The sequence below is a fragment of the Rhyacophila brunnea genome, unplaced genomic scaffold (genome assembly GCF_057557595.1).
Source record: "Rhyacophila brunnea isolate RB1 unplaced genomic scaffold, BYU_Rbru_1.0 scaffold_18, whole genome shotgun sequence".
NCBI classification, from domain to species: domain Eukaryota; kingdom Metazoa; phylum Arthropoda; class Insecta; order Trichoptera; family Rhyacophilidae; genus Rhyacophila; species Rhyacophila brunnea.
Genome location: NW_028232837.1, coordinates 2,792,239 through 3,080,596, shown reverse-complemented (window position 1 = coordinate 3,080,596; position 288,358 = coordinate 2,792,239). Strand labels below are relative to the sequence as shown.

General features: G+C 32.9%; 1 protein-coding gene and 2 non-coding genes across 3 annotated transcripts; 2 read left to right on the top strand and 1 right to left on the bottom strand.

Moving 5' to 3' along the window:
- Window positions 1–46,896: 46,896 nt before the first annotated feature.
- LOC147073115 (lachesin-like) lies at window positions 46,897–199,354 on the bottom strand. The gene is made up of 10 exons (XM_085945277.1): window positions 199,279–199,354; window positions 198,198–198,407; window positions 165,711–165,813; window positions 147,448–147,569; window positions 139,003–139,188; window positions 137,439–137,631; window positions 58,947–59,078; window positions 57,587–57,706; window positions 56,560–56,730; window positions 46,897–47,744 (listed from the first exon to the last, which is right to left on the bottom strand). The coding sequence occupies exons 3-10, from the start codon at window positions 165,766–165,768 to the stop codon at window positions 47,422–47,424; spliced, it is 1,305 nt and encodes a 434-aa protein (XP_085801403.1). The 5' UTR covers window positions 165,769–165,813; window positions 198,198–198,407; window positions 199,279–199,354; the 3' UTR covers window positions 46,897–47,421.
- On the top strand, window positions 64,095–64,165 carry TRNAG-GCC (transfer RNA glycine (anticodon GCC)). Its single transcript has one exon. It is a non-coding gene; the product is annotated as a tRNA-Gly (tRNA).
- Window positions 128,863–128,934, top strand: TRNAM-CAU (transfer RNA methionine (anticodon CAU)). Its single transcript has one exon. It is a non-coding gene; the product is annotated as a tRNA-Met (tRNA).
- Window positions 199,355–288,358: the final 89,004 nt, after the last annotated feature.

Here is a 288,358-nt window from a genome sequence, read left to right as displayed (position 1 = left end):
GATAAGCATTTCATGCAAGAACTACTTGTTGAAATCGTCGTAATTAAGTAGGATGCCCGTAGCTTAATTGGAAAAGCACACGTGCGCGAATTCAGTGGTTACAGGTTCAAGTTATATCGGGTGTCGTATTTTTTTTAATGGATTTTTTTCTCGTGAGTATATGCATGCGATGGTTTCAAATTAAGCATCTATGTTCAATAATTAATTGTCCAAAAGAAGTATGTTGGTGTAAAAATCCTCAATTTGACAACAAATAGTGACCACGACGTGATTGTTGATTTCACTAACTGTTAAAATAGTATTGTATAGAATTGTGTATTCTATACCTATATACAATCAATGGTAGTGTGGGAGCCTTGGATGGTGGATGATGGAGTCGAGATCTGGTGGTTGCTCCGATGGATGGAGGAGCGAGTTTTATTTGCAGCGTAAACAGTCGGTTTGTACAAGAGTATGTTACAGTAATTATGTTACAATAATTATGATGCTGTTCCGAGGTCCGAATCTCGGTAGAATGAGATGTTGTGCGGAGCGATACAGAGACTGAGATACTAACAGACCGGGAACTTATATTCGAGTGGCATGTCGAATGAATTATAATCCGCTATTTATTGACGTACTCACAATTAAAATGATATCTTGAAAAGAATATTTAGGAAATAATTATTATAATTGAGTCAGCTACTATATTATGGAGCTTGCGTCATCGGATATAGCTGACTATGTGGGAAAATGGATATCGCAGAAATAATAACTGCAGTAAGCTATTTACTGAGTTTGCCATAATTGGACACTACGGGAAATTGATGTTAAAGAATTTGTAATTGCGGTAATGTATTTAATATCGCCGATCAATATTCTGACACGGATTGAGTTGTTTATACTCATATTATTCGTTTTATAAACTCGTTGCTAGATGTCGTTACTTCCCCCTTTTGCAGAAACTCGAGAATCATATGCGAAAGATAAATCGATATGAATAAGTAATTATTTTTATTAAAAAAAACATTTTGTAGCCTCCTGTATTTTTTTATAGAGGTCAAAAATTTAATTATATTTTTGCTGGTCCCTTAAATATAAAATGTTTAAAGCCACTGCTTTGTACTCTCAGCAGAGATTTTCTTATATCCCTCCCAGCCCCTCTGAGTCAGCCACCCTCTCTCTGTCGTCTCCCCTTCTTCCCCTGTCGATAATCCCCCGCGAAGGAATTTCCATTTTGAAGAAACAATAAAAGAGAAATTACACATTGCACATGTCACGTGACACGCGGCGCTGTGACAAATCGGAGCTCGCGACTCGGCATTAAAAACAAACAAACAAACAAACATGAGTGGAAAATAATGCAAGCCTTTAAACAAGGTGAACCTGATAGCTCTGTAAATTTTCTGTGAGTTTACTTTTCACTACTAATTAATATGCTTTCGATAATAATACGTCATTGATTAATTTAATAAAACGCATTTTCTAACTACTTATTCCACTTTTATTATTTAATAAATCTGGACCAGTTTCGTCCGCCTCAAAGGAACATTTTCAACTGAATATTATTTTTATAAAACAAGTTTTTACCAAAACAAATTCAAAATGCGATACAAATAATCTTCCAATACATTGCATTAACCGTCCAATAATAACTTGTCACTAACAATTAAAATAAAATTAATGAGATAAACTAAATTAATACACTTAGATAAACTTAGGCAAAGTGGTATTTTTCTATTGAATAACTGTGACTCTTGTGATGGCAAATATGTTGGACAAACAGGTCGATCTTTTAACATTAGAATAAAATAGCATTTAGCCTGTGCCAAAAATGATAATGAGTCTTCTTCTTTTAGAAATCATTATATTTAAATAATCATTAGTTTAATAATTCATCATATGGATATTGGTAGATTATTTCCTTATACCTGTTTTATATATATTATTCAGTTGAAAATGTCTCTCTGAGGTGGACGAAACTGGTCACATTGACTGTTGACTAGATAATTACGAATATCGAATGACCACCTTAATCGTTACACGCTGGGCGCGTCCTAGCGTCCAATGTATTAAATAATAAAAGTGAAATAAGTACTTAAAAAATGCGTTTTATTAAACTAATCAATAATACAATGCAGTTCTACCATGAATTGACAGTTGACGCAATAAAATAAAAATATGTATTTTTTATGCTAGATTTATGCTGGAGGATAAACAAGTCCAGGATGTTGAGACTAAGGTGACTAAACCAATAAAAACAAGTTATATTAATTGCCATACCGGCATGTTAAAAGAACAGGCACCAAGTGCCCTCTTTACCTGTCTTCTCAGATAAGCGGCAAGTGATGACAATATATAATCATCTCACTCGTCGATGGATTCTCTTTATTGGATGCTAATGCTGGGTGATATACATGTGATTTTTCTCAGAAATGGTCCACTGGCAAAATATTCGGGTAAATGTTTATTAACTAACTCTCAGTTATAAGACTTCCAAAAGTCGGTTCTAGCCTAATTTATGAAAGGGAGTCAATAGGTGGGACCATCAGACCGATTTAAAAATGATAGAAAACATTAAAGCCGAATGGTATTTCAATCTATCATAATTATTCTAAAGCGGTTAGTTGTACAAATTTAAAAAAAATATTGAATTTCCGCGTTCGTGATAGCCGATCAGTAACGAGTCCGCTTGCGTGGGTTTGGGGTTTGCATCCCGGATAAGGCTAATTTATTTTCAATGTGTGCTTATACCCAAAGCATAGAATTTACAGGTTAAGCAAATGGCTAATATAAATATCTCGTAAAAAAACAATTAGGAAACAGTTATTGTAAGAGAATAGATTTATACTACATTATAATATTCTTTTTTATAACACTACATCAGGCCATGAGGCACAATTACTAACCTCACCAAGAATCAAGCCTAAAACCCTCGAATTTAGTTTGTCAATTTATGGCTACGGCCGTATGTTGTAGCTTAACCACTGGGGGATGACAAAAGAAATGGCGTATTTCAAAAAAACACTACCTTATTCTTAGGTCAATAATTATTATAAAGCAATCATTATTCATAGGATGTTATCTAAATTAGACATAGAATCTTTAAAATTATCTTCAAATGTGTTGATCTTGCCGATTTTTTAAATAATAAAATGCCTAATTCTTGTTAAATTTGGGATCACAGAGATTATCAATATAATTTTTTATCGTAAATATTTTACTAAAATTATCTCGTTATAAATTATACTAATGGTTTTATAAATGCGTTTAAAAATTAATAAACGTAAAAAACCTTAACACCACTGCACATTTATGTACCGAAATATGACTATATTCTAAAACATTAGAGCGAGAGGTTTGAAAGAATACTATTTTATGTAATAAAAATACTTTATGCAGTCATCAAATGTTTAAAATAAATATAAAATATAGTAAGGCTTCAAAATTATATAAATAGATTATCTACAACGTTTAAGGTATGTCCAGGATCATGCTTTTAAAATAGAACAAAAGCTCCATTTTGACCTACGCTGAGCATGTCCCCCCTTAAACGATCAAAAAGATTTGTACTTTGACATGTCCTATTGATTTCCATAGTAACGCACGTATATATTAATAATTTAATTGCTAGAACCTTAGACCCCTAGCAACCAATAATGGTGTCGAAATAACTTTTAATACAAAACAGAATTAACTAAAAATGAATTCAATTCTATTTAAAGATGGCTATTAAAAAAATGCATTGGCATCGTGTTCTGATATATTCTAAAAGATTCAAATATCTAGCTAATCGGAAAGTTAGTTAAAATCGATTGCAAGATTTGTACCGGACAAAGAACCACCGGACAAATAAGAATTCGAGCTAAGAAAAACGTTGTAAAATTGAATAGAATGGAAGTTTATAACAGGAAAATCATTCAGACTTATAATTTAATTGTTAATAAAACTCACCATAATAATATCATCATCATCAGCCTGAATCCGTCCACTGCTGGATGAAGGCCTCTTCAAGCTGTTTCCACTTTTCTCCGTCCTGTGCATTGCGTTGCCACGCATATATACTACGCGCACATATAATAATATAAAGTAGTGATAAATACATTTGTTAAATAATTATAGTAAATTACTACGAGTTTCTACTATTAAATTTAATGTTTTATAAATATGTCATACAAGATAAGATAATAATATATGTTTTAGCGTAAATCACCAGACCTCGTATAATACAATACGAAATCACTGCAATGGTATATTCTAAATTAATGGTTTTGCAAAGTTAATTCCCAGGTTTTCGAGTCATATTACATGTATATCTTATTCTTGGTAGTGCACTCATGGCTGAGGATCGTGACCACATTTAAATTTCGCCATCCTTTGAGCGACCAAGACTTTCCATCCTTCTCGATCTTCCGCTTCTCTCAGGGCAGAATGGATGGTGCCCCCGATCAGCTCTTTCACTTGGTCGCTCCATCGCGCAGACGCTTTTCCTCTTCTTTGCCTTCCCTTGAGACTACCCAAAACTACCAGTCTCTCCAGGTTGTCCGATCCGCATCTGACAATATGTCCAAAAAACTGCAGAATTCTTCTCATACATATCGTTATATAATAAGCATTAAAATGACTTATTATGGTTGAATAGACATACTTTAATAATCTGTAAAATATTTTAATCACTTACATGATTCTGAAACTAGGTATTACATAATACAACAATAATATTTAACTATCTAGGCCAGGATTTATACCAAATTATTTGTTTTGCAAAGTTAATGCCCAGGTTTTCGAGGCATATTTTACCAAGCATTTAAATGATTTACCGTGGTTAAAAAGATTTAAAATATTTTTATAATCTGTAAAAATTTTTAACCACTCACATAATTCTGAAACAATGTATTAAATGATGCAAAATGATATTTAACTATCAAGCCCAGGATATACCTTAGGCCAATTATTGAACGCGTGTTGACTAATGATTTAAAACTCAAAGAGTCACATTAAAAAAGTTCTTATTTTCTGTCTTATACCATATAAATTTATTCCATGTTTTAATATCCAGATAATAAAACGGTGTACCTATTATTTTCCTCACACAATATTTCTCAAATAGAACCGACTTGCTCCATATTTCCTCCACCACAGCTGCCTCATACTCCTGACATATTTCTCCGACTCTTCACGCAATAAACCCCAGAATTAGAGCGAGAAAATTTCATTCATTTTATTTTTCACCCCTGCGAGAGAAACGTATTGGTTTGGGATTACAGAGTGACTTAAAATCGGCTAGATAATAATACGTCCAATTAAAAAAAATGTTAATTAACATATTAATTCCATCCTTAGCAGAGCATTAAAAATAAAGATAATCTTAAAAGATTTTTAAATGGGAGTCATTATTCTCAATTTAATACATAATATTTTTTTTAAATATAATACACAATTAGAAGGAATTCTACTTATCGATGTTCTAATGTCAATACCCCGTATCTGACCTATATAACGAACATGACTTTTTGATGTACTAAAAACAATAAAAATACTTCCCATCGACTGCGAAGTTTCTATATCTGTAGTTATTTTCACAAAAATGCCATTTTAATAATTTCCCGTATTTGAACATTGCAGGAATAAAGCTCGTATCATGCCTGTAAGCGTCTAAGCTGTCAAGCGTATTGCATGACGTGTGTTAAATTCAGCTTCAAAATGTCACTTTCGAATTATTTAAAAAGTAACACAGTAAGTAATATAATAAATTTGGATGTTTATCTTTATATAATAATATTCCACAATATATTAGCCGTTATGTGCTTTGCTTTACCACTTTTTACGTTACGGTTTATTGGCATGATATGTAGACATGTGTGAACTAGCAACAGTGAGATACGGGATATTAAATATTTAGTTTTTTTAGCTTCCTGCACAATTTGTAAAATGTCACTAACGGGATATTAACATAAAGCCATCGATAGTATTGATCAAAAATTACGAATAGGACTTGAAACTACAGCCATCTTAATTAGGGTGCTACGCTTTGCCAGATGTATGCAAAAACCGATTAAAAACAATTTAGTTGTCATTTTAAGAACTATGAAGTAAGTGAAAAAAATATTCGAATTAAATTAACATTGAAAACAAAATGGTCATTATATACGTCATTAACTTTTCTTTAGGTAGCTACCTAGGTATTTTTTTTCTACACGCCTTACCTGTTCTGATTTCACACAGGTAATCATATACTGTTTAATCGCGGCCTATCGTCTAAATATATCAAAACTAAAACATTTAATAATAATTGAAAGTAGGTATCTGTTTTATTCAATATTAACTAGAAGAAATTACCAGATGGCAGTATTAGCTGTCAAAATTTTTGGTTCCGGTGATATGCTAGTACTCCACTGTAAGCATCTGTAAAACTGTTTTGATAGTATATCTTGTTATTTGTTTTAAATTATGTAAAAGTGTATGTTTTCTCTCATCTTACCCATTTTAATACGTTTTTTTCATGTCTCGCTCCCTATTACATATTTATAGATGTTTTCTCTTATGTATTTCAGATAATTAGATAGATAAATCAAGACAAATAAATAATAATAAATAAAAAAATAATAAATAAAAGTCTAGTATCGGTTTGCAATTTTTCAATGTGTTATTATCTTTTGCATATAAATTGGTTGGAACATTTTTGTCTCTGTCTATTTGTTGAGTTATAATTATTATTTATTCAAAAACTTTTTAACTAAAATTTATAAAACTTTAACAATTATTTATAAACTGCATTATTAGTATGAATCGATTTAACCATTAAGGGTTTCTTAAAAATAGTTCACTGCGTAAATTGGTCTGATAATATTATAGTGGTAGAGTGGAAAGTTTTTCTTCTTGCAGATGTGCGCGCGCCTATATACAAACGTTGTCGCTTTTGCTGGGATATGATATAAATGGATATTTATATAAATATAACGGTTAGATAGAAGGATGTGCACCTAGATCTAACTGTTGTCTATCTAATTGACTTGAAAAATAATAATAAACGTGTGAATTATTATGTTAAAATCGAAAATTTTGCTTCTGGTAAACGAGCGAGCTCCTATATACAAACGTTGTAGATTTTGCGGGGATATGATATACATGGATATTCATTTAAATAGAACGGTTGGGTAGAAGGAGGTTTGCCTTGATCCAACTGTGTTGTCAATCTCATTGACTTGAAAGATAATAATAAGCGGGTAAATTGTATTAATATCGAATCAGTCTAATTTGGAATCACAGAGATCATAAATATATTTTTTTATTGTAAATATTTCACTATATATAATGTTAACAACAATTTTACTAATGGTTTTATAAATGCGTTTAAAAATTAATAAACCTAAAAAATCTTAACACCACTGCACATGGATGTACTGAAATATGACTATATTCTAAAACATTAGATCGAGCGGTTTAAAAGAATACTATTTTATATAATAAAATACTTTATGCAGTCATTAACAACAATTTAACTAGTGGTTTTATAAATGCGTTTAAAAAATAATAAACCTAAAAGATCTTAACACCACTGCACATGGATGTACTGAAATATGACTATATTCTAAAACATTAGATCGAGAGGTTTAAAAGAACACAATTTTATCTAATAAAAATACTTTATGCAGTCATCAAATGATTAAAATAAATACAAAGGATAATAAGGCTTCAAAATTATATAAATATATTATATAGAACGTTTAAGGAATGTCCAGGGGTATGCTCAGAAAATACAATAAAAAACCTCCATTTTGACCTACGTGGCGCATGTGGGCCTTTGGGCAGTGTCAGGTTTCTACCTTTACTCAGGTATTGAATAAGAATTTATTTTATATATAATTTATATTTTTTATATTTTTATGGGCCACGGTGTTTCATAACTTGGTGGAATGTATCACATACCTAACGATGTGAAAATCATATAAAACAATAAAAGTCCCTTTGCACCCCTGGAGCCCCACCCTTTGTCAAAAATCTCCATAGATATTATTTCCAACAAACGTTTGTATTCTCAAAAGGCAAATGTGTACGAGCGTGTTGGTAAATATTTCCATAATAACATATATCTCGAATATAATTACATTTACATTCTCACATACGTGGAATATATCCTGTTATATTCCGTATATTTAATATGAGTTTTAAATATTTATCTGGCTTTCAGGCTATTTTGTATTTAATCGTAGACACAGTTTTATTGTAATGTAGATAACTTGTATTTTAATTAGCAAAATGTAATTATTTGGGCTATTGTTTGATTTTATTTAAATGTATAGATGGACATCAAATAATTTTATAAAAGACTGATATAACACTAATGAGTAAATAAGCTATATATTTTACACTGGACAAAATCTTGATATAATAATTTTAATAAAAACATTTATATTAATTAAACGGTGAGAAATAAACTTTTTTGGTAAGAAAGTAATTAGATCGTAGTATCAAAACCAGGAAACTACATTACCTCGGCCACATTATGAGAGGACAAAAATACAGCGATCCCCAACTTTTCATTCAAGGAAAGATCAATGGGAAGCGTAGCAGAAGACGGCGCCGCATTTCGTGGCTTAAGAACCTCCGTGATTGGTACGAGTGCAGCTCCACCGAACTCTTCCGGGTAGCAGACGACAAAGATAAGATCGCCTTGATGGTGGCCGACCTCCGCTAGGGGATGGCACAATAAGAAGAAGAATTAGAACTTATTAATTTAGTATGTTTAAATATATTTAAGATTATTTGGCCGTTATTAAAACATCTCTAAAAAAACTTTAGGTGGCAAATGCAGTCTTCCTCTTATTGTACCATATTTTAGACGAGGTCGGCCACCATCAGGCTGATCTTTGCATGATGAGCGGAGTTGTACTCATATCAATAATAGAGGTCGAAATGTGGCGTCGTCTTCTGCTATACTTCCCGTTGATTTTTGCTTGGACAAAAAGTTGAGGAATTCTGTACTTTTATCATATCATAATGTGGCCGAGATGCTTTAGTTTTCTGTTTTTATACTACACATAATTTATAGGCCATCTCCCAGTCGACTGATAACTTTAATATTTGTCACCCGGTCAATTCAAGGAAGTCTGAACTCTTCGTGAACTCTGTTAGTCGATTTACGAATATATACGTTTAACTCAAAATTTGGTGAGAGTGACGGGTTGGGCGAATGGCAAATAATCATTTCTTGAATAAAATCCTGTCTTCAAAATTGTCTAATACTACTGAGACTAATCTGATCTACTTTGAAGCGAACATGGTAATTCACTGTTTCATTTATTATCAATATCTATCTTCATCGAGTATGGATTTTAATTCAAATTTTTCTACTAGCGGATTCTCGAGAAATCATAAGAAATGTTGTTTTTCTTTTTTTGCTATTATATTCTAAGCAATTTCGAGAATCTCATTTTTTGGGAAATCGTAGATGATACTCGTAAGCACCATTGCCAACTATTGATTAGGCTGCATAGTCGCATCTCTCGCTCAAGCTCACCGTTCTCTCCACAGCAGGCGACACTAAAATTTACTTCAATGACCAAAGAAACCTTTTTCTAGATTTTAGTCATAATTGCGACGGTGTTGTTACAGCGTATTATTCCTCCTTATGTCCTCGACGTATCCATTTTAAGAGATACTTTAAGTTATATAAAGTCAAACGCCGCTCTAAGTATGTCGAAAAAGGATCCTTTTAGCTGAGAGCAATCGTTGCTCGAAGTAAAAAGGGTGATGCTGTATTCTGTCAGTTGTGAGTTGTGATGACCAGAGATACTAATATTGGGGGGTGGACGTTGTATTATTCTTACCCCCGATGTTATATTTATGTTATGAAGGTTGCTTGAGTGTGTATGACATGGTATGTTCGGGCAGTGATGAATAATACACGGGGTTGGTTTTTTCTTGGTTTTATTTTATGGTAATAAAGTTCACTATTTATACAATAAAAATAATATTCTTTTCATTGAAATAATCGAGTCAGCTTTTATCTAGCGTTTGCGTCAATGAATGACTGACTAAGTGAAAAACGGATATGCGGAATTTATTATTAATTGCGGTCAGCTCCTTACCGAATTTGCTATAATTTGACACTACTCAAAATAGATATTTAATTTGTAATTCTATATTTCTATACATTTAAATTGTACGTAAAACATTTCAACGTGGCATAGTTCGCTGTAAGCTTTCTATCCGAAAAAGATGACCGTATACTATACAGTCTCCAATTTTATTAGATTCAATATGAAAAATAACTCCATTTTCGTAGTTAATTTTGGCAAAATTCATAAATTCAAGAATGAAAACCTAACCTAAGAAATAATCCAGTATATCGGCTATTTTTTAAATTTGTTTACTGCTGCAAGTAAACTGTAAACCGGTTAGAACCGTGTTTTATTTAGACATGAATTTTATGTCAGGACTATACGACCCAAAGAGGTCGGACGGTCTTTAATATACGGCCATATATTTTCGATACAGTTCACGGTGAACTGTGATACGGCGAACTGCATGCGTATAAGTTTCCGTATACGGATCACCATAATCTTACAGCATCCTTAGTGCGCTTAGGTGGTTTCCAATCCCGATATTCTGTTAGCAATGCATTATGTATTCCGTTTTTTAAATTGTATTTATTGTTGAATTATCGTTGTTTTTTTATTTTACCAAGTTTTTCTTAGCTAGTATTCTTGTTTGTCCGGTGGTTGTTTATCCGGTACAAATCTTGCAATCGATTTTTAACTAACTTCCCGACTAGCCAGACATTTGAAACTTTTAGAATATATCAGAACACGATGCCAATGCATTCTTTTAATACTTTTAGCCATCATTAAGTAAAATTGAATTCATTTTCAGATCATTCTGTTTTGTATGAAAAGTTATTTCGGAAGAAATCCGTAATCTAATCCACTATTATTTGTTGCTAAGGGGGTGGCCCTAGCAACTAAATTATCTCCTATATATTATTATCCTAAGAGATTTTGGAAAATACGTCAACTTTTTTATTTAAATACCACTTTGTTGATTATTAAAGGAATTCACTTCAATTTTTGGAGTCCCGAATCTACTTCCATTTGAATCGGGCACAATCTGATAAAACTCGACACAATCACAGATACTATCGTTTTTAAATCGCGTTTTACATCCGTCACCATACATTTTCGCATCTTGCCTTTCGTCTACCGCAAATCGATTATAATGTCGCTTAATTCTTTCTATATAATCAATATTGCAAAATATCTAAATTAATATTCCACAAAATTATTCAAATCTGTAAGTAGCACATTGGCGTACGAACAAGAAATATATACATATTTCCTCACTAATTACTACAAAAATATAATCTAAAACCACGTCACTGCTATTTATCTGTCAAACTGAAATAATAGATGATTGATTTTCAATTGTTTTCTTTTGTGATATAAACAAGTTCATTTGACGTGTCAAAATTCAAATTTAGAATTTGCAGAAATAATCGAAAAATGTGACATTTCTATTAGCATATTAAATAATCAATTTCAATCAAGACATTTATTGTTAATGTTTACGTTAATTGCATAATAAATATAATATTTTAATGTCTCTATAAACGAGCATAAAAAAACAATAGTCAATCACTTTCAGAAATACGTTTCCTATAGATATACTTTTGCCCATATTTAATCCGAAAATTCCTGGCTGTCACAAATCACACAACAATGTATTAATAGGTACGTCATTGCCTTGCCTCTTCACAATATTCGATGAGTTTATTTAAATTTAATAATAAGGCCACATTTCAACGATTATCATCATGATCAAAGATTAAAACTAAATATAAAACTACGTTGATTAATCAAAATATCCTAAAAAAATATTGACGGAGCATCATTTACGCATGCATTTTTATTTATTTTGAACCATAGACAAAATACTTTTATTGTAGCTGTCATATTCATAGACAACGTAGGTAGGTAAATTAAAAATGACGTTTACTATACGTAATAAATACACAAGGTTTTTACAATTTTATTAATATATAGTATTTATATAATGTTGAATTAAACGTTTTATTACACAATATAAGAAAAAATCATGCTTTATAGACAACTAAAAAAGTCAATTATGATCATTTCATCCCATAATCGCACTATGAAGTACCTACGTCATATTATTATCCACTATTTGCATCCATGTGGTTACTATATAGAAGAATCAATGTGTGTCACTATGCTTATTAAGATTCCATGCTGGGTGAAGGTTATTCCAATAATCCTCTTGATCATATGAATTGCTATATCTATCAAAATTAATGTACCTACCCATTTATATCCTCATTATCACCATGAACCAGGATCGATCCACTACTCGATATAGCCGTCTCAGAACTAATTCCATTCCTCTTATATACATTGCTACATTTATCAAACATTTTTAAATAATAATAATATATTCATTTCGTCGTTATCATAATTACACCGGATCAATACACTGCTCGATGAAGGCCTCTCTAAGCTGAGTCCACTATTTTTTGTTCTATGAATTGAACTGAACCGAATTTGTGAAATTGCGTATTACATGAAATCGGCAAAATTTTGTCAAATTCATGAAAAATGCCAGCCCGTTGCCTTATTCATGAATTAGGCAAATTATCTGCCAAGTACGTGAATTCGGCAGGGTATAGAATTCTTAAACTGTCAACATGACAGTAGAAAAAGTAAATTTAATACGGATGGTTTTATTAGTTATAATTGGACATAATATTATAATATTATTATTAGGTTCGGTTAGGTTTTATAATTCTGAATTCAACTGAATATCCATTTTAAGGTTACCTAACACCTGTCAACAAACTATCAAATTTAGTCATACTATCACAAACAAACAATCGACTATTGCCTGATACCAAAGCTCAAATCAAATCGCGAAAATACCTTTTAATAAAATTCTCCCGTTATCATATTATAGTTCTAGATTTTTTTGGGCATAGTAATTGGAAATGAACGTCATTGTAGTTATTAATAGGCATATTTTTATATAATCAATAACATTTGACATCTGGTTAGTTTGATAATTTGCAAAAAACTCCACCGGAGCGCCACTATCTATATTGACCAATGCATGAGCATTTGACAAATTTGATTTACTTGGAAAAAACACCACCGGAGCGGAGCGCCAATATCTAATTTGCCCTATGCATGAACTAGGCAGAAAAATTACTGCCAAATTCACGCACTCGACAGATGTTTTGCCTATTTCATGAATAAGGCAATGGGTTTGCATTTTTATGAAATAGGCAAAATTTAGCCGATTTCATGTAGGTAATACGCAATTTCACACGTAGGCGTAACATATACATACATATATCTACCTAAATATTTATAATGCCATTATCATAATCAGTTTGGATCAATACATATATAGACGAAGTCCTTTCTTACCCAATTACTTCCTCTCAGATCTACGAGTTCCTTCTTTTATCAACATTTGTTTCGATATGAACGTCCCGCACCGGGAAACATTATATAAAATGTTAATTCAAAATTTGTGTTTTTAAATATTATTCTATAGCTGCAAGCATTTTTTTAGACAATTAAACAAAATAATTTAATAGTTATATGGCTAATCTTCATCTATTACCTCAAGGGGATATGCGTGAGATTAATATAAACGTTATAATATTGAATCGCAATCAAATTACCTGCTATTCTGCTAGGTCTAGCAGCCTGGGATGGTGAATCCAGAATAGACTCTGCATATGATGCCAAATTTATATCGAAAGTAACGACTTGCAAATTGTAAAAGTGAAAAATCAGCGAAATGTCAAACGGCGCCGTCTCTGCATACCTCACAATTTTATTAAAATTCAATACCATACATTAGGACGCTAAGCTGTCTGCAAGACCTAGCGAGACAGACTGGCGAGAGCCAGCTGGCTCAGCTAGTTAATATTAATATATACGTGCGTTACTATGGAAATCAAAATGACATTTCAGTATTCTATATTTGTTTGTTTGTTGCAAAATAGCAAAAAAATGATTTGTTGACAATTGCGTTATTTGACCTTAATTGTTAATACATGGAAATCGATCGAATATGATTCAACAGAAAATTTTAAAATGTGCTATATAAAAATTCGTTTTATCTTGTAATTATTATTCTAAATGTCATGTTGTGAACGTCTTGAATTAATATTTTGTTATATGCTCAACGTGTCTTTTTTAAATAAATACATAAGTAAATAATACATGATAAAAATGAAGATATTAATCACGTTATTTGGCAAAAAGACGAAGGCTCTTAGAAAATTTAATAATACAAAATTATCAATTACCAATTAATCTGGAGATGTTTATAGCTCAGCCAAACATCAAATCGTTCTTTTAAATGACAATATTATGCGCCAAAAACAAAAACAAAAACAAAATAGTGTTGTCCAATACAAAAGGTATTTAGTACTTCAGTCTCTTTAGAAAGACACTCGTTTCATTTCCCGCAGTATCGAGTACTAAAAGTGGATAAATTAAATCATAATGATGCTTTACTCTACATTAAAAAGTGTTGTAATTAAGTGCACTCTTTTGATCGTCGTACTGTATCGCTTCTGTGATATTGCCGTTGATCAAACTTAATTAAAAAGGAAGCTCTACGAACCGTAGCTTGCTTTTGTAATTAAAAACAGTGGCCCTGCTACGCCAATATACTTGCTTCTACGCCGGACTACAACCCGTCCGTTCAATGCAAATTGAGTGCATCGATTTGTGCATATAGCTGAGTAATTTACTATGGAATTGTTTTGTGTCCATAGAATTTAAAGACAAAAAGCGAGCAAATTATTGACGTTTGTATTAAGCGTTATTACCAATGGACTTTCTCATTTATATTATTACCTGAATCGTAAATGTAAAGTGTTGTAAACTATAGTAGATAAAGGTTTTGTACTATTCCATTTGAGTCGTTTTTTGCGACCCGTGTTTCGCCTTTTAGCATCTTCAAGCACCACCAAAGGGTGGATGTAAGCTGTTAAAATCCGCCATAAATGGTGTACACTAAACTTTGTCAGTCATAAGTGTTTGTTTTCATTGAAATAAGACTACAATTTAGATATAGTGTTGGCTAGTTTTTTAAATTCAATTAAACCCTGTGAAAACCAAGTATTTTAGATAATAGTCAAAAAATAATGGTCTATCTATATAATATCTAAAATTATGCAATTAAATCATACATCCATTTCTCGTAAAAATAAAATCTGTTAATACAAACCTTCACTCTGTGGAGACCCATATGATCCCATTAGTATCGGACATGGTCGAAAGAAATAAGAAATTATACATAACTTTGAATATTTTATAAATAGAATACTATTTTTATGTATTATAGTTTGGTTATGCAGGGCTTAAATTTTTTTTAAATAGTTAACCAAAAAAATGTGTAATATTTATTCTTAATTCAATGAAAACACGTAAGTATGAATGAAAAAGTTTATTCACAATTTTGTCATATCGCCCAAAATATACCAAAATTGTTATGGTTTGGTTTAGACAGGGCTTAATTGGTTTTTTAAAAATAACCAATGCCATCTGTAAATAAAATTGTAGTCTTAGATCAATATAAACAAATACGTATGACTAACAAAGTTTAAAGTGCACTATTTATGGTGGATATTAACAACCTAACTTCACCCTTCGCTACCTTTATGCACTTACCAAATGGTAAACACACACTGATAACGAATACAGCTAGTTCTAACTTATATACAGCATTGGATGGTATGATAGGCTCTATACCTGTATAATGTAGGAAGGTATATTATAATAATTTAGATATTATATATTTTGTTTTTTTATTAAAAGTTTATCTATAACAGACTCCTAATATCCATTGCTGGTAGCAAAATTTGTTTAATCGTTAAATGTTCGATTTGAAAATTTGTTTCACTTAGGGCACAGCATGTATTAATATAATGTAATGTAGGTAATTAATAAATCAGTTAGATATCTCCATATACCCATGTAAAAACAATCGCAAAAACCCGTCAAGTACAACATTTGTCACTAGGATTAATAGAATAATTTATTTTTAAAACATATTAGTACCTAGCTATATAATAACCAATAAATTACAAGATAAAACGAACTTTTTATATACAACGTTTTTAAATTTTCTGTTGAACCATATAAACTTGACTTGACTAGCTTAAACGATCAAAAAAAAATTTGTACTTGATATGTCATATTGATTTCCATAGTAACACACGTATATATTAATAATTTAGTTGCTAGCAACCAATAATGGTGTCGGAATAACTTTTCATACAAAAACAGAATTAACTGAAAATGAATTTGTAGCTGTAGTATAATAGCGATCAAATATCTATTGTTTAATGTATCAAATTATTCTGCAATAATATATTCCCAGTGAATCAATTTCCGGCAAACAACTCTTAGCTAGATCAGCAAGTTGATTGGCGATATTAGATACGTTTTATTAATACATCATATCACAGCACATTATATCATTACGGTGTATTAGCCGAATAATCATTTTTCATGGTATCATATTTTCTTACGACTGTAATAGTAAATAATATTTCACAAGCTACTCGATTTAAATCGCTGACTTTATAATTAGTCCAATATGATTATGAACCAGAATTTTATGTTAATATATTACCTTTTATTGTATAAATAACGAATAATAATTTATCTAAATGTCACTCGAATCCAAGTACCTAGCTCGTAACTATCTCAGTAGATTATATGTACTATCATTGTATAATATATAATACTATTGTACCGATAGGCTGCTAATAAATCTCACCCTGCTACATCGTAGACTTCATTATCATCATCTTCAACCCACACATCGAATACCACAGTAGTGACCCAACAAATTCAATTATACTTAAAGATGGCTAAAAGTATTAAAAAATGCATTGGCATCGTGTTCTGATATATTCTAAAAGTTTCAAATGTCTAACTAGTCAGGAAGTTAGTTAAAAATTGATTGCAAGATTTGTACGGGACAAAGAACCACCGGAAAAATAAGAATACGAGCTAAGAAAAACGTTGTAATAAATAAAAATTATTTTTAAAAATCAAAAAATGCGCTATTTACTCTTACCTTCGTATGGCTAAATTGTTATATACATTTTTGATGAGGCAGGTAAGGTGTGCTGGAACAACTATTTACAGAAGTAATTTCAACGTACATATTATTATAGACAAAGCGATATGAAATAAAAGCCATAATTGTTGGTTTTAGAATAAGTGAACATTATCTTAATAATAAATCAATCCAGTTCTTAATCCTCGATAATATACAAATTAGTAAATCCCACATGTATAATGCGCTGTAAATAAAAATATTATTATGCAATATAATATGTCGGACATTTAAATTATTATTTATCTATATTATAGCATAATGCAATATACATATATTATGAATTTCATTTCTTACTCGTCAAACAATAAAATACTCCTTTTGAGAAAAAGTTTTCCAAAGAGGCGTACTTGTTTACTCTGCCTGTAACATTAAGGTGACGCATCAGTGAAACGCCAAATAATTTTCAACTGTACGGGCGACGAAATTTTGGACTCGCTGCCATTCACTGAGATAAAGTTGACCCGGGAACACGTCACTTTGCTGCGTGATGGCGACGGGTCAATTAATTCTAAAATCGTGTAAAGATGACTAAAAACGTTACTCATTTACTTTAAAAAGAAAACATGTCAATGAATATATTATTATTGTTACTAATAGAACAATAAACAGAACATAAAATGGACGTATGTTGGATTTATATGACAATTAATATTTCGTTTGACAGGCGTCATTTTCACCCGCCACCCGCAATCCACGCATCGCCTAGCGACGATCTTTTTAGACCGTGCCTCAACTAATGCATGGCCTTAAAAACGTGATATTGGCTTTTGTGATGAAACATAATAATTATTATTGTTTTCAATTATTATAAACCGCTAATAAATAAATTGACTTGACGATAAATATTTTCCTAAACTATAAAAATATGTATTTTTGTGTAGGAAGTGTCTAAATATTTTAAATTTACAACATACCATTGTTTGAATTATTTACCGACTCAACATTCACAAAATTTATTTATTTATTGATATATAATTTGACTCATAATAATAAAGTTGCAACATTCAGTCTTTACCCAACCGGCCCAAGCCACAGCCCTCAATATCACAGATGGAAATTATAAACCTCTAGCATTTAGAACACCCGAACGTCGCCGCGCAAAATAAATTATGTTGCATCGGCGGGCAAAACTTCCGTCCCACGCCAAATTAATGCGTTACGTTTGCGCGCGCAACTTCGTCCCACGCCAAAAATACAATCTGATCTGTTTTCCCAAACGCGCCTAAATACGTATAATTTCAATAACCTAACATCGACAACGATTTTCTGTTAAGTTTTTCTGTTATGCTCTATTATCGCATATTATTTACTGTATACCCAGAAATTTTAAATTCATTATTGAGTTGGTAATGCGGTGACAATAAATTCTGTTAAAATTTGAAAAAAAATCATGTAGGTACCCCAAACATAATATTATAATCTCATTAAAAAAACTAGTTTTAAGAATACTTTATTATAAAAATATTAGCATTAAACATACATAATTCTGAAAATACTCATGTGAAAATATAGCCGATAGAGAAAATCTTTTTCGAAAAAAGTAAGACACCCGGCAGAAATCGCACCTGCGTCGCTTGGGTATCACGCCCTTTGTATTACCACTATTACTGCCATGCGTCCTTCCTTTATCGTACACATAAATGATTGCAATTTAAATTTAAAAAATGAAATTAAACAAAGAAAAACAATATGTTGGTTTGTCTTAATACATGTGAAAGCCGATGTAGGTATCGAACTCAAATTTAATAATTTATATAATGTAATTCGATGCATATATTATATAACTATATTTAAAGATATAAAAAATAAAAACTGTTATTGTTATAAATATATTAACAAACAAAATTATTATTAAATTATAAAAATTATAATGTATTTTGCTAGAGCATTAATAATGCAGTGATCTAGTTATATGAGCAAACATGTCGAATGTCACTATCGAATCATTGCGTTATTCATATAGCAAATGTTCAAAAATAATAAATTAATCGACAGAATATTATAATATTTGATGTACGCCACTGCTCTTTGCCTTTTACATTTATTTGTTTTCCGACAAATAACTCTAAAGTTTCCCGAGGGGCATTTAATAATATTATTGTAACAAATCTATAAGGGATGTCATGCTATTTTTAATATTGATAATATTAATTAAAAGTAAAATGGTAACAAATCCAGTAATATGAGAAAGTGTAATGTTTTGACAGTAAAAAATACAGATTAGAAAGTGAAAAATATTATGATTGTCAATACAAAATATTATGTATGCATACATGATAGGTTTTTATACGTCCTATTATAATTTATTTACTTAAGAAAACAAAACATTGTGAACATAACAAATCTTAATTCAAGACGTTCACAACATGAGTTTTATATTATAAAAAATATTACTAAGTATCAAAAGAGAGAAGAAGAAAATATAAAAAAAACAAATTTATACAGAAAAATTAAATTTCGAAAATAAAATACACAACGTCACTGAAAATATCTATGTGTTTGAAGGGTATATTGAGTAGTCTTGCACCCCTCGCTAATGGTGCCTGATAGGCTTGACATGAGGAAACGGTTCCAACCCAGAATAGATCATGGCTGTGACCACGTAGGTTATTAAAAGGAGCATGTAAATTCAATTTCTTTAGGACACCAGAATTAGAAACCATCCGTCGCGAAAACAGACAAAAATGTCTCAACAGCACAAGTGACCTACGAAATTCAAGGAAGTGAAAAATAAGCATGCCTTGTAGAAAGACAGCCGGAAAATAATCATTAAATTTGACGAATTGTTGAAAGAAAAATAGTTATATGCCTTGAAATAAAGACATTGAAGAAATCTCTTTTAGACGCACTCTAAAATAATACATAATATCATTCTATTAAATTTCAGCTCGAATGAATTGAAAAAGGTCGAGGACCCCTGCTATAAAAATGTCTTTGTTATTCAAAATTAACATTAACACGCGCGTTAACATGATCTTACTCCTTACTTGAATTATCGTTAGTCAATTTATGTGCTACGGCCGTATGTTGTAGCTTAGCCACTGGGGAATGCCAATAAAAATGGCGTATTTCAAAAAAATACTACCTTATTCTTAGCTCAATAATTATTATAAAGCAAATATTATTCGTAGAATGTTTGTCACATTTGAATTGTCAAAGACATGGCTTATAATCAGTATCTTTAGAATTATCTTAAAATGTGTAAATCTTGCCCATTTTTTTGAATAATAAAATGCCTAATTCTTGTCAAATTTGGGATCACAGAGATTATCAATATAATTTTTTATCGTAAATATTTCACTATAATAATGTCGAGATAAATTTTACTAATGGTTTTATAAACGCTTTTAAAAATCAATAAATATAAAAAATGCACCACTGCACATGGATGTACTGAAATATGACTATATTCTAAAACATTAGGGCGCGAGGTTTAAAAGAATACTATTTTATGTACTTAATAAAAATACTTTATGCAGTCATCAACTGTTTAAAATAAATATAAAGGATAATAAGGCTTCAAATTTATATAAATAGATTATCTACAACGTTTAAGGAATGTCTAGGTTTATGCTCTGAAAACAACATAAAACCTCCATTTTGACCTACGCTGAGCATGTGGGCCGTTAATTGCGACCGACAATTACTTAATTTTTAGACGCTGCAATCTATATAGGTAGATCAAATATAATACATTAATAACTATATTTTTTGTGATTCGTCTTCATGAAATGATAGTACACGTAAAAAGTCATGGTGCCGATGTCGAAAGTAGTCGTGGATCCCGCTACCCAACCCCATAACTTGATATTTCAGATAAGTAAAATGTACCTACTGGTATTATTTATCTTATATATCAGTTAAATGATTTAAAGAACTACAAAACAAAATATAGCAATAAAACCAATAGTATACTTACTCCCTTATCTTATTGAAAGTCTCAATATAATATGGTAGGCTAGGCCAGGGGCGGTGGGTAATAGGAGGTTGTAGGTGGCCCATCAAACAGCGGCGGCCGCGAAAACCTTCGTACTCAAAACTACTTCACTGCTTCTATTTGTAAGCACACACACACATGAATGATAATGGGTGATCAATAATTAAATGAACCCTTAATTTATTGTCAATATAAAATAAATATAATATTTTATCACCGTTGTATTACTATAAAATTATAAACTATGCAATAATTTGATACATAAGTGAATTACTGTAAAATTTTATTCGAATATTTTTTAATTTTTATTGATCCCTACTCAAAACAATATTCTCACCTAACATTCTAACCTAACCTAACCTAAACATGCCTTTTTCATATTACGTAGTATTAATAAAGTTTTCGTGATTTCCAAAACTTTTTTTTTTAATTGACAGGTGTTTTGTGTCGCATCCACAAATACTACAATGATGCAATTATTTATTTACGTAAGTAAGGGTATACGCAACATTTGACGCCTACAATATATTAATTGAACTTCTTGGATTGAGGGGCCTGGGATGATAATAACGTCAAATCTCATTTTGTTTCAAATTGAGATGCCATTTATGTGTTTAGCGTTGGATGTAGGATAAATGTCGGTCACTTTAAGTCGGTCCTAAAGTGGGAATTTTTGTGTCGGGTGTCTCCACTTTACGGTCGTGACACCTAATATATATATATAATTTTTTTAAAGTCATTAAATATTATTCTAACTATAAAATATCCAAAGTTATGTATGATTTAATGGCACCATTTTAGATATTTTATAGATAGACGAGTATTTTTTTAGTATTATCTATTATGGTTTGGTTTACGCAGGGTTCAATTGAATTGTAAAAACTGAGCATCACCATCTGTAAATTGTAGTCATAGCTTAATGAAAACGTATATTATGTATGTGTGACAGTTTAGTGTGCACTATTTAAGGCGGATCTTAAAATCCTAGAGTCCGTATTTTTTAAGCTGGCATTCACATCACGTCCTTCGTAGACGGTAAGCTTTGTCTCATCGCGTTCGACTGTTGCAAATTTTCAATTGGAGGTAACCAGAGGGAATGCAGTGATAAGATGCTTAAACTGGGGTAAAACCGCACGAAAGCATAAAGAATACGGACTCTACCTCCACCCTTCGCCACTGATATTATATAATATGTATATTGTGATGGTGTGAAACAATTTGTCATTTGTAACATTTGTAAACAACTCATTTGTAATCCTTAGCGCCGCAATTATTATTATATTTAATATTATTTTACGCAGTGACGTTTTATGAACACCCATTACTATTAACCACCGCTACTGAAGTCAGTTCATTAGGCATTCGCCGCGGCTCCTGGCGACCGCAATTCGAATTATATTCCAGAGAGTCAAAGTCTCGCGGCGGCCAACCTTCACCCTACACACCCTACGCAGATATTACCAGATGAGCCGATGAGGAAACCGTTGTTAGATCAACTCCTTATTTGTTTTGACTACATAATACCATAGATTTCCAACATTTATTACAGCCGAAAAATTGTATTATATTATTTTTTATTCAATCTATTAATGCACGTATAGCTAACATTAACACTTAATATATTATAAGCAAAGCAATATTTTTTTTTCCTTTGGACCATGTCCAATCCTAATAAGATCATAATATGGACCTCCACCGAGTGGATGTTTATATTTTTGTTTTTAATAATGAAATATATATTAGCCACTTGCTTAACCTATTAGGTCCAATATGTGAATTTACCAGATCCGGGGTTCGAATCGGGACCCACGACACTATAAACCGACACGTAAGCCGCTCTGCCATCGTGGGCAATATACGGTAATAAATTTTATGAATACCAATGCGTTTGAGCGAAATGCACATAATAATAAATTATGTAAGCAGAACACTTGTGTGCGCCAGATAGAGATCGCTTATGCATTACAGATATACAGATATACAGATAAATCAATACAAATATATGTTGTATAATATAATGAATATTGGATACTTTTTGTTAAAAAATCTATAATATTAGTAAGTTGTAGATTAAATTAAACATTGGAATTTTGCATCAATTATCTTGTTATTAAAGTATGATTTCCAGTAAGCTAACGAAGAAAAATATCCTGGCTCAATAATCTCTGATACTGGTTTATGCTCAGTTAGTACTCCATACTTTTCTAGAGCAGTAACAGCCAGAATAATGATGACAAAATTTATCATCAATGTCCGATAATGGATATGAACAAATAAAGAAGAAGAAATTGCATACAAGTGATGATTTTTATTTTATAAAGTGAAAAATATTTATTTATCTTATCTCTAATATGAAATAACAGAACCACCTTGTATCTACGAATAAGCAAGGGAATGGTTCCTTATAATCAAAAAAAAAATGGGTCCAATTAGACTGATTGAAGTAACTCTTTTCTTTATGTACATGTTTTAGGACATTTTCATAGGATGTATGGATCGGTGAGTTTTATTTTGGCATAACAAATACATAATTATGCGTCGTTCATGTACGACTGACGTAATACATGTGAGTCAGAGCCTGCCCGTGAAACAATCGTTCACTAGTTTTTATGCGCATGCGTGATGACTGATTCAGATTTCCATCTCTGTAAGCGCTGTGAAGATATGAGAGAGTTACAGAGTACCTAATTCGTAAACGTTGTAAAGATAGAAAGAAGTCAGAACGTTCAACATGAAAGAGTTTAATAAGATTTTTTATTATTTGAATGACTTAATCAGTCAGAACGAGATACGAAAATTAACTCGAAGACTTATGTTCAAATTTAAGTGACTCATTTCCCATGACTAAAAAGAAATCGAGCGGAATTTAATTGAAGCCGTTGAAGATCACTCCGGACTAGGGACTCCAATCCCGGGATCCCGAGCAATTTTCGATACCTATGAATCCCGGGATTGGTATTTGTTTATCAATTTTTATGGAAAATAAAATAAAAACGAAAATAAAACAGAAAAAATACTTTTAATAACAAATCACTACATTAGAAATAACCTGAGTGTGAATAAAGTTTGATTTATACCCATGTGTAAGTTGCCGATTCATTTTATTTTTTCACATAAATTAATAAAAATGAGAAAGATTGGAAAAAAACAATGCTTCGCACTTTTAACAAAGTAATTCCACCATGATCTCATACGTTTTACGGCTGTTTCATATTTGGTTGTTGACTAATTAGATTTATGAAGCGGAAAGGCCATAAGTACACCATGATTTGTTTTACTAATCTCGCTAACTCATTCATTAAGTCTTTACTATCAGAAACAGCAATCTCATATTAAATTTACATCATTATTTATATCACATTATTATTTATTCCATTAAACTTATATATTTCCGAGATAGAGCGTATACAATATTAACAATAAATGTCTTAAATAGTATAAATTATACTAGATTTATTTTTGACCGATTTTGTCAATGTTATTTGTAAATATAAAATTTTTATATTAACAATGGAAAAAATGCCAATCCCGGGACCAGTCCCGAGATCCCGGGATTGTCAAATTGTAATCCCGAAATCCCGGGATCAGAATTTTGGCTCGGGATTGGATTCCCTACTTCGGACAGTTAAGCAGTGCAACAAAAGAAAAATATTATGAACATGACAGAAATAATTAATTAAATGATTATCATTGAGAATCGCAGGGGAGAAACGATTTTATCACAAAGCTAGGAAAACCACAGGAAGTAAATCGAGACATGCGGCGAACTCCTACAGAACCCGACTATCGCATTATTACTTTGGAATTTATTGAACTTTTGACCAGGGAAACACAAGGATTATTACTAGCAGTGAAAACGTAAATTTTGCCATCATCAGCAGCAGTACTACAGAAAACGGTAAAACCTTTCTACTTTCGTAAATATGCATCAGGCTTTCTCATTTGCCCATACTATTAGGGATGCTATGTCGCTTATCATCATGACCCACATATCCTGTAGCAAGCCCTAGACCAGAATCTTTGCGTGTCCGGAAACTTGTACGTAGGCAGTTTGCCGTATCACACTTCACCGTTAAATGTTGTACCGAAAATATATGGCCGTCCAAGCTCTTTGGGTCGTATAGTACTGAAATAAAATTGATGTATAAATAAAACACGGTTCTTGTCGGTTTACACTTTACAGGAAGCCAGCAGCAAACAAATTTTGAAAATAGCCGATATACTAGATTATTACAACGTTTTTCTTAGTTCGTATTCTTATTTGTCCGGTACAAATCTTGCAATCAATTTTTAACTAACTTCCCGACTAGCTAGACATTTAAAACTTTTAGGATATATCAGAACACGATGCCAATGCATTTTTTTAAATACTTATTGCCATCTTTAAGTAGAATTGAATCCATTTTCAGTTAATTCTATTTTGTATAAAAAGTTATTTGGACACCATTATTGGTTGCTACGGGTCTGGGGTCCTAGCAACTAAATTAATAATATATACGTGCGTTAGTATGGAAATCAATATGACATTTCAGTATTATTTCTATCAAGTACAAATTTTTTTGATCGTTTAAGCTAGTCAAGTCAAGTTTATGTGATTCAACAGAAAAATTAAAAACGTTGTATTTAAAAAGTTTTTTTTATCTTGTAATTATTATTTGTAAGATAAGGTTAGGTTAGGTTTTCATTCTCGAATTCATGAATTTTGCCAAAATCAGCTATGAAATTTGAATTATTGTTCATATTGAATCTAATAAAGTTGGAGACCGTATAGTATACGGACATCTCTTTCCGATAAGAAAGCTCACGGTGACGTGTGCCACGGTGAAATGTTTTACGTACAATTTACATGTAACCGAATCTTTGGTGAATTTACGCCCACGGTGGCCGCGCGGCATAAGCGTCGGACTATCATGCCGTGGGTCCCAGGTTCGAATCCTGGGTCTGGCAAGTACACATATTGTTTTTCAATATGTGTGTCCACAGAGTGGAGGTTTGTATTGACAGATTTTGTTTTTTACGAGAAATGGATGTCAGCCACTTGCTCAACCTATTAGGTCCATACCCTGACACACACAAATTGAAAAACAATATGTGTACTTGCCAGACCCAGGATTCGAAACTGGGACCCACGGCTTTATAGTCCAATGCTTATGCCGCGCGGCCACCATGGGCGTTGTGGGGGCCATGTTTATTATATCCTAAGTGCCAATGTACGTTCAACTTTAGTCATTTTAGTTTTTATTCGCGACTTGAAGTGACAATAAATAAATCAAATAAGCGGAAAATGTTGTGAAGTTATAATATATATAATTTTATTTCATATTCAAGGGCCCCATATGTTTCGTGAAAATTCAGTGTATTGAAATAGCATACACGCTGTCAAAATGTTGCAGTTCAATCCATCATTCGGGTGTATTGAAAAGTGTCTAGAGTTTCGAGTTAGCGTCGTGGTGCAAAGCAATGTGGAAATGCCGTCTACGATATATAAACTCTGAACAGAGCAACGCAAAGTTTTGTCTAATGTCGAAACACATTTGGACCTGGCTGGCTTTGTTTCAAATCTCTCTCGGTATTTATTGTCAAAATACTTTCTGCTTTGGACACAGTGAGCTACAATTTTATTTAAAAAAAAAAAAAGCAATTGTCAGCAATTTGCCAACTAATCGACACTGCGCTTGAAGAATGGTGTTATTATAAACAACCATGCATATAAATAAATATCTGGGTCTGCTCACACTAACTGATTTCTTAGAATCACTCTGAGTATTCTGACAATATTATAAACGGAATTTAAAAAAAATATATTATGCATGGCAGGGGCGAAGGGTGAGTGTGATCCGACATACATAGTGCACACTAAACTTTGTCATTGAACTTTCATTGCAGATAATGAGTCGAGTAGCTCTTTTAAAATGCTATAGAGATATCATCATCAGCCGGGATCAATCCACAGCTGGATGAAGGCCTCCCCAAGCTTCATCAAACTCTCTCGTTCCTGTGTCTTTTAACTTGTGCCTGTGAACTTTATCAGTTCGTCAATCCAGCGGCTTTTAGGGCGACCCTGTGGCCGTTTCGTGCCCCTTGGGTAACATTGTATGACGGCATTTGTCCAGCGGCCGTCTTTTCGGCGAGCAATATGCACCGCCCATCTCCATTTCAGCTGTTTGGCAACGTCTTTTACATCGCGTACTCCTGTCTGCTTCCTAACCCATTCGTTTCTCTTACGCTCCTTTCGCGTGATGCCCAACATACACCTCGCCATGCCTCGCTGTGCAACTCTAAGCCTTTGGACATCCCTCGTGTTGAAGGTCCACGTCTCGCAGCCATACGTGAGTACGGGCAACACACATTGGATGAACACCCCACGCTTAAGACATAGATGGTAGGTCATTCTTGAAGATACTATTCAGACGTCCGAAAGCTCTCCATCCCAGCTTTGTTCTGCGAGCAATTTCATCGTGCATGCTTCCGTCTATGGGCACCTGCTGAGATGGAGATATAGAATTACAAATTAAATATCTATTTTGAGTAGTGTCAAATTATAGCAAACTCGGTAAGGAGCTGACCGCAATAATAAAATTCCGCATATCCGTTTTTCACTTCGTCAGTCATCCATTGACGCAAACGCCAGATTATAGCTGACACGATTATTTCAATAAAAAGAATATTTTTTTATTGTTTAAATAGCGAATAATAATTCATCGGAATTCTCACTAAAATATACGTTTCCGGTCTGTTACTATCTCAACCTCCGTATCGTCCCACTCCGCACATCTTATTCTACCGAGACTCGGACCTCGGAACCGTAACATAAGTATTGTAACATAACAACTGTAACATACTATTGTACCGACCGTTACGCCGCAAATAAAACTCGCTCCTGCATCCATCTTCAACTTCTTCATCATCATCCCCAACACCATGACCTACGTTGACGACTCCCACAGTGGTAACTCACATAGAACCCCACAATGCTAAAATGTAATGGCTTTTATACATACTTTTATATATTATACAATAATATGTACGTTATTAAATATAATATTGTATACATACCCCTGTGGCACAGTTTCAAGGGTTCCATCGCCGTGGCCGGCCATCCCTCATCCTGCAGCGGTGCTACAAAAGCGACATACGCGTTGCAAATCTGACAAAGCGGGAGGCGAGAGAGTTGGCGATGGACCGAGTGAAGTGGTGCGAACTTGTGCTTCCCCTATGCCAAAACGCTGGGGCGTGACATGGTGAAGTAGTAGAAGTAGTAGTAATATGAAGGGTAATGTGTATGATTTAATTAAAGTCCTGCCTACCTTTCCCATCCCATTTTCATAACTAATTGAGTTAGATCAGTAAATTCATTAATTGTGATACAATTTTTTGTCATGCCATACCATGTGGCCATCAGTGGCGAAGGGTGGAAGTAGGTTGTTAAGATCCATTATTGTCGTTGCGCCTGCAAAATTCGACAAACATGTTTTTTACGTTTTTACATTTTTACGCTATGTGATAGAAAGAGACGCGACTAGGGATTCCAATCCCGGGATCCCGAGCTATTTTCTGTACCTATGAATCCCGGGATTGATAAACATAATCCCGGGATTTCAGGATTGATTTTTATATCAATTTGTATGGAAAATAAAATAAAAGCTAAAATAAAACAGAAAAAATACTTTTAATAAAAAATAACTACATTTAAATTAACTGAGTTTGAATGAAATTTGATTTATACCCATGTGTAGGTTGTCGATTCATTTTATTTTTTCACATGAATTATTAAAAATGAGAAAGATTGGAAAAAAACAATGCTTCGCACTTTTAACAAAGTAATTCTACCATGATACTCGTATCATACGTTTTACGGCAGTTTCATATTTGGCTGACTAATTAGATTTATGAAGCGGAAAGGCCATAAATACGCCATGATTATTTGCTTTACTATTTTAAATCTCGCTAATCCATTCATTATGCATTTACTATCAGAAACAGCAATCTCATATTAAATTTACATTATTATTTATATTACAATATTATTTACTCCATTAAACTTGTGTGTTTCCAAGATTGAACGTATACAATATTAACAATAAATGTCTTAAATAGTATAAATTATACTAGATTTATTTTTGACCGATTTTATTAATGTTATTTGTAAATATAAAAATTTTATATTAACAATGGAAAAAATGCCAATCCCGGGACCAGTCCCGGGATCCCGGGATTGTCAAATTGTAATCCCGAAATCCCGGGATCAGAATTTTGGCTCGGGATTGGATTCCCTAGACGCGACGGACGGGCCTGTAAAACCCGTTTTCTAATATCAACGCTAGTTTAGAAAAATGCAAAATAAGCTATGTATTTTCACTTAAAAATGGCTTGCAAAATACGCTATGAATATTCCGGTCACATATCGCATTATAAAGTAAAAAAAGTTACTATTAATTGGGCCTGTTAATGACACATGACGGAGTTTGTACTGACCTTTACTTCAGAATGCGCCTCTTACTACCAGCGCTAGTGCACATAGCGGATTATTTACGTTTATCGACAAATAATATTTAAACAATAAAAAAGTGTAAAATTATATTACATTGCACAATCATTTGTGTTTAATTAAAGAAGAGTGTTAATTTTAAAAGCCCGGTAAGTAGGTAGGTTATACAACTATTTATTATAATCTTATGTAACTTTCTTGATGTGCTATAATAAAATTGTTTAATCATTTATCCATCTTACTCTGGATATTTTTGATTTCCCTCCACTTGATAATTATTACTTATTTATATGTCTAATTTTGGCTGAGAAGATAAATGTTTGTTCGATACAGACTATTGGCTTGGTTAAAGATGTTTTACGCATATAATTAATATCATTAAATTATGCAATTATCATTTTTTACCCGGGGCAAAATCCGCTATGTCTAAAATACGCGTTAATTTAAATCCGCTATGTGCTGCCTCAACCACAAAACGGATTTAAAGACCCAAATAAAACAAGCTATGTGCCTTTTACCCACCAAAAAAAATATTACGACTAAAGTGTTAAATATTGTATTATAAAATATCAATTATACTGAATCCAAAGTATTTATCTAATTTTCAGTTTATTTGCTTTTTTTAAAAACGTGAGGCATTGTTGAGTAAATCAGTTTTTTCCTTCTCCTGAAAAGTTGTGTTTTATTACATAGCGGATTTTGCAAGCGCGACGACGCAATGTAAACAGTGCACATTAAAATTTGTCAGTCACACGTATTATTTTGTTTTCATTGAAATAAGACCACAATTATTTACAGATGGTGTTGGTAAGTTTTTAAAATTCAATTAAACTCTCCGAAAACCAAGTCATAATAAATAATAATAAAAACATATTAATGTATCTAGTATCCATAGGTTAAGATTAAATCATACATAATTTTTGATATTTTATGAATAGAAGAATATTTTCTTAACTATTACGGTTTTGAACAAACATAATTCTGAAAACACGCATGAGAAAATATAGCCAATTGGGCGCGAAACCCAAGAGACGCAGGTTCGATTCCTGCCGGGTGTCTTACTTTTTTTAAAAACGATTTTTTATATTGGCTACATTTTCTCATGAGTGTTTTTAGAATTATGTATGTTCAATAATTAGAATAGAACATTCTTAAATCTTGTGAATTATTCATTGAATAAGAGAAATGGTCAATTAAATGTTATGGTGTTGTTTAGGCAGAGCTTAGTTATAAATTTTAAAAAACTAACCAACACCATCTGAAATATTTATTCTTAATCGAACGAAAACAAATAAGTATGCATGAAAAAGTGTGCACAATTTTGTCATGTCGCCCAAAGTATACCAAAACTATTATGGTTTGCCTTAGGCAGGGCTTAATTGATTTTTAAAAACTAATCAACACCATTTGTAAATTGTAGTCTTAGTTCAATAAAAACAAATACGTATGACTAACAAAGTTAATGTGTACTATTTATAGCAGATCTTGGCAGCCTACCTCCACCCTTCTTTTCTGATGTCGACGAAGATGCTTCATGAAAAACCGCCACTACTTTCAAAAGTCTAATATTTGTAGTAGTACGTTTATTCGCCGCCCTTTATAATGCGCCGAGTTCATGCAACGCATGCCCAGTCTACCCTCACAGGATGTATCTACCTGACGTCATAAGAAAGTTTTCATGAATTATGACTTCATAACATGATTATTTCTTCGAGAACAGTAAGGCGCCATTCAAAAATTCAAATTTATTTATTTTACATATAATGAACATGATAAATAATTATCAATTCTAAGCGTTCATAACATGACATTAAGTATGTGTTAACATTTTTCAAATGACAATACTGGGTAATATGAGTAAATAATATAATAATAAAATAAAAAAAATAAAACTACATATATAAAAGCACACTGAGTGAACTAAGTTGATAGACTCTATCTTAAAAACTCATAAAACAACGTCCATCTAAATCCACGAAAATGGAATATATCAATATCCGAACCGATTTGATTAAACATAGTTATTGCCCTTCCAATTGACATTACTAATGGCAGGTTAGTTCTGCATCTTGGAAGAACAAAGAACGGGTGCCTTCGATTCATAAGATAATTATCAGAGACACACAAGCCTATACCACGAGTAGGAAAAAATAAGTTGCTAAATAATGGTCCCTTCTAAACTTTAGCATACAGTAATATGTAAGCATACCTATGATAAACGAATGATGAAACTTAAAAAACAGACTAGTTCTACTAGAAACGTTCATTTTTACAACTGACTCAAATGAAGTACCAGTCAGAACAGTTCTGAGTCACTACTGGGTGACTCGATTCCAGTAGCTATAACTGAGTCAATATTTTCGTTGCGAACAAATAAAACATCCAATGAAAATTCTATGTAACTTATGTTACTACTTTATCTAACGTTACATAATAATATGCCAAGAGTTAAGTCAGCAAGAGCTTTCTTATCTCACACATATTATCCTTATTACGAACATTAAAATATCAATAACACTTAGGATATAATGGCATTAATAATAATTTTACTATACGTGTAATAACTCCAACTTTAATATCGCCCGGAATTTCATTTTAAAGTTAGGACATTATGATATGACGCACGAGCAGATTTTCATACATACGTAAAACATTATTTTATCTATTGAATTATAATCGGGAGATAATAAAATTATAATAGGTAAGTACTTTAAGTTGAGGCTGTACTTTTGCTAATACCTCAACTAAAATAATGGCGGTGTAAGAATAATAATTGTTTACGACAAGGTTGCGCAGTAATCACTTCGGTACAGGGTTACTACAACATCTGCTGTTTGTTATTTTTTAACTAACTTTATAATATGCAAATCAAATTCAATTGGATAACATAATAATATGCACTATCGGCTTATTAGGACAAAAGCCCTAATCTAGATGTTAAGCTTTCAAGGAGATAACACAGGAATAAAGAAAGTTGGTTACCTTATGGGTGTAGCTGTAATAATTACAAGATAAAAAGAACTTTTAATATACCACGATTTAAAAAAAATTGTTGAATCATATAAACTTGACAATTCTATTTATTAATAAAAACTTTTTGTTGTACTTCTTAGAAATACTGAATAAATATTATAGAATACAGAAATGTCATTTTGACATTTCATATTGATTTCCATAGTAACGCACGTGTATATTAATAATTTAGTTACTAGGACCCACTTACCAACCAATAATAGTGTGTAGTAAATATTACTTTTAACGATTTTTTGCCGAAACATACAAAACAGAATTAACTGAAAATGAATTCAATTCTGCTTAAAGATGGCCAAAAGTATTAAAAGAATGCATTGTCGTCGTTTTCTGATATATTATAATGTTTAAAATGTCTAGATAGTCGGGAAGTTAGTTAAAAATCTTGGACAAACAAGAAAAAATCTGTACTGGACAAACAAGAATACGCGCTATTAAAAACGTGGTAAAAAGGTACGTTTTTATTGTATCACTGACATTTTGAAACCAAAGTGTCTAGTTTTCACATTCACAGCGTCCACCGCAACTAGTGCGTTGACCATGAGATGGCCATTAGATATAATTATCATGTTATTTAAATGTGGTAATTAAAAGGTCCGCAACGAATGGGATTTATTACTCTGTGTACTTAATAAATTAATAAACAATTTTTTTAATTAACGAATGATTTTCAAAAAAAGTGTATGTGTATGAATGCAAACGTCGCTCTAAGAATGCCAAAAGGAATCCGATTAGCTAAGAGCAAAGAAACACAAGAATCTATTACGATAAAAAACAACCGTGAAAGTCTCAAACATTATAATGTATATCTGAGGTGTTTTTTTAATTATATGCGCTCAATATAAGAGAATTACATTAAAGATTTTATAATAATTATTTGTTGAATGAAAAAAATAGTTTATTAAATTATTAGTAAGTACAAGTGCGTTATAACTTTAAATTTGGAGTGATCTTGACACCGTTTAGTAATTATGGTCATTGATATTTTCATTTAAAACACAAAAGCCGACTGCCAAAAACTAATGCAAGTTGTGAAACGTTTTAAAATTTAAAAATTACTCGTAAATTTTGTTATAATTAAATAGGATGCACACGGCTTAATGGGTAAACTAGTGGATGCATGTGAGTGCCACTGGAAGTTATGATAATTATGTGTGATAAATATTTTACGATATAATATAATGAAATCTTGTGAATTTTTCGTTGAATAAAAAATAGAACACTGTAGAATTTTGAATTTTGAATCATAAATCGTACAGAATGTTCCGATGTATAGATTTAAGTTGGACCAATAATTATTGTAACCATGGTGGTGACTAGTTGACAACAAAATTGATGTATCAATGCGACCTATTCATATCTATCATTCTATCACCTTGTTTACTTTAGGCAACTTGCTAGATAACCAGTTAACTCGACTGACGATTCACTGATGAACGACTTAGGAAAAACACTAACTCCGTTCGATTCAATTTAAATTGATATTGATAGTCATTCAACCCATCAGACTATGGATTGCAATACCGGTATTTCAAAACTGGTAATACAGTATTTATCAACACCGAAATACCGGTTTTCAAAATCCAAAATACTGGAATTTTCGGTATTAAGAAAGCACACTCGTTCACGTTTTTGAAAATGAACTACAAGTTATGTGCTGCTAAAATGTAAATATATTGAGTGAATCAAACAGAGGTGAAAAAATAATAAAACAAAATTTATCAAATATATTTATATAAGTAATTGTCGCGATGAATTATCATAATATTATTTCGAAATAGAAAACATCCTTGACAAAAATGTTCAATTATTCTAAAATTATTGATGACTGTACAAACGTTGAATTTTCCTGCAGCCGGACTTATTTGCACTTGATAAACTTTGAGGGCTTTAGTTAAAATTATCAATATATTCAAATTATTTGTAAAAAACACTTGTTCTACAATTATGATCAATACATACTTTTAAATGTCAACATAATAAATGTAAGTATGTAGGTTTTTGCTATAAAATAATATTATAAAAAGATTTTCATCGCTGTATTTATTGATAAGCACCTACTTCTTTAATGTTTAAGAAATACTGGTGTTAATACTGGTATTCAATTAGAAATACCGAAAAACCGGTATTGACATTTTCATATTCGGCATTGCAATCCCTACACCAGACCACACCCCGTCTTAATCGGGCATGTTGAGCATCAGTATTTTTTATATTTATTTATTTAGAAAAGAGTATTACGGCATTACAGCGATTAATAAATACAAAATTATAAAAATATCTGAATTATAAATATCAACTAATATAACATGAAAGTAGAAAAGACAGCATGCGTTTATGTAAATATTAAAGAAACATGATAATATTTATACAATTATATATTTAACCTATTAAACACGTCCGCAAATATTATATAGTTAATAAAAATAAATCTACCTTTATGGTGCCATCAAATAAGTTAATCGCACGATACACAGCATCATGAAACATAACATCTGTCCTGCGACGAGGTATCTTGAAGACAGTAGAGTTACGAGTGATATTGGTGGAAACATGAAAATTAATATTTGCCAGTATATACGGATTGTAAATGAACCCACGAAGAAGTAAAAAGAAATGCTTTAAAAGAGCAATCACTCTTCGGGTGGACAGAGATTGCATTGATAGCATACCCAGAAGAAAACGAGTCGGGAAATTCATTTTATTATCATTGTCATAAGGAAAGAACCCGTATGTTCGGTTTATGTATGGACTCGATCCAACTTAATTGTGTGGATGGACCTATTAGGACTCCAATACTCAACACAAATGATACGTATAATGTACGTAGCACTCGGACGTTTTCGAATGATTTTGAAACCCTCATAACAAAACCAAGCAAACTTGACTTTTTGTTAAAATAGGCCAAGGGAGAGGGTAGCACATAGATGCAAAATATGTGTTAAATAACTAAATCTATTACAAAACTGCCGAAAAATCTAAGTAAAGAGATATTCACGTTGACACTATATGACGCTGCAATTTTTTTTAGATGCAACAAAATTCAACTAACAAATTGATCAACATTGTTGAAATATTTTTCTCACGTATTGACTGACTTTCAACTTTACTATCATTCAACATACACTAATAATTTATTGTTGAATGACAAAAATCGCCACGTAAAAACGCATAGGGGGTGGTGGACAGAGTTTGTGGTAGACAGAGAGGATACTAATTGGGGAATGCGAATGTTGATGGGGAATGATTTATATTAAAATTTATAGTTAGGTACTGTACTTTAAAATACAAATATACAAATTACAATTTCGTCCCTATATTAATTTAATTTCATGAGATGTTTTTCATTAGATAATACACGCAAGATTCTTATCACCCTGTGCATATGTGTGAAAAGGCTTTGTGTCAACCTGTATGGCAACGGGTATATGTTATCATTAAATCAGAAGTCCACGAACAGTGGTCTTGAAATACTTTTTCTTTAGAAATACTATTTTTTATTTCAAAATAAATTTTGAATAAATACTAACACAATTTAAAAACATTTCTGGGAAATATATAACGACCCAGAAGGATTCGAACCTGCGTCCTCCGGGATTCGCACCCATATGCTCTGACTACTAAGCTATACGTGTCCTATTTAATTGCGCAAAAGTTAACTAAAGGTATTTACAATACTCATTGAAGCGATTTTTACATTGTGTTACATATTGGCAATCGGATTTTGTATTTTAAATCAAAGTATTGAATGAAGTACCTTAATTATTAACTAAATCGCTGTAATGGTCATAATACTATTTTTTTAAACAAATAATTAAATAAACAAGTCATAAATACATCATCATCATCGATGAAGACTTTTATTTGTCATTTCATCAGTAGGTATCGACCAAATATTATACAAAGTTGTATCTTTCGTCCTTATGCCCAACGTGTACCTTTCCATTTCGCGTTTCGGTACTCGTAGTTTTTGGATTCCTTTGGAATTTTGACTCAGTCGGCTCTCACATCTAAACTCGCATAAATCAAAACTTCTAAGAACGTCGCTCCGATGATGTATATGAATACTGAGCACATAGACATCTTGCGTCAGTCGCCCGTAACCTCTCAAAGGTGGACATAATATTAGGATGCGGCAACCGGCGAGCCGGTATAGGAATTACTAATTCGTAGATGTGAGTATGCGTTCTGGCGGCTTCGACGCGCAGTCCGAGACGCATGCAATTTTTTTCTAGCAGCACTGGAAGGTTTTTTTAAAATAAAAAGTCGCATTCCACCAATCTGTAGAGCTCCATTTGGCAACGTGTGTTTTATGAATAAAGATGACGTCATATCGACGTATTCGACACGTCGTTGCAGACGAGACGAGTTTTGATGTGCGAGTCGGCTTAATGTAAGAACTTAATATTTTCTATTTTTTTTATTCACAATGTCATGGGTTTTGGAGATATTAGAAGATACCTATTAATTAAATTAATATTGTCCTTTATTTTCCACTTAATAACCAAATTATCACATAAAACTAACATATACACTAATATAAAGTTTGAATATTATAATATGTGTAACTGGTTAGAACCCCAACGGAAGAGTGTTTTTTATATCACTGGATAGGCAGGATTAGGATCGATCGAAACCAAAATTAAACAAGATTGAAGATGAGAAATTAGTAAAACAATGAATGAGTTTCCAGGCAGAGTCGAAGCTAGCTAGGATATGTCACCTAGCATGTAGCCACCAAACAAGGCACTTGCCTATGTGCCCAAGGCCTTAGAGTTACGTAATTTGAGTATTTATGCATAACAACAATTATTATATTTTGATACACCACAGTTTACTTACCTCTGCATTTAAGGCTTTCGCGCAGTGGAGTAGGTAAGCCACGCTCGCATAAGGGTCGCTCTTTAATGGCCGCACAGAGACACAGCAGGGGTAGCGAACCATTGATAATAAAACGTTACAACTGTTATGTAGCCTGAAGACCTAAGCGTTCGCAGAGATATTCGCGGAGAATGCCGTACCCTTGTTAGCAGTCTACCTGTTTTCGTGCCGTTTCGGACAACCCTTTTTACACAACTTTAAATAAAATTGTGGACCATCTAAAATGTTTTGTTTGGCCAGTATTATCGTCAATTATGGAGCATCTACATACACGAGAAAAGGAGAGATTAAATCCAACCTAACTTTTGCTCACCAGCACCGACACTCGTAGCCCAATGCGTAAGGTACTGTCATCTCGTATCGATTGTTCCGCCGTCATTTTCAATATACCTACTATTATTTTTTAATTAACTATTTTTTTATTCAACGAATATTTCACAAGATTTAAGAATGTAACATTCTAATTATTGAACATATATAATATTGAAAACACTTCTGACAAAATATATTATAACCAATAGAAAAAATCTTTTTGAAAAAAGTAAGACACCCAGCAGGAGTCGAACCTGTATCTCTTGGGTTTCGCGCGAATGCATATATGCCACTTTGCTATAGGGGGGGCAGATAAGGTTCTAGCCTGGGGGCCCGGCGTGGCGAGTCAACAGATAAGTAAGATAAACACACATCACAGATTTGCTCTAATAGTAAAAAAGTCACCTGCGGCGCTATTTTCCTTCAATTATGTTATTACGTGCTTGTACGGTACAATTTTTAATGAACAAATATTTCTGAGAAAAAATATTATAACCAATAGAAAAAATCGTTTTTTGAAAAAAGTAAGACACCCGGCAGGAATCGAACCCGCATCTCGTGGGTTTCATGCACATAGACCACTATGCTATAGGGGCGACTGAAAGGGCTCTAGCTTGGTGGCCCGGCGTGGCGAGTCACCCAGATAAGTGAGATAAACACACATCACAATTTTTCTCCAATAATAACAAAATGTCTGCGGTGCTCTTTTCTTTTAATAATATTATTATTTAAAAGTATGTGCTTTTACGATACAATTTTAAATTGTGTATCGATACTTGACATCTCCACAATTCTAATGGATTGTTTAAATATACAAAAAAAAAACACTAAATATAAACATTAATTTTACCGATTAACCATTTGAAAAACGCTACTGTAGAGCATGACCGTGCCTTCATCCTCAGCGATGGGTAGGGGGGCCGCCAAATATCCTAGCCATGTCTATTAATAGGTGTCATACTTAATTGCGACAAATTTTAACTAATGACTCTTAATACTCTCTGAAGCGCTTTCCAAATTGAGTTACTATTAGCGATCGGCTTTTGTATTTTAAATCAAAGTAAGTATAACTTTAATTACTTTATTTTAATTAATTGGAATTGATATATTCCACTTACGCGAGAGTAAACTTGGTGGATGTCGTTTTATGAGTTTTTAAGATAGGTTCTATGAATCTATTTCACTCTGTGTGCTTCCGTGTACTTTTATTTTTCTTATTTTATTATTGTATTAAGTATTTACTCATATTACCTTGTATGTTTATTTTAAATGTGTTAAGGCTATACCTCAGATGAAGCACGGTCTTAAAAGATCGTGGCTAGGCGATGCGCGGATTGCAGGTCGCGGGTGCAAATGACGCATGCCAAACGAAATATAATTTGTCATATAAATCCAAAATGCGTCCATTTAATGTTCTGTTTATTGTTCTATTAGTAACAATAATAATTTATATTTTATAATTTTATATCTTTTTAAAGTACCTATATGGGTAACGTTTTTAGTCATCTTTACACAATTTAAGAATTAATACCCCCGTCACCATCACGAAACAAATTTACGTGTTTCCAGCTCGACGTTCTCTCTCGGAATGGCAGCGAGTCCAAAATTTCGTCGCGCCTATAGTTGAAAATTATTTGCTGTTTCACTGATGCATCGCCTTAACACTTATTTATGTGGTATCGTGAACGCTTTGAATTTATAATCTGTCATGTTCATTATATTATGTAAAATAAATAAAATTTGAATATTTTTTTTATGTGTTAAAAAATAATATTAATTTTCAGAACCCTCAGAATGTGTCGCTAAGAGTTAGAGCTATTTCAGACGGGACACCGGTGTCGCGCTCGTATGTAATATAGGAGGCCTTTGTATTCGAATAAAAGGGCCATCGTGAATCGTTTATGAACGCCCCAGAGCTAATAAGTCAACGCATAATTTTGTGTTATAAATTAGAACATAAAACTGGCTGCGGTAATAAAAACAAGTATATCGGCGGCTTGAGAATGTAGCGGGCGACGGAAAAGTGTACCGGACACGCGTTGACTCATTAGCTCTGGGGCGTTCATAAACATAATACAAAGGTCCCTTTATTCGAATACAAAGGTCTCCTTATTATATACGAGCGCGGTATCGGTGTCCCGTCTGAAACCTTATATGAAGAATATTTTTTTGCATAATATTTATTAAATAACTGCAAAATATAATAGTATGAGGAATCTAATATTTTTTTTTATTCAATTCGTCTCTTATAAAGTTGCTAATTATTATAATTATCATTGTTTTAGTTCAGCGTAGTCGATATTATTATTCTAATGTATATTAGGCTCTAGGGAATGGAGCAAACTCATCGAGTAAATAGCTAATAACATTACTGCGTAACATCGTCTATTAGAACAGACTCCTTATACTCTATGGAGGATAATTTAGTTTTTTTGATACACTAAACACTCCATACTTTATATTATCATCTACAATTTCTATTAAATTTGATTCTTGCGATTAAATTGAAGATTTGTAACTAGATATCAGTTGTAACAGTAGCGAAGGGTGGAGGTAGGCTGTTAAGATCATTAAATAATGGACACTAAACTTTGTCAGTCATAAATGTATAATTTAAAAAAACCGTTAGTTTACGAAATTCAATTAAACCCTGCCTAAACCAAACCATTACAATTTAGGTATGCCATGGGCGATCCGATAAAATAGTGCACACCTTTTCAGCCATACTTTTTTGTTTTCGTTCAATTAAGAATGCATAATACGACAGATGGTGTTGATTAGTTTTTTTTTTAAATTTATTAACGGCCCACATATATGTTCAAACACGCGCGTTACCATGATCATACTCCCTTCTTCATTTATCGTTTGTCAATTTATGGCTACGGCCGTATGTTGTAGCTTAGCCACTGGAAAATGCCAATAGAAATGGCGTATTTCAAAAAAATACTACCTTATTCTTAGTTTGTAGAATGTTTATCACATTTGAATGGTCAAAGATATAGCTTATAATCAGTGTCTTTAAAATCATCTTTAAATGTGTAAATCTTGCCCATTTTTTGAATAATAAAATGCCTAATTCTTGTCAAATTTGGGATCACAGAGATTATCAATATAATTTTTTATTGTAAATATTTCACTATAATAATGTCGACATAAATTTTACTAATAGTTTTATAAATGCTTTTAAAAATTAATAAATATAAAAAATCTTAACACCACTTCACATGGACGTACTGAAATATGACTATATTCTGAAACATTAGAGCAAGAGGTTTAAAAGATTAGTATTTTATGTAATAAAAATACTTAATGCAGTCATCAAATGTTTAAAATAAATATAAAAGATAATTAGTCTTCAAAATTATGTAAATAGATTATCTACAACGTTTAAGGAATGTCCAGGATCATGCTTTAAAAATAGCATAAAAGCTCCATTTTGACGTACGCTGAGCATGTCCAAACAATAATAAATAAATAATACTCGTGTATCTATAAAATAGCCAAAATTATGTATGATGCCATGGCATAATTTCAGATATTTTATCGATTGAAGATTATTTTTTGAATATTATGTACAATGACTTGGCTTACGCAGATGTAATTGAATTTAAAAAAAAAAAAACTAACTTACATCATCTTCAATTTGTACTCTTAGTTCAATAAAAAAAATGTATGACTGTCAAAGTTTAGTGTGCACTATTTATGTCGGATCTAAACAGCCTACCTTCACCCTTTTAGGTACCTACTATTTTGTTATCCACGGGACTGGAGAAGGTATTTTATATACTTAAATTTAGAAACCTAGTATAACAATAGTTCAATAATTATTATTTTATTGGTTTATGTATAATATTATGTAGGTAGTTACTATATCGTTTATTTTTCTACTTTTTGTCTCTTACTTTGTTTTACTCTTTTATCATCATTATTGTTTATCTATATAATATAATAATATGAATAATATGAACAACGCATATTTTTTCTCTATCCAAGTGCTATATTCTTTCCGGTAAAATAGCTCACGGTGAACTGTATTACGACAAAATGTAATACATACAATTCACAATATGACGTCGTGATCATAAGATATAGCGATGATACGAGTACTATTATGTTCCGAGGCTGGATCATGATTGGGTGAAGTATGTAAGTAATTGTAAGTATAGCTTAATACAGTTATAAACAAAGCATTTTGTGTTTATCTTCATTACAAAAGCTAAAAATAATAACAACTTCATACAGAATATCAACTTTAATAAAAAGCTCTTTACGTCGCTATGCTGGGGGCTTTAAAAGCTATCTTTCTTTGTTGTAAAGTCTAAAGGCTACCGCTAGTAACTGCTTTTAATGCAGGGTAAACATACCTAATATTGCACCTCGGAGGCTTTCGCGCGAGCCGATTGTTTTTCCGAGCGATTAGGAAAATGAAAAGCAAAGTGTTTTGTGGATTAGAACCTGAAAGCTCGCACTAGAATCTGCTTGTGCCGCTTTAACCTTTCCACTGAATTAATTAGACGCGGATTGAGAAACAAAGCTTAAAGTCGTTAAGTGACCCGGAATTTTAGTCAAAAATACAATGTATTAAAGGCCATTTAAATAACCCTAGTTAAGTACTTGTGTAATCGTTGCTCTAAGAGTCCGGTATGAAATTTAAACTTTCACTCTCTCTAGGTAGCAAGGTCATTCTGGTCAAGTTGAATAAAATTAGACCAATTTATAATTAACCAATATATAAATAACCAATATAATTGCTAATAAACCAATTTCTCGTTTTCAACAAATAATACAGATTTAATATGAAATTTAGGTTAGTTACAAAAACTAGAAGAAATTACAGGGAGGGAGTGCCACCTTTTAACCGTATTACTGTCGATGCCCTATTTAGCTACCTACCAACAATACAAATTTTATAGAATAAGTAAAGCAATATTAAGGTAACAATTTTTATAGCTAAACAAAAGACGGCGTAGATTTGAATACAAATATGATTTTTAGGTACCTATCTATTTCGATAAAGCCTGTGAATTTTGGACTTTGGAATTCGGATGGTAATTAATGCATAATATGTTACGACGAATTTCTGAAGAAAGTATCCGGGGATCAAAGCTTAGATAAACTGAATTCAGATGAGTACACAAAATATTCAAGAACTAGAAAAAAATAACAAGACAGTGTCACCTGTCAATATTCCTGACGATACGCTCATATGCAATGTAATAATTTATGCTAACATTATTCATAGCTAAATAACGCGTCGATTTGAATACTAATATAATTTTTTAGGTATATATTTCGATAAATCCGGTATTTTAACGAGAGCTTCATTGGTATTGTCATAAGCTGTGTTAAGATGCGTGTGAGCGAAGTGCATATAGGTACGTGACTAAGTAATTACATGCAGCGCTCTTGAGAGGGATGCAAAGTCTACTGTGTTTTATTTCTGCGATCACGCAAAAAAGACGCAAACTTTTTCGCGTGCAAATTTACGTGTGTTAGAAAGAGAGATAGCTTACGCGTTACACACAGACAGACAAGTCAAGAGAAATATATAGGTAATATAATATTAGCTATATAAGCAGATGATGCGCTACTGCTGCTCGAAGACAAGAGCAGGGCAAATATTGAAAGGCGGGCAATTGATCAAGCCTAAGCATGTATTTTGGCTTAAGTAAAATTACCTTAACTGTCATTCGCACCAAATAAAACTGAAGCATGGACGCTAAAGCAAGAGATGTCACGGAGAGTTGAAGTTTTCGAGATGTGGCTGTATAGACGCATTCTCAAAATTCCTTAGACTGACCGGGTGACAAATGTTGAAGTTTTCAATTGAATGGGAAAGGACTGAGAAGTTATACGTAGTATAAAAACCAGGAAACTATAGTACATCGGTCACATTATGTGAGGACAAAAGTACAGCATTCCCCAACTTGTCATTCAAGGAAAGATAAATGGTAAGCGTAGCAGAGGACGGTGCTGCATTTCGTGGCTTAAGAACCTCCGTGATTGGTACGAGTGCAGCTACACTGAACTGTTCCGGGCAGCAGATGATAAATCCAAAATTGCCTAATCGTGGCTGACCTCCGCTAGACGATGGCATAATAAGAAGAAGAATTGTCCTGAAAAGACCACGAAAACTAATGCCGCGGACACAATATATTATATTCCGTATTGGAGATACCAGCATTAAGGTATCTAATAAAACCACCTACCTTGGCATTGAACTATGTTAAAAGTCGATTGGTATGTCAAAGCCACGGTCCACAAGGCCGGGACGGTCTTCCAGAGATTCGGTAGTATGACTGTCAATGGATAGGGTTTAAAAATATAGGAGCTTAAAATTGCCTATAACGCCAATTTAATGGGGATCGCTGCCTACGCTCCAATTGTATGATATAAACGTATCCTAAAAAGTGTAGTAGTCAGTGGATCTCTTTTAAGTGGGCAACGCAGTATGCTGTTGTCAATCACAAAGGCCTACCGTACAACTTCAAAGGACGCGCTCCCTGTCTTGGCTGGAGTCCTCTCTCTCGATCTGCATGTACAGGTACGGGGCACATCCACGATGCTCCTCAAAGGCGAGGAGGCGGATGTCATTGACTTTTATCTTACGCCGCCTTGCTGGTGAAAAACTATTCATGAGAAAGCGAACTATCCGTCTAATGACGCTGGATGCGGTGTTAAAGACCTGGCAGAAAAAATGGAAGCCTCCACCAAAGGCAGGCACACATGTATGTTTATCATAACAAATGGCGAATGGAGATAACCGCTTTGACTCCAGATCATTACACCAGTCAATTCTTGACTGGACATGGTGGCTTCGCTGGCAGACTCTTTGAGCTTGGTCTTGTTACCCGTTCAACATGTCCATGTGGAGGAGAAATACAGGATGCAAATCACATCCTCTGGGAATGTCCTAAAATGTGTACGAAAATGGAAGAACTGCTCGAGTCGGTTAAACCAGCTGTTGAGCCCATCGGACCATCTGACCTGATCGCCACAACGACCAATTTTGTTGAATTTAGAAAATTTGCGGCGCCATACTGCCAACGTGAAGATCTCTTATCTTAGGTTTGGCAGTTTTGTATTAACTTTGTTACTTACCACAATTTTTAATATTGTCTCCACGTGCTCATCTTTCCCGTGGATGCTCTTAACTTGCTGTCATGTAAATTCAGTCAAAGCATATTTGAGTGTATGGCAACCTTAGTCTTAGATAACTGTTCCTGAGTCATTCCCAGTCATAAAAAAATATGTTTCATATCCATGATACGCCGGATTGAGACCGAGTGTGGATTGGTGAGACCATTAACTTCAATGTCCGCCCATAACGACTGCGCGTCGCATCAACTTTTCCCTCTATGTTACTCTCAGAAATTATGCGGACAGCCTAGAAGTGAGCATTGGCAAGGCGAGAACGTCTATTGCATTCGGGCTCTCTCGGGGGGTCTCGGTAAAAGTATGTATAAGGCATTTTATAATTTAATATTTTTTCAAAATAGATAAGTCAGTAATAGACAACATTTTAATTATTTTTTCAACATTTATTTCTTAACGGGACTATTTATTGTCATTGTATTTTTCATGCGATTATACATAACATACTTTTTTATTAACCTTAACTCTTAGATAAAATGATTAATATAATATATATTATTATAATATAAAGTCATCGCTTTTAAAGATAATTATAATAATAATAATATACATAATCAATATAATATTTTATATAATAATAACATTTATTTAATCATATCACGTCAACGTTATCGTTAGATTTTACATAATATTTTTTATATTATTTACAAAAATTCTCAATACAATATGACAATTTAACTTTTCACTTATGAAAATTTAATATTCATAAATATATTTTTTTACAAAAAAGTTGATTGGTTTTATTATTTCTAAGATAATAATAATATAGTATTTGAAAGAATTTTAGCACATTATGATAATATTATATTGATATTTTCAAAAGCAGTAAATAATAATTTTGCATAAATTCTATAAAGTAAAAGAATGAGATAATAATTTGATATACACCTACATATTTCTGAAATATAAAAAAATATATAATTAATAAAAGGAATCAATTTATTTGAGTTCATATGGATTTTGATTAAATATTTACTTCATAAAAACTTGGAGAGAATTTAACTTATTGTAGTAGGTACCTATATTGTTTTATTATTTAAATATATATTGTAGAGAAGATTTTTCAAAAAATGAATGTACTATAAAAACGTTTGAATAAATAAAATTGTATTATATCATTAGGTTTGTCCCACACGTTTATAATTTTGCTGTCATATCGATCGAAAATGCAGTCGTAATATTGTATTTTTTTTAGAGATTATTAAATTTATTGTTATTATGCATATATATAAATTAAAATATATCATGAGGGCGATATGTTCATAGTACATGAAGTACTGTTAAGGTTACTAGAAAGGCAGGCTAGTTAGGCGCCCCATGGGTGCAAGACAAAACCTGGACGGTCAAAATTAAGATGGCTGGACTATTCCACGGGGAATTTAAACATAATTGAACAAAGTGGTTGAGATGTGGCAGGACTTCAACATCCGAGATGGAGAAAGTTTTCAGAGCCAACAATTGTTTTTTAATTATTATTGTTATTAATAACTAGGTCCTTGTTTATTTATACAAGGTGGTTGTTAGTAATTTTGAACAATCACAAACACCCAGGCTTTGGGAAAATCACATGCATATAATACGTCATCACTGGATCGAACCCGAAGCTCCCAGATGGAAGGCCAGGACCTTATGCACTTGGACTACGAGAGACGCCAGCCAAGCATTATTATATCATAAAATGATTTATTAGTTATGCAAAATACTGCTTACTTAGTTAAGCCAATATTGTCGATAAATGGGTAAGAATGAATTAACAAAACAGTGGATTACAGGTAAATTGAATTTATAACATATTTTTTACGAAATAGTTTAGTCAAAACGATGTTTCAGGAAAATTTGTGAAAATCGGTTAAGTATGTAGTTACTGGGCTAAAAATTTAACCAAATTTTTCACGTCCCAAAGGTATCGTCAACAAAATTTATACTTACTGTTTTTTTTTGGTAGAACGTTAATAAGAAAATAATATAATATACGTACGAAGTAATTTATTATTATTATTATTTCATTTTGCTTTCCGGTCATGTTGACAATTGACACTTTGTTGTGAATGTACCTATACAAAAGTAAATTTATTTACCCATCATAGGCGACCGTTATTTGCAGCTTAATATACATCTCTCAATAGGGAACGTGTAGAAATAACTTTATAATCGGCTTTAATTTTAAATATAAAAGAATCCATCAGATACTTATAAAAATATTTATAAACAATAATAATATGCTACACTACAAATATCTTATCAAATATGATTTTATTTTTAACGGAATAATCACAAAATTAAAAAATGTTCTATTTAGAATTTACATAATAGTACTATAACGCAGTAAAAAATAATATTCAGAAACACTGATATGAAAAAATTTACATTATCCTTACATGTTTAACACCAAAGAGCATTATTTACGTTCGATTGATATATTATTATGATCATATAGTTAGGTATTGGTTTACATACATTCACCACCGATTTTCTACAAAATTAACCTATCACAATATCTAAGCCACTTTAAAATAGCTGAAATAAAAATCAACCATACACAAAGTCCACGACTTAATCTTCCAGCATGGTTGATCTCGACCCATGGAGGTCTCGATCCCCATATATCGTCATCTGTCTGGTCTGAGGTTTTTGGCTCCAGCCAGGATCTGGTGGTGTAGTCCATCTGGCCTTTTGGTTTCCTGTCTCTATGCTTGCTGTGTTTATTTTCAGAGTTTTTGTTGTGATGCTTTCTGGAAGGACTCAGTGTTCTTGATGGTGATAATGTCGTTGTGGGTTTTGAGGGTAACTGCAACTCTGTATGGAGATAAAATTAATTAGTTGATTGATTTATTTATTAAATATTCTAATATGCAACTGTGTTTATATCGTTGTATGCCGTAGTATGAATATGTGAATACTAGACGTTACCCGAAAGGACATTAAACGGAATGATTTGAGAACAAAAATAAAAATATTTAAATTAAAAGATTTTGATCAAAACATAAATGAAAATGAGCTGACACATATTAATATATATATATATATATGTTTGGTTCGTGGTTGAGGGAAAAAACTGCTGGTTTGGAGATGACCAGGAGGTGAAGATGGAGAGTCGTCAGGAGGAGAGATAAGAAGTCGAGATTTGGTGGTTGCTCCGTTGGATGGAGGAGCGAGTTTTATTTGCAGCATAAACAGTCGGTACAAGAGTATGTTACAGAGCGTTATGTTACAATACTTATGATACTGTTCCGAGGTCCGAGCTCGGTGGAACAGAATGCTGTGCGGAGCGACTGACACGAAGCTTACTGATCGGACTGAGGTTAAGATTGATACTAATAGGTATTAAGACTGACTAACTCATGAATTATGAACCGATAATTATATACATGAATATTCGATAAGTTGCTAGTCATTGTTCATGAAGTTTGCAATTAAAAATCTGAGGGCTTTTGAATTATTGCACTTCGAACGTTTTGATCCCATTAAATAATGTCACGCGTGTAGAATATGCTGACTGTAGATGCGACGATTGTGCGATAGTTTAAATGACTTGCTAATTCTTACTATATCAAAATAATGCTAACAAAGCCCAAAGTCATTGACCACTACGTGACATATACTTATATAAATCCAAAGAATAATAAAAATATATCCAAAAGGTAGATTAGAGACCACTAGAACGAGGGCTTAGTCAAAATTCTTCGGGAGAACGTGGCAATGCAAAGCATGGAACCATGAGGGGTGTAATCAGGTTGTAGATTATAAATCCAGCAGTTGATAGATTCAGGCTAATGACGACGATTTATAAAATGGGATTTTATCACGTGCTATTCACCACAAGTATAATTTATTATTATGTATATATTGTTTTAAATTGTTGTTAGTATTCCACTCAGTAATAAAAAATATTAAGGGCGGACGTGCTCAGCGTGGGTCAAAATTGAGCTTTTTTTCTATTTTTAAAGCATGATCCTGGACATACCTTAAATGTTGTAGATAATCTTTTTATATTTTTGAAGCCTTATTACCCTTTATATTTATTTTAAACATTTAAATTAAATTAAAAAAAAATATATTAAAGGTAAGAAATCTTAACACCACTGCACATTTATGTACTGAAATATTACTATATTCTAAAACATTAGAGCGAGAGGTTTAAAAGAATACTATTTTATGTAATAAAAATAATTTATCCAGTCATCAGATGTTTAAAATAAATATAAAGGATAATAAGGCTTCCAAATTATATAAATAGATTATCTACAACGTTTAAGGTATGTCCAGGATCATGCTTTGAAAATAGAAAAAAAGCTCCATTTTGACCTACGCAGAGCATGTCGACCCTTAACTATAATTACTTCTTCGGCATCTTAAACGTGGTTTACATAATATTTTGATACCGAATCTTGCTCTAGTACCAGGCCCTGTTACCTGGCAACAGTATGCAAGATGCACTAATAAAAAATTAAACCTGTCCTAATACTATAATCTATATACTAGAATATAAGCTTCATCGGGTTTTCCCGATGTAGACTCGATCGCAGTCAATATATTTTAACACTTATTCATATTATATAGTATAATTATAAAAATGTTTATTTTTGTCTTTGCCAATTATTGAAAGTATTTTTCCTAAGTATCAATATTTGGCCACGTATTACGACTTTTAGTTTTTCAACTATATATAAATTATAACGGCTAAAAAATAAAGGAAATTAAAATAATACATATTTTGAAACATAATATCTGCAACAGTTACCGAGATAAGAATAAATTAATATAAAAAAAAACAGTTAAAACTTTTATAATTTATTATGTTTCTTTATTTTCGCCACGTAATTTTTCAACTTATACGTGGTGTGAATGAGAACTCTGCCATTCTTGGTAGTATTCACTTGTGTGCCCCTAATAACTGTCTTAGAAATCGGGAACATCAGTTGTTTATTTTCCCAAAGAGCAGACTAACAGCAGAACTAACCTACCATTGGTGATGCCAATTGGGAGGGCAATAACTCTGTTCAACCAAATCGCTTCGGATGTTGATTTATTACACCTACGTGAAGATGAGTATATAGGTGGACGTTGTTCTAGAAATTCTTAAAATAGGGTCTGCTTAACTCATCCGGTGTACTTCCTTGTACCTATCAAATGTGTCGATGACATTGAGCTACTTTGATTGTTGGTGAGTTTAAAAGTGGGGAATCAGGTAGTGTGATTGTGATGATGACACACAAAACTTTCCACTCGCTTAGAAGCCAATAAGCTAGCGAGTTGAAAGCATCATTTTTGGTACTATTTTGACAGTACGTATTGAGTAGTTTGTTTTTTTCACCGGGAGGTCACCACTATCACTCTACTGCGCAGAAGCATATCGGCCCACACGCCAGCGTGGAGCGTGTAAAGTAGCCCGGCTTTCAACTTTTTTCGGTAGATTGTTTACAATCTACTTGTTAGCTAGTTCGATGATGACACTGGGCGAGTTTACAAGCAGATTGAGAATTCGCTGGCTTGCAGCTTGTATAGTAGCTCAATGTCATCGAGCCATAATTTATATTTGTTTGTATTTAAATTTTCCTACTGTTTAATAACTTAATACTGATCTATTTCTTTTTTTTATAATATAGTACTGTTTTAATAATATTTCTTTGTTTCTAAATGTCATGTTGTGAACGTCTTAAATTAATAATTAGTAATGGTCACCATATGTAAAAATAAATAATATTTGAAAATTTGAATACTTAACAAAAAATCAAAATTACCACTGATAAAGCTATGTATGTGAGTAAAAAAGGTGTCGTAAAAAATAATAGTGACATATGGGTGGTCAAATGGATACCTCTATTTTATAAGTTAGAAAAAATTACCTATCGAAAAGTAAACACTGAGAAAAATTGTCTACTAAGAGTTAAAAGTTAAATAATTCCACAGTTAAAACATTGGTATTATTAAATAAAAGCATATAGTCGGGCAAGCGAGATCATTGTTAAAAAGTGATGTTACAGAAAAATATTTTTCTTTCTACGACAAAACTTTGAAAGTCTTCATTTACGAGAACGATCGTGTCTGCGCCGAACAAAGAAGGGATAATCATTGCTCCAAAAAACAACCACTTTCATCTCTAATGACTGGTGTAAAATTGAGGGGACCAATTACTTTCATCAAAGATAATGGTTAGATACGTCGAAAGCTTCTCGTCTAAAGCTTTTTTGAATAGATGTAGACTCTTTTTCAGGGGTCGAATTTAAACATTCACAAGTCGGATTCCGTCAGGAATATTTACAATTATCAATATTCATTAAATTATTTTATTTACTCAATTGATTTTTACTGTTTTTGAGTTAGCTATTGAATATTATTCTACATTTCCTTCTTGTTAGGCTCGGTTAGGATTTCATTCTGGAATTCATGAATTTTGCCAAAATCAGCTACGAAAATTGAATTAATGTTTATATTGAATCTAAAAAAACCGTATAGTATACAGTTATCTGATTTTATTTTCGATAAGAAAACTCACGGCGAACTGTGCCACGGTGAATGTTTTACGCACAATTTACATGTAACCGCATAACATACATAATTTCAGTAGAAATAAGACTGTTTTTTGTGAGTAACTTCATAATAAACCTGAATTTAGATATGACAGCTTTACCATTCAATAAAAAAATAAATAGTTAATAAAGTTATATAGTTACCTATTAACTGCAATTTTTCTATATATTATAGTCCCAAAACGGCAATATAAAGTGTTGTATTTTTCATAAAATTGTTGAAGAATCAATATTTCTGAATAACCAAAATCAAAAGTTTTAGAACAATTTTTATCACACAGTAAGAAATCACTGTCGATTTTTCTATAAATAATAAGAGATAGGGTTTGCATTTGCTATTTGTCATTATATATTGTTCTTATCCCCTTTACTCAATAAAATTATGATTAGTATTTTCTTTAAATTTATTTATTATGTACCATACCTTTTTGGTTATGTTATTACATATTATAGAATATAAATTATACCGACTACCCTTTTCTTATAATAAATTACCATCTTTACCCTTACCTATATTACTTATCAGAGAGTATTGATAATAATTCTTATAACCCAACACAAACTCAAACGGGCTCAAAATGTTGATGCTCTAATTGAAAAAGAATCACTTTTGTATTAAATATATTATAATATGTGCCAAGTAATAACCGATAAACAATTTTACAAATCGTATTGTATATTACAAACCAAAACTCTGCGCTATTCCGTTAGGTTATCATACATCCCGAACCCTGAATTCTTGTCTAGACTTTACTAGACGGTTCGTTGACAAAGAGGCGCAGATAGTTGAGAACACTTCGATTGGAAGTAGCTTTTCTACATTGAATGAAAATGTCATTTAGTTTTGTTCGAATGGTTTTTGTCAATATTTTGAAATAAATCCATTACATTATATAAGAAAAAAAATATAAAGGCTGTCTACAAATAGTTCTAATAAAAGATTTTATATAATATGTTATAATATTATTATTGTAGCCAAAGTTTTTGACCATAATTATAAGTCATTTTTATTTTTTGGTTTTACACTACGATTATTTGAATTATAACAGTTTAATATGACTATTAATCAACGATGCATTAGTAGACAAATTAAAAAGAATGTTCTGTGCAAAAAAGTGACAGAATTTCGAGGACTCATTAATATGTTTGTGTTCCAATCAGTGTTGCCAACCGTACTATAATTATAGTACAATACTATAATTTTAATTCTGCAAAAAATGTAAAATACTATAATTTTACGCAGAATATGCCAAAATACTATAATTTTAAAGGATTTGAGCCGAAAAATGTTCCTGTACTATCTTTTTTACAGAAATACTATAATTTTTACGCCCTTGTACTATAATCAGCATAGAAAAATATGGCAACACTGGTTCCAATCATACTATATCAGCATTACATGTGTGACACAATTAGGTGTTCATGTTGCGTTATCAAAACAAATCGCAATGCGCAATTATCAGCAGATTTTTCAATCATAACCTAGATAAACAATGACTCTTATAATGTATTGAATATTCAGTTGTATATTTAGCAAAGGTCGATTATGGAAACAGTCACTTCTCACTCGGCACTCGATCAGAACATCTCGGTACATCGCAGCCCTTTCAAATAAGTCAGTTATACTAGTACGCTTCGTCATAACTTCATCCCTGGCATTTAAACATAGTATTTTTTTTATCTATATAATATATTAACATAGCAATCCAATAGAGGGCGTAGAATAAGAGGCAGGTCAAAGATTCGCTGGTTGGATGGAGCTGCCGGTGACTGCCGTATTCTGGGGGTACCGAATTGGAAAGCGGCCATACTGGATAGGGACAGGTAGAAGGAGCTGTTGGAGGAGGCCAGGACCCACACCGGGTTGTCGCATGATGATTTTTTTTATTATTGGGTCAGTAAATAAAATCTCTCCTTGATTCATCCAAGAAATTCCGAACATACATTCTCTCCGCACTCTTCATCCCCTCATTTGTGTATATAACATAGCTACGTGCGTGTCCGGAAACTTGTACGTATGCAGTTCGCCGTATCACACTTTACTGTGAAATGTTGTATCGGAAATATATGGCCGTATATTAAAGATCGTCCAAACTCTGTGGGACGTAATATAGTACTGACTACTGACATAAATTTCATGTCTCAATAAAACACGGTTCTTGTCGGTTTACACTTTACACAGGAAGCCAGCAGCAAACAATTTTTGAAAATAGCCGATATACTGGATTATTTCTTAGGTTAGGTATTCATTCTTGAATTCATTAATTTTGACAAAATCAGCTGTGAAAATTGAATTAATGTTCATATTGCAACTAATAAAATTGGAGACCGTATAGTATACGGTCATCTTTCCACTGGCAAACTGTGTCACGGTGAAATGTGTTATGTACAACTTTCATGTCACCATAATCATTTATTTTATAACTAATATTCACCAATAATGTATACTTCTGTGATCGGTCATGTAGGTAGACCCGTGTCAATAATAAAGAAATACAAATATTTTATGGACAGCTGTATGTAAAAAACAGACAAATATCTTCACCGAATGACAGAATATTTGGATGAACAATCAAAACAAAATCACATAGCTGGTTACATGAAAGTTGTACCTACATGACCGATCACAGAAGTATACATTATTGGTGAATATTAGTTATAAAATAAATGATTGTTTTAAGATGGTCATAATAACAGGAAAATACAAAAAGTATACTTCAACCAAAGAGTAAATACATTGATAAAAAATCTTATACAGTGGAAGGGGGATATTGAGTCCACAATTGGTACAAGGTTAAAATATAAGAGACAGGTAATATAAGGAAAAATACTATTAAAAATTTTGAATAGAAAGTAAGTTTTGGAGAAGCTTATATTGAAAGAGGCAAGAGCTTTTATAAAGCGATTGTTTTGGTTGACTTAATAAAACTTAGTATTTAATAAAACGAATCATCCATCCGTAACATATATTATAAGTTTTAGTGTTTAACGTTGGTATTGTTCATAATAATTAATTCAGTTAATCAAATGTTGTGTTAATAATAAAGTCAAATTGATATATTCCGCTTGCGTGAGAATGAGTTTATGAGGACACTGTTTTATATATATATATATTATAAATTTGGTCCCTTTGTGGTACCAATGGGATGGAGCCACACGCTTTGCATCAGCAAGTTTGATAGTCATTTAATTTTAAGACTTAATGACTATAATAAAATAGACCGGGGATTCATTTTAATGATATTGTCTTCCATTTATAATTATCGATTGAAATTAATATATTCGCAAAAATCTAACGAAAATTTGCCTGACCCTACCCTACCCTTTACATCAATGACGTAATTATAATATGTTTACTCCTATGATTAGGTACTCTGTGTTTTTACGTAAAAATTGGTACTTACCTAATATTATAACTTTGTTTTTTACCCCAATGTTTTATGAGAACGTCTTGAATTCTTAATTTGTATTTTTTTCTATATTAGGTAGATGCGGAATTAAATAAATGTGAATAATAGTGTAAAGTTTACTACAATATGTAAATCTGTAATGTGAAATGACTTGTAGCTTATTTAATGGTTAGTTTTAGTATTTTTTACTTTGAAAGAAGTTTATTTATTTATTTAAAATATAAAAAAACATTGTGGACATAACTAATGTTTCTAATCAAATAAGTTAAATAAAAATCCATGCTTGTTTTAATATAATATAGAAAATATTACTCTCACAAGAGAGAGAAGAAGAAAAAAATAACAATGAAATAAAATTTCAGCAATGCACAGCACAACACTGAAAATATCTATGTCTTTGGGAACACATTGACTAGTCATGCATCTCTCACTATTTTGCCTGATAAGCTAGATACGATTAAGGCTATACTTCAGCTCTGACATGGTCTAAAACGATCGTGACTACGCGACACGCAGATTGTGCAAGCGACGTGTGACGAACAAAACATAATTTGTCATAAAAATTCAACATGCGTCCATTTAATGGAATGTATATTGTTATTTAAGTAATAATAATAATCTTTATACGATTTAAGAATTAATTCCTCTAACGCCATCATAAAACAAATTGACGTGCTCACGGGTCGACTATCGCTCTCCGATTGGCAACGTTTGTGAAATTACGTCCCACCTATTGCGGAAAATTATTTGTGTTGCTGAGTTTCAAAACCCGCTATAACACTTTTTCATTATGTTGAGAAAATCAATAAAAACTTTTTGAACTAAAAATGTTTTTGAATGTTTCAGTAGTGTTACAGCGGGATTTGATAGACACATTGATTTTCTTTCATAAATGACAATTAATCGTAGCGGGTTTTGAAAGAGGTGATAAAATTTTCATATAGAGATTTTAATAACGAATCCAACGATATATAATATATCTTAATTATTTCAAAAAAGTGTTATAGCGGGTTTTTAAATTTAGCGACACATTTGCCGTTTCACTGATGTATGCTCTTAAATAGTTCTGACTTAGAATAGGTCATGGCTGCGACAACGTAGATAATTGACAGTTGCATATAAAATAAAATCGAATTCTTTTGTCTTTAATATCTTTGATTACCCGTCACAAATGCTTGCAGAAACCATATTTAGACAGTTTCTTGATTTGTTCTTCTTATAGGGTAAAGATGCGACATTAGAATTAGTTCTACTACATGCTATGGATTCCTGAAAAGAATCTTTATCCGGTTTCTTTAAGAAAATCGGATTCATATAATATGTACTATAATACATAATATAATAATATGTAGTGTAAATGGCCGATCTAATGGCAAGGTATAGAGATTTGTGTAGGCGCTGTGCGGTATTTTCTACCTAACGCTAACGAATGTATAATAATATAAATGTATCGCAATTAAGTATGACTCATTTAGCATAGTGATCTGTGTGCATGGGCACGATATCCGAGAGATGCAGATTCGATTCCTTTCATTCTAACTTTTTTCAAAAAAAATTTATCTATTGGTTATAATATAATATAATATAAGTGTTTTCAAAATTATTTATGTAATATAATATAAGTACAAATAAAAAGGAAATACCAGTTATTATAAATTATAAAATATATACCTTGAAGTCTTACGCTCCCTTCCACTTTTCCCAAAGCATTTACTGAAGTGCAGACATAGCCTCCAAAGTCCTTCTTTTCGAGTCTTTTTATCGTCAGGTTCATATACAAGGAGTATTCGTTCAATGGGGTCTCCTTCATCAGATATTTGGAGCCGTCCATCAGTTTTTCACCTGTTAAATCAATCAGATTATGTCACTAATAAAAGAAAATGATCAAATAATTTATGTAGAAATCTGTCAATTATGTGTGTCGCAGAGTATCGGGGGTAATAGGAAGATGCTCGGTAGTCCCCGTTATTATGAATATCTGTACTGAAGGTTGCGGATATTTACGTGACATGTAGTGTTTCGGGGCGTGATGAATAACACACATAGATGGTATTTTCATGGTTTTATATTGTGGTACTAAATTTAGTATAGACACGGCACAAAGTAAATGACTGTCACATTTATATTGGTTGAGTGAATATTTACATTATAATTTGGAATTTAGATTAAGTGAGCCGCGAAACAAGGACGTGTTGTCGACTACATTGTTGAAAGACTAAAATGCGACTGTTCTAGGACGGTCGAGATGCAATCGATTCCTTTTCCGTTTTTGCGTAGTTGTCTACGGTCTGTCAATGACCATAGACAACAACATGACAGTTTGTAGGTTTATATGAAACCTCTACAAGAGTTTGTAGGGCTGGTGGATTGCTAAATATATTGGCGTAGTATAATATAATGTCCATTTTTATCACAGAGATGTTTGTTTTTAAAATATAATACCCTACATTTATCATTGTAATTATGAACACGAAATTAGTGTAACTCAATACACAATCAAACAAAAAATAGAAACATTAGAGATGAGGAAGAACCATCAGCTAAGCCTCGCCGCTTGACAGATCAACGAATTCAATCACATATAATAATGTTGACAGGTGGAACTGCCATCTGATATTTTTCTAGTTGATCATGAATACCACAATCCTCATTAATGACGCAACGACTAACCTATATATTATAATCGTGCCATTCTTACCATTGTCCCTATACCAGGAGTTCATAGCTCTTGGAGACGCTTCCACGTAACACTGGACCAGCACATCGCTGTCTGCAGGAGCTGCTACCAGCTGATTTGATACTTTTATTAATGGGTGAACTGTTGAGAAAGAAACATCGGTATAATTAAAGCTAAGGAATTCGTGGTTATCAAACTTTTTTGTTTAATCATACATAAATGGATTTATATCATAATCTCAAGATTTTAAATTTAAATGATATACAAACGTCCCGAAACCATGTTCTCAAATCCAATAAAAACTAAAAAAATAATGAACCACACCAATAATTGCACAGAAATACTTATTTTACCACGTTTTTATTAGCTTGTATTCTTGTTTGTCCAGTACAAATTTTTCCTTGTGGGTTCAGTACATTTTTTTCTTGTTCGTCCAAGATTTGTATTGGACGATTGAACCATTTTTAAGCAGAATTGAATTCATTTTCAGTTAATTCTGTTTTTTATGGAAAGTTTTTATTGTTGGTTGCTAAGGGATCCTAGCAACTAAATTATTAATATATACGTGAGTTACTATGGAAATCAATATGAAATGTCAAAATGACATTTCAGTATTCTGTATTTATTCAGTATTTCTATCAAGTACAATAAAAAGTTTTTATTAAAACATAGGATTGTCAAATTTATATGATTTAACAGAAAATTTAAAAACGTGGTATATAAAAAGTTCTTTTTATCTTGTAATTATTTTTAAATAAACTCCAATGAAATAAAATTATTTAAAATTTTCATAAATCTTCACATAAGAATTGATTCGTCAAAGCTTTATTCTCGTATATAGTTGTTCGTTATTCTAAGAGAAAAACTGAACTGTTTTTATGATTGTTTATTGTTTCATGTCCATTTTAATATTACATGATAGTATAGCTTTATTATTTTTGTAGTTTTATGTATATTGCGGACAGTATGCGAGGAACGATTATTCAATTGATAACTTATTTATAAACTGCTTGATTGAAAGGTTTGATATCAACTACTACTTCCTTCATAATCTAATATAAGTAAATCTATTGTGACGGGTACTTTATTATCGACTGAGATCGTTAGTTCTATTATTTATGTTGATAGATGTTCCTATAGATATTTTTCGATATAAATATATAAAGAGATTTTGCGATTTAACATTCGATATTAGCAAAAATTGGCATTTGAGATATTGTCCGGCATCTGATGAAAATATATAAAGAAACTAAATAAAATTAAGAAGTTACCATATTAATGTGATAATTAAATTTTAAAATACATATGGTTAATTATTTAAAGAATACAGGAAATGATAATCAATAGATAATAGTTGGATATTAAAAGTTAATATACTTACATTGAACTTGCACGGTGTATCTCTTGCTAACTGATGGGGGAATCCCATTGCTGGCGATACAAAAGTAAGATCCCATATCAGTTCTTTGGACATTACTCAGATGCAGTACTGACCCCTCGAAGTATGCCAGAGCTGTTAACAAAAAGAAAAACGATAAATTAATATATTTTCATCTTCGTAAAATTAATTATTACATGAATTCAAAGTCGTTAAAGTTCTGATCAGATTGAGGTGCATGTTGCCTACTGTCACGCTGCGGCGGCGACAAGTTTAATCATGGTTTCGTCATTTTGCAGAATATTTTGAACGATCACCATCTCTGTAAATTCACTGAAGAATGACAGCGATGAAGAGTGCCAACTATAATGTATTAGTAATTTGAATTATTATTAAATATTCATGCTGATTTAAATTAATTTTAACAGTTTCTACGTGTGCGTACGTTAAAATTACTTGCGACATGTCATCCATAGATAATATTTTGAACAGAACCCAACCTGCAAAAAATATTATAGACAATAGACAACATTATTATAGAAAATAGATAGTGCCAACCGCAAAAACAAAAAAACATGATTTTGACATGATATTCGAAAAGTGTAGACATGTAGAATATGATAAAAACGTTCATTGAATCATGCAGTTGTCGATGCAGTGCAGTTCAACGTGAGGTGACCTCATTGTTGTTCTGGTGATTTCGGCAGAATTTGCCAACTGACAATGTTGGTTTAAAGGTTCAAAATATGCAACGGGATGGGAGCATCATACTGATAACATTTTAAACAACAAGAAAAATGACATTACAAACTTATTTCCCGCAGCAGCAGGTTACTGTAACGTCACGTGATAGCGACATGCATCATAATATAGCTTGGAATGCTACGCAACGATATATCATTGTTTTTTATATTGGCCAGAAATGCTAACAACGATCGTCGTTTTGCTTTTCATGCCTGAAATGTTAAGTTGATTTTTGTAACATACTACTGCACCAGTGGTACGAAACATTGTTTTACCATCTATTTAATTGTGTAACATAACCCGATTTAAATATTATGTTTTGTGACTGGGTAAGATTTAAACTTATAACTATTGTATTTTTTTTCATGGCATCACTCTTTTCAGAATAAAACATTAATTCCAAATAGAAATTACAGTTTACAATGTAAAAATTTCATTACAGTCAAATTCTTTGTGGATTTATTTTATGTTATCCATCTGAAACAATGGGAAAGTCTTTTACTCAAATCATTGTTTAAAGTAAAGTGGATTTTTGTGCTATATAAAAACAGTTTTATTTAAGTATAAAAAAATAATGAAATAAAATCATTTGCAATACATATTTTAAATGTTCCAATAAACAAACACCATAAAGACCTTTTTCTCAAATCGCGCATATTGTAAGCTAGCCTGTTGTGTCTCTTAGATATGACTGAACTACTAAAAATCTTGTCTTTGAGTAATACTCCCGACTAGGGAATCCAATCCCGAGCCAAAAGTCTGATCCCGGGATTTCGGGATTACAATTTGAAAATCCCGGGATCCCGGGACTGGTCCCGGGATTGGCATTTTCTTCCATTGTTAATATATTTTTTTTTATATTTACAAAATTAATAACATTGATAAAATCGGTCAAAAATAAATCTAGTATAATTTATTATATTTAAGACATTTATATTGTATACGTTCAATCTTGGAAATATACAAGTTTAATGGAGTAAATAATATTGTCATATAAATAATAATGTGAATTTAATATGAGATTGCTGTTTCTGATAGTAAAGACATAAAGAATGGATTTTTTTTTTTGAATTATTAATAACCATGTCCTTGCTTTTTCGTACAAGGTGGTTGTTAGTAATTTTGAACAATCACAATCTACCCAGGCTTTGAGAAAAACACATAAATGTTTTTGTCACGACCGGGAATCGAACCCAGGAACTCTCGGGTGGAAGGCGAGCGCCTTGCCCACTGCACCACGAGAGCCGCCATATATAATGGATTAGCGAGATTTAAAATAGTAAAGCAAATAATCATGGCGTACCTACTTATGGCCATTCCGCTTCATAAATCTAATTAGTCAGCCAAATATGAAACTGCCGTAAAACGTGTGATATCATGGTAGAATTACTTTGTTAAAAGTGCGAAGCATTGTTTTTTTCCAATCTTTCTCATTTTTAATTCTTCTTCTTATTGTGCCATCCCCTAGCGGAGGTCGGCCACTATCAAGCCGATCTTATATTTGTCGTCTGCTACCCGGAACAGTTCGGTGGAGCTGCACTCGTACCAATCACGGAGGTTCTTAAGCCACGAAATGGGGTCTAGGACGATTTGGCACCGCGAACTGGCCTCCGCCGATTGGCCTCCGGTAATTGGCCGCCGGTACAATCGGACACCGGCCCAATTGGACGCCGACCCAATTCGACGCCGACCCAATTGGCCTCCGGGAGCATGGACGATTTAGATTTCGATTTCGGCCTTCGGGATTTCGTCCGGCACCCAGTACCAAAGTAGTTTATCAATCAAACTACTGAAACATTTATACTTAGCAGATAACTTACTTAATATTTTGTTTGTAATTTCATACTATCTTAAAATACGCATTTATGCATAATAATATACATGTTTAAGCTTTATTATAATATTAAGTCGATAAAACGCTGAAATATAATGTAATTTTCATTCTAACATCTAACATTATTTTTAATATTTGTTGTAAATATAAATAAGTACCCATGTATAGACAATAAATTAATTGATTATGCACATATTTAAGTTTTACGAGGGAAGAATTATTTTCTTTTAATAAACATCATAAGGCACAATAATTATTCTCAATCTATATTAAAAATGTGTCAAGCGCAAAATGTATAAGGTACGACTACTGAGAAGATAGAAGCATATTAAACTGACTTGCTTATTTACTCCAACAAATCGTAACGTACATCTATTCTTTGCGCATTTAATTCGACTGTGCGGCGTCCAATCCTCCCGGAGGCCAATTAGGTCGGCGTCGAATTGGGTCGGCGTCCAATTGGGCCGGCGTCCGATTGTACCGGCGGCCAATTACCGGAGGCCAATCGGCGGAGGCCAGTTCGCGGTGCCAAATCGTCCCATTCCCACGAAATGCGGCGCCGTCCTCTGCTACGCTTCCCATTGATCTTTCCTTGAATGACAAGTTGGGGAATCCTGTATTTTTGTCCTCTCATAATGTGGCCGAGGTATTGTAGTTTCCTGGTTTTGATACTACTTAGAACTTCTCGGTCCTTCCCCATTCGATTGAGAACTTCAACATTTATCACCCGGTCAGTCCAAGGAATTTTGAGGATGCGTCTATACAGCCATATCTCGAAAGCTTCAAGTCTCCGTGACATCTCTTGGTTTAGCGTCCATACTTCCACACCATAGAAAAAAATTGAGAGCACATAACAACGTACCATACGCAGTCTCAGACCTAGGTTAAGATCTCGATTTCTAAGGAGGCGTCTCATTTTGAGAAAGGCGCTCCTTGCGATCTCAATTCTAGTATTTATTTCCTGAGACTAGTCCCATTTCTCATTGACCCATGTACCTAAATATTTATAATGGGTCACACGTTCGATTGGTTTGTTGTTAATGACAAAATTTGTGTTGTTGTCTGGTGTCGCTGTTTTTGATACTAGTAATAGTTTTGTTTTCTTGAGGTTAATTTTTTTTTAAATTTATGTGAAAAAATAAAATGAATCGGCTACCTACACATGGGTATAAATCAAACTTCATTCAAACTCAGTTTATTTCTAATGTAGTTATTTTTTGACGATGGCCGCGTGGATTAGGCGCCGGTATATAGTGTGTAGAGGGTCCCAGGTTCGAATCCTGGGTCTGACAAGTTCACATATTGTTTGTCTGTTTTTCAGTTTGTGCATGAGTCAGAGTATGGTCCTAATAGGTTAAGCAAGTGGCTGACATCTATATCTCGTAAAAATAAAATCTGTTAATACAAAACTCCACTCCGTGGAGGCCCATATGATCCTATTAGGATCGAACATGGTCAAAAGAAAGAAGAAAAAGAAGTTTTTTTTATTAAAAGTATTTTTTGTTATATTTTCGCTTTCATTTTATTTTCCATAAAAAAATGATAAAAAAATTAATCCCGAAATCCCGGGATTATGTTTATCAATCCCGGGATTCATAGGTATCGAAAATAGCTCGGAATCCCTACTCCCGACTCATTGCCATTTAATTTGTTTAGTGAACTTGCGTTGCATTTTTGTTGCATTCTAGATAATAACTTTGACTAGTAGTAACACTGACCTAATAATAGTCCTAATAATAGAAAATAAAAGTCAAAAAGGCTAGAGCTACTTATACATGAATGAGAAAAACACTATGTAGAACTAAAAATCTTTTGCTATAACAAATATAATAAATGCCATTTAACAAATTGACGCCGATCTATGGCAATCTCACACTAAACAATGGAAACGAGTTTGTCTTCTTTGAATTACATTACAGGGCAATATGTAAGGCATTCTGTCAGAGTAAAATGTATGCGGCTTCTTGTCATTTTATTTGTCATTTCATACTTCGCCTATTTAATACATCAATGCGTCTCTGTTCTGGCAGAACACACTAACTGGAGAATACTAGTTTTGAGTAATTTGACTTTGAAGTTGTTAAAATGTTTGAAATGGTCTATCATGTGAGTTTATTAAGCAATCGTAAAAAGGATGACTTTAAAATAAAGACTGTTTATTTATTAAGAAGATTTCCAGACGGTAAAGTTTGAAATAAGGAACATTTTGGTACTAACTCAATATGTCATTTTTTCGAATTAGTGTCTTCTGCCAGAACAGTGACGAATGCTTCTAATGTAGATTGTACTTTCCGATTTGAGTATTTTTTGCGTTCCAAGTTTTACCTTTCACCATCTCAGGCAATATACACTCACCAATGCCAAACGTACAATTGGCACGTCATTTTATTTGATATATTTTGTGTTATAGTTTTTATAGATTTATTTATTATTAATATTGACAATGCAACGTAATGTAAAACACAAGATTGGCACCTGAGTAAACAATATTAATATTATTATTAACATCAATATTTAATTAATTAACACGTAAGTAGATTATTTATTTATAAATATTTTATGGAAGTGCATCGGCATCGGTGGTTCAGTGGTAGAATGCTCGCCTGCCACGCGGGCGGCCCGGGTTCGATTCCCGGCCGATGCAACTGTTTTTTTCTCTTTTGCTACACCATGAGCGACAGGGAGGAATGTGTGTTAATAGGTAAGTGACATAATGGTCTCTATAAGCACCTAATGATATTCCAGTATATCAAGAAACAGAAAAAACTGCTTATATAAAATACTGTTGTACCTAACCATTATTATGCTACGGTTCAGATCTGGGGAATCTGTTACGCAGGTGACCAATGAAACACGTGTAGATTTGTATGATTGTGCAATATGTGTGTTAATTCTGCCGAGGCCCGCAATGAACTGCTTGAGTCGGTGATGCTACAGAACAATAGATAATATGAACGATCAGTTATTCCCAGAATCTACAGGTGTTTAAATGCAAGCACATGTTTTTCCCAAATATTAAATTGCTAATGGAGACAACCACATAGATTCTGGACCATTACACCAGTCAATTCTCGACTGGACATGGTGACTTTGCTAACAGGCCCTATAAGTTTGGTCTTTTCACTCACCCAATGTGGCGGAGAAAAATACAGGATGCAAACGACATCAAATGAGAATGTCCTGAAATGACGCGTAGGTACAAAAAGGGAAGAATTGCTCAAGTCCGTCGAACCATAGAATCATCTGACTTGCGATTCTATATACAAGACTGATATCGCCCGCTATCGGCTAATTGTAATTTTTGCACTTATTGTAACAATTAAAATAAACTAGTTGTAATTGTTACAATAAGTGCAATGTTTTAACAGCACCTAGAGCAAGATAGACCGTTTTGACTGTTTATACTTCTGACATATTATGAAACATATAAAAAAACTATCCTCGGTTGCTGCCGATAGCAGTCTTGTGTAAAGAATAGATGCGCTGGTCACCATAAAGGCTAGTTGTAATGTGTTTAGAAAAAATGTGGCTTCTAACAGCAGACGTTCTTTACGTAATAAGATTCTTTTGAATGTAAGTGTAAGTAAATATTTGTCAGTTTTAAATTACCTTTGTTTATGTAATATTTAATAATATTATATATTAATTAGAATAGTTTATTTATGATAGTTCACCGAGTTACTGGGCACATTTTATTTTACAAAGCATTTAGAAAACTCGGTCAAAGCACACTTGAGTTCAGGCGACCCATCTTATGTATAATTATGCTCATTACACATTCCCAGGCGTAAACAACTCCTGATGTTTCATAACCAACCTTAAAGCTTCGTGATATGCTCGATTAAGACCGAATGTGTTACAAGCAGGTTGTGTTATTAAAACCAGTATTTTTAAAAAATATGTAGATATTAGCTATCAATGATTCCACGAAGTTACATGTGTTTAAGCGCAGAATCTTACGAAAGATTTTAGCACGATTTCATGAATGGCATGTGATTATGGTACTATAATCGACGACCAGATATACCGGATCGAAAATTGGATTTCACTGACAGTGCCGGAAGCCATGACGTTTTTAACCGTAGCCCATAATCCCTTCGCATCCATACACCTGCATTACACTTCATCATAACAACACAACGAGCCCGAAACGTCGAGAAAAGAAAGTAGAAGTACACACGGTGAAAACCCAGAAATCTTAATCAATTTCCCTTTAAAATTTGTTATTATCACTATAATATTGTGTACAGTATAAATTGACAATGTTCCATTAAAACGGAAGAAGTAAGTTTTAACTACTACAAAACGATGTTAAATAAGTGCAACATGTTGTGTTTAATTAATATACCTACTCCAAGGAACGACGTCGTGTGATGCATGTTTCAAACGGATATGTCTCGATAAAAAACATGTATTGGAAAAATCTCGGGTTGGAATAAGAAAAAACATAATCCATCCCTTATTTAAATCATCCCTTGGCATATTATCGTCCACTCCATCAAGCCAATATCTCAAACAGGCCGTATACATCAAGCACCCTGCATGAATCAATATTCTCCTTCTACATATTGACAGAGCTGATCCTTCCGCATGGCCGGCGCCCTTTCGCAGACTAAACCCTGCATGAACTGTGACAGACCCTTGGGTTTATTCGGACATGTCTTTTTGCTACCCAAAAACAGGGTTGCCTCTAAGTTTATTAACATCATTAAAAATAGTGTGGCACTCTTTTTTATCGTACGCGTCTTGTTTTCAGAAATTGAATAACTTTAATATATAGTTAGTTAGTTAGTTAGTATATTAATAAATATAGTATAGAATAATAAATAGTTTTTTGAACGTTTCAAATGTTAAGATTGTATTTAAAAGCGATTCAAATTTTAAATATTTCCATCAAAATATATAAAATATTGTAGGTATATTAATAATTATAAACATATCATGTCAGCGATAAGTTAAATAATTTTGATAGGAAACAAGATTTTTGTCGGACCGGCGCCGAGTGAGAGAAACTGATCACATAAGTCCAGTCTTAAAATATTAACAGTAACAATAATCACATTCGCCCTGCCTAACTAGAACAAATCACATTTGCTTAATCCAAGGTTAAATTATTCCACTATATTAGTAAACATAATTATTATATACGTAAGTAGGTACCTAATAAGTATTGCAATTTTCCCGGACTATTTACATGTCATGAATTACTCCACACAATTTTTGTTAGATACGCCAGTCATGCTACTACTATCTGAATAGTCGACTCTATGTCATATTTTTATGCGTTTACGTGTAATTATAATACAATAATATATAGTACATTTTTATAAAAAAAAATGATTGAAATACTCTATGCTTTCATTCGAATCAGGCATAGATAAAAATCTGTTAACCGCTATTGCTATCCTGACGAAGAGCAAAATATCTTATAGAATATGTATGTCGTTGCATTTATTCAATTTTCAAATTATTTATATAATCTAATTTTAAAATAAATACACTAAAATTCTTAATAAGAGTTTGTTTTGGAAACAAACACGCCAGTTTCCATTGTCATCAATTAATATTGGCCAGTCAATAAAAATGTAATTATTGTAATGTATGTAAAAAAGCATTCTTAATAAAATTTGTGTAGGTACTACCAACCGATCTATGCGAAGAAAGACTGTGCGACTTGGAGTATGCAGATGACGCAGTCGTGTTTGACTTTACGATCGAACGGTTGGAGGTAACCGTAAACAGGCTCGCCGCGAACTCGAAACGTGTGGGTCTTCATCTGAATGCGGCTAAGACCAAATCCATGTGCAGTGCTGCAAGTATCAACGCCGACACTCATCTGCGGGTTTCCGATCTGCCCGTCGAGCTGGTGTCCAGGTTCAAATACTTGGGTGCCATGGTTGCCGAAGATGGTGGTATTATGGTGGACGCATAGGTATGGCGGGGTCCGCATTCAACCAACTTGGAGTCGCATGGAGGTCAAGGCTGTAGTCTGTGAGGACCAACTGTCGTTTTGTTAACGCGTGCGTGCTACCCGTGCTCCTGTATGGCTGTGAGACATGGCATCTTACTAAGCTTCAAGAGTCTCGGCTTCTGAGCTTTGAGAATCGATGTCTTCGCCGAACCTTAGAGGTATATTGGTACGACCGTGTTACAAACACCTGAGTTCGTGAGCAGACACAACAGTCTTCGGTGATTGAGGTTATCTCGAAGAGACGCTTTACGTGGCTGGGACAAGTAGTCCGGATGCCGCCAAAGAGTGCGACGCTTCATACCCTTGTGGCACAGTATCAAGGGTTCCGTCGCCGTGGCCGACCCTCCCTCACCCTGCAGCGGTGCTTCAAGAGCGACCTACGTGCTGCAGGTCTGACATGGCGAGAGGCGCAAGATTTGGCGCTGGACCGAGGGAAGTGGCGCAAACTTGTGCTGGGACGTGACAGGTGGAAGAAGACTATCAACTAATGGCATTCTAGTTTTTTTCCGATGCTAAAACAGTAATAAGACATTCTTATTGTCTTACTTGTCAGCATTTTACGAGAAAAGAATCTGTCGTGTTTGATTCCAAAACCATTAAATTCAATAACTGACTTTGTTACTAGTTTAGTACCCCTCAGTTTACGTATTTTTAATAAAGATAATAAATAATAAAATATACTTACTCGAAAAAATGTCCATGTTGTGCATTATATCTCTTCATTCTCCCCGAATATTCAAAGTCAACACATTTTTTTATGAAACTACCTTGAATGGATGTCTACTAAACGTCACCGTTTGGCGCATCCCTGGGCTAAGGGTACTCCCCGTGATGCTCTCACGTAAAACAATGACCCCTAAACGCTTCGACTCTATGGACCTTTGCCCTTTTGGCGGGGGAATTCCCTACAAGTGTATTTGCATGAAGGTTTACATTTTGATTCCCGCCCGGAATAGGATGGTGTCTTCTGAACAGAATATTTTTTTATGTTCGTAGATTTTTGTGTCGTATTTTATATTTTTCAATTGTAATACTTTGCTTAATTATTATAAGTATATTATACTATTTAAATTTATAAACGCAATATGATTGGTATAATACCTAAATCTAAATGCCAGAAATAAATTTGTTGAAATTGAGTTATGACCACCTATATCGAAAAATCATTTTTCGTCTTTATGATGGTATTTTAAATAACCCAACATGTCAAGTAGTCAAATTATCAAAAGTTGGTCCATTAAATTGTTTTCTTCATAGCATATTATTCCTAAATGATTTTTAATCAACGGTCATTGAAGCTCTATGAAGTCTTTACTAGTATACCTACCTGTTATTACTTTTATTTTTCAGTTTCTGTAATGGAAATTTTACGTTTATTACGCATTCTTTATTACGGCGGATATTCTTAGAATGTATTTGTTTTGTACTTATTAGTAACTAATTATACTTATACCGTAAAAAGAATAATCCTGATTGAAAATAAATTGTTTATTGTTGGTATATTGTTAATTGTAATTGAATGTTTATTATAGTAAAACAATTAGATACATAAACTGATGTGTAATTATATTAATTTATAATTATTTTAAGGGATCTAAAAACAAAAACGGCAGTTTCCATTTTTTTAAATATTGGCAAATTAAAAGGTATTTATTATTTCTCTGTTATAGGTCAAATTTCTAAAAAAAGTATTATAAAATGTTATTATACGTAGCATTAGTTTACAAAAAACTTTTAGAAACATCTTTTTCAGAAATTATATCTATAAAGAAGATACTTAAGTCATTTTTAATGACTTGTAGTTGTTTATTCATTTGAATGGTTACCATTTTTTAGTTGTTCAAGTACTAAGTAAATTTTTGATATGTGGATACATAGGTGTTTTTAATGGTTGTTTTATTGTATGGACTTGTACACTTTGTTACATTTTGAAGATGTATAAATATATTTAAATAATATTACTTTAGTTATCTATGTGCATTTAGTATTTAATAGTTTTACATCATTCTTGGATAACCACAGTATGCGAGGATCGATTATTTAATTGAGAGATTAATTAATTATGAACTGTTGATTGAAAATGTAGTCCCTCACTCTACGACATTTTTATAAGTAGCTGTATGTTATGGTAAAACATTAGTGATATTAATAAAAATTAATATCTTAAGAGCATATTATTATGTTTATATCATAAATAAAAAAAATCCTTTAGACCTAGTGTTTCAAAGAATATAATGGTACCTACATACCTAGGTACATTTTATTTTAGTATTGTACCTTTTAATTTTTTTTTTGGAAAATGCCACATTTACCCGTTAAAAATACAAAAAAAAAATCAAGCAATAGAAAACATAATACCATTTAAGTACCTACTCATTAAAAATACCAAATATTTTAAGAATGAAAAACTATTTTTTTTTCGACTATGTCCGATCCTAATAGGATCATATGGGCCTCCACAGAGTAGAGGTTTGTATTAACAGATTTTGTTTTTTACGAGAAATGGATGTCAGCCACTTGCTCAACCTATTAGGTCCATACCCTCCCTGACTCACACAAATTGAAAAACAATAATATGTGTACTTGCCAGACCCAGGATTCGAACCTGGGACCCACGGCGTGATAGTCCAACGCTTACGCCGCGCGGCTACCGTGGGCTAATTTGGCAATGAATGAACTGGAAAAGTTTTTCTTACACGTATACGTAAACACTGTATATGTCCATATATGAGTTACTATGTAAAAAAATATCCAACCTGAGTGCAAGTTAGATTTATAAAAATATAACGATAGTGAATTTACGTTCAATTTATTAAACATTTATTTAGACATTAGACATGTTATATTGTTTGTATAATTCTAATGAAAAATAACCACAAATAATAATATTATTCTATCGCACACTCCAGTATTTACATCTACACGTTCATTCACAGAGTCACCATAGTACAGTCCCATACAAACAATAGCGACACAATGTGTCATATCAACTGTTCCAACGTCACTTTCAGGCCACCCTTGAGTTGCAGCCGATGGCAGGGGGCAGGTGGTTGAGGGATGAAAATTCTATGTGATATAGTGGGTTGTTTGAATACATAGAGCGGCATGGAAAAGTATGTAATATTGTGGCTTTTTATAATACAATCAATGTTGAATACATATTATAACTTGGAACAAATATATACATTTTACAAAAGGTCCGGAAATATTCCTGTCACTCGCCAGGCGTCTTACATCTTCCCAGTTCATGGCAGCATGGACGCTGGAGTCTATTTTGCATGAAGAGTATGCAAGCTTGGTTGGAATTAACTTGAGGCATCTTGTTACATCAATTGTTACACGCGACAATCAGATGTCGTAGTATATTGTAGTCGAGACAAGTTTCTATGTGCGATAAGGCTTAGGCCATCCGCTCACGCTGAAACTAAAATCCGACAAACTGGTTGCTGATGGAACTCATAAACTGGCCAGTGACTGATGCTTCTCACACGAGGCTATTGATACCTAATAATCTCATAACCTCAAACTGTCAAACCAATTATTGTCTTTCCTACTTCGTTCTAAACTTTTTACGTAATATCTTTACGGGAATATTTTGGCAGCCTGTAATTATACAAGCAGGAGTATTTCTCAACATCTGCCACATTTTTTTAAATTAAAAATCGGTTAGCACATCTTTAATGTTTGACGTCTTGACTTGTTTGTTTAGTTCAGTTCAGTGCTACCAATTTTGGTAAGAAAATATTATTTTTCATCAAATCTACAGATATTAGTACCACTGTTGTACGGGTGACTGGAAACTGAGAGACCGGGAGACTAGCATGTCGCGTCTCTTCGGTTTCGGTCGCGGACGTTTTGAAACTGAGAGATTCCAGTCTTGTCGTCAGGGAGCTGTCATTCAAATACATTAGCTAGATACTAGAGTTTCAGTTTCGTCTCTTTTTAGTATTCCCATGAGCGGATGGCATTAGGCATATCACGGAAATACTAAAAAATGTATACATGTTACCAAGCTATTGAAATATCGATGGGTCAGACATGTTGTTCGGCGAGTGGTGAACTGCAGTATTAATGCAGACCAATAAACTCGTTGAGTTTAACGGATGTAGGTATGTATATAGCAGCGAAGAAGTAAGGACAGAAAAGAGTGTAAGGAGTTAGGGAAGGCTTGATCCTGACTGATTATGTTGATGATACACAGAAGTAGATTGAGTTTAATTCAATGTTCTTTCTTTCTATCTCGTTCAAACACTACAACAATTAGCCATGAGGCCCAATAAGTGTAGTGTAGTGAAACAGTAATGTAGAAGTGAAACAATCAAACACCCAAGTTTTGAGACCACTTAGAATTTAACCTAAAAACGCCGGACGAAAGGGCAAATCCTCACGCACTCGACTACGAAGGCTTCTGTTGCCGTTAATAAAACACTACTTATAAATTTCCTTATAAAGTTGGTTGGGCCAATTATGGTTGCTCTCATTTCTTTCTATCCTCCAACCTTAAATCCTCAGTATTTTCGCAAGACCAGGCGACTCGTCACTGGACACTGGTCATCAGTCGACCATGATTAAATAACATGCAGTTAGATCAAGACAAAAGACGCGTGTAGGTTTGTTTTTGCTTTACCGTCGTTAATTCTAGAAACCATAACACCGTGTAAATTCCGTTAATCAAATCACCTGTGTCCATGTTACCGGCACAGATGTCCCCTTATTTATTATATCATTCATCAAGAGTCTACCGTGCGAGTGACAACTAGGACATGATGGCTTGCCCCAGAGACCAACAACAGCCAGACCGCAGGTACATCATAAAATATCATTTCCTGGCATCCTACGTGTAAACATCATAATCATTTTGTCACAAAATTACAGTCCACTATGAAAAGCGCAGCCAAAAGTAATTAAACGTTTGAATTATCTTTTACGTATAAATAGTTGTCGTAATGTAAAAGCTGATGATTGTAAATTTTTAACCATAATATTATATCACTTATATTTACATAATCTCAATTATGATAATGTCAAATGGATTATATTAATATGATATTCGATTGTATATTATGTTAAATATAGCTTTGCGTTGTTTGATTTATTTGACAAATATATCATTGCTATAAATTGTGAAGTGACAATCCGATTTACAAAATAAACTTTTTCAAATAAATATTTACGTTTATTGAAATTTACAATAAATAATTTATTTTTCAATACCAGTGGTGAAAAATAAACACGACGTAATCTTTAGTTTATAGTCCAATGCATTAGACAACGGCTTCTCATCTAGGGGTTCCGTATTCTATCCTCGATAAGGTTTACAATTCATTTATGCGTTTTTTTTAAACATTTAGCGTCATTTATTTTCTCATAGCCTAGATGTTTTTTACGATCATTTTATTATTGCTAGCTCTACAGTATGTAGGTACCGTAAAACCACCTAACTTCGCCAAGTGTCCCTAACTTCACCTAAATCAATTAAACACTAGAAACTCATGTTTTTACTATTGCGCCACTTTAAGCCACTAAGGCGATTTTAAAGATAATATTCGTCCTGTCAACACACAATTTTCAAACCGCCATTATTTTAGCCGTGTTTGTGTTAGTAACGTTTTTTCGAGTCCGGTTTGAAGAGATTTTTTCGGAATACCTCTGAACTTTTGCTGATTTCTACGAATCTTGTAGAGGTAGATTCTTCATATTTTTACTATAATATAGTGATATAGTCTGTTTGCCAAATGTAACGTGCGATTTTCGATATTTATATTAAAACATCAATTATTTGAGTATGCAATGTTTTGTGAACTACTTATTCCTAAAATATACTATTTCCAACTATTTCACAATGTTCATTCATTAGGCCGCATGATATGTTGTAGTGATAGAGACAATGAAGATTTGCTGTAACTTTGGAAGTTAACTTTAACTTTCAAAAGTCTATTATAGACGTTGTATGAATGACATAATAATTATGTATTTTTTTTATTTTGATTTCCTGTCCTTTCTCTTCTTAGAATTTGACATTTAATAATTACATACAATATTATATCAATACAACACAAGTTTTTGTAAACGTCATCATATTAAAATTCCGTGTCCGGAAATTTGTACGTATGCAGTTCGCTGTATCACACTTGACAGTGAAATTTTGTATCGGAAATATTATTAAAGACCGTCCAACCTCTTTGGGTCGTACTTATTCTTCTTTCGACCATGTCCGATCCTAAAAGGATCATATGGACCTCCACAGAGTAGAGGTTTGTATTAACAGATTTTGTTTTTACGAGAAATGGATGTCAGCCACTTGCTCAACCTATTAGGTCCATACCCTGACTCACACACAAAATGAAAAACAATATGTGTACTTGCCAGACCCAGGACTCGAACCTGTGACCCACGGCGTTATATTCCAACGCTTAAGCCGCGCGGCCACCGTGGGTGTTAATAAAATTGAGAACTGAGATAAAATTCATGTTTAAATAAAACACGGTTATTGTCGATGTACAGAAAGCCAGCGGCAAACAAATTTTAAAAATGGCCGATATACTGGATTATTTGTTAGGTTAGGTTAGGTTAGTTTAGGTTTTCATTCTTGAATTCACGAATGTTGCCAAAAACGGCTAAGGAAATTGAGGCAGTTCCCACCTGTCTTCCTCTAAACCGAGTTTTACCTATAAGAAACCGAAATACAGTAGAAAATAAGTTTGTAATTAACTGAGAAGTACAGAACCGCGCGTATTTTTCATATCGGTACTATAGAGATGAAAGCATAGTATACGGTCATCTCTTTCCGATATGAAAGCTCACGGCGAACTGTGCTACGGTGAAATAATATAGTACATACAATTTGCATGTAACCTTAAAATTCGATATACAGCCATATTTGTTACATTAGATGTCCGTGTTTATAGAATTTATTCAAACTATTATTTCGTCAACACTCAACACGTATTATAATATCTTAAATTTGAATGTAATTTAACATTTCAAATAATATTATTTTCAAAATTATTACTATTGACCGATAATGCATGATGATGGAGTTTGAATTTAAATTGTATCACAGAAGTTTCCAGAATATATTAATTTACAGTAAATTAATATATTCTAGAAACTTCTGGGATACAATTTAAATTCAAATTCCATCAAGCACTGTCGGTCAATAGTAATAATTTTGAAAATAATATTATTTAATAAATTAAATATGTATGACAATTTTATTATTATAATAAATCAAGGAGTAACAAAATATCAAAACAATTTGTGATTCCATTAAGGCTATATATACCTCAGCCGCGGCATGGTCTAAAAATATCGTGGCTAGGCGATGCGCGGATTGTGCAAAAGACGCGAGCCGAACGAAATATAATTTGTCATAAAAATTGAACATGCGTCCTTTTAATGTTATATTCGTAATAATAATAGTATATTCATTTACATGTTTTCTTTTTCAAGTACATGTGGAACGTTTTTTAGTCATCTTTACACGATTTAAGAATATATTCCTCCTACGCCATCACAAAACAAATTGACGTACGAACAAGTCGACTATCGCTCTCCGACTGGCAACGCGGCCGAAATTATGTCCCACATTCTGTTGAAAATTATTTGCCGTTTCACTTATGTACGCTCTCAAATAAATACATCAACAATTTTGACGTATCGCCCAAAATATACCAAAACTATTATGGTTTGGTTTAGGCATGGTTTAATTGATTTTTGAAAACTTACCAACACCATCTGTAAATAATTGTAAAAACAAATACGCATGACTGAAAAGTGTAGTGTGCACTATTTATGTCGGATTTTAACAGTCTACCTTCAACTGATATCTCTGTTAAAATTACGTTGGCAAAAATAACAATAACATTTAAGAGGGTACTTCAGTGAAACAGCAAATAATTGACGAAATTTCGCATTCGTCGCCAATCGAAAACCGATGGTCGAGGTGTGCGCACGTCGATTTGTTTTGTCATGGCGTCGGATGAAAATATTCTTAAATCGTGTAAACATGACTAAAAAACTCTACGTATGCAATTAAAAAAGAAAACATGTCAATGAATATACTATTATTATTAGTAATATAACAATAAACATAACATTAAATGGACGCATGTTGGATTTTTATGACAAATTATATTTCGTTCGGCACGCGTCATTTGCACAATCCACGCATCGCCTAGCCAAGATCTTTTTAAACCATGCCGCAACTGAAGTATAGCCTTAATCCAAAACGGTGTCAAAACTTCTAGACGTGTATTAAGCAACGACAAAAAATATCTCAATGCTAAAATAATTAGATTTTCACCATCTTACGTCAAAGAAAGGCACTATTATTATATTTAAACACCGGACTATATAATATAAGGCAGCGGCAACACGAAATCCAACATAATATAGTAATTTATAGGTCGTTATACGTATTTCTATGCAGCTTTTACAACTATTTGTATAGAGCGCGAGGCCTTTTTCACCGCTTTTCTCCTCTTTCTACACCATTTTCTATGCTTTGTATTGAGTATACTCGCTTTTTTCTTCATTACTTCCACACTATTCTTTACAAGCGCTTTTCACAAATAAAATCCTTCTCAAACTGTACAAAAAAATAGAGAGCAATTTGTAGCGGACTGAAAATAGTTACTCGTTAGTGATACACTAACAAAGGAGGAAAAAAAGTTTTGAAACGTTTTCTAAATATAACATTCAGGTATCAGTATTGGAACATGTGCAATATTTTATGATGTAATGAAGAAACCAGGACTGAGTCCACTGTATGCGAGAGGTAAACTACGGTAAGTCCAAATTTTGTGAAATATTAGGTAGGTACTTATTAAAAAAATATATAACAGTAACCCATAATGCCTTTAACCTCTCCTTTACGATGCTAATAAATTTCATTCGTTTCGATAACGTCACCTTGGGTTACCGTACCGTGAAATCTCATTTAGGTATGGTCCCAATCAGCGGCGGCTTCTCTAACACCATGCATGTGCGCTGCATTCCTTTTTCCTAAACATATCTCAATGTGTAACAATGCTATTCATAAGTCATCACTCGTTTATCGCAATTTAATCCATGTAAATTACCAAAAGCTTGCACCCATTGAACAGTCATCGAAAACGAGCGCTGTGGTGAGCGCCCTAATATCGATCTTAGTTTGCCATTCATATAACATTGTGTAATAACAGTTCAACCCGACACGTGAAACCCATAAACAAATCATAAATACACAAAATTTTATATCCTTTTGGGACGCTGCACAAAATTCGACACAGAAAAAAAACAATATACGCGGAAAAATGTAGTAACTGAGATTTAGCAGGATTGATGAAAAGTGGATTTTTTTTATTGAAATCTCATATAAATTCATTGAAAATAGGCTTATATTGAATACAATTAATTGATTATCAACATAAATTAATATATTAGTTACCATGTTCTTTCTCAAAGTGAGTGAATTATTATAACATGTCATATTTTTAACAATGCAAGCATTTTGCCAGAGTGACTGGCGCGGAGTTTTATTGCTTTTTTTGTAGACGAAGTAACTGAGTCGAGAGTCGAAAAATACATACCTACCTATTCAAAACAATCGATATTTATATATATATATATATTTTTTTAATATTTTCTTCAAATATTATTTACTTTAAATACAATTCAGTATGGTTTCTGTCGTTGCGATCTATAGTCGGCTTTTTTAGGTGTTTTATCACGTTATTTCGATAATTTTGTTCATAAAAATAAATTTTGAATAAAAGATTCACAATACCTAATACATATAATTATAGTTTAATCAGTGAAGTGTATGTGTTTTAAAATGATGTCGATAAACGTAGACTTTATCATTAATAATAAGAATTCCTTCGTAGAAAGAGTCAGAATAAAAAAGGATGGTCCGATGACATCTGTGGAAAGTGTTTTTCAACCATTAAAAGAATTAAACTGTCTGAAATACTTACCATGAATCAGGACAGACTTAACTGTCTACCTGTGTAGGTATTGAGAAAAAACTTTTACAAACAGTTCCAGACTTTAATGAGAAGTGATTGAGGTGTTCGCTAAACAGAAACAACGCTCAATTGATATGCTTTTTAATAAGGTAAGAAAATTTTTAGTGCACCCCCAATGAAAGCAATTTTGGAAACCACCGGCCGCCACTGGTCCCAATATTGAAGCTTGATTTGATATAAATAAAAAGCATTTCAAACGCATTTATATTTTTATAAAAATATAGGTTTTTTAAAATAAATATAAATATATTAAAACTATGAATTAGTCAAAAATCTTCACGAAAAAACATAGAAAACTATATAAACTAAATTTGAATAATACATATTAATATGACAATAAATAATATAATAATATGTAATAAAAAGATGGGGTCCTTTGACAAATTCATATTTTATAAAAAAAAATTACAATAATAATTGTAAGTTTATCTTTGACTTAAAATAAAAAATATTTTTCTTTTTAATGTTTTCAGATACATATTGCACACTGAGTCTATAGGGTCATAACTGCAAATAACATGATCTTGAGTAATTTGAGTTTGAATGTTAAATAATTAACTACAATTTAATTAATTGCAGTAGACTGCTGAATAATACGGCAGTCTAGCACAATAAATATTGTACCAAAGATGAAATATTTTTTAGGCAAAAGGGCCTCATGTAAGATAATGCCATTATAGCTCTAAATTAATTTTTAAATAATATATAAAATACTCATATGGACACAATTGTGTAGGCCACTGTTTCCAAGTAGCAGTTAATGCCATATAGCATTAAAAAATAGATTTTTTTTAATCGAACTACATTCATATGTCATTTTTGGGGTTTTTTGCAGTTATGACCCTATAGATCTCAGTGTGTGTAAAATGTGGTTTCATTATAATATTATATTTTGCAATGCATAATGGATGCCGCCAAAGAGTGCGACACTTCGTACCCTTGTGGCACAGCCCCGGAAGTTCCGTCGCCGTGGCCGGTCTGACATGGCGGGAGGCACAAGAGTAGGCGATGGACTGAAGGAAGTGCCGCGAACTTGTGTTTGCCCTGTGCTCCAAAGCTGGGTCGCGACAGGTGGAAGGAGAGAAGAATTAGAAAAAATATTTTGAAAAAAATACGACGTATAACTACTTGAAAAAGATTTTTACTTTTAGGTAGGTATATGCACATATTATATCTGAGGTGTTTTCAAAATATGAAAATTCGTTATCGACATAATATACTATTAAAAAATATAGACTTTTTAGAAAGCCTGCTGAAACAAGGGGTGCAACCCGTCCTGCGGTAATTCCCTCCACAGAAGTGAGCCTCTGACTCTCCTCCCTGTGAGGCCTATATACGCTTAACTCACTAATCCCCGACATAAATTCCCTCCGAGAGGAGACACAAATGTATTGCCTGGCACTACCGCGTCGTATACTTGGTGTCTTCATCAGTTCCACCAGCAAGGAGATGATTTTTTACAATAATTTTCGTCGCCAACAGAGAAAATGTTGCATCGTTACGAAGGGGCGAGTGTATAAGGGTCATTTTAATGTCATGTGATATTGTTCCGATACTAGGTATATTTTTTGTACCTACCTTAGAATAAAATCTTAGAGTTTTAAGTTATACCCACATGATAATATACATATAACATTACTTAGAATTACTAGCTGGAGCAACTGGCTACTGCCAGCTATTTTGCTAGGTCTTGCAATCAGCATTACGTTAAATGCGAACTTAAATTATCATTATTAGCCGAGTTCGATCCACTGCGGAATGAAGGTCTCCCCAAGTTCCCTATTTTGTTCTCGGTCCTACGTACATATATTTACATTTATGAATTTGTCTGTGTCCCTACACTGTATAACGGCATTTGTCCAGCGTTTGTTCATTCGCCGAGCGACTTCTCCAGCCCTTTATTTTTTTATCTGCTTAGCCACCTCAATAACAACGCGTATTTTAATATCTACTGGTTTCTTTTGTGATCTTTCTATGTTATGCCCAACATGCATATGTCCATGCCACGTTGCACTACTTATAATTTTGAGATATCTCCTATATTAAGAGTTAATGTTTCATACGCAGACATGAGCGTTGGTATCGCACATTCGTTGAATATTTCACGCTTAAGACACAATTAATAGGAGGTCACTTTTGAAGATACTATTCAGTCGGAATTATTTCATCTTTCAGACGATGATGCACACTTTTCAAATTCCTCAAAGTTGGGTTTGGCTAAGAACCTAGTCAGTTTTAAGCGGCGTTCATCAGCACTACAAAATCATGAATCGTATATACATTTTTTAATAAAAAATTCTCCTCGTCAGGAGTGGACAAGAAAAAAAATATTAAATTATTTAAAAATTAGCATTAACATATTAATATTATGATCATAACATTCCACTTTATTGCAGTAATAAAACCAAAATTTAAAGCACACACTTTATCAGTATTTTTCTTCTTTTTGATGTTTGTATTGATATCTTTTGATGTTAGCCACTTGCTCAACCTATTACATCCATATTCTGACATTAAAATGAAATTTAAAAACAATATATTGTGTATTTTCTAGACCCAGAATTCAAAGCTGGGACTCACGGTATTATAAGCCAACGCATAAACTGCTCAGCCACCGTGGGCGTTATTTTTCACTGGTAAATAATTATTATTATACGGTAACACACAGCGAGGCATGGAGAGGTGCATGTTTGGCATCACGCGAAAAGACCGTAAGAGGAACGAATGGGTTAGGAAGCAGACAAGGGTACGCGATGTAATAGACGTTGCCAAACAGCTGAAATGGAGATGGGCGGGGCCACATTGCTCGCCGAAAGGACGGCCGCTGGACAAATGCCGTCATCCAGTGGTACCCAAGGGGTACGAAACGGCCACAGGGTCGCCCTAAAAGCCGCTGGATTGACGAACTGGTAAAGTTCGGCGGAAATACGTGGCAGCGAACGACACAGGACCGAGAGAGTTGGAGAAAGCTTGGGGAGGCCTTCATCCAGCAGTGGATTGACCCCGGCTGATGATGATTTGGTAAAAAAAACTATTCTCGGTCGACTTATGATAAATTTACACTAAGGTTTTTTTCCGTCCCCAGGATAGATATTATAAGAATTAATGCTCAATATAAAATTGCGCATGGAATGGACAAGCTTTACATTATTAACTTATTTAAAATTATTCTTTTAATAGATGGTTATATTTTATTCCAATTTTATGTAATGTTAAACCCAAAAATTTAAACTTCCACTATAACAATTTTATTTTTTACAACGTTTTTCTTAGGTCGTATTCTTATTTGTCCGGTGGTTGTTTGTCCGGCACAAATCTTGCAATCGATTTTTAACTAACCTTCCGACTAGCTAGACTTTTAGAATATATCAGAACACGATGCCAATGCATTTTTTAAATACTTTTAACCATCTTCAAGTAGAATTGAATTCATTTTTAGTTAATTCTGTTCTGTATGAAAAGTTATTTCGATACCATTATTGGTTGCTAGGGGGTCCTAGCAACTAAATTATTAAATAATATATACTTACGTGCGTTACTATGGAAATCAATATGATGTGAAATTTCATTATTCAGTATTTCTATCAATTACATTTTTTTTGATCGTTTAAGCTAGTCAAGTCAAGTTTATATGATTCAACAGAAAATTTAAAAACGTTGTTTATAAAAAGTTCTTTTTATCTTGTAATTATTCATTTTCAAATTGAAAATCTCATACCACACCAAATTTACTTCCATATGAAGTTAAGTAGTTCCATGAATTTTACATGATATTGTTTGTAAAAGTTATTTAGTCCCATTTTTACGAAATTAAGATTTTAATGCCAATGTGTGTAAGGAATTATTGTGCTCTTTTTGTGTATCATAAATTTTGTGACATGTAAGCAAAATAAATAAAATTTATTAAGAAAATCTTATTTATTTAACTCTACATAAAGTTACTTATTCAAAATATTGAATATAACGGTTAAATGTATACTTTACGGTCATTTCTATAGCACTGAGATGAAAAAAATACGCGTTGTTCGTGAAGCATTGCAGACAATAATGTTCCTTCAAGAATGAAAACCTAACCTAACCTAACTTAACCTAACAAATTTAATAATCCAGTATGTCGGCTATTTTCAAAATTTGTTAGCCGCTAGCTTCCTGTAAACCGACTAAAACCGTGTTTTATTTTGACACGAATTTTTTCTCAGTACTATACGACCCAAAGAGGTTGGACGGTCTTTAATATACGACCATATATTTCCGATACAACATTTCACAGTGAAGTGTGATACGGCGAACTGCATACGTAAAAATTTATGAACATGGAATATAACACAATATCAAAAACTTAATTATACATAAATAATGTGAAAGAAATTAAAAAAGATACACCAATTTACTTCTAAGCAAGAGTATATTGAAAACTGTAATTTATTTCAAAACCGATTATCTCAGTTGTAACCAAACTGACTTAATCACTTTTACCCCAAAACCACAGGTTTTACATAATATGCTGAAAACTGTTTCTAGTACAGATGTTTTTTTTATAAATGCTTTATAACATAATAGGTATTATAATTAGTTTAGACTAATACAACTACATAAGTGTTTATTATTTCTGGTAATAAAAAAGTAGGTACAAAAAACCACCCCAAAAAAACAGATAATCAACCCCTAATTACATCCCACCTATTTTATTTACACACGTATTTCTCTTTGCAAATTGGGTAATTCTGTGCTACAAATCTAACAGCGAATATACCTACGCAGGTGCCTTCCGCAATACCTTTCTTTAATCCACAAGGGGAAATACATAATGATAATATACTGAAGAGTTTGCTGCTTGTTTTAACTTTTACCTGTGAAGATTTTATTTTACGAAAATTTATACTTAATGAACTTTTTCTATACTTATATATTAAAATTATATTAAATATAAATTATTATACACTAAAATTATATTTGAGCATTGCAAATCATACATATTTTTTTAAATACTATACTATCTCGGATAGCAGGTGCCCATAGCATGCACGATAAAATTGCTCGAAGAGCAAAGCTGGGATGGAGTACTTTCGGACGTCTGAATAGTATCTTCAAGAATGACCTACCATTATGTCTTAAGCGTAGAGTGTTCAACCAATGTGTGCTGCCCGTGCTCACGTATAGCTGCAAGACGTGGACCCTCAACACGAGAGATGTCCAAAGGCTAAAAGTCGCATAGCGAGGCATGGAGAGGTGTATGTTGGGCATCACGCGAAAGGACCGTAATAGAAACGAATGGGTTAGGAAGCAGACAGGAGTACGCGATGTAATCGACATTGCCAAACAACTGAAATGGAGATGGGCGGGGCACATTGCTCGCCGAAAGGACGACCGCTGGACAAATGCCGTTATCCAATGGTACCCAAGGGGCACGAAACGGCCACAGGGTCGCCCTAAAAGCCGCTGGATTGACGAACTGATAAAGTTCGGCGGAAATACGTGGCAGCGAACGACACAGGACCGAGAGAGTTGGAAGAAGCTTGGGGCGGTCTTCATCCAGCAGTGGATTGACGTTGGCTGATGATGATACATATTAAAAAAGGTTGCATGTAAATTGTACGTAAAACATTTCACCTATACGGTCTCTAATTTTATTAGATTCAATATAAACATTAACTAAATTTTCATGGCTGATTTTGGCAAAATTCATAAATACATAAATGAAAACCTAACCTAACCTAACCTAACAAATAATCCAGTTTATAGACTTTTTTCAAAATTTGTTTGCTGCTGGCTTCCTGTAAAGTGTAAACGTAAACCGACAAGAACCGTGTTTTATTTTGACATTAATTTTATGTCAGTACTATACGACCCAAAGAAGTTGGACGGCACTTAATATACAGCCATATATTTCCGATACAACATTTCACGGTGAAGTATGATACGGCGAACTGCATACGTAGAAGTTTCCGATCTCATCTTTTTATTAAGTTCAACCAACATGACACATCATAGAAATACACAATATTGGTGAATATAAAATATTATATACTACTTAATAAAATAATAGGTGATGAATGATGATTCTAATAACAGGTGAATACAGGCAATTAAGAATAATCGCGTACGGAAATAAATTGTATATACAGCATTAAAAATGGAATAAAATATATATAACAAGAATTTGAGATACTTCATCTTCAACCGTCGTGTATTATTATGCAGCCGCGATTTGTGCACGGTCGCCTTCCTTAACGCTATAAACGTGTCAAAATGAAAATAATTATATTAGTGCCACATTTCCTTGTCCCGAAACGAAGCTGCACGGGACTGATGTAGCAACCATTCACCTTGGTACTTAAAGAAAGAGTTTATAAAATAAAAGAAGAGGCTTGGTTTTCTTTGCCGTGGCGTGCGTGCCTTTGTGATGTGGGGTTCGAATTGAATTACCACTGGAGGAGTCGTTGGCGTGTTGTAGGTCATGGTGTTGAGGATGATGATGAAGAAGTCCAAGATATATGCAGGTATGCGAGTTTTATTAGGCGTAACGGTTGGTTCAATAGTATGTTACAGTAGTTATGTTATACCAATGACATATTAAATGGACAACTCACTTCATACCCGGCGCGTTCGAGAAATTGTGCATGAAAGTCATTCACAGATGTATAGGTAGATGTCACGTGACCATATGACGTATCCGTTTCTATTATGCGATACAAGCTTCGAGAATTTATAGTAATATAACCTTTATTGTAATGTCGTATTAGTGTCATGACTCATTGCGTAAGAAACAGATTCTCGGTTACTTACGACTTCTCGGAGCTTAGACGCAAGTGAGCCCAGCGAATCACAGGCGACTGACTGTCCAATGGTTCCTGTCATTCAATTGCATTGAATAAACATTCATCAATATCTTAAAATGGCATTTTATAAATAATAAATAATACTAACACATGAAAAGTGATATCCCATCTTTCTTGGAGTGTTTAGTAGATTTTTTTACAATTTTTAACTAGGCACATTGGCATTTTGTAACACAATAATAACGGTGGAGTCGAAACCTAACAGTCAGAAATTTTGTATGGGCAGACCCAGCGGTGTCGCCAGACCGCTTGCAAGCAGAATGTTCATTTGAGCGTAGGATACCGATATTAAAATATGAATTTCGCCATCCGGCAGACCCGACACAAAGTGAGTGTCATTTTATTTTCTAGATGCTTCGTCCATATTAATGTCATTGTGTTATACAGTCAAAATAATATTATTTTCATTATAACTTAGTAAATAATTATATTGATCGAGTAAGCGACTAAAATAGCATTTGCGTAAATGGACATCCGAGTAGCTGACTATTGTATAAAATATAGATATCGCGGAAATAATAACAATAAAATAATATTTACTGATTTTATTATAATTCGACCCTACGGTAATGGATAAAGAATTTATAATAATTGAGGTGCAGTATTTAATTTTGCCGATCAATAATCTTCTAACAGCTATAGTGACGAAGTATCCTCTGTACCCGTGTACTGAAACAGAAGAGTTAAGGGTTGAAAGTAATGAATCTAATAAGGGGTCGGAATTATTCCGTCCTCCATACGACGCGGCAAACTTTTAAAATGCCCCATCATAGTTGCCGTTGGTTGATATTAAATCGGCGTAGTCAATTGGCCCAGTGTGTTGTCGGGCTTGGAGGTGTGGTTTATATGAGTAGATTTGGGTTTCGAGAATTTCCCGATGGAAATTCTCGAGAAATTTTTGAAATTTTCTATCCCGAATCTCGAGAATTGAAATTTTTGACATTTCGGGAACTCCCGGATCTCGAGAAACTTTTCTCGGGATTCGGGATTTCTTTATTATCAAATATTAATTGAAAAAAACGATTTTCTATATGAAAAAAGTGGACAGGAAACACAAAACGTTCAAAGACTGATCGGGGCATTTAACACAATTAAGCCAACGTCGACTCAAAATGAGCGCAATTTTCGCAACATCAGGGAATTTTGTGTCTCAAAAGCGTACGCGACTGTTAGACGCAGCGATTGACAGTCTGTGTTTTTTGAAATTCTATTTTATTAAGTAATGTTTTGAATTATGTTTGTTTTCCTACTTTTATTTTGTTTGTCTTCTTACATAAATATTTTTTTTTTCGGAATTTGTCTGTTTTGACACTGATTTTAGGATTTTTACGGTTTTTTTTAATTTCCCGATATCTAGAGAATTCTCGAGAATTATTTTATGGAAATCCCGGATCTCGAGATTGAGATTTTCTCAGGAAATACCCAACTCTATATAAGAGCGATGTTGAAATGCGGTCTCCAAAAGCTACATTGGTTTTGCTTTCCTTTCTGATTTATTTCTTATAACTACGTTAGACGAGAGTTTAAAATTTCAGTAAAGAAAAGCAACCAGATTTTTAAAAATCAAGATAACAATATTAGTAACAAAAACCTAATAGGTGCAAGATGTAAACAATTTTATTTATAAATCCCTTTTACACTTAATAATTTAATAAATAATTGATTATTCTTCAATACAGAATATACACAAATTTTTAAAATGTTAGATTATTATTATTGAAAATATAACTATATACGTATTTAAATAATTTTGGATTATTCTAGGTCAACGATGACGAATCTGGCACGCGTGCCACTTGTAGTATCTACCCACTGAAGCTCTACTGGCACGCAAAAGAATCATTTATAAAATCAATGTCATAATAATTGATAAATATTTTGTTTATAAAAATAATGTTTGTTTGTCTTCATCACACTTTTAATACTAGATTCAATCATAATGACGTATATAATATATCTTTTCACTGTCAGCCAATTTTTACTAAATAGACACTTGTGGGCTAGCTATTTTTAGAATAAAATAAACCCATAAAAATATTAAATAGTAACGGAATATTTTTACACTAAAATGATAAATGTTGTTTATAAAATTTCACAGTTTATTCAAAAGTTATGATAATTTAAATAACGCACGAGTTAACTCGTTCATGGCCTGACATGACATACATGCTTTGACTTGTTACTAAATAGATAAAATGAATCGCCTAGAGTCATAACTCACATTTTGCATTTTTGTCATTTTTTGAGATAAATATACCAAGTGATCCCAAAGGCATTAATGTATAATATAAAGAAAAATAATTGGCTATCAAAATTTACTTAAACCATGTGAAAATCGATGACAAATTTGGCTGTTGGTGTCATAACTCACATTTTTCAATTAATAATGTGAGTTCTGTCATCAAGGCCTTTCTAACCAATTATGTAGTTATATTTCACATAGTGTGTTGTGTCTGCAGCCTTAGGAGTGATATATTTAAAAAAATGTAAATCGAATCACTCACTCATTAATATTCAAGGGAGTTCAATACTTTTTTTTCTAATTATAAAAAAACAGTGCTCTGGTAGTTTTTTGCGATTATCACAAAACTCGATTTTAGGAATATATGAGTCTAGGCAACTCAAATATTGCATTTAGAATTGTTTTCTTTATAAAAATGTCATGTCACTTATGGGGGAGGAGGTGCGGGGAATACGCGTTAGTAAGATATCTTCTTATTTTTCTTTTGACCATGACCAATCCTAATAGCATCATATGGACCTCCACAGAGTGGAGGTTTGTTAGCCACTTGCTCCACCTATTACATCTTTACTCCGATTCTAAACACAAATTGAAAAAAAAACAATAAAAACGTGTTTTTTCCATACCCGGGATTCGAATCCGCGACACACGACATTATAAGCCGACGCTTAAGCCGCTCGGCCATCGTGAGGTAAAATATATCTAAATGAAAATTTAACCGTATATTTACAAAAATATATCAATATTATTCATAATAATATGTATATAAAGCTGTTCTTAGTTTATGATTTTTTTACAATTAGGCATCTTGATATGTCACCCATTTTATTTTTATTTTACAACGTTTTTATAAGCTCGTATTCTTTTTTGTCTGGTGGTTGTTTGTCCAGTACAAATCTTGAAATCGATTTTTAACTAACTTAACTTGACTAGCTAGACATTTGACACTTTTAGAATATATCAGTACACGATGCCAAAGCATTCTTTTAATACTTTTAGCCATCTTTAAGCAGAATTGAATTCATTTTCAGTTAATTCTGTTTTATGTGGAAAGTTATTTCAGAAAAATCCGTAAAAAGTAAAAGACTATTATTGGTTGCCAAGGGGGTGGTCCTAGTACCTAAATTATTAATATATACATGGAAATCGAAATCAAAATGAAATGTCAAACTGACATTTCAGTATTCTATATTAAAATTATTTATTTTTTGTTTGTTTCTTTTTTATTCACTTCATATCAAGTACAAGTTTCAGCATATTAATCATAATAATTCAACAGAAAATTTAAAAACGTTGTATATAAAAGTTATTTTTATCTTGTAATTATTCAAGTTTTTTGGCACGGCGCAAAAAATGGGTTCACGACCGCTGTGCTACGCCATGATGATATCGTAATATTAATATATTTTACAAAATAGAATATTGTATGATTGAAAATGGATTTTGAGTCAATTAATCATTGATATTGGAATAACTGTCAATATTTGGCACCATAAGGGAACAATAAATAGATGCTCTACTTCCGTAAATTGGCTCCGTGACAGATATCCTAATAATTCGACATGTATTTCAGATACACGACAATTCAATCCTACTATTATTGAATGTTTAACAACTTATTTAGTACATCCAATCAAAAGAAAATATATGCTCTACTTTTGAATAAGAAAAATGAACATTATTTTATTACAGTCAAGTAATTAGCACAGCACTCATTTACGAAACCGTAGGTGCAGGTTGAAATCTTAGTTCTTTCGAATTCCTTTAAAAAAATTAGATGCTATTGCATTTCTCAAAATGTGGTACAGCAATTTTGCAGGTAGAGTGAATCCTCCTGATGAGTAAAGGAAAACCGTCAAAGCCGCGTCAAAATATGAAAAACAAATAACGTCTATGGTAAACTGCTGCAGACAGTTTTGGTTGGTTCACCAATCTTTCGATTAACAGCCAAGCGCATTGCTAGGGTCATGGAAAATGTAAACACTTGCTACACACAACTTGTCGACAAAATGGGTAAAGGTAGGTAAGGTAAAGCGGCTCTCGTGGTACAATGCGTAAGGCGCTGGCCTTTCATACGGGAGCTCCGGGCTCGATTTACCAGTATATATTTATATGATTTTCTAAAAGCTTGGATGTTTGTGATTGTTTCACTTCTATTACTAAATAAACTACTTTAAACTACATTACTGTCATTAAGAATGTAAAAATAATATATAGTAATGGTAGAAGACGCAACTTGCAGGTTAATAAAGCGTGCGAGAAAGCTTCTAGGATTCGTCATGAGACAAGCCAAGCCATTCAAGAATCCAACTGTTTTACGTACACTCTATGTGTCGTTAGTACGGAGTATTCTTGAGTATGGGTCCTTTATCTGGAGTCCTGATGAGGTTTCCTTTAAGCTTGGTTTAGAGCGTGTTCAGAAAAAAATTCTTCGTCATCTTTATTTTAAAGTTTATAATTATTTTCCTTTTGACACCTTCTCAAACGAGTCTCGCCTTTCATTCTCTTGAAGCTCGTAGGTCACTTCTGCTCTTAAAGCATTTTCCCTGCTCTCACGTGGCATAGTTTTCAATCCCAATATTCTAGAAAATTTGATTTTTTTTCGAACAAGTCCGATCCTAATAGGATCATATGGGCGTCCACAGAGTAGAGGTTTGTATTAACAAATTTAGATTTTTACGAGAAATAGATGTCATTAATTGAGTTAGCATTTACTTGGTAGAATTCCTTTTTACAAGAAATGAAAATATAATTAATATTAAATTCTACAGGTTTTTTTAAAAAGGTTTGTCGATAGCTATTTCGGTTGTAACACCATTATCAAGACTATTCAGATAGGCCGTTTGCCTTTGCTTATATACTATACGTGTATAGATAGAGACAGAATACATTTTCTTATTCGTTCCAGCAATATTATGAATTTTTACATTATTATTAATTGTAATATTATTAATACTTTGAAAACCCTAAGTGGGTTTTTTAAAATGGATATCGAAATTTTCAAAATTTATCAAAATTACAGTGTTCGATGGTTATTTATTGACATTAATAATCAATTAAAATATTATTAGTATAATTGTCTTAATCGTGTGTTTAGATTATATTTAATAGTGGCGACGAATACATCACCAAATTTTCATTAATTATGTCATTACTTTTGGATAATTCGCGATTAATTTCCAACTGTTCAAGTAAATTTAATTTTAGACCTTTATTACATATATGCAAACATTGTGGCGTTTCATTGTTACTGATGCTATGCGAGTTTGATATCAAATGTTTAGCAAACTGAGAATCTGTTTTACCATTCCTAAAAGACCGGAAGTGCTCTTCAAAACGAGTTTTTATTGACCTGCCAGATTGACCAATGTAGCATAGACTACATGTGCCACATGTTATTTTATAAACTCCGCTTTTAGATAAAATCAACAAACTGGAGAAATAGGCGTTATAGTCCAACGCTTAAGCCGCGCGGCCACAGTGGGTGTGAATTTTTATGCACCCGTAAATTACATGCGTGGTCGCAGCGCGCCATGACCTATTTTCGGTGAAAGCTCACCGGGCACCAATAGCGAGGGCTGTGCGGCTGGTCAATGCACTCCCTAGAGATGTAGATATGTTTGACGATCCATTATACATTCTGTTATTTAAATTCTATGTTATTGTTTTATTTGCATTTTTTTTAATTATTGTTATTTTTTTAATTTTATTTCTTTTGTATAAAACTATTTTACAACGTTTTTATTAGCTCGTATTCTTATATGTCCGGTGGTTGTTTATCCAGTACAAATCTTCCAATCGATTTTTAACTAGCTTCCTGACTGGCTAGACATTTGAAACTTTTAGAATATATAAGATCACGATGCCAATGTATTCTTTTAATACTTTTAGCCATCTTTCGTTAATTCTGTTTTGTATGAAAAGTTAATTCGGAGGAAATCCGTAATCCAATCCACTATTATTAGTTGCTAGGCGGTGGTCCTAGCAACTAAATTATTAATATATACCTATGGAAATCAAAATGAAATGTCAAAATGACATTTCAGTATTCTATATATTTTGTTTGTTTGTTTTTTATTTACTTCATGTCAAGTACAAGTTTGAACATATTGAGCATAATAATTCAACAGAAAACTTAAAAACGTATATAAAAAGTTCTTTTTATCTTGTAATTATTTTGCTTTGTTTTTTTCTCTACCTTGTTTTTTCTCTAACTGATTACATGTAATTTTTATTCTAAATGTCATGTTGTGAACGTACTAAATTAAAAATTTGTTATGTACTCAACGTGTCTTTTTTAAATAAATAAATAAAATTGTATAACAATTCTTATATAAAATATACCAATAAATTATTTATAAAATAATATTATAACAAGAAAATACAGCAGGTTAAAATATTAATATCAAATATTTAATGGTGGATTTAAGTCATAAATTATCGCCGCAAGAAGCCTACAGTTTGTTTCTTAAAAGCGTCCATTGATCGTAATAAAGAGATATATTGTAAATTGATTCCTCGCCTCCTAATCAGGCTGTTCGGGGCTATATCTGTAATCCTCTCGCAAGGAAGACAGAGAAGGGTTTACAGCGGAAAGATTTTCGGTAATGCGAAAAACCCGCGGAAAATATCAGAGCTGTAATTGGTTGTTAATGTTACTCGATAAAAGATGACGCAATTAATGTATTTTCACATAATCAAACATCTATTCGCAAAATAATATAGTTGTCAGTAAGTTTTAATAGAAATGATCATATAGTAATTATAAAGAAGACAGAATGTTTAAATGCACAGGTGAAAATAATCAATGGGTGATACTAGGATTCCACTTATTTACTTACAGCCGTATTCATACACTCTGGAACTGCACTCAACGCTGTTAGTGGTTTATCGGCCGAATAAGAAAACTATAAAAAATGCATACGTCACGAAAATGCGTACAGGAATGCGCACCAAACTTAAAATGGCGGCGATCTGCGCAATTTGTCAGTCTCACTTTAATATACGTCTAAAAAGAGTTCATCACAACAAGCGTTTAGTAGGTTTAGTTCGTCTTAATTGAAGTCAACTACCCGTCGTCGTTGGGCTATAGATGGATTCATGATGGTAAAAATGCTAAAATTGTAAAAATGTATACAGATATCGAGGATCGATGGAAATGTCAATAATATTGTCAATGAGCCCGCGAAGCTGTATTGCCATATTATGGAAATGTTTACTGGGTATACTTTATCCTTTTATGCATTAAGAAGTATAAAATAAATATGATATTATAATAAAAAAAATTAATTAAAGTTCATGATCATTATTCATTTATAATTATTAAATTTATATGGTACCGTTTGCATATTTTTACACCTATTCACAATTTCAAAATTTTAAATTCATTATCGAGGAATCAAAATTTAAAAGTTGATAATAAGGCATAAAGTCTACTAAAGCGGACTTGCAGGGCGCTCGCGCATATTCTATGTGAATCATCGAAAATACAACGTAATCCAATACGCCAGCGCACACTGGATTTGACGACGCATTGTGCCAGCGTGCCCCATGATTCATCGTTTTTTGGCTTCTCAACGATACGAATTAACGAAAATACAACGTAGTCCATTCATTGAACACGGCAAGCAAAATCACGCTCCTCGAAGCGTCGTCGATAGACGGGCGAGAAGCCATTATTTAATAACAATGAACCCATTGTTTAGTTTGCTGCGTGTCCAATATTTCGCTGGTAGAATGATGTCATCGTGAATATTAATTACAAGCCCCGAGAAATAATATAATATTTTTATTGCTTTGTTATGAGAGACGCTGATAATAATAATTATTTTGTGCTTCTTGTGCCCCTTATTACATAGGTGAAGGATAATGCGCGGGTGGGAGGGGGCCTACTCAGTAGTGAGCGCACCGAGCTTTATGCCTTATAGTCATGGCATGACGCGTATTACGTCAATGACGTGATGTCACTATTCAACGGACTCTATTTAGGTTTCTGCATGCAAATTTGCATTAAATAGCTTGAATGCAGTTTGCTGTTATATGCATACGCCAGTTAGATGATATTACATTGATTTAACAATATACCATTGTGTGAAATACATTTTGCAAAGTGAAGTAAAGAATAAACAACAGGAAACCAATTTGCTTAATAAGTAATGAAAACAAATAACAAAAAAATCACACAGAAAAGCTCAATGTGAAAGTTTAATACCTAATATGAAAAAACTTAGGAAAATAATATATTCACTGATATTTCCTCAAAATCCTTTATATGGCAAGATGGTATAGACCAGACGTGGGCAAATGCGGCTCTTCGTTGGGTTGAGTGGGACTCCCAATATCTCTTGATAAATATATAAGTTTTTTCTTTCCTCAGTATACCTATTTATATTTTCGCATGTCTTCCTTTCTAAATGTTGTAAGTGACAAGATACGAATTTGTGTGTTTAATACTACGTGAGACCGTGACTATGGTGTGGCTCTTTATATAATATATGAACATCCAGAATGAAGCACTCGCTGATTTCATGTATGCCTATCTCTGGTATAGACACTAAATCAGGAAACATCGCGAAAATTGAAGTCTTATAAATGTGATCCTCAAAATTTCCTGGACTGAAAATTTGATAAATATTGACGTCCTCAAACGAAAGTGTAGTCGTTCGTTATTTTAACTGGGTATATTTTAATTTGGTAGTACGGTCAAATACTAAGTTTAGTTTTTTATATTTGGATACATATTTGATTAATAAAGACATAATTATATTTATAGTTATTTATTGTTCGGTGTGTATTTTAATATTAGATGATAGCATGGCTTTATTATTTTGATTGTTTTATGTATATTTCGGAATAAGCATAGTGTGCGTGATTAGTCAATTAAATCAAATTCAGAAATTATTTGTGAAACTGCTTGATTGAAAGGTTTGATATCGACTACGCCTTATATAATTTTTATATACGTTCGGATAACTTCAGTTTATGTCAACTGTTTTTGTGACGACTACTTTATTATCGACTGAGATATTTAGTTATATTTGATGTCGATAGATGTTACTATAAAAGAATTAAGTGCCAATAGTATCAAAATTAAAACACCACATACTGTGAGGTAAAGATCGGTTTGATTGTGGCAAGTTATCAACAGAGGAGATGGCTTGAATTGAATAAAAATGGTCTACAACGTGCTCACAATACAATGTGCTGTACGAAATAATAGCCTATATTGCGACTTGTACAAAACAACAAATCCTTCGTTATTTTAAATAATATAAAATAAATCCGATTAATCAACACAATAAATTTATTAATGGGGATACCCCTAATCCAGCACTGTTGTAAAACGAAACGGGTATAGGAAGAGGAAAAGAAAGGGTGCTTTATACTGCAGCGCTTTATTTGAAAGTCAGACATAAATGGTTCACCTAACAAAGCGGAAAAATAAAGACAAATGTTTTTCCAGAACGGGGTAGAAGAGTGGAGTAGTCTCAGTAGATCGGGGGATGGGGAGAGGGGTTGATTTGGGGGTTCTCCGACAATTCTGGTTCGCGGGTTATTTATGAAAATGATCCTCTTCGGGCACTTTATTATAAACTTGGTTAAAGTTTATAAAATATCAGAGTATGTTGAAAATAATGTCTACTGATCAAATCTAAAACCCAACAAGGAACTATTTTTAAAAATATGTATTTTATTTCACTTTCACTCCCATATCTAGTAAAAAGTTAGTTAACACCATACATTTTCAATGTAAAACAATCACATAAAATCAACACTTATACGACAAAACAGATTTTTTTTCTTTTAGCTTAGCATAAATAAAACATGTAAAAATAAATGAAATAATTACAAGATAAAAAGAACTTTTTATATACAACGTTTTTAAATTCTATTGAACCATATGAACCTGATTTGAATAGCTCAAAAAAAATTGTTCTTGACATGTCATATTGATTTCCATAGTATCGCACGTATATATTAATAATTTTGTTGCTAGAACCCCAGACCCCTAGCAACCAATAATGGTGTCGAAATAACTCTTCATACAAAACAGAAATAACTGAAAATGAATTCAATTCTACTTAAAGATGGCTAAAAGTATTAAAAAAATGCATTGGCATCGTGTTCTGATATATTCTAAAAGTTTAAAATGTCTAGCTAGGCAGGAAGTTAGTTAAAAATCGATTGCAAGATTTGTACCGGACAAAGAACCACCGGACAAATAAGAATACGAGCTAAGAAAAATGTTGTAAAATGACTGATGTTCAGTACACCGTAATAGCTGCGGGTTTAGGAGCGTAGATGTTTGACGAATTGACTGATTTTGAAGCTGTTTACGATAAAAAATAAAATAAAAACGATAAATATAATCACATGTTAATATTTTTTTTACCATGTCTGATCGTAAGAATATCGGTTAATTGTGAATTGTACGTATAACAATTCACCATAGCACAGTTCCCCGTGAGCTTTCTTATCAGAAGAGATGACCGTATACTGTACGGTCTCCAATTTTATTAGATTCAATATTTACATTAATTCAATTTTTATAACTGATTTTGGCAAAATTCATGAATTCAAGAATAAAAACCTAACCTAACAAATAATCCAGTATATCGGCTATTTTTAAAATTTGTTAGCTGCTGCCTTCCTGTAAAGTGCAAACCAACAAAAGCCGTGTTTAATTTAGACATGAATTTTATATCAGTATTATACGACCCAAAGATGTTGGAAGGTCTTTAATATACGGCCATATACTTCCAATACAACAATTCACGGTGAAGTGACATATGGCGAACTGCATACGTACAAGTTTCCGAACACGAAGAACATCATATGGGCCTCCACAGAGTTAAGGTTGTATTAATAGATTTTTGTTTTTACGATATATGGATGTCAGCCACTTGCTCAATTGATTAAGTCCATAGTCTGGTCCAAAATTGAAAAACCACATGTGAATTTTCCAGATCCGAGATTTAACCGAGGAACCTTGGGTAGGCATTGTTTTATAAATTCCTAAAATAGGGTCCACTTAGCTCATTCGGTGTACTTTCATTTATCTATTTTATAATTTGTGTGCAAATATTTATTTGTTCAAATGAATTCAAGCTCTGTACTATTCGATTCAAGTCATTTTTTGCGATTTATTATAATATGCTATCGAGTGTATTGCTATTAATAAGATAGGGTTTTTACTAATTGGGTTTTTTACTGACACTTCAACTATTCATAATTTCTTTATTGTATTTTTTGTGACCTTTGACTTGATAGGTAGATAATGGAGTTTTTACCTACTTTATTGTATTGATTTATTATATAAGCTAGAGTTAAGAATGTTCGTTGTCAGTGTGTGTTTAACTTTGGTGAGTGTACACGACGCCTAAAGATGCCGAAAGGCGAAACCCGGGTCGCAAAAACTGACTTAAATGGAATAGTACAGAGCGTGAATCCATTAGAATTTAAATTCAAATTCCATCAAGTATCGTCAGTCGATAGTATTAATATTTATTTGTTCTTTATGCTATTTAAATACTATTTCTTTGTTTTTTTAAATATCATGCTGAGAACATCTTAAATTTATAATTTGTAAAGTTCACTTTATGCAAAAAAATTAATAAATTTGAATTTTAAAAATTTCATGTTCTTAATATCACCACGGTCGCATAGTAAAGACTCTTTCAAGCACTACTTATGCATGCACAAATGAATCTACAATATATTCCCTGCCTGGTGATTTGGTATCTTTTAGTTTATCTTTTTACGTGAATGTGTGTGTTACCTAGTAATAAAACTTCTGCCTGTCTGGCCTAAATAAACTCGTGAACAATTCGCACATCGATATATATTATTATTATCTATAATTTTCCGGAGAAGAACTGTCTCCACCACCTCTGGGTTCCCTTAAGAGGGGGTTGTATTGTGAATTATCTTGAGACTTTTAGAATGGGAAAGCTGCGACGGATTAGTATTCAAAGTTATTGGTTTTTTGTAAGGCCGTTAATTGACCTTTGCTTGTTTCGAAAGGAAACCTTTATGCTTTACTCGGGATATAAAACGTGTTTTGGATTTTATTGCGCCATTGGATTAACTCAGATTTATTATTGTCACAATATTTTTGTATCTTTCACTACTGCACTAGGTCGTGTAGCCGTGTCATTTTATTTAAAATAAAATTATTGTTCTTTCAAACTGGCCAAACTCATAATTAGGAAATCCAATCCCGAGCCAAAATTCTGATCCCGGGATTTCGGGATTACAATTTGACAACTGATAACTGGTCCCGGGATTGGCATTTTTCTATTGTTAATATAATTTTTTTGTATTTACAAATAACATTGATAAAATCGGTCAAAAATAAATCTAGTACAATTTATACTATTTAAGACATTTATTGTTAATGTTCAATCTTGGAAATACATAAGTTTAATGGAGTAAATAATATTGTAATATAAATATTAATGTGAATGTAATATGAGATTGCTGTTTCTGATAGTAAAGACTCAATGAATGGGTTAGCGAGATTTAAAATAGTAAAGCAAATCATGGTGTACTTATGGCCTTTCCGCGTCATAAATCTAATTAGTCAGCCAAATATGAAACTGGCGTAAAACGTATGAGATCATGGTGGTATTACTTTGTTAATAGTGCTAAGCATTGTTTTTTTCCAATCTTTTTTATTTTTATTAATTTATGTGAAAAAATAAAATGAATCGGCAACTTACACATGGGTATAAATCAAACTTCATTCAAACTCATTTTATTTCTAATGTAGTGATTTGTTATTAAAAGTATTTCCATAAAAATTCATAAAAAAATCAATCCCGAAAGTTCCGGGATTATGTTTATCAATCCCGAGATTCATAGGTATCGAAAATAGCTCGGGATCCCGGGATTGGAATCCCTACTCATAATTAAACGTAAACCTTCACATAAAACATAAGTTCACCTAATTATATGTAATTCTAAAAAATATTGTCGTGACTACGGCAGACGCTTTTATCAGAAAACCATTTTAAATTAAACTGTTGATTTAATTCAATTTGTATTATGTATCAGAGGCTTAAATATTTAATAAGTTTCTTAACTTTTCTTTTGCGATGCTAATAAATTACGTTCGTTTCGTCGATGTCAACTTCGGTTACCGTACGAGATTGACTGTTTCTAAAACGTATTTGGTATGTACACAGTAGGAGTAGTACACGTGGGAGTCGACGACGTGTCGTAGATCATGGTGTTGAGGATGATGATGAAGAAGTCGATAATGGATGCAGGAGCGAGTTTTATTTGCGGCGTAAACAGTCAGTAAAATAGTATGATACGATAGTTATGTTACAATACTTATGATAATGTTTCGAGGTCCGAATCTCGGTATAATGAGATGTTGTGCGAAGCGATATATATAGATATAGGAAACGTATGTTCGAGTGACATGTCCGATGAATTATTATTCGCTATTTATACATTAAAATAATATCTACCCATTATAATTTAAGTCATAACTAGGTATATTAATCGAGTCAGCTACTTACTGTCGTTTGCGTTAATAGGCATCCGAGTAGCTGACTATTGTATAAAATAATATATCGCGGAAATAACTATTTTACTATAATTTGATTCTATGGAAATACATATTAAAGAATTTGTACAAAATTGCGGTTCATTATTTAATATCGCGCGATTAATCTGCAGAAACATAATAATGAGTTGTTTATCGCCATACATTTTTAACTAGAATCAACTACCTATAATATATTCTCAATATATTCAGGCGGTTCCATGACAAAACAGAACAGTGACAAAATAGAACAACGATAAATATAACTATGACAAATATAAATTTTATATTGAAATTGTCCTATCTCTATTATGTTGATAGATTTTTAATAGCACAGATTTTCAATACGCCATAATAAATCAAATTGTATACCTAATTTCTGCATTCCTAATCGCTAGAAAGCCTCAAATAAACGGGACTTTGCCGGCAAGCTTAGGATATCTTATCTTAATCAATATAATATTATGTTCAAAATGATTAGGTGACTAGGTACAACGAAATAATGACCTAACCTAACCTAACCTAACCTAACATAAATAGATTCCAAAAAATGAATGTTTCATTTTTCCCCTGGCTGTTCTTTTTTGTCCGGTTACCGGATTTTGAAAGTATTTAACATCAAAACTCTTCTACAATATAAAAAGCAAGATTTAAGCGTATTGTGTTTATGAACATATTTTCTCACTTGGGCGCACACCCCTGTGTAGCCCTAGTTCACCCCATATTCTAAGCCAAATCAACCGATCAAATAATAATAACATAGTCAAACACAATACGTAAGAACAAGCTAAAGAATCGGTTTCATTGAGATCAGGAGTATACTTGGAAATAATTTCCCAGTGTTGACACATGGCTGCACCATGTACGAGACAATCTCGCGTCTCAAGTTCCAGATTGTTTGCACTCTTCATGCGGCGGATGTGTGTTTAAATTCGGAATGCGGATTTGGAAAATCAAAAACGCGGGAGTCTGCGGGATTTCCGCTTCAGTTTTTGAATAATGGAACAAATCTGTTTTTATTATTTCAACGCTTGTATTGAAAACTGTCTATAGCGAGAACGATGAAGAAAACCTTAATTTATATAGACAGAGCTTAGTTTTATGGAAGGTTTTTTACTGACACTTCAACTATTCATAATTTGTTTGTTAAATTTTTTTGACCTTTGACTTAATAGGTAGGAGTTTTTACCTACTTTATTGTATTGATTTATTATATAAGCTAGAGTTAAGGGCCCACATGCTCAAATATGTCAAAATGGAGCTTTTGTGGTATTTTCAGAGCATAACCCTGGACATTCCTTAAAAGTTGTAGATAATCTATTTATATAATTTTGAAGCCTTATGTTAACGCGCGTGTTTGAACATGTACCTAACCGATTTTTTTTTAAACGGTACATGTTCAAACACGCCGTTACCATGATCTTACTCCCTACTACTTCATTTATCGTTTGTCAATTTATCTCTACGGCCGTATGTTGTAGCTTAACCACTGGGAAATGCCAATAGAAATGGCGCATTCCAAAAAAATACTACCTTATTCTTAGGTCAATAATTATTATAAAGCAATCATTATTCGTAGGATGATTATCACATTTGAATGGTCGAAGACATACTTACGCTGAGCATGTGGGCCGTTAAGAGTTTTTGTTGTCAGTGTGTGTTTGCCTCTGGTGACTTTACACGGCGCCTGAAGATCCCAAAAGGCGAAATCCGGGTCGCAAAAAAACAACTCAAATGGAATAGTACAAAACTTAAATCGATTAGAATTTAAATTCAAGTTCAATCGAGTACCTTCGGTCGATGGTATTAACATTAGTAATATCGATATATCACAATATTATATCATATTATTATTTTCTTCGTCAAGTCATATTGAAATTAAACTATTTTAATAATCGCGAAAACAGTCTCAATATATCTGGCCGTCCGAAAACAGCGTCTAATGGATTCGACATTGGAAGTTAATAGAGGAAACTGTGACCGAGCGAGACGAGGGTGGCCATCTTTTGCGGTGGACGCGTGCGGCCAGACGTCCCCCCTACTCTCCCCGGGCTCCCCCGCAAATGGGGGGTCACTTTTACAAGTAATTTATATAATTTGCCCAACGCCCCCGTATCCACAAAATGTGGTCACACTATTTTAGAATCATCTGACCAACTTTTTCATACGGATAACTTTAAATTGATGAAGTTCGGTTCGAATTAAAAATTTTATGGGACATACATTAACTCTTTTATTTTATATATTACAAAGTTATTTTTTAATTAATACTTTAAGTGAATACAGTTACTTTTTGGACGATATCTATGACCCACCTTTTTTTTGAAAAAGAATATATACCTATATATACATACCAGTATATTGTTCAACAACAGACCACAAGGCCAATGATAGTAGTATCGTGAAACAGTGTAGTTAGTAATGGAATATTAACAATCATAAACATCCAATTTTTAAGAATCACATAAATATTGTGACTTGGATAAAGGGCCAGAGCTTTAGGCCCGTTACAGACGGGACACCGGTGTCGTTATCATATTATATAATAAGGAGGCCTTTGTGTTCGAATAAATAAGCCTTTGTATTATGTTTATGAACGCCCCAGAGCTAATGAGTCAACGCTTGTCCAGTACACTTTTCCGTCGGCCGCCACATTCTCAAGCCGCAGATACACTTGTTTTTATTATCGCAGCCAGTTTTATGTTCTAATTTATAACGTGAAATTATGCGTTAACTCATGAGCTCTGAGGCGTTCATGATTCGATTCACATTCGAATACAAGGGCCTCCTATATTATACCCAGCGCGACACCGGTGTCCCGTCTGAAATGGGCCTTACGCATTGTACTACGAGGGCCCTTTATTGTATTGCAATATTTTATCTAAACTTAACTTCCGCAGTAAAATCTAGATTTCTGTAAATTAATAATTATTATAACATAGTCAGTAGCAGAGCAAATATATTTTTAATAACAATTTCCTCAGAATATATATAATATAAATAATATGAAGAACTTTGCATTCTTCAATCTTGTGGATTATTCATTGAATAAAAAAATTGTTAATTAAAAATTAATAACAAGTTCAAGTTTGTCACAAACAAAAAATCTTGGAGTGATCCGTGATGTCGGTTAGTAATTAAAGTTATACCTACTTTGATTTAAAATACAAAAGCTGATAGGCAATCGTTAAAAAAAACGCTTCAGAGAGTATTATAAGAGCCATTAATTAATATTTGTCGTAATTTTAGCAGAGTGGTCTATATGCGAGGGCGCGATACCCGAGAGATTCCTGCGGGGTTGTCTTACTTTTTTTTTTAAAGATTTTTTCTATTGGTATATTATATTTTTTCTCAGAAGTGTTTTCAAAATTATATGTGTTCAATAATATGAAAAGGTTACATTTTAATAGTTACATCTTATAAATAATATTACTAATATCTCTCAGGATTGTGAAAAGTATAACCGAGGTATTCAGTTAGCGAAACGGCATTCTTTCGGAGGTCAAACAACATTGTTGAAAATTGATTTTGTAAATGTTTTTATATTCCTCCAATTATTGCCACATTGTTTGTTCATGGGCACGATAGGTACTTTTAATGAAATTGGCGTTTTATGGTTTCCCAAATTATTCAGTAAAAACAAAAACAAGTTACATAAGAAGAAAAAAAACGTAATCGCCAATTTTAGATTACTCTTTCTTTTAAATCATGTGATATTACGTGACATGTTTTTCAATGAAAATGTAAATTTCTATGCAAGAATCAAAAAGCTTCATGACCCTTGTTGACAAATTTATCAGATACAAATACTACTAATATACAGGACTACGAAACTGATCAATGTGCTCTATAGACATGAAATTTTTCAATTCTAATTTAAATTTTAATAATTCACCTGTTTCATTTAAACGCGCTAATCTAAAATCTCTAAAATTTTGTATAAATAGATATATATACTTTTATATATATATTTATACAAATATATTTTTTTATATTACTTTATTTTGTATATAATTTAATTATTCATTACTCTTCCTCATTTTTCTCATGTAATTTCTTTATATTTATGTTATTCTTACTCTCTATCTTGTTAGGCTTAACTATATTATAATGTATACATGGAAACTTTGCTGGTTGCAATAACTTTTCATTATCATATTTTAAATATGTACTCGTAACTGTTTGTTTTCTTAATAAATAAAATTTAAAAAAAATTTAAAAAAAATTCTTACTGTGTTTTAATTTTCAAATTTAATTTTGTTTGCATTGTAGTAATTGGTTATGCCAAATATTCTAGCCCTCATTACTTTCTTTCCACCTACTTCCAAAACCCTTATTTATTATGGTCACAAGATCAGACGACGAGCAATTACGGGTCATCAGGCGACCGTGATTGAATAACTTAGAGTAAGCTCAAGTGATATCCAGAAAGCGAACGTGTGCACGCTATCATCTCTAACTACGGTATGACTCATATAAAACGTATCTGTTCGACTTTCATTGCACTAAATCTGTTACGGTTTGAGTGAACGTCGCATCTTTATCATTCATCAAAAGTGTACCATCCGTTTACCAGTGCGTGAGTGCGTGAACACCGAACCGGCCCGAGTGCGCCAGCCCTCTCGTGTGAACCCCCACCACTAAATCCGTAATCTACCAACCAGCATAATCTTCAAATTACAGTCCACAGCAAAAGCGCCACCAGTAATCATTATATTAATTTAATAAAGTTATACTTTTTAAAGCGGGGAACACAAAAAATCTCAATACAGTAAATCCGGAACTACAAAAGAAAACAGAATAGCAATCAAAGATAGAGGGTGGAATCTCGATCAATAGATATTTCGTTTAGCAAGCGCGTACACTGCTGATTACTCTATTCCGGCCATCAGTTTAAAGACATTTTTAATCTAGGTATATATTATTCTTCTATTCTTTTTAATCCACGAGCGTTCCTTAATTAGAGCATATTATGTCCACGTCCACATACATCCACATAGCCCCTCCAAGATGACCTGACTTCTTGCGTTGTCTTAGGGTATGCCAGGATCATCCAGTTCCGTGCGGGTGGAATTGAGCGATCTTTCAAAAGGAGAAAACTATAGAATTAAAATTAAACTATTATTATAGACGCAAACTAATAAATTACTATTTTTTTTATTATATTAGATGACAATTTATTGTATTTTTTAAAAGTACCTAAATAATAATATGTTTCATGAAGAAGATTTTTTATTTCGGTAGTTCTTTCAAAATTTGGACCATAAGTAGTTTTTTTAAATAAATATTTTATTTTTCACAAAAATACCAATTAAATTTTAAAAATTCAAGAAAAAATTTTCACTTTATGATAAACTGTTACTTAATTGTTGTTATAATCGACATAGGTACCCAAAAAGTTACACTTCTATTTCGTGTGCTCGCTACACACGTATTTCTATGGAATGTTTGGTTCCTGATATATTTCTGTGTTTAATTTTAAAGTAGAGTTTTACAAGGTAGAATATTGAGTTACTTGAGTTAGTTGTATTTTATTGATATTTTTAACATATTATATCTCACAGTTTGTAAGGTCATTGTATGTAAAATCGTATCATTTATTTGTATGTTTAGTATTAAAAACAAAATTTTAATTCTATTTAATTCCACTGCGACTTTTTCTTGTTCCCCTCATCCTCCTCGATCGCAGTATAAGTAAGTAAATACGCGCCCGATTCTGCACACTCCATACCGGTCTAGAATCTAGATTCCAGATGTAATATCAGCGATTATATGGCGAAACCACATTTTAAAAAGGGGACGTCGGGCGAATTCGGAGCAGTGGCGCACGCCCCGCCAAACACGTCCCGTCCAGACCACGCTCACATATTATTACCCCGGGGGCCGGATTACCCGCCTCTCCCCGACGTGACGTGTGTATGCGCTATGCTTTTCTTATTGTTTGCTTGTTCAGAAAAATAGTTTTATTTGATATTTTTAAACCGGTGGATTATTTACTACTTGTGACAATACTTACCCAGAGCTCTCTTTCAACGAATGTCTACAAGTTTGCTAACCAATTTTATTTCTGTTGAAATCCAGCACCAAGTTATGATAAATCCAAATCGTTGTTTGTCAATGTTGTGTAGACATGAGATCACTTAGTATTCACTAATTGTTATGAAACAAAGTTATTTTTAATATTAATACTTTCGATCGAAGGTAGGTACTTGATGAATTTTTTATTTAAATTCTAATGGATTTAAGTTTTGTGCTATTCCATTTGAGTCGTTTTTTGCGACCCGGGTTTCGCCTTTTGGCGTCTTCAGGCGCTGCGTATAAATACTCACCAAAGGCAAACACACACAAAAATGCAATAGTACATTAGAATTTAAAGATATTTTTGTTAATTCTACTTTAATAAACTATTTCTTTTATTCAACAAATAATTGATAAGATTGTAGAATATAACATTATATTAAATTTTTGGAAGTAGATGATGAAGTAGAGGCAGGTGAGTAGATGTAGATGTTTATTGTCTTTATACAGAGTACCTACAGAGACTTACTATGGTAGAAGATGTGATCGAGATCTGTTTGTGTTGATGAACTGAGAGACTTTATTCGAGTGGAATGACGGTTGACTATGTCGAGTGAAGGACTCGTGACAATAGTAGTGCGTCTCGTGATGGACTCGATGAGTAAAGTCAGGATTCATGCATTTTCTTTCCAATTTATATAAATACAGTACATATATTACAAGAGATATTGTCGCAATAATTACCAATCATAACAGACCCTACTGATCTTAACATACATATTATTATTAAAGTGTGTCACTCATTCAATGCTGAGTAATTTGATTACAACATATTGAACATACATACTTTAAAAACATCTCATGTATCTGCCATACCCTACCCCGGGTGTGGTACAATACGGTACGGAACTTGAGCATGGAAAAATGTGGGATAAACTTAAACACGATATGTTAAATAATAATATGTTATTTTCAATACTGGGTGTGGGGGGCAATGTATGGGTGGATAAGAAAGTCAAGATTATTTGGTAATTGCTCCGATGGATGGAGGAATACGTTTTATTTGCAGCGTAACAGTCGGTACAAGAGTATGTTACAGTTAAGTAGTTATGTTACAATACCTTTGATACTATTCCGAGGTCTAAATCTCAATAGAATGATGGTGTGCGGGACGATGGAGACTGAGATACTAACAGACCGGGCTTTATATTCTAGTGGTATGTCTAATGAATTATGATCCGCTATTTATTGGCGTAGTCACAATCAAAATAATATCTTGAAAATAATATTTAGGAAATAATTATTATAATTGAGTCAGCTACTATATGGAGTTTGCGTCATCGGATATAGCTGATCATGTGAAAAATTGAATGTCGCGGAAATAATAATTACAGTAAGCTATTTACTGAGTTTACCATAATTGGACACTACAGAAAATTGATGTTAAAGAATTTGTAATTGTGGTAATGTATTTAATATCGCCGATCAATATGCTGACAGGGATTGAGTTGTTTATCCCCATATGAGTTTGTTTCATAATAATATTCATTATTACGTGCATTATCATGCTGCAAAATTCCATGGCAACTGGCTTTCATATTTCTAACATCACAGTAAATATTACTAAAACTATCGTACTTTATACGCAGAACTGCCATTTTTTAAATATCTCAGTACCGATAGAAGTATATATTTTTAAATAACATTTTTGTAATTGACTTGTCATCTAGTATCTACCTACCCCTAATTACCAACGTATCAAAGTTCATCAGTTATGTGTATCCTTTTGACTGTGGTAACATGAGGTGTTGGCTTTAATTCAAATTTGCATGGCTCTCGTGGTCGACGTCTTTATCTACCGCACTTAATGCGTTTACACCAAGAAAATAGCTTGAAAGACAACTATTGTATGTGTTTCCCAATCTCCTACCAAACATTTATAATATATACCTTCCCAATAATGTATGTTTCCCAGGTACATCACCAATAATTATTCAGTAACAATTCGACCACCGCCGCGCCAACAATTTGACTCATAAATCATAAACTCTTTGTTAAAAGCACAGGGTGACCCGTCGCGAGAGTAACAAACATAACAATAATTCAATTTTTCTTTTTTAACATATTGTGGATATTACAAATTATCAGTTTAAGACGTTCACAACATGACATGAAGATATAAAGAAGAAGAAAAGGGTAGGTAATAACAGCGATAAAAATGAGAATATAAAAAAATAAACATACAAAAGCAGTGAAAATACAATTATACATTTATAGAAATTCAAAAAAGGACACCAAGTTTGCTAATTGCTAAGGAGACCATATTTTAAGAATTTATAAAATAGCGTCCAACTAAACTTACTCTCACGCAAGTGGAATATATCAACAACCGAAGCAATTTGGTTGATCATAGTTATCGCCCTCCCAATTGGCATTATCAGTGGCAGGTTGGCTCTGCATCTCGGGAGAATTAACAACTGATGCTCTCTATTTCTAAGATATTATCAGAGACACACAGGTCAACACGATTGCGTAACTCGGGATCTAATTGTAGCATTATTAAAATGAAATTATGATATAATATCTAACAATAATAACACATGCATGTGATTTTACAAATGAACAAAAGAGTACTAATTGAATAAAACTTTTTTCAATGTATATAATATTAAAATCAACTTGTATATAACGTTTGAGGCTTTCACGGTTGTTTTTTTGTCGTAGTAGATTTTTGGGTTTCCACCATGTGTCCTTCTTTTCTCGACGTTTCGGGCTCGTTACAGAGGCCATTATCAAGAGATGATATATTTTATGATGAAATGTAGTGTAGGTATATGAATGTAAACGTTGCTCTAAGAATGTCAAAAGGAATCCGATTAGCTAAGAGCAAATGTTGCTCAGAGTAATGTGTCAATAGTTACGACCAGAGATACCGGCTCGAATGTTGGATTTTGCTGATAGTGCCGGAAGCCATGACGTTTCTGTAATCCATCATCGCTATTAATATTTTCAGAGTTTCTATGGATTTCATTACTAAGATAAGATGAGAATTAGTTAGTTAGAAGAAAAATAAGTTTAATATTTAATTATATACGATACACATTAATAACAATAAAAAAATTAATTGAACTCAGTAAATAATTATTTTTAATTAAAGAAAGAACTGAAAAAAAACTATTGATACAGAGTTAAAACGTAGTTATTATCTAACAGACAGTTTTTACATATAAGTATTCTTACTTATACAATTTATTTATAAGTAAAATCAATGCTTTTAAATTATTGCATTCGATTTTCAATGTCGATTAGATGAAATTGAAGTGAGTAAGTTTTAGTCGAATCTCATAATTATTATAAAACTTTATTTGGTATCTATGTAATATTTAGTGTTAATCTTGTACACCTAGTGGAATATCAGTAAGTATCTCAGTGTACGAAGACCTCATATGACAGTTGCTCGACAAACCTAGACAAGAGGTAAATAAAGTCACCATTCAACAAACAAGCTGAAGTCAACACCTTGGGGGAAACCGCACGGGTTACTATTCATGTTTAGAATGAGAAATCAACAGGTAGCTCTGAAAGAATTAAGTTGCTTGGTGTTGCTGAGAATTAGTAGAAAATTAAATGTCTTTCATGGAGTTGTCAATTTGGTATCCGTTTCAAATGTATTTATACAAATAATACATTTTATCGAATATTTATTTTTTTACGGGCAGATATTACGATAGGTTAATATTTTACAAGTTGGCAGTATTGAATTGTCAATTACAGTGCGCGCTCACTACAACTTCTGACCGATGCGACTTGATCCCGCTATACCCAGTACAGACCAAACCCTCGGGAAGTTAGCAAAATGATTGGCTTATTTAGTATTCATCTAGTATTATTTGTAATTTTATTTTTACTTTTGAAGTGTTTTTATCTCATTGTATCTCTGGTAAATAAATTTAAGAGCACTACTTAATATCAAGCTTGCGGGAGACCAACATGCAATGATTCATGACTTGCTACTATGTTCACTATGTACACCACATAATTTAATTACATGCGTGGTCGCCATGATCTGTTTTGGGTGAAAGCTGTTTTCTTATGTCAGGGTCACCAGGCACCAATAGCGAGGGCTGTGCGGCTGGTCAATGCACTCCCTAGAGATGTATACATTTCTAGCGATGCATTATGTATTATGTATTCTGTTTTTAAAATTAAATTTTTTTATTGTTTAATTTGTATTTTTTTGAATTATTCATATTTTTATTTTATTTCTTTTCCATAAACTTATTTTTTACTTTGTTTTTTTTCTCTATCTTGTTTTTCTCTAGTCAATTCACTTGTACTTTTTATTCTTAATTTCATGTTGTAAACGTATTGTATTAATAATTTGTTATGTGCTCAATGTGTCTTTTCTAAATAAATAAATAAATAATACAAAAAGTGTTTTCATATAAGCAATTTTAAAATACCAACTACCTAGTGTGTATGTCTTAAAATGTCGAAAAGCGAAACCCGAATCAAAAAATGACTCAAATGGAATACTACAAAACTCAAATTAATTCAAATTTAAATTCAAATTCCATCAAGTACCCTCGTTTTATAGTATTAATAATAAATAAATTTTAATACTACCTTCATTTTCATAATAATATGCATAAGAAACACTTTTCTATATTGTGTAGATAGAACCTTCATAATATTTCAAGAAAGGTATTTCTTCATCGTCTTTGATATTATGAGTACATATATAAATTAGATGTCAGCTCAGGTATGCTATTAGTTATATCATTTGATAAATCAAATATATCCGATCGGTATCGGGCCACTGTTATCGGTCGCTTGCGATAGAGCAGCCTGCCGTCGCGTCGCTCCCTGTTTTATCGATGGGAAATTGCATCACGTTTAGTGCGACATATATTTCAGCAGAAACGAGCTAATGCGTCCATATATCAACTGCCTGAAAGATTAAAGTGTTCCATAATGTATATAACACAATATATATCTAGAAATAGTTAGGTATGGAAGTATAGTAACATAATATATCGACATAAAATATAACTAACGATCTCAGTCGATAATGAAATACTCGTCACAAAAATAGTTGACGTAAACTACTGACGTTAACCAAACTTATACAATGTTATGTTCATTCTTAAACATAACCAACTTTAACCCGCTGGCAATTCTAATTATTATCGATAGTCAAGTTGGAAGAGCGTTCGGCGAATAAACAGATGTCGCTGTTGAAATTTCCGGAGACAACGTTGGTTCGCGTGGTGTGACAGAAGAAACACCGCTTTTTGATTTTGTCTGCCGTCCATAACAGTCGTGCTCCGGTTGGTTCTACCCAATAGTAATCATGGACGTCACCTAACGGAGCACGATGAAGCCGTCATGTCAAGAGTCTCTGATCGTTCCAATTGGGTATTTTAAAACTATTTAGTTGATCCACCATTCTTGCTTTATTTCTTTTCAAACTTAGCCGCTTGTATTTAAAGTTAGATTTTTCAAATTTCAGTATCGAGCTGCCTAATAAACATTTAATGTATTTTAAATTCTTGTCTTTGCGATAATATAGTTTTTGTCAAGTATAAATCGCTCTTTTATTTTATTTGTTCACATATTCCACACTGTTTAATATTATCTTTCACGGTCGTAAGATCGTGTGGCGCCCAGAAATTTATTATGTTATTCCTAACCATGGATTCCACGAGCCTTCAGCCATGCGATTCCCTTTTTTTAGTCCAAATTCTAGTTATCAGATGCAAAATTTCTGAAGGAGTGGCGGAGTTTGGCTTGGAAAAGATCAGATAACTTCATGGCCCGGTTTCATGTCTCTTGCTTATGTTTGCTTTTATTATTTTATTTAAGATCCTTTATTTTGTAATTATGACATCGTAAATCATAGTGACAGAATTTTTTATACAGAGCAATAAGTACAGTAGAACCTCGATTATCTGGATTATTTTCATTAAAAGATAAATTGGATATAATCAATGCTTTGAAACGCGGTGACTCGGGACGTTATCTATCTAATAATTAATTTGGTGTCGGAACATCAACTATTTCGGATATAAAAAAATTTAAGTGAAACTATTATGAACTTTACTAATTGTTTAATGTCAGAAGATGGAAGCTCAGTGCGGAAAAGTATGAAAAAATCAGGAAATAAAGAAGTTGAAGAGTGTATTTTTAAGTGGTTCATACTAAGACAAAAGAGTCACGTCGGTAATACAACCGATGAATCAGGGTGTAATAGAAACATTCAAACGTTTATATAGAAAACATATGCTTCGTCGATTATTGCTAGCAGACGAAAATAATGAAGAAACAGTTATCAGCTTCTACATGAAAATAAATTTAAAATATTGTTGCTACATGGCAGCAGATAGTTGGAATTCTTTAGATGTGTCAACTTTGAAAAAATCATGGAACAAAATTTTGAAAAGACCATTAGTAAGAAATTCCAGTAACGTGGTATAATCTGATTTAAGGGACCTCGAAACAGTCGACGAGTTTGTATATCTGGGATAGACCATCAGTGGAAAGGGTGGATGCGAAGCGGAAATAAGAAGGTGCACACAGATTACAAAAAATGAGACATCACGCCTTACCACTATATGGAAGGAACGGAGAATTTCGATTGCCACAAAAATGATGCTTGTGCAAACATTAGTGTTCTAGATATTTCTATACGGAGTCGAGCCGTGGACCCTGAAGGCAAGAGAATGGAAGGCAATTGATGCCTTTGAGATGTGGTGTTGGCGCCGAATGCTTTGCATTTCTTGGACGGAGCACCGGACGAACCAGTTAATCATCCAGAGACTGAAGATAAAGTAACGGCTCTCGACGATATGTTTGAGAAGAATTCTGCAGTTTTTTGAACATATTGTCAGACGCGGACCGGATAACCTGGAGAGACAGGTAGTTTTGGGCAGCCTCCAGGGAAAGCAAAACAGAGGAAAAGCGTCTGCGCGCTGGAGCGACCAAGTGAAAGAGCTGACTGGGGGCACCATCCATTCTGCCCTGAGAGAAGCGGAAGATCGATAGGAATGGAAAGTCTTGGTCGCTCAAAGGATGGCGAAATTTAAATGTGGTCACGATCCTCAGCCATGAATGCACGACCAAGAAGAAGAGAAAACAGTACTTAATGTGATAAATATTAATCAAACATGTATCTAAACTTAGTAGTTGGACGTTATTATCAAATTATATTATAGACAATTAAAATAACGAACAACTACATATAAGTATTTATGCAATATGACATTATTAATTTTATAAGAACTGTTTTATTATGAATAACACTATCTAAACGCTAAGACGCTTTTGAAATATGGTGCTGGAAGCAAATGCTGAGAATCTCGTGAATGGCTCAACGTTTTAATGATTTGATAATCAGCGAACTCCAGATTTGCGACAGGCTCTTCTTGATTTGCCTCGCTGAACACGTCTTTTTGGACTCCCCGCTGATGGGATCTGACCGAACGGAGCTGTTTGCAAGAGTCTGTCCACACACGAGTCCAATTGACCACGCCGACTTGATATCAACTAAGGGTAACTTTGAGGCAATAATAAAGTTGGTGCATCGTACGGAGAATAGAATAATTCTGTACCCTCCTTAGATTCATCATTTTCAACTACTGACTTTTCTGTTTCAGCAGAGCTTTAGTACACAGGTACACAGTACACTTCATGTTACTAAAAATAAATGATTTAATAGCAAGTCGATTTTCATTTTCTAAGCTCTTTCTTTAAGCACCAAGTGCATGGTTGCTACATCATCCCGTTCAACTTCGTTTCAGGACAAGGAATTGTTGCATTCAAATCTTTTAATTATGACACGTTTTTATTGTCAATACCCGCGTACTGACTGAGCGAGTAGCCTCGCAAGGCTACCTCATTCATTTGCTTTGCAAAAATTGCTGCGCGGGACAGCTCGCAACAAAATTTTAGTATTAACATTACGCGAAACTGCCGCACGCAGCATCTTTGAGCATCGATATACCGACAACAATTGGATCGGCCGCGGCAACGCTCGGGCAAGGTGGCGCGTCTGACTGCTTTTACGTATAATATATTATTATCTATAGCGAGGCTGTTCACTCAGTCAGTACGCATCTATTGAAGGCAGCTGCACATATATGGTGGGTAAAGATAGTATAACTCAAATCATTGCCTACGACAGACTTTTCAGGTTTTTTGGTTATTTAGCCCGCAGATAAGACGACAACCTAGAAAAACTCGTAATGATGGGTCGGCATTAACCCTTTACTGCATAGTGTCGCAAATTTGCGACATTTCAAACTATTTCGATATAGCCAATGCCATATATGTAAATTATCAAATAATATCCTTTTTCAAGGCCTAGAAAACTGTTTTACCATAAACATCCTACTTTATTTTGGATTTTGTTTGGACATTTCAGGAAATAAAGCATTTCTCCATTATAGTCTTAAGCATTTCTGCTTTGACAGTTGATGAATTCGTATGTACGCAAAAATCCGCATTTGTAAATAAATAAAAAAAAATGTACAGAAGATTGAAATTCGTTGAATAAAAATATCTACACATCAAAATATAAGGTGTGTACATTAGTTTTTTATAATTGTTATCATTTGGTTTTGTATTTTGTCATACTGAAATGTAAGATTTCCCAATGTCGTAAATTTGCTACACCACGCAGTAACATACAAAATTTAATGGAATGTTCGAGAAAAAAAAATATTATTTTTCCTTGATTCACAAGGCATTTTAACACCAAGAAAAAATAAAAATTTTCAAAAAAAAAATCATGCAGTTAAGGATTGGTCAAAGAGGAGAGGAATAGCTCCCTCCAGTTTAGACAGACTAAATTAAAGGTACTGTAGGTTTAATATTGATGAAGGCCCTGCGTGTTATTCAAAAGACTGTCCTCAGTCATGAGATCCAAACAAAGAGAAAAATTGAGTCAATGTTACCAAAGTAATTTATAATTTCACGAGTACGTAAAATTTATTTATTTATCACAGTTTTAGAAGCGCAATAATATTGCGATTCCGTTACAATTTCCGGATCATTTTGTTAGAGTTAAAATTTAAACTGTGATCCATGGGACATTTTTATGGCCCCGGGAGAGCGAGCGTGGTCACAATGGAAACTCAATGGCAATTTATTATGTCATCGCTTGCGTTTACCTGTGATACATTATACTTTAAACAGCGATTTACTACGATTCATATACGATTATGATAAATGACACAATATAGATAATGCATAATATCACCTGCCTTCTAGACTCTAACTAGAACGAGAATAGATTTTCGTAGATAAAGTGGGAAAAATTACTTAATTTATCTCCAGCGCTCGAGCTGTAAATTAGATATAACGGAAAATGAAAAAAACATACATCAAGATGTTGTAAGAGTATCATATATTTTTTTCCTTTCATGACTCTATTAAAATAAACGATTCCTTTAATTACGTGTAAGTTTATTTTTAAAATTTAGAATTTGCTTTTACTTTAGACTCACCTTTTTTTTTTTTTTTACCGAGGCTTTGACTGCGATTCACTCTCATATCGCCTCTTCTCTTCTAGAAGGGGATCCGCCGATCAGGTCCTCACTCCTATTCTGTTAAATAACTTTACAATTTTGTCTAGCTCTTCCGTTTTACCCATCGCCAGGACACCTTTTAATTCGTCGACATTCTCATAGATATCCGCAATTCGCAACTGTACCTACTCTGTGAAGTTCATATTTAGGGCATTGTAGTGCTATATGTACAATGTCCTCTAAAATATGACATTCATCGCAGAGTTGCGATTCGCTTCTTATCCCATTGTTTTCCCATTGTGTGCCCTGTTCTTAGCCTCAGTTATAACTTAAGCTCATTCCTCGTCAAAGGAGACTCTACAAACCAAGGCACCTCTCGTGGTGATGGTAGAATAGACTTACTCCGTTTCCCCTTTTTTAATGATGCCCTATGGTGAAAATCTATCCACATACTTTGGCCCATTTTCTTTATAGCCTCATTCCAGTCCAGGTTTTCTGGTATCTACTGTTATGGTACCCCTGAATTGCCAGCTGCCAGATCATCCGCCCTTTTCTATCACCTTATGTACCCTTCTTATAATACGTTTTTTCACTATCTTACTTTCTCCAATACATTAACATATGCTATCTCCCATGCGCTACTACAGAGAAATCAAAACAAATATGTAGGTTTTGTTATTATTACATAATTTACTTAGAATTATTATTCTTACTTATTCACAGTCGTGAAGAAAACGTGGATTTGCCAATTTATTTATTAAATATTAACCTAAAAATGGATAATTTAGAAAATATACCTACATAATATTAAAAAAATCTAGATACAAAGTTAAGTCGAGTAGGAATCAAACCTCACACTTTTTACTGCCAAAGTTTAATACTCTATCCCGTAAGCGTTGATAACATGCCTTTATTTAACACTTTACGCTTAAGACACAATGATTAGAAGTTACTATTGAAGATACTATTAAAACGCATAAATACAATTTAATTTTGACTCTACTCTTCTATATATTATATCTCTTATATTATACTCGTATTATATATTATTCAATGCATCTATCTATCTATTTTTTTTTAATTTTATTTAACAAAATGAAACTTGATGGAGTTTATCAGGGGTAATAGGAAGATGCTTGGTAGTCCCCGATGTTATGAATATCACTGTTCTGAAGATTTCGGATGTGTGCGTGAAATGAAGTGTTTTGGGACGTGACGAATAACACACAGTGATGGTATTATCATGGTTTTATATTGTGGTAATAAATTTAGTGTAAACACGGCACAGAGTAAATACTGTCACATTTATATTGGTTAAGTTAGAACAGTTAATTAGTTAGTTACACCCACGGTGGCTGCGCGGCTTAAGCGTTGGACTATTACGCCGTGGGTCCCAAGTTCAAATTCTGGGTCTAGCAAGTACACATATTGTTTTTTAATTTGTGTGTGAGTAAGTGAGAGAGCAAGTGGCTGACATCCATTTCTCGTAAAAAACAAAATTTGTTAATACAAACCTCTACTCTGTAGAGGCCCATATTATGATCCTATTAGGATCAGACATGGTCGGGGAAAAAAGTTAGAATATTTACATTATAATTTGGAATTTAGATTAAGTGATTAACAAGGACTCGTTGTCGACTACATTTTTGAAAGGCCAAAAAACCGTTCAAAGACGGTCGGTCGAGATGCAACCGTTTCCTTTTCCGTTTTTGCATAGTTGTCTATGGTCTACCAATGACCATAGAGAACAACATGACACTTTGTAGGCGTATATAAATCTTTACGAGTTCATAATCTTTAAAATACCTTCAATCACTGTTGTTCCATTATACTGTTTTTTAATAATAAAAAAAAGTATAATAAGCTATTGTCGAGTATTTCACACGACAAAAAACACGTTTTATTATAAATGCATCATAATAAAAATATATATATGAGTATAAATTGCTAGATACTTCGTTTCCGCAATTTTCAAAAAAAATATATTATTCAGCACCTATGAAGAGTGATTCAAAGCCGTCATAAGTGAAAAACTGAAAAAAAGACTTATTCAAAATTTCACCCAAAGCTTCGGCGTGAAAATTGAATATCGCTACGTGCCAGTCTCGGTTCGCGCGTCCACCGTAAGAATGAAAGGCTTTTTCCGGTTGACTGATTTTTCAAAGGCTCCACTTCGAGCTCGGTAATGCGCGTCGGGTGTTTACGGCGCGCCCTCACGTCCGCGCGACCTCATTATATCAGGCTGTATACAGCCAGCTCCTCGGCGCGAAAGCCTTCATCCCTCATATCCGGTTCGCGATTTGAAACAAAGTGAATTCTGCAACAATTGAATCCGCCCCCGACATTTTTATGCGCCCTAAAATGAGTAATTTGTATTCTTTGTGTAGGCCAATGAGAGTTTAAAATGACGGTCATAAAGATTTTTACGTAAATTAAAGAAGAGCTTTCTCAGATTGATTCAAAATTCATTACAAATTATATGCTTAAAATGTTCAAAATATGAGATCAAAAGAAATATTATTATTAATATTCTTCTTCAGCCATATCCGCCCCTTAGTTGGAGCATGTGGACATCACGAAACGCCTCCAAGAATCCTTGCCGCTTGCCAGTCTTTTTAAATCGTTCCAGGTTAAACTACCATCCTGTAGCTCACGTATACACTATATAGATAGCATTTAGCGGCCTTTCAGAACGCCGAAATCCGGTTGGCTTCAAGACTAGGCAAGCCAGGTTGACCATAATTTATATATATATTAATATTTTCTACTGGGTATATGCATGAGATGTTTTCAAATTATGTATGTTCAATATATTATATAATGTTACATTCTCAAATATTGTGAATTATTCTGAATAAAAGAAATAGTTAATTATATTATATTTTTACAACGTTTTTATTAGCTCGTATTCTTTTTTGTCCGGTGGTTTTTTGTCCAGTACAAATCTTGCAATCAATTTTTAACTAACTTCCCGACTAGCTAGACATTTGAAACTTTAGAATATATTATCAGAACATGATGCCAACGCATTCTTTTAATACTTTTAGGCATATTTAAACAGAATTGAATTCATTTTCAGTTAATTCTGTTTTGTATGGAAAGTTATTTCAGAAAAATCCGTAAAAAGTTATATACTATTATTGGTTGCTAAGGGGGTGGTACTAGCAACTAAATTATTAATATATAAGTGTAATACTATGGAAATCAAAATGAAATGTCAAAATGACATTTCAGTATTCTATATTTGTTTGTTTGTTTTTTTATTTACTTCATAATATCAAGTGAAAGTTTGAGCATATTGAGCATAATAATTCAAGAGAAAATTTAAAAACGTCGTATATAAAAAGAACTTTTTATATTATAATATACGTACACAGAATGGGCCAAATAAATTAGACTTTTAAGTATTTATGAAATATCATTAATCTAAGCTCACACCTTATTTAAATATAATGAAAAATACATTAAAACTATATATTAATAAAAACTTATAAAATATTTCAGTGAACATTATTAAACATGTTAATTATAAAATAATTTAGTAATTGATAATAATATAAAATAAAACTGTATGAAATTGATTTGTTAAATTGATTATTTAAAACACTTTCAAAATGTGAATTATATTAAACTGAATTTTCTTGTTTTCCACTAAATGTCTCCTTAAAAATAAATTCATGAAAATTAGTAAGAATTGTATTCCAAATACGGAATAGTGAAGGCAGGAATTTTCAACTATTTCTTCGGTCATATAAATTAGCTTTTAATTATTTATTTTTTGCGATTTTGATTCTCATTTAATTAAATTTAATATTGAGACACTTTTTATATAATTTGCAAATATAGCACCCCAATATAAAATGATTTGACGGATTAATTCAAACACCCTAATAACACCATATACCTACCATACATAGCTTCCAAAGTTCAAACCATATCCTCCCAACATCTAATTTCTTCGCTTGAATATCCAAAATCTTTCCAAAGTATACCACCCCACCCCATTTCTCCCCATTCGCCAGTCGACAAAAGCTGTTGATTGAATAAAGAAGAGACTTTTTAGATCCTCACATCCCCCGAAATACAAATGTTCATATCTATTCAATGTGGCCACTCGTGAATAGTGAGTCTTAGGCCATGGACGTCTGAACTAAGGGGTCAAATAATACGTATATTATTTTACTTAGTATATTTGAGTGGTTCACAAGCATAGTGAACCAAGACATTCTGATTATTTTGGAGTAAGCTAGGTTCAAACATGATTTTTGAGTATTTTATATTCTATTATATACCATTTCAGAATTTCAATCATACCCTTGCAGAATTATAAATACTCAAATATTATGTTTGAACCTAGCTTACTCAAAAATAAACAGAATGGACTTGGTTCACTATGCTTGTGAACCACTCATTTACTGGCACCCATGGTAGATTAAAAGATCGCATTTAAAGCAATGTAACTATGTCATCTGGAAAATTGGCATGTAGTTATTTTAGTATGTTTTTTATTCATCCATTCCTCGTAAAAAAAAAAATCTACCAAAAAACCTCTTTCAGAAAGCGTCCAGATTCACATAGGATTGTCAATGGAAAATATATAACATTATTGTATTAATTGATAGTTACTGGGAAAAGGAAATAAATATACGAAAATCCAAAATGCTAGGAATCATCTCACTAAAATATAAAGAAATCGCATGATAATAAAACTATCAATAAAAGCTTGTCTAATATTCTCAATATATACTGTGTTGAATCCTGGGCTTTGCGTTTAAAATATGGTATTGGCGAAGAAATAATCTCCATAGTCTATGAAAGTTCAATCACAAGAATAATTGATATTGGTAGAGCTTGGCATCAAATAATGTCTCTCATATAAATGGTAGAAAATATTCGAGTCGCGTTGTGAAAAAGTCATTATTGGCACAGGGAAGAGATTGAGAAGCTGTGGACAATATTTAGAAAACAACAATATCAAATAAGCGACTAAAACTAAAATAGTTAAATTAATTGGATCACCACATAATCAGGCGTGATAGAAGAAGATTGTTGTCAAAACAGTAGTCACTATCCTCAGTAATCAGTAAAAGAAAAACTAGTGTGCAATACGAATTGAAACCGACAGTGAAACAACATAAGGAAAACACTAATCTACTACTAGGCATACTCACGGAAGCGAGAGATCTGGAAGAAGAAGACAAACGTCCTAGTTGAGGAACATTCGAGACGGAGATTGGAAAATAATCGAGGAAATGTTCTACATATGGTAAATTGAATCCACAATAAAGATACTTCATTTTTGGCCAACGATGGTAACTTTGACCCACTTCGTGGCGTGTATGTTTTTAGAAGCCTATTGAAAAGTTTCCTTTCAGAATCTGTTTTGAAAACGTTGTTTATTTTTCTTTCCGACCATGTCCGATCCTAATAGGATCATATTATGGGCCTCCACAGAGTAGAGGTTTGTATTAACAGATTTTGTTTTTTACGAGAAATGGATGTCAGCCACTTGCTCAACCTATTAGGTCCATACCCTGACTCACACACAAATTGAAAAACAATATGTGTACTTTCCAGACCCCGGATTCGAACCTGGGACCCACGGCGTGATAGACCAACGCTTAAGCCGCGCGGCCACCGTTGTTGGGGCCACCGTGGGGTTGTTTATTAATTTACTCGTATTTGATGAGCATTGTCGGTACAAATGTCATTATATTGAGAATGGTCACTATGATGAGACTGAAATTAAATAAAATAAAGAGTAAGAATACGTAGTGACAGCCCAAAAATATTTTACAATATATATTTATAATATCAGATTCAGATAATAGAGGGTTTTTTGGATGCCAATTTTTACGCTGTAGATATCGTAGTAGATTTTTGGGTTTCCACCGTGTGTCTTTCTTCCTTCTTTACTCGACGTTTCGTTCAAATCGATTTATATGATGATATATTATGAACATATCATCTCTTGATAATGGAATCTGCAACGAACCCGAAACGTCGAGTAAAGAATGAAGAAGGACACACGGTGGAAACCCAAAAATCTACTACGATAAAAAAAACAACCGTGAAAGCCTCAAACATTATACACTGTAGATATTTATATAATCCGTTTTACAAATGTCAATATTAATATTAAATAAAAGTGATGTCGTGATGTCGACATATAAAACAAAATATAGTTTAAAGAACAATCTGCTTAAACAAAGGTCTGCCCTTGTAGAAGAACGATTGGACAACAAAACTATTTGGTTGCCAGTTTTAATTGGTTTTTAATTAATAATTGTTTGAATTTTGGATAAAATTTTGAGGAAAATTTAGTTATATACAATGTTATTTTTTATGATATAAAAATATTGGATATTGGTTTCTCGCACTTCACTGCGCCGTTAGATTCACTCAATCCTAGTTTCTCCAAAGTGCCTAGGAATACTCTGCGAAAAGAATTCAAGGCACACTTTACGTTTTCATATCAATTCCCGAATCAAGGGGAATAAAGAAATCTCGCAAAGGGAAGAAAGAAAGAAAAGAAGTCTTTTTGTGTTGACAGCCGTCCGGCGGAGTAACCAGACAGCGCCGTCTGGAAGAGCGATCGGGAAACTTTAAAACGGTGGGGAAAGGAAATTTTTATTAGAGCAACACGGAAGGTCAGCGAACTTTAAACTGAGATTAATGGCCATTATACTAACGTTTATTTGATAAAATCATACACAGGCTGTCAAGAGAGTTGGATTTTTAGATATTCAAATCCCAGTGGCCCCAATTGTATATACCTAATCATTCTTAATATTTCCATTTTATTTCCCATTCGTCTACTTTTAAACTACCACAGCTGAGTTATAAAATTTTATAATTATAATAAATATTTTCTTCACGAGTGAATGCAAACATATCTAGTGAGAGAATAAAGCAGCATTTCATAAGCAAAGTGCATTTTTACAACGTTTTTCGGTACAGTTCGGTTATGATGAATACAGCGGAAAACACATTTTGAAAATACCCGATAAACTAGATTATTTGTTAATTTGGGTTAGTTTAGGTTAGGTTAGGTTGGGTTAGGTTAGGTTAGGTTAAACTAACAAATAATACAGTATATCGGCTATTTTCAAAATGTGTTTGCCGCTGTATTCCTCATAACCGAACTGTATCCGTTTTTCTAAGCTCGTATTCTATATGTCCGGTGGTTCTTTGAATCTTTGATTTGAAATCGATTTTTAACTAACTTTCCGACTAGCTAGACATTCGAAACTTTTGGAATATATCAGAACACGATGCCAATGCATTTTTCAACACTTTTAGCCATCTTTAAGTAGAATTGAATTCATTTTCAGTTGAATCTGTTTTGTATGAAAAGTTATTTTGACACCATTATTGGTTGCTAGGGGTCTGGGGTTCTAGCAACTAAATTATTAATATATACGTGCGTTACTATGGAAATCAATATGACAGGTCAAAATGACATTTCAGTATTATTTCTATCAAGTACATATTTTTCTGATCATTTAAGCTAGTCAAGTCAAGTTTATATGATTCGACAGAAAGTTTAAAAACGTTGTATATAAAAAGTTCTTTTTATCTTGTAATTATATTAAATAAATTTTAACGTATACATAATTTTGAAAACACTTCTGAGAAAAATGTATTATAACCAATAGAAAAAATCTTTTTGAAAAAAGTAAGACACCCCGCAGGAATCGAACCTGCATATCTCGGGTATCGTGCCCACCTCGCATAGACCACTATGCTAAAGCTGCCATACTAATTACGACAAATATGAACTATTGGCTCTTACTTTAATACTGACGTACTTTCCAAATTGAGCTACGATTGGCTATCGATTTTTGTATTTTAAATCAAAGTAGATATTACTTTGACCGACGTCACAGATTACTCCAAGATATTTTAGTGTTGTAACTTACTTGAACTTGCTAATATCGATACCCGAGAGATGCAGGTTCGATTCCTGCAGGGGTGTCTTACTTTTTTCAAAAAGATTTTTTTCTATTGGTTATAATACATTTTTCTCAGAAGTATTTTCAAAATTATGTATATTATGTTCAATACTTAGAATATTACATTCTTAAATCTTGTGAATTATTCGTTGAATAAAAGAAATAGTTAATTAAAAATTATAAGCAAGTACGAGTTAAGTTACATCATAAAATATTGGAGAAATCCGTGACATCGGTTAGTAATTGAAGTAGTAGGTACCTACTTTGATTTAATAAACAAAAACCGATCGACAATAGTAGCTTGATTTGGAAGAACGCTGATGAGCAGGTATTAAAAAGCCAATAGTTAAAGTTTGCCGTCATTAGTATGTCACCTCGTAGCATAGTAGATAATGCGCTGATTGGGGCGTAAACCCATGAGAGGCAGGTTCGATTCTTGTCGGGTGTCTTACTTTTTTCAAAAAATTTTTTCTATTGGTTATAATATGTAGCTGTCAGTATATTATTGATCAAATATCTATTTTTAATGAATCCAATTATTCGACTGCAATAATATATTCCCAGCGACTCATATTCTAGTAAACAACTTATTACATGTATCAGCAGATTGGATGGTGATATGAAATACGGTATTGCAATGAAAAATTGGTCTAATATCCATTCCCATAGTATCATATTATATTATGACTGTAATAATAAATAAAATTCACAGCTATTCGAATTTAAACTGCTGACTCGTTCAATATAATTATGTACTAAAATATTCACTCGAATATACATTTCCAGTCTGTTACTATCGCAGTCTCTATATCGCTTCGCCCAACATCTCATTGTACCGAGATGCGAACCTCGGATCCGTACCTATCATAAGTTTAGTATTGTAACATAACTGCTGTAACATACTATTGTACCAACCGTTACGCCCAATAAAACTCGCTCCTGCATACGTCTTCGACTTCTTCATCATCATCCTCAACACCATAACCTACGACACATTGACGACTCCCAAAGTGATAACCCACACATCCAACACCACAGTGGTGACATTTGCCGCAATCTTCTATCGGCAAGTTCAACGAGGTACAAATATATTTTCTCAGAAGTGTTTTTCAAAATTATGTATGCATAATATATTATTGTTTAATTAATTCAAATGTAAAAAAAATACGATATCATAAAATAAAATTAACTAAATTTAATAAGGTAATTACTTAATATTCAAGTGTAGTCTAACATAATCTTCAGTTTATTTGCCATATTCAAAAATAGTTGTCGATCTAGTAGAGAGAGAAACACTTCATAAAAGACACTTACCATATCCATTACTGAATTTCTGAACCCCTCAGGACGTGGTCTGAATAACGTTTCTCACCTAACATGGCAACGAGTGCACTCCCATTCGTTGTTATGAGGTAGATTTTACATATTCAAGGCGTAATAATAATATTATTATTCACTCAACAAGGCCGAAAATATTTGGAACTCTAAAATTAATCCAAGGATCATAATGGCATTAACATAATTCTCTTAAAAATAAACTGCTAGATACTAGGCCATGGATGGCAAACCTATGGCACGCGAGATGATTTTGCATGGCACCCGAATGTTTTGTGTTGAAGAGAGAATAAAATAGATATGTAATTTAAAAGATATTTTTTTTACAAAAAGTTTAATAAATATCTAAATTTATATCATTTAATATTAAAAATGCATATTTTCTTCGGTTCTCAATAATATTTATCAATCGGTGCGCAAACAGAAACGACAAAATTCATGCATAAATGACAGATCGCATTCTATAAAAAATAAACAGGCAGCTGATACTCTTGAAGAATAAGCATTATAATTTATTGAAAATGCATAGATGGGTCCTTGGGTTTTATGCGTCATACATAATATTATAGCATTGACCTCATCAGGCGGCGGGGTAAGCCGTGTTGCGAATCTCTGATTTTGATCGATTTACAATTATTTTACAATGTTTGAAACCACTGTAGCGAGATGATGCGTCATCTGATCCGAGAATTTTTACCGTCAATTTGTGCGTAAAGAACCAAACTAAGTAAATATTATAGTACTCAAGAACCCAATTGCTTATAATTTTTAAACTGTTTTAATAGAATTCTTATAACTTTTTTTTTATTTTTTTCTGCTTGAACTACTCGAAAAACTGCTCGGCACGCCAGACAGTAAAAAAATAATATTTGGGAATTTTTGGCACGTGTACGTAAAAGGGTCCACCATCCCTGTACTAGGGACTGCAATGACGGTATTCTGAAAACCGGAATACCAGTATCAGTATTATCGGTATTTCAATAAAGTGAAGAAATTAAAATGTTTCAGTTATCCGATAAAGTGAAATAACAACAATCAAATCCGCCACGTAGTTATTTTTAGCAGAAAAATATTTGAACATACATAATTTTGAAAACACTTCTGAGAAAATATAACTAACAGAAAAAATCTTTTTTGAAAGAAGTAAGCAGGATCGAAATTGCATCTCTCGGGTTACGCACCCATGCACATAAGCCACTATACTAAAGGCGCCACACTTAATTGCAACCAATTTTAACTAATGGCTCTTAATACTCTCTGCGCATCTATTATTATACACAATACTGCTATAGGTCGCAGCTATCGCGGGTAATTTTTAATTTTTTGTATCGAAGTATTAGCATTTATTGTAACAATTACAATAAGTTAACAGTATAAACAGTCAAAACTATCTATCTCGCTCTAAAATTTAACACCACCAAGAGAGGTTCAGTTAAAACATAGCACTTATTGTAATAATCACAACTAACTTACATAGTGTAATTGTTACAAAAGTGCTAATAATTCGATACAAAAAATGAAAAACTATCCTTGATAGCTAACGATAGCGGCCTATAGCAGTCTTGTGTCGTATCAGGAATTTTTACATAAACAGTTTACCGCAGGACACTTATTCGTGCGCCGCGGTACGTGAAACATGAGTTCGTGTAACATTCAATCAAAAGACGAGTTTTTCGTTGAACATTTCACCGTGGTGTATATTTGTACGTATGCTACAACATGTGGAGATGTCTTTACTAGGTTAGTTTAGGTTAGGGTTAATCTAATTGGAACAGTACTATTTGCAAACTATCGCCGCATTTTTTAAGATATACGTACAAATGTATTCCACGGTGAAATTTAATGTTCATCGAAGAACTCGTTATTTGATAAAATGTTCTACGAACTCATGTTTCACGTACTGCGGCGCACGAATAAGTGTCCCACGATGAACTACATACGTACAACCTACATGTAACCGTCTTGTGTATAGAATAGATACGCTGAAGCGCTTTCCAAATTGAGCTACTATTGACGATTGGCTAGGTTAGTAATCAAAGTAATACCTACTTTGATTTAAAATACAAAAGATTTGTCTATTGGTTATAATACATTTTCTCAGAAGTGTTTTCAGAATTGTGTATGTCCAATAATTAGAATAGTACATTCTTAAATATTATTAATTATTCGTTAAATAAAAAAATAGTTAAGGGAAAATATTTGTAATATTAATACTATCAACCGAAGGTACTTAATGGAATTTGAATTTAAATTCGTTTGTTGTATTTTTTTTTATTTTTGACCCTTGACTTGATAGGTAGGTAATGGAATTTTTACCTACTTTATTGTATGGATTTATTATATAAGCTAGAGTTGAGAGTATTCATTGTCAGTGTATGTTTTCCTCTGGTGAGTGTAGTACACAGCGCCCGATGATGCCGAAAGGCGAAACCCGGGTCGCAAAAAACGACTCAAATGGAATAGCACAAAACGTAAATCCATTCGAGTTTAAGGGGGGACATGCTCGTCGAAGGTCAAAATTGAGTTTTTGTTGTATTTTCAAACCATGATCCTGGACACTCCTTAAACGTTGTAGATAATCTATTTATATAATTTTAAAGTCTTATTATCCTTTATAGTTATTTTAAACATTTGATGACTGCATAAAGTATTTTTGTTACATAAAATAGTATTCTTTTAAACCTCTCGCTCTAATGTTTTAGAATATAGTCATATTTCGGTACATAACTGTGCAGTGGTGTTAAGATTTTTTACGTTTATTAATTTTTAAACGCATTTATGAAACTATTAGTATAATTTATTACGAGATAATTTTTGTAAAATATTCACGATAAAAAATTATATTGATAATCTCTGTGATCCCAAATTTGACAAGAATTAGGCATTTTATTATTCAAAAAATCGGCAAGATTAACACATTTGAAGATGATTCTAAAGATACTTATTATAAGCTATATTTTTGACCATTCGAGTGTAATAAACGTTTTATGAATAATCATTGCTTTATAATAATTATTGACCTAAGAATAAGGTAGTGTTTTTTTGAAATACGCCATTTCTTTTGTCATTCCCTAGTAGTTAAGCTACAACATACGGCCGTAACCATAAATTGACAAACTATAATTAAAGTAGGAAGTAAAATTATGTTAACGCGCGTGTTTGAACATGTACCTAACCGAATTTTTTTTTTTTTTTAAACGGTACATGTTCAAACACGCGCGTCAATATCATTTTACTCCCTACTTCAATTATAGTTTGTCAATTTATGACTACGGCCGTATGTTGTAGCTTAACCACTGGGGAATGACAAAAGAAATGGCGTATTTCAAAAAAACACTACCTTATTCTTAGGTCAATAATTATTATAAAGCAATCATTATTCATAAGATGTTTATCACACTTGAATGGTCAAAAACATAGCTTATAATAAATATCTTTAGAATCATCTTCAAATGTGTTAATCTTGCCGATTTTTTGAATAATAAAATGCCTAATTTTTGTCAAATTTGGGATCACAGAGATTATCAATATAATTTTTTATCGTGAATATTTTACAAAAATTATCTCGTAATAAATTATACTAATAGTTTTATAAATGCGTTTAAAAATTAATAAATGTTAAAAATCTTAACACCACTGCACAGTTATGTACCGAAATATGACTATAGTCTAAAACATTAGAGCGAGAGGTTTAAAAGAATACTATTTTATGTAACAAAAATACTTTATGCAGTCATCAAATATTTAAAATAACTATAAAGGATAATAAGGCTTCAAAATTATATACATAGATTATCTACAACATTTAAGGAGTGTCCAGGATCATGGTTTGAAAATACAATAAAAACTCAATTTTGACCTACGACGAGCACGAAAATATTTGTGTTTGGACAGAATTTAGCATGATCTAAAAATATTAACCAATACAAAAAATGCGAAGGAGGTGATTTTTTTACTTTATGTATTTAGGGCAAATGTACGAGAAACGTGTAAAAAAACGTTTTATAAAAAGATACATGACCTGTAATGAAGGAAATTGTATTGAAATCCTGTGACAATCTTCTCAATCGCTAGTATCACATCGCTTGGAAATCACTCTGTTCTATTCGCTAAGCGTAAGAAAAACTTAAGATAGAAGAGTATGCATAACACCCTGTCTACTTTACAAAGAAAGACCCTGGCAATTGGTATGCCACATTCGTTGCAAGTATCTTTCATTTTGCATAATATGACATATACAAGACGTGTCAAGTGAATGGTAATATAGGGTGACCTGTAACTGATGGAAAATAAATTGTATTATTTTATTATTTTAACCCAGAGAAGACTGACAGTAGACACCTACAACAGCAAGGGTTTTATTTATTATACATATTTCTATTTACTAAGTTTTTAACTATCTACATAATTTCTAAATATATATTTATTATATTACCTATACTATTCTTACATACTGTCAAAAGATGGTAAGTCCCGAAACCATGTTATGGAGTACCTAATTGCAATTTGAAGTTTGACATGGCCTCTAAAATCTGAAATATTGCTAATTTCTTTGTGCGTTATGGGCATCTTCTATAATAATATATCGGATGACCTTGATTTTTTCTAGCAACCATATGTATATAATATAGACATACAATCCATTAATCCGTTATTCCGTTATTCTCTGAATACCTAAATGATCGACTTAACAACTTTTGGCAGCACAATGTTATTTTGTCCTTAATTTCAGAAAAAGTAGATCGCGGAGGATTTTTCGTCTCCAAAGAAGATCTTATGAAAAAATTAGTTTTTACGCCCCTAGTCTACAGGGTGGTCGTTTGTGAGGTTAACCAAAATATTGCAGTGCAGTTATATTAAGGAAATGATTCTACAAAAAAGGAAGATTTTAAATATTATACATAGTGCTAGTATCCAGTAATGCTACTTCTACTCACTTTGTCATGCCCCAGTTTAGGGCATAGGTTGCAAGCTTAAGGTGTCGCTACTTCCCTCGGTCCATTACCATCTCGCGCTATGTGAAACCTACAACGTGTCGATTGCTTCTGTAGCACCGTAGCATAGTAGCGTCGACCATAGCACCAACCACGTGAAACGTCTTTTGATGAAATATTCAACCGTATCTCATTGAATTAATAATCAGGTATGGTTAAAATGCAAAAAAATCTTCCACCAATTTTCCAAGATGGCGTCCGTAGCACAGCATATTATACGAGTAGGTATTGGTTTTTTAGTGTTAGTATCAGTAATAAGTAACACACTACAAATCAATACTCATGTAATATTATGCTATGCTATGGCCGCCATTTTGGAAAATGGTATACGAATTTTAGTTTTTTAACAATATCTCATTAATGGCTGATTTATATCGAATAATGTTTTATATAAACATTAAGTCGATAAGCTTTTTAATTCATTGTTTATCTCAAATTGTATTTTTTTAGATAGGTAATGACTATTTTAAATTGGACGCGATTTTCCGAGATGGTAGCAGTTGTGCTTACTGGAAACTAGCGCTATAAAAAGATAAGTTTTTTAAATGTAATTATTACTGATTGATTGTAAATATCTACTTTTCTCTATCTATATGTATTTTGAGACAAACAAAGAGGAAAAAAATACTAAACTATAATGTCCAAAGTAAAAATTGGATAGACAAGTCGATGGAGCAGCTTTCATTCTATATCGATTTAAACAATGATGTTCCTTCTTTCCATTATAATGTGGAAATGTACGATAATTATTATAATATTGCCTTTTGGTAAAAATTTTCGTAAAGTAAAATAAGTGCAAGAAGTACATTTTTTGTATTAATAATAATAATATGATACAACAGGAAACTGTAATCGATAACCATTTATATTAAGTAAATATATCGTCTTTCACATGGAGCAGAGTGGCGCAGCGGAAGCGTGCTGGGCCCATAACCCAGAGGTCCGTGGATCGAAACCACGTTCTGCTATGAATATAATATTTTTATATCGTAATTATTTTATTAAGTAATCATAATATTAGAAAATATTATATAATTATTAATAGATTTATTTAAAACAATATAATATTTCTTTGTGGATACATTGATTGAAATAATTTGACTAACTCAGCCAAAAATCAAATAACGCACATAAAAACCAAATTATAATACATAGTAGCATTAAGTTTATAAATTGAGTATTTACAATATTTAAACTAACTATAGCGTATTATAGATAGGTTTTATAACGATATCTGAAACTTGCTTTTCAAAAGTTTCCTTCCGGTTTTGAATTTGCAATATTGTTTAAGTTTTCATGATAAAAAATACACCCTTCCAGAATCAAATTCAAGACATTTTTTAAGCTTTTCTTCCCTGTAACAAAATTCCTGCCTAAATATATTGCGATAGATTTCGTATCCAGTCTTTGACAATGACTAATTTCCCCTCCCCAATCAGGTTTATGAGCTTTTTTACCTCTACGTACATATATTATAATATTGTATCGTTCATTGAAGATTATTGGAATTATTATTGCCTTTTAAGAAAGACTAAAAGCTTTTCTATATAAAAATATTTAAAATATATTTATTAATTTACAAACAAATAGGTATAGTCATGTTTTAATGTGAATTCATTGGTATTGTCAGAATATACCGAAACTCCCAGAAAATCTATTGTAACTCTACACATTGCCCTAAGATTATAATAACATTTGTTTATGCTAAACAAATAAATGTTTAAAGAAGAAACAAATATTTGCCACTATATACTTACAGTACCTACGTGAATTTTCAATTTGATAAAATACATACCTACTTGAAATTTATATGTGTCCATCTAGAGTTGATTTTTTAATTTTCATCTGCTCTACAATTCTATGTAGATCTTAAGCCACCTTCCGAAGAGGTTTTCTACTATACTTTGTGACCAAATACACGTTGAAAGCACAATATGAGAATTTAGCAAATGCAATGTTCAAACCCGTAACATCTTGCCAGTCTTATAATCAATACATAATATAAATAATAAGAAATACTTGGAAATATTGAACATCGCTAATAATTAATAAATTATTAAACCGATTTCAATTAATTTGATTTTACAACATTTTAAAAAGAATGATTGACACTATACTAACTGCTCGGTACTGCTACCTATCGGACACAATGAATTTCAGTTTTGTACTTTCTATTTAGTATTGTATTTAATAATAAATTACTCTCAATCATAATCGGACCATATTATAGACCTTCACAGAGTGGATGTTAGAATACTTTTTACAAGGAATGATTGTGAGTATTTTGCTCAACCCATTTCTTTTTACATTGGACCAAACACTGATTTAATGAGGGTTCTGGTATCCAAAAGGACAGTTTATATTTTCGCAAAATATTTACACGTTAATAAAAATATCTAATTTTATTTTTATATGTATAATTTATGAAATACGTATTCTTATTTTTTGTTTTTGACTTGAACACATTGAAATTTATCGAAAATGTAAACTAATGGTTTTGTTTCTAGACCCCTCATATATTTGGCGATAGATGATGTGGAGGAGATAGAAGGTCGTTGTTACGTGGATGTTTGGAGGAGAGAGGAGTTTGGTGAGATTGACGATGTTAATAAACTAAGAGACTTGATTTCGAGTGGAATAACGTTGACTATGTTGTGTGAAGGACTAGTGACGATGGTATTACGTCTTGTGACGGACTCGATGAGTTGAGTAAGGATTCATACATTGTCCTTCCAATGTATATAATTATTGCAGAAAATCATATATTACAAGAGATATTGACGCAATTAACAAATCAAAACAGACCTTACTAGTCTCGGTATGATTGAGGAAATGCTGACTCATATTATCGCTCTACTGTTTTGTTTTGACAACAAAACATAGGTACATAATATTAAAGTATACTTATTTAATGCTGAGTGGTATAATTGCTACATAATGATATACCAGTACATATAAAGTAGTATATACCAGTAGCGAAGGGTGGAGGTAGGCTGTTGAGATCCGCCATAAATACTGCACACTAATTGTTGTTTTTATTTAATGAAACGCAATTTTTTATAGTACTTATTCCACTTTAATTAATATATTAGGACCGGTTTTGTCCGCCTCAGTGGGACATTTTCAGGCGGACGAAACCGGTCCTAATATATCAATTAAAGTGGAATAAGTACTATAAAAAAATTGCGTTTTATTAAATAAAAACAACAATACAATGCAGTTCCACCATGAATTGACAGTTAACAAAATAAAAAAAATAAAAAAAACTGCACACTAAGCTTTGTGAGTCATGCGTATTTGTTTTCATTGAACTAATACTACAATTTAATCCTTGATAATGCTGCTTTCCATAAATCTAAAAAAAATCGATGATCTTGCCAAAGGAGTAGGTGCTAAGATTCTTTATCTTCCTCCCTATTCTCACGACTTTAAAATTTACAGATGGTGTTGGTTGGTTTTTAATATTCAATTAAAGCATGCGAAACCAAACCATAATAGATAATAGTCAAAAAATCTTCGTCTATCTATAAAATATCTAAAGTTATGCCATTAAATCATACATAATTTTGGATAATTCATAGATAAAATAATATTTTTCTATCTATTATAGTTTGGTGATGCAGAGCTTAATGAATTTAAAAAAAATAACCAACAACATGTGTAATATGTATTTCTAATTCATCTAAACTATTAAGTATGAATGAAAATGTGTGCAAAATTTTGTCGGACTGCCAAAATATACCAAAACTATTATGGTTTAGGTAGGTAGGGTTTAATTTATTTTTTAAAACTAACTAACACCATCGATAAATAAATTGTAGTATTAGTTGAATAAAAACAAATACGAATCATTAACAAAGTTTGGTGTGCACTATTTATGTCGGATGTTAAAAGCCTACCTCCACCCTTCGCCACTGGTATATACTTATACGATTTCCACATAATTAATAATAATTCAAAAAGGATAATCTATTTATTTATGACTAATTCATTAATTTGAATCGGTATAAAAGATCAAATTAATGGCGTATTAGGGATTGTCTGAAATTTCAATAAGTTGTCGCAAAGTGAAATCTATCGCCTATCGTTTTACGGTCATCTTTCCACCTTTTGTTTGAAAATAAGATCCGGAGGTGGGATTTCGTGCGCCCCATTCCGAAATACATCGCCCGCTAAAATAAATCGTAACAAACGGTCTCCGACTGAATCGCTGACCGGACACTTTATATTTAGCCGAAAACGACACTGTACGAAAGGGATGCGGACAGTGATGTCCGTATCCGGTGAACTCGTCGTCGTAATATTAATAAAACATTTAAAATTACCTTATTCTAATTTGTCCTTTCGTCTCAGCGATGGAAAAATAATCATTTTCTCAAGAAGGCCTGTATTTACCAAAGGAGCCATAGGTCCAATACGTGAAATAGGCAGGGGTTCATAATAATATTAACGAAAGGAAGAGTGATTTTTCCTGATTCAGATCTTGAATTAACACAATCACTGCTAACCTTTTAATTATCATATTTAAATAACACGTTAATTATATCTAATGATCAACTCAGTGGCGCATCCAGGGGGGGGGGCAAGGGGCCTTGCTCCCCCCCAAAAACTTTGAAATTGAAAGCCAATAGATTAGACAAATAACAACACGTCAAAAAAATGATTTGAAATTCTCCATCACCCTCTTTCAACACAAAAAATTCGAAACACTAATGTCGGGTTTTTTTAGAAACTCAATATCTAATGGAAATATCAAAAAATTCTCGATGTCCACCCGAATTCCGGAGTGGTGTACACCAGTGGCGCAGCCAGGGGGGGGGTGCAAGGGGCCCTGGCACCCCCCAAACATGAAAATTATCAGAATGATTTTAAACATTGACATTGAAAGCCAATAAACTATACCTTTGGGCTTAGACAAATAAAAATACGGCAAAAAATGATTTGTAATAATTCTCCAGCACCCTTTTTAGAAAAAATTCTTAGATTTTAATTTCTAACACAAAAATTTCGAAACACTTATGTCAGTTTTTTTTAGAAGCCCAATACCTAAGGGAACTGTCAAAGTCCACCCGAATTCCGGAGTGGTGTAGGTCATGGCTGGGGAGGGCTGACAGGGCTCTAGCCTGGGGGCCCGGGCTGTGGGGGCCCCGGCGTTTCGGGTTGACTAGATAAGTGAGATAAACACACATCATAAATTAGCTTTAATAGTAAAAAAGTCACCTGCGGCGCTATTACACTTCATGGGCATGAACATTTTCAATTACTTATATAATTGTGCAATATATTTTTTGATTATTATGTATCGATACTTGACAGCTCTATTATTAAAGTAGATGTATTAAAAATCGCCAATAATTCACTGTATAAGTACCCTTAATTTGAACTAAAACACAATTTGAAAAACGTTAATGTAGTGTTTCACACTGCATTTAATCTTAGCGGTAGGTAGGGGGCCCGCCAAATATCCTAGCCTGAGGGCCCGTTTCAGTATGTGGGGACCATGGTATAGGTACACCGAGTGCAATAACGAGACAGATAAACGAGAAATTAAGCTGTGAAGAAAAAAAAGAGCCTATGGGACTAATTTACATTCTCCTCCTTGGGCCCCCCCCAATATTAAATCCTGGATCAACTACTCCAAACGCCCCAGTCGCGGTGTTAGTACTAAATGAGTTAAAAACTATCCAGAAAAAACATTCGCCAGTAGCACTATGAGTATGACAAAAGCAATCGTATTGCAGGTTGTATTGCTAGATATTGGTCTCTGGCAGTTATGTTGGTATAAAACTGGCAGTTGATACCAATATAACTGCCATCACTTTTACCGTACCCATAGTGCCACTATATAATTATTATTCCAGTAAGTATAATATTTTCTTGTTTTTGTAAATAATTGAAAATACTTAATTTAACAAACCTTAGAAATTACCTACCTATTTGAAAAATAACTGATTTCACATTTTTTCATTATACGTGCGAATGCTCTGTTATCATTAAGTTGCCGATTTTCATCTAACTCATAGAAATTATTTGAAATAATTTAGTTATCTGAGAGTTTTCAAATTGCGCCAATGAAAAGCAACCAACTTTTTTAATTAATCAAAGATATTTTCAACATGAATCTATATAGCGTCAGGCTATTTCGTTCATCTACTGGAAAATAAATAATATTTTTTTTATTAAATAAATAAGTTTTTGAGAACATCTAGGATTCAGATGCGAAGCATTTAGACTACTTGAGGACAGTGACACTAATTATCTTTGGTTAGTTATTATCCATTTGGTTTCAGTAACCCGAGCCGCTAATACAGTCCACTATTTTTATTCTAACTATCGTACCTAATCAAACTCAAAATAATCTATAATTGAGTGCCTCAATTTTGTCTAAGTATATCCCCACCAAATAATCCCAAAACCATGGGCATCTATATTTTTTTGGGCACCTCTGCAATCAGTGTCAATCTGACTGCGAAACGATATGTACGATATAACGGTACAGAAGAAATTCTTGAGACTCCTTTACTTGAGGTTGTATGGATACTATCCGTGGCTTTATCCAACTGACTTTCTCTTAGGCATGCTTACATACTGCAGTCTGCAATTTAGAAGAAATCTTTATTTAGCTACGTATTTTTTTCGACTTATACAAGGTATAAATGAGAACTCTGCCATTCTGGGCAGTGTTGACCTGTGTGTCCCTGATAACTATCTTAGAAATAGAGACTACCAGTTGTTTATTCTCCCAAGGTGCAGAACCAACCTGCCACTGGTAATGCCAATTGGGAGAGTGATAACTATGTTCAACGAAATTGCTTCGGGTGTTGATATATTCCACCTACGTGAGAATGAGTTTAGGTGGATGTTGTTTTATAAAATCTTAAAATAGGGTCTGCTTAGCTCATCCGGTGTACTTCCTTGTACCTATCTACTTCATCTACTGATATATCTTTTTTTTTATGTAATACTGTTATATTTATATATCTTTGTTTCCAAATGTCATGTTGTGAACGTCTTAAACTTATAATTTGTTATGTCCACAATATGTTAAAAAAATAAATGAATTGAATTGAATTGAATATAAAATAATATAACCAATAACCACAAACAAACGGGGTGATCGCACACTTTTACAACAACACAAATCGTGCGGACAATAACCATGTTAGTGAAGTGGTGACAAAGCCGTGACAGTGTGTCTTCATGCTCGCCATCACCACAAGGTTAGTGTTCGGAGTTCCCCAACTCACCTTACCCATCCAAACCACCAAATTACAGTCCACAAAAATATCACAAATATATTTATAATGTAATTGATCGGCGACGAATTATTAAAAACGTTTCATACCGTGCCGAAACGAGTTTCTTTTCAAACTAAACTGCGTTGTTCTAGGGGCAATAAATTGTCCTCATGCCTGCTCTGCCCTGCACTAATGATCTCTAAAAAAGCGATCAGATGGACGTTTAAAAATAATGCAACTGTAAACAATGTTTACTCCTTTTCTTTCAAATGGGCAATAAATCCAACAGGGGACATGTCATAAATCTCAATTGGCATAGTTACTTTAAAATGGATACACATAATGTAAAAAACAAGGTGAGTGAGTATACTTAGAGGACATCGCAATATTATTTTGTATATTACAACATTATGATATTTAAGTTATTTATTTTGACAGCTGTTTCGATCTATAATCGCATCTCCAGAACGATCTAAAGATAACTTATTATAGTTAAAATAATTGGTAACCATAAAACCATTATTTTTTCTGTAATTTTAACACTCATTACCATATATCAGGACCAGTAGCGTAGGGTGGAGGTAGACTGTTAAAATCCGCCATAAATAGTGTACATTAAGCTTTCTTAGTCATATGGCTTAATTACATTGGCAGACGCGCAGACCCAACCCGATCCAACGATCCACGCCGACCGTCGTCGCCAACGTTTTTACACTATTTGCAATTACACGCGACGATTCAATCGCGTTGTCCTTGCTTTTGATTGGTTTAAAATAAACATAGTGTTGCTATTATTAAAAATATAGGTTGACCGAAAACTAGATATTTCTTAGATTGGTGGCTACGCTGAACGCATTCCCGCGCAATTTTACGTCAAAAAAACTGAGTTGTCAGCTGTCAAACCTAGCGAGCATCTGTTAAAATTTACGTAGCCGTTTGACATTTATAGAAAATTTGTATACTTATTGTTAATTTACATCATGAATAACTGGGCGAGCTTGAATCTGCAAACCAATTGAGTAATTCGAATATCGAAATCGAATAATCCAAAGACTAATTTATTGTAGCGAGAATGGCTATTTTTCAACTGGCTCAGGCGGTCAGGACTCGCCGTAAACGAAAACACTGGGTCAAAAGTTGGCTAACTGAAGAACAGCGTGATCGCCATTAAATATAGCGGGTTTTTTACGTTCCACACTATATCTTTGGCGTGTATTAATTCGGCGAGGACTGTGTCCTCGGTGATACTCCATATATATTTTTTGAGTTTTCGCCATCTTGTAGTTGTTCAGTTGAAATCGAGCAGTAGAATGAAATGAACGACCGTCTGCATGACTCGCGAGCAGGCGCATATTCGGCTATTTTCGTACGCTTTCGGCAATCTTCGCTTGATAATGAATGGATCGCACGACGGAATAATAGAAAATTTTCCACTTTCGTCCCGATCGCTCTCGATCCTTGAAAACCATAGAGAATAGAGTTTGACAGTTGTGGCAGACGATCGGGCCAGACGCAATCTGCCAATGGAATTTGGGCTTTACGTATTTGTTTTTATTGAACCAAGACTACAATTTACAGCTGATGGTGATGGTTAGTTTTTAAAAATCAATTAAGCCCTGCCAACTAAACTTCCAAACCATAATAGTTTGTGTATACTTTGGGCGATACGGCAAAATTTGCACACTTTTTCATTCATATTTATTAATAGTTTTCGTTGTATTAAGAATAATTACACATATTGTTGGTTCATTTTCATATATTCATTGAGCTCTGCCTAAGCCATACATAGATAAAAATATTATTCGATCTATAAAATATCCAAAGATTTTATAGATAGACGAGTATTTTTTGACTATTATAAATATTATGATGGCTTGGCATTCGCAGGATTTCACTGAATTTTAAAAACTATCCAACACAATCTGCAAATTGTAGTCTTAGTTCAAAACAAATACGTATGACTGACAAGTGCACTATTGATGGGGGATCTTCACAACCTACCTCCACCCTTCGCCACTGAAACCAACCTATCTACCTTCAACAAGCACCCTCCACCACTGGTAGGTTGCATTATGGTTTTATGTACGTATATAATACATATTATATTATGTTGGTTTCTACACACTTTCTCTATACGAGTGAATAAAATAAAGATTTTACGGTGACAGAATGTATTGCTAACAAATCACGAAAAGAAGCAATTTCCTTATTTAGACAAGTATGAGACTTCCTACCTTTCTTTTCTCGACCTGCCTCATGCCGGAAGACGATACTTCGTCCTCCATCCCTCTTCCAGACGACGGTAGGCGTCGGTACTCCCGTCGCAGCGCAGCGAAGCCTCACAGCACCTCCTTCTAAAGCCACTCCGCCACCACCTTCTTCCTCATTCAGAATGTCTGGTGGGATCACGACTTCCAGAAATCCCATCTAATAGACGAAATACAAATTTTTCCATTATCACAATATATCTCATCTAATAGAGAGATAGATTTTTGGAGTAATATAATCTAGTATTCAAAATAATAATACTATCGACTGAAGGTACTTGATGGAATTTGAATTGAAATTCTAATGGATGGTCAATGTTATTGATACAAAATTTATATATATATTTAATAATTTTAATATAATTTGTATGAGAATGTATGGATGAAGATTTATGTATATATAGGTGTGTATATAGGTACATATATATACTATATTAGGTGAGTTTATATGTATAGTTTTAAAAATAATGTTATAAAAAAGTAGGTACCATGTAATAGTATTATTAAAGACTAATATCTCATTAGTTAACTCCATTTAATTATTTTCCAATATAAGATAATTTTTCTTAGAATTGACGATTTACACCTCTTGTGTGTAGTATTTTTATTGTTTATAAAAAATAATGATCTCTTATTAGGCTTTGACGATTTATTATAATATTCTATCGAGTGTATTGTTATTAATAAGATTTTTTACTTTTTTAGGTTTTTTACTGACACTTCAACTATTCATAATTTGTTTGTTGTGTTTTTTGTGACCTTTGACTTGATAGGTAGGTAATAGAGTTTTTACCTACATTATTGTATTGATTTATTATATAAGCTAGAGTTAAGAGTGTTCGTTGTCAGTGTGTGTTTGCCTCTGGTGAGTGTAGTACACAGCGCCTGAAGATGCCGAAAGGAGAAACCCGGGTCGTAAAAAACGACATAAATGGAATAGTACAAAACTCAAATCCATTAGAATCTAGTATCCATATAAAAATGTTATATTATCACGTGATCTTTCTTAAAGGGTATATTATATTGACAGTTTTTCAACGACGATTAGTTATTAACAATTATTTGTCCAACCCATTGCAAAATATTACTCTTGATCAAACACACAAAGAAGCTTTTTTTTTTAAGTTTAGAATTCATACCCACAACCCATGACCCAGAGGCGAATATATTTTTAGCGCTACTTCAAGGTGGGTGAAAAATATTTGATGTTCTTAAAAAACAGCTAATTCTTATTAAGGTGGGGGGTGGCTTTTTAACATGACAATAGGCATATCTATGTCAGTAGAGTCATTGGGCGTCTAATAGTGTTTGTTAACCATAAACATTAATAATTATATAAATATATTGTAACCTTGGGACACTTGGGATGTGGGAAAAATAATTTAGGAAGTGAACTGTTTATATTTTAAACACCAATACAGATAATATTATACAATTGAAATCGAGTGGCCCGACCGGTGAGAGGAAAGCTCTCCACTGACTTTAATTTTTATAATATACTATATTATTATAACTCAACAAATTCCCTTACCTGACTCCTCATGGGGTCCGTATTAATTTGGCACATGTACGAGCCTGAGTCGTTGGCTTGCACATTCGACACGTGTAGTTTCCACGTGTTATGGTTGTTGTAAGTGACGGATAATCGTGGATTTAGCGCGACCATGTGCGTGTGGATGGCTAGAATTGCCTTCGAATCTGATTTTATCCACGCCACCTGTTGAAAATCAAAATAAACATAATATTAGCAGATACCGAATCAATTTAATTTGCATACATAGATTAAACAATTATACAGATGAAGTCAAGTCGTGTATTGGAACAGAAATTGTCATTCAGCCACCTCAGTCTTTTCCCGTAATAATATTCTATACCGCTTCTTATATTTTGTACACCTAGTTCATAATGCTAGCCAATCACTGCTTAGCTTACATATCGACACCTCAATACTACAACTAGATAACTTGATTTTCAATGTTTTTGAGAGAGCTATTGAATATGATTCTACATTTCCTTCTCTACAAAATGATTAAACTAGGTAAGTCAGAAGTTAATGGAAGCTGTAATGTTAACATCATTTTACTCCCTACTCTAATTATAGTTTGTCAATTTATGGCTACGGCCGTATGTTGTAGCTTAACCACTGGGGACTGCCAAAAGAAATGGCGTATTTCAAAAAAACACTACCTTATTCTTAGGTCAATATATTATAAAGCAATCATTATTCGTAGAATGTTTATCACACTTGAATGGGCAAAAACATAGCTTATAATTAGTATCTTTAGAATTATCTTTAAATGTGTTATAATCTTGCCAATTTTTTGAATAATAAAATGCCTAATTCTTGTCAAATTTGGGATCACAGAGATTATCAATATAATTTTTTATCGTAAATATTTCACTATATTTATGTCAATATAAATTATACTGATGGTTTTATAAATGCGTTTAAAAATTAATAAATGTAAAAAATCTTAACACCACTGCACAATTATGTACTGAAATATGACTATATTCTAAAAGATTAGAGCGAGAGGTTTAAAAGAATACTATTTTATGTAATAAAAATACTTTATGCCGTCATCAAATATTTAAAATAAATATAAAGGATAATAAGGCTTCAAAATTATATAAATAGATTATCTACAACGTTTAATGTATGTCCAGGATCATGCTTTGAAAAAAGAACAAAAACTCCATTTTGACCTACGCTGAGCATGTCCCCCCTTAAATAAATAAAATAATATATATACAATATTTTTTCATACAATTGAACATTATTTGATCCCAATTAGACAAGCACAATTTTATATTTTTATTTTTATTAATAATTATAGCCTAGATTTATGTTATTCAAGTAATGTTTAAATTTCATTTTCCCAGAAATGACCAGTTTTCTACTGTTGTAGTATTGAGGTGACGATGTGGATTCTGTTACGCGACAAATTTAATGAGACATAATTCAAAGACAATATGACATATGCAATTAAATAATATAAAATAAATTTTATTTGTTTCATACTTGGGCCAGCCATTGAAACCTTAACTCAATACTATATCTTCGTCTCCAGCCTGACTGTGTGGTAAGGCTGGTTCAGATAATTCAAGTAGTTAAGTCGAGTGGCAAATGATTTAGTTAGCACTAAATTTAATGATTTAGTAACTGAAAAATGTCCGAACACAGTACATTACTAAGTGACGTGTCAAAACGTAACAAAGCAAAAATAAATAATCAATTATTTTTTTTATTCAACGAATAATTCACAAGATTTAAGAGTGTATGTTCAAATTACTTCATTTATAATGGCTATATTAGAAGAATTGGAGAAATAAATTCTACAACTAATGAACTTGACTAAAGAAAACGTATTCAGACTTGTCTCGTGGCTTGTTTGGAAAACGGATTGACTCAACTAAATGATTTTACTAAATTACTCGACTAAATTTGTCTGTCCATACACCTTTAGTTACTAAATTACTCTTCACTCCACTAATCCGAACCGGCCTGTATTGATGGATCCGAAGATACCTCGCAGCACGCTCGCTCAAATTAATGACCCCAGTAGTCTTTCCATGTGTTTTGTTCCCAAACCATTTGACAATTGGTTTGTGGTTCAATGCCTTGAAAGGTAGCACCGTCGTTAGACTGAAGCAACATTTGTCGCCTAGTACAATTATTTTTTTAAATTTTGACTTCTAGGCTACCCTCACTATTAAATAGAAAACCCTAGGCACACAAAACTGTTGACCCTAAAGTATCACAACGTGTCTCTGGTCCTCTGGACGCAGTCATATATTTATTTGTCTCCACATTAACATTGGACGTTATAATAAATTCGTTAATTTATGGTAGGGTTACTAGAAAAAGGAAACACATGACCCTAACACTGTCTCTTTAAATTGTTTATTTCCCATACAGATTGACGACCCAAAAAGGGGATATGGGTGCATAAATGGATAGGTATAATAATATGAAGTTTATAAATCCGCCGCTCATCGTATCTCAGATTCAATACGGATTCATTCCATTATACGCCATTCTATGCGAAATCAATTCTTTTCAAGTGCCATTAAATTCGCAAGGACCGCGAGTTTGCACCCTTCCGGAGAAAGGGCACCAACTCTTAAATTATAAGGGGTGTTTTATTTTGAATAACACGGTTAATATTATTTTCTTCCACCAATTTCCCACCCGGCGGAGGTTAGTTTGAGTTACCTATATAAATAAAAGTTAACCACTCAGAATGACATTACATAATATTATGATTTCGTCCACCAAGCGTCCTGGCTTCGATTCCCTGAGAAGTTATAATACATATTTGTGATTTTATCAAATTCGGACGTCGTCACGTACCATGGAGGTCAGGGAGAACATGCGTTGCTTGGGAGTGGAGCGATAAATAAAGAAACGAATACGATCATTACAATCCTCCATACTTGTCAGCGCTGCAGAGATGTTACGTCTGCCTCATTTAATATGCATGAAAATCTGATATATAAACATAACGCGCGTATAATATTTGGAAACAGTCAACGCGCTCCGTATCTCATGCTTTATGGCCTAAAGTAATAAAGCGAGGGCTGCTTCAAAACAGCTACCACACCCGCTATTAATTTGCGATATTAAATTTTCCCTCTGTGACATATATATGATCTCAAAATCCCAAAATACATACTTTTAGTGATTTTAATGTATCCGTGGCTGTCATCGGATTCCTGTAACCTAGATCTCAAATATAATATTATTTATAAAATATTAATTTTTCACGTACAATTAGTCAGTAGCTATATGCGGGTATAATATGATTTCCTAATGTTATGAGATACCTAGAGGATTTGCAATTTCATAACAATGCGAATAAATATTATTTCATAATAATTTCAAAATATTATTTCTTAATGCGGCCGGTCAAGAAATAGCGGGTCAGAATCGATTATACATCTCACTCGATTACAAGTTTCCATTAAAGACACATCGCACCGAACTACTGTTATATTTAATAAATTGCATCTATTGTACCCTTGTAATTATTTGAAACAGTAAATAAATTCTCGACTTTCATCTGCAATACCTATCCTCCGCTGAACCAAAGAATACTACATATCATATTATATTAATCTAAAGAACCATTAACTGCCAAATGCACTCTAAATTCTAGGTCCTTGGATAGTTGGATAGGGGGTTCAAGTGCAGGGCAGCTCGTGGTGGATAGGTACATGAAGTAGGTTTTAAAAAATGTTAAGAAATACGAAAAAAAGTTAAATCAACAAACGGCCGTTACGTTTACAAGTACAAACCCAAGGACGTCCGTCGAAATTTAACACAGACTTAAAACCTTGTTATAGTTTTGTCTACATCCTTTACAAGCAAAAGGCGTCGGTCTTAGCAGGGGCGTCCCGATTTCCCACACGAGGAGGGGGCAAAATCCGCAATAGTCAAAGTAGAAGAAAATCAAAATCGGCGCTGGAAATTTTACTATCGGCACTTAACGAGTGACACTGGATTTCTTACAGGAAATAATAATATGCAAGCTATTTGCTAGCACAGAGTTTCTAGCGTGATGCAATACTACAGGAGAGATTTTTATTGCATCGTGAAACACTTTTAATTTACAACTATTATGGTACGAGTTTTAATTTATTTTTCATTAAAAATATACTGTTTTTTAGAAATAAATACATTTTCAGAACTTTCATATGAAGCTTGAACAATATGACGTTTTAGAGAAATAACAAAATCCAATTTGCAGTTGACTGTAATCCTCCAATCAAAATGGCCTCCATAATTGAGCTATCGGGTTATTAGTTGTTATATTCTGCATTTTTCTACATTATATGGATAATAACCGTCGCACCTCTAATTAAAATGTCAATACTAATATCATTAGCAAAGTTATGGTTCTAACGCGAGGTCAAATTAACGGCAATCCAAATTTAAAATATAGAAAGAATTATATTATATTTATTATATTTTTAAATGCTCATGCCTGGCGGAACAGTTACTGGGTTTTAATAAATTATACTTAGTTAAGAATTAGTTTATACTAGATACTGTGGAAAAAACTCTTAATTTAATGATGTCATTTGGTGTACTAAATTCAGTATAAAAAAGTCACAATATATTATTTTTAATGTGTCATAAAATCGAAAAAAAAATCTATATCTAATCATTTATTCAATTTTGTTTTAAATTATTCTTAATAAACTGTATAAAAATATTGAGGATTACTTTATTCTATTAAATTAAATAATATAAAAACACGTTTATCTCAAAAGTCATGGTTTGTTCAAAGATTAATTCTAATGGATTTAAGTTTTGTACTATTCCATTTGAGTCGTTTCAGGCACTATGTGCACTCACCAAAAAGTAAATACACACTGACAACGAATACAATTAATTCTAACTTATATAATACATAAATAATACAATGAAGTAGGTAAAAACTTTATCGCCTACCTATTTAGTCAAGGATCACAATAAAAATATAACAAACAAATTATGAATATTTGAAGTGTTATCACTAATAATAAAATCAATAGGCATATACATCGTCAAAACCCTAATAATAGATCATTATAATAATAATCAATGAAAACTACATTCAAGAGGTGTAAAATTGTCATGACATCGTATTGGGAATTTAATGGAGTTAACTAATGAGATATATCAATATAAGTCTTTAAAAAGTTATATTATTATGACGAATAGGTACATGCTACTTTTTTTAAATATAAAAAATGCAAAAATAAGCCCAAATTCCATTCTATCCCATTCCATCAAGTACCTATGATTAATATTAAAAATGTTAAGGGCGGACATGCTCAGCGTAGGTCAAAATGGAGCTTTTATTGTATTTTCAAAGCATGATCCTGGACATTCTTTAATCGTTGTAGATAATCTATTTATATAATTTTGAAGCCTTATTATCCTTTATATTTATTTTAAACATTTGATGACTGCATAAAGTATTTTTATTACATAAAATAATATTCTTTTAAACCTCTCGCTCTAATGTTTTAGAATAAAGTCATATTTCAGTACATAAATGTGCAGTGGTGTTAAGATTTTTTACATTTATTAATTCTTAAATGCATTTATAAAACCATCAGTATAATTTATGTTGACATTATTATAGTGAAATATTTACGATAAAAAATTATATTGATAATCTGTGTGATCCCAAATTTGACAAGAATTAGGTATTTTATTATTCAAAAAATGGGCAATATTAACACATTTTAAGATAATTCTAAAGATACTGATTATAAGCTATGTCTTTGACCATTCAAGTGTGATAAACAATAAAAGCTACATTTTGACCTACGCTGAGCATGTCCCCCCTTAATGACATCATCTAATATATTTGTGTTGATTTTGTACAAAATACAAGTATCTATTTATAAGCTAGATGCACTATCATTATTCTATATTAAAATAAACTTAAATTGACGCTTGCCTACCCATTCCGGGGATTAATTTACATAACCCTGTATAAATTACTAGTTTAAACGGTGGGTACCTACAAGTATTTTGCGTAAGTTGAAAATATTCTATACACGTGGGGATGTACCTTCGGTCGCGCTCTGATTGCAGGCTGATTTATAGCGTATTGGCTCAATATTTTACTTACTGGATACCATAATACGTATAACCTGTACGTATGAGTTGTGGATACATGTGTAACGTAAATCTTGCTTCCATTAGTAAAGGTGAAACAAACTGTTTCAATAAAAACGAAGCATGGTTGCACTTCGATTTATTTCCTTTGCTACGTATGGTTTTTGGGTAGTTAATGTTTCAGAGAGCTTTGCGAGCTTTACGACTAAAAGTTTAAATCAGCTTTATTTAAAACGATTTACAAAATACCAAATTTTTATTATAACTAGCATTTTGGAAAGAGGTAGACTGTGGAGATCAGAGAAAAAGAGCACACTTGTCAGGTATACTTACGGGAAATACTACGATAATACGATATTACTACTGATGAATAGGTAGGTACACACTAATGTCAACGCTACACTAAATCGATGAAATTTCAATAGCTCACTGACGATATACAATTTTGAGCGATGAATATAAATTATGTATTTTCGTAATATACGTCCAAAAATATATCATCGGTAAATATAGCGGTATAAACAGCTCAAAATGACAAACAACAAAACAAAAAAATAATATAATTATGTTAGTCTATGACTGAATTAACTGATAAATAATAATCACGAGATAAAATTATAGTTTATTTTTAAAAATATTCTATCTTTATATGACGTGATTAAAGCTATAGAATTTTTTTTTTTTAAATTATCTTATTATTAATTATTATTTGAATAAAGCAGCAGTCATCGACACTAAATATGTGCGGAGATTTTAGTCTTCGCCTTTTAAGCTTATAGATTCGTATGAAAAAAGCCAGACTACCCCAATGTCACGTGACATGCACTTCATACAAAAATTACGCCAAAATCATCTCAATTGAATCGATATTTCGCTTGACACTTATTTTTTACTTATTCAAAATTCTGACGATCGATGGCTTTCATATTTTTTTAATATTAATTAATTATTCTGACGATAGAATTTTTACGACGATATAAATTTAATATTTTATATCTATTTTTCTGGAAGGTAGGTTTCATATAATCACCGGTGGATACAGTATTTTAGTTGAATCTTGCATACGGATTTTCGGAAATCCTTCATTATAGGATTTGGGTGAAGGGAATTGGTTTGTTTACATGGTTTCTATGGTTATTTAGCAGCATAAAAAACAGGATTCGTAACTCGATACCTCTGCGCAGAGCTTGACTTATTATTAAATGAAAAATATAAGAAGCATAATATTTAAAGGGCTAACTATTAACTCTTGCAAACATTTGAGGAATTTTTATGGTAGTTTCACGTTATTGAGGTAGAAATCATTGGGCCACGGATAGGTATGACACATTTATTATCATTAATCATACGTTATCTAACACTTGACTATGCATTCGAAGCTTAAGTATGCTTCGTGTAATGAAATAAGAAGTATAACGGTCATTTTAATAAATTTAATATATGTCGATTATATATCGTCACCTCAATTAATACTACAACTAGATAACTCGGATTTTGTCATTGTCGGGAAAATTAAATTTAAACTTTTGTAAAAAATATTGTTTTTGTTTAAAATATTGTAGATATATTATTTTTATTTATTTTATGCATTTATGGATTTAAATTTATCTAATATTTTCAATCACAAAATGAATATAGTTTCCATTAACGACTTACATAGTTTTACCATTTTATAGAAAAGGAAATGTAGAATCATATTCAATAGCTATCTCAAAACAGTGAAAATCAAGTTATCTAGTTGTAGTATTGAGGTGATGATATATTATGTCCATATGTATAAAGCACTGGCGAAAGGTGGAGGTAGGCTGTTAATATCCGACATAAATAGTGCATACTAAACTTTGTCAGTCTAACGTATTTGTTTTCATTAAAGAAAGACTACAATGTTTAGATAGCGTGTATTATTTTTTTAAATTGAATTAAACCCTGCATAATCAAGCCAGAGTAGAAATAGTCAAAAACATTTATCTAGAAAATATCTAAAATTATGCCATTAAACCATACATAATTTCAGATATTTTATAGATTTTAATATTTATTTTCAATTATGGTTTGATTCGGCAGGGCGCTTATCAACACCATCTGTAATATGTATTCTTAATTCAACAAAAACAAATAAGTATGATTGAAAAAGTATGCACTATTTTATTCGATGAGTTTTATTTAGGCAGGGTTTCATTGAATTTTAAAAACAAACCAGCACCATCTGCAAAAATGTATTCTTAATTCAATGAAAACAAATAGGTACAAATAACTGACAAAGTTGAGTGTGCACTATATACCTATATCGAAACTAAACAGTCTACTTTTAACCCTCACCACTGGTATATATTATAGTATACATATATATTATTTTACCTTGTATTCTGAGAGGTGATTAACGACACAAGTGAAGTGTACATCTCTTCCTTGAGTGATAGTCAGGTTCTCCAATGGTGCAAGAAACTCTGGCTGGATCTCTGGCTGAACAGCAATCTGGCCTGCAATTCAAGAAATACAATATGATTCAGTAAGTGGCTTGATATTATTGATTTAAGGAAAACTAGGATCAAAGCTACATATCACATGAATATCAATATCACAAAAAATAAAAATGCACTGAATTTAACTACAATTATTATTAATAGTTAATCCATCGGAATCAGAGCGATCACATACGTCAAATCTATCCATGCAGAAATTTTCTAATAAATATATAGATTATAATTATATATATTACATAATATGTAAAAAATATTTTAATCTTTTAAACTCCACAACCGACTAAAGCCGACAAAATCAGAGTAGGTTGGGCCAAAGTTCCAGTTTTGGAAAACATAAATTTGAGGTTGTCAACCGGTTCACATACCTGGGTTCCAATATTACAAAAGAGAACGAGGTACTGGAAGAAATGTAAGCACGAATAACTGCTGCAAATAAATCGCACTTCTCATTGCTGCACATATTCAAATCCAGACATGTCCAGAGAAACACTAAGACCCGGCTCTATAAAACCGTCATATGCACAGTCGTTGCATACGGGTGCGAGTCATGGACACTAAATATGAAAGCAGCTGAAATGGTGGACTGCTTTGAGAGAAATATCCTGAGGTGGATATACGGACCCATGAATGATGGTGGGGAGTGGAGAATTAGATACAACACGGAACTATACCGCTTATACCAAGATTCAAAACCCTCCACCTTCATAAAACTCCAGAGGCTAAACTGGGCAGGCTATGTCCGGCGGATGCCTGAGTCACGGATACCTAAGGAAACACATGGGGAAAAGTCCAGTGGGAAAGCCACGCACACGATGGGGTGACAACATTACAAAAGATGCCAACCAGCTGCTAAAAATTATGAACTGGAAAAGACGTGCGGAGGACCGTTCCGGCTGGAGGACGGCGGTGGAGGAGGCCAGGCCTCGACTTGAGCTGTAGCGCCATCGAAGCAGAAGAAACTCCACAACAGGCTATGATGCCCAATTAAGTAGTGTAGTAAAATAGTGGCGTAGTTAGTAATTGAAGTGAAACAATCACAAACACCAGGACTTTGATGAAATCACATGAATAGACTATGACCTCGCCGGACACCGAACTTGGAGCTACCGGATGCAAGACTAGCGCCTTATGCACTGGAATACGAGAACCGCCTTCTTACAGTTAGGTATCTGTAGATCTTTATCACTTTTCGTCAGGATCACCATTTGTAGCTGTGGACTATTTAAATTTGGTATGATATCCAACAGCTTAGCTTAATTTTATATGGATACATATTTTTGTTAAATAAATACAAAACTTTTTTAATGGTTGTTTATAGTATGCATTTGTACACTGTATTCAATTTTGAGGATGTATTTATTCAGATAATATTAATTTAGTGTTTAAGTATTTAATATTTAATAGTTTTACGCTATTCTCGGACAAACACAGTATGCGTTGTAGGACTATTCAATTGATAGATTAATTTTCAACCGCTTGATTGATAGGTTTGATATCGACTAATCCTTATAATATCTAATACAGCATAGTATATTATTATGACAAGTTCGAGTGACGAGAGCTCATCTGAAATCGTAAGTTCTATTTTATGTTGATAGATATTACCACTGTTTTATGAGGTTGATTTTAATTGTGTATATTAAATGAGGAATTTTACATCCCTTCGCTCATTTTAAAGATTGGTTGGGCCATTTATATTCCCATTCCACTCCTTATCTCCTCACCCACCTCTTAATCTCCAGTGTTATTGTTACCAGACAATCAATAAGCAATTACGCGTCGTGGGAGACGGTGTTAGAAAGAACATTCAGTTGCATCTCGATAGCAAGCGTGAGCGGGCTTCTTATAGCTTTCCGTCGCTTAAGTGATTGACTCAATAGATACAGATGCATTCAGAATCTATCATCATCATTCATACACCCTCACATATAATCTATAAAACTGTGTCACAACCGGGTGACCCAATAAAAGAATACCGCGCGAGTGAAAGTTGAAACCAGACCACGGAGCCATCATACATCATCACAAAGGTCAGTATCTGGCATTCTGTTATCGCCATCTGCCATCGCCCCCACCCCTAGATTCGACTTCCTCATCTTCCCACAAAATAATTACAGTCCACTTAAAAAGCTCAACCAAAGATTAAATGCCTTTATTTAATTATCAAAAAGAAAATGTCCCAGATCCTTCTAATTTATTAATGTATATTTTGTTTAATATAATAGTTTTCCTTATATTATTGACAGATTATAATATACTTACTGCAATGATAATCTTGTATTATCTAATAGGTATAAAACTAAAGTGGTAGAAGTGGTGTATTAATAGAGATCAGATTAACACGAGTTATATATGGTTTGTATAAAAAATAACAGTTAATATATAAAAACAAACCTTCATTAATCCCAACATAAATTTATTTTACATGAGTACCTACCAGTCATTTTGTTTCAGAAATAATTTAAACTACCAACTTTGTAATCAGAAAATAAATATTTTCACATAGCAAACTAATAGCGCCTCTGGCAAGCGTCTCGCGCAACTTTCTGCGTTCACTTTGCATTTTCAACACTTTTTTTATAATCCCTGTATATTTTAGTAGTTGCTCTAATTAGAAAAACGTATTTTCCCGACGCCTGAAAAACAGTTTTAAATTAGCATTATCTTGGCTGTTTGCTTGAAACGATAGTGTGTCTCTATATGGAATTTTAAATATTTTTAATTTTCTCGAAAGTCTTTAAGAGTTATCATCTAATACGAACTTATGTCCCAAAAATAATCTGTTTAAAAATTTACAATATAAAAAATATACAATAAGCGCAACCAGAAGTCATTACTTAAACATACTCGAATTTATGAAAAAATGTACTAATTATTTGATTTTTTAAGTAAATTAAAAATAGTGCAATATTATTTTTTTTCGTCCATGTCTGATCCTAATAGGATCATAATATGGACCTCCACAGGGTAGAGGTTTGTTATTAACAGATTTTTTTTACGAGAAATGGATGTCAGCCACTTGCTCAACCTATTAGGTCCATACCCTGACTCACACACAAATTGAAAAACAATATATTATGTACTTGCCAAACCCAGGATTCGAACCTGAGACCCACTGCGTGATAGTCCAAAGCTTAAGCCGCGCGGCCACCGTGGGTGTAAATATTAAATTTAATCCAAATAAATTTTCAAATGCTTCTTCGAAATGAGGTCTTGTAAGTTTGACTGAAAAGTATGCTCATTTTTTCGATTATCCATCTGTTTTTCCTTCCAAAAGGTACTATTCGGCATGAGCTGTTTGCATGCAACAGGCATCACTACCGGTAATTTAATTATAATCAATGTAGAAGAAAATAAAAACTTTAAAAATCCATTTTCGGTGAAAATTTCCCGAGCAATAAAATATTAAAATAATTCTTTAATAACTTAATGGTAAACTCTCTGAGCTTTTTTATATACATCCGATGAATTTATCACACTTTTAATTAAAGCTCGTTGAAAGAAACGGTGTTTTATCACAGTTTCCAAGTTGAAACGCTACAATAAAAACATCAAACGGGCGTTAAAAATCTTGAAACTTTTTCTTACTGCATAGTGCGGGGAGCTTAAAAATTATCCTGCAGATAAGACAGGCTTTAACTCAAGCGTTGGACAAGTATGGAGAAACTTTTGACGAATTAGCCTCTTTTAGAAGAATTAATTAGTTATTAAAAGCTTTGGAAATTTTAACTGTTGATTCTTTTATATCAGTATTTTTTATATGTATATTAAACATTCTCTTCTTAATATGCCATATTCGTAATCACACTGTTATGTCACTCAGGAATTAGGTGACTTGTGTTGAAAGGAACCTGATGTGGTATTATAGTGTTCTCCTTTTTTTGTCTCCTTGCCAAAGACTAAAATGCTCTTCCAAGGAAGAAGACAGTAACTCACAAAATTTGTTAATTTATTATATACAAATATAATTCGCAAATCTGTATAATATGTCATTGCTGGGCATCAAGAACGTTACGTCCAAGGACGATGGAAGTAAGCTAGACATCGCAAACCCGAAAAAAAATACAGTCCTGTGAAACGTTTTATGTTAATTAATACATTTTGTTTCCAACCAGTGAGGTGATTTTTTGAATGGAAAGATAATATTTCCGTTATTACTAAGTTTAGGTACCTTTTTCTATATATACTGCCCTTCCAAGGAAGAAGGCAGTAACTCGCCATATTTGTGAAATTAAGTTATGAGTGCCATCCGTGAGGTAATTTTGAAAGCTATATATTCTGTTCACCTTAAAATCAGTATTATCACTAAAATACCTTTAAAATCCTTAGTGAAAAAATAGACATCTTCTAAAATAATACATTTTTTTAGCAAATAGTCAGTAATTGCACCTATTCATTGCAGTTACTGCTTATTTATTATTACTTTGTTGGTATTTTAACTTCCTACTTATAAAAATTACCAACGTTTTTTATTAATTCACAGTATTAAAGTTTGAGAAAAAATACATTATGTCATTTATCTCGAAAGTGTTTGAGAGTCAGTTACTGCCTTTTTCCTTAGAATGGCAGTATATTTATGTGCGGCTCCTGACTAGTATGCACAGCTGTTATGTTTAAAGACCATGGTCTTGAAATTAATTGTCAGGTGATATACCTTCAGGGATATGTTTAGACTATATGACAAGAAGATGTTCCGAAAACAATAAAACTTTCACGAAAGTTAAAACATTAAAGTTTATTCAACGGAAATGCAGGTACATATAAGTACAGCAAACAAGATACAGGTGTTACAAAGAATTTAAAACAATAGACAAGATCGTGAGGTGGTTGGCCCTTTTTATAGTATATTTTGGCGATATCATATAAATTGGTTGAATGATATCCGGGCGTACCTTCAATGTACTATGGCCGTCTACTGGCCCAAACTTGTGTTTATCAAGTTAAAATAAGTCTGTAGGTATTGCATCATATTACAAGGTTATTGTTTATTAACCCTTATTAACTTGCAAAGTTTGGTAGGTATAACATATTCTGAAACTTGGGAGTTCATATGACAGCACGATAGAAATCATGTTGGTTATCTTACTGGATGGAGTGCTGAGCTCAAAATAGTCTTTGAGATGCTGGCTTTGCCTCCAGCGTATGGCATCCCAGAATAAAACCATTATCAAAAGTTAGAAGCGCTTTAACGTTCCCATGCGGTGCTCATAAGCTGATAAATCCGTCCGTTCCGGTGATGTCACCTTGGGCTACCGTACGAGATTGACAATAGTACAATAGTTAAATGGGCAATGCCTATTTTTGCAGCATACAAAAGTCAAATAAGGCTGCATCATCATTATGTGTTTTTTGTTTTATCATTCTCTGTTATTTGTGATACTCAACATCACTTCGATACTTGTAACTTTGTCTTCCCAGCTTTCATAACAGTATATCATCTAAATCCTTTTTATTTATATCAAATCGAGCTTCAATATTTGGACCATACCTATCTAAAATAAAATTTGATATAAATAAAAAGGATTTAAAGTTATACACATTTATGTTTTTATAAAAATCGATGTTATTTAAATGAAAGTTAAAGAAATGCATCAGTAGCCTACACGAAAGTACATTGGAACATGTATATGTCTGAGAGCGATTAAAGACATATATCCACATTCCAATGTACTTCCATGTAACGGAGGTAGTCACATAATAAATATGACCATAAAATATAATGTAAAGTGGATATAAATATGTAACAAATTCAATTTTTTTTTACAATTGTAAGTTTATCTTTGACTTAAAAATAAATATTTTTCTTTTTAATGTTTTCAGATATATTCTTATTATTATTATTTATTAATTAATACAGCTGAAATTGTAAATTCTCAAAAAAAATGTCCCAAATTACATGCTTCGTATTTTCCGCTAGGTGCCTCTGCTGATGTAAGCATCCCCCTTAATATATTTTCCCTAATTAAAATGGCGTTTACCTGGTATAACTTCATTGTAATGGTTTTAAAATAGTTGTTCATTTTACTATAATTGAGTTATTTACGTTGACAGATGTTTCGGACTATAAACTCATCTTTTATAATTATAATTGACCGTTTTGAAGATGGGTTAATATCCCGAAACAGCTGTCAACATAATTAACTTAATAATTGTAGAATTAATAACAAAATTCATTTAAAAACCATTACTTCTTTTTTAACCAAAAGCAATCCATATCAACAGAATTCAAATTAATTGTTTGAATAATTAGGTAATTACGGATATTTTAAACAACTAATTATTTCCAAGTATTTTACTGGTAAATGTTAAAAATAAACTTCATCTAGCAAAGTAGTGTAGGTGGGTAATTAATATCTTGGAACCTTATATTATTTCGATAGTAGCTTAATTTCAAAACATTTCAGAAATCATATGAAATATACCTTTACATAATATTCGAATATAAGACGTTAATTAATTTGACCTATTTATATATCTATTTCCGAGTAATAAAATGAGCCCACAAAAATAATATCATACACACTTCACCAATAAAATGGTATTTGTTGCGAATCCTTCGAGAGATTTTTATGTCCTTTTTGCTTATTTTAAGATGACTAAATCGATATTGCTTGAAGCTTGAAACAAAATATCTTTATTACAAATATTATTAAACAATTTCGGTACTGTTCGGTTATCAGGAATACAGCGGAAAACACATTTTGAAAATTGCCGATAAACTGGATTATTTGTTAGGTTAACCTAACCAAACCTAACCTAACTTAACCTAATCTAACCTAACCTAAACTAACCCAAACTAACAAATAATCCAGTATATCAGGTATTTTCAAAATGTGTTTTCCGCTGTATTCCTGATAACCGCACAGTACCACAATCTCTTTTATTCAATGAATAATTCACAATATTTGAAAATGTAACATTCTTTATTGTAGAATATACATTATTTTCAAATATCTCAGATATATGCCTAGGTACTATAAAACATTGTTTTTGAAAAAAATACGACGCCCGATGGGACTTGAACCTGTAACTACTGGGTTTTCCCCAAAATGCTTTACTAATTAAGCTACAGGCATCCTACTTAATTACGGCGAGATCAACTAGCATTTCCTACATGAAATGTTTATCAAATTGTGTTAATGTTTTAAATCAAGTGCCCTAGTTACTAATCGATGCCTGGATTACTCCATATTTTAGTTGCAACGTAATCGCACTTGCTAGTAATTTAATAAACAATTTATTTTATTATTCAGGCACTTAATTGATAGCTTATTTATTGAATTTTCGATGCAAGGTAATGGCATCAATAATTTTGTATAGATCTTTCAATCGTTTGCTATAGCGGTATGATCGCGTGGCAACATTTGAAGAAATTTTATATCATTTTAAACAATTGCGCATGAGTAGGATTTGGCATTACATTATATAGAATCAATATGTGCATGTGGCAACGTCTATGTCAGATGATATTGCGATGTGCTGATATCCAAGTAGGGTTTGTTTCTGTTGTCTGTATTGGCGATGTTTAAGTGTGCTTGCCAAAATCTACAACGATGTAAGCGAAATTACCTCTCCCTTGCATTCTGATAAATATAAGATCTAGGCAATAACCGGAAGTCGCTAGAGTCTAAGTGCGATTACTAAATAGGAGGGTTTTGTTGGTTCACAGTTTTAACACGTGGACAACTTGTCGATTACCAGAAATCGTTGCAATCGAAGTGCAGTTAAAAACAGGAGGAGCTTATTAATTCACAGTTTTAACACGTTGACAAGAAGATCTTGTCCGACAGTAGGCACGATATGGTACGGACCGATTGTGGTTTTATGGAGACATTAACTTCAATATATCAAATAAAATCAATAAAACAAAGTAAAAGACATAAAAATAAATTAACCTTTGTTTTTTTTTAAATGTCCGTTTTAAGACGAAATTGTCAAAAAGGAAAGATCATACATAGCGTAGATTCAAATTCTTAAAACACCGGATAATCTCAAGTGATGCCTCGGTGTTTTTAAATTTCCCGCCAAAGGGCCCGCCACGCCGGAAGTTGTTGAGCGCTGAAAGCTCCGTGTTAGCAACCGGAACTAGTCTTTTCACGGCGGGACGCGGACCTTCTCACAAAAGAAAAGGGTGAGTTTTATCCAACTCAGCTCGCTTTGCAAAATGACTTCTACCGGGAAATAATATTTTGCGCTGTGCGGTTGATATTGTTATAAATTGGGCAATAAAATGATCAATCATTTGAATGATCGGCCGTTGATGACATCTGATTATTTAGGTATGGTTTAGTAAATACATGCTAACCATATCACTCTTTGAAAAGCTGTGGCAAAGACTGCCTTTTAGAAGAAGGTAACGGTTGCTAACTGAAAAGAAGCAGAGGAATTATAAGGCTCATGTTCAAACACGCGCGTTAATATCATTTTACTCCCTACTTCAATTATAGTTTGTCAATTTATGGCTACGGCCGTATGTTGTAGCTTAACCACTGGGGAATGACAAAAGAAATGGCGTATTTCAAAAAAACACTACCTTATTCTTAGGTCAATAATTATTATAAAGCAATCATTATTCATAAGATATTTATCACACTTGAATGGTTAAAGACATAGCTTATAATAAATATCTTTAGAATCATCTTCAAATGTGTTAATCTTGCCGATTTTTTGAATAATAAAATGCCTAATTCTTGTCAAATTTGGGATCACAGAGATTATCAATATAATTTTTTATCGTGAATATTTTACAAAAATTATCTCATAATAAATTATACTAATGGTTTTATAAATGCGTTTAAAAATTAATAAATGTAAAAAATCGTAACACCACTGCACAGTTATGTACCGAAATATGACTATATTCTAAAACATTAGAGCGAGAGGTTTATAAGAATACTATTTTATGTAACAAAAATACTTTATGCAGTCATCAAATGTTTAAAATAACTATAAAGAATAATAAAGCATCAAAATTATATAAATAGATTATCTACAACGTGTAAGGAGTGTCCAGGATCATGGTTTGAAAATACAATAAAAACTCAATTTTGACCTTCGACGAGCACGTGGGCCGAATAGCAAAAACCTACATACCTACATTTATTATGTTGACATTTAAAAATATGAATTGATCATAATAATTGTATAGCTAGTGATTTTTTACAAATAATTTTAAATTAACAAAAGCCTGCAAATAATTTCGGCTGCAGCAAAAGCTTCTTAAATTCAACGCTTCTACAATCATCAATAATCGAACATTTTTGTCACGGATGTTTTCTATTTCGAAATACATAATTTATTATAATAATTCATCGCGACAATTACTTTTATAAATATATTTGATGAAATTTGTTTTATTATTTTTTCACCTCTGTTGGCTTCACTTAATATATTTGCATTTCAGCCGCACATAACCTTTAATTCATTTTCAAAAAAGGTAAACAAGTGTGCTTTCTTAATACCAAAAATTGCGGAATTTTGGATTTTCAAAACCGGTATTTCGGTATTATTTTATTGATAAATACTGGAATACCGGTTTTGAAATACCGGTATTGCAATCCCATTAAATCATAAAATCATTAAATACAAGATATTGTTATGGTATTATATTATATGTATATATACACATACATACATCCAGTGGGGAAGGGTGGAGGTAGGCTGTTAAGATCCGATATAAATAACGTACACAAAACTTTTTCGGTCAAACCTATTTGTTTTCATTGAACTAAGCATACAATGCGTAGATAACGTTCGTTAGTTTTAAAAATTCAATTAAGCCTTGCCTAATCCAAACTATAGTAGATAAATAGTGAACAAATATTCGTTTATCCTATAAAATATCTAAAATTATGCCATACTTAATAACACTGCCAAAGTATACTTAATTTTAACGATTATGGTTTGGTGAAGCAGGGCTTAATGAATCTAAAAAACTAATTGACACCATCTGTAATATTATGTACATAAACTTAATTAAAAAACAATTAAGTATGACTGAAAAAGTGACCACTATTTTACGCATATTTTGTAGCATACCTAAACTATTATGGTTTGGTTTGGCAGTGTTTAATTGAATTTCAATCGTGAGTCTCATTATGATATTATTGTTCCTCAATTCCTAATAATCATTAGTATTACTTTTTGAAGTGCAAGCATAGAGTTTTTAAGCATTGTTTTTTTTTAATTATTGTATCAATATAACAAACACCAAATGCCTAAAAATGTGATGTAGATTTATCATAGTAAAAGTTACTGATGAAAATGGGTGGAGCCTAACAAAATTGCTCAGACTGAGTAAACAGTCCCAGAATATTGCAATAAAAGTAAAATAATATGTATTTTCAAGTTATGTATGTACAAATATTGATGTTTACTGCAGTCAATACAATTAATATATTTCATTTTATAATGTCTTATTTAGAAAGTTATTTTATAATGTCTTATTTAGAAAGTTGTTTTATAAATTCTAAATTGCTTTAAATCATGATAGCTGATAATTTTAAATCCTTTAAATTAGAAACACTTCAAAAATCGCACAAATTACCACTTCAGGAAAACGGATAAAACACTGATCGATGAATAATTTATTCGGGCATTTGCAAGTCGGTTTTATTTTTCGTACAAAATACCGGAAACTGGTTAAAAGTCGGTACATTGAAAAGTGGTACCAGCTGTGTCAAATATTATTATTTCCTATTAAATACACACTATAATCATTACTTTCCATCAAATTGTAGCAGGTAAACAAAATTAATTACATAATGATTGATACTTACCTAGTGAGAAATGTATTTTAGCGTAATATAGCTCGAATAAATTAATGTTATTTTGCAAAACTGTTTAAGCAAAAGTCCTTAAACCAATTCTAAGTAATTATTTATGAGCCGTTTTCTCTCAATTGTAAATTCACAATATGGCGTCGGGTTTCAGAATCAAAAACCATTAAATTTAATAATCGATTTTAACGATAGCAATTAAATCCAAGATTGAAGGTTCATTGTTGTAAATAGTTCATTTTCAACCCCTTCAATTTCATCCCTATATTTGATACGAACGTGGAGCGAGGAAATAGTATTGCCAACTATATTATTAAGGCAACAAATTTTTGAAATATTATAAGTTAGTAACGAATTTTTTCTGTATATTTTTAGTTTTTTTTATCATTGTCCAAGACTTGATTTTAGTTATATACCTACGCCATTACCACGCGTTATGTATACATCATTTATGTAAACTGAAAAACACCAATTAAAAAAAATCGTACCTACTTATGTACGCGCGTTAGAAGTTATACTTCTTTGGCGTAACAAAACAAAAACAAAACTTGTGATAAACTAGATTCTTTGACTAGCTCTTAATTATCTTGTTAAATTACACACTCAAAAAAACCGACCGCTTATTGGAACGCCGTTGGTTTATTTCTATACATTTTAACTTATATTACTAAGTTATATAATGGTTTCTCGTTGTTCTTATTTTTAAAGTACCAACTGTCACTCGTTGAACTCGTTCAAACTGACGTTTATTCGTTTGTTTACGTAAGGAGTTGCAAATGGCCGACAATAATCAATTCGCTGCCTAGGCAACGGAACAATTCTAAACTATATTATTATACTGTATAATCGTCACGATTTCAGTGTGAAACTGTGGCGTAAAGGTAGTGCGTTCGGCTGATAACAATCGGTGGTTCGAATCCAATCGAGTGCGTTTTTTTCGTGTGAAAAAAAAAATATGTGTTACATGTCACACGCCAAAAATACACTCTGATCTGATTTTCCAAACGCGCCAAAAGAAGTATAACTTTAATAACCCGAGAGAGAAAAACAACATTAATTCTATGCTTTGACTCCAGCATGCGTTTCAAGAGGTATTAACTAATGTCATAAATAATCGAAAGATTTCCGCTCAACAAGACGGAAGAAAAACGTCCTGATTTGAGTTTTGAGAGAATCCTTTTTTTAACTGTCATGTATATAAAACCGCGACCTGTGAAAGGCCGCCATCCATGACATTATAAACGTGTCTGAATAAAAAGAGTGAAGTGTCACACTTCCTTGTCCTGAGACGAAGCCGCACTGGACTTAAGAAAAAACCATGCATCGTGGTGCTTAAATGAATAATTTAGAAAATTAGAAAAATTATGACTTGTTCTGCCATTAGGATTATCCTTTCTACATGTGTACTACCCTATCTTTACCCGTCATGTGTAATATGTGATATATGATATCCGAGATTTTGTGAAAGGCTACCATTCGTGACTCTAGGAACGAAACTGAATAAAAAAACTTTTAGTGCCAAACTTTCTTGTCCCAAAACAAAGCTATACGAGAGTGATGTAGGAGCCATGGACCCTTATGAAAGAGTTAGAATAATTAAAAAAATATTAGTCATTAGTGAAAATAAGTTTCCTTGTAAAACCTGGGACAGGAAGTAAGCGCGACAATCTAATAAAAGTCATTATCTAACGGCTAACCCAACGCGTTGACGTAAGGTGTCCACAGTTTCGATGCCTGGGAATCTGTCGGGAGTAGTCATCCAAGACTAAGGTCACCACACATTCAATTTATTGTGGTGCCAATACATTGTTTTCAAATTTGAGGGTATTTAGATACTGTGAATGTAACCGCATAAAATTCAATTAAATATTAATGCTAAAACTTTACATCATATTAATAATTAGTTGAGACTTCTTCTCATCTAGATGATGACGTATTTAAGATATATTTATTATTGTCATCACTATCATTTAAAATAAGGCTATTTAACCTGTGGATCGCGACCCAAAATAAGATCACTTAGCATATTAAAGGGGGACATGCTCGTCGAAGGTCAAAATTGAGTTTTTATTGTATTTTCAAACCATGATCCTGGACACTCCTTAAACGTTGTAGATAATCTATTTATATAGTTTTGAAGCCTTATTATCCTTTATATTTATTTTAAACATTTTATGACTGCATAAAGTATTTTTTTACATAAAATAGTATTCTTTTAAACCTCTCGCTCTAATGTTTTAGAACATAGTCATATTTCGGTACATAACTGTGCAGTGGTGTTAAGATTTTTTTACGTTTATTAAATTTTAAACGCATTTATAAAACCATTAGTATAATTTATTACGAGATAATTTTTGTAAAATATTCACGATAAAAAATTGTATTGATAATCTCTGTGATCCCAAATTTGGCAAGAATTAGGCATTTTATTATTCAAAAAATCGGCAAGTTTAACACATTTGAAGATAATTCTAAAGATACTTATTATAAGCTATGTCTTTTACCATTTAAGTGTGATAAACATTTTATGAATAATGATTGCTTTATAATAATTATTGACCTATGAATAAGGTAGTGTTTTTTTGAAATACGCCATTTCTTTTGTCATTCCCTAGTGGTTAAGCTACAACATACGGCCGTAGCCATAAATTGACAAACTATAATTAAAGTAGGGAGTAAAATTATGTTAACGCGCGTGTTTGAACATGTACCTAACCGATTTTTTTAAAAAAAAAAATTAAACGGTACATGTTCAAACACGCGCGTCAATATCATTTTAGTCCCTACTTTAATTATAGTTTGTCAATTTATGGCTACGGCCGTATGTTGTAGCTTAACTACTAGGGAATGACAAAAGAAATGGCGTATTTCAAAAAAACACTACCTTATTCATATGTCAATAATTATTATAAAGCAATCATTATTCATAAAAATTTTATCACACTTGAATGGTAAAAGACATCGCTTATAATAAATATCTTTAGAATCATCTTCAAATGTGTTAATTTTGCCGATTTTTTGAATAATAAAATGAGTAATTCTTGTCAAATTTGGGATCACAAAGATTATCGATATAATTTTTTATCGTGAATATTTTACAAAAATTATCTCATAATAAATTATACTTATGGTTTCATAAATGCGTTTAAAAAATAATAAACGTAAAAAATCTTAACACCACTGCACAGTTATGTACCGAAATATGACTATATTCTAAAACATTAGAGCGAGAGGTTTAAAAGAATACTGTTTTATGTAACAAAAATACTTCATGCAGTCATCAAATGTTTAAAATAACTATAAAGGATAATAAGGCTTCAAAATTATATAAATAGATCATCTACAACGTTTAAGGAGTGTCCAGGATCATGGTTTGAAAATACAATAAAAACTCAATTTTGACCTTCGACGAACAATTGTCAACGATAACAAAAAATTTGAGGTAATAAATGGCATACGTTATTTATATAAATGTGTAAGCATATATTTTTCTCTCACAAAAAAACTCTCGAGTGGTATTATCAATTTGGGCGGTAATTTTGATCGTCTGAAACATTTTTTTTCCACTTTGATTCTCGACGGAGATATTTTATGTTGCGGGGGTTTTATTTTTAATTATTTTCCATTTATTTAATAAAATGTTATTGTCTATGCTCATTTATAGAGCATAGTCAATAAAAAACGGAAACGTACACAGTTGACAATTATTAGACTTTTCAAAACGTAGCTCGTCCGTTCCATTAAATTATCTAAATTCAAAAGTATTATTATCATCAACACTAATTTATCAATAATTCATAAATGCATATACTGTCATTTTATCTTGCCGTTTAATGCGTAATTGTGCTTTATACTAAATATAAACCAACATAAACGCCCACATGTGTTTCTGTAAATGAGACCTATCCACTATCACATCTCACACACAACGCAACCGTCTGAACTAAATAAATATATAATATCGGGGGTAAGGTATAAACACCCCCGTCGACACCGCCGCCTAAGTCATAAGTTAATTTCTGCCAATCAAAACTTCAGTTCTATTTTTTTTACTAAGAAGTATTTCATTCAAATTATTGATAGCTCAAACCGCATTCATGCGTCAATTACATTGAGCTACTTTGCGAGCTGTTTGTTGGCGAATTTAAAAGCGGGCGATTTAGCTACTGCGATTGTGATGATGACACATAAAACTTTCCATTCGCTGAGAAGCCAACAAGCTTGCGACTAGTTTGACAGAACGTAGTTCGTTTTTTACCAGGAGGTCGCTACTACGCTCTACTACGCAGACGCAGTAGGTCCACACGCCAGCGTGTAGCGTGTAAAGTTGACCGGCTTTCAACTTTTCTCGGTAGATTGTTTACAATCTGCTTGTTAGCTTGTTCAATGATGATACTGAGCGACTTTACAGGCAGATTGTAAATTCGCCAACAAGCAGCTTGTAAAGTGGCTCAATGTCATTGACGCATTAGACTAAGCGAGCGAGTGTTTGTTCTTCCCCCACTCCAGCAAAATTCTCTTGATGTAAACGCTTTTTGTTGAGCGAGCATAAGAATTTCGCTGGAATGGGGGAAGAATAAACATTCGCTCACTTGGTCTAAATGAGGCTGTAGAAGGTTCTGATGACGTAAGACTTTTGTCAAGACCAATAAATAAGACCATTTTATTGTAGGCATTTTTTATAAGTTTGCTACACATTTATTTCGTACTTTACTATACCTAAACCATAATAATATATTATTTCAGTGATGTTAATATCTAGTTTATATTCAAACTCGGTGCTTGATCTATAAGGTGATAAAATTATTTTACCAAGGTTGGCAACACTGATGAGGATAACCTTTCATCTCACCTGTATTTTGATAAGCTACGAGGTATAACTACTGTTAACATTATTAATTATTGCGTATCTATTTGAGGTTATTCGAAACAGGTAAAGGTCGATCATTGAAATTCTTTAATAAAATGAAGTAGGTACATATTATTAGTATAGTCATTTGCTTATAACCATTAGAATTGACAGCTAATCAGCTGTTCACGTGTCAGCCATCTTTTATATTGGAATATAAATGATATTTTAATTTTCAATTTCAAATATAGAACACAAAAATGATTAGGTGCCAGTGATTAATCGAATATTAGCTATGTTTACACTTGTTTGTATTAATTTTCAAGGTTGCTTTAACTTTCAGTTAGTTCTAATTACCACCGCGTAGCCTATCCCATACGTAATAGTGCCAGTACACGTGCATATATTTACTAGCACCAATAGTGTGTTAATTAAACTATCGCGATAATAACTGTTTACATGTAAAAGTGCTGTCTCACTCATTCTTCAAGTGTAAGCGAGACGCGTTATCGTCATTGGTAGGTTGTAAAAATTAGTAAACGTCAAAATGCTCTGCGTGGTATAGTTTGTATCTCTTCCGGCAGGTTCGCCACTATTGTTCTACTGATTATTCGCGTACGTCATGCATGTTGCAACTATCGCGTGAAAATTTAAAAGCCGTTAAGCTTGTTTGATCCATATATTATGCAGTCTTGCAATATGCACGATAATTACGTGTTTATATATTTCCATTTTATCGTTATGATTGCGACAATACGTACTGCCGCCAGTAAATCCATGCACGTGTAAATATTCCTTTAATGAGTGTCTACACCTTTACATCAAATATTTTTTTTATTTTTTCACCAATGTTGACTTGCTGTTTTGATTATAATACACAAGTGTAAAACTAGAATATTTTTCGTTTTGAAGCCTTCAAAATTACAGTATTTTTGGCTTATGTAGCATGAAATTATAGTATTATAAAAATTTACCATTAACATTTTTCATGAAATCATTCTTTTAGAAAAAGTTACATAATGTTAAACGGAATACTGAACAAAGATGTCTAGATGGTAAAAGCATATTTGTGCTAACATTTGCATCACTAAAACTGCGACCTTAAATTGGGTTAAGGCAAGCATGACCATTTTATAGTCATGCGTTGCGATGCATTCGTCTAGCGCACAAAACATGCATTAGTGTGGACACAATATGTTGTAAGTAGGTACACCAAGTTGAGCAAAGTTAACTAATATGCGATAATAAAGTCTAGGTACATAATATAGGCCAAGTGCTCTAAGAAGTTTCGTATGCGCAATATTAGGGGCGCAGTTTATTTTATGATTTGTCTACCTAAGATGATCTATATAAAAAGGATTTCAAGTTATACACATTTATATTTTTATAAAAATCGATGTTATTTAAAATAAATATAAAAAATAAAAAAACGATGGATTAGTCAAAAATCTAAACGACGAAAAATCTAAAACTTAATAAACTAAATTTTAATAATAAATATGACCATAAAATATAATGTAATAATAAGATGTGACCCTGCAACGAATTCACATTTTACTACATTTTTTTACAATTGTAAGTTTATATTTAAATTTTAAAAAAAAACAAAAAATCTTTTTAATGTTTTCAGATTCATATTTATTAATTAATACAGTTGAAATTGTAAATTATCAAAAAAAAATCTCAAATTGCAAGCTTCGTATTATTCCGCTAGGTTCTCTGCTGGCATGCCTCTCCCCCTTAAATATCTTAAAAAGTAGTACATATTCAATTTATTATTTTAAAGCTTTTCTATATAATATAAATATCCAATCCATTATTCAAGGGCTTTTCGATATACAATATTTGTGGCTTTTCCATTTGGTTCCAAAATATATAGATTTTTACAACTCCTGACTCTTGATGCCGCTACATAAAATTGTATGTGAGAGAAGTATTTCGATATAATGTGGCAGCACTGTTGCCCGCGCCAACCTGCCGATTAGCGATTCTAATAACACAATTATTTGCATCTAACTTTGCCATTTGACCTCCGATCGAGCTGAAATTTAGCCAATATTTTTTTAATGGACACTTTTAGCGACATTTTTAATAAAAATGCGGTTCGCAGCATTAACTTCTACGTTTCAGGTGTACGCGGCACCCCTTTTCCGCAAAAACCGTAAAACTCTGCCCGGTGTACAACGGGTTAAATCTTAAATTCAAGACTCCAACTACGCACTTTGGCTCATCAGTCTCCGTCTATGCTACAAATTTTATCGAAATCCGACTGCGCGTGTGGATTTGTATAAAGAAAAACTGAAGGACGTTACAAACATACAAACATCCAAATATATTCGTCAAATTATAGTATAGATTTTATTATGTCAAGGTAATATTAATTCACTTATGTAATAATTATGGTTGTGAACATAATATTATATTTTGATTGGATAATAATATTATTTATACAAGCACATGTACATAAGACAATCGAATATTATTCGCCGTTATGTAAATATTATCTCTCACCTGTAACTATAATGCTGAAGAAAGCAGTCAGCCAGAAAAAGGTGCCGGGAGGGTCCATGGAGACCAGCAAGGTCAAAAGTGGGGATCCTACATTACGTCAACCCTGAAATAAAAAAGAAAAGCCACTTAAATTTATAGCATAGCTTAAGAGATGAAAATACACACGAGCTTCTGAGACATAATGTGAGCTACTCGAAAAATACAATATTTAAAATAGAAATTCTATCATTATTTTTTGTCAGTCATTTGTTTATAACAAGTCGACAAACTAGGGTAAATCTCAAAAACTGTGAGAAAATGAACTCTCAATATACATATAAATAAAATTGCATATTTATTTAATATAAGCGAATCTAATTTGTATTGAGTATTTATTCATTTTCCCAAGGCACGTGTTGCCAAACCTTACTTACCAGTCACGGAGCGATTTTTTCATAACTGCATCGATATAGCTATTGGCACGCAAGTTTTAATGCCACCCGTATAAAGTGTAATGCCAAATCCTAATAATACGCATTATAGAAAAATAAAATAATGGTTTTTTAATATTCTTTTAATTAATAAGACAAATTCGATTTTTTTTTTTGGGAAAGAGTAAATTTAATTTAATTGGTGACATACTTTTCTAGAGTCCACAATAACGTTATTTCAGAATCATCCTTTTGAACCAATACATACTTATAAATATCGATATATTCATACTGTTGACTGAGAGTATGTACCTACTTGATGAAATTTTAATTTTAATTTTAAATTATTTAATTTTAGTACCATTTAATTTAGTGAAGTAAATGAGTATTTTTTTGTTACCCGTGTTTCACTTTCAACATCTTCAAGCACTATATTAATATACTCATCAATGGCAAATAACTAAATAAGTATTTGTAGAATCGTGGTATTATTTAATGCGAACTCTGATATTCTTGGTAGTGTTAACTCACTTATAAATCGGGAACGACAATTATTTGTTCTCCCAAGGTGAACAACTAACTTGCCATTGGTAATGCCAATTGGGCGGGCGATAACTGTACTCAACCAAATCGGTTCGGATATTCCACCTATGTGAGAATTTTTATGGACGTTATATTTTTAAATTCCATGTGTATTTACTATTTTTATTCTGTTCCAAATACAATTTCTTTTTTTTTAATGTCATGTCGTGAACGTCTTGAATTTATAATGTGTAAAGTTAACTTTATATACTCAGGTAAAAATAAATAATTTTTAAAATCGCAAAAAAATATTCAAAATTTATATGACAAAATAGTTGAGACACATAATTTATGAAGATGACATAATAAGAAACAAAAAAAATACAGAGTTTTAAGTTTTAGTTTTGTACCGTTAATTTAGCCAACAAACAGCACTTAATTTTGGCCTTGCTCAGCACCAAAAGAGTTAAAACATAACACGTCGACTTTCTTTATTTTCTTCTTAACTTGTTAGCAGCGTTGGTCTACGAACACAAAAACCCATTTAACTTTTTAAAGTTATTATTACGCTGAGGCCACATTTCTTTGGGTTTATTTTGCTTTTTAATGGGAGAGCTAGTTAAATTTCACTTATCTCTATTATTATGCTAAGGGTTCATTTAAATTTGTTTGTGTATTTAGTATACTAGAGAGCGTAAAATATACATTATTTTTACTTAAACATTAAATCTCATAGTATACCTCGTAGCTTGCTAATCTGGGTATTACCTCGATTAATTATTGTACTTTCTCTAATTATCTGTCGAAAGCAGGGCTTTCATACCGGGTTAAACCAAAACCGGTTAACCGGGTATTTATACGATTATAAAAATAGTTATTTTATACGGTTATCCGATCAAATTCTTTGAAGGTATTTGGATCAAAGAATGAATTGCTTCTTTTTTAGAGGCATATACCCGTTTCAGACGGGACACCGGTGTCGCGCTCGATATAATATAGGAGCCCTTTGTATTCGAATAAAGGAGACTTTATATTACGTGGGCCCCAGAGCTAATGAGTTAACGCATAATTTCGCGTTATAAATTAGAACATACTGGTGCGGTAATAAAAACAACTGTATCGGCGGCTTGAGAATGTGGCGGCCGACGGAAAAGTGTACCGGACACTCGTTGACGCGGCGTTCATAAACATAATACAAAAGCCTCCTATATTATATCGAGCGCAACACCGGTGTCCCGTCTGAAACGGGCCATAGGGCAAGCACAAGTTCGCGCCACTTCTCTTGGTCCATCGCCAACACTTGCGCCTTTTGCCATGCCAGACCTCGAGCGCCTAGATTGCTTTTGTAGCTTCGCTGCAGGGCCGGCTGGAACCCTCGAGGCTGTGCTACAAGGGTATGAAGTGACGCACTTTTTGGCGGTATCCGGAACACATGTCCCAGCCACGTAAAGCGTCTCTTCGTAATTGCCTCAATCACCGAAGGCTGCAATGTCCGCTCACGAACTCAGATGTTTGTAACGTAGTCGTACCATTAAAATTATTAGCAAGTTCAAATAAGTTACAACAGAAAATATTGGAGTGATCCGTGTCGTCGGTTAGTAAATAAATTAATAAATACTTTAATATATACTAAAAAAACCAATCGCCTACCGTAACTCTATTTGGAGAGCGCTTATGAGAAGGTCAAAGGCCAATAGTTAAAATGTGTCGCAATTAAGCATGGCAGTCATGGCATAGTGGTAATGCACAGGGCGCGATACCCAAGAGACGCAGGTTCGATTCCTGCCGGGTGTCTTACTATTTTCAAAAAAGATTTTTTCTATTGGCTATATTTTCTCATGAGTGTTTTCAGAATTATGTATGTTCAAGAAGTGTTAAAATCTTAGCTGATTTCAATAATTGTGTATTATATTTGGTTACGATGAATAATATGTAAAGAATAAACCGCGCATGCGCTGGCCTATTTCCGCGGAAGGCCATCATTAGGTGACTTCCGGCCGCCGGATGCGCCATTTTTTAAATATTTTATAACATTATAATGAAAAGTATTTCGACCGACCGATGAATGAAAATGTTTTCGCGGAGACAATTTTTCTAAATCCATGTTTCAAATGGCAAAATAGGATATTGTTCCCATTTTACAGATTAAGAATTTTTTTAAAAACGTTATTGAGCTACTGTGGATTGAATGATAAGAATTGCACCGATGAAAAAATTGAGTAAATCGACTTCAATGTTAAATATTCGTTTGTATTTTCTATATAACTGTTTTTAAATTTAAAAAAAAAGAAAATATATTGAGTTGATACATTATCTGCTTATTAATTCAAAATGCTCCTAACATGATATTCAGAATAAAAACAACAGATACTGAAATTAAGTTATAATAGATATACAATCTAAAGAATTTATGATATAAAATTAATTTATATCATTGTTTTTTTTTGTGATAGACACGTCAACGTATCCTCGGTCCCCGGTTCAAATCCAGAATCTGATACAATCACATGTTGTTTTTGTATCCGTTTGGATCAGTGTAGTACTGAAATACCTAACGGGTGTGAATGGAGAAGCAGACAACCAATCTCGAGTGAGTAAGAATACGGGATAAGCTTAAACACGTGTCAAGAATACGTCGTACGTCATATTCTGATGAATGCTCTTGGTTTATGCACTGACGCTCATTTGATATTGGTGTATTGAAGGATGCAACACACACTATTGCACGTCTATAATGCGTGGTTCATTTTCGTAGGACACTCACACATTCAAAACCCTACTTCAAAATGTACTGTATTGGGATTTTTTTTCGACCATGTCCGATCCTGATAGGATCATATGGGCCTCCACAGAGTGGAAGTTTGTATTGACAGATTTTTTGTTTTTTTACGAGAAATCGACGTCAGCCACTTGCTCAACGTATTAGGTCCATACCCTGATACACACAAATTGAAAAACAATATGCGTACTTGCCAGACCCAGGATTCGAACCTGGGACCCATGGCTTTATAGTCTAACGTTTACGCCGCACGGCCACCGTGGGTGTTTTAATTTTTAATTTTTTTTAAGTTTTTAAAGTTTTTTTTTTGTATTTGGTTATAGCCTATCGTAATCCTATTTATTAATCTGTTCTGTGGTGCTGCCATCTATCAGTCACAAAAAATATCAGATAGAATAAAAAAGCTGAATAACAGAGAAAATTCAAATGTTCTCAAAATATTATCATACCATCTAAAACTCATATTTAAATTTGACATGATTTGGTAAGTGACATAACTGTAAAATAATGATGGTACGAAATTCGGTCGTTGGAAAATTTAATATTGTTTGTAACATTTTTTTATTGGTACGATATTGGGCACCAAAAGCCATCATGTTGATCCAATCAGATGTTATATTCTGATTTTTTATTTTAAGCCATTCGCGAAGTCCAAAAACGCTGGATTTAACACCATATGAAAGATGCAATATTAGCAAACTAGAGGGCTATTCATAAATAATAGATCTCGTAATAAAAACATTAGGTTAGCAACGCTGATTAGTTTACTACGTCTGGACACTTTCAAATCAGAAGCTTAAAAAAAAGTGCTTTAGTCGCTTTTGATTCTTATCATCTAATTTTGTAACTTTCCAGCATTACAAAAATTTTATCACCACAATTAAAAAGGTTATCAGGAAATAATAATGATAATTAATTGAGAAACGTATCGATAAACATATTTAATCCGCTCTGAAAACCAGTGGCGTACCAATTAATACCCGGTAGAGGATACCGCAGAAAATACTCCGTTTATATCCTAAGCACAACATATTGTGACACTAACTTGTACTAGTTTCATATATTTTTTTTGTCGAAGCGCATACAGACAGTAAATAAATTGCTTGGCAGATATTAAAACTGCGGCATTTTGTTTTCAACTGCTGTGGTCAAATGAATCCTAAGCCAAACATACTATGTGTGTCAGCGCTTCTAAAACTGTTCACTATAAGATTTAAAATGAAATAATATATATTATATGGTGAACACATCACTCAACATTACAAATATGATACACTTCGAAATTCATGTTTTGTTTTCAAAACAAATCGGAGTTGTGGAAGCGCTTGTCAGCACTTCCTCGTAACCAAATTACATAAATAATCAGCGCTCGAAATGAAAAACTTTACGAACCGGAGTGCTTGATAATTTTACGAAAATATTAACACTGTTACTTATCTAATTCTATACACATATGTATTTAAAAAACGATTGTGTTCGATTTTTTTATAATATGACATATCTCGCTCAGACGGTCAAATTAATATTTACACGAAACGGTGCGATAATTTTGGGAATTGTATGAACCGGAACGGCGCTCCAGTGCGTTCCGGTTCATTTTGAGCCCTGTAAAAAAATCATAACCTAGTTCAACGATAACTAGTATGATTTGATAACCTAGTTAAACAGTGACTCTTGCAACGTACCTATTGATTGCATTTATATAAATAGCTAAGGAAAATTGAGAAGAACTCATCCCTGACTCGTCACTCGATACAACCACTTCTCATTCGACCATCGTCAGTATTATCGTTAATAATAGAGTGATATTCGCAACGAATCGTGGCTTGGTTTGAGCACTAGCTCACCGCGATTACTCTGCACCGTCAATCTTTACTCCTACCATTGTAACCATGGCCCCCACATCTTAAAGCGGGCCCCCCTATCTATCGCTATGATTAAAGGCAGTCTGACGGTCGGTGTTATTTTTCAAATGGTGTTCGAGGTCAAATAAAATTCAGTGTAATTTAGCGATTTTTTAACACATCGCATTATGGAGTTGTCGAGTATTATTCAACACGTTCCAACAACCATATATTTTAAAATGGTAACAACTCCGAAGCAAAATAGTGGCGCAGGTGACTTGTTTTTGCTATTAGAGCAAATTTGAAATGTGTATTTATCTCATTTATCTGGTTGACCCGTCACGCCGCCCCCCCCTGAGCCCGGGCCCCTAGGCTCGAGCTCTGTCAGCCCCCCCCCCCCCTCTTGTGGGTGCCATGATTGTAACATTTTGTAACTTAAGGTCGTAAACGCTACTTCCATCTTCATTACTATTGCTTTTATCACCTCATCACTTTCTCCCTCTCAAACGCCATCATATATTAACAGTAAAAACAACATATTAATGCATCAGCAAGGAATGTAAACGGAATTAATAAAGAGGAAACTAGACATAGGTATTTAAAAGATAAATATTTAGAAAGGTCAACAAAACCCGATAAAGATACAACTATAAACTATATGCGTAGTGCAATGTCCCCCTTTGTCATATCACATGTAAAAGTAAGGCCACTCTATTTAACAGGCCATATTTCAAGGATATATGACACCCAACTATCAAAGAGACAAATCTTCAACAGACTATAAGGGAAAAGAAGAGTCGTGAGACGTAGACTGCAGTATACTGTGTAGAAAAAGGATTCCTGAAGATAAGATGGTAGAAGAAGTTTGAGACAAGCAGATGGAAATGGAGACGTTTCAAGCAAGTGACCAAGACCCATATGTTAACTTATGTAATAAAATATACTATTATAATTGACGTGCAGTAGAAACTTCAGACACTTCATCATTTGGACAAAGTACACTTGAGTTCAAGGCGACGACAATCTTGGGGAACTGCTCCTGACATATTGCCAGTCATAAAAAATACTGATTTTTCATATCTAAATGTATGGTCCTGTGATATGGCCGGGTGTGGTGAGGACGGTGTGGTTTGAAAAGGCCATTAACTTCAATATCTGAACTAATTGGGGGTGAAGATCGTGGCTGTATATACCTACAAGACTTGTGGAGATGGGGTACTTCAAATCATTCCGGATACAAAAATCCAGATAATCAAAATATATTTCGGAATATTAATTTAGTAATATTAATTTAGTATAGAATAGTAAATTTTATGCCGTATTTTTTTCTTAAAATCATGCATAACTGATAATTCATATAAAATCTATATAATCAAGGTTTTACTGAATTATTATGTATATACGGACTTACTTTAATGTAAATTCTTTATTTTCCATCCAAGTGAAACATTATACGTATTCAAATTTGTCAATGTATTTATAAGTATAGTCATTACTCATTATATATCACAATCAAGTGTCAGGAACAGGGAACTCAGAAATAATGGGAACTGAAATACCTAATGGATAAGGAGAACTAGGCAACCGATCTCAAGTAAGGAAGAATATGGGATCAATTTAAACACGTGTCAAGAATACGTCATACGTCGAATACTGACAACTACTCTCGGTTTATACATTGACGCTAATTTGTAATATTGGTGTATTACACACACTATTGCACGTCTATAATGGGTGGTTCATTTTCGTTGGACACTCAGACATTCAAAATCCTGCATTTAAATTTACTGCATTGGTATTATAGCCTATCGGAATTTTATTTATTATCCGTTCTGTGATCAGGATTTATCTATTGCAATATATTTACGTATAATATAATGTTATTGAACTGATTGATTAAGGTACTATAAAATTGTATTTTAATTACTGGCGGGTATTGACAGTTATTTCCGATAATAGTGAAAAGTTGTCATCAAATGATAGTAAAGAGAATTCTGTGGTTTCGGGCTAAAATTGCTTTTTGAAATAAATCACCGTTTTCAAAATACTCTTGCTTAGAAGTTAATTGGTGACTCTTTTTTTTATTTCTTTTACATTATTTATGTACAATTAAGTTTTTGCATGCACTGTTTTGAATAAGTAATTGTACTTTGAGTTAAAAACGATTTTCTCAGTATTTCTATATAATATCTATTTATTTTCCTTTTTTTGCGACCATGTTCGATCCTAATAAGATCATATATACCTCTATGTTTGTATTAACAGATTTTGTTTTTACGATAAATGGATGTCAGACACTTGCTTAACCTATTGGGTCCATACTCTGGCTCATACACAAATTGAAAAACAATATGTGTACTTGCCAGACCCACGACGCTATAGGCCGACGTTTAAGCCACGCGACCATCGTGACAAAATCTATGATACACAAAAAAAGACAACAATAATTGTTTACTTTAATTCTGACTTGAACTTTCACCCTGCAAGCACAGAATTGATGTAACCCAACTTATTTTAATCTTAGTAGTTTTTATAGCTTCACGTATATATCGCCCCCGAGGAATAATAGTGACACCAGTTCAAATTGTCAATTTTGAGTTAAGTATGCAGAAATGTTCCAAGATATCATTTCTATCCGCACAAATAGCGGCATAATTCTTAAAAATATAATGGTGGCCTTAAAAACATTTGTCATTATCATATTATAACATTTTACTTGAATTCAAGCAAAAATAGTGGCACAATGATCATTGTGCCATTATTATTGTGGATAACATTCAAAATGAGATGACTTCAGTGTGCCAACTTCACCCTATTATAAAGTAAATTAAAAAAACTGATTTAACACACCAAAATAAAATATTCAAACTGCTCTCCTGCAAAAACACTTTTTCGAGTTGTGCCACTATTATTCCTCGGGTGCGATATATTATATATACTTAACATTTTCTTTAACATCTTTATACAAACGTCTCTTTCAAATCCTAGTCTGAAAATATATTGTACGACTTTTAAAGTGAATAAAAAAATGACTCGTTGCACATTTCTATGCATACAAACAAATATTTAATTTACAACTTACTTTATAGCACTCCAAATGCAATTTATCAAAACACTTCAGCAGCAGAAGTTGAAAACCTTTGACCGAGGTGCAAAAAATGGGTGCGACATGAAAAACTCTTATATCTACTTTGAGAGCTGCAGCAGCATGAATGCTATGGAATATGTTTTTTGAGAGACCGTGCATTCTGCGCCCGGGCGTATCAGCTGTTGCGTTTTTATTATTTCCATTCGTGTGTGTGTGGGTTTTTTTTTTGTTTTCTTTCTGGAGTCTGCTATGATATTTCCGACACCTAAAACGGAGCCGTATTGAGGGTGGGTATATTTTGTGTATGGCAAATAACGGCGGATAAAATAGCATTGAAGATCGGCACTTCATTTGGACGTCTCCAGGAAATCTTTTAGTTACCTTAGTTTAGATAGGGCATCCGAATAACCGGCGGGGAAATTTTACCCAGTTACTGGTTTTTTACGAATATCTAACCGGTTAAATGTTTTAAGCCATAAAATTTGAAAAAATATATATATTTCATTATGAAGTGCCTAGTTTCAAAACCCCCTAAAACAATTTTAGGTCGTTCTGAGAAAAAATGAGAAAAACGATTTTAGGTTGTTTTGAGAATAATGAGAAAAACTCACATCTATTAAAAATGTGAACTTTATATATTTATTTTTTAATTCGTAACATTTTCAAGAGTATTTTGGCTTTCCATTTCAGGGATATTTGAAAAGCACAACCAACCATTTTAGCGAGTTTTTAAATTTACCCTAATTTTTGATCATACGTATAAAGGCCAATAGCGGCTGGTCCATTAGGTCAATTGGTCAATGACCCTCCAAAAATAAACATCTTACAATCTATGTAGGTTATAATCTAAGATGTAGGTACAATGTATTATAATAATTATCGGCTAACACGTCAAGGCGAGACGCACACGGACGGACGAACTGTGTGTATAAAATTCAAACAAAAGGAATCCGCTCGGTCGCTATACCTTGGGCATTTGGAAATATGCCGGGATAAAATATTTCTACATATTTCTCTTTCTCTCTCATTTTCCATATGTGAAACGGAGAAAACACACATTTTGCCAGTCTTTTTTTAAATTTGTTTTGACACAGCATAGGCAAGATTTTCGTCATTGTCCCAGAAAGAGATAACAATACATTTTTCAGTGTGTTAAAGGAAACAGGTATAAGACGTTGTTCCGTTATTAATTATTATTGCCTCGCGATTTCATCGAGCATGTATTATATTACCTACCAAGCATGGTTTCAACCGTATTATTTTTTATATTTTTATTATTTCAAACTTCCTATTGTTGTCTGAAAGTTTCATATTATGCAATGTCATTGTTTGTTTTATAATATTATAGTACTCAACCAAAAATAGCTTTTTAGTTTAGTTTAAATACAACCTTTGACTAAAATGCATCGACTGCATTCATTGTGTTAAACAGTTAAACCATTGTATAAAAGTTACCCTTTAAAATGTAATCTGCTATATTAATCGTAAAAGTTACCTTCTAATAAAATCAGTGGAAATATAAAAAGTGTTTATATATACATAATCCCGCCATTTCATAACAGTACACAACATTTTTTCTGATAGTGACAGTTTAATGAAAAATGAAGCTAATAAGCTACGGTGTTTTTATTAAATATTTTTGATTGTTTGATGTGAAAATAGACATTTTTTTTGAAGGTTAAGTAAGTATCTATCTTTTTAACTAACAATTTATAGCACTTCTTTTATAATGTATAAAAAGCCAATTTGCTATACGTCTTTTAAGTGTACAACGAAAAGGCAAATTCAAATAATATAAAACTGACCTACCAAATCATCGAGCATGGAGCCGCCAATGATTAAGGCTATACCTCAGTTGAGGCACGGTCTAAAAAGATCGTAGCTAGGCGATGCGCGGATTGCGGGTCGCGGGTGCAAATGACGCATGCCGAACGAAATATAATTTGTCATATGAATCCAACATGCGTCCATTTAATGTTCTGTTTATTGTTCTAAGCGTCATAGAAAGCGGCCGTGCATATCCACGGTTGTGCATATATGACGGGTGGTGGTGGGCACTTTAACGTATGTTCTATTAGTGATAATAATAATATTATATTCATTGACATGTTTTCTTTTTCAAGTAAATGGGTAACGTTTTTAGTCATCTTTACACGATTTAAGATTTAATACCCCCGTCGCCATCACGAAACAAATTGACGTGCTCCCAGCTCGATGTTCATTCTCACGAATGCCAGCGAGTCCAAAATTTCGTCGCGCCTATAGTTGAAAATTATTTGCCGTTTCACTGATGTATCGTCTTAACGGTTTTTGGTGTTTTTTAAAGTTCAATCTTTGGCCATCATATAGGTAACAAAAATATCCGTCTAAGTACATATCTAACTCAAAAATTTTCAAAAATCGTAAGTAATATGAGTAATTAATTAATTAGGTACTTACCTAAATAGTTAAATTTGTTTATATATATGTGTTATTTTCATGTGCTATTATGGAAACCACAGAGTTACTAGTGTTATTGGTGGGAACATGAAAATTAATATTTGTCAGTATAGACGGATTGTAAACGACCCCACGAAGAAGTACAAATACGACGTGACGTGACGTGACGGGGATTGCATTGATAGCATACTCAGAAGAAAACGAGTCAGATAATTCTTTTTATTATCGTTATCATAAAGAAAGAATCCTTATGTCCCGAAATAGAAAATCTAAGAAATCTATTGTGAACTCGATCTAATTTTAATTGTGTGGACGGACCTGTGGGAACTCCAATTAATGCTGGCATATTCGAGAATACTCATTATATGATAATATTATGTACCATGTAGGTAGGTAACACTTGGACAAAATGAAAGATAAAGTGAAAGTGAATAACCAAAGCAATTTTCCATATTTTATACTCGTACCTTACATTTTTTTATAATTCATTTTATGTTACGTATACGGATAGTAGATTGTCTTAATAGGTCCCTGGTTTAAAATTTACAGCAGTATAGCGCCGTCGAAGCTGTCAAACAAAATTCAACTGATAGCCCGCTACGGAAAAGTTGCAGTTTTTGTTTGTCGCATTAGTCTATGTTTTGCAGATCGATGGATGGCGTACCACTGTAAAATAGTGCTAAAAAAGCTACCCTAGCATATTTTGACGTTACATCACCATTAATAAGTATAGGAATATAAATAAACGAAATACAAAACTATATGGAAAGCTCAGAAATATACTCGAAATTAAAACCTTACAAACCAGCTTGGAATGATGCCATTTTTCGTATTATCAGGACAAGTATTTTAAAAAAAAACCCCTGAGTAATTAATCCCCCATAAAAACACTTAAAATAAAATTATCTATGACGCAAACAATGGGTACAACATTTATTTGTTTTGACGTTTCCAAGATATTTTATTTATATAATTTTTATTTTTATAGGGAGTATATAATATTCAGGGGGTAATTTTCATAGATCTGCTTTAATCAAAATAACATAACACCCCGTTTACATGCACATGGATTTACTATTGACAGTTAGTATTATCGCGGCCATACCAAGAAAATGTAAGGGTAAACATGTACATATTATCCTGCAGTTTCAAGCTTGGATGCATGAATCAAAAAAATTTGGAAGCTTCTGAATTTTCATGCGACAGTTGAGATTTTTTCGATTTGCGCCTGCACAGCAAAACGATAGTGGCGAACCTGCCAGCAAAAAAAACTAACTTTACTCATTTTGAGGTTAACCGATTTTCACTACCTGTTAAATAGTACCATAAAATGACATAATCGCGTGTCGCTTACTCTTGAAAAATGAAATTGGAGAGACAATCAGCACTTTTACGTGTTCACAGTTATTGTCACGATAGTTTAAAATACGCACTATTGCTGCCAGTAAATCTGCGTACAAGCGTTATTATGCTATATTGTCATAATGGATTCAAAGGCACGAATGTGTATGGATATGCTAGAAACTTACCTAATTTTATTATCCTAAAGACCAAAAGTGCTACAGGCTCTTAAAATAGATAAAATAATGACCTTACTTATCACGAAACTGCGTACTGAATACAAATAATTAACCAAAAGCTGTAATGTGACACATTCGTTATTTGTCGAGTGCCAAAGACATGACCTATGACAAGACAAGACCCTAAATCAGATATGTTATAAAAATGTTTAAACTTAATTATCTCAAAGTGTATTTTCCAGAATGGTGAGTTTGTCATGATTGGGACGATAGTATATCAATGTCCACATGAATGGGCATTCTTAGTGGCTAGAGCGCTTTCTAGCTACGCGAAAAATTCGCATCTCACTCGGTCAAAGATTTTTTGTACGATTTCTGTAATAAATAATTTTCTGTATGGTCAGCATTATATTTTTAATAAGATCATTGGATATATTCAGTATCGAAGATCAAAACTATATTTTTGTGGACTATTATTTAATGCTGATTGTTCAACGCGAATTTTCACTGTGTTTCTGTATGGCTGTGTGATACGGTATCTTACCTTGGCCCAATGGTCTATACTCTACGCTATTGGGCTTTGAGAATCGATTTAACCGCAGAATTTTAAGTATACACTGGTACTACCGCGTTAAAAATAATCATGTTCGTAACCCAATATGGCAATGACTAATCTCAAGATATGCCGCTTCTCTTGGACATGTATTAATTAAGTTGCTAAAGAGTACTCCACAGACTTGTTGCAGCGCCGCAAAGATTTCGCAGTGATACAATAGTGATCCACACGTTGCATATCTCATACGGTGATGAGTGCAAGACGTGATGCAACCTCATGCTTGTCGTATATTCAGACGTATGTAGATATTACAATTATTTAATTTAATTTAATGTTCACACATTTTTGTTATGTATTTAAGGATGTAAATTTTTGTTGTTGAATATTCTACATAATTTGGAGCAGCCCCTAGAATATAGAATATAGATTATATAACTATAACTACCTTTCTATTAAAAAAGTCTTTGAAAATATTTTGAACCGAATGGGTTTTGAACACACAAATATCGCATTACCGCGAAAAATCTTTTCCTTAGAGTAGTAATGTCATAAAAAAAATTGTCTTCTGTCAAAAAATGATAAAAATTATATAATTTTTTTTGATAAACCTCAGAAATATATTCATTAAAAATAACCTTGACCGGATGGGATTCTAATTCACATCCTTCACTGTGTGAGTTCTCTTTTTCTTTAAGTTATTGATCTGTCTATTTTAATTAATTCTAGTGAGGAGTGAAAAAAATCTATACAATGCACACTATTAATTTATACTTAATTTAGTATAAATAACTATTTCAGTTTCCTTTCTCGGTTTACATGAAGAAATTGTTTAATATTAATTCAAACTTTAATGAAAAATATCAGTTTTCCATTCCAAGGCCAAAGACGAATATCAACTTTACAAGACAATATGAGACCAAAGTAGTGTCTACATATTGTCTAGAAGTCATTTTCTACCGCAGCCTGTTTCGTGGTCTCCCCTGTCGTCAGACGCCGTTCTTGTGGCTTTCCAAATATGAAATGCCTCAACGATGACGAATTAACCATCCATTTAGTTGTTCTGCCCATCCAAGTTCGACCTTCAATTTTTAAATAACTCACTTTAATTACATACTTATCGTTTACAGTACATTTCTAAAAATTAAATTAAATTTAAATTTTGACATAGGTACAAAATTTACAAGTATAGTGGATAATGCGCGTATTGGGGCGTAAGTCCAGGAGATGCAGATTCGATTCCTGTCAGGTGGCTTACTTTTTTCAAAAAGATTTTTGTGAATAAAATTATTCGTAAGAAAAAGAAATGGTATATTAGAAGATGTGTTTATTGTAATCTTCTGATTTTTTAAAACCATGCTCGATCCAAACTTGTTAAAGCTAATACTCTATCACTCCGTGATCCGATACGATGCGACCGAAGCCGCGTTAACCACAGAGTGACTCATCCAAAAAGCATCTGTTCGACATTGGTTACGCTAAATCTGATATGGTTTGAGAAAACGTTGCATCTATCATCCATCCTGAACTTGTCATCATCATTTATCTCAAAACGAGTGAAGTGACAGAATGACATTCCGAACCATCCGTTTACCAGTGCGTGAGTGCGAGAATACCGAAACAGCCCCAAGGCGCCAGCCCTCTCAACGTCAAATGTTAGTGCCTGGATTGAATCTTTGTTTAAACCACCCCATGATATGAAATCCACAAGCATCTTTAAATAACAGATCACTGTGAAAAGCGCAACCAATTCTTATACATTAAACAAACATTTATTTTTTATATTCTTCTATTGGTTATAATAAATTATGTATGTTATAAATATCTACTAGAGATAATATACGTATAAGCGCAAATTCTAAATGATACTCTTATAATAATATAGGTACATAATTTGAAAATATCTCGTGTATATAGACACTAGAAAAAATCATTTATAGAAAAAAATACGACATCCAACGGGCTTGAACCTGTATCTGCTGGATTTGAACCAGTATATTTTTCCAATTTAGCTACGGGCATCTTATTGAATTACAACAATTTAAACTAGTAGTTGTTGTTGTTACATGGATCGCTGGATCGGCCACGTGAATAAAATGCCTCAGGATATACCTATCGGCGAGGCGAGCTATGTACGCAACCCCCGATGGCAATAGAATACCTAGATGGCTGAAATTGAGATGGCTGGACTGTGCTGTGCTATGGGAGATTTAAAAATGCTCGGTCAAAACAATTGGAGAGTGTCGGCAATGGATCGTTCAGGATGGAGGAAGTTTTTGAAAGAGGCCAAGACCCACCAAGGGTTGGAGTGACATAAATGATGGGTTGTTACATGAAAAAATGCTTATCGAATTGCGTTATCATATTATATTATTATATTATAGTGATTCTGACACCAGTTAGTAATTAGGTTAATTATTGATACTTTGATTTAAAATCCAAAAGCCGACGCATTTTTTTCTAAATTTTGAGTTTTATAATGTAGCCAAAGAATGTAGATTGTATTTTACATTACAACGTTTTTCTTAGGTCGCATTCTTATTTGTCCGGTACAAATATTGCAATCGATTTATAACTAACTTCCCGACTAGCTAGACATTTGAAACTTTTAGAATATATCAGAACACGATGCCAATGCATTTTTTTAATACTTTTAGCCATCTTTAAGTAGAATTGAATTCATTTTTAGTTAATTCTGTTTTGTTTGAAAAGTTATTTCAATACCATTAATGGTTGCTAGGGGGTCCTAACAACTAAATTATTAAATAATATATTTGTGCGTTACTATGGAAATCAATATGAAATGACATTTCATTATTCAGTATTTTTATCAAGTACATTTTTTTTGATCGTTTAAGCTAGTCAAGTCAAGTTTATATGATTCAACAGAAAATTTAAAAACGTTGTTTATAAAAAGTTCTTTTTATCTTGTAATTATTATTGTATATTTTTGTGATTTTTTATACTCGACGTAACATCGACCCTTTGATATATGTATTTATTAATTATTTTACTTATTAAACTTTGCTGGTTGCAATAAATTTTCATTATTATATTTTAAATTTTTGTAATCAATGTGTAACTGTTTGTTTCCTTAATAAATAAAATAAATAAATAAAAAAACATCTTGTTAATTAGGTACTTACATATTATGACATTTAAATTGTAGAATAATTATTTCTAATCAAGAAATTAAAATTTATAAAACACACAGTACATCACTGAAAATGTATGATTTTGTATGGTTTTTAGTCTCGCAGTCCTTATTAATGGTGAATAATAAGCCTGGAAAATAGTTCTGATACAGAAGAAATCAAGGCTGTGCTGGACAAAATCGTGTGCGAAAACTTGTACGTATCCAAATCGCTGTATCACACTTCACCGTAAAATATTGTATCGTAAATATCTGGCCATATATTAATACTTTGGACGCGGAAGACGCGCACGGCGCGTAATGGCCAGGCGGCCGATCGATGTAATTAACGTGCATTTTAAAGGAGGCAATTAAAATCTCATTATCTCTTCAGCAGCGAAAGCGTTAAAGACCGTCAACCGCTTTGGGTCGTATAGTACTGACATTAAATTCATATCTAAATAAAACACGGTTCTTGTCCGTTTACACTTTACAGAAAGCCAGCAGCAAACACATTTTGAAAATACCCGATATACTGGATTATTTGTTAGGTTAGGTTTTCATTCTTGAATTCATGAATTTTGACAAAATCACCTATGAAAATTGGATCTAATAAAATTGGAGACGGTCATCTCTTTCCGATAAGAAAGCTCACGGCGAACTGTACCACGGTGAAATGTTTTACGTACAATTTACATGTAAAGGGATAAAATATCGATTTGGTGTGTCAGTTAAAGATTTTTAGACGACGCTTTTTGGATACAACTGCAAATCCGACAACCTTCCCAAGCCGGCATGACACACACAAGTGAAACAGACTGTAAATATGTATATCTGTTATTGGGTTTGCGAAAACCGAATAACGCGCTGCGGCGAAAAACAACGCGCGATATTAAAAACCATATTGCGTTAAACATTTGATTCATGTTTAATATCGAGGCAAGTCTTTGCGGGAGGCAATAGAACGCGCGGAACGCAAAACGATACATCACGCGAATGTGTATCGTTCGTCCAACAATATGCATTCGCTTCGTCAATCCGCTTTTATTCTATACGTCAGAAATGAAAAAGTCATCGAGCATACTGCGCTCCAGAATTTCACGTTTCGCCTTTCATGTATACGTACTTACTCACTTTCGGTGGAAATATTTGAAAAAAATATCAATACAGTATTGAACATAAATACAATTTTTATAGGGTGAAGTATTGTATAGGTCATACATAATTTTGAAAATACTTCTGAGAAAATATATTATAACTAATACAAAAAATCTGGTACAGTTCGGTTATGAGGAATACAGCGGAAAATACATTTTGAAAATACCCGATATACTGGATTATTTGTTAGTCTGGGTTAGTTTAGGTTAGGTTGGGTTAGGTTATGTTAGGTTAGGTTTGGTTAGGTTAGGTTAACCTAACAAATAATTCAGTATATCGGCTATTTTCAAAATGTGTTTTCCGCTGTATTCCTCATAACCGAACTGTACCAAAAATCTTTTTTGAAAAAGTAAGATACCCAACAGGAATCGAACTTGCATATCTTGGGTTTCGCGTCCATTCATATAGACGGAATGATTATGAATACAAAATTACAGTCCACTATGAAAAGCGCAGCCAAAGATTTAGGCGTAGGGTAAATAAATTGGTCATATCTGAATTTGCAACTAATACTATCATAACTAATACAAAAGCCGATCGCCAATAGTATCTCAATTTGGAAAGCGCTTCAGAGAATATTAAGAGCCATTAGCCGATAGCATAGTGGTCTATGTGCATGAGCGTGAAACCTGAGATATACATGTTCGATTCCTGCAGGGTGTCTTACTTTTTTCAAAAAAGATTTTTTCTACTAGTTTTCTGTATTTTCTCATAAGTGTTTTTAAAATTACATTTGTTCAATAATTAGAATGTTATATTTTTAAATCTTGTAAATTATTCGTTGAATAAAAATAAATAGTTAATTAAAAAAATTCATACTAATATCACCATACACTAAAACTACTGATGCTTAGGTGATCTGGTTGAAAGTGAAACTACTGGAAAATGCCTAGAATTCTTGAACCACCTATTCTGTACCTCCAAGTAACAGACACGGACAAAAAATAAAATTTCAAAATGATAAATATTTGTGTAATATATTTGTTTGATTTATAAAAGTTCTTCTAACCAAAACTGCATCCGGAGTTCGTAAAGAAAATTTACTGTTCAAATTTTGCAAATCCGTCTGAGCCAATTTCTTACCCGCTGCAACTGAATTAGACTTAAAAGCTCGAGTATAACAATAATTGTAAATTTATGAACACTTAGAGAAAATAAGGCTGTATATCAGCTGCCAAAATGGCGGCCGCTGTCGTTGTTCATTTAAAAATGCACATTCTATTTTGAAACACTGATATTTCGAGTTCACTTTTGAAGTTTCCAGTAAAGTTGTTTTCATAGGAAAAGTTTCACGTATCTGCTAGGTGAAGCTTTAAAAGCTTGCAATAGATTTTTTAAAAAAAACTGGCCAGTGTAAAAAATCAATGACTATATTTTCTATTTCTTAGTATTGTTATTTTCCTGTAATTTAAATAATTCATTTATTTACCAATGATAAAATTCATTATGAAAGAGAATCATTTGTATAAGGCATAGGTAGGTAATAATATTATAAGGTTAGTAAATATTAGTTGAAGGAATAATGACTTAAGAGGCTTGTTAGGAAACGATGCTTATGGATACGGGACATAAGATAGTAAACAGAAGTAACAGCAAGACAATGTGAATTAAGACATTACAACTTATTTTTGTCTTGACTTATCTCTCTGTCTGTCTGTAATGCACGAGGGAAAAAAATATGCGTATATGTAGAATAGATAAAGACAGGTATAAGATGTATTAACAAAGGTGCAGAGAAAACCAAATATCGAATACTCTCACAATAGTTTGACAAATGCTCACAATGCAATACTAGCATCATTGGCACTCAGCTCAATATCGAGTATTTATGGAAAGTATTAAATGACATTACAATTGATTTGTGATAGATTAGCGGAAAGTGTAAAGAAAAGTATAGTGTTGGAGAGGAAACACGATTTTGAAAATAACATGAAAATATCGATATCTTTAAAAATAATATGCTGGATTCAAATTAAACAGATTAAGTAATTGGATGAATCGAAGTGAAAGTGTCAAAAAAATCAATAAAGTGGCATTTCGGTAATATCTAAGTTAGTGTGTCAGTAGCGAAGGGTGAAGGTAGGCCGTTAAGATCCGCCATAAATAGTGAACATTCAACTTTGTTAGTCATACTTATTTGTTTTTAATGAACTAAGACTACAATTTACAGATAGTGTTGGTTAGATTTTAAAAATCAATTAAACCCTTCCTTAACCAAACTATAATAATGATGGTATATTTTGGGCGATACGACAAAATTGGGCACACTTTTTTATTCATACTTATTTGTTTTCGTTGGATTAAGAATACATATTACACACATTGTTTGCTCATTTTTTAAATTCAATAAGCCCTGCCTAAACCAAACTATAATAGATAAAAAATATTATTATATCTATAAAATATCCAAAGTTACGTATGATTTAATTGCATAATTTTAGATATTTTATAGATATACTAGTTTTTTTTTTTTAAAATGGAAGTGTGTTAACACAATCGATCATAAAATAGAAACATTATGGACTGGGTAGAATCATTAATAAATGAACGAATTTGAGTCACATAGAAGAATTTTGACAGGTGACATTGCCACCTGTTTTTGAAGTTATACTTCTTTCGGGGCATTTGGTAGAGAGTGAAATTGACAGCTACGCGCGCACACCGTTACGAAAGTTCGCGACAGTATGAAGTTAGCTGCGAATCAGCTAGCTATATACAAACGCAAGTTTGATAGTAGAATTGTTCCGATGCCTAGGCAGCGAATTTATTATTGTCGTCCATTTGCAATTCCTTACGTCAACAAACGATTAAACGCCAGAGTGACAGTTATTACTTTAAAAATAAAAATAACGAGAAATAATATAATTTTAATTTTAATTTAATATTTTTTTTAAATTTTTTTTTAATTCAATTTATTTTTAATAAAATAAATGATAATTTAGTAATATAAGTTAAAGTGGATAGAAATAAACCAATGGCGCTCCAATAAGCGGCCCTTTTTATTGAGTGTAATTTAACAAGATAAATTAAGAGCTAGTCGAAGATTCTAGGTTATCACAAGTTTTGTTTATGTTTTGTTATACCAAATAAGTATAACTTCTGACGTGCGTGCTTAAGTACACATACCGATTTTTTTTAGTTTTAAAATAAATATAATCTTCATGGATTGTAGTGAAGCTATGAGACAAAGAATAAGACATTAAATAAAACTACATACAATTTAACTAATCCGAAAGATTCCTTCCACACAAAACACTTCATAAACACGGAAGCTTATCGCACCTTAGTAAGAAGTTTCCTGCGGCCGTTTTAAAACATCAGAACATAACATTATGAGACGTTAAGACTCTAGTTTGTTTAAGTTTATATCCTTCGAATTTCATAGCTTAAAGCTCGCTCTAAACTCTCCTTGAGGTAACATGAATCTTAAAATCCCATAAAGTAATAAAAGCTTCACTGAGATTTTGGAAGCAAAGTTATTGTCAGACACTACACATATATTTTTAGACGTGGATACTAACTACTGTAAGAAAATTTTGCAAGCTTTGGAAGGTGTATGAAATAATATTACATAACACGTTTCCTGTTGTAGTAAGTAGAAGTATAATTTTATTATATAATTATTTGTAGAACATTTATTAATGTTTTCCCAAGTGTTTTTTCACATGTTGTATAATAATTATATCAGGTTGAATCATGGACATTACAACACAAGAAAAGGAAAATGTTTTTTAGATATACCACTGGCGACGGCTTCTGTAGGAGTCCTGGATAGAATACGTAACCATTTCGTCAATGCTGGATGAGCTGCCTATTGGCTAAAGACTGTCATCTGTTCTAGTTGTATAATCCCTACCATGTCCGTTCCTAATAAGATCATATGGGCCTCCACGAAGTGGATGTTAGTATTAACAGATTTTTGTTTTTACGAGAAATGGATATCAGCCACTTGCTCAACCTATTAGGTCCATAATCTGACTTATACACAAATTGAAAAACAATATGTGTACTTGTCAAACCCAGAATTTGAACCTGGGATCCATAACGCTTATAGGCCGAGTTGTATAATATTGTACAATAATTCTTTGAACAATATACTATTGGCCTAGAAATCTTAGAGAGTTTAATAAAAAAAAATTGAGAAAAAATTTGCATGGTAAAACGGCCACAAGGTTAACACAGGCTGAAGTGACAAAGTGAAGAATTTACTATAAAATGGACAGAATCCACCGCAACTGTGAGCAGACACGGCAGCCCTCGGTGATTGTGGTGATCATGAAAAGGCGCTTCACGTAGCCGGGACATGTGTTCCGGATACCGCCAGAGAGTACAGCGCTTCGTACCCTTGTGGCACATCCTCAAGGGCCCTCCCTCACCCTGCAGCGGTACTATAAAACCAACCTACGCGCTGCAGATCTAACATGGCGGGAGGCGCGTGAGTTGGCATTGAAACGAGGAAAATATCGCGAACTTGTGCTTGCCCTATGTCCCAACGCTGGGGCGTGACAGGGTGAAGTATTAGTAGTTACTACTAGTTATATATTTTTCTGACTTGTTTCCAAACTACATAATATATACACGGTGGCAGTTACTCTACAACTCTATGACTTTCTAGGTGGTGGGTTTTACCCATTATTATTAAATATACATACCCACCTACTGTCTCATGGTATACCTACCAAACTACTTATAATAATATGATTTTATTAATGAGATGAGTAAAAGTCGTTCCTCACACCTAAAAAACCTCTTTTAAAACAATAACTTACTTAATTAATAATAATAATTAGTATACACTTACATTATCGGTTTTGAAGAACGACTTAAATACAGCGAGATTTTTTTCTCACTTAGGGGTTATTTGAATCGCTCCCCAATATGCGTACACTAACGCTAATGTGTTCGCATCCTTTGTGGAACGAGATTTTCGTACAGCGGCAATGAGATGGTACCGAGTCATAATCCGGTCAGCGAAAAATAGTTTTATTTATTTGCATAATCATAATAAATATCTCTATAAAACAGCGACGGGCTTAGAATTTATAAAATAAATAAATAAATAAGTAGTTTATTTAATCATGTAATGAAATAGGTATATTATGTCCAATAACAAAAATATCTTACGTGTATTTTTGACAATATGATATGGATGCGAGGATGATCCCTACGAACCCTTAAGTTAGAGCCGCCCCTGCATATATAATAATAATATTATATTTTTTCATAATACAAAAGCCTATAATGGAAAAGTCGTTTCTTGTATATTAATAAGTCAATATAATAATACTCTACGTACCCAACAAATATTCACCTTGTTAAGTTTGATCGTTTTCATTCTAAAGTTTATTTTGTTCGGCGTTATTTTTAAAAATCTTTTTTAACTGTGTAATATTTTGTTTGATCTAGGAAAATAAGACACTGTATTAAAAGGATGTGTTAGATATAAAATGGTTCAGACACGTGGCAAATTTGATTGATGATACATTCTTTTATACTCGATTGATTAAAAAAACCCCCTTGAAAGTATACTCGTTATAATCCGGAAACCCTATATAGTCTGCCAATACGAATTATATTGATAGTAGATAAACTTGTAATATTACTATATCTAATGTTATAGACAAAAAATAATATCTACCATGATTTGTTTATCTACCATGTGAAGAAAAATTCTTTTTGGACTACCATTTTGCTTTTCTTAATCCGAATAGGAATGGCTAGAGTAACATTCAACTTGATCCGGAGTGTTTGAAGCTCACGATTATACTCGGTTGAAACTAAATGACACATATTTCACGCTTGCATTTTGACAGTGCTACTTTACAGTAGCTAATCATGGGATTGGATAATGGGACGGTGACTTTAGGAGTGACGAGAAGATAAGATAGTTAGCCAAGCAGCCTCTCATCACGCTGAGAGTGAAAGGGCGACGTTGAACCTGTCTTGGTCACAATATGCTGCGGACACCTGAACAGAACTTTGATCTGGCTTATCTATTATTCAAACAAACCGTAAGTACATAATAAGAATATTATTCTTAAAATTTAATTAAAAAGTGATTTGCATAAAAAAAAAAATTCACAGATTTTCTTTAACGTTAGGTAGGTACAGTTTTGTTTTATTTGAAATGGAGTTTTTATTATATTCTGCTTCTGCTTCTTGGTCATTTCCTCATTGCTAAGTATCGTGACCACCTTGGAATTTTTTGATCTTTTGAGCGACCAAGACTTTCCACCCCTCTCGATCATCTGCTTCTTTTAGAGCAGAGTGAGTTCTGTTCCCAAATACTTGGAGTCTACCCAAAAACATCAGTTTCTCCAGGTTATCCGGTCTGCGCCGAATAATAGATCCAAAAAACTGCAGAATGCAACTCATATATATTGTAGGGAGCCATTCTTTTAACTGCAGTCTCTGGATAATTGACTAGTTCGCCCTGTACTCTGTCCAAAAAATACGAAGCATTCGGTGCCAACACCATATTTTGAAGACATCAATTGCTTTCCGCTGCCTTGCCTTCAGGATCCATGACTCGGCATCGTACAAAAATATGGAGAACACTAATGTTTGCAGAAGTATCCTATTCATGGCAATTGAAATCCCCAATCATACCATAGTAGTACAACGTATCATTTTGCAATCTGTGACATTATTGAGCTATATGTTAGGCTTATATAACATTTAAAAGTGCTTAATGACAAAAATAGTAACCACATAATATGAAAAACCATAATAATATACATATAAACGAATAAAAAAATATTAATTCTCAATTAATTTTATTAATTCAATATTTATTGAGTTTACTAACGAAATCTTTCCAACCCATTGGTTGCTATAATTCTATAGTCTTTCAATGCCCATGTGTGTGAAAAATCAAGTAATTCTGAATTAATAAAACTACAACTTTTTAGCAAAGAACCACGATTTCAATATTTTAAGATTTACATTATAGTTTAAAATCATTATTCTTGTAGCTGTCAGTATATTATTGATCAAATATCTATTTTCAATGTATCAAATTATTCGACCGCAATAATAAATTCCCAGCGACTCATATACCGGTAAAAAACTGTTTACCTGTGTCAGCAAATTGATTGGCGATATTAAATACGGTATCGCAATGGAAAATTAGTCTAATATCCATTCCCATAGTATCATATTATATTATGACTGTAATAATAAATAAAATTCACAGCTACTCGTATTTAAACCGCTGACTCGTTCAATATAATTATGTACTGGAATATAATGTTTAGGTATTACTTTTGACTGTACAAATTACGAATACTGATTTATCAAAATGCCACTCGACTCTAAGTACCAGGCTCGTAACTATCTCAGTACGTAATATGTATTGTCATTGTATTTATACTATCGTACCGACCGTTACGCTGCAAATAAAACTCGCTCCTGCATACATCTTCGACTTCTTCATCATCATCCTCAACACCATAACCCACACATCGAACACTACACTCTCTATATCAGTAGCAATATTATTCAAACAATCAAAATTAAACTCCAATTTAATGTTAATTAATATATTCCAGTTTATTTCTAAAAAAAAAAACTAACAAAAATAAACGTTTAAACGTTCATGAAAAAAATTTGAGTTCAACTAAAAATATAATTCTCTACTTTTATATTATAACACAAGAACATATTATTATCGTATAAAACAGCTGTGTTTTGCAAGTCAAACTAAAAACGTTCCCGTCAGCGAGAGATTCTTTAAGCTTAATTAATATGCAGAGTTAATAGTGATTAATTTGTGTATTTAATAAAGCATAAAGACTAAGATATTAAATTATAAAATTCCATGAATATACGATAAAAATTTTGTGATTATCCATATTTATAATCTATAGAAATTAAGCTCTACAAGTATTTTATATCAGGATACTACATTCAAACTCACTAACCTATATATTATGTTTTATGTTTTAGTATTCACAAACTAACCGACTGTACCGAATTTAATTGTTTCATCATCATTAGCCAGAATCTATTCACTGCTGAATGAAGGCCTCTTCAAGCTGCTTCCACTTCTCTCGGTTCTGTGCGTTGCGCCGCCACGTACTTCCGCAGAAATTTATCATTTCATCGATCCAGCGGCCTCTAGGTCTACCTTGCGGACATTTTGTACTTCTTGGATACCACTGGATGACTAGATTTATCCAACGATTGTCCACGCAGTTACACGCAATTACTTCAAGACAGCAGACGCGACGCGTCTAGACTTGTTAAAGCTAAGACACTATCGCGCCATGATCTGATACAATTCGACCTTCGTTGCGCTAAATCTGACAAGGTTTGAGCAAATGTCGCGCCTATCATCCATCCTGAACTTGTCATCATCATTTATCCAAAAACACAAGTAATACCGTTAGAGTATCATTCCGAACCGTCCGTTTACCAGTGTGTGAGTGAGTGAACTTCGAACCAGATCCAGAGCGCCATCTCTCTCAACATAAAAAACATCCACAAGCATCTTCAAATTACAAAAAGCACAACCAATTCATAATAAGAATTCCATTAATTTATGATACCTGATAATTTATTTTATAATGCGTCTTTGAAAATGGCTTCATAGTTTAAGTCAAAGAATAAAGGTATAGTATACGTCATCCTTGACAGATTTTTTTTTCTTTTAAGCTTTTTCTGCGTATTTCAGTTGTCAACAGTTACCTACTATAACACATCTATTAATAACGGCTTCTGCAATAAGTCGAAAACGTCAAGGAAAATAATTACAAGATAAAAAGAACTTTTTATATACCACGTTTTTAAATTTTCTGTTGAATCATATAAACTTGACAATTCTATGTATTAATAATTTAGGACATTTAAGGCAATTGTCAACAAATCATTTTCTTGCTATTTTGCAACAAACAAACATACAAATATAGAATACTGAAATGTCATTTTGATTTCCATAGTAACGCACGTATATATTAATAATTTAGTTGATAGGACCACCCCCTTAATTACAAGATTAAAAAAACTTTTTATATACAACGTTTTTAAATTTTCGGACTTCTTAAAAAATGTTGTACTTGATAAAAATAATACTAAAATGTCATATTGATTTCCATAGAGTAACGCACGTATAATATATTAATAATTTAGTTGCTAGGACCCCAGACCCCTAGCAACCAATAATGGTGTCGAAATAACTTTTCATACATAACAGAATTAACTGAAAATGAATTCAATTCTACTTAAAGATGGCTAAAAGTATTAAAAGAATGCATTGGCATCGTGTTCTGATATATTCTAAAAGTTTCAAATATCTAGCTAGTCGGGAAGTTAGTTAAAAATCGATTGTTAGATTTGTACTAGATAAAAAACCACCGGACAAACAAGAATACGAGCTAAGAAAAACGTGGTAAAATATATAATACACGGTGACAACACGAAATAACCAAAATGCCAACAGTACCTATTTAATCGTTGTTTATTTTTATCTGGCGGAAGTACTTAGTTTCAAAAATAAAACAGCTTAATGAGGCGATTATTGACTGAAACAGTTAAGCGGCAGTAGATGTATCCTTTCTTTTTTCTTTTCCCTTTGGAAATTATGACCGGCACGCAGAACTCTCGAGAAGTTTCGCCCTATTTTTGGAAAGTTTCCACGGGAACTTGTACTCTTTTCTCCTGGCAAGTTGTTTACGGCACTGCATGAGCGAACTCTTGGACTTTTCTTTTGAAACAATTACGCCTTCAGTTCGTCAACCAGCCACTCAACGCGAAAACAAAAGAAACCATTAATAAAACGAGCCAGAAATTGACTGACAAAAAAAACTAAAAATATAATAATGTATAGTTTGAAATTCTTAGAGCTTTTTCTAGAGTTTGTACCCTTTTTGACATTTTTTTTGATAATTTACATGATATAAAGAATAATATCATCATTATTATAGCAGTGGCGAAGGGTGGAGATAAGCTGTTAAGATCCGACATAAATAGTGGACACTGAACTTTGACAGTCAAACGTATTTCTTTCATAACTTGAAAACGTCCTTTCTAATTGCGACAATTTAAACTATTAGGTCATACAATATAAAATGCTTATCAAATTGCGTAATTTTTGACTATCGGTTTTTGTGTATTAAATCAAGGAGTATTAATTACCTTAAGCTGAGGCATGGTCTAAAAAGATCGTGACTACGCGACGCGCAGATTTTGCAATCGACGTGTGCAGAACAAAACATAATTTCTCATAAAAATTAAACATGCGTCCATTTAATGTTATGTTTATTGTTACATTAGTAATAATAATATTAAATTCATTGACATGTTTTCTTTTTCGAGTAAATGCGAAACGTTTTTTTAATCATCTTTATACGATTTACGAATATAATATTCCTCCGACGCCATCACAAAACAAATTGATGTGCTCACAGCCCGACTATCGCTCTCCGATTGGCATCGAGTCCGAAATTTCGTCCCACCTATTATTGAAAATTATTTGTCGTTTCACTGAAGTATGCTTTTAATTACTAACCGACGCCCGGCTCTCGCCAAATATTTTAGTTATAACGTCTACTTGAACTTGTTAACAATTATTTTAATATACCATTTCTTTTAGTCAACGAATAATTCACAAGATTTTGAGAATGTAACATTCCATAATATATTGAACATACTTAATTTTAACTTACAATACTTATTTGTTTTCATTCAACTAAGAATAAAATATGCAGATGGTGCTGGTCAGTTTTTAAAATTCAATTAAACCTTGCCTTAACAAAACCGTAATAGTAAAAGTATCCTATGGGCGATCTGACAAACATAGTGCACACTTTTTCAGTCATATTTTTTTGTTTTCGTTGATTAAAGAATACATATTACAGATGGTGCTATTTATTTTTTTTAATTCATTCAGTCCTGTCTAAGCTAGACCATAATCGATAAAATTCTTCTATGTATAAAGTATCTAAAACTATTTATGGTTTGATGGCATAATTTTAGATATTTTATAGATAAACAAATATTTTTTTACTATTATCTACTATGGCTTGGATTAGACACAGTGACATCCCGTAGGGGTAGGCAGATTGAGCATCGCCTGGGGGTGGCAGTTACTCAAAGGGCGGAAAATCGAAGAGAATCATTAGGAATATAGAGATATAAATAGAAAGTAACCTAAACTTAGTAATAACGGAAATATCTTTCCATTAAAAAAATCAGCTCACTGGTTGGAAACAAAATTTATAAATTAGATACTATAAAATTTTCAACAGGGCTTTATTTTTTTGTTGGGTTCGCGATGTGTAGTTTACTTTCGCTATCCTTGGACGTCAAATTCTTCACAGTCACTCGCGAGTTATGGAAGTTGTCAGGTATATTTTTAAATGTACCTATTTGAAACCGTAGACTCGCAATATTGTCTATTAAAGCAGAGATGGCATGTATAATTAATAGATTTAGTAGTATACCTATATCTTGTTAGTAATACATCCATACAACACAATTCTTAGATATTGGGGTCATGAAAGGATAATAAAAAGTGATGTATAAAAAAAATGTGGCGGCATTTTGGCACTGCCTAGGGGCGGCATTTTGTCTAGGGACGTCACTGATTAGACAAGGTTTAATTACATTAGAAAAACAAACAGTAATTATACTTTGTTGTCTTAGTTTAATGAAAATAAATATGGTTGACTGACAAAATTTAGTGTGCACTATTAATGTCGGATCTTAACAGCCTACCTCCACCACTGCTGCTGCTGTGGGGTGAGGGTTGAAAATAAGCTATAGGTATAATGTAGAAAAGGATTTGGTAATTTTTCACGGTATAATTGAGTATATGGGTGGAAATTTTTAATGGGATATTCGTGAGGACTGGGACAGAATAAGGGTTTAAATGTTATTAATACTTTGGACGCTGAAGACGCACCTGGCGCGTAATGACCAGGCGGCCGATCGATGTAATTAACGTGCATTTTAAAAGTGGTAATTAAAAAATCATTATCTAGTATCTAAGTATCACTATCAAAATTAGTTTGTAAACTTACTTTCGCCTACGATGGCTGAGTGGTTATCGCATCAGCTTATAATGTTGTGGATGCTGAGAACGAATCTCGGGCTTAGTTAACTCACATATTGTTTTCCAATGAGTGTTTGAACTAGAATATGGACAGAATAGGTTGAGCAAGTGTCTTAAATCCATTTTTGTAAAAACAAAAATCTTTTAATACAACCTCCACAAAATATGATCTTTTAAGGATCTGACATGGTAAAAAAAAATTATTAGTGCAATAGAGATGTGATGGAGACTTAAAGCTTTCGATATGTGGCTGTATAGGCGCATCCTCAAAATTTCTTGGACTGACCGGGTGACACATGTTGAAGTTCTCAATCGAATGGGGAAGGACCGACAAATTCTACGTAGTATCAAAACCAGGAAACTACAATACCTCGGCCACATTATGAGATGACAAAAATACAGCATTCCCCAAATTGTCATTCAAGGAAAGATCAATGGGAAGCGTAGCAGAGGACGGCGCCGCATTTCGTGGCTTAAGAACCTCCGCGATTGGTACGAGTGCAGCTCTACTGAACTGTTCCGGGTAGCAGACGACAAAGATAAGATCGCCTTGATGGTGGCCGACCTCCGCTAGGGGATGGCACAATAAGAAGAAGTGCAATAAAGGATTTCCAAATTACTGTCTTAAAGAAAGTTATGATTATTTCGTATGCTATTTACAAATTCTGTTTTAAGTCATCTTATCTTGAAAGGCCCTTATCATAATAAATTAGCAAAAGTAAAACAATTTAATATCGAGGGTATTCTGACAGAACGCATTATTTCAGTTTTTGCTGTTTTTCTGTTTTAAATGCCAAAATGTATAAAATTTTACGCTCTACGTCCTGGTAAAACGCACGAAGGCATAGGATATAATGGTGAGAAAATAGAAACAATATTAAATCATATTGTTATTTTTTTATTCTGATAGAAAGCATGATTATGACCTAATGCGTTCTGCGTATACAAAATACAGGACTTGTAACATGTCGTATATTGTGTTTGCCATAAAGGTTAGTCTTTATAATGTAGAAAAAATGTTTTTAAATCATAAAAAAATCTACGCGGGAGAACGCTTTGAAAAAAAATTAAAGTCCTTTTTGCGATTATCTCAGAACTTGTTTTAATGAGATAATGCTTTCTGTCAGTATGCTCTCGATATTATGTGATAATTATTACTAAGTGGATAAACTATGGTATTAAATTTTTACTTTAATATACTGCATACTGTGGCGCATAATGGAAAACCACGTAATTCGTTGAATCAAAGTATATTTCTCTATTAGCAAGGTTTCCACAATATAATTTCTTACGGAATTTTAATTAAATGAATTTAAAAAAACAAAAACAACTAATTTAATCAGCTTTGTACTGCCGTCGTAATCTTATTAAGATTACGATAAGTTATTGCATAATATTCCTTTACTAAAAAAATTTAATTAAGTAGGTACGATATTATTTGAATGATGAATAAAATTGCTACTTGCTAAATATTTACTTATAAATTTGCTAATAACCATAGTAATACGGAAATATTACACAATATTACGTTGAATGATATATTTTTAATTAAGTAAATAAAAACAAGTTTTAAATAATTTTGTCGGCATATTGGAATTAGGCAGTTATCTAAAAATATAGTTTTGAGGACTACCTGTCCTATTTAAACTCTTATTATACAGTTTATATTTATCTAAATACGATTACACTAATATTTACTGAAAACCTAAGTAAATTTCATTAATTTATTTTTGAATAGAATATATTATCTTTAAATTTTATTTAATCATTGCCTATTTCAACAAATAACTGTAATATTAAAAATCTAATATTGAATCAATAAGTTGATAATTTTCCTTTGAAGCGGATTCAACTGGTCCTGATGAAAATAAAATTATGTTAAATAGTGTGTTTTATTTTATGTAACAACATATTTCTACCATTAATTATTGACAGTGTTAATAACACTACATAATATTTATATATTTATCACAAAATTTAAAAAAAAAATGGATTGATATTTGCGGTAAGATGTTCTTTATTATTTGTGAAATTTAAATGTTTTTCGGAATAGGAATAGAAAAGTAATTTGTATTTTATATTTGTGTGTAAATTCTTGGAAAAAATACATTATTTTATATATTGAAACAAAACATAATATTATGTTGTAGTGTTTTAATTTAGTTAACTAAGTGGAATTAGTACTACATTAATTACCTACCTAATAATTTGTATATGAAAAAAAATATATTCGAATTGTATTTGATCAGTTTTTTATGTGAGGCTATTAACGATGCTTGTGATAGACTAGTATAACTGACTAATTACTTTTATTTTTAGTATTTTATAATAGTAAAATTATATCAATAATTATATTAGTTAATTAAAATACTCATAAAATAACATTGATCAATATTCGTCAAATTAACATTCTGCACGTTGCAGCTCGGTAGCTTAGCTTTTACTTACTAAATTAATATTTTAGCCACTTGATACTGCTACTTATGGGAAAAAATGTGGTGTGGTGTACTGAACCTGCTGTTAGGTATTGAATTTAATATTACATACAAGTAATCTTTTATCACCAAATGGGGTATTCAGTTCTAAAGTAAATGAATCTTAAAAGTTTACACGTAAAGTACTTTTATGTTTTTAAGTTTGTACTTTTATAATATGAATTTTTCTATATTTAAATATCTTTTTTTAAACAATTTTAAAGACTTATCAGATTATAGCTATGCTGTAAAATTAAATAATGAAACCTTATATTAGTATCAGAATAAATTGTTTAACTTTACTGCTGACTAGATAATTACTTTTTAATTACCACATTCAAATAGCATGCTGATTATATCGAATGGTCACCTAATGTCTTTAGCGATTTCTCACACATACAGAGCCTTCGATTAACGCATAATTCCATACAATTCGAATATGCATTAAGCGGTGGATAAAATAAATAAATTGATATGGCTAAAAAAAGTGTAATATTAATTCTAATTAAACTTACGGTTTCTTGTTGTAATGAAATAGTTCTCGTGTTGTCTCCAAACTTCCCATTGTTTCTCATTAACTAAGTATATAACTGTTATTAATTATCACTTTGAAACTATGCTAAATAGTTTTTTTTTATAATGTGCGCATTGATGATTATTGTAAATATTTATTTAAATATTTCAAAACTGAGTTTAAGATGTACATTAAAAAAAACTTTAAGTCACTATGTATGAATATAATTTAAAAAAAAAAAAAAGATATAATTGTTCCAGAAACAGTTTTCAAAAATAGTTTAATAATATTCTCTATTTTATAAATTTAATCGTCCATAATAATTCCTTAATTTTTAGGTTACTACGGTTAATTTTAAATATTATATTTTTAGTTTATTTAAAGTAAATAAATAATTAATACACAACAATTCGAGAAAGAACGTTTAAAGTTTAAACGTTGAAATATTTTTTATTAACATGTTAAATATAAAAGAACTAGAAGACCAATAAAAGCATGTAGTGGAAATAAATAAATCGTTTTGTATTTTTATTAGATTAAGAATGAAAGAGCTTTGCCATTTTCTATAATTAATATTTTTATCAAAAAACACTATTAAAATCAGTATTAGAAAGTTTAATTTAAATCAAAATAAACCGGTCATGGTCATTATTATAATATGACTTATAACGTTTTCAATTTGTTTTTCAAACCGAATGACTTTTTAATTCAATTTGACAGTTGGTAACATTAAAATAATAAAATAAGTATGCAATCAATTATAGAGCTTTAAATCTCAGTTTCACCACTGTAGGTAAGGTAAGTATTGCATAGTATTATAAAACACATGTTGTTTAATGTTTTATTTTATACTTTGACTTAACTGCCAAAGTGCCTTAGTATAAATAATATTTCTAGTATTTTATTCCATATAAAAAAAATCCTATAAACTCATTTTTGTTTGTAAACAAAAAAGTTTCCCAACAATGATATATCGTACAAACAGTCCGAGCAGGCCTGAAAACCAATTAAATCTCGCTCACTCCTACAATTATCGCCCCAACGGGGTAAAAACAATATTTATAAAATTGCAATATTATTACGGTGATCGTATCGAAAAACTTTCCGAGAGATATCAACGCGTCGGATCGCAACCCGACGGCTACGCGACCGTGTGACTATGTGGCCAGATGACAACTGACTAGGGACAAAGTATCGCGCTCCGACGGGCTTACCTCCGTTGCCTCTACGCTGCTACGAGGCTCTACGCTCCGTAGAGGGCGCATGCTCGAGCGAGTTATACCATCGCAAGAGAATAGCTAGTGCTTTAAGACATGGGATGCAATTCAAAGTAATACGTATAATATACACTATATTCTTATGCAAAAGTTTTAACGCGCTAAATCGGTTAAGTAGATTTTCTATAATAGGGATTTTTTTTAAATCAATGTATAGTGTGATTCTTTTGATGTACCTAAGTTTATATTATATAAAAGTACTTAATTAAAAAATAAATTATTAGTATTTTATGATTTAAAATAATTAATAATTATAATAAAATAAAATAATAAAATTTTGGCGGCTCTAGTGGAGCAGTGCGTAAAGCACTGGCCTTCCATCGCGGAGTTCTGGGTTCGATTCCCGGTGAGGTCAAAATATATTTACATTATCTAATATGTAAATTCCCCAAGCCTGGGAGTTTTACCACTATTATTGGGCTTCACGGCCTGCTGTGGTGTTTAATAAAGAAACAAATAATAAAAAAAAATATATAAAAATATTTGGTACAGTTCGGTTATGAGGAATATAGCGGCAAACACATTTTGAAAATACCCGATATACTGGATTATTTGTTAGTTTGGGTTAGTTTAGGTTAGGTTAGGTTAGGTTAGGTTAGGTTAGGTTAACCTAACAAATAATCCAGTATATCGCTTATTTTCAAAATGTGTTTGCCGTTGTCTTCCTCATTACCGAACTGTACAAATATTTATAAAGAAAAAAAAACGTTTGCCATTTATTTTTAAATAAATCATTAAAAATACGTAAGGTAGCTTGAATAAAAAAATATGGCGCAAAATAGACAGTCTGACACCCCTCACTTTCCTTTCCTTCTCTCTAATATACGCTTAAAATGATAACGGATACTATTTTTTATGTTGCATTATATAAAAAAGTTTATTAACGCTACGCAAATATATTTTTTAAATTTATTTCTTTAAAATATACATGATGAATATATTAGTAAATATTTCAGATATATAGCATTAGCAACAAAAAAGTTGGTAATTTTTAAAGGACACTTTTAATCAAAATTTTAACTACAGAATTGCCCCTGTGGCTGTCATTTGATTCCTATAACCCAGATCTCATGTATGATAATATTTATTAAATATTAATTTTTCACGTACAATCAATTAGTACCTATATATTATTATAATATGATTTTGTAATGTTATGAAATAGCGGATCTGAAATTTTATACTATTACGAATTTATATTATTTCATAATAATTTCAACATATTATTTCATAGTGCGCCGATCAATTAATAGCGGATCAGAAGCGATTGTACTCGATTACAAGTCTCTGTTAAAGACACATCGCACCAAATCACCGTTATATTTATTATATTGCATCGATTGTACCATTGTTGTTATTTGAAACAGTAAATAAATTCTCACCTCGTCCATCATCATGAACAACTACTAGTGTCTTTCATCTGCATTACCTATCATCCGCCGAACCAGAATACAATACCCCATAAGTATATTATAAATTGTCTTCTGACCATCGTTATGATATATCGGTAAGCCGCGTGAGCCTATGTATTGTTGTGGTAGTAATTATTAATAGAGCCAGTTTAATTTTTGTTTTAAATTCACGACTTTTATCGTGCCTGGGACTTCTGTTTATAAGTCCCTATCAAATAGTTCAAATTAAACATTTTCTGAGAGTATATATTATAACCAATAGAAAAAATCTTTTTTGAAAAAAAAGTAAGCCAACCCGACGGGGAATCGAACTCCGTATCTCCCAGGTTTACGCCCTGATCCGTTGCATTACCACTATGCTACAAGGTGACATACTACTTGGTCAATTTTAATACCTACTCATCAGTGCTCTTCCAAATCAAGCTACTATGTTCAATAATCAGAATGATATATTCTTAAATCTTGTGAATTATTCGTTGAATAATAGAAATAGTTAATTATAAGTTCAAATTAATTTCTTAATCATGTATAACTACAATTTATTATACTTACGTACTTTATCAAGAATATAATTGAGTATCAAAATAAATGGAATCCGATAAATTAAAAAATAAATTTAATTACCATTAGTAACCATTTTACTCCTCTTTAGTCTTTCATAAGTCCCGCTTTGTATTTTACGTGAAGAGTAACAGAAAAACTTAACAGAAAATGATTGCAGATTTTAGCTTTTTATATTACAGAGCAGATATTTTAATCAATAGCAAATCTCTTATTAATACATTTATTATACATACATAACTTGAAAAACCTCAAATATATACCCACTAGAAAAAATCATATTTGTAAAAAAAATCTCGTTATTAGATAGTAAGTTTGTAGCATAATTGGTTAATGCACAGATTGGCGCGACACCAATGGTTATATGGGCGCAAATTCCGTCAATTTTCCATTTTTTTTTCAAATATGATTCTTTCTAATGGGTGTTTTGAGGTTATGTAACTATGTTCAATATATGAACATTTCATTATGTTTGATAGGCAATTAATAATATTTGTTTCTTATTAATTTGTAGTATGGCAACCAGTTTTTTTATCAATATTTCCCAATTAAAGTTTATAGAGATAACTGACTTTGCAGCTAGTAGGTAATAGACTATTACCAGTGTAAGTTTTCCTCATATAAGTTCGGTTTCTTATCGCGATGAGGTTTCTGGAATTGAATGATAACGTAACTGTTAGTTGTTACTTGTTTGTTTCTGAATTTATTCTGAGAATCTAAATGAGGGATTTAATAATTGTATTCATGGTAAACCGTGATTATATTTTGAACAATAATTAGGGATTATAACTGCGAGTTGAGTTGAATCAGGGCTGAAAATAGAACTGGAACAGAACCCTGGAACCCTAAAAACCCGTTAATTATTTTGGAACTGGAATCCAATAAAATATCAATATTCCGGAGATTCCTTTATTTTTCTTTAACTATTATCACACATATTATTGTTTTTGGTCTTTGTTCTTGTTGGATACGAAAAATAATACGTCTTTTTTTTCTTTTGACCTAATAAGATCATATGGCCTCTACAGATTAGGGATTTTTATTAACAGATATCTGTTTTTACGAGAAACGGATGTAAGCCATTTGCTCAACCTATTTGGTCGAAAAAATACTTTACAAACATAATATTATGTAAAGAGTACTCGATATGGTAAAGTTTGGTAAGCAGATTAAATGGTAATAGACTGTAAAATATTTCAATCATTGATACAACATTTCATGTTGAAGTGTGATACGGTAAACTGCATACGTACAAGTTTCTGGGCACGAAAGCAGATTGGCTCCCGATCGACAGAATTTGAAGTTCCTCTGGTAAAAACGTAGATATAAGAAATAATTCGCATGAACCATATTCGTATCTACAACTTATAGGTGATAGTGAAAGACGTGATTTCGAGACCTACTTGGTCCAATTTTTTTTAGATTTTTTTATGTGAAACGTTTTTCAAAATATGTATATCTGTGTGTGCAGCAGGTAATTACATACCTACAATCGTTGCTTAAAAATCGGAACCAATCATCAGAATCGGAATTTAAAAAAATAATTTTAAACCTGAACGAAGAACAGTACTGTTAAAAAAATTGGAGGTTCTAACAGCTCTGAACTTAAAATTAGTATAATGTTTAGTTTATCTGACAGTGGCACTTTGCGTGTTATGGAATTGTCGGTTTGGCAATAATATTAATATAGCTCTTTCTCGTAGTGTTACATTATGTACAACATCACAATAACAAATACTCATTACTAACAGATGAATGAATGTTATTTCTTTAATATTATACCTACTATGCCTTATTCTTGAAGATAGTGATCACTAAAATTACATTAAAATGAATTGTGTGATTTTCGTGGAAACGAGTCTGCAGATGACCTCCGGGAATCAATCAATCGCCTTCACCCGTTATTATTCTTCCAAGAATCGGGTTGGTTAATTTCCACCCTGATTTTTCATTAAAGGACACTTTACCATCGAAACTTACCGCAAATAAGTTGATCTTATTCACACATTATTGTTTAAAAAAAATACTAAATCACCTAACTTTCACCATAAATAATTATAGGAATTCAGCCCTTTGAAAAAGCTCATAATTGCCACGACGCTAGTTTTCAGTAAATCAGTTTATGTTTTTAGCGTATAAAACTCGTCCCATCTGCAACGTGTCGAATACGTCAGTGTGACGTCATCGCTATTCACTAAACACATGTTTCCAAATGGAACTCCGCAGATTGGTCGAATGCAACTTTTTGGTTTGAAAAAAATATTTAGTGCTGCTATCAACAAATTGAATGCGTCTCCGGAGATACCGGAACGCATACGCACACCTACGAATTGACATTCGACAATTGATGACATTGACTTGACTCGTCGTAGGGGTAGGCAGGCTATACGATGCTTATGCGCCGGCTAGATGACAGCGACTTGCCTGCGGGGTATAGTTTGTACAAACTACTTTTACAACGCTTTTCTGTTTACGCGAGCTACCGTTTTCCCGTTCATACACACGGGCTTCCCGATACAAATCGGTTTGCTCAGGTGAGCTTGTGGTAAAGCATTAGCATCTAGCCGGCGCTTTAGGTGTGTAAAACGTAGCAACGAATACTAATATATTATTAAAACCATTGAAAGCCGTTACGGGTTTCTAAGAAGCATAAAAAATCCTTGCAACATATCCTATTTCTGATTTGTAATACCTAATGGTGGTTTATCGCATAGACAAAATTGTCGCAAGGCGACCCCCAAATCTGTCACCTCCTCAGACTTATAATATGTATCTAAAGATCCCGATGTTTGAGAGTATGTTTCGTGGGACATACTGTGGACAATGTGTATGAACTTTTTTTTGTTGCAGAAAATAAATATAAAATAGGTAGATTGGTCACCAAATTTTCCTACAATATGATATTAAAAAGGGGCGCCATTTTACGTCTGTCTAAGGACGGCACTTTGCCTAGGGACGCCACCGCGTACAAGTAGGACAAAAGAAGAAGGAAAACAATTTAAATGATATGCCATAAATTTTCTACATATTGTGTAGGTACCAGTTCAAATATATTATATCATTTTGAGTATAAATTGCACTAGAATTTTTAGAGCAGCAACTTGGAGTATAGTACTATTAGATAGTTCAGCGATTTCCAAACTGGGAGGCGCGGAGTGTTGCAAAGGGAGGCGCAAAAAGTTTGACACAATTAATGTAGCCACAGGTTTGCAGTTTGCAAAAGCATAGTTTATAAAACGGCCGCTAGTTATAAACTACTACAGTCCTATAAAAGGTTATTTGCAAATTGTCTGAAGATGTGGAGACTAATTTTATTATTCCTCACTTCTCCACTATTTTGAAGCGCTCTGGCTATCTCGTGAAATAATGTAATATAAGTGTGAAATCATAATATTGAAATTTGAGGCAAATTTGTTTGAGAACGATAATTTTGTTGTTAAACTTGTCTATTAGGTTCAAATTTAAAAAAAATAGGTGAATAAATCAATGCAAAGACCACTAATGCATTCACTGATTTAAAAAAACAAAGTGAAGGCATTCATAAAAAAATGAAGCTTTAGAAATAAAAATTACAAAAAAATAAGTTCGCCATGTTTCCACTTTTAAATGATTTCTACGCCAGAAATAATGAAGCAAATAAAAATCTATTTACTGAGTTCTTGGATAGTTTGCTAATGCACTTTTCACACTATTGTATTAATAGTAAAAAAGTCGCCTGCGGCGTTACTCTGTTTCAGGGCTATTAAATATTTTAAATATGTGGTTGTGTACCGATATGTGTCAATTACCGATCCCGTTTAGTAGAAAAAGAGCACTTTGTGCTAATAAACAAGCACATTCATCGCATGAAAAACAAATTAATTTAAAAATAAATGTAAAATAAGTAGTAAAACCTTTTTTTTCTTTCATTTTTGTATTAGTACATTGTTTTGATATTTAAAAAGGTGTCTGTATTATTTAATGAAATAAATGAGGGGGAGGCGCATATATTAGATTTTTTTAAAGGGAAGCGTAGTGACATAAAGTTTGGAAACCACTGAGATAGGTACATGATTTTTCAACCGGAGTATCGTATGTTTAAGAATTGCCATTGCTTGTTATTGGAATATATAAATAGATGTTAGAGTTGTCACCCCTTGTTCTTTCTTCTTCTTTTCTAAATGTTAAATGATAATAATATGTGACTGTCATCGGATTGCTGTGACCCAGATCTTAATTATAATATAACAAATCAAATGTTCATTTTTACATAGAATCAGTAAGTATATATTATTATAATATGATTTCGTAATATTATGAGATAGCGGATCTGCAATTTATCGCATAATCACTTCGACATATTATTTCGTAATGCGCCGATCAATAAAAAGCGGGTCATAAATTGATTGGACATGTCACTCGATTATAAGTTCACATTAAAAACACATCGCACCGAATTGTCAATTATATTTATTATATTGTATCGATTGTACACTTATAATTATTGAAGCAGTAAATAAACTCTCGACTCGTCCATCATCACAAACATCTACTTAACTATCGTCTTTCATCTGGTACACCTATCCACCGCTAACGAGGAATACTTACAAATATATTTATTGAATTGTAGGTTAGGTGTATACCAAGGCCTGAACAAAAACGATGCATGAGTGCGAGTGAGAAAGTATTCGGCACCCTTACAATCTCTGCGACACGCGCTAGAGTAAGATAAAAGGTCTACATATCTGTGAGCTAGTTTCCAAAAGTATCGCCATCAAATCAGGGCGAAACGCTTCACATAAGGTCGATAACTTGCGAGCTCGTGTTGCTAAAATTGATATTTTTTGTGTTAAACATAAAGTCAATGGTAAATATTTTTAGTTAATTAAGTAGAAAAGATGGCTCTGTGTGTTGTCTTAAAATGTGGTAGCCATACTCATAAGCAAGAAGATGGTATTACGTTTCATAGGTAAGTTGATACAATATGTTCGTGATAATTTATTTGTATTTTATTATATATCAGTGACCTAGTGTTTCTTTAAAATAACTTAAATTATGGATATTTTTACCTAATGGTTGCATTTTGACCGTTTAAAAATACTATATAACGTAAAAAAATAGAAAATTATATTTTAATTCTGAGCGTCTAGTGCGAGCACTTTGGGCGAGCACTAGCAAAATGGTCTATGGTCTCGAACATTTGTAGACGAATGCGTTCGCTCGCCCACAAACCAAACGCAAGGCACGCGGCTTCATTTAGCAATGCAACGGGTGGCGTCTACATGTAACTATAGTCTAAGGTGTATACCTAAATGTTTCGCTGAAAGTCTTATAGAAACAGTGGGTAGTGTTAGTTTGCAATGACTAAACCGGATATTGGATGTTACTACAAGTACCGGAAATCATGTCGTTTTTCCGAATTGGCGCGTAGTGTCTAAGTATAAGGTTATTAAATAAGAAAATATAATATACACAATAATGAACTTTTCTCGGAATAATTTGATTGTTTAATGAAATGTATGGCATATTGCACTATCTTATTGGGACCACATAATATCAATATCAAGACAAAATCAGTAATCATGTTTCTGTAAAAAATACGGTCCAGTTATACCTCCAAACCATAAATCACAATAAAATGTTAATTTTTGTAAATCTTAACTTACTTCATGAATAACATTATTCCAATGAAACATTTTATTGTTCTTATTTACGAAGTCATTTAACCAAAATTTAGCTTCATCGCTGAAGATGATTTTTTCATGAAACAATGAATCTGTTTTTAATTGCTCTAAAGCCCAATCAGCAAAATTTCAACACACCAAATAATCATCAAGTTCTTGTGTTAACTGTATTTTATATGCCTTCAAATGTAAATCTTTATTGAGAATATTACATGTAGTGCCATAAGAAAGTTCAAGACATTGAGAACGACGTGTATGATTCACAACATCGATATTTTCAGCAGTATGTTTACATTTTTGATGGATTGGATTCTTAACATTAACACTCGAGTCGAATTTTCCAATGAAATTACGAATAGTAAGCTTTGTAGGTCGATTATTTTGACCATACATTTCACGTAATGCTAGAATTCACTATGACGTGTGTAATACATTTTAACAATTTGCATACTCTGTGCCACTGGGTATCTTTCGATGATGATTTTCCAAACAACACTGAACACAAGGTTCAGTTTTGGTGTTCAGAAAAAATGGCTGATATGACGTTTTAAAAATAATATATAGTGCTAACTTGATAACCATATCGTCACCTCAATACTACAACTAGATAACTTGTTTTTCACTGTTTTTGGAATAGCTATTCTACATTGCTTTCTCTACAAAATGATAAAACTAGGTAAATCAAAAGTTAATGGAAACTGTAGGTACTAATTTTATGTTTGAAAATAACATAACTTTAAATCCATAAGTGCATTAAATAAACATTTTTTCATTCAATTGAACATTATATAATTAACATAAAACATAAATATAATATAAAATTAACATAAAAAGAGCAAATTGTGATAAATATGTCACAGTTATCTCTTCACGTATTCTGGAGCTTAATTATGAAAAAAGTTAACGGTCTGAACTATCAAAAAGTGACATTTTTAACAGCATCTCGCTTAGCCGTGCTAACTTTTAGAACGATACAGAGTATGTCAGTTTTGCTGCAATCGCAATGACATGTCTAAGAAAATTGTAGGGAATGTTGATATGTATGACGTTTCAGTACAAAATTCTTGCGTTCGGCTCATTGCCAACTAAATGGCAATCGTTTGGCTTAATCTGCTTGTGTTCAGCATTATGAATATATCAGAATTTGACCGACATGTCCACTAACCTAAATTTTCACCGTATTATGAATTAGAGATAGCGTACCATAGCGACCGATTACTGTTTTGTTTATAGAATGGCTTCAGTGCTAATTTTGACCAATGAAAATAACGGAAACGTGCTAAATGAATAGATCTGCAGGCCTCATAGTTTATCGTAAAAAAAATTGTATTTTAGTTTTTTTTATCTTAATATGATTTCTTAAATTTGTTAATAATTAATACAATAACTATTACTGTCTATCATATTTTTGTAAAATTTTAATGTGAAAAAAAAGCAATACGCGTAAATATAAAAAGTAATATAGCTCCCACGCCGCGTATAAATTACATCAAAATTTCATTCCAAGTGCATAATGAGCGGCGTTTAGACACCGTTTGGATGCAGATAATGCAACGCGGTGTTGTATTAAGATGTAAACAAGAATTGTTTTAAGAACGAAAGTAAAGATTTTAGCAAAAATTATAATTAATTATATTTGGTTGGGCCAATTGTGGCGGCTCTAATACAATATAAATGTCCAACTTACTTAATTATTATTTTTGCCAGACCTGCTATTAATAGGCAGTCATTCTGTACATGTAAATACCCATAAAATATTAATTAGTCATTTACGTGCACTGGTTTTTAACCGTCAATTACTGCCGCGCACAGGGTGACCTAATAAACAGTAACGCGCGATATAGACCGCGGAACCAGGCTAATCATAATAAAAGGACAGTGTGTGGCATCCTTGACATAACGCCCCCCCCCCCTCCCAGCATCCGAATCAATCCGACTAATACAGTCCACTGAAAAGCGCCGCCAATAGTTTACTGATAATTTTCATTTTAGATAATGAATTCGTATGGGAAAAAAATGTAACTATTTTAAATAAACGTACATTTAAAAAGACGAACGAACTTGATGAATTATTGTATTATCATTATGTTAAATGATTATTTTTTATTATTAAAATGTAGTATAATAAGTTCCCAGAAAATAAAAATTATTTAAAATTCTACACGTTTATTTTCTATAAAAATCGATGTATTTTTTAATTAATAAATAAATATGACGTGTTAGTATAGTAGTAGGATACTGTAGGCGACCCAATCTAAGTTGCCGATATTTACCTCTTAAAGATAGGCGCGTATCTTAGTGACTTACCCGCTTTAAGTATGGTTCTGCATTGCACTCTAAAATTAAAGTAATACTACGTCATTTTGTACATAGTTTGGATTTAACTCACAATATTAATGTTATAATTTTCATGTTGATCTGACGCAAATACTTTAAATTCAAAAGTCAGTCAAGTTACATAATATGTATAATATTCATATTTAGTTAAAAACTCTACGTTCCGGGAATCAAACCCGATCAAACTTGTATTATAAAAATATCCTAAATTATACATGTTTTCAACCTGTGACTAGGTAAACAAAACCCAATCTAAATAATCTTTAAATAAAATTCTGACAATTTATTCCGTGACCTGCTTTTGACTCAACAATTAATTTTGACATCACACCACATAGAACAGTACTTCTCAAACAGGGAAGCGCGGCCCCATAGGGGGCCTTGGAGCTCCTGCCAAGTAGCCGCGAAATATTTCAGTATTTGAAAAAAAATCATAGATTAAAAGATAAAAAGAAATTTTTATATACAACGTTTTTAAATTCTGTAGAAACATATAAACTTGACTTGACTCCATAGTAACGCACGTATATATTAATAATTTAGTTGCTGGGACCCCAGAGCCTAGCACCCAATAATGGTGTCTAAATAACTTTTCATACAAAAATGAATAAACTGAAAATGAATTCAATTATGCTTAAAGATGACTAAAAATATTTTTAAAAAAATGCATTGGCATTGTGTTCTGATATATTTTAAATATTTCAAATGTCTAGCTAGTCGGGAAGTTAGTTAAAAATCCATTGCAAGATTGGTACCGGACAAATAAGAATACGAGCTAAGAAAAACGTTGTAAAATGTAATCACTGGACGATACATGATATAAATCAGTCAAAATCTCGAGGTTGAATTTTCACGGGGTCACAATACTTTATCCGATATGGATAAATAATCTACATTTATGAATAATTATTTAGATTTTTTAGTTAAACAAAATATTATGCACAATTTATATAAACCTAATTGCGACAACATACCTATGCGAAACAGCATTTTCATCATTACTGGTAAAACAAAATAAACACAGGTCGTCTCTTTCAACGGTAACTTTGGAGCAAACCCTGCGAAATATCATTACAAACATTGTACCGGATATTGATTTATTATGTAAAAATATGCAATCATTTCCCTCTCATTAAATTGTGTTTGTAGGCTGTAGCTGTAATAATTTTTAAGTTTTTTTTTTTGTTTTTGCTTTACAAGCTAATAAATGAAATGTTTATTATTTTTTCATAAAAATGTAGGTACTTTTATTAAGGGAAAATAAAGTACTGTTGGTTACTAAATACATTTTTTTTTGGGAAAGGGAGCCTTGGATTTTTATTTTCTGATTTTGGGGGCCGTGGTAAGAAATAGTTTGAGAAGCGCTGACAGAATCGCAACCGAATAAAATTATATTTAAATGTAAATGAATAGTTTTATATCTTGCAAGCTTCTGTATCTAGCTCGTCTGTACAATGCAGGTGTACCATCAGAGAAATGGACGCCTGAGATGCAGTTCTACTAAAGAGCATTGCACATTAGACCGGGCATTATTATTTCAACAGACTTACAGTTGGTTCGCTCGACTCGTTAATGCAGCATTTACAATTTATACATTTTATTATTTTGTATCAAATAAAAAATATTATATAACACTGTGCAACACGCAGAGATGTCCATAGAAAAAGTGCCGACACACAACAAAAAAAATTAAAGGGTGGATTACAAAAACAACATATTATTATGTCAGTTTTTTTCATATTTGAAATTTTTATGTAATTTTGTTTTTTTTAACGTTTTCTATATTATGCTCTTATTTACCGGTCTTTCAAAAACAGCACGTCATAACACGAGTTAAAAGTAATTTTTTAATTCAGAAAAATAAATCATTAAGAATACTATTGATTCGATAGGTGCTACTCTTAGACTATAGATACATCTAGACGCCACCCATTGCATATCTAAATGAAGTTGCGTGCCGTGCGTTTGGTTTGTGGGCGAGCAAACGCATTCGTATACAAATGTTCGCGACCATAGACCATTTCGCTAGTGCTCGCCCAAAGTGCTCGCACTAGACGCTCAGAATTAAAATATATTTTTCTATTTTTTACGTTATATAGTATTTTTAAGCGGTTAAAATGCAACCGTCAGGTAAAAATATCCATAATTTAAGTTATTTTAAAGAAACACGGTCACTTGATATTAAAATATATAATAATACACAAATAAATTATCACGAATATGTATCAACTTACCTATAAAACGTAACACCATCTTCTTGCTTATCAGTGCGGCTACCACATTTTAATACAGCACACAGAACCACTTTTTCTATTTAATTAACTAAAAATATTTACCACTGACTTTATGTTTAACACAAAAAATATCAATTTTAGGAACACGCGCTCACAGGTTGTCGACGCTTAGTTAAGCAAAAAACTAAGATTTGGCGGCTACGCCGAGAACAAAATCTTCTACATATCTGTAAACCTTTTATCTTACTTTAGCGCGTGTCGCAGAGATTATAAGGGTGCTGAATACTTTCTCACTCGCACTTATGCATCGTTTTTGTTCAGGCCTTGGTGCTACTCGTATTTACCATAAATCAAAAGTGTGGGAAATTATGAAAAACATTTTATTTGATAAAAACACGTATTCATTTTTATCAGTAAAATTACAATACAGCTTCCACATTACGTCTCATACTTAATAAAGCAATATGATAATAATAGGTAGGTATGGAAAAAATTAAGAAAAATGAAAATTAAAAATGGTGTACAACACGGGGCACTGCCTTTTTTTGATCGATTACAAAATGTTTTCTATACTTCTGGAACCTATGGGTCTATGCATGAGATTCCCAAATACTTTATAGACTAAATACTGCTCATTTGTATGCATGAGTGCAAATGTAATCTGTTGGTTAGCGACTTACAATATGACGTCATAATGTGTCATAGCGTCCATATAATGGCAAACTTATAAAATTTCATTCCTCAATCATAAATATAAATTTTGAAATTGTAAATGTGTCTGAAAGTGTGCGAACGGTACCATAGAAATTTAATAATCATAAATGAATAATTATTGTGAACTTTAAATAATTTATCAGTTATTTTATCACATTTATTTTATAATTCTACTGTACGAAAGGATAAACTTCAATCACTTATATTATGAGATGTCAAAACGGAATAAGAAATGACAGAAATGAAAATGGATTTAGTTTAGAATGTAATAATATTATACAGATACAGCAGTAGGTACCTATCTTTGCGGTTGTTTAGCGGAGGTATTTTATCGTAATCTTACGTAAATCCATCTTATCCTACTATCTAGACCAGGGGTTTCCAACCTATTTGTACTCTAGAGCACATTCTAAAATATCGGTAGGGTGGCGGGCACCACCTATTTTTAATCGACAAACTCCTTCCATAACTTCTCATTTCCCATAATTTATTTTCTTATATTCATAATTTATTAATAAATAATAAACAAAAATTTTTCAAAATAATAAAACTATTATTCAAATTGCATACACACATAGAAATGGATTTACAAAACGTAAACAAAGTAAACAAAAAACACAAATACAAAGAAAACATTTTATAAAAAAAATAGAATACCAATAAGTCAATGTGATCTTTGGCATTGGAGGGTATGACGATAATCCTGTTAGCAAACAAAAATAAAGATGCTCATCGGTGATTCGAGATCTATATCTTGATTTTATTAAGTTCATGTTTGAAAACAATGATTCGCATAAATATGTCCAACCGAAAAATGATTCAATTTTATATGCCGCTTTTTTCAAACTTTTCTCTGTCCACTGTATTCCAAAAGTCCTCTGATATTAAGGATTTAAGCAAATTAAGCTCCAAAATTTCTAACTCTAGTTCTTCTGTCTTATTTTCTACAATACATGCGGCCATTTCCATTACATTTATTTGGCAAGTAAAAGGATTGATACAAAAGGAAACAATTGGCTCGATATCTGTAAACTGCAAAAATCTCTCTTCAAATTGTTTTTTTAACACTTGAAAATGCTTAATAAATAATGACCCGTTTAATTCATTGTTACCTAGCATTTTATTCATATGTGGGAAATGCACGGGAGAATTGATCTGCAGATGTGATATCAACAAATCCAATGTAGCTAATTTTCCACATGTCTAGTGAAAACAGTCTGTTGTGCAGTTAGACTTGATTTTAGTTGCCATATTTTTGTCTTTCTTACTTCAGATTTAAGTGGAAAATTCACATCAAAAGTGGCATGAATTGTCTAAAAGTGTCGTTCAACATTATGTTTTTTCGGCACTGCAATACTACTACCACACAACAAATAGTGGCATTTCTTTTTCAAATTAAAGAAACAATATGATTCCACCCAGTCAGTGTTAAAATAATAGGTTGGTTGTCTTTTACTCGGTCCACTCATTTTAGAACTATATAGAAGGAATATCAAAACTCCTAATTCTTGTTTCGTCAGACGAAGATGTTTCCTAGCTAACTGTCGCGACCCAAACGGAGCAGCAATCGCAATCACAATAACAACAACGCGGTTCCAGGCGGGGAATGCTATTTGCACATCACTCCTTGTACACGCCGAAAACCCGAACTGAGCCGATGATCGCCGAAGCAATCGGGACGGTACGAGTACGTGACTACTGTCACGTGCTTCGCGTTCATCGGCTTAGTTCGTGGCGTTCGTTCACTTCGGGTTTTCTGCGTGTGTCAAGCTAGCGTGAAAATTCTGTCTCTGTCGAATAGTGGCGGGCACATACGAATCGTTCCGTGGGCGCCATGGTGCTCGCGGGCACGGGGTTGGGAACCCCTGATCTAGACTATCGACTATGGATCAAAATTTTACGTATTTTGTAAACAGCACAACTAGGAACTGTTTTTAAAGTTCGCAAATGTTTTACAGAGTCTACAAAATGAACGAGGGCCTCAAGCAAACGTTTGTTGTAATGAATGCATTATTAAAATGACATTTGAAAGTGACAGATGAAGCAGCCATTTTGAATGACGTGTGACGTCAGATTGCTTACGTCACAAGCAGTGCTATACGCTATATGGTGGAAAATCGGTTAAATAGCTTATAAAGAATTTGGGAATCTCATACATACGGCACATAGCCTCTTTGCTATTTAACGCATGATGGTACTTGGCACCCATTCCACGTATAATATGTTTTTTTGTATTTTTGGTACTTAGCACCTTTCTACTCAACGGTATACTTTGATAAAAGAGTTTCTAAAAATATATCATAATAATTAAATCAAATAACATTTTTCTGTAACTTAATCCACAAGGAAGAGATTCTATTATGTTTTTTTGCTCTCTTGTAAAATTGTTCAGTTCTGACATAAATGTTGTTTTTATAATCCCCCCTTCAATTACATAAACATCATCCACTTTGCAAGAGCATGTCCATAAAACCTATTCCCAAATATCGCGGTCTTTAGTTATATGGAGGTCTGAGGATCTGACAGGTTTGGATGTCCCCTTGTGAACATTTTGTCTGTTTGATATACCGTCATTAGATATTACAAAACAATAATAAATGATAGGTTGTAAGGTTTTTTCCTGGAAACCCGACACTGCTTTCAAAGGTTGTAATATTCGTATTCGTTCCTACATTTGCCGCCCTTAATAATGTGATATACCTAATCATCGCATGGCCTGCCTATCCCCACGGGAACACCTACATTCAAAGTTAGCAACGAAAATTCGTTTAACATAGGGCACTACCATCGGAATTGGCACCCAGCCCGTATATAATACGTTATTCTTTTCATTTCTTATATTCCTTTTAACTCAAATTTTCCCCGTATTATATCTATGGTGAACAACTCAGTACCTACTTGACACCTGTCAATCTTATTGTTGTGCTTCTGTCTGCCAATCACAGGCTAATAAGATACCACTATAATATATACGAGGTTGATGAATGATGATGAGAAGTACAGGATGGATGGTAGACGTGACGTTCGCTCAAACCGTATCAGATTTAGTGCAACAAAGGTCGAACAGATACGTTTTGTATGAGTCACGCTGTATTTAGCGACGGTCATGCTGTACAATCTCGCTCACGTACGCTTTCTGAATATCACTTGATATAACTGAATGTTATTCAGTTATCTTTATATTTAAATGCCCACGGTGGCCGCGTGGCTTAAGCGTTGGACTATTGCGCCGTGGGTCCCTGGTTCGAATCCTGGGTCTGGCAAGTACACGTCATATTGTTTTTCAATTTGTGTGTTTCAGGGTATGGACCTTATAGGTTGAGCAAGTGGCTGACATCCATTTATCGTAAAAAACAAAATCTGTTATACAAACCTCTACTCAGTGGAGGCCCATATGATCCTATTAGGATCGGACATGGTCAGAAAAAAATTCAATCATGGTCGCCTGATGACCCGTAATTGCTCGTCGTCTGGTCTTGTGATAATAATAAATAAGGGATTTAGAAGTAGGTGGGAAGAAAGGAATAATGGCTAGCATATTTGGCCCAACCATATATTTGATTTTTTTACTTGTGTAGTCTACTAGAATGCATATTTGAAGAAGCGTTATATTTTCTAAAGTGATACCCATTAACTGACAGAATAAAAAAAGTCTAAACGAACACGAATACAAAATGCCATGTTATTATCACAAAGCGAACGACTATGTTGCTGACAACGTGGAGCGTTGTGCCATTTGTTGTGGATTAAACAGCTTTACAAAAAAAAAAAAATAACAGATTTTCATTATGCCAATTTGGTGTGAATGGATAAAAGGCCGCGAATTTAATTGCCGCCATTTTGGCGAGTCAGTTTTGTTTTAGTCAATTCATAATTTCATCGAAATTTTATTTTTTGGTTTACGAATGCGAATTTCAATAACGAAAAATAATAGCATTATTTACACACCTGTCACGGCCACCAGAGCGTTAGTAACTACAATAAATGCAAAGGGACTTACTAGTCTAATTAACCAAAACTAAAATGTACCCTATCCAAAACAAACCGCCCCACACTACACCCAGTCTTGATCAAGCTTATCACTAGGCCTTTCATTTGATATGAAGTATCACAAGTTTTTTATCCATGGGAATATCTCAGGAGCAGTTACCCAAGACTGAGGTCATCACATTTTTAGTATAGTGCCGCATTTCTTTCAAAGCAATAAAAGTAACCTTTATGGCGACCATATCTACTGCATACAGATTTACAGTGGCTAGAGTTTGCATTCTGTATTTCTCCACCACATCGACATGTTTTTCAGATCACAAATCTTAACTCACAGAGCTTGCCAGCAAAGCAACTGTGTATTTCTACCCACTCCACTAATTATTGTTTTAATTATTTCCCTATTATATGAGCATTTGAATGGGATACTATGATTTAGTTTCACCACTGTATCTAATACAATTTTAAATATTTGTTTGCCTTTTGTTATAATTAGGACCCGGATTTATATGATAGTGCATGTTTTGTTAGGGTGTATGCACAGCTATGAGAGTTGCACAGAAATCTGTTTTGAAAGACACAGAATCCAAAAATAAAATTGTATTGTGCATATAAATGCACATTTGAGACTTTAGAGCATATTTGAGACATTAGTACATATTTTATAAATAAATGGATATTTTAGAGCTTTTGAATTTATAATTTTAATTTTTTTCAATTATTTTATCGAAATATAACTAAGTTAGGAAGGTAAATAGTTTAGATGCACTTACGTTTTTAATGCCATCTCCGAGATGTGGATTTATCAGAAAAAGTGAAGTCAACTCGGGCACTTTTATTTAAAGTTTGCCCAATCACCTATGTGGACGTTGAGAGGTCGTTTTCCGCATATAAACAAAATACTGACAGATACTTATGCGGAAAAATTTAATGCCAGACCATAATATTGAAAAAAATATTGTATTAAATTATTAAAATAGTATTTAGGAGTAGTTAAGTGTGTCGTTTTTGCTTTTTAAGTTATGATTGTTTGCATTGCATTATATACATCGCATTTATTATTCAATTATTTGTACTTGGGGAAAAAACTATTTTGAAAATTGTAATTGATTAACTTTATATATATTCATTGTTTGTGTTTTTTTGTTCTGCTATCGTATTATGTTGAAAAATTATTAACTAGTTATTCGATTTTTTGTCAGTAATATTGGGTAAAGTGGGTATTTACATTTTTTTCCCACAAAAAATGACAATTTTTAACTGCATATTTCTTTGATTTTAGTGCATATTTTAATGATTTTAAGTGCATGTATATAATCATGTTTTTTTGCATATAAATCCGCTCCCTAGTTATAATACCATGGTTCTATTCACGTACCTGTTTTAGTTTTCACTGTTTTCTTAAATACATCAAAAAATCTATAAAAGGTATGGGGAGTTTATTTATATGCTTCTATCAACAGTTGCTGTTTTCATGAAACTATATTTTGCGTCCACATTTCCCTGAATTCCAATATTCTTCTTATTGTGCCATCCCCTAGCGGAGGTCGGCCACCATCAAGGCGATCTTATCTTTGTCGTCTGCTACCCGGATCAGTTCAGTGGAGCTGCACTCGTACCAATCACGGAAGTTCTTAAGCCACGAAATGCGGCGCCGTCCTCTGCTACGCTTCCCATTAATCTTTCCTTGAATGACAAGTTGGGGAACGCTGTATTTTTGTTTTCTCATAATGTGGCCGAGGTACTGTAGTTTCCTGGTTTTGATACTACATAGAACTTCTCGGTCCTTCCCCATTCGATTGAGAACTTCAACATTTGTCACCCGGTCAGTCCAAGGAATTTTGAGGATGCGCCTATACAGCCACATTTCAAAAGCTTCAAGTCTCCGTGACATCTCTTGGCTTAGCGTCTATACTTCCATACCATAGAATAGAATTAAGAGAACATAACAACGTAATTCCAATATACTTACCCTTATTTTAACTTTTAATCCGCATTAGTTTATTATTAATAGTAAGCCTTGAAAAGTAACCTTCAGGAAATCAAATTAGTATTTTTCGTGACGTTAGTGACGCCCGAATAAAACGGAAGTAAGGTGAACCTCGAAATGCGGGCGACCAACCCTGAGTTGTGGTTTTTCAAAAGAGCGAGATGCCAGGACTGGGCGAGAAAGAGAGGTCCAACTACCTGTATGCTGTTGCAATGGTGGTCAACCGATTGGCACTAGAGCAATTTTTATACGCATTATAATTGTTTCTTATTTATTGAAGAATACGTTTATTGATTACCTATTGTAAATCAGTGATATCACACGAAGGCGTCACATTTTTTGTCAACATAATAATATTTTTTTTCCTAGATGCCTTTATGGATACCTCGCATTTAATATCGAGGTTTTTTTCAGAACTTTGGCACGCAAATTACTCTAATTGATGCTAGTCAAATGAAAATTGTGCCGACTGAGAAATATGCCTTATTGAAAACTATTCTTCTACCCGCATCGGGTATTGCTAATTTGAATTCGGCCAGGGCCTATGAAATTGCCTTGCAAAAACCCTGGAAAATTCTTTATAGCGCAAGGCGGTGGTGATTATAATGAATATTTTGACGTATTCATTGGTAACTGAGAGCTGCGATTTATAGCCGAGTTTTTCCCGTGGTAAAAGAATTTTCGCATAGGACTGATATTCTGAGCATATACTTATCCTATCTTATAATATGACTGCAGTCACTGGATCTGAAAGGCATGAATCATCATTACATGTCACCATTTATTATTTTGATTCTTTTTATTACATCAATACAGAAATTAAAAAGTGCATCTTTTCCGGCCTCGTTTGCCATGGTTCCCGGACGTCCGCATCTGCCATATGTAATAAAATGTTCAAGTTGTGCCGCTCCTTGCTAAACATTGGACAATCTAGGAGTAAATGGAGGACGTCCTGGTCGCTTCCGTCATCGTATGGGCACTTTCCGTCAGATGTTAATTTTAGCCGGTGCAGGTATGCTCGCATGACTCCGTGACGTGAAGGGCGGATATATTTTTTTTCCAAATGTTCAATTGCAATTGGAGATAACTGGTTTGACTCCTGACGAATACACTAGTCAATTTTTGTAGCGCCAAATTAAGTAAATTTGACATCAATAGAAACTTTTATATTTTTATGACACCGATGATCGGGCCAGACAGTCGGTAAGAACCATATCGATTTATATAATTTGAGATGCACAAATAAATTTATTTATTGTCGCCATATGAGCAAAGGTTGGATGCCGCTGTATTAATGTCCCATTATTACGCGGCACAACTGTCTGGAAATGCCTACTCCTATTTCAATTGTTCACTTAATTATACACACTAACCCGCACACTTCCGCAACCCACGCACACTATGACGACACGAATAATTTATATGAGGCAGTGTAATCACGGCGATGCTTTCAATTATTGTATTTATCATTTAAAAGCTTCGTGTGTGTGTGTGTGTGCGTCAATTCAGTATATATAAACCTACACACGTCATTAAACTAAACATCAAAACTAAATTAGTAGTTTAAAAAAAGTATATACTTTTTTGTTTATTTTAATTAGGCAGTGACATCTTTTGGAATCATAAAAATTTTGCAGCCTGCTCCACGCATATACAATCTAAAGAAACAAGCTGATGACGTCACAAATATTATTAAAATTTGCATAGATAAGTTAGGCAAATTTTTACAAGCTTATGGCATACTGGAAAAATAAGATTGTATGTTTAAAAATAAAGGTTTGATATGATACGAGTAACCTACCGACGGCAGTTTTATCTTTCTGATATTTGATCAGTCTACAAACTTACATTTTGTGTCTAGTTTAACTTGAATATATTTATTTTCTGACGCTCTTTTTACAACACTAACGGTGGTCTAATCCTGTTGCTGGATAGTAAGAAAAGAATTTAACTTTAAGTTTTGTAAGGATAACTATTCTAGCATTAGCTCTATGAGCTGTCTTCAATATTCAACATTTCTACGTGGCTGATAAATACAGGATGACCTAAACCTAACGTAACCACGTCCTCTGGGAATATTCTAAGATGGGTACGGAAAAGGAAGAGCTGCTCAAATCGATTCAATGAACTTTTGGGTCCAACCGAAAATCCAAAATGCGGTGTTATGTTGTTAACGTGAAGATCATTTTACTTAGATTGCCCAGCAGTTTTAGTTAAGCTTTTGTTATTAACTACATTTTTTACATATTATATGTGCCCCTCTCTCCCAAGAGCACGCTAAACTTAAAGTCATGTAAACTCAGTTAAAACACACTTGAATGCATGTCGACCTCAGCTTTGGGTAACTGCTCCTGAGACGTTCCCAAATCATAGAAAATACTAATCCTTTACATTAAACGTGGGATCCTGTGATACACCCAATTAATACCGGGTGTGTTGCTGGACGGATGTAGTTTAGTTGGCCAATTAATTTCAATATCTTAGCATTTATATTTTTTTCCTCTAGGCACTCTTCGCCACTGGCACACTACATCATTCAGAAACTCTTTTAATCATAATAGTCATTAGCATGCGGAGTTGATCCACTCCTTGATGTGCCCTTCCTCAGTAGTTAATATTTGTGAAATTTAATTTAATTTAATTTAATTTAATTTAATTAAATTTGAAAAACCAGAATCCCATGGATATTAGTTTGAGTCCTGCATGGCACTATATATTTTTCTGAGGTGTTTTAAATTATGTAATGTTACATAGTAAAATCTTGCGAATTATTCGTTGAACTAAATCAATCTAAAAATTAATTATGCATTTTCTAACAGAAAATTAGAAATAGGGTGATGACAAATTTTAATAGTGAGTTTTACGGAATATTGACGGTAAATATTACAATTTAAAAATTCACCAAACCTTGGCCCTGCCCTAATGATTTCATTCTCACTAGTTTAAAATTATAAATACAAAATTCTATGAAAAATCGTGATTTAGTGCCACCGCTAGATGGCAGCTCGAAAATATTCGAAAATAATTTCCCGCGTTTTGTGTGCAACATCTGTTGGTGTGTCGGGAATTCTCGCGCGTGACGTCACACCACCCCGAAAACAAAACAATGCCGGCGCGGTTGATCGACCGTTAATTAGGAGGCAGGAAAATGAAAAACGGTTCCTTTGTATTGGTTAGCAGGGATATCAGTGGCGTGCTTAACGGTGGAAATAATAAATGCATATAAAATAATCTGTATATTTATTCATAGGTGCATAATCCGTATAACGCAATGCAAACATTGATGCACCATAGTTTATTTTTCTTCCACCACACGCCCAATCTCCATAACTGTTATGAAAGCGATTACTGTTCTGCTGAGAGTATCCCGGGAGCAACTTCCCAAGACCTTGGTTGACGTGCGCCAAAGAGTGCGCGATCCTATTTTGATATAATACATTACGACAGTGGCGAAGGGTGAAGCTAGGCTGTTAAGATCAGCCATAAATAGTTTACACGAAACTTTGTCAGTCATACGTATTTGTTTTAATTGAAATATAGACTACAATTTATTTATAGACGGTGTTGGTTAGTTTTTACAATTCAATTAAGCCCTGCGAAACCAAGCCATAATAAAATAGTTAAAAAATACTCGTCTACCTATAAAATATCTTAAACAATGCAATTAAATCATACATAACTTTTGAAATTTTAAAGAGAGAAGAATATTTTTTATCGATTATGGTTTGGTTTAGGCAGGGCTTAGCGAATTTTAAAATTAACCAACACAGCCTGTAATATGTATTCTTAATTTAACGAAAACAAAAATAGTATGTAGTATGTATGTATGACTGAAAAAGTTTTCACTATTTTTATCGGATCGCCCATAGCATACCTATAGGTACTATTATGGTTTGGTTTAGGCGGGGTTTGATTGAATTTTAAAAACTAACCAGCACCATCTGCAAATAATTGTATTTCTAGTTCTATAAAAAGAAATAAGTATGACTGACAATGTTTCTTCTTTCGACCATGTTCGATCCTAATAGGACCATATGGGCCTCCACAGAGTAGAGGTTTGCATTGACAGATTTTGTTTTTTACGAGAAATGGATGTCAGCCACTTGCTCATCCTATTAGGTCCTTACCCTGACACACAAATTGAAAAACAATATGTGTACTTGCCAGACCCAGGATTCGAACCTGGGACCCACGGCGTTATAGTCCAACGCTTAAGTCGCGCGGCCACCGTGGGCGATCTTTAGTATGCACTATTTATGTCAGATATTAATAGCCTAGCGTCTCAGGAGCAACCTCCCACGACCTTGGTTGGCGTACACTAAAGAGTGCGCGATTTTGATATGATACATTACGATCAATCCTCGATGTGAAAAGACCTTCTCGCTCGCCATAAAATCCCGTAAACTTTTTAAAAGTTGAGAAATTGTCCTTTGTATTTAAATGACCAACCAGTCGGGCTGATATAAGAAGCTCTTCCCTGTCAACTGATATAATATAGGGACACTTCCAGAGAATGTGATGCAATTCGCTACATAAGCAAGTTGTTAATTTTACTAGCTCAAGCTGACAGAACTTGGAGGCAAAACCACCGTGTTGGCTAAAAACCAAAAAGTCCAGTGGTTTAGAGTCAATTTGGTTATTTCGATGTGCTACTTTACATTTCAAAATAAAAACAAATGCGTTTGTCTGGCTTTGGAAGAAGAGGACATACACTTACGTTTAAATGAACACCTGGAAATGTATCAAGAGCAGCTATCCAAGACTGGGTTCATCATGCATTGAAGTGTATTTTGACTGAGTTTAAATTGACTTCTTTAGTGCCGGTGGGAGAGAAGAGCACGGAGAACTAACAAACAATAAAAAATATAATATTATGTTTTCTTTATTATTTTCTTTGTTTAATCTATTCGTATTCTGAGGTCCAAACAGTCATTGCAACGAGACGTTGTCCATCCGCTACGATGTAAAACTAATTAACTTTCTATCATCATCATTTTTTTTAATTCGACATATTATATAATGTGTGTATCGTAATCAAATTTTTCCCTGTGGGGCATAGTCTTCTATTTTTGATTCCTCTTATAGCGGCCATCTTGAATTTTATGGCGATCATCTTGAAATAAAAGTGTATTATCATTATGAATCACGGCTCCTAAAGTCAAGGATCGTAATATTGGTATGTGTATACATTTTTTGAGTAAGGTCAATAAAATTCATTCGTAAAGCAGAGTATAATAACCACCAGTAAGATAGTAAATTCAACATAAAAGATAAGTCCCGCATTTTAATATAATGTAAGCCTACCTAAAATCAAAAATTAATACTAGCTGTGTGTAATAACTTAAAAAAAAGATTTTTTATAAACCAACTACAAATAGTAACCTCTACGACAATAAATGAATAACTACAAGTATTTACAAATACGTACACCCTCAACACACTATTGAAGGGTGGCACTGAAATCTACATGCCCTGTTAACCAACTACCAAACTACCCTTTCATGCAGCTAGCTAGTCCTGACGAACGCTTTGATAAGTGCACCGGAAATTGACACCAAATGTGGAACAAAATGTCGGACGAAATTCCGCCATCGCTTACGAACAGCTAATACAAATATTGAAAACGGAAATACGGGGCTGGTGTAATAATCAATTGTAATTATTTTATGCGTCACTATTCGGGTATATTTGAACATGGTAGTACTTAATCCTAAATTATTGACAGTGAGGATTATGGACTGAAATTAGTCCCATTTATTCCACATTACAAACATTATTGAAGTTATACTTCTTTTGACGCGTTTAGGAAATCAGATCAGAGTGTATATTTGGCGTGTGACATGTAACACATAATTTATTTTTTCACACTAAAAAACGCACTCGATTGGATTCGAGCCACCGATTGTTCGGTTATATTCGGTTCGGTTCGAACGCACTACCTCTACGTCGCAGTATGATACTGCAATCGTGACGATTATACAGTATAATATTAAAGATTTTTAGAATTATTCCGTTGCCTAGGCAGCGAATTTATTATTGTCAAACAAACGATTAAGCGTCAGAGTGGCAGTTTTGTTTTGTTACGCCAAAGAAGTATAACTTATAACGCGCATACATAATTACATACACTGATATTTTTTTTTTTTTAATGTTTCGTTACTTTTGATGGTTATTTCTGTTGGCAGCCATTTCAGAAACCCATCCATATATCGGCCTACGATTACTTTACTAATCCTAAAGATTTAAACCACAGACGCTTATGCTCATATAGTCATGATAAATAAGAAGGTGTATTATATTAATTTAATAATTCCACTCTCCTTTCCATTCAAAACAGTAGCGTACTTTTCATGTGGCACTGACGCATTTTACAACGTTTTTCTTAGCTCGTATTCTTATTTGTCCGGTGGTTTTTTGCCCGGTACAAATCTTGAAATCGATTTTTAACTAACTTCCTGACTAGCTAGACATTTGAAAGTTTTAGAATATATCAGAACACGATGCCAATGCATTTTTAATACTTTTAGCCATCTTTAATTAGAATTGAATTCATTTTAATCTAATTATAGATGGCTAAAAGTATTTAAAAAATGCATTGGCATCGTGTTCTGATATATTCTAAAAGTTTCAAATGTCTAGCTAGTCGGGAAGTTAGTTAAAAATCGATTTCAAGATTTGTACCGGGCAAAGAACCACCGGACAAATAAGAATACGAGCTAAGAAAAACGTTGTAAAAATGAACCAACAATATGTGTAATTTGTATTCTTAATCCAACGAAAACAAGTATCTATGAATGAAAAAGTGTACACAATTTTGTTGTATCACCCAAAGTATACCAAAACTATTATGGTTTAGATAGGCAGGGTTTAATATTTTTTAAAACCAACGAACACCATCTGTAAATTATAGTCTTATTTCAATAAAAGCAAATACGTATGACTAACAAAGTTTAATGTACAGTATTTATGGCGGATCTTATCAGCCTACCTCCACCCTTCGCTACTGATACACAGGTCAATATTACCAACTGTAAATACCATTCGTCATATTATGATATAGTACCTAAGGGGCAGTTTTGCAACAGTTTGCTTATATGTACGAGGGTGGGTCAATAAGTCCTTAGAAAAGCCGACAGGTGGCGCGACTAGTACTGTAAGCGGTTTGTTTTCATGCAGCGGCACTACCGATTCAGTATGCTGCGAAGTTTCAATCAGATTGGTCGGGTTGTTGTGTGTTTCTCGTACATTTAAAAAAAAATTTGCTTGTGGAAAATGGAAAAATGGAAAATGGAGAAAATTGAGTTTAGAGCTGTTATTAAACATTTTAATATAAAAGGGTTAACAGCAAAGGAAATAAAAAATGAGTTGGATTTAGTTCACGGCATATCTGCTCCTTCACTTGCAACTATTTATAACTGGTTAAATGAATTTAAACGTGGTCATACATCAACAAAGGATGAACCACGCTCAGGACGTCCTGTAGAGGTGACTACACCAGAAATGATCAATAAAACCCACGATATGGTGTTAAGTGACCGAAGATCAAAGTTGAGTGAGATAATTGAGGTTACAGGGATCTCAAAAGGTAGCGTCATTTCTATTTTACATGACAAATTGGGCATGAAAAATATTTCTGCAAGATGGGTGCCGCGTTTGCTCACAGTCGACAATAAACGCAATAGGGTGGTGGCCTCTAAAGCCCTGTTGTCGCTCATGCAACGCAATCCGGATGAATTTTTTCGTCGCTTTGTGACTGTAGATGAAACATGGATACACCACTATACTCCCAAGACGAAAGAACAGTCAAAGCAGTGGATTGCGAAGGCAAACCATGTCCAAAGAAGGCGAAAACCGTGAAATCAGCTGGTAAGGTTATGGCTACTGTATTTTGGGATGCACGTGAAATTATTTTCGTTGACTATTTGGAAAAAGGAAAAACAATAACAGGGGATTATTATGCATCTTTATTGGACCAGCTAAAAAACAAAATTGAAGAAAAACGGCCTCATTTAAACAGGAAAAAATCCTCTTTCATCAGGACAATGCCCGTGTTCACACATGTTTACGATCAATGGCTAAAATTGAAGAATTGAAGTTCGAATTGGTCGACCACCCACCGTATTCGCCAGATTTAGCCCCCAGTGACTTTTTCCTTTTCCCAAACTTAAAAAAATGGCTAAGTGGACAACGTTTTTTTTCAAATGAAGAAGTCATCGATCGGACAAATGCTTATTTTGAGGACCTTCCGAAAACTTATTTTTCTGACGGTTTAAAAAAAATTGAGAAACGTCTAACCAAGTGTATTGAGCTCCAAGGAGATTATGTTGAGAAATAAAAAAAAATACAAAAATAAAAACTGTTTTAATGCTTTTTTCTAAGGAATTATTGACCCACCCTCGTATCTAATTAATATTATGTCACTGAGTAGGCACCTAAGATTAATTTATTTCCAAACTTTGAGAAACTGCGTGATGAACGACATGCGAACTTGTCAAATGATATCTTGAAAAATCTTTATGCACTCAGGATGCCGTTAACCGAAACAGTTTTAAAACAACTTCTTTAATTAATGAATTTTAATAACATTCAAAAAAACCCAAATACCTAAAACTTTTCTAACATACTGTGAATAACATAACTCTTTAATTTGATGTCGCTTAATACGTTTTGCGCAAAAGTCCTAAGCATTCCATATTATAATATTACGACTCGCATACTAGTACATACGTAAAGAAATTTTCATTATTAAAACGACGTATGACCTTTGCAAACATCGTAACACAATACAACTATTGAGTAATTGTAATATTTTTGTCATTGTGTTTTATGATTTTGCTTCAATAACGTGAAGAATATTAAAATATATAATTTTGGAAAACATCAATGATATTAATTATTAGGCAGAAATCATTTATTAGAAATATTAAAAATAAATAATGAAGTAGGACTGAAATAAACATTAATTTGAACATACATAATTTTAAAAACACTTCTGAGAAAATATCTGTACCTTAGAGCTAAAAGTGCAGAAGTCACATTTTTATCATTTGAAGCGCCTAGATTCAAAAGCCCCTAAAACGATTTTAGGTAGTTCTGAGAAAAATCAAAAAAAACCATTTTAGGTAGTTTTGAGAAAAATGAGAGAAAATCATATCTTTTAAATCTGTGAACTTTATGTATTTCTTTTTTAATTTGTTACATTCTAAGAATCTAAGGAGTATTTTGGCTTTCCATTTTAGGTGTATTTGAAAACCACACCCAACCATTTTAACAGGTTTTGAAATTTACCCTAATTTTTGATCATACGTATTGACAGTTTTTGGCGTTTTTAAAGTTCAATCTTTGGCCATCATATAGGTAACAAAAATATCCATCTAAATACATATTATCTAACTCAAAAATTTTCAAAAACCGTTTTAGGGGCTTTTTAAACTAGGCGCTTCATTTTTCAGTTAAGTATGCAGATTTAAATGTGTATTCACGTTCTCTTAATGCTGAAATTTTGGAAGTCTAATGTCACATGGTTTTCAAAATATGTACTTCTAAACGACGGAAGTCCAATTATTATACTTAAGAGCTGAAAAAGTGGATGTCCAATTTAAGTAAATTTTGCGTTAAGCTATAGCAAAAAGATTAATTGCAAAAGTGCGGAAGTCTAACATACGAGTATGTAGTTTTAGTCCAAACGCGAGTGAGTATTTTAACTAGATTAGTTAATATAATATAAAATATTGAATATGTGACTTCCAGTATTTCAGCTCTAAGGTACAGATATATTATAACCAATATAAAAAATCTTTTTCAAGAAAATAAGACATCCCGCAGGAATCGAATCTGCATCTCTCGGGTATCGTACCGATGCACATATACCACTATGCTAAAGGCGTCATACTCAATTGCGACAAATTTTAACTAATGGCTTTTAGTACTCTCTGAAGAGTTTTCTAAATTGAGCTACTATTGGCGATCGGCTTTCTGCCTCTGGTTGTACGGTGTCAACGGAGATGGTAAATTGACCAGCGCAGAGGAAGGCAGTGGTGACGGCTCCATATTTAACACCTTCCTTCTAAGAATCGTAGATCTTCAAGTATTTAATTTCTTCTTTTGCCATATCCGCCCCTTAACTGGAGCATATGGACACCACGCGGCGCCTCCAAGAATCTCTGTCGCTCGCCAGTCTTCTTGCTTTGTTCCAGTGGGTCTATTCTATGCTTATCGACCGCTAAAGTGATAAAGTGAAAAATATTATCAAACTTAGGGTAGGTTTGTATCAAAATATTAGCACTTATTGTAACAATTACACGAAGCCGGTTTTTATTGTTGCAATAAGTGCTATATTTTAACAGCACCTATCTTGCTGCTGTTAAAATATCGCACTTATTGCAACAATAAAAACCGGCTTCGTGTAATTGTTACAATAAGTGCTAATATTTTGATACAAACCTACCCTAAGTTTGATACTATTTATCAATTTAGTGTTCGATAAGTATAGAATAGACCCACAGGTCAAACCAGCACCCCGTAGCTCCGCCGTATACAGGCAAGCCAGGTTAAAGTTCTCTTCTGGCATCCGCAGCACATGGCCGAGCCAGGTCCAACGTCGCCTTTTCATTTTCAGCGTGATAAGAGGCTGCTTGGTGCATTCTCTTATCTCCTCGTTGCTCCTAAAGTCACACCACTGCACACCCAGTATTCGTCGCAAACATTTGTTTTCGAAGCTCAGTATACGGTTGCTTTGAGCCTTCGTAAGGTGCCATGATTCGCTACCGTCTTGTGTAATAGCACCTGTCCTGATCAAGATTTCCCTCTGATTAGCGACGGACAAAACATCGAGAGCGTCGACAGCTTCAAGTACCTGGGAGTACACACCATGGGAGATGGTATTTTGCAGAAAGAGATCGCTATCCGAATGGGAATGGCTGGAGCAACATTCAACTCGATGCGGAATGTCTGAGACTCACGATTGTACTCGGTCAAAACCAAATGCCGCCTATTCGACGATTGCATTCTGACGGTGCTGCTTTACGGTAGCGAATTTAATTTAGAATAAATAAAAAAATATGCGAGAACCATCTATCGTCAGAGTATTCAAGTATTATGATAATTAAAAAAAAAAAAATTCTGTTGGTAAAAATATAGATTGTTTTAAAAAATATATAATATATATTTTATCTCATGATTTTTATTTATTCATTTGTCAGATCGTGATATTGATGAACACTATTATGATTTGTAAGATCTGTGATCTAAATTCAGCGTATTATTGTGTTTTTTGAATGTGGATAAATTATCTGTTATTGTACCTAAGTCTTTTATCGGTGTTTTAAATTTATAAGTACATATTTTAAATTTTATAATTTTACAAGTGAAATTGTAAATTGTTGTGGAACAGAATAGAACAATGGATTTTTACAAAACCACTGATGACGTATTTTGAGCGTAATATGTTACGTGTATGAATTTTTAGAAAAATACATAATTTAAACTCATCGCTCAATTTTATATCGTCAGTGAGCTATTGGAATTTTATAGATCTAGTGTGTACCTATTCATCAGTAGTATTATCTTCTTATTTCCCGTAAGTATACCTGACAATTGTGCTCTTTTTCTTTGATCTCCACGACTTACCTCTTTCCAAAAATTACAATAGGCCAGGATAAGGGGAGATTAAGGATGTTCGTGGAGGAGTGTAAGACCCACCTAGGGATTGCAATACCGGTATTTCAAAACTAGTATCCCAGTATTTATCAATACCGAAATACCGGTATTATAATAATTCAAAATACCGGAATTTTCGGTATTAAGAAAGCCCACTCGTTTACGTCTTTGAAAATGAATTATAAGTTATGTGCTGCTTAAATACAAATATATTGAGTGAATCCAACAGAGGTGAAAAAATAATAAAACAAATTTCATCAAATATATTTATAATATATTTATAATTGTCGCGATGAATTATCATAATATTATTTCGAAATAGAAAACATCCGTGACAAAAATGTTCAATTATTCTATAATTATTGATGACTGTACAAGCGTTGAATTTAAGAAGCTTTTCCTGCAGCCGAACTTATTTGCCTTTGATGAACTTTTGAGGGCTTTAATTAAAATTATCAATATATTCAAATAATATGTAAAAAATCACTAGTTCTACAATTATGATCAATATATATTTTTAAATGTCAACATAATAAATATCGGTAGGTATTTAGGTTTTTGCTATAAAATAATATTTTAAAAAGATTTTAATAGCTATATTTATTGATAAGCACCTACCTACTTCAGTTTTTTTTAGTGTTTAAGAAATACCGGTATTCAATAATAAATATCGAAAAACCGCTATTGACATTTTAATTCGGTATTGCAATCCCTAGACCCACCCTGGATTGTTCCAATTATATTGATGATGATGTACTTACTTCAATTGATAGAAGACTGCACCGAAACCAGTAGAATAAGTTTCAAAGTAGATATCACGGGCGGTGCAAGTATTAAATATGCTATTTAATTTACAATCTAAACACGCAAATATGAGTAATTGGTAAGACTATACTTTTTTCCACCGCTTTGCATATTCTAGAGTAAAAATGACTTCATTAAATTTTATTATATTCAATATTTCATTGTAAAGTTCATGAGACAGTAGCCGGTCATCGCGGAAGATATTTTCTCGTAAATAAGTCTTAGCATAGCCGTTCTTCTTGTCATGTTTTTTAATTTGCATATGGCTTAGTGCAGACGGCGCGGCATCTTTTTATTAAAACTCCTAAAATTTGTACCCTCACCCCATATTCACTATGAAGTTCATATCCCTTTCACTTTTCGCACACAGACTCAAAAACTGATACAGCGCATTATTTTGTGCATTTAAAATAATTTAATCTAATTTCTCCAAATAGCAAGTTATGTTTGTTTTTTTTTATTATTTGCAAGCTTCCAGGTGCTTTGGCTAATTACCAATTCGACTGTGTTTAGGAAAAAGGGCGTAACCCTCGATTTTTCGAAAAGTGCTTTTATTAGATATTAATAATGTATACAACTAAATACACGTTCTTTAAAAAGGAAGTAAGCCGCAAATGCCGGTTTATTATCTAAATTCAGGTTTTAATTGAGTTTTAATTTTAATTTAAGGAAAAAAGCATTTACCCTCAATTTTAATGATTTTCTGTAATTACTTCTTTAATTAATATTAGATTAAAAATATATCACACCAAATCATCAATCATCATGCACCCAATGTTTGTGCCTATTTTGTTATTAATATTAAACCAAAATCATTCAAAAAACGTTTTTTGCCTCTCCTGTAAAAAAAATCTGTGTGGGTTACGCCCTTTTTCCTAAACACGGTCGAATTATTTCTAATTGAATGGTACGGAGAGATAAAGCACTATGTCACTAAATTCGCGAAATAGATATTTGAATGCCACCTGGTGGCAAATTTGGGTACTTGTACTATAGAGCAAAATAGCTTCGAGTCATAAGCTGATACTTCAGTTTAAAATTTTGACAGACAGGCAGAAAGGGGTGGATGTTGATTTTCCCTTACCAGTAACTGAACCTTATTTCAAGAGATTACCATACTTCGTAATGGTAGGTAGGTACTTAAATAAATAAATAATTCACAAAAATTATTTACCTCACCTTATGATAATAGACAGTGCAAAAAGAGGGATATCAAACGACATCCTCTCGTTTTGCATTGTAAATTTGGGATTAAGTCAGTTTTTTTTATATTTCCAAAAGTAAAAGATTTCTATGGTTTTGGTTTTATTAGATGCTAGTATTATAAGTAAATGAACTTACAACAATAAATAATATAAAAAAACAGGCAGAAAAGAGGTCAACATGAGTGTTACCATCTTAAATTTTGTCTCCTGAACATTTAACAAAACTAACATATCTCTTTCATTCCCTGTAACCTTGGATTCTCAAGTTTGAAGCAAGTTTTGAAATGGGTCTATTGTCTGGAATCTGCATCAATTATTATAGTATGACATTATGGTGAAGAAGGTTCAGGAGGATTCAGAAGAAATTGGTGTGATCCTTTACTTGACATTCAATCCGACTAATTTTCTCTTATGTATGCTAACAACTCTCTTCTCGGTCGTCCTCTCATGGCTGAGGATTATGACCATCTTGAAATTGAATTATCTTTTGAGTGACCGAGACTCTATGCAGTAGTGGCCAAACCGTTTTACCTAAGAAAATTTGCGAAAAGTTATATGACGCCGACCACTTTGTTCAAACGTGATAAATATTTATTTGAATATGTAGATGTTGAATTTATTTAATACTTTGGACGCTGAAGACGCACCTGGCGCGTAATGACCGGGCGGCCGATCGATGTAATTAACGTACATTTTAAAGGTGGTAATTAAAAAATCATTATCTAGTCAGAAGCGAATGAGTTAATGAACAGTTTTGAGACTTCTTACTTCGCGGCACACCCTAAGACTTTTTGCGGCATACAGTTTGGCAGACATTGCTTTACACACATTTTCGCGAATCTCAAATATTTTTTTGAATATATCATATATCCCACTATGATACTCATATACTCAGGGGTGAGAAATCCCACAGTATATATTAAATCTTTTAAAAATATTGTTTCTAATAATAAGATACTTTCGTATTATAGCAGGGGTGCGATTTTTACTAACGCGTGTTTCTGAAGTCATTTTTAATGGAAACGTATTCTCGACATGATCGTTCATAACGTTTATAATATCATAATAACCCTCCCTACTAAAAACAATTATTACATTAAATATGTAAGAGACTTTGTAAAAAAATACTAAAAGAAAACATGATCGTAGATAGAGCAGGCTTGTTGCAAGTGAGTAACATTACAAAATCTCAAAATAATAAATGATTTAGTACAGTGATTTTCAAACTACAGCCGCAGCCCAATATATGGCTCTCGTGGTCGTTACAGGGAGCCGTAAATTTAGAAAAAAGTTTATATAATTATTATAGTTTTACAATTGCAGTGGCTTAGTTGTAGAGGGTCCTTTGAAAAAACAGAATATGAAGAGAACATGAAAAAATAGAACGGTGATAAAACAAAACATGAAAAATAGAACAGTGACAAAATAGAATAACAATAATTACAAGATAAAAAGAACTTTTTATATACAACGTTTTTAAATTTTCTGTTGAATCATATAAACTTGACTTGACTAGCTTAAACGATCAAAAAAAATTGTATTTGATAGAAATAATACTGAAATGTCATATTGATTTCCATAGTAACGCACGTATATATTAATAATTTAGTTGCTCGAATAATGGTGTCGAAATAACTTTTCATACAAAACAGAATTAACTGAAAATGAATTCAATTCTACTTAAAGATGGCTAAAAGTATTTAAAAAAATGCATTGGCATCGTGTTCTGATGTATTTTAAAAGTTTCAAATGTCTAGCTAGTCGGGAAGTTAGTTAAAAATCGATTGCAAGATTTGTACCGGACAAAGAACCACCGGAAAAATAAGAATACGAGCTAAGAAAAACGTTGTAATAAATAGAACTAGGAGTTTCCGGGAAAGATATAACATTTATTGTTGAAATTGTCATATCTCTAAAATATTATCTTGTATAGATTTTAAATAACACAGGTTTTCAATACGCCGTAAAAAATCAAATTATATAATTTGTGCATTCCTAATCGCTGGAAAGTCTCAATTATTAAAAGAGACTCAACTCGGTGTTGCCGGCAAGCTAGTTATATCTCGTATTAATCAATGTTATGCTCAAAATGTTTGGGTGACTAAGTACAACGAAATACATAATGAGTTTAATAATTCTATGGAGTTATGCATGATTATCAAAATCAAGCAGATAAATTGAAGAATTTACGCCAAATGGCCAACATGTAGTGATTATATTATATATTATTACACATTTATTTAACATAATTCTTTTATAAACCTAAAATAGAGTTCATTGCCAGTGTGTGTTTGCCTTTTGGTGAGTATACACAGCGCCTTACGATGCCGAAAGGCGAAACCTGGGTCGCAAAAAACTACTCAAATGGAATAGTACAAAGCTTAAATCCATTAGAATTTATATTTATTTCGTTAAAATAATTGGATTTTATTTGTTTTACAAAAGGCTAATCTTTTACCCTTATAAATGGTGTTGTTTTAATGCTAGTTTAACGCTTGTGTTAAAATATAACAAGCTAAAATTTTCATTTATATTAATATATTATGCCCAGCAGGACACCAACAAGGTCAGGTTTAGTGGTGAATATAATACTTACGAAATTGTTTAAATCATGTATCTAATAAAAGTTATTTCTTGGATTTATTTAAATGTTAATAATTAATAAAACCTTGCCCTTACTTATATTGTGATGAAAAAATAGAGATTATCTCACAAGTTTCTATCAAATATGATGTAAAAAACCTTTTCCTGTCCATGATATAGCGCCTAAATATGACATGAAACACCTGAAATAACCAATGAAAAACAAATGAAAAAAATGAAAACAACACGCAGCGGGATTCGAACCCCCACCACTTGTTATGTGCTCTAATCACTAAGCTATGTGTGGTTTGGTTATATATTATTTCTCTGAGTTATTTTCAAATTATGCATGTTCATTAAAGAAATGTGACATTCTTAAAATCCTCTCAATTATTTGTTGAATAAAAAAAATACACACGGCTAAAGCCTCGGCTTATAATGTCGTGGGTCTCAGGTTTGAATCCTGTGTCTGGAAAATACACAATATATAGTTTTTCAATGTGTGTTTAGACTTGGAGTCAGAGTATGAACTTAATAAGTTCAGCAAGTGACTAGCATCCATTTCTCGTTAAAAAACTCCACTCTTCATAGGATCGAACATTATCAAAAAAATGTATTTATGTCATTTTTGTAGCAAATATCAAACATTTTTATCATCTTTAAGTATATTTCTTTGTCAAGATAACAAGATCAATAAGCGTAAACATAAATGAATATCTTAATTATAAATAAGCTAGCAGTATTACCCGGCGCTGCCCGGGAGTGGAATGTTTTAATATTTGAAAATAAAAATTCTAAATTTAATACGTAGAGTGCAAAGGATTGAATTTAAAAAAAAGTAAAAAATATAATATTATAGATTTTTATTTTTAACATAATATAGTATATTTTTGTGCATTTATTGCATTTAAATATCTTAAAAAGTAGCACATATTCAATTTATTATTTTAAGGCTTTTTTATATAATATAAACATCCATCCATAATATAAATATCAAATCCATCATTTCAGGCCTTTTCGATATACAATATTTGTGGCTTTTCCATTAATTTGGTTTAGAAGCATTTCGATCTAATATGGTGTCGCCTGTCGCCCGCGCCCACCTGCCGATTAGCGATTCTAATAACACAATTATTTGCATCTAACTTTGCCATTTGACCTCCGATCGAGCTGAAATAAACGCCAGTATTTATTGATTCTAAAATTATTTAAATATGAATTTTTTGGTAACTATATAGACAATAATATGCTCTGTGATGGCAGTTATAATATATTGTATAAATTTACTCATAAGTATTTGTAATATCACGTAATCGTATATCAAAATTATTGTTTCCCAAACTCAAAAAAGTTACATTTTTTTAAATTATAATATTTGTCCAAACGTAGGTACCCCGGTAAAATATGTATTTAAAATGTTTTATGTTTTAGAATACATAATGATGGTTCACTGAATAAAACAACTTAGTTTAGGCTTCTTGCGCAGTACTGGATGATTAGATTTGTCTTTAAACTAATATATTACAATATTTATGCCAGTAAACAAGCATAGTTGGTTAAAAAAATATTGCAGTAAGTACGTTTATAATAAGTATACTAAACTTCCATAGAATCAGTTAGATATATAATAAAAAACAAAAACATTCAAAAAATATATCCTTATTTACGGTGTGGTGAAGATATACGTATATTTGCATTTTCCTGTATCTCAGTATACGTATATGCCAACATATATTATACGTCATATATCCGTATGTGCCTGTACATATATATATTATGCAGCGTGAATAAACTGGCTCGTATTTGTTTTAATGTAGGCTCGTGAATTTTATGACATTTGTCTGTCGGTAATGGTAACTGATGAAAATAAAAATGAAAAGTTTATAGCCTCATCGTAAATATTTCGCGTAAACCTATATACAAAAAGCACCTATATATTATGATATATGTAGTTTTTTTCTTCTCTACTTGTAGAGGTACCAAGAAACTGTGACTTAAGTGTTTTTGCCACATTAGATTACATTTTCACACTGAAAAAATCTTTTCCTTTAATCAAATTGTTTAGTGCAATATACCTTCATATAAAGTTTTTAATAATAATATTGTTTTAAATTCCTACAGTTTTTTACACACGCTACCAATAAGTGCAAAAAGATTTCTATAAAAACGAATCTGCAATTCAAAATGACTGGGTCCCAGGGACCCGGGTCCCGGGTCCCGGGGACATGCCGCCCAGACTGCCCGCCAAAGCAATTTAGAAATGAGTAAATAATTGTACGTATTACATTTCGCAGTATAACAATTCACCGTAAGCGGTCTTTCCGAAAAGATATCATCAGTCGTGCAGCATTTAAATCTAAATAATTACAAGATAAAAAGAACTTTTTATATACAACGTTTTTAAATTTTCTGTTGAATCATATAAACTTGACTTGACTAGCTTAAACGCCTTAAACGATCAAAAAAATTGTACTTGATAGAAATAACACTGAAATGTCATATTGATTTCCATAGTAAAGCACGTATATTAATTATAATAATTTAGTTGCTAGGACCCACTTAGCAACCAATAATAGTTTTACTTTTTACGGTTTTATTCCGAAATAACTTTTCATACAAAACAGAATTAACTTATAATGAAATCAATTCTACTTAATGATGGCTAAAAGTATTTAAAAATGCATTGTCACCGTGTTCTGATATATTCTAAAAGTTTCAAATGTCTAGCTAGTCGGGAAGTTAGTTAAAAATGGATTGCAATATTTGTACCGGACAAACAACCTCTAGACAAATAAGAATACTAGCTAAGAAAAACGTTGTAATAAAATATCCACTGTTCCTGGAACGTTGCAGACAGCAGTGTTCCAATTAATGCAGTCATTATTATCAGATATTTGATAGGTACGACATGATTACGAGCACCTTCCTACTTGCTAACCAACTTTTAAATACATACGATATGATTGTATTTCTAATTTAAGTACCTACTTATTTTATTTTGTCTTTCCCTTGCATTCCAGTGGTTAATATTACCTATTTTCAAGTGTTCTTAGTCGTGAATTTGATCTACCGGATTTTAATAAATTTTTGACCGTATAGTTTCCACACTATACCTACAGTCACAATAAAAAATTAGGAGATTTTACACACAAATATAGAAACTATACGCGCGTATAACACAAAAATGGTCGGCGTTTCATATAAATAAAAAGGATTTCAAGTTATACACATTTATATTTTAAAAAAAAATCGATGTTTTTTAAAATAAACATTAAAAAATATTAAAACTATGAACTATGAAATATATATTGTTATAGATTAAAATTTGTTCAGCAATAGTACGCGATCCATTTTCAATGGATATTGATAGTGTACCGACAGAAATACAACTTGAGATTATTGATCTGCAGTTTGACACTGATTTAAGAGAATTGCATGGTCGTGAAGAAATCTCCAAAATTTTACAATGCCCTTAATTCAGATAAATTCGACCAACTTAAAGATTATGCAAGAAAAATGTTCGTTATTTTTGGATCAACCTATACGTCATGTGAACAAACATTTTCGATCATGAACCTCAATAAAAATTCTTAACGATCAAATATCTCCGATGCCCATTTACAAGCAGTTTTGAGAATATCAACTACAAAACTAACACCTGAATTAAAAAAAAAAATGTTAAAAAATGTACAACAGTTTTATTCTTCTCATAAATTTTTTTGTAATGTTTATTTTTCGTGATAATAAATAGTGTATATCTAAAAATGATATTTTACTTGCGGCCCGCCGCTCATTTTGAATTCTTGAATTTGGCCCTCCATCCAAAAAGTTTGCCCCCCCCTGATCTAGATGATCTATATATATATACACTAAAATGTAAACGGGTACCAATAATAATATATTGTAGTGAGAATAATGAATACCTACCTACTACTATTGATAGGTATGTGCCTATGTACTTGTATAGGTATATGTATGTTTTTTAGTTTAGTTTAGTTTACCTTCTAGTTATGGCGAGCTTTTCTTCTGATGAAATACTTCTTCTCATAGCTGTGCTGTGTCAAAACTTTTTATTTTATTTTGTAAAACTGCTTACCTACCGAATGTATTAATAGTATTTACAACAAGTTTTTAGAAACAATGCAAGTATTCAAATTATTCACAATATTATGTTTTTATACTTCATCCTTTACTTAGTGGGTATCTAGGTAATAAGGTTTTTACCCTTTCTTCGTGTATTAACTTATAATCTTTTTTTTATTGTATTAATAAATAATAATAGTACAAAACTTAAATCAATTAGAATTTAAATTCAAACTCCATCAAGTACCCTCGGTCGATAGTATTGATCAGACAAAGTTTATGATGATACATAATAGGCACAATAATAGGTAATTTTCAAAACGCTATCGATATAAAACAGTCCAGCTCCAAAAGAAGCAATAGTGGGAAAATAAATGTAGGTATAATGCAATATTATGTACTGATTTTATATTGATTTATTTACCCTTGTACACCACTGTAATGAGAGATAAATACTCTCGCAGCAGGGTGCAGTTTCAAAAAAAGGCGTTTATGAATCTCCTTGAAAACTGTGTTTTCTCTGTCCAGATGTTTGGACAGCATCGTCGATATATCGCCGTAAACGAAACGCAAACGAAACGCAAACAAAACGCATTCGACCCGAAAACGACGTTTGGCGGATGAATCCGAAACTTCGCTTTGCCGTGTGCGCGCAGCCTTAGAAATGGGAAAACTGGTCGATTTTGAAGACTTAGTATACTTACTACCAGTATAAAAAATACTTAGTATAGAAACTTGTTCTAAAATACTTACTAGTATTTGGAATACTATATAGAGCGTTTGGCGTGCGAATGCGACAAAAGTTTCATACTCAACTGAAACTAAAACCAACTCCATATTAGTATTTGAAATACGTATCGGCTCAGGGAACTCAGACTGTGTATCGGCTTCAACAGAATCGCTAAAAAATACGCTGAGCTCCACTTGTCGAAAAGTCCCATTTATTATAAAATTTTAAACACATTTTAAATTTACGAGTTGTGTTTCTGTTAGGTTACAATATTCTTGTTAACAAAAATGAAAAACAGTGTTTTTTTTTAAATTTTAAACATGTTTTGAGCGGTCATATAACAAGCCTAAGCCTGTGTGTCATCTCACCACTGTGATGCGACACAAAATTTATGACATATTATTCATACATTCGAACGCAATAAATTAAAATATACCTATATGCAAGTGCTATCTCGTTTGCGCGGATTTAATGTTAATAGTGTTGAAAGTCTACCAACTGGCGAGTGTACAGAACAGCGACTCGCGATGATATCATCACAAGTTTTTTGGAATAAGTTTATTGGGCCACACATACTGGGTATGGGTAGTTTCATCTGAAACTTGAGTACACAAACTGGTGACAGTATTTCCAACTCACCTTTAGTGTGTATGCTTAACTTTACTGTATCCCCTATTTAGTTTGGATAGCTTTGAGATGAAAAAAATATTAAATAATTACAAATATAAAATACTGACCTTTTATTAACTATTATCCTGGATTCATAACGTGATTTTTTAAGCCCCGCCTATTTACAAAGTGTTGCTAGCTGCCAAAAGCAGTGTAAACAATATTTATTGGCAGACGTAGTGAGCAGTTAATTAATATCCGTTTGTAAGCGGGTCGGCGAATGCTCCATACTTTGCAAACGGTAATTGGTGGTCAACAAAAGTTTCAACTTACAGTCAACACTACCAAAAACTTTCAATACGTACATACTTAATTTTTGTGGCAAAATTTTATCTACCACACCTTTTGTATGCTACCTATTTTTTTATTGGGGCCAACTATAACAATTTCTCTTTAATGGTTCGAAACGAGGTCTTAATTGTTGCCGCGTCTTGGTTATAGGGAGAGTATGAATAGAAGACCTCGAAAGCAGAATGCAGAAATTTGCTGAAGTAAGCAACAAAGTAGGTTTGAAAATAAATGTAACAAAGACGAAAGTCATGTTGAACTGCTTTGCATTCCTCATCAATGGCACTCAGCTCGAACAGGTGAAAAATTCCATCTATCTGGGACAACAAGTGTCTATAAATGGATGTATATTTGATGAATTTGTTCGCAGAGTAAAGCTAGGCTGGAGTGCTTTTGGCCGCCTGAATAATGTCTTCAAAAGTGACCTTCCACTGTGCCTAAAGCGCAAAGTATTCAACCAGTGTGTGCTTTCCGTAATCACATATGCGTATGAAACATAGACCCTAAGTAAAAGAGAGGTCCAGAAACTGAGAGTAGCACAGCGTGGTATGGAGAGGTGCATACTGGGCATAACACGAAAGGACAAAAAGAGGAATAAGTGGATAAGGAAGCAGACAAGGGTTTGCGATGTAATAGAGTTGATTAAAAGCCTCAAATGGAGATGGGCTGGACACATAGCTCTGAGAAAAGACAATCTTTGGACAAATTTAGTCATCCAGTGGTATCCAAGAGGTACAAAACGTCCGCAAGGTAGACCTAGAGGCCGCTGGATCGATGAAATGATAAATTTCTGCGGAAGTACGTGGCAGCGCAACGCACATGACCGAGAGAAGTGGAAGCAGCTTGAAGAGGCCTTCATCCAGCAGTGGATTCAGGCTGATGATGATGATGATTAATTGTAGATTCTAGTAGGTATTCAAGAAGTTGTGAGTGTCCTACGAAAATGAAGCATGCATTATGCACGTGCAATAGTGTCTGTAATACACCGCAATTAAATGAGCGTAAATGCATAAACCGAGAGCAGTTTTCAGTATTCGACGTAAAACGTATTCTTGATACATGTGTAAGCTTAACCCGGATTCTTCCTTACTTGAGTCGGTTACCTGCAATCGCCTTACCCGTTATGTATTTCAGTTCCCATTATTTCTGAGTTCCCTGGGTAGATATCTTAATCTGCTTCAGGATCTGAGGAGTATGATAATATTTATTGTACCGAAAACGAAAGAAACTTATTGACACTAAAGTATCGTATTATCGATCAAAAAATAACGATATTTTTGACAGCCTTAGTTCCAATACAAAGAGTTTAATTGTCTCTCTTTTTATTAGTGAAAAATAATAGCATATTAATGACAATTGAAGGCGTCCCCGGAAAAAGGGTCTATATGCAAAACAAAATTGTTCAGTAGGAGAAAAAAACGTTTTATTCGATCATGCGGAATTTTGGAGTATATTTGTGATAATAATATTCATGAAAACACCCTTTATCATTGACAAAAATAGTTTTTATTTTTTTATTTTGGATAATAGAAAAATCATATAGACCATTCTTCTACGGTAAGCATTTTAGTGTTGCTAATATCTCCAAAAGTGTGACAGTTAAAATAATAAAACTTTCTAATATCGTGAGCAATGCTACTCGTATTATTGACCCGATTTAGTCAATAATATCACTTTTTGACATAATGTATTATACAGACCCCTTTTCCGGGGACGCCTTCAATTTATGTTACTTATCCGTGAATAAAATTAAAATCGGAAACTTTTGATTATTAGTTATTATTGTATGACACTTTACCAAATCAGCCACGTGGCTGACTTACAACGTGTGTATACAAAACTATTTACTACAAAAAAAAATCGCCAAAAAGTAACCCAACTTTACGCCATCATTTAGCAAGCCACCTCTTCCGTGGACCACAGCATCGGACAGTCATTGATTGCCATCGATAACATAAAACTGTGCTCAATGGTTGCCAATAATAATAATCCGATGGTGGACCGTGTATCAATCATCCCTTTGATTCAACGTTGACACATGAATCGAAACAGTCTGCACACAAGTTCAGGCGACACGTAGGGCCATCTATTGACCCCGTGATTAATGAACTCTTGCGGTGAGTCCAGTTTATTAGGCGACCGCCATTTTGGGAGACCCCGCCATCTCGGTTTGCGGTCAGCGGCCATTTTATGAATCAATCTAAATGCATTATAAATTGCATCTAGTAATATTAATATATTTTTTTAATTCCGCTACGTTACGCATTGCACGCTTTAGCAGGCATAGAAATTACCCAAGGAATTAGCAATTTAATTTTTAAATGTAATAATTCACAAAAATATACTTTTATTTTAAAAGTACCTGCGCATCTATTCTATACACAAGACTGCTTTCGGCCGCTATCTAGCTTAAGAAAGTATACAAGTATTAGCACGCATTGTAACAATTACAATAAGTTAGTTGTGATTGTAAGAGGGCTTGCACATCAGAACTTGCCGCATGCGTCTTACGACGAATTCGTCGATGTGACGTCATCGTAAACCAAGAAACAAACGTTATCAAATAGAACTTCGCAGATTGGCCGATGCAACTGCAACGCGAGACGATCTGCAGATGCAACATGTCGCATGTCATACAACCTGCATGTTAGATCTAAATAAAGTCGACTCCGCGCAAGCGCACAGCTGCACAAACGGCCATTTCTCTCCAGACTGTCGCCGCGTTCGGAGCAGCGACGATGCGGCGAATGTCGATATCGCTAGGCAGATGTGCGAGGTTTTATCAAGGAACACCGCCTGCCCGTTTTCGGTAGCTTTGATTTATGGCGGTTAGGCACACGAGGCGAGTTGTGATGTGCGAGCCGGCTTACAATAAGTGCTATATTTAAACAGCACCTCTTTTAGCTGTGATAAATTTTAGAGTGAGATAGACAGTTTTGACAGTTCAGACGGTTAACTTATTGTAATTTTCCTGTTACAATAAGTGTTAATATTTCGATCCTTTCCTACCCTAGTTAGCTGCTGTAAAGACCTAAAGCTCTTGTGTATAGAATAGATGCACTGGTCCATAGCACAATATACAATAATGGTGTCAAACGACTTCAGCGCTGCGAACTACTTTGATCGTCTAAAACCAACAGTAGGTAACCTCAACTCTAAAACCCTAAGAAGAGTAAAAATACTGCATTTGTGTAGATAATTAGACAATTATTATAGTATATTATATGTTGTTAATATTACTATCATAAATTAACAGAATTGATTATGATGCTTATAAAAATAAATTAACCGTATATTTTTTTATACATTTGAAAACCATTTGGTTCCTTTAAACTTTGATAAGACGTGAGAGTGTGCGCGCGCACACTTGTAAAAATATTATATCAGCACAAATATTTCTAACCTACGCATAAAGAAATTGTATTTGTAAATTGATGTAGGTATGCGAAATCAAGACGTTTAGATTTCAAGAAGGTATTTTTCGTGGTTACATGTAAATTGAACGTAAAACATTTCACAATGGCACAGTTCAGAGTGAGCTTTCTTATTGGAAAGAGATAACGGTATACTATACGGTCTCCAATTTTATTCCATTCAATATGTACATTAATTCAAGTTTTCAACGGCAATATTCATGAATTTAAGAATGAAAACCTAACCAAGCCTAACCTAACCTTACCTAACGTAACACATAATCCAGTATATCGGCTATTTTTAAAAATTATTTGCTGCTGGCTTCTTGTAAAGTGTAAACCGACAAGAACCGTGTTTTATTTAGACAAGAATTTTATTTCATTACTCTACGACCAAAAGAGGTTGGACGGTCTTTAATATATTATGGCCATATATTTCCAATACAACATTTCACGGTGAAGTGTGATACGGCGAACTGCGGACGTACAAGTTTCCGGACATCATTTTTCGTGGCATAATGTTTTGATGACTTAATTTATCTACGCAAAAAGGTGAGCACATAATTTTTGCGTAGTTACATCATTTGCTGCTCGAATAAGTGTGTTATCCGCATATAAAATTTAAAAATTAGAGGGAACATTCGATTCCAATCAGAGAACACAAAATTAATGGCAATTATTTGGCTTACCCTACTGGGTATGGTATAATAGGCTACGGACTTCGAGTACGGAAAAATGTAGGATTTACTTAAACACGCATAAAACTTTGTCATATAAATGAAATGTGCATTCAATATTAATGGGAGTCGACATGCTTTGGCTTGACCGTTATAAAGTACCCTGCTTCAAAACCTCACTGCTATGGTTTTTACATTAATTCTATTTATTAATCTGTTATGTAGTTTCAATATTCCTATCCCCGTTTCAGACGGGACACTGGTGTCGCGCTCGTATATAATATAGGAGGCCTGTGTATTCGAATAAAAGGGTCTTTGTATTATGTTTATGAACGCCCCAGAGCTAATGAGTCAACGCATAATTTCGCGTTATAAATTAGAACATAAAACTGGCAATAAAAACAATGACAACCAAACGGCGGCTGAATGTAGCGGCGACGGAAAAGTGTACCGGGCACGCGTTGACTTATTAGCTCTGGGCCGTTCATAAACATAATACAAATGCTCCTTTATTTGAATACAAAGGCCTTCTTATTATATACGAGCGCGACACCGGTGTCCCGTCTGAAATAAGTCGTTGAGACACAAAATCCGCTCTGATGACGTTTTTTTTACTTAACTTAACTATGTACGTCATTTTTGTTCTTATTTCAAAACGTAACCCACTTACGTTTCCATTTCTATTCAATTCTGACGTCATAAGCGATGCACTATTATGTTTTACTTGTTATAAAATTGCGCCGACATGGATGGTTCTGAATAAGGACGCGTCATAATATATTATATCGCGGTAGATACATATATATATAATACAACGTTGGTGATATAAAAACACATGGCAAATGCGAAATTATACACGTTATCGGATCAAACAAAAACAGCGATATTCCGAGATGATATGGCAACTTTCGTAAATATCATACGTCATGCTCGTCATATAAGATATAATATATACGTCAATATATATCACACAAAATCAGGAACTATCTTTCCTCTAGTTAGTAGTTATATAGTACGTACACACAAATTATTCTCGGTTGAACGGCATTATAAGAGTGTAAATATATTATAATTGATGTGATTTTTATACATTTCCTTTTGAATAGTTTTTCTTTTTGACATTTTCAGATTGGGCCGCCATAACCATAAATAATTACAAGATAAAAAGAACTTTTTATATACAACGTTTTTAAATTTTCCGTTGAATCATATAAACTTGACTTGACTAGCTTAAACGATCAAAAAAATTTGTACTTGATAGAAATAATACTGAAATGTCATATTGATTTCCATAGTAACGCACGTATGTATTAATAATATAGTTGCTAGGACCTCAGACCCTTAGCAACCAACAATGGTGTCGAAATAACTTTTCCTACAAAACAAAATTAACTGAAAATGAATTCAATTCTACTTAAAGATGGCTAAAAGCATTTAAAAAAAATGCATTAGCATCGTGTTCTGATATATTCTAAAAGTTTCAATTCAATTCAATTCATTTATTTTACATATTGTGGACATTACAAATTATAAGTTTAAGACGTTCACAACATGACATTTAGAAACAAAGAAATATTATTAAAATAATATTTGGTACATAACAAAAGAGATAGATCAATATTAAGTTATTCTACAGTATAAATGAATACGTGTATTAATTAAGGCGCTAAGTACCAAAATAATAAAAACTGACATTTTTATAGAAAAATGTTCTACATACCAACGCCAATAACTTCAACTATAGTCTAAGTGCCTCAAGCAAGTCAAAAAAATACAGCAAAATAATTAATCCTGTCGACGTTGTACGTCCGTTGGCGTGTTTTATTTATAATGGTGTAAGTAGCACTGCAGTGGTCAACGGCATTCAATATAAAATAGCTGACGATGGTGTGTTGACACTTGCGAGTTCTTAATACCTAAAATTATAGAAGCTGCCGTGATTGCTTCACACTGTAAAACTACATTTTTCAAAAGGTCTGCTTCATGAAATTTTACTGCAATGACTCGGTGTTTTGTAACTACAGGCAATACTACTTTTTGGTACTTAGAGCCTTATTTAATACGTGTATTCAAATGTGTAAATACAAAAAAATATATGGGTACAAGGAAGTACACCGTATGAGTTAAGCAGACCCTATTTTAAGAATTTATAAAATAACGTCCACCTATACTCATCTTCACGTAGATGGAATATATCAACATCCGAAGCGATTTTGTTGAACATAGTTATTGCCCTTCCAATTGGCATCACCAATGGCAGGTTAGTTCTGCTCCTCGGGAGAACAAACAACTGATGCTCCCGATTTCTAAGATAGTTATCAGGGACACACAAGTCAATAGTACCGACAATGGCAGAGTTCTCATTCACACTACTACAGTATATAAGCAGTTAAAAGTAAGTCAGTTAAAAATCGATTGCAAGATTTATATCGGACAAAGAACCACCGGACAAATGAGAATACGAGCTAAGAAAAACGTTGTAAAATACACTAATATAAAGTTTAATGTAACATAAAGAAAATGTTTTAATAAAAGTTTCAGACCGAAGCCTCCAGAATTAAAATTGAAACGAGGGTCTTGAAACGGTCCTGTCTTCAGACACATTATACAAGTGATACTGTGTGTACTTTACCTACTGTCAACATACTAAATTAATTTAATAAAATGTAATTATTCGCAGGCAAAGAATTATTGCCCAGATAACTATTAGAAATAACTAGCAAAATACTCCATCCAGCACTGAATCAATTTCGGTTGAAGATGTTGCTATTGGAGTGTTTTCTGTAATTTAACTTTAAATATTTGAAATTTTGCTACCTAATGGATCAGAAATATAAATTTAATATGCCCCACTACTCTATGTGCCAGTGTCAGTCTTTGAACGCGTGGATACAATTTCACTCCGAATCCCGCGTCTGGAAAAAATACTAGTAAAGTTGTGTTTGATCCAAGAGAAGAACTCATTTAATTTAACAATTAATGGCTTACAACCGTGACTTATAAAAAAGTATGTCAAGTTGTCCTTCACTCTGTAGATATCCATATGCCACAATTATGTTCGAAAGTGCCAATCTGGTTATTTAGAATATATATAGATATATTATGGATATAACCAAACATCACAGAAGATTTAAAATATCGGTTCTATACGTTTATCCTGGATACAGCGGCATACACATTTTGAAAATAGCCGATATACTGGATTATTTGTTAGTTCGGGTTAGTTAAGGTTAGGTTAAGTCAGGTTAGGTTAGGTTATCCTAACGAATAACCCAGTATATCGGCTATTTTCAAAATGTGTTTGCCCCTGTATCCCGGATAACCGACTTGTATCAAAACATCCAATGACATAAATATTAGATTTAGCTCGATAGCTCATATGATGAGAGCACTCATCCGGACAGTGAAAGATGTTTTTTTAAAATAGGTGTTTTCAGAATGTTGTATTTTGAATTATAAGAATCTCACATCCTAAAATATCATTAATTCACTATTGAATAAAAAATATGCTGACAATATGATATTGTATATTCTTATTATGCCGTCCCCTAGCGGAGGTCGGCCACCATCAAGGCGATCTTATTTTTGTCATCTGCTACCCGGAACAGTTCAGTGGAGCTGCACTCGTACCAATCACGGAGGTTCTTAAGCCACGAAATGCGGTGCCGTTAGCAGACGCTTCCCATTGATTTTTCCTTGAATGACAAGTTGGGGAATGCTGTATTTTTGTCCTCTCATAATGTGGCGGAGGTACTGTAGTTTCCTGTTTTTGATACTACGTAGAATTTCTCGGTCCTTCCACATTCGATTGAGAACTTCAACATATTTTGTCACTCGGTCAGTCCAAGGAATTTTTAGGATGCGTCTATACAGCCACATCTCGAAAGCTTCAAGTCTCCGTGACATCTCTATGTTTAGCGTCCATGCTTCCATACCATAGAAAAGAATTGAGAGAACATAACAACGTACCATACGCAGTCTCAGACCTAGGTTAAGATCTCGATTGCTAAGGAGGTGTCTCATTTTGAGTAAGGCGCTCTTTGCGATCTCAATTCTAGTTTTTATTTCCTGAGACTGGTCCCATTTCTCATTGACCCGTGTACATAAATATTTATAATGGGTCACACGTTCGATTGGTTCGCTGTTAATGACAAAATTTGTGTTGGTGAGTGGTGTCGCTATTTTTGATACTAGTAATAGTTTTGTTTTCTTGAGGTTCATTTTTAAACCATAAGAATTACTGACCTCATTAACCTTTTCTACCAGTTGATGTAAACTCTTTAAACTATCAGCAATCAGCACAGTATCATCGGCATATCGTATATTGTTAATATGTTTGCCATTAACCATAATACCGATTCACCTTGTAAGGCTTGATATTGCATAGGTACATAATAATAGTGGGCGTTGCAGTTTCTCCAGGGATTGATATCACCCCATTCGTTCCCTTGCTGACTGGTGCTGTGATCAGTTTGGAAACTCACAAAGCTCGCTGGACGAACATGGCAGCAAAGAACTAGGGACCGAGGTGAAGGGAGCTAGGAGAGGCCTTCATCCTAGAGTGGATCGACCCCGTATGATGATGATGATGAATAATAATAGATGTGTTTCATTTACATAATAAATATTAATAAAACATTGATAAACAAGTGCAATCTCGTTAATAGTAAAATTTGCAGGGAAATCTAAGTTATTATTAATTGTTTACATTGATTTAAAATTACAAAATATCGTTAAGAGCGTACTTCAGTGAAACGGCAAATAATTTTCGACAGTAGGTGCGACGAAATTTCTCACTAGTCGCCAATTGGAGACCGATCTTCGAGGTGTCCGCACGTCGATTTGTTTTGTCATGGCGTCGGATGAATATATTCTTAAATCGTGTAAAGATGACTAAAAAACTTTACGTATGTAGGTACTTAAAAAAGAAAACATGTCAATGAATATACTATTATTATTAGTAATATTATAACAATAAACATAATATTAAATGGACGCATGTTGGATTTTTATGACAAATTCTATTTCGTTCGGCACGCGTCATTTGCACAATCCGCGCGCATCGCCTAGCCACGATCTTTTTAGACCATGCCTCAACTGAAGTATAGCTTTAATCAATTTACAGAATTTAATTAAATAATTGGTAGTTATAATATGGTGTTTATGTCATCAGGTAGCTTAATTGATATAATATATCTTACTTAGATAATGATGGATTTGAGTTTATGTAACATTCGGCCTAAATGAATATACCTAATATTATAAGATTTTTTGAAGATATTCTTCTTTTGGCGCGTTTGGGAAATTAGATCAGAGTGTATTTTTGGCGTGTGACATGTAACACATAATTTATTTTTTCACACGAAAAAAAACGCACTCGATTGGAATCGAACCACCGATTGTTCGGTTATCAGCCGAACGCACTACCTCTACGCCACAGTATGATACTGCAATCGTGACGATTATACAGTATAATATTATAGTTTAGAATTGTTCCGTTGCCTAGGCAGCGAATTTATTATTGTCGGCCATTTGCAATTCTTTACGTAAACAAACTATTAAACGTCAGACAGTTGGTACTTTAAAAATAAAAACAACGAGAAACCATTATATAATTTAGTAATATAAGTTAAAGTGTATAGAAATAAACCAACGGCGTTCCAATAAGCGGTCCTTTTTCTTGAGTGTGTAATTTTATTTAACAAGGTAATTAAGAGCTAGTCAAAGAATCTAGTTTATCACAAGTTTTGTTTTTGTTTTGTTACACCAAAGAAGTATAACTTCTAATGCGCGTAGGTATACACATAGTTAAATATATGTTTTGGGACTGTTTTAGATAGTATAGATATAAATTTAGTTCAATCTTGTATAATCGAAATTATACGTTCCTACGTAATATTAGTACGTAACAGGGGGTATACAAACAATATTTCTATTCAATTAATACGAAGGGGCTCAACCTACAACAGGGTTGCCAATAATCTCATACGAGTATTTATATGACAAAGGGAAATGAAAGCATTCGCATAATTACGAATGGTCGTTCAAATAGACCGTATGAAATAGCTGATCCAATCCAGTGAAGCTACACTGTTGGCTTAAAGATTTTACCTTTTCATAGTCGTCTTACAACTGTCCAATAAGACAGTGGCGAAGGGTGGAGATAGGCTGTTGAGATCTGACACAAATAGTGCACACTACATTTCGTCAGTCAAACGTATTTGTTTTCTTTTATTTTCTTTTATTTTGTTAACACTGTCAATTCATGGTGGAACTGCATTTTATTGTTGTTTTTATTTGATAAAACGCATTTTTTTTTTGTAGTACTTATTCCACTTTTAATCAATAGATTAGAACCGGTTTCGTCCGCCTCAGAGGGACATTTTCAACTGAACTATGACCACAAATTTGAAGATGACTTAAACCAAGCAATAATCGATAATAGTAAAAAAATATTCATCCATCTATAAAATATCTAAAATATGCCTTTAAATCATACATAATTTTAGTTATTGTATAGATAAAAATAAGAATATATTGAATCTATCACGGTTTGGTTTAGATGGCAACATGAATTTAAAAAAATTAACCAACACCATCTTTAATTTTTACTCCAAATTCAATGAAAGTATGACTAACAAAGTCGGAACTACACAGCCTACCTGCACTATAATAGTTTTGTTTGCGCAGGTTTTAATTGAGTTTAAAAAACTAACCAGCACAATCTGCAATTTGTATTTTTATTTCAATGAAAACAAATTTAATGTACGACTGACAAAGTTTAATGTGCACTATTTACATTTGATCTCCACAGCCTACCTCCACCCTTTCCATTAGTAAATATCTATTATAATATGAAATAAATCGGAAAGATGTAAAAATATTATTAACGTGTTCAAAACCTCACAAACACCCACTAGATCAATATAATCATTATTACGTGATTACGTGACAGTAAAAAACTAGTTACCAAGAATAATGGAATGAGCTAGAGGAGGCCTTCATCCGAGAGTGGTTTAACTCCGGCTGATGACGATAGATTTTAAATATTTTAATGGTGCAGTGTTTTAATATTGTAAATTCAAATACTGTGATAAAGTATAGGTACATACAGTCACATGCGTATGTACCTATTTATTTATTTACATGGCAAGAAAATCATATAATATCGGCCCCCTGTGTTAATAAGATGTATTTAATACTATTAGCCTACGCATGTTTACGCCAACGGCGACGGCTCATCATGCAATAAATGGCTAATTAGTGTTTAGTGATTTGTGACATTCTAAGCATATTGGCTCTAATGTTTTCTCACGCCCTTGAATGATCTTTCCAGTTATGACATATTTTTTTTTATATTGAATTATTGTAATGTAATATTTTTGTGTTTAATAGTTTTTCCATATTAAGACACTCGATGTGGCCAATAGCACATTTTCAATTATTAGACAGCAGCTTTGTACAATAGAGACATATCACTTGAAAACAAAGTGATAATACGATTAAATAATATATGGTGCATTCTGACGATATGGAAACTCAAATTAGAAATCTCGATATGAACATACCGTAGAAATAACAAGATAAGGTCAACAACCAGGAAATCTTTTAATACTATTGTAGGAAGTTTTTACCTTCCTAAGGCTCTAGCAGATAAATCTCAGAAGACAAATTAACGTGAACCTTGATACAAATGACCTTGCAAGAATGTAACCCTTTTCAGTTCCCACTTCTTATAACATAAATTTTATTTAAGCTTCTTGTTAATATAAAATTTTCCTCAGCAACTTTCCATATTATAAAACTTTGGTTCAGTGGCGGTAGTTATAATTGCAGTTGTTAACTCTCTTTACTTCTCTTCATCGAAAGCTTTTAAATGGGATAATTCTTTGAAGTTGCAAAAGCTCACAGTTGAGAATCAATAAGTTCACAATTCTATATTTTTATAACGAACAGAGCTTTAGTGTTGCAAACGTAAATGCTTGATTTTAACATTATTTTATTTTTTCTATCGTATTATATTTTCTAATTAAAACAATATGTCAATTTCATATGCGGATAAAGCATAAATAAATATGATAAAAAAAGTAAACAAATCAGTTTTGGTATATATATCTATTTTTATTTATCACTTTCTGGCGATTTCTATACATACCAAAAACACCTATTGAAAAAATACGAAGCTTGCAATTTGAGACATTTCTTTTGATAATAAATATGTATCTGAAAACATTAAAAAGAAAAATATTTTTTATTTCAAGTCAAAGATAAAAATGTTATACAATGTGAATTTGTTAAAGGATCCCATTTTATTATGACATATTATTTTATGTTCATAATATGTATTGTTAAAATCTATTTTATTGAGTTTTCTATGTTGTACTTAAGACGATACATCAGTGAAACGGCAAATAATTTTCAACTATAGGCGCGACGAAATTTTGAAATCGCTGGCATTCGGAGAGTGAACGTCGAGGTGTGAATACATCAATTTGTTTCGTGATGGCGACGGGGGTATTAATTCTTAAATCGTGTAAACATTACTAAAAACGTTACCCATTTACTTGAAAAAGAAAAAATGTCAATGAATACATTATTATTTTTACTAATAGAACAATAAACAGAACATTAAATGGACGCATGTTGGATTTATATGACAAAATATATTTCGTTCGGCATGCGTCATTTGCACCCGTGACCCGCAATCCGCGCATCGCCTAGCCTCGATCTTTTTAGACCATGACTCTATGGTCCATGGTATGGTCCCAACATTGAAGCTCGATTTGAAATTGTAAAAGTCTCAAATTGCAAGCTTCGTATTTTTCTGCTAGGTGCCTCTGGTAAGTAAAGACATCGCCTTAAGCTTTTTTTCATGCGCTATTGAGGGTCGTGAAGGTTGGAAATGTTATGTTTGTTGCAAATACCTAATACCAATCTCATTACCTTAATTACCTAATAACATTCTTGGACCCTTATAGATTCTTATCTACATGCCTAATTAAACAATCACAAATCTGACTAAATCAACTTCACTCTTGTCACGAACCTCTGAGAAAACATTCTTAATTTATTAAATATTGCATTATTAACTTCGAAACTTTGCAATATTATTGTGTAAGTATGTATATAAATTACATATAGAACACACATATATTTTTGTTACATTTTTACTATACCTAGCATGAAGTGTACTTAACTTTTTTGAAATATACTAAAAAATTCTGTCCTTTTAAAATTTCGTGTATGGCAAAATGGTTATATAATTGTACGCAAAAAAATCACCGTTTGCCGTGAGCTTTTTTATTGGAAAGAGATGACCGTATTCTATACGATCTCCGATTTTAATTAATTTTAATTCAACATGAACATTAATTCAATAATTTCTTTTATTTTGTTAACTGTCAATTTATGGTGGAACTGCATTGTATTGTTGTTTTAATTTAATAAAACGCATTTTTTTGTAGTGCTTATTCCACTTCTAATCAATAGATTAGGACCGGTTTCGTCCGCCTCAGAGGGACATTTTCAACTCAATGTTCAACAAATGTCAACAAATGTTCATCAAAAGGGACATTTGTTGAACATTGAGTTGAAAATGTCCCTCTGAAGCGGACGAAACCGGTCCTAATCTATTGATTAAAAGTGGAATAAGTACTACAAAAAATTGCGTTTTATTAAATTAAAACAACAATAAATTAATTCAAAATTCATAGCTGATTTTGGCAAAATTCATTAATGCAAGAATGAAAACCTAACCTAACCTAATCTAACAAATAATCCAGTATATCGTCTATTTTCAAAATCTGTTTGCTGCTGGCTTCCTGTAAAGTGTAAACCGATAAGAACCGTGTTTTATTTAGACATGAATTTTATGTCAGTACTATAATACGACCCAAAGAGGTTGGACGGTCTTTAATATAAGGCCATATATTTCCGATACAACATTTCACGGTTAAGTGCGATACGGCGAACTGCATACGTACAAGTTTTCGGATACGTGGCAATACAACTTACATACTGAGTGAGGTTACAATAGAAAAACTAAATTTAATTATAATATAATTATAATAATTATAATTATAAAATCTTACCTGGTCAATTTAAAACATTGTTTTTTTGTCTGTAACTGCACTTTTTCGGACATAGTATTTTGAATAAAATTAACCCGCCGCATCAACACACTCGACATTTAAAATGTTGAGCACTACTGGCATATTGCAGAGTGCGCGCGCAGTGCCGATTAAAATGTATAATTTTATCGGGCTTTCATACACTAATTGAACACAAAAGGTACGAATTGATTACGGCTTATGAATGCGGCACATCCGTCATTGTCACTGCCAGGAACAATTTGTGCCGCTTCACAATCGTATGTGCCGTTTAAGTAACCCCATAGCACAATGTTATATGCGCCATTTAACATTCATATTATCATATTAATACTATCGATCGAATGTACTTGATGGACTTTGAATTTAAATTCTAATGGATTTAAGTGATAAGGTAGGAATTTTTTTACAAACACTTTAACTATTCATAATTTGTTTGTTATATTTTTTATTGTGATCCTTGACTTAATATGTAGGTGATAAAGTTTTTACATACTTTATTGTATTAATTTGTTATATTATAAGTTAGAGTTAACTGTATTTGTTGTCAGTGTGTATTTGCTTGTTGTTGAGTGCACATAGTGCCTGAAAATGACGAAAGGCGAAACCCAAGTCGCAAAAAACGACTCAAATGGAATAGTACAAAATCTTAAATCCATTAGATTTGATATTATTATAATATAAAATTGTTAATTCGGTTATCAATCTTTCTATGCGTACCGCCACTGACCTAGTCATGGACACTGTTGGATACGAAATCTCAATATTCAGGAGAAGTTCAGTGCTATTGTGGATTTATTGAACGTAGCAAACGATAAAACATGAAAGATTTAATTTAAACCATTTTTCAGATTTTACTGATAAATCACAATTAAAGTGTTTTATATACTTAATCATTACGTCTGGATGTAAAAATGATAATGAATAAAATATAATTTGAAAACAATTTATGCATATTATATCTACTAGAAGAAACTTTTTTGAAAAAAATACTACCCCTGACAAGACTTACCAACTGACACGTAACCACTAGGTTCGCACCAATGTGCTTTACCAATTAACCTACGGGTATCCTATTAAATTTGATTACGACCTAATAAGAACTTAGTCCCTTCAATTTCATCTTATCGACATTGCAAATTGAGAGAACGTTCGCAGCATGAGATTTAAATAATTGAAACTAACTTTTTATAGTATATTTTATTATTTTAAATAAAAATACACACTTTTCTAATAATATATTATATATAACAAATATTTCCCTCACAAGAGAGAAGAAGAAAAAAAAACAAGCAATGTAAATACAATAAAATAAAATTTGAAAAACAAAATTCACAAAACATTACTGAAAATGTCTATATTTTTGAGGAGTCAGTCACTCATTGACTAGTTTCGCACTCCTCGCTAATGATACCTGATAAGCTTGACATGAGGAAACGGTTCTGACCCACAATAGCTGATCATGGCTGCGACCACGTAGTTAATTAACTGGTGCATATAAATTACTATTCTTTAGGACGACATGATTGAAAACTACCCCTCGTGAGAGCAGGCAAAAATGTCTCAAGAACATATGTGATCTACGAGAGAGTGAAAAACAAGTATGCTTTGTAGAAAGGCAATCGGGAAAATAATCGCTTGACGAATTATTGAAAAGAGAATAGTTGTATTGTAACCTGGTGTTTAGAGTCCTGGACCGCCGATAAATTTGAATAGAATATGGTGTTATTATTGGTGGTGATTTTTAGCAGTCGACTGTAATTTGAAGGTGATGCTAGATTGATGGATTACGTATCTAGAAGGAGGGTTTACACAGGATGCTAGACATTGACCTTTATTTTGAGACCGCTGGCGCGCGCTGAGGCCGGTTCGGTGTTATGAGGATGATGATGATAAATTCAGGATGGATGATATAGACGCGACGTTCACTCAAACCGTAACAGATTTAGTGCAACGAAGGTCAAACAGCTATGTTTTTTATGAATCACGCTGTAGTTAGCGACGGTAAAGCTATAACAATCTCGCCCAGGGGCGGCTCTCGTGGTGCAGTGGGTAAGGCGCTGGCCTTCCACCCGAGAGTTCTGGGTTCGATTCTCGGTCATGACAAAAACATTTATGTTTTTTTCTCAAAGCCTGGGTGTTTGTGATTGTTCAAAATTACTAACAACCACCTTATACGAAAAAGCAAGGGCATGGTTATTAATAATTCTAAAAAAAAAAAAATCTCGCCCAGGTCCGCTTTCTGGATATCACTTGAGCTAACTTTTGAAGCAGTCTGTTTAATTGAATTAATCAATAAAGTGTGGTTTAGTGGTAACAGCTCTAAAAGTGTAGATGCGACAATGACTTATGTTTAATGACTTAATTTTAAATTTATTAGGCAAATACCACATCATGATTTTTTATTTAAATTGATTTGTAGAAAACAGAGTGAAGCTACCGCCTCCTTAATTTATTATTCGTCGATTGTAGAAATCAAATCTCACCCCCGTACCCCTCCTCACTTTGATCTGTTTCCCTTATGCCCCATTACGCGTTGGATTTGAATTCGCTCGATGATTACTATTTGCACTAAATTTGTCGATTTTTTTCAAACATAATCTAAGCGGACACTGGCCGCGGCTCATTTCAAACGTATCCATCTCCACGAAATATTAATATTATTGATAACTATAAATATTTATAATTAATTAATCGTAATTTATTGTTGTACTATGTAGAGAGATGAAATAATAATAAATTAAATAATTACAAGATAAAAAGAACTTTTTATATACAACGTTTTTAAATTTTCTGTTGAATCATATAAATTTGAGTTGACTAGCTTAAACGATCAAGAAAATTTGTACTTGATAGAAATAATACTGAAATGTTACTTTGACATGTCATATTGATTTCTATAATAGCGCACGTATATCCTAACCCCTAGCAACCAATAATGGTGTTGAAATAACTTATAGGTATATAAGTCATACAAAACAGAATTAACTGAAAATGAATTCAATTCTGATTAAAGATGGCTAAAAGTATTGAAAGAATGCATTGGCATCATGTTCTGATATATTCTAAAGGTTTCAAATGCCTAGCTAGTCGGGAAGTTAGTTAAAAATCGATTGCAAGATTTGTACCGGATAAACAACCACCGGACAAATAAGAATACGAGCTACTAAAAACGTTGTAAAAATAAGCTTCAGTCAAGTTCTTGTTTAACTACGTCAAGTTTGTCGGAAGATCAAACACCTTTTCATCAACCAGCGAGGATCAGCGACAATATAGGCATGGCTGCTGAAACGATACGCCATATCACACAGATTACAACCAGTCAAACTATTCCTTGTTCAGTAGCGAGTTTAGGGACTTGCAATTTCGAGATATTGATTGATTTTGAGGCTCCCTACGATAAAAAGTATATAAAAATAATACTTTAAAAATAACGATGTATATTATACGAGTATCTCTATTCTAGAACATCATGTAAATAAAAATAATCAATATTGAAGATGACAGTGATGCCACGAAACACTAAATTAATAGGAACTGACTCATCCTACTGGTGTGATATAACAGATAACGAATCTTGAGTGTGGTGAGGTATGGGGTAAACTTAAACACAGAATTGAATTCATTTTCAGTTAATTTTGTTTTGTATGGAAAGTTATTTCAGAAAATTCCGTAAAAAGTAAAAGACTATTATTGGTTGCTAAGTGGGTGGTGGTGGGATGGAAATGAAAATGACATGTCAGTATTCTATATTATTGGTTTGTTTGTTGCAAAATAGCAAAAAAATGATTTGTTGATTTGCCTTCTATCTAAATTAATAATATAAAATAATAAATCTAAATTATTAATACATAGAATTGTCAAGTTTATATGATCCAACAGAAAATTTAAAAACGTGGTAAGTATATAAAAAGTTCTTTTTATCTTGTAATTATTTTTACTTGAACCAGCATTATAAAACTTCTTTGCCATCATAATATACTTAATTTTACATGGTTACTTGGGTTTTCACCAGTAAAAGGTGCAAATAACACTTATAATATAAGATATCCCCCTGCAACCTCCCCTTATATTACATTCTAGCACAATTATTACTAACACTGTATATGGTATACTCGTAAAATATTGTGATTTATATTATTATATTAAAAAATATTTTATTTAAAATTACTACGGGCTTTTGATTTCAAACGCTTCGTAGGACGACGCGTGACGCATTGCCTGGTTAAATTTGGTCGATTAATTGTCCCTTCCATGGGTCATATAACTTTAAGCTTAAATGATAATCCTGAAGCTTTTTTTATAAGCTCTGGCTTAGTTTATGGTCTAATGATTTTTGTTATGAATATTTTGGGAGACTTTTAGTGCTTTGAATATATTTGAATTGTTCGTTATCATAAGTGAACGAACAAGAGATTTATAATAAATTTACATATATTAAAATATATTTAATTATTTTCCAACTTACAAAGCTATTAATTAATTATCAATAATTTATTTACAAATAAATAATTACATGATAAAAAGAACTTTTTATATACAACGTTTTTAAATTTTCTATTGAATCAATCATATAAACTTGACTTGACTAGCTTAAACGATCAAAAATATGTGTACTTGATAGAAATGCTGAATAATGAAATGTCATTTCATATTGATTTCCATAGTAACGTACGTATATATTTATGATTTAGTTGCTAGGACCCCCTAGTAACCAATAATGGTATCGAAATAACTTTTCATACAAAACAGAATTAACTGAAAATGAATTAAATTCTACATAAAGATGGGTAAAAGTATTTAAAAAAAATGCGTTGGCATCGTGTTCTGATATATTATTCTATGTTTCAAATATCTAGCTAGTCGGGAAGTTAGTTAAAAATCGATTGCAAGATTTGTACCGGACAAAGAACCACCGGACAAATAAGAATACGAGCTAAGAAAAAAGTAAAAATACCACTTTTGTATCTTTCATCATCACAAAGTAAAACTCAATTTCCCATTCTTCGAGAAAATTATAACTTTTTGGGCATCCATTGCACTCATCGCCAGGCTTGTCCTATAGTGACAAAAAACCCTACTGCGTGATGCTAATAGGAACAACGCCTCAGGTTGAAGCACGGGGATTCATATTTTTTTCAATCCTTAGACAGGCCATAAATGGGGCAACACGAATTATACTATGAGGTCACACAAGCCTCCACGTGTTAATTTGATAATGACTTTCACGTCAGCTGGTTGAGAAAATTCCGATCAAAATCTCAATCAAATCATGCTTAATTATAACCGAATGAACACATTTTTTACATTTTTAAACAATTTCTATATGCATATGGTGCGATCAACACGATGGACATGCCAGCACTAGAGATATAAATACTTACATTTTTCTTTCATATTCTTTGTCTAATTACTCAAAATGGTGATCCCTCACACTATTTTCGTATAAAAACTTCTTGTCCACGTGTTAAAACTGTGAAATAACAAGTCTGTCTTCTGCAATCAATCGTACTTCCGTTTTCAAATGAGGAACGCCCCTAATTTTGTCATTTCGTTACCTTACTTTGAAAAGGTTCTAATTGCACTTGACCATGTTTTGAGCTATGAGCGTTTGAAATTTGGAATGGTCATATTATATTCATTATAAAAAGACATGTTGATAGAACTCCGGCATATTGCTAATTCCCATATTTGACAATAGATGACTCTGAAATGAACGTATATGATAGAATATGGTTAATGGAACCTTTTCACACCAAAAAGTCATTTTAGGCCAAAATGTCAGTTAGAACCTTTTCAAAGTAAGGTAACGATTTCACTTTGCTTCTACGAATCTACCAATTTACGTAATTTGATGCTTTTTATAATAAAAATATGTCTACAACGTTCAGGAGTACTGTTAGAATTATTATTAGTAAACTTTTGATTTATTGCGAAGAAGAAAAGGAGTCGCATCTAAATAGAGAGCCAATACAGTATTTAAACACGCGTTGCCACCATGACAGGTGCGTCAGTGAAAAGTCTTATATATGAGTGGTTCACAAGCATAGTGAACCAAGTCCATTCTGGTTATTTTTGGGTAAGCTAGGTTCAAACATAATATTTGAGTATTTATAAACCTGTAAGGGGAGGGGTATGATTTCAATTCTGAAGTTATTTAGAGTACATTTAAGTTATTGTGTAAGGAAAATCATACCCTTACAGAATAAGAAATACTCAAAAATTATATTTGAACTTAGCTTACTCAAAAATAACCAGAATGGACTTGGTTCACGATGCTTGTGAACCACTCATATGCGACTATAGAGACTTCTTGTTATCGACGAGTTCTTGTTGTCAGACAGTACAAAAGTTACCAGCAATCTACTTCCATATATAGATTTCAAAACTTATTTGATCTAATTTTATTCAATAAATTATTCACAATATATGTCTTTATTGAACATACACAATTCGGAAAAAAATATAATATCGATTATTCAATGACTTGCAAGTGCAAGATCCAGAAGTCGGCTTTATATCAAGATAAGTACCTCTTATAAGTACCTTGATTCAAACTACAAAACCCAATTGCTGGTATTTACGCAGTTTAAGGGGGGACGTGCGCCGCGTAGGTCAAAACTGAGCTTTTATGCTATTTTCAAAGCATGATCCTGGACATTCCTTAAACATTGTAGATAATCTATTTACATAATTTTGAAGCCTTATTATCTTTTATATTTATTTTAAACATTTGATAACTGCATAAACTATTTATATGACATAAAATAGTATTCTTTTAAACCTCTCGCTCTAAATATAATCATATTTCAGTACGTCCATGTGAAGTGGTGTTAAGATTTTTTATATTTATTAATTTTTAAAAGCATTTATAAAACCATTAGTAAAATTTATGTCGACATTATTATAGTGAAATATTTACAATAAAAAATTATACTGATAATCTCTGTGATCCCTAATTTGACAAGAATTAGGCGTTTTATTATTCAAAAAATGGGCAAGATTTACACATTTTAAGATAATTCTAAAGGTATTGATTTTAAGCTATGTCTTTGACCATCTAAATGTGATAAATATTATACGAATAATGTTTGCTTTATGATAATTATTGACCTAAGAATAAGGTAGTATTTTTTTGAAATATGCCATTTCTATTGGCATTCCCTAGTGGTTAAGCAACAACATACGGCCTTAGCACATAAATTGACAAACGATAAATGAAGTAGGGAGTAAGATCATGTTAACGCGCGTGTTCGAACATGTACCTAACCGAAATTTTTGTTTTCAAAAAACGGTCATCAAATGTTTAAAATAAGTATAAAGTATAATAAGGCTTCAAAATTATGTAAATAGATTATCTACAATGTTTAAGGAATGCCCAGGACCATGCTTTGAAAATAGCATAAAATCTCCATTTTGACGTACGCTGAACATGTGGGCCGTTAAGGAACGCTTCGGTCATAATATAATATATGACTAATTATTTAACGTTACTGCAATTAGGTATGGTGCAGTTGGATTGATAAAGTTGCACTCCGATGCGTGCTGGTTAGAGTTACTTAGCTTCTTATTTTTTCTATTGTATATTTCTGGTGTGTTAATTACGTATGTTTAAAATAGAATACCACATGATTGCCAACCAAGATTGGTCCACTACAAGATGGGAAGCCTCTTGCGTTGCCACATACTTTTGGCGACCCAGTAGCCTTTAGGACTAGACTGCGGCAAGTTTAACGTGGAGCGTGGCCGTTTCGAGAATTACAATATTGACGTTTTTTAGCTAGTTCTGTCCAGCGACTGTCACCTTTCTTTCACCATTATCCTGCACATTTCCATTTAAATGATTTAAGGAAACTCATCAAAACTTACATTGAATACTCCTGTGTATTATCTCAACCAAGAATGCTATAAAGAATATCTATGTAGCGAGTCGGGAATAATATCTGCGTGTATATTCCACTGACAAGACTTTTATGGTGATAACAAAGACCAACGCGCCTGCGCATCAATTATTTCTTGCTCTACGATACAAGCATAATTATTATTTTTCAGCAGATTTCTGTTTTACCGGTTGAGTCGATAAAAAAATCAATACTGCCATCACACGGTATAAATCTAAACCACATAAATAACAAAAAAAATATTTACATGTATTAATGCAGATGTCGTTATGTAACTGATAATGCAACTAATATCTTCATAACATGATCAATTTGGCATAGTATATTACACCTACAACTCAACTTTAACTATAAAGATATAAACATTATTGTCTGTACGGGCATATCCGTTCTGCGATATATATTATTAACAATCGATGCTTTAGTCTGGACAATCAATCAAGGCGATCGTATCGGGAACAATGTTATGATATTAATCCAAAAGGAAATATGCTCTTATATGAGCTACGTCCAATATTAGACACAATATTGGTCCAATTCTACAGTGTGGCCAAAAACTGTATATAATATAAAAAGTGTTACTTTTTGTCTATAATTATTCAATAATCTTCCTCATTTTACAACGTTTTTCTTAACTCGTATTCTTATTTGTCCGGTGTTTGTTTATCCGGTACAAATCTTGCAATCGATTTTTAACTAACTTCCAGACTAGCTAGACATTTGAAACTTTTAGAATATATCAGAACACAATGCCAATGAATTATTTTAATATTTTTGGCCATCTTTAAGCAGAATTGAATTCATTTTCAGTTAATTCTGTTTTGTATGGAAAGTTATTTCAGAAAAATCCGTAAAAAGTAAGACTATTATTGGTTGCTAAGGGAGTGGTCCTAACAACTAAATTATTAATATATACGTGCGTTACTATGGAAATCAAAATGAAATCTAAAAACGACATTTAAGTGTTCTATATTTTTTATTTACTTCATATCAAGTACAAGTTTGAGCATATGGAGCATAATAATTCAACAAAAAATTTAAAAACGTTGTATATAAAAAGTTTTTAATCTTGTAATTATTTAAACATATTTTTGTAATCAAAATGTGACTGTTTGTTTCCTTAATAAATAAAATGAAAAATATTATTGTAATCAAAAAAATATATTTTTTAAACCTAATTCGTAATTGTTCGTAATTTCTTTTTAAATAAATCTCTATTTTCACATGAATCACTTAGCATAATAACAAACTTGATTGTAGCCATTTATTGAAACTATTCGATATATGCCTTGGATTCGAACACGTATTGAAAAAACGTATTGTGATTATAGTGATTAAGTTGTTAAACTCCGCTGTTGGTATGAATTCAATTATTAATGCAAGATTGTTTATTTTTATATCTTATAAAATATTATTTGGTTTGAAAATTATTGAAAAAAATGACATTTCAAACATTGTTATGATCGCCTCAGAGCTTAAAACAAACTTACTAACTCTACTCTTATCTTTTTAATTAACTATTTTTTGAAGTTATACTTCTTTAGGCGCGTTTGGAAAATCAGATCAGAGTGTATTTTTGGCGGGTGACATGTACACATAATTTATTTTTTCACACAAAAATAAACACACTCGATTGGATTCGAACCACCGATTGTTCGGTTATCAGCCGAACGCACTACCTTTACGCCACTGTATGATAATGCAATTGTGACGATTATACAGTATAATATTATAGTTTAGAATTGTTCCGTTGCCTAAGCAGCGAATTTACTATTGTCGGCCATTTGCAATTCCTTACGTAAACAAACTATTAAACGTCATAGTCGCAGTTGTTACTTTAAAAATAAAAACAACGATAAATAATTATATAATTTAGTTATATAAGTTAAAGTGTATATAAATAAACTAACGGCGTTCCAATAAGCGGTTCTTTTTCTTGAGTGTGTAATTTAATAAGATAATTAAGAGCTAGTCGAAGAATCTAGGTTATCACAAGTTTTGTTTCTGTTTTGTTACTCCAAAGAAGTATAACTTCTCACGCGCGTACATACACCGATTTTTATTTTATTCAACGAATAATTCACGAGATTCAAGAATGTAATATTTTAAGTATTGAACATATACATGATTTTGAAAACACTTCTGAGAAAATGTATTACTTATAACCAATAGAAAAAAAAAGTAATCTAATCTTGTGATTTATTTGTTAATACGTTGATTTGAATAATTTCTTTCTTATTTCTTTCGACCATGTCCGATCCTAATAGAATCATATGGGCCTCCACAGAGTAGAGATTTGTATTAACAGATTTTGTTTTTTACGAGAAATGGATGTCAGCCACCTACTTGCTCAACATATTAGGTCCATACCCTGACAGACACAAATTGAAAAACAATATGTGTACTTGCCAGACCCAGGATTCGAACATGGGACCCACGGCGTGATAGTTCAACGCTTAAGCCGCGCGGCCACCGTGGGTGAATGATTACCTACCTAAATTATTGTTAATACTCTCTCTGACCTATCAATCGCTGGTTATACGTCATTTTGGAAGGAGTGTAGTTAGATATGTATAAGATTACTACATTTACTCATTTAAAATGCATAGAATATTTATTTTACACTATGGACAAATATATAAAATATTCAAGATTAGTGTGTCCACGTTGTTTCAATTCGAGTAGAATATCCATCTGCTATTACCAACATTATTTGCCCTGAGCAAAATTTCCGACGTACCTAATGGTCCATAAATTTTGAATGTGCATCAGAGTAACGTGCATGTATGACGTGAGATTAGTAAATTTAAATAGCGTCAGACGTTTTGAGCCATCTTTAAATTACTATCTACATCACATCCCATCTATTTACTCCAATTTGTGTAGCTCAATTTATGAAAGAGGTCCTATTTAAATATTCAGTCTCTTTTATGTATTCTCACCAATTAGGGTTTATAAGTATTGACTATTGAGTATTGGCGCATTTCGCAGTGGACAGTAATTCAAAAATGCGTATGGATTACGGATCTAGGGGAGGGGTTTAACCATGATGCCAGACACTGACCTTTTATGTTGAGAGGGCTGGCGCTCGCTGGAGCCGGTTCGGTATTTAAGCACTCACGTACTAGTAAACGGACGGTTTGGAATGTAACTCTCACGGTTTCACTTAATTATGTTATCGGTATCACGACTTGCCCGGTATTCAGAAGTATCGCTTGGACGACGGTCAAACTATATCAAGCTGACCCGGCCGTGGTCCACGAACAATTTCTGAATCAGTATGTATAAGCGAATTAATCAGTTAACCACGGCTTTGCTGTAACAATCCTGCACGCTTCCGCTTTTTGAATGTAACTAAATATTATTCGCAATCACGGTCGACGTATTACCAGTGAGAAGAAAAAAATGCGAGCTAGCATAATAAAATTGGCCCAACCATTGAACTTATGAGATTTTCAGTTTTAATTTAAATATTCTATAAAGAATAGTACATTACCCACTGTCATGTATTGATTTGACGTAGGTATGGATAGGATGGGGATAGATAAGGTGGGAATTGTGACAATTGATCAGATTGTGACGTAAGTGAAAGAGGAGTGGATTGGAGTTGGATGGGATAGGAGCGCGGAGAGCATGAGACTTGCGGGAAGGTGCAGGGTCGTGAGTAGATTGACAATACCTCTAAGACCTCAGTTACCTGTCCGGTTACTTCGCTCATTCGAGGATGTTCCTGTATTAATAAAAGGCATAAAAAATCTCGGATTTGAGCGCCACTCTATGAAATGCATAGAGACAATATTGATGAAAGGTAATTTAAATAAAAAGCGTGTAAAGAAATTTCAACAGATGTATAATTAATATATATATAATTTACTTGCGGGCGACAGTGTATAAAGTTGTATAATTAATCAAATGAATTACGAGTGCCTAATGCAATATAATATTTAGACAATTTAGAACAAAAATCAAAAGCTAGTTCAGTGCACCGTAACGTAAAGAAATTAACAATAAATACCAAAAACACAAATGCTCTTCAGCTTCTTCGCTGTCCTTGATTCCTTCCAGGACGGAATCGAGGAGTGCGTCTTCAAACGTGTCGAGTCCATGGGGTTCCTTCGATCTCCTGACCTGTGGGGGGGCGTCCTTTGGTTGGCCATTATCAACGTCAGGAAATCGAAGCCATGGGCCCCGGTTCCATTGGCTCGGAACGTAAGAGAGACGTCTGCTTCTTTCGAACGATGAACACTGAGAGAGTCGCTCCAGCTCCGCCTTCATGTTAAAAGCCCGCTCTCTTGTTTAGCGCCGGAAATGGTTTTACGAATCGCGTACAAACTATCCCGTGCGCAGGCGTGATCCTGCCGATCTTTTGCGTAGTGTTGCCATCATAAAAAATAGTGTGTCATGTTATAAAATAACATGACACCACTCAATCTTGTGATGATATTATAGTTTATTAAATTATTACCAAAAAATATATACGTAGGTACGGACACATAATCTACCGAGGAATAGAGCATTTTCACGAAACGTACATCCAAACAGCTGTGGTTTTAGGTACGCGAAGGTTTGATGTGCTAACAATTATGGAGATCCCCTGGTGGCGCCTTTAGCAGTGGACTGCGATTCGATGGTGCTGGTTGGCGGATTACGGATCTAGGGGGGGGGGTTTACACAGGATGCCAGACACTGACCTTTATGTTGAGAGGGGGCTGGCGAGCGCTGGAATTGGGTTGTTATTCACGCACTCACGCACTGATAAACGGACGGTTCGGAATTTTACTCTCACGGTTTCACTTGGTTTTAGGATGAATGATGATGGAAAGTTTTGGATAGATGATAGACGCGACGTTTGCTCAAACCGTATCATATTTAGCACAACGAAGTTCAGACATAATATGCGTTTTGAGTCATTCTATGGTTAACGATGACTAAGCTGTAACAAGTAGATGGGAAAATAATAAATGTACCCCAAAATCAACCACCACCTTTGTGATGTTATAAAACTAGGATATTGGTACTCTACAACGAAGCGACCAAAAATTGTAATGATTGTATTCGTTCATTCAATTTCTGCAATCTACTTATATTTTTTCGCCTCTAATCAACGCATACCTACATACCCTTACAGAACGTCACTGTTAGTAAGGGGATTTTATAAGTATCTAATCTCCCTCCATCGAGTGCCCAGACCTATGTCTCGAATCTCGATTGAAGAAGGGGTGTTCAATTTTTTCGAAATTGCTTCTTGCTATCTCAACCCAGATATTTGTCTCCTTTTCATAAATATCACTCACTTCTCGTTGAGTATTCTACGTTTCCCATATACGTCGTATGTTTAGCCACAATGAATATATTCAAAGCGCTTACTTTGGGTCAGTTTTAGTAGGATGGCATATATTTCATATTATATGAAAGCTCTGTATGGAGTGCTTGCAGTGTTTAGTAAAAGCTTTCGTTGAGTATAATAACATACTAGACTGATAGACATACTGAATATTTCACTCAAATTAATATAATCCATTTTCAATAGAAGCGTAATAATATTAGGACATTCAAACATGGTATATGTGCATATGCATGTAGTTATAATATAGTATGACAAATGTTAGATTCCGTAAATGATATAACATTACATAATCATGTTAATCTAATGTCAGGCTCAACAGGCACCAATAGCCAGGGCTGTGTGGCTAGTCAATGCTCTACCTAGATATGCAGATATTTTTAGGGATGCAATATGTATTTTATTTTTTAAATTATATTTTATTGTTCATTTTGTATTTTTCTTGAATTATTGGCGTTTTTTTTTTTTTGATTTCTTTTGCTATAAAATTATTTTTTCGTTTGTTTTTTTCTCTACTAATTTGATTAACGCCCACGGTGGCGGCGCGGCTTAATCGTTGGACTATCACGCCGTGGGTCCCAGGTTCGAATCCTGGGTCTGGCAAGTACACATATTGTTTATCAATTTGTGTGTGAGTCAGGGTATGGATCTAATAGGTTGAACAAGTGGCTGACATTCATTTCTCGCAAAAAAACAAAATCTGTTGATACAAACCTCTACTCTGTGGAGGTCCATATGATCCTATTAGGATCGGACATGGTCGGAAAATTTGATTTACTTGTACTTTTTATTCTAAATGTCATGTTGTGAGCGCCTTGAATTGATAATTTGTTATGTGCTCAATGTGTCTAAATAAATAATAAAATGAAACATACATAACTTGAAAACACATTAGATAATACCTTCTAGAACAATCTCTTTTGTAAAAAATACGACAACCGACGGGGTTTCAGCCTGTACAATCAATGGTATCGTGCCAATGTGATTTAACCAATAATTAAGGGGATGCTTTCACCTACCAGAGGCACCTAGAGGAAAAATACGAAGCTTGTAATTTGAGACATTTTTTTGATAATTTACAATTTCAACTATATTAGGTAATTAATAAATATGTATCTAAAAACATTAAAAAGAAAAATATTTTTTTTATTTTAAGTCAAAGATAAACTTACAATAATTGTAAAAAACAACGTGAATTTGTTACATATTTACGTACACAGTTACGTTATTATTACATTATATGTTTTATGGTCATATTTATTTCTAAAATTTAGTTTATTAAGTTTTCAATTTTTCCTCGTACAGATTTTTGACTAATTCATAGTTTTAATATTCTTACAACGTTTTTATTAGCTCGTTGTTGTTTATTGTCCGGTGGTTGTTTGTCCAGTACAAATCTTGCAATCTATTTTTAACTAACTTCCCGACTAGCTAGACATTTGAAACTTTTAGAATATATCAGAACACGATTCCAATGCATTCTTTATGCATAGATACTTATTTTCGTTGGATTAAGAATACAAATTACATATATTGTTGGTTCATTTTTACAACGTTTTTCTTAGCTCGTATTCTTATTTGTCCGGTGGTTCTTTGTCCTGTGATTCTTTGTCCGGTACAAATCTTGCAATCGATAAATTCGATTTAACTAACTTCCCGACTAGCTAGACATTTGAAACTTTTAGAATATATCAGAACACGATGCCAATGCATTTTTTAATACTTTTAGCCATCTTTAAGTAGAATTGAATTCATTTTCAGTTAATTCTGGTTTGTATGAAAAGTTATTTCGGAAGAAATCCGTAATCCAATCCACTATTATTGGTTGCTAGGGGTCTGGGGTCCTAGCATATAAATTATTAATATATACGTGCGTTACTTTGGAAATCAATATGAATGTCAAAATGACATTTCAGTATTATTTCTATCAAGTACAAATTTTCTTGATCGTTTAAGCTAATCGAGTCAAGTTTATATGATTCAACAGAAAATTTAAAAACATTATTATTATTATTAAAATAGTTATTTTTATCTTGTAATTATTTTATATTTATTTTAAAAAACATTGATTTTTATAAAAAATATAAATATGTATAACTTGAAATCCTTTTTATTTATATCTTTAGATAAAAATATGAGGAAAGGAATTAGTGGAAAAAACTAACATGACATACTATTATACTACATACTATATCCATTCATTACATTAAAAATAATATAAGGAGTCAAATAAGATAAATATTATGTAAACATTATATTAAATATGCCATTTTATTCTTCTTCTTATTGTGCCATCCCCTAGCGGAGGTTGGCTACCATCAAGGCGATCTTATCTTTGTCGTCTGCTACCCGGAATAGTTCAGTGGAGCTGCACTCGTACTAATCACGGAGGTTCTTAAGCCACGAAAAGCGGCGCCGTCCTCTGATACGCTTACCGTTGATCTTTCCTTGAATGACAAGTTGGGGAATGCTGTACTTTTTTCCTCTCATAATGTTGCCGAGGTACTATAGTTTCCTGGTTTTGATACTACGTAGAACTTCTCGGTCCTTTCCCATTCGATTGAGAACTTCAACATTTGTCACCCGGTCAGTCCAAGGAATTTTGAGGATGCGTCTATACAGCCATATCTCGAAAGCTTCAAGTCTCCGTGACATCTCTTGCTTTAGCGTCCATACTTCCATATCATAGAAAAGAATTGAGAGAACATAACAACGTACCATACGCAGTCTCAGACCTAGGTTAAGATCTCGATTGCTAAGGAGGCGTCTCATTTTGAGTAAGGCGCTCTTTGCGATCTCAATTCTAGTTTTTATTTCCTGAGACTGGTCCCATTTCTCATTGACCCATGTACCTAAATATTTCTAATGGGCCACACGTTCGATTGGTTCGCTGTTAATGACAAAATTTGTGTTGGTGTCTGGGGGTTATTATTTTTGATACTAGTAATAGTTTTGTTTTCTTGAGGTTCATTTTTAAACCATAAGAATTACTGACCTCATTAACCTTTTCTACCAGTTTATTTCTAGCCATTTTATTAAGCATTCCATAATCGTTATCTACTACGACATTTCTTAGATTCATTCACCGAATAAAATTACTCCATTATTTAAACGATCCATTAAAAATATTAAATAAATCTTAGACGATATTAAAAAGAACTTAATATTTTATTTGATATTTTATATTTAAGCATAGCAAGTAGGTATCTATACTATAATTTCGAAAATATATTTGGATATTTGTACCGTCGTGTCGGTTTTTCTTCATACAAATCCACAGGCGAAGTCGGATTTCGACAAAATTTGGAGGGTAGACGGAAGCCGATGAGCTGGAGTGTGTGGTTGGGGTCTCGAATTTCAGATATAACCCGTTGAATCCCGGGGACAGTTTTACGGTTTTTGCGAAAAATACCGTCGCGTACAGGGCCTTGAAACGCGGAATTTAATGCTGCAACCCCCATTTTTATTGAAAATGTCGCTAGAATGTGTACATTTAAAAAATATTGCCGTTTATTTCAGCTCGATCGGGGGTCAAATGGCAAAGTTAGATGCAAATAATTGTGTTATTAGAATCGCTAACCGGCAGTGAGCCAACCGAGCCGGCGCGGCGCGGGCGACGCAATGCTGCCACATTATATCGGAATGCTTCACTCACGGACAATTGTATGTAGCGGCATCGAGAGTGGGGAGTAGTAAAAAAATCTATATATTTTGGCACCAAATGGAAAAGCCACAAAAAATATTATTTAAAAGCCCTGAAATGATGGATTTGATATTTATATTATATAGAAAAGCTTTAAAATAATAATTTAAATATGTACTACTTTTTAAGATATTTAAATGCAATACATTTACAAAACTATACTATATTATGTTAAAAATAAAAATCTCTAATATTATATTTTTTTACTTTTTTAAATTCAATCATTTGCACTCTACGTTAAATTTAGAATTTTTATTTTCAAATATTAAACCATTCCACTCCTGGCCAGCGGCGGGTGATACTGCTAGTACCTATATATATATTATAATTCTTGAACTGTTGCATACTTAAATTAAATCATAAAAGTCTTAAATTTTACAGTCATCAAGAATACTGAACAAATAAAGCACCAAATTCACGTCAAGTAATGATAATATTTGATTGTTTTTAGTAAGTTGTAGGGGGTATATTAAAGAAGAAAACATCTCTTATCAAGAGTGTTTCAAGAAGAATTTTAACAACCTATGTTTCTGCAAAGACATGGATTCTCTGTAGCGCTGTACGTTGTGCTTTGCATTTTATGTGTTTCTCCTAGTGGTGTCGTGTGCCAAAATATATGTAACTACAACTCAACTGAGTATATAATAATAAAATTACTATATCAATTTGAATGCTTAAAAAATACCCATGCGTATTAATTTAATACAATATAGTTAATTTGATACCAATATACACAATAGAAAAAATCATTTTGTAGAAAAAAATACCACACCCGACGGGACTTCAACCTGTATCTGGTGGATTTGCGCCAGTATACTTTTTCAATTGAGGTACGGGAATCTTGTTAAATCACGAAAATTTTAACTAATACTTTTTGCATGAAATGCTTATCGAATTGCGGTATAGTGTTGGCTATCGGTTTTAGTATATTAAATTAAGATAGGTATCAATTAGTTTCTTAATTACTAACCAACGTCGCGTATCACTCCGTTATTTAATTTGTATTGCGTACTTATACTTGCTAATAATTTAATAAACTATTTCTTTTATTCAATCAATAAGACACAAGATTTGAGAATGTAATATTCTATATATTGAATATAGATACTTTGAAAATATCTCATGCATATACACACTAGAAAATTATTGCTATATAAATATAAGAGAAATTCAAAAAATATGAATAACACAACATGGCATGGAAAGGCATATATATTGGGCATTACGCGTAAAGATCATAAAAGAAACCAATGGATAAGAAAGCAGACAAGAGTACGCGATGTGATAGAGATCATTGCAGTTGAATTAGTAATGGGATGGACATGTCACTTAGTGATTGGGACAAATTCCGTCATACAGAGGTACCCATGAGGCACTAAACGAACACAGGAGGCGCTAAAACCCGCTGGATAGATGAACTCATAAAGTTCAATGGATGTACGTGGCAAAAAATAACTAGGGACCGAGAAGAGTGGAGTGAGCTATGGTATACCTTCATGCAGTAGTGAATCGACCCCGGCTGATGACGATGATGATAATAGCTAATGGATGAGTGGTAACGTCTCATCATTAGCCTTGGATTCGAATCCAGGGTCTGGCAAGAAAATCTTACATCAATCTATTAAAAAAACCTCTTCCTGTGGCGGCCAAGATCCAAGTCGGATTTTAGGAAAAAACTGATGTGCAGTATTCAATGAATTCATTACGGGAAAATCTTGGTTTTGTCTGTAAGCACACACATCATGACATTACGCATCCGTGCCACTTTGGTCATAAACACAGGGCAGCAATAAATCCGGCGATGCAAAATAATCCAGATTATCCCAGCGAAGGCTTCGCCAGCGTTTTGTATATGCGCCCTTATTTCCCAAAGTGTCGCCTGGTAATATGCCAATCATCCCCCGAGCGCGAATGGGGATGATAAAATTGGACATAAAATTTTTAAAGTGCGCAATAAATTAAAATTACTCCGTCATTGTCTGCCACTATTGATTGACTGTTTTATTAATCCCTCCCAAATCTCATTATTTATTTTATTTATATTGTTAACTGTTTCATTTATATTATTCTTCAATTTAGCTCGATGCAAGTAATTCACCGGATCGTCTGATTTAGTTAATTCAATAATAATGATCAAAAACGCCAAAATGATAATTATTATTATGCAGTGGCGATGTTGGTTACGACACACTCAGTGGCGAGGGGTGGAGGTAGGCTGTCAACATTCGACGTAAATAGTGCACACTAAACTTTGTCAGTCATACTTATTTGTTTTCATTGAAATAAGACTACGATTCACAGGTTAACTTTGAATATTTTATAGACAGAATATTTTTTTATCTACTATAGTTTGGTGTAGGCAGTGCTTAATGAATTTAAAAAATGAACCAACAATATGTGTAATATGTATTCTTAATCCAACGAAAGCAAAAATAAGTATGAATGAAAAAGTGTGCACAATTTTGTCGTATCGCCCAAAGTGTACCAAAACTATTATGATTTGGTTTAGGCAGGATTGAATTGATTTTTAAAAATTAGCCAACACTATCTGTAAATTGTAGTGTTAGTTCAATAAAAACAAATACGTATGACTGACAAAGTTTAATGTGCACATTTATAACGGATCTTGACAGCCTACCTCCACCCTTCGCTACTGGGTTACGTAAACACCCGAATCGCTGAAAGGTTTGGGACTCCCTTGCGAAAATTTTCCCCGTGCGATAAACTGAAAATAATTGTAAATAATTACAAGATAAAAATATTTTTTTGTATACCTACAACGTTTTTAAATTTTCTGTTGAATTATTATGCTCAATATGCTCAAACTTGTACTTGATATGAAGTAAATAAAAAACAAAGAAACAAACAAATATAGAATACTGAAATGTCATTTTGATTTCCATAGTAACGCACGTATATATTAATAATTTAGTTGCTAGGATCACCCACTTGGCAACCAATAATAGTATTTTACTTTTAACGGATTTTTCTGAAATAACTTTCCATACAAAACAGAATTAACTGAAAATGAATTCAATTCTGCTTAAATATGGCTAAAAGTATTAAAAGAATGCATTGGCATCGTGTTCTAAAAGTTTCAAATGTCTAGCTAGTCAAGAAGTTAGTTAAAAATCGATTACAAGATTTGTACTGGATCAACAACCACCGGACTGGACGGACCGGAATCATCTTTTTCGCACTACCAACTACTGAAGCTAGATTAGATATAAATAAAAATTATGCAAAGATCCTCGTCGGTTTTTAAATTAAATAAGAATATACTAAAACTTGTCTACTTAACTCTTTTTCGAGACATTCGAAAGATTTTGTAAAACTTTTACGTCAAGATAAAAATGGGATAATTTCATAATTTTATTACTAAGTGTTAGTTATCTATGACTTTTTAGTCTGGTGATATTTCTATTTACTGTGATTTGAATAAATATATGAATATTGTTAGTCTAAAATGGTGAGAATGTTGTGAATCGTGGATATAATATGCCACCCCGAAAACCACCCCTCGGCCCAATCCCTCAACAAACAAATTACAATAGCAGGGTGGCGTAAAGAAAACAGTATCATAAAGGCGGATATACAATACAATTAATTCTGGCATGTGTGAATGAATATAAAACGGAAAATTATTTGTTAATTTAGTATTTTATATTCATTTATACGCTATATTTAATCGTTTTAATATTATATGGTTTTAATTGGTTTTTATTTGACAGCATTACAAGTTTGCATACTAATTAAAAATTTGATATTATATTATAAGCAGGTTTCAGTGGCGAATGTCGTAATAACGTCTATTACATTCGTAAACCAAAATACAATGACAGCTGTCAATAATTCTTAAGCGCGAATCAAATTGAGGTGCATGTCGCATACTCGTCGCTATAGGATTGTTTAAATACAGAATGTTTTTTTGTATCTAAATGGACAAGAACCATCCTTTTCTTTAAATTACTTCGTAATGGTAATGAATACATCATTCATATGCTGTAAAAATAACAATTTAAATTTCTATATGTATTTAAATATAGGATTATGAAATTTGTTTTTCGCCTCCTGAGCATTTGGTCTATTCGACAAACAAATCCTACAGCGTCGTACTGTCACGCTATCGCGGCGAAAAATTTAGTCTGTGGTTTTGTCATTTTGCAGAATATTTTCAACGATCACCATATCTGTAATTTCACTGAAGAATGACACTGATGAAGAGTGGCAACTATTAGTAATTTGAATTATTATTAATTATTCATTCTAAATTCAATTAATTTTAACTGCGTTAAAATTACTTGTGACATGACATCCATAGACAATATTTTGAACAGAACCCAACCTGCTGACCATATAATAATAGACAATATTCTGACAGAAAATACATAGTGCCAACCGCTAAAAACAAAAAAAATGTGATTTTGACATGACAGTCGAAAAGTGTAGGCATGTAGAAGATAATAAAAACTTTCATTGAGGCATGCAGGTGTCGATGCAGTGCAGTTTAACATGGGGTGACCTCATTGTTGTTCTTGTGATTTCGGCAGATTTTGCTAACTGACAATGTTCCTTAAAGGTTTATAATGTGCTACGGTATGGGAGCATCAGTCTGATAACATTTTAAACACCAAGAAAAACGACAGTACACACTTTTTTCCGGTAGCGGACTTACTGTGACGTCACGTGATAGTAGACGACATGCACCTCAATTTGATCAGAGCTTTAATTATTAGCGACGTCACGGCGCGTATCATCGTCATTTATATTTTCGCCATTTTTTAAATTTAGATTTCCCGATATTATAAAAACCATGAAATGTCAAGAATGGTAAAGATATTTAAATGGCACATTATAAATTGAATAAGAATAACAAATTAATTGTTAATATAAAATTTAAATAATTGAATGGTCAGGTACTTTATCAGTAATTGAATTAATTAACGCATTGTGGATTCAGTATATTTACCTAGTGCGATATATTTATACTCGATCCATCGTATTTTTTATTAATATGGTAATAAATTCGATGATTTAAAAATAGCGCTCCTTTGTTTATGTTTTAGATGTCATAGTGAAAATAAAATAATGACTTATTTAAAAACTGATGTCTGATAGTCGTTCGTTTTTGCGTATTTAATCGATATATCAAATATTTCAAATCCTTGCACGGCTTGTTATTTATCTTTCTTGAACACTAGCAAGTCGGATATAACAAAAATGTCGCCAGTTATAATAATATGTACGTATACACACCGCGTGTGTTGATATTTTGTTTTCGCCATCTATTAAACAGCTTATCAATGCATAAATAGTTCATAATATGTTATAATATGCTATGCATTAAGTTTTTAAACAGTGATCAATACGATGGTGATATTTTTAGTGAGATTGGAGTCGCATGGATGTCAGGGCTGTATTCTGTGAGGACCAATATGTCATTTGTTCAACGCGCGCGTGCTACCTGTGCTCCTGTATCGCTGTGAGACATGGCATCTTACTAAGCTTCAACAGTCTCGGATTTTGAGCTTTGAGAATTGATGTCTCCGCCGAATCTTGGGGGTACATTGGTACGACCGCGTCACAAACATCAGAGTTCGTGAGCAGACACAGCAGCCTTAAGTGATTGAGGTAATCACGAAAAGACGTTATACGTGGCCGGGATATGTGTTCTGGATGCCGCTAAAGAGTGTGACACTTTGTACTCTTGTGGCACAGCTTCAAGGGTTCCGTCGTCGTTGCCGGCCCTCCCTCACCCTGTAGCGGTACTAAAAAATCGATCTACGCGCTACAGGTCTGGGATGGCTGGAGGCGCAAGAGTTGGTGATGGATCGAGGAAAGTGGCGCGAACTTGTGTTTGCCCTATGCCTCAATGCTGGGTCGTGACAGGGTGAAAGATGAAGAAAAAGAGATCATTGCGTTACAACTGCAGTAAATATAAGAATATGTATATACGCAGCATTTTACAGTTTTTTATTAGGTCGTATTTTTATTTGTCCGGTGGTTGTTTGTCCATTACAAATCTTGCAATCGATTTTTAACTAACTTTCCGACTATCTAGACATTTGAAACTTTCAGAATATATCAGAACACGATGCCAGTGCATTTTTTAAAACTTTTAGCCATTTTTAAGTAAAATTAAATTCATTTTCAGTTAATTCTGCTTTGTATGAAAAGTTATTTCGGAAAAAATCCGTAATCCAATCAGGGTCCTAACAACTAAATATTAATATATGCGTGCGTTACTATGGAAATCAATATGAGTGTCAAGGTGACATTTCAGTATTATTTCTATCAAAGACAATTTTTTTTGATCGTTTAAGCTAGTCAAGTCAAGTTTATATGATTCAACAGAAAATTTAAAAACGTTTTATATAAAAAGGTCTTTTATCTTGTAATTATTGTCTTTCTAATTTGGCACAACTCAAAAATTTTAATAAATATGAATCTATAGGCAAAGGTTTTAGATCGAACAGGCTTCATAAACCAAATTAGTCAGTTTTCCTGGAAGAATGTTATGTGTTTAGCACCAGGCCGCCTCCAAACGGCGCGTTAAACAACCTAAAAATTCAAAATACGGTAGTGTCCTAGAATATGCAATAGGCTTTGTGATTACTCTATTACCAAACTGGTTTTAATTTGTATTTTATTTAGCAAGATTTTATGAATTCTAGCGGAGCACCTGGCATAGCTCATGTAGCCCCATGATTCCGCAAAACCCCGGTTGGGAGTCGCTGCATTATCAAGATAAACTTCAATTATGGCCCAATATCTAACCAAAAATTTCAAAATGCTGTACGTAGTGTTCTAGAATATGCCACGTTGAACCTTGTGATTACCCTATTACCAGACTAATAGCGCCTGTACACATGCATGGAATTACTGTCGGCAATTGTGCTTATTTAAAACTGTCATGACAATAACTGTTTACACGTAAAAGTGCTAACTGTCTCTCCAATCTCATTCTTCAAGAGTAAGCGAGACGCGAGGTTGTCATTTTATACTACTATCTGACAGGTCGTATTGAAAGTCGGAGCTCAAAATGAGTAGTTCATTTTTTTACCGGCATGTTCTCTATCGTTATCTCGCTCTACTGCGCAGGCGCAGATCGAAAATAATCATACTTGCGCGCAATAAATCATCACAATTTGGAATCTTCCAATCTTGTTTGATTTATGCACCCAATCTTGCCAACTGCAGGATAATACATATTATTTCCCCATACATTTTCTTACTGTGCACAGTACATCCATGCACGTGTAAACGGGGTATTATTATATTTTGTATTTTTTCCGCAAGATTTTAGCACTTGCACATACGTATCACTTGACACAGCTCATGGAGTCCAGTTACGAATCACTGCCTTATCAAGATATCCCAACTCAGCATTGCATGCATGGATCAAAAAAATCAGCAGCTTTTGAATTTTCACGCGAAGTTGGAACTTGTGGAATGTTTGCGCCTGCGCAGTAGAACGATAGTGACGAACCTACCGGAAGAAAACGAACTACACCGGGCAGATTATTTTGACGTTTAGAAATTTTCACAACCTATCAAATAACACAATACAATCAGAACAACTCATCTCGATTACGCTTAGGCCTTCCGCTCACGTGAATACTCAAAAAAGACCACACTGAAACTCCAGTATCTTGCTAATGTATTTCAATGGCGGCTTGCTGATTGCAAGACTGGAATCTCTCAGTTTAAAGACGTCCGTGTCCGAAACCGAATAGACGCGACATTCTAGTCTCTCAGTTTCCAGTCACCCATAAAACAGTGGTACCAATATCAGAGGATTCGATGAAAATCATATTTTTTTACCAAAATTGGTAGCACTGAACTGAACTAAACAAGCAATCTTTAATTGAAAATGTGTGGCAGATGTTGAGAAATACTCTTGTCTATATAATTACAATCTGCCAGAATATTCCCGTAAAGATAATATGACGGAAAAGGGCTTAGAATAAAGTGGGAAAGACAATGGGTTTGACGGTTTGAGATTTGAGATTATTAGGTTTCAGTAGCCCCTTGTGCGAAGCGTCAGTCACTGGCCAGTTTATGAGTTCCATCAGCAACTAGTTTGTCGGATTGTAGTTTCTGCGTGGGCGAGATTGGCGAGACATTCTGCACTTTTACCCGTAAACAGTTATTATTACGATAGTTTAACTTACACACTATTGGTGCCAGTAAATATATGCACGTGGATAGGCGCTATTATTGAAAATTACATGGTACTCATTTCGTCTTATTGGTGGAAGTTTCATTTTCTCCTGCGGCACAGCGAGACAAAGTACAAAAAGTCAACAGTTCGTTTTAGAAAGAAAAAAAAACGTAATACATAATATTATTAAAAGATTCCCAAAACTTAAAGCGGAATAATGTGTTTTGTTATGAATTTTGTTTATCGCCTGGCTCGAAAACACTTAACCCATTTAAACTTTAGCTCCGAGCGTTGTATTATAATATTTTGTAACGGGAATAAGTGTTTATAAAACAATATCGGAAAGTTTGCGCAGTGTGTTGGGTGAAGTTTGAGAAAAATTTGCATTCATCCGAGCGTCGCAGATGGTCAGCGAAGGAGTATATTCAAATAAAAGAAAAGAGTTTAAAAATACACTTTGCCGACTGGGAAAAGTTTGAGAAACTTGCGTTTGTTGATTGCACTTTAATACTTTGAGTCAATTATTTATTTTCTTTTATTGCTGTCAAACTTTTTTGATAGATTTTCAAACTATATATTATTATTATGTCATAACGATTTTTATTTCATTGACATGTGATTTTTAAAATGGCTACAACGTCATCGCAAGAATGTTTATCCGCTCAGAGAAGGGATCTTCTATTTTATAACTTTTCTTGAATAATAATATAACGTACTAGGTATATCGTCTCACCAATATATATGGAAAAACAGCAGCATCACAAAAGACACTAAAAAAAGTGGCTTTATTTGTGGATTTGTTATATTATTTAAAAAAAATAATAATATAAAAAGTGGGTATCATAATTATTGTAAGAAGATTATTGTATATTAATTGTTTTACTAATAACTTTTAAAGACATCATAGATATATCTTATTAGTTAACTCCATTAATTCTCAATACGTTACCATTGTTCCCAGAATGGACGATTTTACACCTCTTGAGTGTAGTATTTTTACCACGTTTTTCTTAGCTCGTATTCTTGTTTTTCCGGTGGTTGTTTATCCAGTACAAATCTTGCAATTAATTTTAACTAACTTCCCGACTAGCTAGACATTTGAAACTTTTAGAATATATCAGAACACGATGCAAATGCATTCTTTTAATACTTTTAGCCATCTTTAAGTAGAATTGAATTCATTTTCTATGAAAAGTTATTTCGACACCATTATTGGTTGCTAAGCGGATGGTCCTAGCAACTAAATTATTAATATGTACGTGCGTTACTATGGAAATCAATATGAATGTCAAAATGGACATTTCAGTATTATTTTTATCAAGTAGAATTTTTTTTTATTCGTTTAAGCTAGTCAAGTCAAGTTTATATGATTCAACAGAAAATTTCAAAACTTTGTATATAAAAAATTCTTTTTATCTTGTTATTATTTAAATGTAATATTCATATAATATTATTGGTTGCATTATATACATGATTTACTATGGAAATCAAAATGACATTTCAGTATTCTATATTTGTTTGTTGCAAAATAGCAAAAAATGATTTGTTGACAATTGCCTTATTTGTCCTAAATTATTAATAAGTACATAGAATTGTCAAGTTTATAATGATTCAACAGAAAATTTAAAAACGTAGTAAGTACATAAAAAGTTCTTTTTATCTTGTAATTATTATTGTTTATAATTACTAATGATCTATTATTAGGTTTTGACCATTTATTATCTATTATCGAGTGTATTATTATTGATAAGGTATGAGTTTTTTTACAAACACTATTAATAATTTGTGTGTTACATTTTTTTTATTCGATCCTTAGTTAGATAACCTAAGTTAATGTAAGTAGAGTTCGTTTCCAATGTGTTTTTGCCTTTTGGTGAGCGCACACCGTGCCCGAAGATACCGAAAGGCGAATCCTGGGTCGCAAGTACAAAACTTAAATCCATTAAAATTTAAATTCAAATTCCATCAAGTACCGTCGGTTGATAGTATTAATATTAATAATTACAAGACAAAAGAACTTTTTATATACAACGTTTTTAAATTTTCTGTTGAATTATGATGCTCAAACTTGTACTTGATATGAAGTAAATAAAAAACAAACAAACAAACAAATATAGAATACTGAAATGTCATTTTGACATTTCATTTTGATTTCCATAGTAATGCAGATATATATTAATAATTTAGTTTCTAGGACCACCACCTTAGCAACCAAACCAAACAAAATAGTTTTTTTACTTTTTACTAATTTTTCTGAAATAATTTTCCATACAAAACAGAATTAACTGAACATGAATTCAACTCTGCTTAAAGATGACTAAAAAAGTATTAAAAGAATGCATTGGCATCGTGTTCTGATATATTCTAAAAGTTTCAAATGTCTAGCTAGTCGGTAAGTTAGTTAAAAATCGATTGCAAGATTTGTACTGGACAATCAACCACCGGACAAACAACAATACGAGCTAATAAAAACGTTGTAATAAAAAAGAGTCATTGAAACATTGATATTTTCTACCGTCTCAAAATAATATGGAGTTGAAATCTTGACTTTCAGCGTATCCAATGGGAAAAGAATGCTGATGCTGACGGAGGACGCCCCACATTATACGAACAACCAGACGTCACAAAATGACTCTATACATACTGGAAAATCTTGGCATCAGAGTTAGTACGTCTCTCGACCATCTGCAAGAGACATGCACCTACTTCAATTCCTCGGTCACATAGTAAAAATAAATCCGAGCAGTCTGGAGAGAAGAGTGATCAGTGATCACCATCCTCAGTAGTGAATCAAAGGATATAAGAAGAACCTATGTATTACCCGTGGGGGTCCCAGGCTCGAATCCTGGGTCTGGCAAGTACACATATTGTTTTTCAATTTATGTGTTCAAGAATTCAAGAATGAAAACCGAACCTAACCTAACACAAAACCCAATATATTGGCTATTTCCATTTTTTTTGCTGTTAGCTTCCTGTAAAGTGTAAACCGACAAGAACTGTGTTTTATTTAGACATGAATTTTATGTCAGAGCTAAACAACCCAAAGAGGTTGAACGGTATTTAATCTTAAGCATGAATCCTGGGTCTGACAAGTACACATATTGTTTTTCAATTTATGTACTAATCAGAGTCAGGGTATGGACCTAATAGGTTGAGCAAATGGCTGACATCCATTTCTCGTAAAAAAAAAAAACAAAATCTGTTAATACAAACCTCTACTCTATGGAGGCCCATATGACCCTATCACGGACATGGTCGGAAAAAAGAAAAAAATGTATTACAATGAAATTTATATCAGCGATAAAAATGTACGAATAATTATGGTGAAGTATGGAACAGCGGGATTAACTTCATATAAACATATTTTATATTTAAACTGGCTTTATTGGAAGGTAATAATATAATTTATAATATAATAGATTAGGTTTTAGACAATAACTTGTTAACAGTTGATACAGTAATTCAATGCAGTCGATGCGTTCTAGTTTAAAGTTGAATTAAAACTTGATTGAAAAGCTATTTTGTTCCTATAATATTACACATGGCGTTCTCAGGCGTTTAGTTTGATAAAGAAAGTGGATAAAACAATATCCGCTTGAAAGAAGTTTTAAACAATGAGCGATAAAGATGCATTGCATTTAGACGATTAGATTGATAAGAACAATGGTGCGATAAAGCAAATCTTTATCAAACACATTTGCAGACATTCATTATGATACATATTAACATGGCCCCCACAAGAGGGGGTTAACAGAGCTCCAGCCTGGAGGCCTAGGCTCAGGAGGGGCCCGGCGAGGCCTGTCGACCAGATAAGTGAGATAAACACACAGCACAAATTTGCTTTAATAGTAAAAAAAAGTCACCTGCGGCACTATTTTCCTTCGATAATTGTATTACTTGGTTATACGATACAATTTTTAATTGTGTATCGTCACTCGACAACTCCTTAATTCAAATGGATGTATTAAAATAAATAACAAAATACACTAAATTTACACATTAATTTTACCGCGTACACCATTTGGAAAACGCTACTGTAGAGCATCACACTGCCTCTATCTTTTAAGATAGGCGGATAGGAGGTCTGGTTCAGGATGTGGGGACCATGCTTATTAATACTTGATAAGAATACAAAGATAGGCTCAAAGTTACGGGGCTATAACAGATAGCTTAACCACCATCTTGTGTGAATTTTTAATCGAATACTTGGAAACAAATCAAATAACATCAAAAAAATGCTAATTCTAATAAAAAATTATATTTCAATTTAAACTTACGTTATACGATAAAACTAGATGACAATATTATTGTATAATTTATGTTCTTATGTACAATTCAAATCATTTATTCCAATCTCATAGTAAAATATCCCTTATCACACCATCAACTCATGCCAGGAGGGAAACACTAAGATTCCTTAGAGTAGCAAACCTGACCAACTCAGCGTCACTCTTGTTTCGAACTTCTCAGTAACCACTGCTAACTAAATATAATATGTTATTCTTCTTCTTATTGTGCCATCCCCTAACGGAGGTCGGCCACCATCAAGGCGATCTTATCTTTGTCGTCTGCTACCCGGAACAGTTCAGTGGAGCTTCCCTCGTACCAATTACGGAGGTTTTTAAGCCACGTAATGCGGCGCCGTCCTCTGCTACGCTTCCCATTGATCTTTCCTTGAATGACAACTTGGGGAATGCTGTATTTTTGTCCTCTCATAATGTTGCCGAGTTACTGTAGTTTCCTGGTTTTAATACTACGTAGAACTTCTAGGTCCTTCCCCATTCGATTAAAAACTTCAACATTTGTCACCCGGCCAGTCCAAGGAATTTTGAGGATGCGTCTATAAAGCTTCAAGTCTCCGTGACATCTCTTGGTTTAGTGTCCATACTTCCATACTATAGAAAATAATTGAGAGAACATAACAACGTACCATACGCAGTCTCAGATCTAGGTTAACATCTCGATTGCTCGATCGATGCCTAGACGTTAATGTTGATGTTTATATGTGTTTCATCGATTACGAGAAAGCATTCGATACTGTTAGGCATCCTAAACTTCTCGAACTTTTACAGGAGAAAGGCATCGATGCAAGAGACATTCAACTGATAGCTAACTTATATTGGAATCAAACAGCGAATATTAAGATTGAAAACGAAATCAGTGGAGAGGTAAAAATTTGTCGTGGTGTAAGACAAGGATGTATAAATATATTGTCACCTCTGCTATTTAACATGTACTCAGAAGCTATTTTCAAGGAAGCATTACAAGGTGAATCGGTGTGTATTTTGGTTAATGGCATACATATTAACAATATACGATATGCCGATGATACTGTGCTGATTGCTGATAGTTTAAAGAGTTTTCATCAACTTGTAGAAAAGGTTAATGAGGTCAGTAATTCTCATAGCTTAAAAATGAACCTCAAGAAAACAAAACTATTACTAGTATCAAAAACAGCGACACCAGACACCAACACAATTTTTTTCATTAACAGCGAACCAATATAACGTGTGATCCATTATAAATATTTAGGTACATGTGTCAATGAGAAATGGGACCAGTCTCAGGAAATAAAAACTAGAATTGAGATCGCGATTGAGGAGCGCCTTTCTCAAAATGAGACGCCTCCTTAGCAATCGAGAATATTTTATTAACTAGTGGATTAAAATGTATTACCTTTATTGTCAATTAATATTGTTTTTAATATCAGCAAAACCATAAAAATGTAATACTAAACGGTCTTGTTTGTATTATTTATGTTATTAAATTTACCAGGTAAATACTTTTAACTTTGCCCCGGATATAAGTGAGACCATGTGTCAACTTCAACGTGGTCAACACACTAATAAAACACATAGCTCCAAAGACGAATTTTTGTAGATTTTTTTATAGTCATAATATACTCATACAATACTTATATTTCCTTTGTTATGGAACGGCGGGATCAACTGCATATAAACACCTTTTATATAATTCAAACTGGCTTTATTAGAAGATAAATAATATAATATATATTATGCTGTAGATCAGGGTTTCCCATACTTTTTCTGCTATGGAACACTTCGCGAACCCGGAAATTTTAACGGAACACTTAGTTTATTTTGTAGGTTATTTATTAGCGTAGCTAACCATTCTGCCAATTTTGGCAACTGTCGTTAAACTGACTAGACTTGTCAGCCGGTCAGTTAAGAACAATATACCCCATATTTTTCATATGCACGGTGTGAGAAAATATGGTCCTCCATCTAGAGTTGGCTTTCGGGAATTTCCCGACGCGAATTCTTGAGATATTTTCGAGATTTTCCATCCCGAATCCCGAGAATTGAAATTTTTAACATTTCTCGGGATTCGAGATTTCTTTATTATCATATATTAAATTGAAAAAACGATTTTCTATATGAAAAAAGTGAACATAAAACACAAAACGTTCAAAGACTAATCGGGGCATTTAACACAATTAAGCCAACGTCGACTCAAAATGAGCGCAATTTTTGCAACATCAGGGAATTTTGTGTCTTAAAAGCTTATGCGATTGTCAGACGCAGCAATTGATAGTCTGTGTTTTTTGAAATTCTAGTGTAATGTTTTTAATTATCTTTGTTTTCCTACTTCTATTTTGTTTGTCTTCTTACATAAATAAAAAAAATCATATTTTTTTGGAATTTGTTTGTTTTTACACTGATTTTAGTATTTATTCAGTTTTTTTTTTAAATTTCCGATATCTCGAGAATTCCCGAGAATTCATTGCTGGAAATCCCGAATCTCGAGAATTCAAAATTTCATCATTTCGGGAATTCGAGATTGAGATTTTCTCGGGAAATACCCAACTCTACCTCCATCTGTACCTATATCATGGCCACCACATCCCGAAGCGAGCCCCCCGGTTAGGATCTTTGGCGGCCCCCTACTTATCGCTAAGGTTAAAGGCGATGTGATGATCAACAGTTGCATATTCCAAATGGTGTTCGAGGTAAAATTAAAGGTATTTTTAGCGATTTTTTTGTATTTTTAATACACCCACTTTTATGCTGATATGCACAATTATGGACATGTCAAATATCGACAATAATCAAAAATTGTAAGTATGACAAAACCACATATCATTAAATATTACTATGCTGGAAGTGAAACAGCAACGCAGGCGACATTTTTTTTACTGTTATTATTATTATTAGTGCATGTTTGTCATGTGTGTTTATCTTACTTGGCTGGTCAATCTCTCATGCCGGGCCCCCCGTAAGCCCAGGCCCCCAGGCTAGAAGCCTGTCAGCTCCCCCTTGTGGAAGCCATGACCTATCTAGATACTTGACGTCATAAACATCAGTGAAGATTGATCATCACTCGCCTTTCAATATGAAGTAGATTCTTTAATTATTTTAGTTTTACTTATTTTACTTCTACTTATTAGAAGATCTTTAAATGTGTTGCAGTGTTTAAGGCCATGCATTAGTTGAGGCACGGTCTAAAAAGATCGTTGCTAGGCGATGCGCGGACTGCGGGTCGCGGGTGCAAATGACACCTGTCAAACGAAATATTATTTTTCATATAAATCCAACATACGTTCATTTTATGTTCTGTTTATTGTTCTATTAGTAACAATAATAATATATTCATTGATATGTTTTCTTTTTAAAGTAAATAGGTAACGTTTTTAGTCATCTTTACACGATTTTAGAATTAATTGACCCGTCGCCATCACGCAGCAAAGTGACGTGCCTCTGGATCGAGATTCTCTCAGTGAATGGCAGCGAGTCCAAAATTTCGTCGCGCCTACAGTTGGAAATTATTTGGCGTTTCACTGATGCGTCACCTTAAACCTTTCCAAATGGTCGCGGAACACCTATTCAGGTTCGACGGAACACTGGTGTTCCGCGGAACATAGTTTGGGAAACCCTGCTGTAGATTATGATTGAGATAACTACTTGTTAACAGTCTAATTTGATAAAGTGATTGAATGCAGTCGATGCGTCCCTATTTAAGGTTAAGTTATTAAAGAATACTTAACGAAATTAAAAAAAAAAAAAACTGCGTTTACTGCAAACATGAAGATTTCTTTATTTAAATTGTTCGGCAGTTTTGTATTAACTTTGTTTACTTATTACAAATTTTAATTTTGCCTAGATACATGCTTGTTTCTCCCATTGATTGGCATTTGTAACTTAATTGATAAACTCATTCAATGGACACTATTTTCGTGGTGACCTCCGTCTTTGGTCATTTCCGGAGACATTTGCAGTCATAAAATTTACCCTCCTTTCACAATATACGGTTTTGGCCGTACGGCAAAAAAACTGAAAGGCGACATTCTTTTAGTTTCGTGAAGAACTTTTGTCGATTCGGATTTTGACCGTTCGGTTTTATGCCGTTCGGTCAAAACCGTATTGATGTGAAGCGAGCGTACGGATGCCTCATAAGTCATAATATCCAAACGTAGGGTCTCAAGATAAGCTTAATTCAGAGTAAGAATTAAGATTAAGAAGTGTGGAGGTAGGCTGTTTAGATCCAACATAAATAGAGCACGCCAAACTTTGTCAGTCAAGTATTTGTTTTCATTGAACTAAGCTACAATTCGCAGATAGTGTTTGTTATTTTTTTTAATTCAAATAAACCCTCGCTAATCTAGTTAGTCAGTTTTCAAAAATCAATCAATCAATTA

What these genes read in the sequence shown, in the direction of transcription:
- LOC147073115 (XM_085945277.1), bottom strand. Translation starts at nt 165,768, where the DNA reads ATGGACCCTCCCGGCACCTTTTTCTGGCTGACTGCTTTCTTCAGCATT. An exon ending in CTTCAGCATTATAGTTACAG is followed by an intron (nt 147,570 to 165,710) that starts GTGAGAGATAAT and finishes CTTGAATTGCAG; the next exon opens with GCCAGATTGCTGTTCAGCCA. An exon ending in ATACACCGTGCAAGTTCAAT is followed by an intron (nt 57,707 to 58,946) that starts GTAAGTATATTA and finishes CTTTCTCAACAG; the next exon opens with TTCACCCATTAATAAAAGTA.